This window comes from Ptychodera flava, unplaced genomic scaffold (genome assembly GCF_041260155.1).
Source record: "Ptychodera flava strain L36383 unplaced genomic scaffold, AS_Pfla_20210202 Scaffold_33__1_contigs__length_2856901_pilon, whole genome shotgun sequence".
In the NCBI taxonomy this organism is placed as follows: domain Eukaryota; kingdom Metazoa; phylum Hemichordata; class Enteropneusta; family Ptychoderidae; genus Ptychodera; species Ptychodera flava.
In genome coordinates this window covers 1,010,751-1,263,209 of record NW_027248355.1, presented here as the reverse complement: position 1 = coordinate 1,263,209, position 252,459 = coordinate 1,010,751, and the positions used below count along the sequence as shown (strand labels likewise).

The 252,459-nt window shown below is 37.6% G+C and overlaps 7 protein-coding genes across 15 annotated transcripts; 4 read left to right on the top strand and 3 right to left on the bottom strand.

Moving 5' to 3' along the window:
- Positions 1 to 8,445: 8,445 nt before the first annotated feature.
- On the top strand, positions 8,446 to 9,102 carry LOC139127535 (uncharacterized). Its single transcript, XM_070693442.1, has one exon. The coding sequence runs from the start codon at positions 8,446 to 8,448 to the stop codon at positions 9,100 to 9,102; it is 657 nt and encodes a 218-aa protein (XP_070549543.1).
- Positions 9,103 to 26,719: 17,617 nt separating this feature from the next.
- LOC139127605 (guanine deaminase-like) lies at positions 26,720 to 156,969 on the top strand. 2 transcript variants are annotated; one of them, XM_070693518.1, is made up of 13 exons: positions 26,720 to 26,846; positions 32,419 to 32,498; positions 55,249 to 55,423; positions 148,601 to 148,688; positions 149,246 to 149,357; positions 150,205 to 150,343; positions 150,717 to 150,827; positions 151,678 to 151,775; positions 152,864 to 152,931; positions 153,450 to 153,599; positions 154,113 to 154,231; positions 154,413 to 154,440; positions 154,867 to 156,969. In XM_070693518.1, the coding sequence occupies exons 3-13, from the start codon at positions 55,259 to 55,261 to the stop codon at positions 154,926 to 154,928; spliced, it is 1,140 nt and encodes a 379-aa protein (XP_070549619.1). In that variant the 5' UTR covers positions 26,720 to 26,846; positions 32,419 to 32,498; positions 55,249 to 55,258; the 3' UTR covers positions 154,929 to 156,969. The 2 variants fall into 2 exon arrangements, with proteins under 2 accessions (XP_070549619.1, XP_070549618.1); XM_070693517.1 differs by lacking the exons at positions 26,720 to 26,846; positions 32,419 to 32,498 and adding exons at positions 46,615 to 46,749; positions 52,847 to 52,926.
- On the bottom strand, positions 100,702 to 105,880 carry LOC139127578 (uncharacterized). The gene is made up of 2 exons (XM_070693480.1): positions 105,718 to 105,880; positions 100,702 to 102,117 (listed from the first exon to the last, which is right to left on the bottom strand). The coding sequence occupies exons 1-2, from the start codon at positions 105,864 to 105,866 to the stop codon at positions 101,433 to 101,435; spliced, it is 834 nt and encodes a 277-aa protein (XP_070549581.1). The 5' UTR covers positions 105,867 to 105,880; the 3' UTR covers positions 100,702 to 101,432.
- A 1,877-nt stretch (positions 156,970 to 158,846) lies between the features above and the next one.
- LOC139127620 (coatomer subunit zeta-1-like) lies at positions 158,847 to 172,843 on the bottom strand. 6 transcript variants are annotated; one of them, XM_070693534.1, is made up of 8 exons: positions 172,698 to 172,843; positions 170,355 to 170,423; positions 169,220 to 169,301; positions 168,479 to 168,626; positions 167,932 to 168,009; positions 167,385 to 167,475; positions 164,133 to 164,165; positions 158,847 to 159,891 (listed from the first exon to the last, which is right to left on the bottom strand). In XM_070693534.1, exons 1-8 carry the CDS (start codon positions 172,713 to 172,715, stop codon positions 159,844 to 159,846), a joined length of 567 nt encoding a protein of 188 aa, XP_070549635.1. In that variant the 5' UTR covers positions 172,716 to 172,843; the 3' UTR covers positions 158,847 to 159,843. The 6 variants fall into 6 exon arrangements, with proteins under 6 accessions (XP_070549635.1, XP_070549639.1, XP_070549634.1 ...); XM_070693536.1 differs by lacking the exon at positions 158,847 to 159,891 and adding an exon at positions 163,178 to 163,238; XM_070693538.1 differs by lacking the exon at positions 164,133 to 164,165 and having other exon boundaries at positions 172,698 to 172,842.
- Positions 172,844 to 172,849: 6 nt separating this feature from the next.
- LOC139127619 (separin-like) lies at positions 172,850 to 204,397 on the top strand. Of its 2 annotated transcripts, none has more exons than XM_070693532.1 (22): positions 172,850 to 172,999; positions 175,206 to 176,499; positions 178,737 to 178,882; positions 179,614 to 179,807; positions 180,484 to 180,576; positions 181,873 to 182,016; positions 182,853 to 182,979; positions 184,104 to 184,304; positions 184,748 to 185,002; positions 186,250 to 186,493; positions 187,034 to 187,190; positions 187,870 to 190,034; positions 190,897 to 191,110; positions 192,520 to 192,638; positions 193,709 to 193,821; positions 194,689 to 194,820; positions 195,516 to 195,683; positions 196,808 to 197,002; positions 197,678 to 197,895; positions 198,699 to 198,782; positions 199,432 to 199,596; positions 200,284 to 204,397. In XM_070693532.1, the coding sequence occupies exons 1-22, from the start codon at positions 172,928 to 172,930 to the stop codon at positions 200,501 to 200,503; spliced, it is 6,720 nt and encodes a 2,239-aa protein (XP_070549633.1). In that variant the 5' UTR covers positions 172,850 to 172,927; the 3' UTR covers positions 200,504 to 204,397. The 2 variants fall into 2 exon arrangements, with proteins under 2 accessions (XP_070549633.1, XP_070549632.1); XM_070693531.1 differs by having other exon boundaries at positions 190,894 to 191,110.
- Positions 204,398 to 209,094: 4,697 nt separating this feature from the next.
- Positions 209,095 to 220,505, bottom strand: LOC139127614 (endoplasmic reticulum membrane sensor NFE2L1-like). 2 transcript variants are annotated; one of them, XM_070693529.1, is made up of 4 exons: positions 220,082 to 220,505; positions 213,628 to 214,600; positions 212,307 to 212,456; positions 209,095 to 210,990 (listed from the first exon to the last, which is right to left on the bottom strand). In XM_070693529.1, exons 1-4 carry the CDS (start codon positions 220,115 to 220,117, stop codon positions 210,272 to 210,274), a joined length of 1,878 nt encoding a protein of 625 aa, XP_070549630.1. In that variant the 5' UTR covers positions 220,118 to 220,505; the 3' UTR covers positions 209,095 to 210,271. The 2 variants fall into 2 exon arrangements, with proteins under 2 accessions (XP_070549630.1, XP_070549629.1); XM_070693528.1 differs by lacking the exon at positions 220,082 to 220,505 and adding an exon at positions 218,671 to 219,691.
- Positions 220,506 to 226,371: 5,866 nt separating this feature from the next.
- On the top strand, positions 226,372 to 247,100 carry LOC139127596 (CDK5 regulatory subunit-associated protein 3-like). The gene is made up of 13 exons (XM_070693508.1): positions 226,372 to 226,467; positions 226,581 to 226,647; positions 227,433 to 227,564; positions 228,179 to 228,279; positions 229,816 to 229,953; positions 230,379 to 230,468; positions 230,879 to 231,015; positions 231,775 to 231,919; positions 232,362 to 232,436; positions 238,851 to 239,024; positions 239,828 to 240,033; positions 241,179 to 241,350; positions 246,592 to 247,100. The coding sequence occupies exons 1-13, from the start codon at positions 226,462 to 226,464 to the stop codon at positions 246,661 to 246,663; spliced, it is 1,515 nt and encodes a 504-aa protein (XP_070549609.1). The 5' UTR covers positions 226,372 to 226,461; the 3' UTR covers positions 246,664 to 247,100.
- Positions 247,101 to 252,459: the final 5,359 nt, after the last annotated feature.

The window sequence follows — 252,459 nt, the reverse complement described above, 5'->3', positions numbered from 1 at the left end:
TCAACAATTGCCTTCTCCTCTGAAACCGCAAGTCCAATTGCTTTGAAATTTTATATGCAATTCACTTAAGGTAACCTCACTTCAGTTTGTTCAAATCTTGGTGAAATTTGCATATTTGTATTTTTGGGGCATTTTTTGGTGTTTTTGGTAAAAAAATCTTCTTCTCTGAAACCGCTTGTCCGATTGCTTTGAAATTTGATATGCAGTTTGCTTAGGGTGACTTCAGTCAGATTTGTTCAAATTGTGGCGAAATTTGCATATTTGTATTTTTAAGGCAATTTTTGTCATTTCTGGTAAAAAAATCTTTAAAAATCTTCTTCTTCAAAACTGCCAATCAGATAGCTTTGATATTTGGTACATAGGTCCCTAGGGACGATCTATTTCAGATTTGTTCAAATTGTGCAGAAATATGCAAATTTGCATTTTTAAGGCAATTTTTGCTATTTTTGGTCAAAAAATTTATTTCTCAATAAGTACTGGTCTGATAGTTTTGAAATTTGGTATACAGGTTTCTATCGATGAACTAAGTAATATATATTGAATTTCTGATGAAATCTATAATTTTGTATTTTTGGGCAATTTTTGCCATTTTTGGTCAAAAAATGTGTATTTCCAAAACTACTCATCCGAAAGCTTTGAAATTTGGTATAAAGGTTCCTACAGATTAACTAAATGATAGTAATTGAAATTATGATGAAATTTACAATTTTGTAATTTTGGGGCAATTTTTACCAGTTTTGGTCAAAAAATGTGTATTTCCAAAACTACTCATCCGATAGCTTTGAAATTTGGTGTACAGGTTCCTACAGATGAACTAAATGATAATTATTGAAATTATGATGAAATCTGCAATTTTGTAATTTTGGGGCAATTTTTGCCATTTTTGGTCAAAACATGTATTTCTCAAAAAGTACTGGTCTGATAGCTTTGAAATTTGGTATACAGGTTTCTACAGATGAGCTAAGTAATATATAATGAATTTCTGATGAAATCTGTAATTTTGTATTTTTTGAGCGATTTTTGCCATTTTTAGTCAAAAAATGTGTATATTCAAAATTACTCATCTGATAGCTTTGAAATTTGGTACACAGGTTTCCATAGATGAACTAAATGATATTTATTGAAATAATGATGAAATCTGCAATTTTGAATTTTTGGGGCAATTTTTCCTATTTTTGGTCAAAAAATGCGTTTCTCAAAAAGTACTTGTCTAACAGCTTTGAAATTTGGTATACAGGTTTCTATAGATGAACTAAATTTGATCTTTTGAAATTATGATGAAATCTGCAATTTTTACTTTTGGGGGCAATTGTTGCCATATTTGGTCAAAAAATTTATTCTCAAAAACTACTCATCAGATAGCTTTGGTTGACATGTTCTTAGGGATGATCCTATGTGATACATTCAAAGTATAATGAAATCTTCAATTGCGTATTTTTGCAGCTTATTTTAGCCACTTTTTTCTGGCCACTGCATCGAGCTATCAAAGATTTCCACCCTTTTCATCAACATGTGTCAAAAATAGTTATTCTCTACATAAACACAGCGGAGCTATATCGGCCGCTAGGTCGCTTGTGTTTTTATTGTTGTTGTTGCTGTTGGTTTTTGTTGACGTACCAAGATCTGTGGTCCTCCCTGCATAAAGCCAATGGCGTTGTTGTTTAAATACTTGCCACTCTGACTTGATGTCGATGGTGTTTGTTTTATAAACTGACAAAGAACTAATATAAAGAATGGGAAATATGTACTTGAAACATTTTCATAAGCCTTCATCCAGCACAGTTCTGTGCTAGTACATACTGGTAAACAAGAGAAAATATGCATGGCTTGGGTACAATGGTGTACTATTAGGGACTGGTCAGTTTCTTCGGCGGGGGGGGGGGGGCGGTGGATTATTTTTTGCCGACGTCAAAAAGTGGCTGACCCCCCTATTCCAAATTTTGAAAACAGGGTGACCCCCTCCCCCATCCCAAATTTTGAAAACAGGGTGACCCCCCTCGCACACGACAACTGTAAAACAAAAGGTGGACATATATATATATATATATATATATATATATATATATATATATATATATATATATATATATATATATATATATATATATATATTTTATATTTTACATACATTTATATTTTAACAGTCATTCTGTGTTTTAATGAAATTGTTGACATGTCAGTTGTAACAGAGAAATTTCAAAGTGTGAATCTTATTGTTTGAATACAGTACATTTTGAATGAGCTGTGAATGTATTTCACACATTCTATGCTTAACCAGATGTCCTGAACAGAAATTGATGTCAATCATTAATATCAAAGAGGAAAGAGCAGTAAATCAAAAATTTTGATGGGTGTTAAGACTTTCCAGCCATCCAATTAAATTACCTGAGGAGCCATAGAGAGGCATTTTAGCCAAATCTGATGTGTGCAGTGTCTGAGATGACCTTTTCTTGTAACATTGAAACCATAAAAGCACAGCTAATAATGACAAAAACTGCCTTTTTTAACTGTCATTTTGGTCATAAAAAAGCATCATTCTACAGAAAACCTGAGACACAAAGGAAAACAGTTGCATCAATGAGAACGGAAGATATCTTGTCATTTTTCTATCTCTAAAATAAGTCACTGTATCAAATATACATTGTGAAATATTAGTGCATTGTTGCTTTCTCATACTGAATTCTCATAGAGAGAACAGAAAAGTATCAGGAATTTGTCATGCTTTTCATATGAAATGCAGATTTCATAATGGTACACTTTCACTTAGCAAACATCAAGATATCTCTGGCATATATCTCTGATTTATTAAAGTATGGCGCCCGAAGGCGCGGAGAAAAATATGAAACATCCTGATATCTCTGATATATATGTCTTGTATATTAAAGTCATGCACAGGAAGGGCGTGCTGAAAAATGTCTGATATATTAAAGTAATGCGCTCAAAGAGCACGCTGAAAAATATTGAACATACAGATATCTCTGATGTATGTATGCTTGATATGTTAAAGTTGGGCGTGCTGAAAAATATGTCTGATTATTAAAGTTATGCGCCCAAAGGGCGCGCCGAAAAACGCAACTAAATGATGAAATTTGTGGCTGACACGATGCATTTTAGGTAATGATGAGCCTGTGTCGAAATTCAAAAACACACTGACCCCCCCTATTGGGTATTTCAAAAAAATGGTGAACCCCATCACCAAAGTCAAAAACAGAGTGACCCCCATGAATCCACCGCCCCCCAGGCTGAAGAAACTGACCAGTCCCTTATTAAACAGAGGTATCCCAGACAGAGTCAGTCTAGTGTTGAATCGAGCATCATGGATAATCGTATGGAAGTGTTCCAGGGAACAATTGAACATTTCACGGATGACAGTCATATGGAAATCCTGCAAGATCACCTTCTTGGTGTCCAGCATGGAAAAGTGCGATACAATTACATTAGCAAAGCCATAATTGATGTTGCGTTAGACGTGTACTGTTATGCATTAGTGAAATCACGTAATGCTTTGCCCTCAACACTGATAAGCAGAGAAACTAGATGTTTGTGTGTGTGTGTGTGTGTTCTGTTGTGATGACAATATCGATATAACATCAGAGTGACGGAGTGTGCATGCATGCATGTATGTGAATGTGTGTTAGTGCTGAAATGTAATGAAAGCATATACAACACAGGTGTGAAATGTACTTTATTCATATGGATTTTCGTCAGCAGAACATTTATCAATACTCTGTCCAATTTGTTATGATGTGTATTGAAATTTCTATCATAGTTCCTCTGCTTAAGTCATATTAATTTAGTCATTGTTTACATCTCTGTTGCGTACGCAGTATCTGTTAAATCTTATTCTTATATATTTAAAGGGGAAATCTGCATTATAATAGCGTCATTAAATCACACCTTCCTTCCTCGAAGCACAGGATGAATTGACAAAATATTTTATATTTTCACCTTAACAATATTGTGTAATTGCTGCCAGCACCTTGTGAAAGTGCAACTTTCAACAATCGATTTTAAATATTTTACAATGCAGAATAACCTGGGTAGAGAGTTGAGTGAACGCCTGTTATTTTTGCCAATGTGTGCGAACGTGATTTAAGATTAAAATTGATCTGTCTCTCTTCATTGCACAGCAGCTGTTACATTTTAAACAATAGATATGTAATATCGTATATAATTGTTTATAATAGTTAATCCATTTTTGTAAATATTACAATAGTATTTCGATTCAAAATATCTTACTTGAAATATTTTTGAAATGTGGTTGTTCCAGACAGGCTTCTACAGATTGAATAATGATGGAAATTGAAGATGTTGTGGTTTGAAACGAGTCATCTAGTACCTGGCTCGGTTGTGGACGAGAACTGGACCGGCGAAAAGCATTTAAACGAAATTCATATGCTGTTTTCACGTAATTCAAGTATAAAAGGAGTTTACCATTACTTTAGACGGAGCATTGTTGTTCATAATGACAAATTTTGTGTTTTCAGAGTGAACAAAATACGACTTGTTATTGTGCATATTTTTGATCCTGTATGCAATGATAATATGATGAATTCAGACACATGATGGTTGTCACAACTTAAGGTGAAGTACTACGAATTACGTCAAAATTAGGTTGTGGTGTCATTTTCTTGAAACTTTGCACAAATATTCTTGGAAGTTGTGCAAGTGCAAAAATGAAATAAAAAATGGGGGTCACAACGCTCGTTTCCATGGAAACGGACGTTAAAATGGCGTCGTTAGAAATAAATAAAAATGATATAATTCACTTAAACTAAAGAAAGCAATTATAAAACGCTTAGCAAATGAGTTAATTTTAATAAATACCAAGACTTAAGATCCATATCTATCGAATGTATAATTTTCATGATGTTTGTAAAGATATTTTAACATAAGTATCGATTACAAAATGACGATATCGAAATTATATCACTATATAATTTTCGAACTTTCTTCCTGTCGCTTTGAATGGTGTCATTTTGACCAAACTTGGCGAATAAAATCCTGACATAATCAAATAGGGTTGGTAGGGTTAGGGAAACGCACTGTTTTAATTTAGTCAAGTAAGCGTGTAAGCTTCTAACTGATATAACCCTTCTTTCAAAACTTCATATTGATGGGCAGTACTCATACGTCTAAGTAAATGCGCATGCTCAGTGTGCTTAATGAACTTTAACCAGGACAGGTGCCAAAGTAGTGTAGCTCTCTGAATTTAGGACGATTGACCATTCGCCACCGATAATACCCGAAGTAGACCAGGTAAGCCTCTTTGTTAATTTGAAATTCTTCCCACTCCCTGTCTGGTGTTATTTTTCAGATAAGCATATTCGTGAAATTTCTAGGTTTTAAGAGACAACCATAGGCCGCGATAGGCCACGTATGCATCAAGGCTGAACATGCATGTGAACGTATTGAAGAATATGGAATACTTAAAAAAGGGGGAAAATCATAAATTAGAATAATAAATCATATTTATTAACAGAATACTCAAGTTTGAAAATAAATAACAATATATTTATCTCATGTTTGAAAATAAATAATATGAATTAATATAAATACATTAAATGCAATACAAGTACAATATGATAACAATGAATGTGATATAAAACATTGACTAGGTCAGACCAAATATTACCGGTGTTTTTGATCCAATTTTAGTTAAGTAGTAAACTGACTATTTTCACTTTGGAAGTAGACCATGTACCAAGCTACTGTCACACCACCCAAAATTACTGAATAAATATGAAATAACATCCGTTATGGGCCCTCCAACAGAATAGTTCAATGGATGCAAAAAACTGTAAATGCTAGGTATAATAAATAACAGAACCATAAGACCATAAGAATAAAATATTATCTAATAGGGACACTATTTGTATCTATATTTGGTTACTTTTTAAAAGGAATTCTTGTCGGAAATTATATGCAACTTTTAAAAATATCAATGCTGACTGTGACACATATATTAAGGCCATGTATATGCTTTTATATCATCATGTTTCAGGGATGCAAACAAGAAATTTCATTTGGTACACAGAATAAAAATAACAATCAAAGACCAAATCTCCAGGCTAATGAAGACGAAGTGGCCATTGTTGTTGCACCATATCACATGTCCTTTTACTAAATGCTTTGTGTAATAGGGAAGGGTTACTTGTTTTAATGCAGGGATAAGGGGGAGGGTCACTAATTTTAGTGCAAGAACTTATGAAGGGTCACCTTTTTATGCAGGGGTGTTTCGAAAAACACAGTCCTACCCCCTCGAAATTTCTGTCCAGTCCCTAACAGTCGTAAAAACAATTACTCATATTCAATGTAGGAAGAGCAGATCTTAGACGGAAATAGGTCACTCTTGTCACTTTACCCATGTAGTCAAGGTCACGCTGCAGGTCTCTCGGGCGGAAGGCGCCTGTTAGTACCGATAACGTAGTATTAAACTAACCGAACATGTCAAACCGATAACGTAGTAAAAATTTACCGACAACATATTAATCAACAGGAACTAACTGAATATAAATGAGTGCTGTATCTTTCACTTTTTCATAATCAATCAGTTACACCTTCAGAGCTACGTGTATTTGGAGTACACCGTTTTCGTAATATTACCCAGACATCATGAATCGAATTTCGTCATTTTGGGAAATGCACCAATTAATAAGTATTCCTGAAGGATAAATTCAAGGTACAACACATATATGTGAGTATCTTTATCGACACACTATCTAAGTTTGGAGGACTTGGAAAAAGATTTCAACATGACTGATTACAAAAATTTTGTTACTCACAACGTCAGTATATCTGAACTGAATTACAGGTAAATCTGGACTCACTGTTCAATTGAATTCCTTATAATCAAAATTCATTAATTTTGCAAGTTACTCCTATAGGCAAGCAAAGTGAACAAATTTTGTAAACAACATATTGCTTTTTCTTTCCTTTTTATCTTTTCTTTCGAACCTGAGAACACGCTTTAGTCGAACGTTTTTTCACCTTACAGACACGTCATACAAAAAGGCACATAATTTAAGAAGAAAACATGCCATACATTTCAGCGTCCTATTTCTAATTCTGCCTACAAATCTAATCTGAGCAAATGTCTGCAATCGTTCACAGTATGAAGACTTGTCGTAGTCTGGAAATTCAATTTCAATTGAGTTGTAAATTGGCCGTAAAACTGCTCAAAACTGGCCAAAATTGGTCAAAACTTTGCATTCTCCCCAACGCTTCAATGACTGACTCCTCGCCATCAGGTAAAGCGAAAATCGCCGTTTTTTATTTAAGAATTTTGAACCGTCAGTATGTAAACGTATGGATATTAGCTGAGGTACTAAAAGGCCTTTCGAATATTATGCTTATCCAAAAGTGAAAGTTTCTCCGGTAGGTGTCGTACTTTTTTCAGGGAGCCAGATTTGAGGGACACATCATCCAAACGATCACACTGTGTTGCGTACTGCTTGAGACAACATCATTCAATCGGTCGATTCAAGTATAATACAGCTTTTGGCGACTGTCAGCGTTGCCATACCCTTAACAACAAGTTGTAAATTGTGACAGTATAACTCCTCTTTCAGGTCAGTCCGCAACCATTTTCTGAGAAATGTTTTATTATGTCAAAAACTGAAGTTATTCTGGTTTCAACAGTTTACAAGGTTAAACCATCTGAAAGCTTTTCTCAAAATCACTGTAACAGGATTTTCAAAGTTTTGAAAAAAACGGAACAGTAATATACCTACTTAAACAACGATTGGATGATCTTTGATAAAGTACAGAATGTCGTCACGGCAATTTTTAGGAAGGCATATTTTGCCCTTTTATCCAACAGGTAACTTATAATCCCAGGCAACGAGTGTTAACATACGAAGAACGGGGTCAATGGAACTGAGTCTTCCGTACTGGCTTGAGGGCATTAGATAGTCAATTTAAGGTAAGTCAGGCCTCGGCGACAGATACTATAGGTTTTGAGCCAATCAAAACGTTTAGAATATTTTTTGTTATCTGTTACTTGCATAGACTCACTTAATTTTAAAACCGAAGGTCTGGCGGTCAAATTTTACTGTGAAATCGGAAATTTAATTTCCTTCATACATTTTTCGAATAGACACCATTTCTAATTTCCCAAATCTATGAATTGTCTGGTAATTTGTTTCTCGAAATTTGTATACCCTAGTAATGTATATTGAATTTGGAAGACAAAGTTTTCTCTAGGTATAAAATTTGAACAAACGTTGCTTCTCATTGTACACTGTCAACGAGGTTGTTATTGTTTATGTTGTTTAAAAACATTTTCAAATGTTAGACACATTGACTCAACCTTGTAACATTAATACTTTTGACTTGACAACGTTTGCCCAATCTAGGCTTTCACTAGTAAATAAAACAGTGACTTCTTTCATAACAGGGTAAACAAGTCTTCTGTTCCCAGGCTCTGACCAAAACACTGAAGAAATGGAGTTAGTAAAATTAGATGAATCCCATGGTACTGATGCCATCGCCTTGATGACGCAAATACTCATGAATAAGGAACCAGTATTCAGTTGCCGTAAGGTGCCTTTCGACATTGCAAGAGAATTCAATGAGGCCATTGTCAACCGTGCCATACGCGATGAAGTGTCGGTTGTTGCCATAGATACTGCAACTAACAAAGTTGTTGGTGTCATGGCCAACCTTCTCGTCTCCGGTGCCAGTGAAGTGGACGAAGTGTATGCCAAATGTGAACCTAGTGAATGGCTGAGCCCAGTTTTTGTTCTTTTGGAGAAACTAAAAGAAAGATTTTACCAACTTGAAGAAGTCCGGAAAATTATGTCAAGAGAGCGCCAGTTCATGAATGTGAGTATAGTTGTCGTGTCCGATGGTTACCATGGTCGGGGAATTACCAGGCAACTACTGGAAAAGAGTACAGAAATGGGAAAGTCAAAAGGTGCAAGGATGGTCTACTCAGAGCTCACCAGTCCTATCAGCCAGCATATCTTCAAAACTACACCAGGCTTTGTCCAGGTGGGAGAGCTGATCGAATACAGGGAATTCCAAAGTGACGGTGTCAAACCGTTTGCCGGTATGTCTTCTGACTTCAAAGGGGCAATTCTGTGCATGAAGAGATTGTAATCCCTTGACAGGGCATAAATGACTTGCTTGTCGTAACATCGTATTTTACACAATTTTCTTTAGTTTTATAGGCCCTTAAGAGGCACTAATACTTAACCGACATACATTGCAATATTCCAAAGAATATGATCGATAAGAGTAACATTGATTCAATAAATAAAGCACGTCTGTTTAGTATGCATGTATTCCTCATGTTAAACATTCTTGATACCTGGTGCTGAATTTCAGTTCGACGATGATCATTCAATTCCAATCTCGAGCTCTGTTTTCTCTTTTTTTGGATTTCAAAAATGGGACAAGCCCTCTTTCGCATATGTAGAATTGCGGCCACGGATTGGGTATGGACGCTCCGAAAGATTACATTTGCAGGAAAATGAGAGCAAGCATTTTATCATTTATTGACTTTATTTGATATTTGGAGAAAAACAGCTGTATAAATTAACTTGAATCAATACTTTGTCAAGTACGGAATTGAATGGTTGAAAGATTCCTTAAGGAAAGTTTGAACCAAAGTTTAAGGCTTTCACTACCTTAAAGAGAAAATCAGCATTATTATCATTATAGCGTAATTAAATCTCACCTTCTTCCTCGAAGTACAGGATGATTTGACAAAACATTTTACGGTAAAATTATCAGCTAAACAAAAAGGTATAATTGCTGCTCGCATTTCTGTGAAAGTGCAATTTTCAACAATGGATTTACATATTTTACAATGCAGAACTACCTTGCTAGACAGTTGAGTGAACGCGTGTAATTTTTGCCTTTCGTGAGATAATGGTTTAAGATTAAAATTGATCTGTCTCCACGTTACCCCATTGTACAGCAGCTGTTACATTTTAAACAATAGATATGTAATATGGTCTATAATTACAGTTTATCCATTTTTGTAAATATTACAATATTATTTCGATTCAAAATATCTTACTTGAAATATTTTTGAAATGTGGTTGTTCTAGACAGGTTTCTAGATTGAATAATGAATAATATTGAAAATGCTTTTTGAAACGCGTTTTCTAGTACCTGACGCAGTTATGGATGAGAACTGGACCGGCAAAAAGCATTCAAACGATATTCATATGTTATTTTCTCGCGATGCAATTGTTAAAGGAGTTTATTATTACTTTAGAGGGGTCATTTTTGTTCATTGTGGAAAATTGTGTGTTTTCAGGTGAATGACTTGTTATTGTGCATATTTATGACCCTGTATGCAATGATAATATGAAAAAGTCTGACACATGATTGGTTGTCATTACTTATATTTCATTCTTGAAGCGTATGGGAAGCGCATTGAGTAAATAAACTTCTCACTGGCTTAGTTTTGTGAAAATCGGGAATTTTACTTTTCCCCTGCCCTGAGGCAAAAATAAAATAGAATAAAATAAAATAAAAAAACTTGCCGATTTCCCCTGCCCATGAAAAAATTCCCCTCAAAATTTTGTCATTCCCTTTCCTCTGCAGACATGGGAAGTTATAAGTACTTGCCCTGTGTCTCAATCCCCGTAAACACCATGGCTCAACTTCCCCTGTCCCCGTTTTAAAAGCAGCTTTCCCTCTCCTTGTATTTTGCCGAGCCCTGTCCCCAGGACAATCAACCGATATCTGCCCTGCGCTACAAAAAACCTAAAATTTGCTCCCCTGCCACTTAGAAACATGTCCCCTGCCCTAGCAAAATTAAAATTTCCCCTGCCCTCAAAAATTGCTCCTGGAACAGCTTTTTCGATGAATAGCTCCATTGGCTGCACCTGTTCAGTTACTGAAAGCATTACGATCCAGACTTGTACTTCAACTCGTAATTCCCCTTAACTACGAGCGTGACACATTGGTGTGAGAATCCGGAGTATACTGAAGCAGGACGAATATATGATTCTGAGATCTGGTAAAATCAATGGGCAAGAAGAAAAAGGCATAGCAGAACCAGCAGAAATACCAATAGGCGTACCACTGAACCAGCAGCACTAGCGACTGTATGGCGATATGACGCGGCGCATCGAAGATGCACTTCAGCGGATGGAGGTCAACGATGAGCTGAGAGACGAGGGCGGCTTGCAGACATGGACGTCCGAGGTAGGCAATGTGACATTATTAATGTTGGTGCTAATGTCATGCCTCGAAGATACACCGGACGAGAGAGTTGTTGTCTACAGAAAGGGCTGAAGACGTTTGAAAGAAGTTTTGAAAGGTGTGGGAGTCTAGGACATGTGCGACCAGCCAAAGTCAGCAATGGTTGTGGTTCACCTTCCAGTCTGCTCTGTAATTCACGGACTGATTACGTGACAAATTGACTGACAATGATAAGAAGCAGAAGTCCGTAAAGTCCATAAAGTGCGACAACAACGTAAAAGATGCATGAATTTTCAGTTTTGTTGACTGTATTTTCTGATACTTTGGAAATCACCCCTATTCATACGTAAATACTTTGGACTTGTACGCAAACGAGGCGTCCGTCTCTCTTTGAAGTGTTGTTTTGTTTTGTTGATGAAGTATTGAAGTTTTATTTAGTTGTTGATGAGATACGCGTATGAGGTACCCGTTCAGGAGTGTGGTTGTTTTGTTGTTTATCTCCGCATTTGGCTAGAAATGTCAGTGCTGGTGATCCGTAAGTGATGATAGTCCTTAGATTTGACCGAACGGCGTGAGGAATTTTTGGAGATGAAGCGATATTGAGATTTATTGCTTTTATTTTTGGAGATTTTGAAGTTGTTTGATGATGTTTTGTGTTGATGTTTTGATTTTGTTTTATGAAGATTTTTGGAGATAGCCCGGATTTTGGCACATAAGTTGCTATATGCTACTGTCTAGTGATGCCTATCGGTCGTTACTATGGTTACCATGGTTACCCTAAACCCCCTTGACCAGAATACACCAAGCAAAATTACGTCATCCTTCTCAATTTCCATCACCTTCCAGTTCACTCCCCTTTCAAACAAATTAAAGAAAATTATCATTTATACTTGGCACAATTTACGAATGATTTTGTCGGTTTTCCTGTATTTTATGTAGAGTAGTTGAACTTTGAGTTTGTATTGGGATGTGTATTTGGTGATTGTATTAGTATTCTGTAAGTACTTTAGATGCATCAATGTTAGACTGTAATTTTCTAGGTGTACAAATGATGACACTTCATGCTAACTTGGAAAATATGTGATTTATGCGTATTTTAACCACACTGCCTTACAATCAATGTGCTTTTTTTATTAACGTGAACGTGAACGCGTAGAATTCACGTTGAAGTTGGCGTACACTTTCGCGTGCAAAGATCCGTTTGGCTACGCGTTCCGCAACCCGTTCCTGTGGCACGCGAAGAAATGATTCGGCTCGGCTTGGGTCGGTCCGCATCACAGGGATGGCTCGATGGTTAACCAGTATGCCGCGAATCGACGAAGAAATTACACATAAAAATAACGAAAATACATGAATATCTTTGAGGATGTCACTTTCATATATCCAACTAACAATTTGCATGAATGATTCACAGTTTATATCATGTTTTGTTACCTAAAGATGAGAATAAATTTACACGTTTAGAAATTACGTGAAAAAAGCTGTCTCGCCGTAAATACGCGACGCCGGCTCCGTGTACATGGAGAACGTTCGCACAAATCGATGACATCATCGCAGAAATTCGTGACGTTACGCGTTCACGTCCACGTAAAACGTGTAGCCAAACCTGTCTATTGACTCAGATCGTAACAGAACCAGATAAGAGATAGTGTGATAGTTTAATTAATTATTGGTTAAGATTTCAATGAGAACAATCAAGAACGGGATATTCCATGGTGTGATCTGATTTAATCATAAGAAACTATCAAAGACTGGCGGCAAATTACCATGTGATAACCACTGTAATTATGTAAGTCTAGAGATGTATTAAAATTTGTAGAGAACTTAGACTAGATGATTAGAGATCAGACCTTTGACAGTGAACGATACGGTCGCCATCTTGTAATAAAATACACAATGTATAATGTCGTGTTACAATCTACATATTGGTGTGTCAGCTTCAGTTACTGAAGATCCAGACTGGTACCTCAACTCGTAATTCCCCTAAATACGAGCGTGACGTAATTAAGTACATAAATAGGAATATAAGAAGTACATAATTCTTGTCCTGTAACCGCGATATTGAGATTTATCGCATTTATTTTTGGTGTTTCTTTTGAAGTTGTTTGTTTGATAACTCACTTACTGGTGTTTCTCTTTATATGGAACTTTTTGACATACATGACTGCAACAAAAACACAATCGTGCGCCGTGGCCGCCAAGCCGCTTGATATCTGAGCATGTGTTATTCCCACGTGATCAGTAAAACTCGCCTTAGTAAAGGAGCTCTTTGAGAAATAAATGTAATTCTCGTGTTGCTATATGGTATAACACAATGCTGTCAGATAGAGCGTGGGGGATTATAATGACGGGGTTTTTTTAAGCAATACTTCAAAGGCGTAGTGTCACAGGTGATTTTAAGCAACATTTTAATTGCGTAGAGCAAACTACAGACATAGGATTAATCAAAATAATACCATATCTTCATGTGAACACACCCTCATAATAATATTATTAATATCCAAGGAAAACATGGCCGTTAACAAGTAACAGTAGTGAAACAAATAACATTTAAAGTGCCTCGAGTTGAGTTGTGACCTGTCACAGAGAAATTAGAACATTAATTTAGAAAATGAAATCAACTAAAACGTCATCATAGCTGTCACTTATTTAAGCGTGGCCGTCAGGTTTTATAATCGGATGTTTTCTTTACTCTAGTCATTTCAAGTTGTCACGCACGGGCTACTCTGTGCATGAACAGACTCTAAACCCTTTAGGTGGGACATAATTTGTCTTAGAGTTGAAATAGCTAGCAGGTAATTTATGCCAAGCTCTGATAACTTGTGTGAGTTATGAGAAGATATGAATACATACTCAATCAATCATTGTGACATTCCATGGACAACATTGACGATGCAACAAATAACATTGGAAGCACCTCGAGAGAAAATCGCTTGAGTCGTGACCTGTCACAACTGGTATAGTTTTTCTAGTTCTACTAGTCGGGTTTTTGGATAGGTCGATTTTCGTCATTGCTTTAAGAGCAGAAAAATCGAAATTTCTAAATCCAAATTGATGTCTATGTACATTTACCTAGAAGTAGTGCGTTTTTTACATTTAAAGATATTGCAAGCATTGAATAAAACTTATGAAGGTAAAGGAAAAACGTTGTACTTCTAGTAAATGGCTATATTTATGAATACAATGGCTTCGTGGAGGACCGTCACCTTTAAACACGGGTATATTGACTTGATGTACCACCAAGTGATTGAAAAATGTGTGTTACGCAAAGACGACAAGAAACAACGTGAATGCCGATGAGAAAGTGAATCACTGATCTTGTTCATGTTACTCGTCAACAAGATCAACAATACTGCGCATAAAATATTGAAGTCACAGATATTAATTATGTGGCCGGCTGCTTTACACTTTTTTGTCATTCTTTTGTGTTTTCTGTTTCTGTGTTTCTGTCGTATTAAGACGATATCGAAGGATTCAAAGCGCGTGTTGGTTGCTATCGCCGGCAGCGTTCCAAACGCGCACTTTTGCACGTGCAAAATCTTACCGTTCCGTTGTTTTCTATGGATTTTCAACTCCTGGTATTTTGAAAATGCTTAAAATCTTTCAACTCTGTAAATTGTCAACCAATGTAGCTGACTTTTGGTAGGATTATTGAAGTCATATATGAGAATATAGATAAGCATGCGTTTCCAAAAATGCCAGACCGTCTATGAGATATCGCCTTAAAACCCTTCAAAACAAAATGCACTGTAGATATTTTCCTGTTCAAAAATCGTTTGTACTTAAACAGATAACCTAATCCATGCTAGGGGCTCTTAACAAATATCTCATGTATTACATTCTGAAATTTTGGAAAATTTGGTGCAAATTTGTAGGAACTGAAACGTTTTAAAGTAGAACTGTGAAAATTAGTATATGTGTGTCGTCACTGACCAATCGCGCGAAAAAACCTGCGTCTTTTGTAATCGCATGGTTCTGTAAATCTTTATTATGCAAAGAAATCCATGAAAACTTTGCATTTTGATTGATTTTGGAAATTTCCCTTAGCAACAGTTGCTTAGAAATTTGAATCCGTCTGTATCGCCTTAATACATAGTTGTTATGTAATACACATAAGGAGGACACATGTTTCTCCTCATCTTGGGATATAGCGAGTTACTGACAGATCCAATTAGTAATGCATAACAAACATATAACAAAATGTCATGTTTGCTCTTTATCTTGTATATCAATAAACCCACGTAATTTACTTTTGAACGTACTTCTAAAACGCATAAACAAACTAAAAGATACAATCAAATACCCTCAATGTCTTCAAAGAGATCAATCTTGTCTTCGTCAATATTCTTTGTCAACTTCAATAGCTGTTGTCTATCAGAGTAATGTTAAAAATAAACCCTGATTTATGACTGGTGTCATGATTACCGACGCATTGTGTAAGAGATAAGAATGGAGAGAAATCGTAACGAATTGGAATCAAATGAACACATCATACAGCACCTTTGTGAAGAAGTTTTTAAATTTATTTCGTATCACTCTGAGACTACAAAGCACGTGAAAATCACCAGATCAACTAGGTTTTGAAGAAAAACTTTTACATTGCTGTGTAACTATGATAATAAGATGCTCATTCAATAACTCCGAAGTGGTCATTGCCATGGTGATTTACATTGGATGTTGGTTGGTATTACTTGCTTTGTCTCCACCTCCTCTTAAATTTGTTAGCTTGTTTCCAAAGCTATTGTTATTTAAAATACGATTCATAACTTCTAAGCAATATACGTTTAATTTGTTGTCTTCGAGACTTCGGGAACCATTACATCAGCGGAAAAGTGATCACATCGGTTGGAACAGCGTCCACGATGTTTAGAATTGACCTGTAGTCAGTTTCTTCATAAATAACATGGTGCCTCTGAATTTGGCAGGCATGTTGGAAAACGGACGTTTGCCATCATATTCGAACGTAGAATATTCAATCATCTCGCCAACTTGAACAAATCCCGGTGTTGTCTGGAACACGTGCTGAGAAATGGGGCCCGTCGCGTCAGCGAACGCTATTTTTGCGCCTTTCGCCATTCCCATCATCAGGCTTTCTTCGAGTAATCGCCTGCCAATATTTCTTCCCTGGTAACTTTCTTTCACGACACCAAGGTATAATTCCATGATCACATCACCATTTTCTCGTAGTTTTTTCACGTCTTTGAGTCCATAAAGTCTTTCTTTGACCTGACTGTCAAGGCTAGCGATTGGTGCTAGTGGCTGCATTAACGCATGTTCGGCATAATAGCTACTCGGTTCACCATGCGTACCGCCCGCAAGCAAATTGATTACGACGCCGGCAACCTCATTTCCTTTCATGTCTACGGCAACCACTGAGACGTCAAAATTTAACGCCCGATCAAAAACATCGCTACAGTAGTAGACCATCGTATCTAGAGGTACTTTCAGGCAAATAGTTTGTGGTTCCTGTTTAATGAACATTTCTGCTATTAGTGCAACCACTTCATCACGATGCTTTGGTTGTAACTTGACAAACTCCATGTTGTTACTCTCTGTTAGCTTTGAAGAAATAAAGGAACAAACTTTAGATAAAATACACATTCTGACATATATCATTCTGACTATGATTTGTGTTGCACAATGTCGCACAAACGATCGCTCATCTGAAAACAACTGCCGAGGGGCATGCTTCTATCAGTTCTATTTGTAGACGGACGTGTTTCTTTGTAGACCGTACAAACTTCAGTGATAAAGCCTGCTGAAATTTATATATGTTAAAGGTCACAGCCTGGTTACAAAATCTTTTTTCTGCTAGTGCGCTTTATATTTTCATTATTTAGTATCAGCCAATGGAGCTTTCCCAATGAGAAACAATTAATGTAGATGGAACGCTTGTCAATTGAATACACTCGTTCTACAATCGTATGTGGCAAGGTACATGCCCGACATTCCCTGTGACCCAGCAAAAATGCATATTGTAAAACAAAATAGCTGCAGGGATCACGTATTGCCGAGTTCAAAGCTGTCTCTGATAACGAAAGGGCGCAAATTATTCACTATCAGTCAGCCTCTCTGAATTCGGCGTTTACATGAATATCACGCCCGGTATCGCGGCGAGTTTGTTTCATGAAGCTAATTTTCATTGTTCACAGCGCCTGTCAATTAATTGCCTTATCACAGGTAACTAAATCCTGAGCTACATATCAGAAGATCGTCCAGTTATGAACACCTACTTCCAAACATCCAGTCATAGGGTCAGATCAATGTGACAGTTCATTCTCTATAAACCCAATGTAGAAAGTGTACCGTCCCCGATTAATGCATGCCCTCAAAAACCTATGTTAAACGCTCTGTCAAAAATAACATTTTGAAGAACCTACCTGCGCAATATATTGCCCAAAAGGAAAGACTTTTCTACTGCTGACCGTACCTGTGACTGACCCACGAATGCGTGGTCATTCTTTGACCACACACACTGTGCTGTTCTGATAAACAGCTACACAAGGTCAAAGGCAGTGTTTGGTCGCGTGAGCGTAGTAAAAAGATAACAGAAAAGTAGACAAAAATTGAAGATTAATTTAGGACATAAAAACCATTAAACCTTTTGACCTACATGACTGCAAAAAATCAAATTGTGTGCCATGTCCGCCAAACCACTTGGTATCTGTTATTCCCACGTGATCATTTAAATTCTCCTGCAGTAAAGAGGTCTTGAGAAATAAATATAATTCTCGTGTTGCTATGTGGAATAACACAATGCTGTCAGATAGAGCCTGGGGCTGACGGGTTTTGTAAGCAATACTGTAAAGGCGTAGTGTCACAGGTGATTTGAAGTAATACTTTAATGGCGTAGCGTCAACTACAGACATAGGATTAATCCAAACCATATTTACGTGTGAACAAAGCCTTATAACTTGTAATTAATTGCCAAAAAAATATCAAATAAATACACACTTACTACTCTAATTGGCCTTACATTGGCAAATGAATGTTAAGTGTGTATAGTTGCGGTTATCCAGAGTACTCTTGGGTTCTCTTCCGGCCAGCCCTAAATAGTCTGGGATATGCAGTTCAAAACCCTAGAGCAAGATGGGGCGAAAAGGACAGGTGCGATGCATCCTGGGAGCAACTAATCTATGATGTACTAGTAGTTATATTTTTAGACAAAGTCACGGAAAATATACTTTCAAGGTTATATAGAAGTGGCTTCCGAAGTCTTTCTTTAGTAATGAGTATAAACTATGACTTCTATAACCTGAACCAGTTTACGGACACAATTCACACACATTACTACCCTTGGACTTATGAATGCCACTTCTACGTCATGACCTTGAGTATGTTCAAACAATATTTTCTGTGACTTTGTCTCAAAACATAACATTCACATAGTAGATCAGTAGCTCCCTGTATGAATCGCTTTTGATGGTGTCACGCCATCTTGAACTTAGTTTCTCTTTGGGGGGATTTCCCCCAAACTGTGGAGGGGCGGCCGAGGCAGAGAGCCCGCAGGGGAGTCTAAGTAACCTAGACTAAAGTTGGTGATGCAGTTGCAGCGTAATAGGCATGCGTGCAAATACGGGACCCACGTTCCGAGCATCATGCAAAGCCTGCTTTTATGTAAATTCGAGCAAGAATGCTTTGCTATAGTTGATCACAGTATGCTGGGATGCAAGGATGGTCTACTCAGAGCTTTATATTCGTATTTTAAGGCAGTTTTTTCCTATCATTGGCCAAAAAATATCTCTGAGAGCACGTGTCCGATTGCTTTGAAACTTGGTCTGCATGGTTTTAGGCTTTTTCTTGGTTGAGTATGTTAAATTGTGACTATACATGCAATATCGTATTTTTTGTGACCATTTTTGCTGTTCTTGGTCCGAAAAAAGCCAAATATCTCATTCTTTAAGTCTCTGGTCGAATTGCAATAAGGAAACTGTTTGCATGAAGTTGTCATTGGCAAAAAGTATGCTTAATAAAAAATAATGAGCAACAAAAGTAGGAACTTTGTGAAAATGTCAGTAACTGTGAGTCAGAATGTTACATGTTGGTGAAATTTTTATGACCTGCGAGCCAATAACCTGTAATGACCTGCAAGCCAATAACAAGTTGTGTTCTCAACTATTACTGCTTGCTAGATTACCAAATATTGTCAAATTGCAAGTCTGTGCATGAGGATTCTAAGCCCTTGAGTGTGCATATAATGTGTTGTTAGTCTAAGACTTGAAATAGATACCACGTAGTTTATGCAAAGCTCTGATAACTTCCGTGGGCCGTTAATAGATATAAATAATTATTACATATGTACCACAGTTTACTTGCATTGAAGCGCGCGCGTACTACCGCTATCTGCACTGCAGTGCAATACCAAAAACATTATGCCATTCCTTTATAAATGTTAATGAGTATTTACCAATTTTGACTCGGAACTATTTTTGTTTGTAAACACAAAAAATGTCGTCTACAAGAATTCATTTCACTTTGGTTCGATGCCCGTTAAAATAAAATGCATGACATTACCGATTAAAAACTACGACAAAGAAAATTGCATGTACTTATTATAGTGTGAGGATGATTTTTTATTATCCGGAAGAGCAATTTGTTCGTTAGCGAAGCAAAAACATTGACAACGGGTGCTGTCAGTTTCTAGCTCCATAAATGCATGGTGGCCGCCGTACAACGGCGGCCATTATACATCGAAACACTCGTAACTGCGGACGCAGCGGAGCCAATTAAACAGTTAACATTTTCAGAGACATTTTTGCCAGTAGTTTTCTCACCGGACATTCCCTGTTTACAATAGAATGTCACTCTCTTCGGTCGTGAAAGGACTGCCGCCGAATACACCGCAGCACTGGTGCAAATACCCCTAGTACGGCGCGCTTGCATTCACCGGCCATGGGGTTCTGTCATAATACTTAATAAATAATAGTAATATTCCAAGGACATTATGGCCGATAACAGTGGTGCAACTCGAGAGAAAATAGCTTGAGGTGTGACCTTATGTCATAACTGGCATCATTCTTCTAGTTCTGCTAATTCGGTTCTCTGTCAAGAACGAAATGTTATCAATTTTTGTTTACTTTGCCTACGATTTATCATATTTGCGGTACTAGATCGAGTGTTTATGAATTCAAAATTTCATCTACATCTCCTTCAACATTTTACTAAACTAAATTAGTCAATTTTCATAATCGCTTGAAAAGCAGAAAATCGGAATTTCTAGTTCCCAAATTATGTTTAGGTATATATACCTAGAAGTAGTGTCTTTTTTGATTTACTCCGATAGCTGCAGGGATCACGTACTGGCGAATTCAAGAATGTCTCCGATAACGAAGGGGCGCAAATTCTTCAATATCAGTCAGCAGTCTTTAAATTCGGAATTTACATGTATGTCGCGGCTGGAATCGCTGCGAGTTTGTTTCATAAAGCCGATTTTCCTTGTTCACAGCGCCTCTCCATTAATTGCCTAATCACAGGTAACCATGGCCTCAGCTACATATGAGGAGATCGTCCAGTTATTACACCTACTTCAACAAACATCTAGTTATAGAGTCTATATAATAGCAAATTGACAGTTCGTCCCCTTTAAGCCCTATGTAGAAAGTGTACCGTTCCCGATTAATGCGTGCTCTCAAAAATCATTTTGAACGCTCTATCAAAATAAAACATTTTGAAGAACCTACCTGCGCAATATATTGTCAAAAGGAAAGATTTTTCTACTGCTTGCCGTACCTCTGACTGACCCATGAATGATTGGTTACTCTTTGACCTCACACTGCTGTTTTGGTAAACAGCAACACAAGGTCAGCTGGTCTTGACATAAAGACAATGCTGGGTCGCGACTGATAATCGCGTCATCGCGATGCAAAGACAACGGGAAAGTAGAAAAATTAGAAGTTTAATTTAAAAAATGAAATCAATTAAAACGTCATCATAGCTGTCACCTATTTAAGCGTAACCGTCATGTTTACGTAAAATAGGGGGTTTTCCATACTATAGTCTTTTCAACAAGTTGCAACGCACTTATTAGTGTTTCTCTTTATTTGAAATTTTTTCACTGCAATATTGCAATAGTGCGCCGTGCCCGCCAAGCTGCTTGATATCTGAGCATGTGTTGGTCCCATGTGATCATTAAAACTCGTCTCAGTTAAGGAGCTCTTTGAGAAATAAATATCATTCTCGTGTTGCTATGTGGTATATCACGATGCTGTCACACACAGAGAGTTGGGGAGGAAGATTATAAAGGCAGGGGTTTTAAAGCAATACTTTAAAGGCATAGTGTCACAGGTTTTTAAAGTAATATTTTAATTGCGTAGCGTCAACTACAGGCAAAGGATTAATCTAAATATTATCATATCTACATGTGAACATCGCCTCATAACTTGTAATTATTGTCAAAAACATTGAATCAAATAAATTCACAGTTAACTACTCTTATTGGCCTTATTTTGGCAAATTAATGTTAGGTTTCAGTAGTCGTTGTAACACACTTCATCCGCAGTCTGTATTCTAATTCGCCAGTTGACAGTCACGTGGGATGCATTCTTTTTGTGCTGATCCACGTAAACGACGTCATCAGGCATCATTTGTTGGAACTGCTGCCTGCCAGGCATCAGTTCCGAAAAATGATGCCCGCTGACGTAAAAAACGACATTGACGCGTGCGCGGACCGGAATGTAAACAAAGATGTCGTCTGCGGCCAATCGAAACGATAGTCGAGAATTTTTTTGGTTTATCGTACTTTCTGAAGAAAAATTGAATGCTTTGGTTTCCAACAAGGACTCGAAACGGACGAAAACTATAATCAAAGGTGCATTGAACGTTTTGCAGAAGTATTGCGATCCTGTTAGGAAAAACGTTTTCTTACTGAACCACTCCAACATATTACATCATAGGCCTACATGAGACAAGTTTTGTGTATAGTACGTTCTTATGCATGGCTACGGATGAGATGTATACTGTTATACAGAGTGGTCTGGGGCTCTTCTGGCCGGCTCTAAATTGTCTGGGAATATGCCTTTCAAAAACCCCAGAGCAAGATGGGGTGACACGGACAAGTGCGGTGCATCCTGGGTGCAACTACTTTACGATGTAGTTATTATATTTTGAGACAAAGTCACGGAAAATATACTATCAAGGTTATGTAGAAGTGGCTTCCGAAGTCTTTCTTTAGTAATGAGTGTAAACTATGACTTTTATGACGTGGATCAGTTTACGGACACAGTTTATTACTAATGTGGGACTTATGAGGGCCAGTTCTACATAACCTTGGACATGTTGAAACTATCCTTTCTCTAACTTTGTCTCAAACCATAATAATTACATCATGGATCAGTTGCTCCCAGTATGCATCGCTCTTGTCGGTGTCACGCCGTCTCGCACTTAGATGTTTGAGTAGGGTTTCTCCTGACTGTGCAGAGCGGCCGGCAGAGAACCCCGCAGAGCAGTCTGAGTAATCTAGACTAACGTCCGTGATGCAGTTACAGCAAAATAGGCATGCATGGGTAAAAACACGGGACTCACTTTCAAAGCATCATGCAAAGGTTGCTTTATGTGCTAGCTAGCAAGATCGCGTTGCTGTAGTTGATCACAGTTAGCTGAGATGCAAGGATGGTCTACCCAGAGCTCACCATTTGGATTTTTAGCAGTTTTTCCAATATTTGGTCCAAAAATCATTTCTATGAAATCACGCGTCCGATTGCTTTGAAACTTGGTATGCATGTTCTTAGGCGTTTTACTTGGTTCAGTATGTTCGAATTATGACTCAACATCCAATACCCTAAATTTGTGACAATTTCTGTGATTTTTTGGTCAAAAAAAGCCAACAATCTCATTCTTGTAGTCTCTGGTCGAATTGCAATAAGGGAATTTTTTGAATGAAGTAGTCGTTGGCAAAAAAGTGTGCTAAATAACAAATATTATGCAACAAAAGTGGAAACTTTGTGAAAATGTCTTTTCTCATTTAATATTCATGATGTACTGGGACAACAAAACCACGCCTCGAAACACACTATTTGAATTTTCACATGTTGGTGATATTTAACAGAAACACAACCAAAGATCCCAGAGCCAACAATATGTTGTTTTCTTGAATATTCCTGCTTGCTAGATTACAAAAATATTGCAAAAGGGCTAGTCTGTGGATGAAGATACTCTAAACCCTAGAGTTGGGATATAATGTGTTGTTAGTCGTAGAGCTGAAATAGCTATCAGGTAGTTTATGCAAAGCTCTGATAACTTCCATAAGTAGTGAGAAGGCATAAATACATACCTAATCAATCATTGTAATATTCCAAGGACAACATTGACGATAGCAAGTAACAGTAATGCAACAAATAAGCTTAACATTTAAAGCGCCTCGAGAGAAAATAGCTTGAGTTGTGACCTGTCACAACTAGCATAGTTTTTCTCGTTCTACTGGTCGGTCTTTTTGAATAGGTCAATTTTCGTCATTGCTTTAAGAGTAGAAAAATCGGAATTTCTAATTCCAAATTGACGTCTAGGTATATTTACCTAGAAGTAGTGTGGTTTTTTATTTAAAGATATTGCAGGCATCGAATAAAACTTATGAAGATAAAGGCAAAAACTTGTAGTTTTAGTAAATGGCTATATTTATGAATACAATGACTTCATGGAGGACCGTCACCTTTAAAGACGGGTATATTGACTTGATGTACCACCAAGTGATTGAAAATGTGTGTTACGCAAAGACGACAAGAAACAACGTGAATGCCGATGAGAAAGTGAATCACTGATCTTGTTCATGTTACTCGTCAACAAGATCAACAATACTGCACATAAAATATTGAAGTCAGTGATATTAATTATCTTGCCGGCTGCTTTACACGTTTTTGTCATTCTGTTTTGTTGGCTGTTTCTGTGTTTATGTCGTATTAATACATAGTTGTTATGTAATACACATAAGGAGGAGACTCTTGTATTCTCCTCATCTTGGAATATACTCTTCTTGATACGTTGAGTTTCCGGGATATCCGACCTAATGTTGGCTTAACATAAACTTGAGTACATTACAAATGTACAATACTTCATTTCTAAGGGGCGACCGCCAGACGACATGCCTATAACCGGAAGTGTACCCTACTTTCATGGGCGCCGCCATGTTTTTTTGAGTACTCGTAAATAACCAAATACAAAACGTGCAAATTATTATTTTATAGCATGCCATTTATAAAATATATCTTTTGTTAGCCAGTTAGTGTTATTATCCATCCACCTTATCGCTGATACAAAATATCGTTAATATCACGCATAAAGAGTAGAAAATGGGAGAAAACTGTCGTGCATATGAACGGCGGCATACGCAAAGAATGCTGAGATTGAATTTTAGACAATCGCCCCCTTTGTCAATAACTAGGTTCAAAAATTGCCAGTTTTTAGACGGAACGCTCTAGTTTTCAGCTTGCAAGTGGAAGATGGGCAGTGCGGTTACCATTGCAAGGGTAACGATGGCATAATACGTCCCTTCTTTAACACAGTAGGCTATTATCATGGTAAAAATTGCCAATATTTGTCCAACATTTTTACACATTACAGAAAATCTATACCTGCACTGCTGCAGGATTTGACGTTGTGTACGTACGTGAACTGCTTTCATCAGAGGGAAACTGGGCATAGTTGTGATACAAACGTATATGAAGTAACAATTAATTCTATTTTATCATGAATCAATACAAATAACATTGCCCATCTTAACCCCTAGCGCGACACTAAAGGCTGAGCCCATTATTATTTTAGTCACGCTAGCGGCTTACTGACTGGGCATGCACACAGATTCATAATATACTATGCGAGTAACCGGAAGTGTACCCGACTTCTGTTGTATTGGTATTTTATATGCTATATTGTACTATACTATATTTTAGTCCCTTGGAATCGACAAACAGCCATACGGATGCTAAACCAAATTTGAATGAAACAAGTCCCGCTAGTATATCATAAATCCACACAGAAACTGAGTATTCCGTTGTTTTTGTTGTTGTTGTTGTTGTTGTTTGTGCAAAGATTGACTTTGTACAAACACTTACCACTCTCGCTTAGGGAGCCGTCATTATTTATGGCCTGGGGGGTCGGAGGAATCTGAGGGGGGGGTCACTCAAAAAATCGAAAGCTACAAGGGGGGTTGCTCAAAAGTGGAGAACAAGAAAGGGGGGCTACTCAATTTTGTTGACATGTATTGAAGCATTTAGTGGAGTTACGAATTAATGCAACAATAATAGTAAAGATATGTATATTCATACCCGGTATTTGTGTACACACACACACACACACACACACACACACACACACACACACATAATATATATATATATATATATATATATATATATATATATATATATATATATATATATATATATATATATATAATATATATATATATATATATATATATATAAATCATAATACAGGTGGTTTCAAGTAGAAACTAAAATCTCATTACACTATGTGTTTCACGTTATTGTGATCTTCAGACGAGAATGATCAGCTATTCGACGTGGCAAGCCTTATGTTAGAGGCTAGTACTGAGTTTCAGTATTTCCAGATTAAAGATTGATATACTTGCCTGATCATTAATGAGAAACGTCTGCTTTCTATATTCTACATTGTATAGGTTACCGATAGGGGAAAATGTGTAAAGCAAGCTTATTCTGATGCTATAAAGTTTAAAACCAGTTGAATGCCTTGACAACAAACCCACCTTTTATTGCAGGAAAATAATAATAAATAATAAATGTGAATAAATGTATGTCTGTCGCTATTTTTTGTTTTCAAAAAATATAGTTGAAATCAGTGAACTGAAATATAAGTTTTGGAATACTGTCTCAGATTTATTTTCCTTTGAGTTTTTTATACGAAAAAAATACTCCCCAAGTGCCACCAAATAACACCATTTTAACCTCTATTTTTCAAAAGCTCCAATGGCAGGAGGGGGGACACCCCCCTCCTGACCTCCCCCCGCGACCGCTTATGCGGTCTCTTGTGGTGCTTTCGCACCACATCTTCCCCTCTTGAAAAAAAATCCTACAGAATAACTGCATGTCACCAGAGCACTGGATACAGACCTGTACATCAGCCCCTGCCACAGCAATTGGAACCTCCTTCCAACAAAGCCTTATACCACAGGGTTTAATCAGGGTCTGTACAGGGCCGGTCGCAGCAGCAATCCATTTTACTGTATAGATATTTAACTTTCCCAATTTTTTTGGGGGGGAGGGGGGTCACTCAAATTTTCTGTAGCAGAGAGGGGGGGGGGTTACTCAAACACGTCATGGTTGGCAGGGGGGTTACTCGAAATTTTGGAGTTTCGAAAGCAATTCCTCCGACCCCCCCAGGCCGTAAATAATGACGGCTCCCTTAGTGCCGATGGTATTTGTTTCTGAAAATAGACTACCACCAGCTAATGTAAAGAATGGCAAATGTGTAAGTCTTCACCCAGCAGATTTCTGTGATACGACAGACTGGTAAACAAGAAAGAAATATGAATGGCCTGTGTACAATTGTGTACCATTAAATAATAGAGGTATCCCAGACAGAGTCTGTCTGGTGTTGAATCGAGCAATATGGGTGATCGTATGGAAGTGTTCCGGGGCACAATTGTACATTCCACGGATGACATTCATATGGAAATCCTGCAAGATCATCTTCTCGGTGTCCAGCATTGAAAGGTGAGATAAAATTACAATACGGAAAACCACAATGGATGTTGCCTCAGATTCGCTGAAATACAGTACAATCTAAATGAATTAATTAAAAACATTTTCGTGTGCTGTATTTAGGTCGGCATTGCCAAACATCTGATAAAAGCGTGCACAAATATGTTTTTGAATGTGTTAGTAGAGCAATCAAATTAAAATCACTAACAATTGCTGGTTATCATATCAAAACTAAACATTGACGCATCAAGTATTAATTGCAATAGAAATTAAACATTAATATTGATATTTTCCTCACAAAAGGTGCAAAAGTGTGCCATTTTTTTATGTTTCATGGTGATCTATCAACGTATTATTCTGCATGATGTATAAGATATCTTGGACCATCAAACCTTGTTTATCAAGAGAAAATGGCATAAGGAAAAATGTGAATCAAATGGAATTTTCTCGGCGTAAATTTTGGAGGAATTTACTAAACACTTTGAAAGAGTCACAAAACATCACTGTGATTAAAAAGTGTCAAAACGTGGCTTATTGAGGGGAAGGTCAGAGACACAATTAGATAATTGACAACATTTTGTTCCCCCAATCAACTTGAAAATATATCGTTGTTATACACTTAATCTACCTTCGCAGTTTACAATCACTCAGTATGGAATTTGATTGTTCACTAGGGCAAATTAGATGGTGTGTCATATGGCGTTTCCTCTCATCTTTGTGACCATGCCTACAAATAAATTTGAGGAATCTGACGTCCAGCACATGGCGTTCGGATTTTGACTTTGCCAATCAAATGCATTAAAATATAAAACGTACTGTAGTAGCCATTGTATTCATTATGCAAAGTCATTGATAGAGCTCAGTAACGAAATGAACGCAATAAATGCCCAGCGGAGAATTGATATACTTACAAGCAGAGACACTGGCATCAAAACCGCACAATCTTCGAATTCACACATTTAAAAATATTTTACTGTATCCAATATTAAATTTCCCATTTATTTCCGACGTGCTGTTGACTACTTGGAGAAAAAGCGCTCAAGCCGAGACTAAAATAATCTCCGTATCAACACAGAAAAACATTTTGACAACAATATTGATAACATTAGAAATTGTACACTCAAAATTGTGTGTTCATTGTTGCTTTTAAGTTTATGGACTAAACAAGCATGACGATATAATGCCATTAATAAGGTACTAGCTTGATAGAATGTTATACACATGTGACTCTGTAAATTCAAGATGACAATGTACTTCGCTGTATGTGTATTAACGTTTCAAAATAGCTCGGTGAAATGCCACAACCCGTGAAAATATCATACCCAGGGTTCTGACGCGATAAGGGACTGGACATAAATTACAGGGGGGGTGGGGGTGGGCCGGTGTTTTTCGAAAAACCGCTGCGTAAAAAATAGTGACCCTTCAAAAGTTCATGCACAAAACTTAGTGACCCTCCCCCTTACCCGTGCATGAAAATAAGTGACCCTCCCCTGTTACTCAATACCCCCAAAAAAAACCCGCAATGTGTTAAAGACCCCCTTCTGACTTGCTATACTTTTTAAGTCGCCCTCCCGAAAGCAAGGCAAAATGTGGCCGATATAAAGCGTTGTCCAAGAAATATCAAATCATATGTGTGATAATTCATGTAAATGTACTTTGCTTGAAGTGGCAGGTAAAAAGTGCATGCCTGTACAAAAAATGTAATTTTTAGATTTTATCGATAATGTTGATTCACTATACATGTAGTCGACTATAAGAAAACTACGAACGTGTATTTTCCAGTATAAAACTAGCTATATCTGTTCATATACAGATGTTTAATAACTGATATAGATATACTTGATTAGCATGGGTTGTTTACAAGTGCACATGTGAACAAGATATTTGATTTTGGAATTTCTGTCAAAATGTTGATCCACTATACATGGGAGTCTATGACAAAACTATACATGGGAGTCTATGACAACACTGTCAAAAAATTTTCAGAATTAAAATTTGCACTATTTGTGCATATATGGACCCTCAATAATTGACATAATTGTGCTTGATTAGAAGAGGGTGGTAAAATGTGCATCTGTGTACAATAACTTTGTTTTGGAATTTCGCATAAAATGTTGATCCACTATACATGGGAGTCTATGACGAAACTGTAAAAAAAAATTTTCAGAATTAAAAATATGCACTATTTGTGTATATATGACCCTGAATAATTGACATAATTGTGCTTGATTAGAAGAGGGTGGTAACACGTGCATCTGTGTACAATAACTTTGTTTTTGGAATTTCGCATGAAATGTGGATCCATTATACATTGTAGTCTATGAAGAAACTATGAATAATTTTTTTTAAATACAAAACTTGGCAAATCTGTGTATTTATGTATGCTTGATTATTGATATTTATGTTCTTGATTAGACTAGAGTGGTTACAAGTCCATGTGTGTGTAAGAAATTTGATTTTGGAATTTCACCGAAATGTTGATTCACTATACATGGCAGTCTATGGTGAAACCCTATGAATAATTTTTTTCCAATACAAAAATAGGTAAATCTGTGCATTTATGTACACTGAATTATTGGTACTAATGTTCATGATAGACTAGAGTGGTTTCAAGTCAATGGTTGTGCAAGAAATTTGATTTTGGCATATCACTTAAATGTCGATTCACTATACATGGCAGTCTATGATGAAACTATGAATAATTTTTTCCAATAAAAAAATAGGAAAATCTGTGCATTTATGTACACTTGATTATTGGTATTAATGTTCATGATTAGACTAGAGTAGTTTCAAGTCAATGGGTGTGCAAGAAATTTGATTTTGGAATTTCACTGAAATGTCCATTTACTATACATGGCAGTCTATGATGAAACTATGAATAATTTTTTTCCAATACAAAACTTGGTAAACCTGTGCATTTATGTACACCTAATTATTAGTATTAATATTCATGATTAGACTAGAGTGGTTTCAAGTCAATGGTTGTGCAAGAAATTTGATTTTGGAATTTCACCAAAATGTTGATTCACTATACATTGTAGGCTATGAGGAAACTACAAATAACTCATAGGTTATCTGATCCTAAATTGTTATTCAAAAGTTGTTCGACCTGAAGCTTCCAGTTGTTATTGATGACACTATGCACTATTCTGAACAGTTTGTATTCTGTCAATGTCCTCAAAAAATTAAAAAATGTACATACAGCGACATGAACGTTTGACACCGACCTATACCCAATTATTGTCAATGGAGAATGATGTCAAATAAGTAATCTCCCAAATTGTTATTGAAAGAGTTATTATAGGGGACAGTTATGCACAGTAGTGTTGAATAAGTAAATCATGACAACTTAAATCAATGTGACTGCTTGGATCATCAATACATTGTTTATTATACCTGAAATTTGCGCCCGAAGGGCGCGCCGAAAATGGTAATGGCAGAAAATGAAAGTGCCAGGAGGTATTTTTTCTTTTTCAGTATTCCATAACGTGCACATGCAATTTCAGCTTTGATGCATGAAAAAGGTGACCCTCCCCCATAGGCTTGCACAAAATTTTATGACCCTTCAAAATGCTTGCGCGAAAAATGGCGACCCACCCCCAAAAAACATAGGCCCACCCCCCCCTGTAATTTGTGTCCAGTCCCTAATTCTGTCTAATGCTCTAATGCTAAAAACAGAACAGGACAGAGCATCCATTGTACTGTGTAAATACATCACTAAAATAGCGCACTCTCCGCACTAGCAGGTATCCCGTCAACAAAATAAATATTCATGGTTGCCTTGTGACTGATTTTAACATCATTTGTATTCTCAATGCAATGCATACATTTCAGAATAGCACTCTCACGATCCTATTTTAAATAGTTCGCAGCATAATCCCTACACGTTCAAGTAGTATTATCCACAAGCAGTTCTGATTCCACCAAAGATCACGACTCAGAGTTCATTTTTCACATATAATTTTTCCTTTTTGCAATATGTGAGATAGGCTGCACATTGTCAAACTCTATTCAGTTGTGAACCATGCAGGCAGGCATCCTCTCTCTGTAAATATACGGAAATAAATATTGCAATATTTACTAGTAGAATAACAACCAATTCAAAAGACGGAAATGTAGTCATCATACCCTTTAATTGGTTTAAATTGTTAAAATATTACCAGTTATGCTGGCAATGGGAATAATTATCGTATCTCACCACCCTGTACTCGCTCCATAAAACAACAGTGCCATTTCGAATACTTACGATGCTCGTTGCGTTTCCAATCTGTAAGATATTAAAGCTAATCAGGTTTAAAAGTTTGGCATGTTGTCCGGCATTTTCGTTCTGGTCTTAAAAATGCAGTATCGTGGCCTATTCTTAAGGTAATATCGGAATGTTTACAATTCATATGATCACAGCCTGTGTTTTGGTCGGTGCCACACTTGAAGAGTAAATTTCAGTCCTGTCAAGAAATCGATCAAATTTGCACAATAACATTGCATTTGTACATGATGCATTGTATTGGCTAAGCAGACGTTTTGGGAAATCAGTAGGAAAATCTGGACTAATGTGCAGCATCTCGGAAGCTATTATCTAATCGGTTGGCTGAATCTTACCATTACAGTGAATTGTATAGAATATACTCCTGAAGTTGCTGTAAACAGTGACAATCACCCAATCAGATTTAACCTTCTGAGGAAGCTGCACATCAGCAGGAAAATCTACCTATTTTCTAGAACGAAAATGAAACTTTTATCAAAGGTCTATCGAAAGTAGATTTTCTTGCCTCCAGGTTGTGTTTTTTCTTATTGAAGGTTCAGCAGGAAGTCACACTAGAGGGATTTAGATATGTATTGACCAGAATGATACATTTACGTTCACCTCCATATAAGGGTATATTAGACCACGTGACTCTTTGCAAGAGCGAGGCAAAGCTATCATTCCAAATATGGTAATACGACGTGTCATCACGTTTATATATCACTTGTATGAAGTATTACAATCACGTTAAAGCTTCGTGACAAAAACTTCTAATGAAATATCGGAAACTTCTTGCGTGATTTGTACAGGACACTTCGTTTTAAAAATTGCAGAGTTTCTGAGAAAGAAAAGGTATAGAATAAACGTGAACACCAAACTCTTGAAATATGTGTCATTAAAAAGAATAATTTTTGTGTACATATCAACGTCTGGCTATGTTTAGAGATTCTAAATTTTTAATTTCTGTTTCTGGTGAATATTGTTGATACCTCATTCTACAAAAATGTACCAGTTTATTTTTTTTAACGATATTGTTGATGGCGATATATAAGACAGTTTTAAGAAATTTAGCCATACTCTCCTCATTGTTTAATTTCCACGATCATTATAAATTATGTCCTCGAGTTTTCATTGATTTTTAATTTAAATACACAGCTATCATAAGCTTATGGCTGTAATCTACTGGTAAGTTAACAGTTATCTTCGCTGAGAAAAAAAAAGACTTTGTTTTTTTCAATGTGAATTGTATACATCCGCATTCGGGCGTTATAACTGAGTGAGATGTTGCTTAGTTTAAATCCATTTGTGTTTTTTTTTCATATCATTTTATTTCATATGCAGATGATATTTCTGGAACCTCGAAGTAACTAGGAGAAACTGTCCAAGAAGCATCGATTTACTGTACGAACACTGACAGACAGGTACGTCACATTGGGTAATATATCCAATGATAAATTTACAAAATGAGATAGGCAAGTACCAGAGACTGCAGAAAAAGGAGTATTTACAGAGAAATTTTTCTGGTTTCGTGAAAAAGACAAGTATACTCAGGCTGATTTGATGATAATATCTAATCCATCCATTAGTATAGATATATCCATACGTATGTATGTACTTCTGTTTCTACCTTCCTCCCTACCTACCTAGTTACCGACCTGCCTACCTGCCTGCTTGCCTGCTTCCCTCCCTCCCTCCTCCCCCTCCCTCCCTCCCTCCCTACTTATCTACCTACCTACCTACAGTTTATTAAAGCGAAAACGTTAGGTTTTGGTGAAAGCGTGAGAAAACCTTTCAAAGTATGGGCAAAGTGTTCAATTTATTTTGCCCCATATTGCAAAATTATTGAATATGTACATCATTGTTCTCTTTCCTACGCCGATCGGTGCAATTAGTGTAGAGGATATAACATCACAATCATTCCATAATACGACAGATATGATGGACGATATGCATTCAAGTAAATCCTTCAACGACAATAAAAGTGAAGTTGCGTATAAACTTCCAGACATGTGACGGAATGTAAAGGCAGATTGACTGTACATGCAGCTTATCCTCGAGGCACGAAAGGTTAATAGTCATTTATGTAATAAAATATAATATCATGGATTTTTTCTCTGTTTGATTTCATCGCACATGAGTGTTTTTCGCGGAGCCGCACAACGTCGAGCCGAAAGGGAGAAGTTTTGCGGCTCAGTGCAAAACACTCGCATACGATGACGTCAAACAGAGAAAATTTTCATGAGATTTCATATTTATCACATAAACAGTCATCTTACTCTTCGTTAGATGTGGCTGGATCAAAATTATAGTCGAAGATTTCAAAAATATTGTCGCGATCTTGGTTTTATTTCTCGGCACTGCTTTCATTTAATGAGTTAAACGGCCAATCACTCTGGAGATATGCAAATGATACTGGGTACTTTCATTCATAAATCCGATCAAGCAGAAACTGTGATACACCAATTGCCATATTTACCAATCAGACAAAGGAATTCGGTCACATGAACTTATCAATCATTGTCTCTTGCTGTCCCGACCCCAAAGTCAGCCATCTGCCCGGCAGTAAGGAGGATTCACGCGCTACCGCCAGACGGCCTTAGTTGCATGTACTTTTGAATATTTTCGTGGAGGGAAGGCAACAACAATATTGAAACAGTAGTTGAAATTCTAAGAGGTGTCGTTCCTTTTAAAAGATCACAAGCTTATGATCTTGATGAGCCTGAAAAAACCTGTGCGATGGCATCCACTGTGACCAGACTACCTGGCATCCGGCTACCAAACAGAATAACGTCACGTTTATGAAATCCATGGTTTAATGAAACGAATATCAACAACTGACAACATCTTTATACGAAAGGTGCATGATACTATGTTCTTCACATCTGGTTCGAGAAAACGGTGATTAAAGACAGTTTGTCAAAGAGCAAATCTAGTTCTTCTCCACGTTATCAGTACATAGTTTTTCGTATTATGTAATGTATATGAACATGTATGAATTGCGGAAAAAAGAAAAAATGATGATAATAATATTCAGTTCTATGGTGACAAGCTCGATATTAGATTAGATTATTATTGATAAGATTAGATTAGATTAGATTAGATTAGTAAGATTAGATTAGATTAGAATAGAATAGATTAGATTAGATTACAGTTCTGCCTCCTAAGTTAAAGATCACGATGGCGTGGGCATTTGATATTTTGCTGGAGGTATCGAGGTCCTGCATCCCTGGCAGCTACCAAAGAATGCAATATTTGCCTAGTCTTTGCAAAATTCCTGAGCGTAATCCATTATATGCCGTCCACGTTACATTCTAATGTTCTATTCGTGTTTGCTGAAGTTTGTTCCAATATACTGAGAAACATGCATCTCCGTTAATGACATAAATAGCAGCGTTGTGTGAATTTTCATGGAGTCCAACATTTTCACGTTTTCATAAACAAATTGCTGCAAAAGAATGCTCAAGCACTATCTTACGCTTCTTCTGAAAACTGCATTTTACATATCCAAGTTCATCTACACAAGGCCCACACTAGTTAATCAGTGCGGCAGCGTGTAGTTCGATCACGTCACAGGGTAGGGGATTCTGGTATGGTAGTCAGCTTATTCCATTCACAAATGTGCAGAAATAGATATTGCGATGTTGCTATTTCCTTTAAGACTTTAAGAAAAGGCTTAATACCAGAAGCCACTTTAAAAAGCATTTTTACCATGACAGTTATATGAGACCTTACTGACATCAATAATTCGTTCACTTGACCATTTTTGTCCCCAACACTTATTTTTTACATTGAAACAGGTTTTTCTAAAAAAATTACAATAGTGTTCAAATATTTTCCCAGGTTCTGGTTCAAAGACTCAAGATATGGAGTTTGTAAGATTAGATGAATCGCGTGGTACTGGTGCCATCGCCGTCTTTGCGCAAATGTTAACGAATAAGGAGCCAACATTCAGTTGTCGTAAGGTGCCTTTCGACATCACGCGAGACTTCAGTAAAATAGTTGTCAACCGTGCCATACGAGACGAAGTGTCGGCTGTTGCCATAGATACTACAACTAACGAGGTTGTTGGTGTTATGGCCAACCTTCTCGTTTGCAGTGCCAGTGAAGTGAACGAAGTGTATGCCAAATGTGAACCAAATGAGAGGCTCGACCCTATTATTGTTCTTTTGGGGAAACTAAAGGATAGATTTTACCAGCTTGAAGAAGTCCAAAAAATAATGTCAAGAGAGCGCCAGTTCATGAACGTGAATATTGTTGCTGTGTCCGATGGTTACCATGGTCGAGGAATTACCAGGCAACTACTTGAAAAGAGTATAGAAATGGGAAAGTCAAAAGGTGCAAGGATGATCTACTCAGAACTCACCAGTCCTATCAGCCAGCATATCTTCAAAACTACACCAGGCTTTGTCCAAGTGGGAGAGTTGATCGAATACAGGGAATATCAAAGTGGCGGTGTCAAACCGTTTGCCGACATGTCTTCTGAATTCAAAGGGGCATGTCTGTGCATGAAGAGACTCTAAGCCCTGGGTTAACATGTGTTGTTAGTCTTATAGACTGTTAAAAGATAAGAATGAATAAGTAGTCAATCATTGCAACATTTCATGGAACAATACGACCGATAAAAAGTGACATTGATGTATTCAATAACTTTTAAAGTGGCTCTAGAGAAAATAGCTTGATGTGTGACCTAATGTCACAGCTTGCATTGTTCTACGAGTTCTGCAAATTCAGTTCTTTGTCAAGAACGAAATTATATCAATCTTTGTCACAACTGACATAGTTTTTCTAATTTATGCACATGCGGTTGTTTGTCAAGAACGCGATGATATCAATCTTTGTTTACTCTGCCTACGAGTTATCATATTTAAGAGTACTAGATCAAGTGTTTATGGATTCAAAATACATCTACATCTTCTTGAACATTTCACTAAAGTAAAAAACTCAATTTCCATTTTTAATTGATTGAAGAGCTGAAAAATCGGAAGTTCTAGTTCCCAAATGAAGTTAAGTTAATCTACGAAGAAGTAGCGCGTTTTTTGTTGTTGTTGTTGGGTTTTTATTTAGTTGAAGATATTGCAGGTATCGACTAAAACTTATGAAGTTAGAAGAAAGAATACTTCTCCTAGTAAATGGCTATATTTATGAATGTAATGACTTCGTGGACGACCGTCACCTTTAAAGACGGTTGTATTGACTTGATGTACCACCAAATGTTTGAAAATGTATGTTACGCAAAGACAAAAAGAAACAGCATGAATGGTGATGGTACAGTGAATCATTAGTTCCAGAGACCAGCTCTGAAACTGTTAGTTTTTGTTCACTTTCCTTCTTTCTTTCTTTCTTTCTTTCTTTCTTTCTTTCTTCCTTTTTCTCGTATTACTACCATAGAACATGTTACATACAAATTTTACCTGCATTACCCAATATGCATTGCGACACGCTTATGACGTCATCGCTCAGCTCGGACGCGTTTCACGGGGCATTTCTTGTTGGTTTATTTATTTATTTTGTATTTTGCGTTGGGTTCAGCTATTAATAATTCTAACTTTCTTTCGCTATGTTTTTTGTTGCTTTTTCATTTTTATTTTTCTCTAAATACTCGCCGAACGTGGTACTATACTGTTACGTCATACCCCTTCCATATGGTTTAGACTCACGCTGGTTTTCGCCCGAGTGCTCATGGGTTGAATGAGATTAACAATGGCGGCGGATACGAACGTTTCCCTCGCATAGAGAGAGAAAAGTAGGCTTTGCGTAAGTTTACGAGCACGGCTGGGCACATCGTGTACCTAGGCGAGGTGGGTTTGCTCGAGAACGAAGATCAATGCAAAATTTGGATTCAAAATCGGCTGTTTTCGGCAGAGAAACTGCCCGCCTTATTTCTGAGGAGCCCCAGCAGTTTTTTCTATATCAGTCTGCAGGGCTGTGGTGGGAGGCCGTTTAACGCCGGTAACATTACAGTTAAATTATAAAGCCAATTACAGTTCTTGTAATTATAGAATGAATGAACGAATCAATGAATCATTGAAGGAATTGATTGATGAATGAAGGAATGAATGAATTAATTAATTAATTAATTAATTAATTAATTAATTAATTAATTAATTAATGGATAGCACTAAACATTGAAGTGGACCAGCGAGTTACTGACAAATCACAATTAGTAATTCATAACAAACATACAACAAAATGTCATGTTTGCTCTTTATCGTGTATATCAATAAACCAAGTGACGTAATTTACTTTGTAACTTATTTCTGAAACACAGAAACAAACTATAGATACAATCGAATACCCTTAACGATTTCAAAAGGGATCAATCTTGTGTTCGTCAATTTTTTTTGTCTACTTCAATAACTGTTGTCTGTCAGTGTAATTTTCAAAATTGAACACATGATTTACTGCCAGGTGTCATGATTATCGATGCAACATGTAAGAAATAAGAATGGACAGAAATGGTAACCAAGTAATCGGAAATCAAATTAACACATCATACAGCACCTTTGTGAAGACGTTTTTCAATTCATTTCGTATCACTCTGAGACTACGACGCACGTGAAAATCATCAGATCTATTAGATTTTGTAACCCACTTTTACGTTTCTGTCTAACTATGATAATATGATGCTCATCCAAATAACGCCGAATTCGTTATTCTTTTGTCTGCACATCCTCTTAAATTTGTTGGCTTGTTTCCAAAGCTATTGTCATTTATTAAAATATTGGGCACAACTTCAAAACAATATACGTTTAGTTTGTCGTCTTCGAGAGTTCGGGAACTATCACATTAACGGAAAAGAGATCATACCGGTTGACACAGCGTCAACAACGTTTACAATAGACTTTGAGTCAGTCTCTTCATAAGTAACATTGTTACGAAGGAAATTTGCTTCTCAGAAAACTTTCAGTGTGGTAAGAAGTTCAAACTTTCAGTATGGGACAAAGTTCAGTACGTAACAGTGAATTTTACGTAACCTGACTTCATGAAATCTAACAGTTATGTGTTAATTGGGCACTGTGACAAACAACACAAAGTTGATGGTAATTTAGCATATAAGTGTCATCTAATTCACGCATACTCTTAATCGTTGGAACTATCACAAAGTAGTTGAGCAGATGTTTGCTCAGGATGATGTCAGCATAAACGGATGTTTGTATGAACAAGTTGAAAGTTTAAGGGTAGACGTTTCTAATAATATATGTTGTTTTCGCCAGTGTCTAATTAATTTACGAGAGTTCTCCGGAAGAGTAACATATGAAACTGTTTTACTGATTAAGACTTGTAAATTCATTACCCGCTGATTGTTTTTAGAGTTGTTTGTTCAATTAAGTTTTACCTTGAAATATTGTAATAAGTTGAATCACATTTCCATGTATAATTAAGTTAAGGAATTATATAGTTGGTCGTATTTCTCATTGTAAAACTCGATCGAATTCAGATATTTTAGCAGCTCGAGGGTTGACATATTCTGATAAAAACAGAATTCCTATTAGAATTTTCAATGCATCCGATATTACAGTTAAGATAAGAAAGAACATAATCGTCGGCAAATTCTATCCATTACAAAAATAGTTTAATAATTAATTTGATTGAACCTACTGTAAACGACATTTCTACTGATAGCAACAAGGCTGTGAATGGCCGTGATTATTTATTTAGTCAGTTAAAACTTGACGAATTAGACTTAACTAAGGGTCAGCGGGAACAACTTGAAAGTGTGTTATTACGTAATTCTCAAGCTTTTGTTGACTCCAATGGCAGACTTGGGCATTGTGATGTAATCAAGCATAAAATTCAGTTACAAGAGGGCGCGGTTCCATTTCGTCGCCCCCCGTATAGAGTGGCTTCCGAAAAAAGACAAGAATTAGAAAGACAGGTTGAAACATTGTTACAGCAAGGTATCATCGAGCCATCTACTTCCCCTTTTTCTAGTCCGGTCGTTCTGACGACGCTCTCTATATTGAAGTCCCTATAGCCTCTCCTGATCAGGCGCCAACTAAGCTCGATAAAATTCATTCTGAGTTGTTAAATGTACAGGAAGTAATCATGCAACTTAAATTATTTTTTGTGCACCCTCTGCTTATAATGCTCCTCCTCGTAAGTAAGATAGCGATACAACCCTTTATCATAACGAAATCGAAAGTGGTCAACAGGTCGTCAAATGGAAACTCCATAAGGCAAAACGACAACAGTTAGCGGATTAAGAAAAGGAAAGCAAAAGAATTGAAGAGGAACACGAATATCGTAATATCCCAACACAGTAGCAAAAGATTCAGTTGCAATTTGGCAAAGGTTCTCTAAGTCCCAATATTAAGGAAGCCTCAGAATCGAAAGAATTGATCTGTTTTGGTACACGAAATTATGCCCCCCGATAATGTACCTTTATCGCAAGATATGCATGCTCAGGCGACTAAAAGGAAACATGTTCTGCACTGTTCACTTTGTCGATGAAGAGATTCCACTCACTGAAATTAAGGAGTCGAAAGAATCTCCAAATCAAGAATTTGTAGAGGAGGCCGTCGATCAATTTGGTACCCCTCCTTAAAATTCAAGTTTTCCCGGGAAAGTTTGGAGTCAATAAAAAGTGTTAGAAGAATTGCGAAGTAACATTAATAAGTATTAGTTTATTTAGGCGCCTTATAAGTAATTTGATTGTTTTAATTAGTATAAAGATTTTTCTTTTGTGTTATTATTGACAAAATTGCCGGTGATGGAATAAATGTAAGTGCAATTATTTTTAGTTATACGTAAGTAAGTTTTGTAGAGTTTAAAAAGAATTACTGTTATTATTGATATGTAAGTTTATTGTGATGGGATAGAAGAAGATATTGAAATATTATTATTATTATTATTATATTATAGTTGTTGTTACTGTTAAAGCTTGATAGAATAATTAGGTTTTAGTGGGTAATTATTTTTGCAATACGAGGACGAATTGCCTTAGAGGAAGGGAGTGTTACGAAGGAAATTTGCTTCTCAGAAAACTTTCAGTGTGGTACGAAGTACAAACTTTCAGTATGGTACAAAGGTCAGTACGTAACAGTTTACGTGATCCTACTCTGTGAATTTTACGTAACCTGACTTCATGAAATCTAACAGTTAATTGGGCACTGTGACAAACAACACAAAGTTGATGGTAATTTAGCATATAAGTGTCATCTAATTCACGCATACTCTTAATCGTTGGAACTATCACAAAGTAGTTGAGCAGATGTTTGCTCAGGATGATGTCAGCATAAACGGATGTTTGTATGAACAAGTTGAAAGTTTAAGGGTAGACGTTTCTAATAATATATGTTGTTTTCGCCAGTGTCTAATTAATTTACGAGAGTTCTCCGGAAGAGTAACTTATGAAACTGTTTTACTGATTAAGATTTGTAATTCATTACCCGCTGATTGTTTTTAGAGTTGTTTGTTCAATTAAGTTTTACCTTGAAATATTGTAATAAGTTGAATCACATTTCCATGTATGATTAAGTTAAGGAATTATATAGTTGGGTGTTAAGTTTATGAAGTCAGCCTTTTATCATCAGCGGCTCTTCTGTAAGCATCTTTATCAAAGAAATAAAGATTGTCATTTGTCATCCACAAGCCACTACTCTGGTCGATATCGGGTATCCTGCTCGTAAGACGATCGAAGTTAGCGCTATAACAACATGGTACCTAATTTTGGCAGGCATGTTGGAAAACGGATGTTTACAATCATATTCAAACGTAGTATATTCAATCATCTTGCCAGCTTGAACAAATTCCGGTGTTGTCCGGAACACGTGCTGAGAAACGGGGCTCGTCGCCTCAGCGTACGCTATTTTGCGCCTCTCGCCATTTCCACCATCAAGCCTTCTTGAACTAATCGCCTGCAAACACTTCTTCCCTGGTAACTTTCTTTCACAGTAACCATGTATAATTCCATTATCACATCCCCATTTTCTCGTAGTTTTTTCACGTCTATCAGTCCATTAAGGCTTTCTTCGATCTGACTTCCAATGCTAGCGAATGGTGCGAGTGGCTGCATTAAATCATGATCGGAAATATTGCTTTTCCGTTCACCATGCGTACTGCCCTCAAGAAAACTGATTATGACGCCGACAACCTCGTTTCCTTTCATGTCTACCGCAACAACTGACACGTCAAAATTTAACGCCCGATCAAAAACATCGCTACAGTAGTAGACCATCGCATCTAGAGGTACTTTCAGGCAATTCATTTGTGGTTCCTGTTTAATGAACATTTCTGCCATCAGTGCAACCACTTCATCACGATGCTTCGGTTGTAACTTGACAAATTCCATGCTTCAACACTCTACTAGCTATGAGGAAATTGAGGAACAAAGATAAAATACACATTTTGACACATATCACTGTTATGAAAGTAAATGGTGTTATAAAATATTACTAACACTGTCAATACATTGTCTTAAATTGAGTGTCCAGATGTCTTTCGCAATTCATTTAATTTCTTGAGTATTTATTCATTGCGTAACTCAATAGCTGAAGAGGTTTATAGCTAAGGGGGTGTAATCTACATATGCAAGAAGGAAAATACCCAAGGGTTGCATTTATGTTATTTTCCTTACTTCGTGAGAATTGTACGCGCCATTCACTTCTTTTTGTGAACTGCGGCTACAAACAGTGTCATAATCGACGACTTCAGTTCGTGTCCATTGTTTGGCCAAGAGTCAAACAAATTGTGATGGTGTGTAATATACGATTATTTATGACATTTCAAAATGGCGCACTTACAGGAATTTAAAAGGGATTTCAATGGCATATTTGCATAGATTGGCCTAGCTGTGGTAGCTAATTCAGTGTCTGCATGTAGTCGGCGGGGACAAAAGTACACAGGCTTGTCTAATGGGCACAAATTCTGTTCTCATTAAATGTTCATGACGTATGGGGACAACACAACCACGCCTCGAAAGACAATGTCACCATGACGTTTAATCTAAACCAGGAATTTTTGCTTATGCTTGCCCTTGTGCACGGCAAATAGCAGTCGGATAAACACTTACTCGTGTTCAAAGAAGAAAAGCAGACCTTAGGGACTGAACATAAATTACAGGGGGGGGGGTGGGCCGGTGTTTTTCGGGATGGGTCGTCATTTTTAGCGTAAGCATTTTTGAAGGGTCATAAAATTTTGTGCAAGCCTATTGGGGTCATCTTTTTTCGTGCATCAAAGCTGAACTTGCATGTGCACGTATTGAAGAATATGAAATACAGAAAAAAAAGAAAAAATACCATCTGGCACTTTCATTTTCTGCCATTTCCATTTTTGGCGCGCCTTTCGGGCGCATGTTTTCGGGTATATTAACCAATTTATTGATGATCCAAGCAGCCACTTTGAGGCAAAGTTTAGGTTGTCATGATTTCTACTTACCCAAATCGTCTGTTGTGCATAACTGTCTCCTATAATGACCAAAAGTTTCAACTTAGCCTTTCAATAACAATTTGGGAGACCACTTATTTGATATCATTCTCCCATTGACAATACATTGGGTAAAGGTCGCTGTCAAACGTTCATGTTGTTGTATGTACACTTTTATTTTTTGAGGACTTTGACAGTATAAAAACTATTTATAATAGTACAACTGGAAGCTTCAGGTCAAATAACCTTTGAATAACACTTTGGGAGAAGATAACCTATGTGTTATTTGTAGTTTCCTCATAGCCTACAATGTATAGGGAATCAACATTTCGGTGAAATTCCAAAATCATATTTCTTGCATACCCATGGAATTGAAACCACCCTAGTCTAACCAAGTACATTAATATCAATAATCAAGCATACATAATTGCACAGATTTACCGAGTTTTGTATTTTAAAAAAAAATATTCGTATTTTCCATATAGACTACAATGTATAGTGGATCAACATTTTAGGCGAAATTTCAAAATCAAATTTCTTATATACAAATGCACATTTAACCAACCTCTTCTAATCAAGTACATTAACAGTCACGCCAGCGGCTTACTGACTACGCATGCAGATTCATAATATACAATGCGAGTAACCGGAAGTGTACCCGACTTTCATGGGCGCCGCCATGTTTTTTGAGTTCTCGTGAGTAAATTCGAAACGTGCAAAGTGTTATTTTATAACACGTCATTAATAAAATATATCTCTTTTATATAGCCAGTAAGTATTATTATCCACCATGTCACTGGTACAAAATATGGTTACTATCACGCCTAAAAAAAACAGAAAAAGAGAGAAAACTGTCGTGCATATAAACGAGGGCATACGCAAAGAATGCTGAGATTGAATTTTGGAAAGCGCCGTCTATGTCAACTAGATGCAAAAATTGCCAGTTTTCAGCTTGCATGTAGAAGGTGGGCAGTGCAGTTTCTCTTGCAACAATAATGATTGCACAATACGTCCCTTGCTAAACACAAAAGGGAGTTATCATCATAAATATTGCCAATTATTATGTCCAACATTTTCAAACATTAAATTGAAGATCCTGAAGAGTATCGTGTACATGAACTGTTTTCATCACAGGGTAAACTAGGGTAAACTGGGCATAGTTGTCGTACAAACGTATATAGCAAGTAACAATTACATCTATTTTATCCTTTAGTATTACTAATTATGAATCAATACAAATAACATTTCTAATCTAATAACCCCTGGCGCAACACCATACTTAACCTAAACCCTGCGCCAAATCGGGTCAAAATACTCACGCCACGCCAGTGTTCGATTTCAAACTCGATCGAGTATGAACAGCTGAGAGCACAGAGCAAGCAGCTCTGCGACATCTATGAATGCGCAATGGATCTAATACCCGTACCAGTCAGTTTATCTGGAAGAATTATAGATGTCCCCAGACGTCAAATATGCCGAATTTACCATCTTAGAAAGGAAAACTGTGAGCGGATTAGGGAAAACATGAAGTGAGTACACTGTAAGTTGTAGTGTCGTTACTCGTTCGTGGTTTAGTTGCTATACGAATAAAACATTTCAAAGGTATTTCCGTCGTATATTTTCGTTCCTGGCTTGCCTAAATAGAAATAAACTTCCTTTAACAACCTAAACGAAAGTTTGACTTTCCATAGATCTTACATTGCATCTGAAACCTGCACCGGTGCCACTGGACACAATATTGACCTGCCAATCTCACTTATACTGTGACAGGTACAAGTCGGAAATATAACGTGTGCACATTGTCTGTCGCGAGTATTTTCAGTGCGGTTGGATTTTGTGGCTGTAAACGATGTAGTTGACCACCTAGATACTTAAGGTCATCAACAGGAAACTTGTCGTAAAGCGGTTCTATCATGATGCACTGTCAACTGGCATCTTAATGCAACAAGTGACAGTCGAATTCAGCATATGAAGAACAGGGTCAGAGGAAGTGACTCCTCATGTTTGTCTTGATGGCATTGGATGGTCAATTTAAGGTAAGACAGGCCTCGGCGACAAGTTTTCGGCCAATCAAAGGTTTAGAGTATTTTTTGTTATCTGTTGCTTGCATAGACTCACTTAATTTTAGAACCGAAGGTCTGGCGGCCTTATTTTCCTGTAAAATCAGAAATTTATCGAATAAACACCATTTCTAATTTCCCAAATCTATGAATTGTCTGGTGATTTGTTTTTCGAAATTTGCATGCAATCAATAATTTATGATTAAATTTAAAAGAGAATGGCGTAAAGATTTCTCTAGATATAAAATTTGAACAAACGTTGTTTCTCGTGAAAAAACTGTCAAGCACGCTGTTTGTTTATGTTCAAATATTAGACACATTGACTCAAACTTATAACATTGATACTTTTGAATTGACAACATTTGTCCAATCTAGACTTTCATTTGTAAATAAAAGAATGACTTCTTTCATAACAAGGCAAACAAGTCTTCAACTCCCTGGCTCTGACCAAAACACCGAAGAAATGGAGTTAGTAAAATTAGATGAATCGCATGGTACTGCTGCCATCGCCTTAATGACGCAAATACTCATGAATAAGGAACCAGTATTCAGTTGCCGTAAGGTGCCTTTCGACATTGCAAGAAAATTCAATGAGGCCATTGTCAACTGTGCCATACGCGATGAAGTGTCGGTTGTTGCCATAGATACTGCAACTAACACAGTTGTTGGTGTTATGGCTAACCTTCTCGTCTCCGGTGTCAGTGAAGTAGACGAGGTGTATGCCAAATGTGAACCTAGTGAATGGCTGAGCCCAGTTTTTGTTCTTTTGGAGAAACTAAAAGAAAGATCTTACCAACTTGAAGAAGTCCGACAAATAATGTCAAGAGAGCGCCACTTCATGAATGTGAGTATCGTTGTCGTGTCCGATGGTTACCATTCCATGGTCGGGGAATTACCAGGCAACTACTGGAAAAGAGTACACAAATGGGGAAGTCAAAAGGTGCAAGGATGGTCTACTCAGAGCTCACCAGTCCTATCAACCAGCATGTCTTCAAAACTACACCAGGCTTTGTCCAGGTGGGAGAGCTGATCGAATACAGGGAATTCCAAAGTGACGGTGTCAAACCGTTTGCCGACATGTCTTTTGACTTCAAAGGGGCATGTCTGTGCATGAAGAGATTGTAATCCCTTGACACGAAATAAATGACTTGCTTTACACAATTTTCTTTAGTTTTGTAGGCCCTTAAGAAGCACTTATACTCAACCGACATACATTGCAATATTCCAAAGAATATATGATCGGTAAGAGTAACATTGATTGAATAAACAAAGCACGTCTGTTTAGTTTGGATTCCTCATGTTAAACATTCTTGTTACCTGGTGCTGAATTTCAGTTCGACGATGATCACTCAATTTGAATCTCTGTTTTCCCTTTTCAAAATATGACAAGCCCACTTTCGCATATGTAGAATTACGGCCATGGATTGGGCATGGACGCTTTGAAAGGTTACATTTGCAGGAAAATGAGAGCAAACATGTTATCATTTATTGAATTTATATGATATTTGAATAAACAGCTGTGTATATCAACTTGAATCAATAATTTGTCAGGTACCTGTCATTGACGTTTGTGATGTTGGACGTGAAAAATAATGTGCATTCCTTGCATTCCAAATGGAGTATTCAATTACAACATGCATGTTGCTAATTAAAGTTTTCATGCAAAATTCGCTGCCATTCTGTTGTACTACTATTTTATATGCTTTATTGTACTCTACTATATTATAGTCCCTTGGAATCGACAAACAGCCATACGGATGCTAAACCAAATTTGAATGAAACAAGTCCCGCTAGTACATCATAAATCCTCACTGAAACTGAGTATTCCGTTGTTTTTGTTGTTGTTGTTGTTGTTGTTGTTGTTGTTGTTTGTGCAAAGATTTGTAGCCCTCCCAGAATAAAGTCAATGACTTTGTACAAACACTTACCACTCTCGCTTAGTGCCGATGGTATTTGTTTTTGAAAATAGACTACCAACAGCTAATGTAAAAAATGGCAAATGTGTAAGCCTTCACCGAGCAGATTTCTGTGATACGACAGACTGGTAAACAAGAAAGAAATATGAATGGCCTGCGTACAATTGTGTACCATTAAATAATAGAGGTATCCCAGACAGAGTCAGTCTGGTGTTGAATCGAGCAATATGGGTGATCGTATGGAAGTGTTCCGGGGCACAATCGTACATTCCACGGATGACAGTCATATGGAAATCCTGCAAGATCATCTTCTCGGTGTCCAGCATGGAAAGGTGAGATAAAATTACACTACGAAAAGTCACAATGGATATTGCGTCAGAAGTACTGAAATGCAGTATAATCTAAGAGAATTAATTGAACAACATTTTCGTGTGCTGTATTTAGGACAGCATTTCCGAACATGTGATAAAAGTGTGCTTATATATGTCTTTTGAATGTGTTAGTAGTGCATTTCAATTTAAATCACTGACCATTTCTTGTTATCATATCAACACAGAAAATTGACGTATCAAGTATAAATCGCAATAAATATTTAAATATTAATATGGATATTTTCCTCAGAAAATGTGCAAAAGTGTGTCCATTTTTATGTTTTATGGTGATCTATCAACGTATTATTCTGCATGATGTACAAGATCTCCTGGCCCATCAAACCCTGTTTATCAAGAGAGAAAATAGCATAATGAAAAAATGAGTGAAATGGAACCGTTCTCGCCTGAAATTTGGAAGAATATACAAAGCACTGTGAAAGAGCCAAAAACCATCTTTGTGATTAAACTTTTGTGACAGACATCTTAATATTTCTAAGTGCAACATAACGATAGCCACTGTGAAGCCATTGAAATTACACATCAAAATGAACGTATTTGAAGTGAAATTTGCGATTGTGAAATAATGTGTGCGTAGCTGAGGTGAATTTGCAGACAGCGCCGCAGTAAACATAGGATGTCCAATGATATGCTTTCTATGTCTGGTTTTAACATAATTTACAATGCAGAACGTCCAAGGTACAGACAGTTGAATGAACACATGTTATTGTATGCCTTTGTCTGTGAGATTGGTTTCAGATTAAAACCGATGTGTGTCTGCGTTACCTCATTGTACAACAGCTGTTGCATTTCTAACAAAAGCTGTGCAATGCGTTGTTTAATTATTAATCATTGTTGATTCATGTTTTGTAAATATTAGAACGGTAAGGCTTTAAATTTTTCGGCGACGTACAAAAAGATTCAAAACGTGACTTTTTGAAGGGAAGGTTAGATTGAGAGAATTGTTCCCCCGATCTACTTGAAAATATATCTTTTTCATACACTTAATGTGCCTTCGCAGTTTACAATCACTAATATCGTATTGTTCACTGGTGCACATTATATTGTCTGTCATGTAGCATTACCTTCCATCAGAGTGACCATGCATACCATAGAATTAGCAAGGAATTAGACGTCCAGCAAATGGCGTTCGGATTTTGACTTTGCCAATTAAATGCATTATAATATAAAACGTATTGTAGTAGCAATTGTATTCATTGTGCAAAGTCAGTGACAGAGCTCAGTGACGAAATGAACGTAATCAATGCTCAGCGGAGAATTGATATACTAGCAATCACAGGCATTGGCATAGAAACCGCACAAACTTCAAGTTCATACATTTATAAACATTTTCATGTATATTTAATTCCCTTTTTTATTCCCAACGTGCTGTTATCTACTTGGAGAAACATCACTCAAGCGAAAGCTAGAATAATCTTCATATAAAAAAACACTTTGATAACTATACAGCCCTTTTTTATTGACACTGAAGATGACATCACAACTACATAACATGGCCGAGTACAAGCCACCGAGTAATACACAAAATATATTTCCATGAAATATACAGCTTACATAAAATATGATATTACCAAGCTCCAGGCAACACATTCATTTCACAACTAGGTTTTAGTGAAATCAGAATGATAACATGTGCAAACTCCACTTTAAAAACTGTGTATTAATTGTTGTTTTCAGTTTATAAACTTAACAAACATGGTGACGAAATAATGACATTAATAAGGTACTAGCTTGATCGAAAGTTATGGAATGCTTTGTATTTTCAATCTTTTCGCGTTTTTCGTGGTATGTGTATGCTACACGCATACAGTGTATCCGCTGAGGGTGATGCACTGCATTACGACCAACTTCAAACATGCATATAATCTACATTGACCTAATCAAGTACCCTTATTCACTTTGCCGTAAACTAATATGTATTTTTATTGTCGCGTACCAACAAATATTGTGACAAAATAATGATCCTAATAAAGTACTACCTTGATAGAATGTTATGCAAATGAAACTTAGTAAATGTGTTTCGCAGTATGTGTGTGCTACCAACTTCAGGATATCTCGTTGAAATGCCACAACCCGTGAAAATATCATACCCAGGGTTCTGACGCTACGATTCAGTCTAATTCTCAAATGCTCAAAAAAGACCAGAACAGAGCACCCATTGTACTGTGTAAATACGTCACTAAAATAGCGCACTTTCCGCACCAGCAGGTATCCCGTCAACAAAATAAATATTCAGAGTTGCCTTGTGACTGATTTTAACATCATTTTGTATTCTCAATGCAATGCATACATTTCAGCATAGCACTCTCGCTCAAATAGTTCGCAGCATAATCCCTACACGTTTTAGTAGTATTGTCAAGCAGTTCTGATTTCACCAAAGATGACTGCTCAGAGTTCATTTTTCACATATAATTTTTCCTTTTGCAATATGCGTGAGAAGCCTGCACATTTTCAAACTCTATTCAGTTGTGAACCATGCAGGCAAGCATCCTCTCTTTGTAAATATACGGAAACAAATACTGTTATATTTACTATTAGTGTAACAAACAATTCAAAAGATGGAAATGTAGTCATCATACCCTTTAATTGGTTTAAATTGTTAAAATATCACCAGTTATGCTGGCAATGGGAATAATTATCGTATCTGACCACACTGTACGCGCTCCATAAAACAATAGTGCCCTTTTGAATACTTACGATGCTCGTTGCGTTTCTAATCTGTAAGCTATTAAGGCTAATCAGGTTTAAAGTTTGCCATGTTGTCCGGCATTTTCGTCCTGGTTGTAAAAAATGCAGAAAAGTAGCCTATTCCTAGGGGAGCCTTCAGTAATTACAAGGGGTGGGGGAATTCCGTGCGCACCTGTACTGTAAAATATGTGTCTTTGTGTCTACAATGTGACCCTCCCCCTTGTCCGGCATTCTAAAACCTGACTCTCCCCATCACTGCAGTATTCTCCCCAGGCATAACAAAAACCAGTATTAGCTAATTTACATAACAGTTTAATTGTTATGGAAGTTACAGAAAAAATTGCAGGGGGAAGGGGTAGCGTTTATGGAAGGAGGGTTGCAATTTATCACTTAAGCATTTTGAAGGCTCATGCATATGCGAGAGGGTCACCATATTTTGTGCAAATATAAGAAGGCAAGATGTGGTTGATAAAGAGCTTCACCCAAAAATATCAAATCATAATATATGGGAGACTATCAGGCAAACTATTGACAATTATCCCCCTGCACAACAAGTTGTAGCTGTACATTTATATATGTTTGATCACATATATGTTAATATACTTTGCTTGAAGTGGGAAGTAAAACGTGCATATGTGTACAAGAAATCGGATTTTTGAACTTCATTAAAATGTTAATTTACTATAGATTATACTCTATGACAAAACTATGAATAATTTTTTTTCCAATACAAAAATAGGTAAACCTGTGTATTTATGTACGCTTGATTATTCATATCAATGTATTTGGTTAGACTAGGGAGATTGCAAACGGATGTTTGTACAAGTAATTGGATTTTGGAATTTCAAAGAAATGTTGATTCACTATACATGGTAGTCTATGATGAAACTACGAATATTTTTTATTCAATACGAAAATAGGTAAACTTGTGTATTTATGTACTCTTGATTATTCATATTAATGTACTTGATTATATTCGGGTGGTTACAAATGGATGTGTGTGCAAGAAATTGGATTTTGGAATTTCAAAGAAATGTTGATTCACTATACATGTTAGTCTATGAGAGAACTGTGATCAATTTTTTTTGTCAATATAAAACATAAAACTAACAACATATGTGCATTTATAGACATATGATAATTGATAAACACTTTTCCATCTGTCCCATATATTATTGTCTCTTGTCTTTCATCAGTTTTAACTATTAAAGGTGTTTAATGTAGGATACCACTGCATCATCTTTGCTTGAGAAACTTGTCCATAATGTGTATGCATTTCAACGAATCGATGTATTTTGTCGGGAATTTCCTAATCAGGATTTATCAAAATGGACATTCAAAGTTTTGGCCGTAAAATCATCTACTGTCAAAAGTGCCCTCCCCTAAGAAAGGTTTATAATAAGTGACCCTCCCCTTGGACAGTTTTCTAAAAAGTGACCCTCGCCCAATACCCCCGGCCCACCCCATGTAATTACTGAAGGCTCCCTAAGGTTATGTCGAAATGTCTAATATTCATATGATCACAGCCTGTTTTGTTCGGTGCCATACTTGAAGAGTAAATTTCAGTCCTGACAAGAAATCGATCAAATTTGCACAATAACATTGCATTTATACACGATGCATTGTGTTGGCTAAGCAGACGTTTTGTGCAGCATCTCGGAAGCTGTTATCTAATCGGTTGGCTGAATCTTACCATTACAGTGAATTGTATAGAATATACTCCTGAAGTTGCTGTAAACAGTGACAATCACCCAATCAGATATAACCTTCTGAGGAAGCTGCACATCAGCAGGAAAATCTACCTATTTTCTAGAAGAACGAAAATGAAACTTTTATCAAAGGTCTATCAAAAGTAGATTTTCTTGCCTCCAGGTTGTATTTTTCTTGTCGAAGGTTCAGCAGGAAGTCACACTAGAATGATTGTTAGATATTTATTGACCAGAATGATACATTTACGTTCACCTCCATATAAGGGTATATTAGACCACGTGACTATTTACAAGAGCAAGGCCAATGCTATCATTCCAAATATGGCATTACGACGTGTCATCACGTTTATATATCACCTGTACCACAGAGTAACATAGACAGAGTGGCAACACCTATTGTTTAAGGCGTGAAGCGGTTACGTAAGCAATCCATGTTTGCCTCGCCTCACGAAGCTCTTGGCTCTCTTTTCCGAAGAGTGCCGATCATGCACCCTTCGGTAATTTTCGGATTTTCACCAATTGTTAAGCGAAAGTATGTTCGACAAAGTTTGTGTTGTTGTTGTCGTGTGGTGCTGATCGGAATTGATGTGCTGGCAAAAACGGGAGTGTTTTGAGCTTCAGGAAAGTGGGTTTTACCGTTTTAAAAATTCCTCTCATATTTTTATGAATATATAATGAGTGTGTTTGAACCAAATTTGAAAGTCTTTTATCGATACTGTCTGGTTTTACTCAATGGTTTACGGTCAGTCATACCGTCTTTTACACGTTCGTCAAGAAAGAACATGTTTATGAAACTGCTGGCGTGTTATGTTTTGATTGGCGTGAAGCAGTGTTTCTGGCCCGAGAGCTCACAAAGTAACTTTGGTTGCTACGCGACTGGCAGTACGATGCCATCTCGTCTTATGTTTCGCATAATCTCGTGTAATCATCAACCACAAACAAAGCCTCAAAAAAAGTTTAACACCTATGAAGCTCATTTTAATATGAAAAGCCAATAGTCTACCGAGACGACCATGGAACAAAAGGCATGCAAGTGTTGCCACTCTGTCTATGTTACTCTATGACCTGTACGAAGTATTACAATCACGTTAAAGCTTCGTGACAAAAATGTATAATGAAATATCGGAAACTTCTTGTGTGATTTGTACACGATACTTCGTTTGAAAAATCGCAGTTTCAGAATAAGAAAAGGTATAGAATAAACGTTGACAATGGGCCATTTAAAAGAATATTTTTATTTACGCATCAACGCTTAGCTGCGTGTAGATATTCAAAATTTGGGATTTTTGTTTCTGGTGAAGATTGTTGATACCTTGACCTACAAAAATGTACCAGTTTACTTGTTTCAATGCTATTGTTGATGGCGATATATTGCATAATTTTAAGAAGTTCAGCCATACTATCTCGTTGCTTAATTTCACGATCATTGTGAATTATGTTAGAGTTTTCAATGCTTTTTAATTGTTTTTTGGCTGTAATCTACTGATAAGTTTGTTAACAGTTATCTTCGCGGAGAAGAAATAAAACTTTATATTTTTTTTTCAATACGAAATGTAAACATCCGCATTCGCACATATAACTGAGTGAGATGTTGCATCATTTAAATCTATTTGTGTTATTTTTTCATTTCATTTCATATGCAGATAATATTTCTGGAACCTCGAAGTAACTTGGAGAAACTGTCCAAGAAGCATCGATTTTCTGTACGAACACTGACAGACAGGTACGTCACATTGGGTAATATATCCAATGATAAATTTACAAAATGAGATAGGCAAGTACCTGAGACTGCAGAAAAAAGGACTATTTACAGAGAAACTTTGTCCGGTTTTGTGAAAAAGACAAGCATACTCAGGCTGATTTGATGATAAATACCCAATTCATCAATTAGTATGGATATATCCATATGTACTTCCGTTTCTACCTACCTCCCTCCCTCCCTCCCTCCCTACCTCCCTCCATACCTACCTACCTACCTACCAACCGACCTACCTACCTACCTACCTACCTACCTACCTACCTACCTACCTACCTACCTACCTACCTACCTACCTACCTACCTACCTACCTACCTACCTACCTACCTACCTACCTACCTACCTACCTACCTACCTACCTACCTACCTGCTTGCCTGCCTGCCTCCCTGCCTGCCTCCCTTCCTACCTACCTACCCACCTTCCTCTCTTCCTCCTTCCCTACTTCCCTGTCTATCTACCTACCGACCTAGAGTCCATTAAAGTGAAAACATTATGTTTTGGTGAAAGCGTGAGAAATCCTTTCAATGTATGGGCAAATTTTTTCTATTTATTTTGCCCAATATTGCAAAATTATCACATTGGATGTGTACATCATTGTCCTCTTTCCTACGCCGATCGGTGCAATTAGTGTAGAGGATATCGATCGACATCACAATCATTCCATAACACGACAGATATGATGGACGATATGCATTCAAGTAAATCCTTCAGTAGCGTATAAAAGTCCAGACATCCGATGGAATGTAAAGGCAGATTGACTGTGCATACATCTTATCCTCGAGGCACGAAAGGTTAATATTCAAATATATAATTATATATGATCCCATGGATTTTTTTCTCTGTTTGTTGTCATCGTACATGAGTGTTTTTCGCGGTGCCGTACAACTTCGAGCCGAAAGAAATAAGTTGTGTGGCTCCGTGCAAAACACTCATATACGATGATGTCAAATAAAAAAAAAATTAATGACATTATATATTTATCACATGAGAAGTCTTTTTTACTCTTCGTTTGATGTGGATGGATTAAAATTATTGTGGAAGATTGCAAAAATATTGTCGCGATCTTGGTTTTATTTCTCGGCATTGCTTTCATTTAATGAGTTAAATGGCCCATCACACTGGAGATATGCAAATGATACTTGGTACTTTCATTCATAAATCCGATCAAGCAGAAACTGTGATACACCGGTTGCCATATTTACCAATCAGACATACGGATTCGGTCACGTGAACTTGTCAATCATTGTCAAGCGCTATCCCGACCCCAAAGTTAGCCATCTGCCCGGCAGTATGGAGGATTCACGCGCTAGCGCCTGACGGCCTTAGTTACATGTATTTTTGAAAATTTTCATGGAGGGAAGGCAACAACAATATCTAAACAGTAGTTCTCATTCTAGGAGGTGTCGTTTCTTTCAAAATATCACAAGCTTATGATCTTGATAAGCCTGAAAAACCCGCGCGATGGGACACACTGTGACCAGACTACCCGGCTACAACGCTGCCGTCACCGATCTCCATCGGTGTCAATTTGTTAATCCCGACCGTTATAGTAAATTTTTACTTTTCCCGCTGAGTTCAGGCTGCAGCTGGCAGCCGATAACGATCGAGAATCTACGGAATTTTTAATGTCATGAAGGAAATTTATCGTTGTTCGTCGAATCGTTTCATGTTAAGAACCTTCTATTTCGTTTTCCAGAAGATCATACAGTACTTATTTATTCAGTTGAACTTACGTTGGGGTGTACGTAGCTTTTGGGTTTATCGCCATCCGGGATCGACTGGTACTACGTCCACATTGAGCCGTACGACTGGAGCCTCTACGTCACAGAGCTAATTTAAATCGATCGACGGCAGCCCATATGTATATTTGGAAAGAGCTAAAGATTTAGCGACTCGAAATTTTCATTGGACATGCCTTTTGTTTTTCCATGTCTGAATTTATCGCATCTGCTTTTCGTAAAAATGTCATGAGAGCATAGCATCGATCGCGACAGATCGGTCTGTGCACGTGAAACGTCGCGGCGTACATGTGTGAGCTGTTATACTAGGAAAAAAGTTCCGGTTGATGACGTATAGCAGTGGTAATATGGATCTTTTATCTGCCCTGGTCTAGGTCACACAGGTTGCGATCCGGACCAGTTTATGCGACAAAGTACATTAATGAGTATCTGTTAGTATGCATATCCGGAGATACATGAAGCATCATAAACTGAAAATATTCATGTAACTCAGATTATGCACTATGTACTCGAAACGTACCAAATCGAATAAAATGTTTCATTTTCAGGCAGTTTTTGATGCCGGGGTTGATAGATGTACACTTGAATGCTGCTCATTACCCAATGGCTGGTATCAGCTCAACTCTGCCCCTATGGGATTGGTTGAAATCTCACGCCTGGCCAACCGAGAAGCTCTACGAAGATGACATCAGCTTTGCCGACCAGGTGTTCCAAAAAGTAGTGGTAGGAAACAAAAATGCAGTTTTATATTATAAATTTGTATGGTGTGTTCTTGTATGGAGTATGTTTTTGTTTTTGTGTTCAAGTAACTTGCTGTCTTTAACAAGTTACATTCATGAGATACAAAACATTTAGACTGTCCAACGGTACAGAATTTACAAAACATCCACAAAGTCGTCTGACAGTGACAAATAGAGAAATTGACCAATCAAACACGAATTGCAGCGAGAAAACTGAGGACTGCCATAGGGGACGCTACGTGAGGTGACGACATTCAAGGAGTGGTATGACCACAAACTGATGACGTCAAATTTGTGTGAGTGCTTATAGAAACAATAAGTGACGTCATTACTGTCCCCGTGTGTGTTGTACCTACAATTAGGCCCGGGCTTCGACCTTGTCAACCCCCTGCCTCCACCTTAACTCCCGAGACTTTCTTCCGACAATGCCACTAGCACCGGTGATTTTTAACAGGGAACAGTTCAATGATGAGATGCATTTCTATCTGTTTTGACACATCTCCTTGTATACAATTGATACAATTGTCCTGTGACAGAATGGCCTGATGAATTGACTCAGATTTATAGACGTGTAGTGATGATAATGAGGTATAGTCTACTTGGGGAACTCGTGCGATGAGACACTTGGAGATCAACAATGCATATACTCACAAAGAGTTAGACTGGTGTGAGGAGGGTTTATTGGCTTGGTTTCACCTTACAACAACGATCCCATTCAGGATCGTGTTCTTTTCTTTCTCATAAAGTTCTCCCTTTGAAGAGGGAAATTACAACTAATCGTACTGATTCAGTAAAATGGTCGTCCATTGGGCACACATTGAAATATATTTCCATACAATGTTGAGGTCTCAAAATCCACATCGAATGATTGGTTCGTATTTAATTAAAGCTGGGTTTGTAACTGTCCTCGGTTCTTCCTTAAGATATACTTTATATTTAAAACAAGATATCTCTTGTAAGATTAAAGTTGCTGAATAACGTGGTTGCATAGCGTGATCGGTAGCTACTATCACTGATACACCTTGAATTTGGCTCATACTGGAGTCCGTTAAGGTCCAAGGTGATTGACCTATAACTATAGATAATAAGAGTCCGTAATCATTCGATACATATGTAACGCCCTTCCCTGTAGAGTTTATCTCGAAGCGTCCCTCACGTGGCCAAGGCGTGTGAAGGTCATTGACTAAGATCGTACGAGAACCAGATAAGAGATAGAGTGATTGGTTAAGATTTCAATGAGAACAATCGAGAACGGGTCATTCCATAGTGTGACCTTATTTAATCTTAAGAAACAACCAAAACTGGCGGGAAAATTACCACGTGATAACCACTGTAATTATGTAAGTCTAGAGACGTATTAACCTTTATAGAGAACTTAGACTAAGAAGATTAGAGATCAGACCGTAGACGGTCAACGATACGGTCGCCATCTTGTAATAAAATATAATGTTGTGTTACAATCTACATATTGGTGTGTCAGCTTCAGTTACTGAAAGCATTACGATCCAGACTGGTACCTCGACTCGTAATTCCCCTAACTACGAGCGTGACAAATTGGTGGAGACTCCGGGTAAACTGAAGCAGCACGAATATATGATTCTGAGATCTGGTATGGTGATATGTAGCGGTTGATTGAAGATGCACTTCAGCGGATGGAGGTCAACTATGACCGAAGAGACGAGGGTGGCTTGCAGACATGGACGTCCGAGGTAGGCAATGTGACATTATTAATGTTGGTGCTAATGTCATGCCTCGAAGATACACCAGACGAGAGAGTTGTTGTCTACAAAAATGGCTGAAGACGTTTGAAAGAAGTTTGAAAGGTGTGGGTAGTCTAGGACAAGTACGACCAGCCAACATCAGCAATGGTTGTGGTTCACCTTCCAGTCTGCTCTGTAATTCACGGACTGATTACGTGACAAATTGACTGACAATGATAAAAATGCAAAAGTCCGTAAAGTCCAAAAAGTGCGACAACAACGTAAAAGATGCATGACTTTTCAGTTTTGTTGACTGTATTTTCTGATACTTTGGAAATCACCCCTATTCATAGGTAAATATTTTGGACTTGTATGCAATCGAGGCGTCTTTCTTTCTTTGAAGTGTTGTTTTGTTATTGAAGTTGTATTTTGTTGTGGATGAGATACGCGTATGTGGTACGCGTTCAGGAGTTTGGTTGTTTTGTTGTTTATCTCCTCATTTGGCTAGAAATGCTGGTGATCCGTAAGTGATACAATGGTCCTTAGATTTGACCGAATGGCCTGAGGAATTGGGTTTTCGAGATGAAGCGATATTGAGGTTTTTCGCGTTTATTTTTGGATTTTTTGAAGTGGTTTAATGATGTTTTTGTGTTTATGATTTGATTTTATATTTTATGAAGATTTTTGGAAGATTTTCTGTGCCCGCATTTTGGCACAGAAGTTGTTATTTGCTGCAGTCATGTGATGTCTATCGGTCGTTACTATGATTACTCTAAACCTTTGACCGTGATATCAGAATATCGAAGCGTCTCTCATGTGGCCAAGGCGTGTGAAGGTCATTGACTCAGATCGTAGGAGAAGCAGATAAGAGATATTGTGATAGTTTAATTATTTGCACGGTAGAGTAACGGAACTTTATTTATTTATTTATTTATTTATTTGTTTATTTATTTATTTATTTATTTATTTACTTATTTATTTATTCAATGAATAATAGTTTTATTTTGTCTTTATATTTCTCTCTCTGTGTGGCATTGTTCTGTTGATTTATTTTATCTTATGCAAAATGTCCTGTTTTTCTTTTTTTTGTTAGTTGTGTTATACTTTGTATTACATTTTATTTCAAACGAACATGTTAATGGGGCAACCTATATTGGCTCGTGAGTAAATAAATAAAGAAATTAAATAAATAAATTTTAACCACAGAGCCTTGTTTTCACCGTGTAACATTTTATTTCATTTGAATTGTAATTGTCAGCTATCGGCACTCTCTGTCACCCGCTTTAACCGGCGAGGACGCTGGGTGTTTTGCTGTTTGAGGAAAATGCGGGGAGAGTTTAACGCTCGTCCTTGTTCTTGAAGGTAAAGGCATGGGAAGGCTGATAAAATATCGTACGAGAAGGAGATAGCAGATTGCTTGATACGTTTAGTTAACTATTGGTGAACTTGAATAAGAACACTCGAGAATGGAATTTTCCACGGTGTGATCTTGTTTATTCTAAAAAAAAAATCAAAGACTGACGGAAACATGAGATATACTGACCGAAAATCCGTGACCTGGTACGTCACGTTTGGCATTTCGCAATAAAGATATAGAGTGGTGCTTACAACCAATATCTTGGTGTGTCAGCTGCAGTTACTGATAGCATACGATCTAGACTGGTACCTCAACGCGTATTCCTCCAGCTTCGAGCGCGCCAAGAGTAAAGGTTTTGGAACAGGATAAAAAGATTGTAGACTGACATTTTGGTCAAATGTTTTTATAAAGAATAGACGGTAAGTACTGTTTTTGACACTGATCTGATATTTTGATACGCTCATGAAGTTCTAATAAATATTGAATGTGTTATCCTGTTTTCACCAGTTTCACCTGTTTTCATCATGTTGGTCTTGTTACGATATCAATCCAAAGAGTAAACTCTAGTTTAGAGACTGGCGCCATAAGCATGAGTTACATGTCTTTGAACACGTTTTGGTCAAATAAGTGCACTCCTTTGAAATTGAAACGCTGTATATAGTCAGAGAGAGAGAGAGAGAGAGAGAGAGAGAGAGAGAGAGAGAGAGAGAGAGAGAGAGAGAGAGAGACTCCCCGTTGAACTACCGTAATGAAACCAGAAATCAGAAAGACCTAAGAAAGCCTTAAGTAATTACAAGGGGTGGGCTGGGGGAATTCTGTGCGCACCGGTACTGTAAAATGTGACCCTCCGCCTATCCTTGTGTCTAAAATAAGACCCTCCCCGAATCACTGCAGTATTCTCCCCAGGAATAACTGAAACGTTATCAGCAAATTTACATGACAGTTAGTTTAATTGTTATGTAAGTTACAGATACAAATTACAGGGGGGAGGGGCTGGCGTGTTAAGACAGAGGGTTGAAGTTTATCACGCAAGCATTTTTGAAGGGCCATGAATGTGTTGGACGATTACCATATTTGATCGCAACTATAAGGCGGCAATTTGCAAGATGTTGCTGATATAGTGCTTCACCCAAAACCAAAAATATCAAATAATAATACATGGGAATCTATCAGACAAACTATTAACAATTTTCCCTCGCTCGACAAGCTATATCTGCATATTTATATATATATTTCATAATAAATGTAAATGTCCTTTGCTTGAAATGGGAGTAAAACATGCATGTTTGTACAAGAAATTCGATTTTTTGACTCCATTGAAAATGTTGAATCGCTATACAAGGTATTCTATGAGGAAACTATGAGTTATTATTTCCAATACGGAAATAGGTAAAACTGTGTATTTATGTTTACTTGATTATTGATATTAATGTATTTGATAGGACTAGGGTGGTAACAAGTGGATATGTGTGCAAAAAATCGGGTTTGGGAATTTCACAGAAATGTTGATTCACTATATATGGTAGTCTATGAGAAAACTATAAATATTTTTTTCAATACACAAATAGGTAAATCTGTGTATTTATATACGCTTGATTATTTATATTAATGTACTTGATTAGACTAAAGTGGTTACAAATGGATGTATGAGCAAAAAATTTGATTTTTGAATTTCACCGAAATGTCGATTCACTACACATGGTGGTCTATGAAGAAACTATGAATGATTTTCTTCAATAGAAAAATAGGTAAATCTGTGTCGTGTCTTTTATTAGTTTTAACTGTTCAAGATGTTGAATGTAGGATACCACTGCATCTTCTTGGTTTGTGAAGCTTGTCGATAATGTGTATATAATTAAAAGAATCAATTTACTTCATCGGCAATTTCCTATAGAGGAAATATCAAATGGACATTCAAAGGTCTGACCGTGAAATCATCTTCTGTTAAAAGTGACCCTCCCGCCAAGATACTATCAGATACTATTAGGTTTATAAAAATTGAACCTCCTCCTTGGACAGTTTTCTAAAAAGTGACCCCCCCTCCCTCCCCCCCCCCCCCCCCTTCGCCCGGCCCTACCCCCTTGTAATTACTTAAGGCTCCCTAAACAAACAAACTAATCTAATGATTTCAAAAAGTTGTGAGATGGACCGCATTCCTTCAGTTTATCTCAATGGAGTCCAAATTGAGTTTGTCGAGAAGATAACACTATGGGTTCGCAACGACTAATATATTCAGTGAGAAAGCTGATATTGAACACCAAAAGGGATCTTTTTCTGTCTCTGCTAACATGCTTTTAAGACGATTTTACTTGTGCTCAATGAATGTCAAGTGCAAGGCTATTAATCTCTGTATCAGCTACAATAGCAGTACCCTGAAAAACCTACATGTTGGGTACAACAATGCAGCCCGTATACTGTTGGGTTATGACAGGCGTAGTAGCGCCAGCTCAATGTTTGTCAATAATAGGATTGATGCTCTGCTAGAAATCAAATCCATGGTTTAATGAAATGAATATCAACAACTGACACTATCTTTATACGAAAGGTGCATAATACTATGTTCTTCACATCTGGTTCGAGAAAACGGTGAATAAAGACAGTTTTCTCATCCTGAGTCAATATGTTAAAGAGCAAATCTAGTTCTTCTCCATGTGACCAGTACATATATGTAGTTTTTCGTATTATGTAATCAATGTGAACATGTATGAATTGCAGAAAAAAGAAAAAATGATGATAATAATAATCAGTTCAATGGTGGCAAACTTGATATTAGATTAAATTAGACTCGATTAGATTATAATAGATTAGATTAGATTAGATTAGATTAGATTAGATTAGATTAGATTATAATAGATTAGATTAGATTAGGTTAAGGTTGTGTCTCCTTAGTTAAAGGTCACGATGGCGTGGGTATTTGATATTTTGCTGGAGGGATCGAGGTCCTGCATCCCTCGCAGCTGACAAAGAATGCAACATTTGCCTAGTCTTTGCAAAATTTCTGAGCGTAATCCATTATATGCCGTCCATACTACATGCAAATGTTCCATTCGTGTTTGCTGAAGTTTGTTCCAATATACTGAGAAACATGCATCTCCGTTTATGACATAAATAGCAGCGTTTTCCGTCCAACATTTCACGTTTTCATAAACAATTGCCGCAAAAGAATGATCAAGCACTATTACTCTTCTTCTGAAAAACGCGTTTTACATCTCCAAGTTCATCCACACAAGGCCTAAAATTGTTGATCAGCGCGGCAGTGTGTAGTCATTGGGTAGGGGATTCTGGTATGGTAGTCAGCTTATTCCATTCACAAACGTGCAGAAATAGATATTGCCATGTCGCTATTTCCTTTGAGACGTTCAGAAAAGGCTAAATACCAGAAGCCACTTTAAAAAGCATTTTTACCATGACCGTAATATAAATCTCTACTGACATGAATAATTCGTTCACTTGACCATTTTGTCCCCAACACTAATTTTTTACATTGAAACATGATTTTCTAAAATAATTACAATAGTGTTCAATATATATTCCCAGGTTTCGGTTCAAAGACTCAAGTTATGGAGTTTGTAAGATTGGATGAATCGCATGGTACTGGTGCAATCGCCGTGTGTGCGCAAATGTTCACGACTAAGGAGCCAACATACAGTTGTCGTAAGGTGCCTTTCGACATCACGCGAGATTTCAGTGAAATAGTTGTCAACCGTGCCATACGCGATGAAGTGTCGACTGTTGCCATAGATACTACAACTAACAAGGTTGTTGGTGTCATGGCCAACCTTCTCGTTTCCAGTGCCAGTGAAGTGAACGAAGTGTATTCCAAATGTGAACCAAATGAGAGGCTCGACCCAGCTATTGTTCTTGTGGGGAAACTAAAGGATATGTTTTACCAGCTTCAAGAAGTCCAAAAAATAATGTCAACAGAGCGTCAGTTCATGAACGTGGCTCTTGTTGCTGTGTCCGATGGTTACCATGGTCGGGGAATTACCAGGCAACTACTGGAAAAGAGTATAGAAATGGGAAAGTCAAAAGGTGCAAGGATGATCTACTCAGAACTTACCAGTCCTATCAGCCAGCATATCTTCAAAACTACACCAGGCTTTGTCCAAGTGGGAGAGTTGATCGAATACAGGGATTATCAAAGTGACGGTGTCAAACCGTTTGCCGACATGTCTTCAGAATCCAAAGGGGCATGTCTGTGCATGAAGAGACTCTAAGCACCGGGTTAACGTATGTTGTTAGTCTTATAGTGGACTTGGCTTCGCCAAGCTCTGATAACGTCTGTGAACTATTAAAAGATAAGAATGAATAGGTAGTCAATCACTGCAATATTTCAAGGACAATATGACCGATAGAAAGTGAAAGTGATGCAATCGATAAAGTGGCTCGAGAGAAAATAGTTTGAGGTGTGACATAATGTCACAGCTTGCATTGTTCTTTTAGTTCTGCTAATTCAGTTCTTTGTCAAGAACGAAAGGATATCAATCTTTGTTTACTCCGCCTCCGATTTATCATATTGTAGGGTACTAGATCAAATGTTTATGTATTCAAAACTTTACCTACATCTTCTTGAACATTAATTGCTCGAAGAGCAGAAAAATAGGAATTTCTAGCTCCAGATTTACGTTTAGGTAATATACGAAGAAGAAGTGCGTTTTTTATTTTTTTTTTATTTTTTATTTTTTTGAGTTTAAGGTATTGCAGGTATCGATTAAAACTATGAGGTTTAAAGAAAGAATATTTCTTCTAGTAACTTGCTATATTTATGAATACAAAGACTTCATGGAGTAAAGACGGGAATATCGACTTGATGTACCACGAAGCCATTGAAAAATGTGTGTTACGTAAAAACGACAAAAGACAACATAAATGCCGATGATAAAGTGAATCATTGATCTTGCTCCTCTTACTTATCAACAAGATGTTCCCACTACTCCTTTCTATAAATCAGTCCACTAAAGAATATGTGGCAATTTAAAGATTCTTGGCATTTTGCCAACTCTTCTAGGTCTATAGCCACTTGACAATAACATTCCTCGTTTTGTAGTGGCAAACATATTAAGATAAGCAATACAGCGCATACAATATTGAAGCGGTGATATTAATTAGCTGACCTGATACTTTTTATACATTGTCATATACCTCAAGCCATGTTCCTGTGTAACGCTATGGGAAAGTCGCCCTAACATTTGTGTAATAATTTGCCGTATCACGCCACGGCACACTTTGCCAAAATGTCGGCAAGCGCGCCCATATCATGACTGGCCTCATTCTTGTTACTACGCGCGTTGCTATCATCAAACGTTCCATTCATAAACAAAGCCAGCGTGAATTTCGAATGCCTCTTCCGTTCTGATCGTACTGGCGACAGTGAAGTTAGCGAAATCGGGTGATATTTCATAGGGTTTCATATTAAAATCCAGTGTTGACTGAGAACATTATGACTGCGCTTTTGAAAGATTTGAAAGTGAACTGAATATACATTAGATCGAGTGCGATCATGCGACAGATAAGTTTAAGCTTAGCCTAGCCGTCATCCATCGCCCAGCTTCAAGTATATGGCCATTTCATCGCGAAATCCTCATAAAATTAAAGGCACAATATTTCTTTCCATCGAGCTTTTTACTGATGAGCGCATCTCGCTGCCGATGCTATGAAATTTACGATAAGTTACAACGCGCCGTTCTTCTTACATCTCGATTTATGCCTTTTTGTTGGTACACGTACATTGCTCTACAAGTTCAACAGGTAAACAAATGACGTCATTGTGTATATCAATACGCGACGGGATACGGCCATCGCATTTCCGAAAAATTAACAAAAATGGCGATAAATGTTTCATATTGCATTGTATTTCTATCTCCAAATCTTTGCACAATATTGTTATCTACAAATTTATCATTCTTTTATGTTTATGACAAAACCTTTACGGCCCTGATACGATTTTTGGGAATCTCGATCGTATGGCGTACGGGCTTTCGCACGCTCGGGCACTCCAGCCGTACAACCTCGGTCCGCAAAGACTGTAAGAATATCAGGGTCGTAAAGGTTATTGTTGTCATTCTGTTTTGTTTGCTGTTTCTGTGTTTATGTCGCATTAATACAGAGTTGTTATGTAATACGAAAAATGATGAGAATTATGTATACTCGTCATCTAGAGATATACTCTTCTTGACACGATTAGTTCGTAGGATATCCGACTTAATGTTGACTTAACATAAACTTGAGTCCATTACAAATGTATAAGACTTAATTTCTGAGGGGCTACCTCCAGACGCCATTTCTATGACCAAAATTATGGGCATAGATCTTTAAAAACCACCTTTCACTCTTGGCCTAAATCTAACAAAAGATATGAAGCACGATGAAGACTTCATCCGATTGTTATCAAAACCGCTCTTGTACAACTCATTCATTCTCCCATATATTTTAATATTCTCGAGGTCTAGGTAGTACCTACACTTGCACATTACAGAAACAATTACAGTTCTCTTAACTATAGAATGAATGAATCAATCAATCAATCAATCAATCAATGAAGGAAAGGATGGATGAATGAATGAATGAATGAATGAATGAATGAATGAATAAATGAATGAATGAATGAATGAATGAATGAATGTGTGAATTGAACTAAACGTTGAAGTGGTCCAGCGAGTTACTGACAGAACACAATTTGTAATGCATAGCAAACATACAACCAAATGTCATGTTTGCTCTTATATCTTTTTTATATCAATAAACCCATGTAATTTACTTTGTAACTTATTTCTAAAAACACATAAACAAACTATAGATACAATCGAATACCCTTAATGTCTTCAAGGGATCAATGTTGTGTTCGTCAATATTCTTTGTCAACTTCGATAACTGTTGTCTGTCAGTGTAACGTTAAAACATAAAACTTGATTAACTGCCTGGTGTCATGACTATCGATGCATTATGTGAGCAATAAGCATGGAAAGAAACTGTAACGAAGTAATCTGAAGTCAAATTGACATATATACAGCACATTTGTGAATAAAATTTTAAATTCATTGCATATCGCTCTAAGACTACGACGCACGTGAAAATCATCAGATCAACTAGATTTTGAAGAAAAATTTTTACATTTCTGTGTAACTATGACAATAAGATGCTCATCCAAATAACTCCGAATTGGTCATTGCCATGGTGATTTATATTCGATGTTCATCTGTATTATTTGCTTTGTCTGCACCTCTTCTTAAATTTTTTGGGTTGTTTCCAAAGCTATTGTCATTTAAGATTTGAGGCATAACTTCTAAACAATATAAGTTTAGTTTGTTGTCTTCGAGACTTCGAGAACTATAACATCAGCGGAAAAGTGATCACATCGGTTTGAACAGCGTCCACGATGTTAGAATTGACCTGTAGTCAGTTTCTTCATAAATAACATGGTGCCTCTGAATTTGGCAGGCATGTTGGAAAACGGACGTTTACCATCATATTCGAACGTAGTATATTCAGTCATCCCGCCAACTTGAACAAATCCCGCTGTTGTCCGGAAAACGTGCTGAGAAACGGGACCCGTCGCCTCAGCGTACGCTATTTTTGCGCCTCTCGCCATTCCCATCATCAAGCCTTCTTGAACTAATCGCCTGCAAACACTTCTTCCCTGATAACTTTCTTTCACAGCAACCATGTATAATTCCATGATCACATCCCTATTTTCTCGCAGTTTTTTCACGTCTTTGAGTCCATTAAGACTTTCTTAGATCTGACTCCCAATGCTAGCGATTGGTGCGAGTGCCTGCATTAATGCATGGTCGGCAATATTGCTTTTCCGTTCACCATGCGTACCGCCCTGAAGAAAACTGATTATGACGCCGACAACCTCGTTTCCTTTCATGTCTACCGCAACCGCTGACACGTCAAAAGTTAACGCCCAATCAAAAACGTCGTTACAGTAGTACACCATCGTATCTAGAGGTACTTTCAGGCAATTGGTTTGTGGTTCCTGTTTAATGAACATTTCTGCTATCAGTGCAACCACTTCATCACGATGCTTGGGTTGTAACTTGACAAACTCCATGCTTTAACACTCTTCTAGCTTTGAGGAAATTGAGAAACAAAGATAAAATACACATCCTGACACATATCACTCTTATGAATGTAAATGGTGTTATAAAATATTACTAACACTTTCAATACATTGTCTTAAATTGAGTGTTCAGATGTATTTCGCTATTCATTTAATTTCCTAAGAATTTATTCATTGCGTAACTCAATAGCTGAAGAGGTTTATAGCTAAGGGGGTGTAATCTACATATCAAAGTAGGGTAATACCCACGGGTTGCATTAATGTTATTTTCCTTATTTCATGAAAATTGTACGCGTACGCGTCATTCACTTCTTTTTGTGAACCGCTGCTACAAACAGTGTTATAGCCGACCACTTCAGTTCGTGTCGATTGTTTGGCCGAGAGTCAAACAAATTGTGATGGTGTCTAAAATACGATTGTTTATGACATTTCAAAGAGGCGCATTTACAAGAATTTAAATGGATTTCAATGGCATATTTATGTAGCTTTGCTTTGCTGTGGTAGCTAATTCAGTGTCTGCATGTAGTCGGCTGTGACCAAAGTACACAGGCTTGTCTAATAGGCACAAATTCTGTTCTCAATAAATGTTCATGACGTATGGGGACAACACAACCACGCCTCAAAACACAATGTCACCATGACGTTTAATCTAAAACTGGAATTTTTCACCTTTGGTCTGGTCTTTCACATATTGACTCCTTGCAAAATGAGTCAAGGAGTCAACAGCAGTTAACGCGTGACCTCTGTCATGCCATGACTGCCACTGGCACTTGGAGTATTCCGTGAACAGAAATGTAAACAGGCGGACAATATGTTACTGTGTCGCTCTCGTATGTTATACTTATTTGCATGAATTGCAGCACACAAATTGGGGATATTAGTGCAGATAAACTAGATTATAGAAGTGTTGTACACAGTACAAACTTCAGAGATAACGTGTTCTGAAATGTACATATGTGAAAGATCACAATCGGGTTACGACTTCTGTTTTCTGGTCCTGCGTTTTATATTTTCAACGTTTTATATCATATAATGGCGCTTTTCCAATTTAAAACAATATAGATTGAACACTTGTCAATACTCCCTGTCTGTAACCATGTGTGGTAAAGTACATGGTCGACATTTTCTGTGACCCGGCCAAAATGCATGCTGTGAAAGAAAATCGCCGCAGTGATCACGTACCAACGAATTCAAGACTGTCTCCGATAACGAAGGGACGCAAATTATACAATATTAGTCAGCAATCTTTGAATTGGGAATTTACATTTATATCACGCCCGGAATCGCGGCGAATTTGATTCATGAAACCGATTTTCCTTGTTCATTGCGCCTATCCATTAATTGCCTAATCACAGGTGACTAAATCCTGAGCTACATATCAGAAGATCGTCCAGTTATGAACACGTGCTTCCAAACATCTAGTCGTAGGGTCAGATCAAATTGACAGTTCATCCCCTATAAGCCAAATGTAGAAAGTGTACCGACTCAAAAATCTCTGTTAAACGCTCTATCAAAAAAATAACATTTTGAAGAACCTACCTGCGCAATATATTACCTAAAGGAAAGACATTTCTACTGCTGTCCGTACCTGTGACTGACCCACGAATGTTTGGTTACTGTTTGACCTCACACTGCTGTTCTGATAAACAACTTCACAAGGTCAGCTGGTCGTGACATAAAGACAGTGCTGGGTCACACTGCTGTTCTGATAAACAACTTCACAAGGTCAGCTGGTCGTGACATAAAGACAGTGCTGGGTCACGACCGATAATTGCGTCATCATTGTGCAAAGACAACAGAGAAGGAGAGAAATTATAAGATTAATCTAGAAAATGAAAATAATTAAAACGGTCACCTATTTAAGCGTGACCGTCAGATTTAGCTAAAATCGGGGATTTTCTGTAATTTAGTCTTTTCAACAAGTTGGAACGCACTTATTTATGTTTCTATTTATTTGAAACGTTTTGCCCTATATTACTGTAATATATGCAATTAAGGGCCGTGCCCGCCAAGCTGCTTGATATCTGAGCATGTGTTGGTCCCATGTGATCATTAAAACTCGCCTCAGTTAAGGAGCTTGTTGAGAAATAAATAAAATTGTCGTGTTGCTATGTGGTATATCACGATGCTATCAGATAGAGAGAGTTGGGAGGGGAAGATTATAAAGGCAGGGATTTTTAAGGGACAAAGTCGACCCTTTTTCATGACTTTTGTTTGACACGAGATACTAATTATATTCTTTGACATGTTGAAAGATGCTGAATGAACGGGTGACCATGCATATATTGGACCCAATTTTTTAGACCAGATAAATATATAAATTGTCATGACCATTAATTCATTTCCGGGAGAGTTTCATTTACCGTAATCATGTTCTTAGGCGTTTTATGTGGTTGAGTATGTTCGAATTGTGACTCAACATGCAATGCTGAATTTTTGTGGCAAGTTTTGCGATTCTTGTGTCCTAAAAAGCCGAATATCTCATTCTTAAAGGCTTGAAGTCGAATTGCAATAAGGGAATTTTTGAATGAAGTTATCATTGGCAAAAAAGTGTGCTAAATAATCTGACACGTCAAAATTTAACGCCCGATCAAAAACATCGCTACAGCAGTTCACCATCGTATCTACAGGTACTTTCAGGTAATTAGTTTGTGGTTCCTGTTTAATGAGCACTTTTGTTAGCAGTGCAACCACTTCATCACAATGCTTGGGTTGTAACTTGACAAATTCCATGCTTCAACACTCCACTAGCTTTGAGGAAATTGAGGAAGAAAGATAAAATACACACTCTGACACATACCACTCTATTGAAAATAAATGCTGCATTATTATTTTATAAACTATTAGTACATGGTCTTAACTTGAATGTTCAGATGTGTTACGTCATCCATTTAAGGTAGCTACATACCTTTTAGACACTTTCAGATTTTTATTTTTTTCTCAATTGAACACGTCCCAAACCCAATAAAGTATACATTTTCTGAAAGCCTTGATATAGAGCTATCCGACCAAGTACAATACACGGTCATTATTTGCATAAGAGTCACGTGACAAGCGTTTTGCTGAACCTTCCAAAAACCGGTTTTTCCCGCCTTATGCAAACACGCTGCAAGATTTCCGGTTAGACTTTCTTCATTGACAAGCCTTGACAATATCCTTCATAACCGTGTCTGCGATTTTTTCTCAGAGGCTCCATTCAAATTATATGGCATGATAATTAAAATTCCTTGAAAAGCACCTTCATCTAACACCTTTAAGAGCGCATTAAAAAAAAACAAAGGCATACAAAGAAAATCCCAGACACGGTTTTGAAGGATATTGTCAAGGCTTGTCAATGAAGAAATTCCAACCGGAAATCTTGCAGCGTGTTCGCATAAGGCGGGAAACCCCGGTTTTTGGAAGGTTCAGCAAAACGCTTGTCACGTGACTCTTATGCAAATAATGACCGTGTACTGTGCTTGGTCGGATAGCTCTATATCAGGGCTTTCAGAAAATGTATACTTTATTTGGGTTTGGGACGTGTTCAATTGAGAAAAAAATAAAATCTGAAAGTGTCTCAAAGGTATGTAGCTACCTTAATGTTCTAAGTATCCATTTATTGCGTAACTCAATAGCTGAAGATTTTTCCCCTAAGGGTGCAAGCTACATATGCAATAAAGGTAAGACCTGCCTTCGTTCATGTTATTTCCCTTATTTGATGTGGAATTACTTGTCATTCGCTTCGCTTTGTGAATTCCTACAGACTATGTCATGGCCGACGACTTCAATCAGTGAAGACTGTATGACCAATAGTCAAGCAAAATGCGATCTTGTCTAACATGTGAACATTTATAGTATTTGAGTAAAGCACAAATACAGGTACTTCATGAAGATTTCCATTATCCGTGGCTTTATATTTTCAAAATATGCCGTTACATAAAGGCGCTTTTCCCATGTAAAACACTGTATATTGAATGCTTGCCAATACTCCTTATCTTCTACTATCAATGATTGGGCGGGGGGAGTCAAATTTTACGAAGGTTTGCAGGGAGTTATAGCAGAAAACTATAGAATTGACCAAAAGTATATAAAACGGAATACGAACATGGCTTTATTCTGTCTGAAAAGGTAATAACAAGCAGAAAAGCATTTTTGTTCACAAAAATAAAATTTACTAGTTCTACGAGAAATGTCTCATTACATGTTCACCATATAATTTTTATATCACTTTGAATATTGGGAAAATAGCTCAGATTTTAGAAAATGTAGTGTTATGTTGAGTGTTTGCAAAGATTTTTGGACTTTGTAATTACATACATATAAACAATAAATTGATTTTTGGAATGTCACGGAGAAGTTTATTTACTATAGATTCTAGTCTACGAGGATAAATATGAACAATATTCCTCCAATATAAAAGTAGTTAAATCAGTGTATTTATAGAGACTTGATAATTGATATTAATGCACTTGATTATACAAGTGCACGTGTGTGCAAGAAATATATGATTTTTGAATTTCACCAAAATGTCGATTCACTATATATTGTAGCCTAAGAGGAAATGATGAATAATCATTCTTCATATACAAAATTAGCTAAATCTGTGTATTTATAGACGCTTGATTATTGATATTAAAGTAGTTATTAGACTAGGCTGGTTACAAGTGCATGTGCAAGAAATTAGATTTTGGCATTTCACCTAAATATTGATTCGCTATACATTGTAGTCTATGAGGAAACCGTGAATATTTTTTTACAATACAACGCTAGCTACACCTGTGTTTTTATAAATGTTTGGCAATTGAAATAAATGTACGTCATGAGAATAAGGTGTTTAAATGAGCAAATGTGAACAACAAATATGGTATTGGAATTTCACCAAAGTGATTATCAAAGTTCAAAAAGGATTCTTTGACAGTTCAAAGGTCAAATGAGGAATTATATGTCAAATAAAATATCATTCATACGGACTGTGAAATCTTGGGAGTTTAAATGTTTTTGTGCATGAAAATTGGGGAGGGTCACTCTTTTTCTTGCAAACTCTTTCAATGGTCACTATTTTTCACCCCAGGGCCTTGGGTGCATAGGGTTAATGAATCAAATCAGATGAAATATTTTGGGGTCACATTTTACAATTGCTGAATTTGGGGGCGTATTTTAGAAATTTAATTCGGAAGGGGTCGCTTTTTTGCATTTAATTTGTAGCTTAAGTCCCCCGACCCCTTCCCCTCCCCGGAAAAAAACTAATGCTCCCTGAAGTTAATTCCCTGTGACTGGCAGCATTTGCATGCTGTGAAACAATTCGCCGCAATGAACCCTTTTTTGTCTAGTTCAAAAACTACCTGCCATAACGGGGGGAGGCACAAATCATTCGATATCAGTCAGCACTTTATGAATTCGGCATCACGGTGACTTTGTTTCATGAAGCTGATTTTCCTTATTCACTGCGGGTGTTCGCCGTTTGTCTGATCACATGTGACAGTGTCCTGATCCACGTGTCCGAAGATGGTCCGGCCATGAACACCCAGTTCAAAAAATCTAGTCATGGAATAAATATACATTTGAAAATCGACATTTCATCCCCAATCAACCTTATTAAGACAATGTATTTCGCCAGATTAATGCGTACACTCATAAATCTGTATAAATCGCTTTAACAAAAATAATATTTTGAGGAACATACCTGCACAATATATGACGTTAAAGATTGACTTTTCTACAGCTTGCCGTATACCTGTGACTGACCCACAGGAGATTGGTTACACTTTGACCTCATAGTGTGCTGTTCCAACGGACAGTTACATAGGGTCCGGTGGTTTTGAACAAAGAAAATCTGAAGCGTGACCGGAAATTGCGTCAACGTGATGTAAAGGCAACACAATAGTGAAGAACAGTGAAAATTTCATTCTCCAATGTACAGAGGTCATTAACTTCGGTAAGCACACATATGTATTGGCACATCTTTATCATTTTTATGAACACGCGTCTGTTCAATTTTCAGAATGCATTCATTTGCCCTGTCTGTTTTCTTCCAATGCTATTGTAAATCCGGCAAAGCCGGTATGCGGTCTCAAGTATTTGATCCATTTTGATGTACAATGTCTTATTTTTCAATGTTATGCACTTGCTCCTGTTTAACATCGTACCAACGATGGCAGTATAGATCAGTGGAGTGCTTCCTTCCCTGTGTGACAAACACACATACACTTCGGAAATTGTTGAGTTCACTTATTGATCAAAGACTCAGACATTGCCGCGATTTCCCATCATATTTTTGTTTCCTGGGATGCCATTATAATTAATATATCTTTTTACGCATGTCAGCAACCATTCAGATTATTATTACTCTCTTTTTCTATCGTCACCTCACGCTGCCCCGTCTCGGTTCGAGAAGGATTCGAGACTTCTAACTGCATCATATAATAATCTTCATTTGTGCTGTTGCATTTTTAATGTCGAAACTATTAAGAATGATATTTTTAGGGGCAACATCAAAAGTTCAATATAATAAATCTAACTTAATTGCTTAAGTTTGGCCTCAGACCCCCCCCCACCCCACCCCCTTCTAACTTAACTGACCTAAAATTGAAAAACATTGCGGACTCATACCCTGTACTTATTCTTTCAAACGACGTACCAATGTACCATTGAATTAAATAAAAATTGAAAACCTTTATAAAGTAACAAAATACGGGTAAAATTTGCCAAAAAGACGTTAAATTGTTTTTGACCGCGCACAGAAATTAATTTGGCCAAAAATCCCCACCCCCAAACTTAAGCAATTAAGTTTTTTTCAAACATCGATCTTTTGACGTCGCCCCTTATGATGGCAAAATTATTACTTCTATTATTAGCTCAATAATAATCATAACAATAAATGCAAATTGTCAGACAAGATGATTCGATTTTTGAGCGTGGCCTACAAATACGAGTGCATGCCGGGATTGCCATAGTAAATAATATAAGCAAACACAGTCTTTCCATCATTGCAAACAATTTAACAAATCTGTGAGTTCCGTTTCGAACATAAAAAATTCGCTGTAGGTCAGAGTTCACAACCTCTTCTTAACTAAAATGGCTCCTCTGTATGCAGCTGGCATATTGGAAAACGGACGTTTACCATTGTAGTCAAACGTTGTATATTCAATAATTTCGCCGACTTGAACAAACCCCGGTGTTGTCAGAATGATGTGTTGAGAAACTGGGCCCGTTGCCTCACCGTAAGCCATTTTGGCTCCTTTAGCCATTCCAATCAGTAAGCTTTCTTCTAATAATCGTCTGGCAATACCTTGTCCCTGATAGCCATCTCTTACAGCGATCATATATAGTTCCATGAACACATTTTCACTTTGTTGAAGCCTTTTCACTTCTTCGAGATCGTAGAATCTCGCCTTTAGTTGATCAAGGATGCTGCCAATCGGTGCCCTTGGCTGCATTATTACCGCGTCATTAATATCGCCACCATCTTGTACACTGTTGTCAAGAAAATTCACAATGGCGCCGATAACCTTGTTTTCGTTTGTAGTTTTCGCAACTAATGAGACATTGTCATTTATTGCCCGATTCACAGCTGTTTTACAGTTGTGTGTGACTGTGTCGATCGGTACCTTCAGACATCTGACCGTTGGTTCGTGTGTTGTGAACATATTTACCAGGAGGGGCACTACCTGATCGAGATGGATCCTTTGTAACTTGATAAACTCCATACTCCAATCTTGAACTTCAAATCTGCAAAAGTATAGGAAAATTAATACGATTTCGGACATGTAACTGGATTGACTTGTTTAAGTTTTGCCAACAATAACGTTAAAGGATCCTGTTATAAGTTGTTCGTTACTCCGATGCGATTTGCTTGGTTTCAGTATTTTCCGAAGTCTGAGTAATCTACGCGATTATATATATTGGCCCCCCTTATGTTTATTCAGAATAAAAATCGACCCTCCCATACGATGTAATTTTGGGCTTATGTTGGTTTGTTAGCGTTTCGCATGAAATGGTTCTGCTGCAGCTGATTCATGTCATGTCGGATGGAGCGCAGATACCAAGTTTCCTAAGACTGACGAAGGGTGCTTCGAAACTTGTCCATGCCATGCTGTACTTGGTTGCGCTCTCAAGAATTTGCGCAGCTGTGGGTCCATAGCTGTACTGGTGGTTTCCTCTTTTTTGCATGTTTATTTTGACTCGAACGACCCTTTGCTCTGCCAACAGACGTCGTCAAAGTCAAAACCACAAGAATAGCCACGCTTTGCTCTCATATATGTAGTAACAATAGGACACACTGTGCAACGAAGTCAACTGTTTGCCTGCTCTGTTCGAAAATTAGTCAAGTCTTGACTTCCGTTGCAATATCTGTGAAAAAGTCAAAATAAACTATACGTGACGTAGGTCTTGTCGATTATTAAGCAGCCTATGTGCACCCAACAAACATGACAAAAGAACTAGCATAAAAATGGCGATGAGTACGGTGAAGTATGCAGATCACTTATTGCCATATTCTCATCACCTAAATGCTGCTTGAAATTGAGAGCAATTCAATGTGCCTACGTTGTATTTATATCTGGAACAAAACCAATATACAATTCCTGTAAAAAAAAGGCTGTTAATACTTACTATTCACAGTCTCAGATACATGCTAAACATTTCCCGTGACTTGCAAAAAATGCAAGCTTGAAACAAAATCGCAACAATGAACCCGTATCGCCGAGTTCAAAGACAGTCTTCCATAACGAAGGGACACAAAAATATTCAATATCAGTCAGCACTCTTGAATTCAGCGTTAACATGTGCATCGTGGTGAGTTTGTTTCATGAAATCAATTTTCCGTCTTCACAGCGGCGGTTCGCCGCGTGCCCCATCACAAGTGACTACGTCCTATCGGAAGATCGTCCGGTTATGAACACCACTTGCAAACGTCTAATTATGGGTCTACATACAGGTGCCGCCGACTAGGAAATTTTTTATCAGTTTTACAAAATCATCACAAAACATGTTTCGAGGGCTGATATACGGATTTTACATATTTTTGACCTAGACTAAAATTTTCGAGAGGAAAGTAGAGCTGTTCGTTACTGCCCTCCCGCCGGTATATACGGAAAATATGCCGTCCCTCTGAATAATAATGCCCACTTCCCTCCAGGATCTATGGTCTGCCCCCTCAATACAACGGCTGAACTGCCCTTTCCCAAATACTGGAATTCCCCATTGCCACTAGATATACATATTTCAACATACAAATTTCGTTTTACGTAACTATGAACGCAGCACTATCTTTTGATCACGCGTACGTGTGGCAATAAGTGACAACGATCAACGCAAAACTGTGCAAACAGCATTTCAACCGTTGGACATTGCTCCCCTCTATGTCAGACGCTCAGTCTTCCCAGAAGTTATATTAACCACGGTTTCCCCCTCTCTGTACCTATTTTCCGGTACCCATGCTAGAAATTTTCTTCCTGCCCATCGTAAAAACTGAAATTTCTTACCCGCAAACAGTAAATGTTGACTTTTCCTCCCCGCTCGCTGATCAGTTTTTTTTTAATTTGCTCGCCCACAGAAAAACTGCACACGAACACCGTTTTGCACGTACAGCTTCGTCGACGGCACCGGTGCATAACAGTAAATTGACAGTTCATTCCCTATCAGGCCTGTTTAGAAAGTGTACGTTCCCCTATTAATTAATCGCTCTGCCCCAAAAAATTGAAGAACATACCCAGTTAAGGATAGACTTTTCTGCAGCTGACGGTACATGCGACTGACCAACAAAAGGTTGGTCAACCTTTGGCCTCACACTGTATAGGTCAGCTGGTTTTGACAAAACAAATTCTAGAGCGTGACTCGATATCGCGTCATGGCGATGCCAAGACAACAGAATGGTAGAGAAATTGGAAATTTCAATTTTATTTATAAAATAAAGACTGTTACAACGGAATTATCATCACAAGTGTTACTTATTTTGAGTGAGCCTCAAATTATGCCAATGTTAGCGATTTTCTATGACCCTCAACAAATAACCTGTTCAACAAGCTGTTGGGCATTTATATGGTGTTTCTTTCGATATGAAATGATTTGTCCTTATACTCACAAATTAATATCTAGTTCGTGATGCAATTTCAGCAGAACGGGCATGCGTACAAACACGAGGCGCACGTTCTTAACGTCACGCTAAGCCTATTTTTAATGTTGTAGCTACCAAGACTGCATTGCTACTGTTGATCTAAGTGTGTTGGTCGTCATCCAAAAAAATAAAATCCTTATTAAGGACTACTCATTCAAAAATTCCTGTCGTGCAAACTTAAAAGTTGGCAAACACTTTCAGACACGTGTAAAATTTCAATAAATTTTCATTTTTTCATTTTTGATGTAAGGGAGCGTTCCATTATAAAGGGGGGTGGGCCGGCAAAAGCCAGGGGCCACCTTAAATTTTAAAAATGCAAAGAGGGTCATTTATTGTTTAAAAAGCACAGCTGAGGGGAAGCACATGATTTTCAAAAGTATCCATTCGGTCAAAAAGCACTTTCGATGTACATAAGTGTATTCTTGAAATAACAATTCTCAGTATGATTTATCATCTCAAGTCATTTAACTGTAATCTGAATATAACTATGTATTATCTACCACATGAACATTTTGCTTCGGCAACTCTTTACAGGTTTGTCTTCTTGTAAATTGAGCTCGCTGGCGGCAAATGAACAGTTTGCAAAATTAAATGTTTCAATTACTTTGTTTTTTCATGCTCATTAATAGTAAGGAAGAAATGCATAAAAGATGTGTATGTACGATGAAATAAAGTATCCTTCAGGTGGCATTATGGTCTTGTGGCAAGAGTATTTCATTGGGGAGCATGTCCTTATACAAGCACCTTTAGCTCACTTTGCTTCTCACCCTCCCCCCCCCCCCGGAGCGGTAGGTACCTAAGCCTATAACTTGGCTATTTGACCCATTCATGACCTTATATTCTTGCATTTTTTGGTATACGAGGGACTTCGAAATACAACATTTATGTTATCCCCCGAAAAATGCATCTATGTGAAAATGCGCAATTTCCTTTGACAGTGAGGCTTGGTGAAAATGTAGTTAAATGATACAGGGTTTTGAATCAACCTAGTAGACGAATATCAACAGTAATACTAGGATTTGTTGTCCAAGAAGGGGTCACGGAAATGGCCATAAATAAATGACATTTAGATGGAAAGACTATTTTAACTGCATACAACATTTTGAACTTTCCGAGACACAGTATATAGTGTTTGCGAGATCTGGAAGACGAGCATGGTCTTGGAAAATATTTCTTTTCCACTGATATATTGATACATCTTTATCACACCAATGGAAATGTGTTTGTTCAATATTTCGAATGCATTCCTTTTGTCTTGTCTGTTGTAGACGTCCACGGCGTGGAAAGGTGGTAGGCAGTCTCAGTATTTTTTTGACATGTTAATTTGTAATATATTTTTTCTTTTGGTTACTGCATCGTGGTCAGCTGTCTGTAACATCATATCAACGAAAACATTAATAGGTGCATTGAGGGATCTGTGAGTTCCATGTACAACATCTCAAATCATTTACTGTAAACAAGGGTTAAGGTAAAGGGCGACGAATTCGGACGCGCACACGCTTAGAACGTTTCTGCGCAGATTTAACTCCAGCTGCCGCAAATGGGTTATTTGTAGCGCATGTATTTAACATCACCTGTCATTGTTGAAATTGCGCTTTCACCTAATTTTTTGACCCAGTGTCTTAGAAATACATGTGACCTATAACCTTGTCATATTTTGACCCCCTAGGAAGCTGGTATTTATTCAATATGAGCGAAAAATTAACATTTCTCTCCCATTTATATGGCGCAAATTACCCATTCACCTGGAGATATTGTAAAAAGTAGCGTGGTGACACCCTTTTATTAAAAGTGTAAACTAAATGGTATTATGTCAGGAGTTTATTCGCCAAGTTTGGTCAAAATGACACCATTCAAAGCGACAGGAAGAAAGTTAGAAAATTATGTAGTGATATAATTTCGATATCGTCATTTTGTAATCGATACTTATGTTAAAATTTCTTCACAAACATCATGAAAACTATACATTCGATAGATATGGATCTTAAGTCTTGGTATTTATTAAAATTAACTCATTTCCTAAGCGTTTTATAATTGCTTTCTTTAGTTTAAGTGAATTATATCATTTTTATTTATTTCTAACGACGCCATTTTAACGTCCGTTTCCATGGAAACAAGCATGGTGACCCTCATTTTTTATTTCATTTTTGCACTTGCACAACTTCCAAGAATATTTGTGCCAAGTTCAAGAAAATGACACCACAACTTAATTTGACGTAATTCGTAGTACTTCACCTTAAGCCTCTTCATAGCGATGATGGCGCCCTTGTATGCAGCAGGCATTTCGTAAAACGGACATTTACCATCATATTCAAATGAAGTGTATTCCATCATCTCGCCATCTTGAACAAATCCTGGCGTTGTAAGCATGATGTGCTGAGAGACGGGGCCCGTCAACTAAGAATAAGCAATTTTGGCACCTTTCGCCATTCCCATCGCCAAGCCTTCACGCAGTAATCGTCTGGCAATGCCACGTCTCTGGCAACTGTCTTTCACAGCGACCATGTGTACCTCCAGTAACATATTCCCATTTTGCAAAACCGATTTGACTTCTTCGAGTCCGTAGAATCTTGCCGTCAGCGAATCCATCATACTACCGACTGATGCCATTGGCTGCATCATAGCTGTGTCAACAATATCGCCTCCATTCTCATTTGCACTGTGAACAAGAAAATTGGCAATCGCGCCAACAACTCTGCTTTGTTTTGTGTCTATGGCAACCACTGAGATGTCATCATTTAGGGCCCGGTCAAAAACGTATCTACAGTAGTACGTCATGGTAGCTGGAGGCACTTTCAGGTAAATGGTTTTTGGTTCCTCTTTCATGAATATTTCCGCAAACAGTTCAACCACTTCATCACGATGATGTCTTTGAAACTTGATATACTCCATTGTCCAATATTCTCCTACTTCAAGGAAATTAAGTAACATTTTGTTTGGCTAAGTACACATTTTGTCACCGAACACTCTATAAAAGTGGATAAGGTTATAAAGTTTTAGCCACTTGAAATGAGTGTTTTAATTGAGTAATCTCAATACTTTTGTCATTTGTTTGATTCTTTCTATGTTTATTCATCATTATATAACTCAATAGTGGAAGAAGTTTATAAAAAGTGTAAGCTACATATGCTAGAGCATTAGAACCTAAGGCAACTGTGAACATTAACGTTATTTTTTCACGTTTGATGTGCATTATATCGTCTCATTTCCTCTAGTGAACCACGACGTTAGTAGTTACGTCTAAGTCAATGACTTCCATCGATCATTTTAATCACACCATGTCAAGCAAATTTTGAAGAAAAAAATTATACTGCTATATTCCAGTCCATCGAAACTTAACGTATCCCATAGAGACTTGCTTGACCTATTTGTAGACTTATTTGTTTGCAGACAATGTAAAGTTCAGTGACTTACGCACACTGAGATTTGCATGTTTCAAAGGTCACAACAAGGTTACAACTTCTGCCTGATGTTCGTGCACGAAGTTTCTATACCAACGATTACGATTTTCCAACAATCGCCTGTCCGAATAAAAAAGTTTAAATGCCCGCCAATATTTCCAAGCTGCATTTCGGAAGATGATTCAACTATGAATAATGGGTTTGATCAAGCCTTGGAAGTATGTTGTCTTACGATATCGATAGTTCAGCCCTGTGCTAAATTGTAATTAGGCCTGTCGAAATGGTGCTGTTATTCAGCAATCTAATGGACACTGTGCCAAGATACCTGTTCAACCAGTAATAAATCAGCGATTAAAACCGTTCGGCTAAATCTTCACGTCTAAATAATGCGATTCAACAATGCAGCTAGGTTGTTGCAACTTGAGCATCGACCCATCCACAATCTGTTAATTTCACATTAAACGGGTAACATTTTGGAAGACTAACCTGCGCAGTTTTTTCTCGAAAGAGCTTGATCGACTTTGAATACAGGTGACTGTGCCACTCTAGGAAGCCACTCAACAGTTTGGTGAACCTACAGTTACACTCTCAAGGACGCATGTTGCCATTAACAGTGGTGTTCCAACAAACTGGTTCATGGACTCAGGTCCATGCAAAAAAGTGTCACATGACTGGCAATTGCCTAGGGAGCCTTCAGTAATTACAGGGTGGGGTGGGCCGGGGGAATTGGGGGGAGGGTCACTTTTTAGAAAACAGTTCAAGGGGGAGGGTTACTTTTTATAAACCTAGCTTGGGGGGAGGGTCACTTTTGACAGAAGTTGATATTATGGCCAAAACTTTGATTGTCCGTGTGATATTTCCTGAATAGAAAATCACCGACACACTTATAGACCGCCATGCATAGTGAATTGACATTTTGGTGAGATTCCAAAATCAAATTTCTTACACAACCATAGACTTGTAACCACTCTAGTCTAATCAAGAACAATAATCCTAATAATCAAGCATACATAAATGCACAGATTTATCTAATTTTGTACTGAAAAAAAATTATTCATAGTTTCATCATAGACCCAAATGCATAGTGAATCGACATTTTGGTGAAATTCCAAAATCAAATTTCTTGCACAACCATGGACTTGTTACCACTCTAGTCTTATCAAGAACAATAATGTGAATAATCAGGCATACATAAATGCACAGATTTATCTAATTTTGTACCGAAAAAAATTATTCATAGTTTCATCATAGACCCAAAGGCATAGTGAATCGACATTTTGGTGAAATTCCAAAATCAAATTTCTTGCACACACAAGGACTTGTAACCACTCTAGTCTTATCAAGATTAATAATGTGAATAATCAAGCATACATAAATGCACAGATTTATCTAATTTTGTACTGAAAAAAAATTATTCATAGTTTCATCATAGACCCAAATGCATAGTGAATCGACATTTTGGTGAAATTCCAAAATCAAATTTCTTGCACAACCATGGACTTGTTTCCACTCTAGTCTTATCAAAATAATAATGTGAATAATCAAGCATACATAAATGCACAGATTTATCTAATTTTGTACTGAAAAAAAATTATTCATAGTTTCATCATAGACCCCAATGCATAGTGTATGGACATTTTGGTGAAATTCCAAAATCATATTTCTTGCACAACCATAGACTTGTAACCACTGTAGTCTAATCAAGAACAATAATCTAAATAATCAAGCATGCATAAATGCACAGATTTATCTAATTTTGTACTGAAAAAAAATTATTCATAGTTTCATCATAGACCCCAATGCATAGTGTATTGAATGACATTTTGGTGAAATTCCAAAATCAAATTTCTTACACAACCATAGACTTGTAACCACTCTGTCTAATCAAGAAAATTAATATCAATAATCAAGAGTAAACAAATGCAAAGATTTACCTATTTTTGTATTGGAAAAACTATTCATAATTTCATCATAAACACCATGGATATTGAACCAACTTTTTAGTTGAAATTCAGAAATCAATTTCTTGTACACAAATGTTCATTTTACTTCCCTATTCAAGCAAAGTACATTTAAATACATTATCAAACATATATAAAATACAGATATAGCATGTTTTGTGGGGGTAAATTGTCAATAATTTGCCTGATAGACTCCATGTATGATTTGATATTTTTGGATGAAGCACTAAATCAGCTACATCTTGCCTTCTTATAGTTGCACAAAATATGGTGACCCTCCCTAAACTGTATGAAATACCATATCTCTTCAACAATTCTTGCCTGATAAATTGCGACTGTCCCTCCAAAAACACCAGCCCTCCCCTCTGTAATTTGTCCCTAACATACCATTGAACCAATTGTTATGTAAATTAGCTGATACTGTTTTAGTTATTCCCGGGGAGAATACCGCAGCGGTTGGGGGTGGTCAAGTTTTAGAATGTCGGATAAGGGGGAGGGTCACATTTTAGACAGGAGGATAGGGGGGAGGGTCACAATTTACGGTACAGGTGTTCGCGAAATTCCCCCGGCCCACCCCCCCCCCCCCTGTAATTACTGAAGGCTCCCCTAGTAGTGATGTTAAGACTTCAGGAAAATAAGGAGACAACTCGAGGAAGGAAAAGTTCACGAAATATAAGCATCGTTGGCCCTATAAGACGTACGTTTGCTCGGTTAATAATTCACTAACTGGCTTTCCTTCTCTCAACTACAGAGTACTAGTGCTCAGGTACTGGGCTATCATGGCCATAGATTAATAACTCATACCAAAGTCTTGACCAATTACAGCGCCGCCGGCGGAACCCGCCTGACTGATAGTGAGGTGAATGAATTTGGGCATTCCCATCAGACTCTCATGGACAATTTCGATCAGAATTGTGTAGTCAGTAAGCTAATGAATTGAAGATTATCAAAATAGATAAAAGATACAGAATGTATCTATATATTGCAGCATCAATATATAGATCTAATTAAGCAATGAAGCACACCCAGCGATGGTATACCACGAGATTTTGACCAGTTCACGACATATATGCACTCGCTATCGCTCGTGCATATATGTCGTGAACTGGTCAAATCTCGTGGTATACCATCGCTAGGGGTGCTTTAATGCTTAGATAATCGATTTAAGCTTATCATATGCGTTTCCCGTGCCCGATCTGTTACAATGGCAGGAAAAACCCTAAATTCTGAGGTTTTACTTTATTTCCGTCTTACGCATAAATATGGAAATATTTGTGGAAGCAGGCCTCATACATAACTATACTAAGAGGTCACCATCAGTAGCGATAAGTTCTCCATATCTCAATGAACACAAGAGAAAAGATAACGGCATTCAAAACTTGCCGTACGGGCAGAACTTTTTAAGGCACAATATGTCAATATAATCGTTTCCGATCAAAAAGTTTTAACTGCTTTCAATATCTCCTGATTTATCGTGTTCCATCGTCGCACGGAGTAGAGAGAGGCGGCCATTTTGTTTATTTACTTTGAGAGTTGCCATTTCAACAGATGTCGCACGCGTCACACCACACGTTGTCTACATGTTTGGAGGTTGACTGTACCGCTTGAAAGTTAAATCTTTGCCTGAGTTTGTCTAAAATTTAAAAAAACTATAATGAAGTAACCACAGGACAAGAAAACAAAATTAAACTTACCATTCATGTATCTACCTAAAATATCCTTGCCCTCAAAGACGTTCGAAATTTTATGGGAGCAGCAGTCATTTTGTTTCTTCACTATAAAAATGTAGTTCGGGAATATTCAAAAACTGATGACGTTTATCGAGTATATTTTTATGTTTACCACATGACGACCAATAGAATTGACAGATCAACCTGTAGTGTATTTTGACCTTGAGACTACTGGATTAGGTAGGTGTTGTTGTTATCAATGTGATAATATGTGGTGTTTAAACTAATCTGATATTACAATCATTTCACTACTTCATCTTAATACCTTTAGATGATACAAATGGCTATTGGACTGTACACACACAGATCAATCATTAAACTGAAGCAAATTTTTACTGGAAACAGAACAAGTTCATCCATGATTCAAATTTCTGACAGCATTATTTTAATGATCATGACTTGCTTATCAACATCAGCAATGGTTTACAGACAATAGGCAGATGACATTATTTTCAAACCAACAAGTCAATCGTTGCCCCAAGTGTCAGTTTCAGTTTATTACTCATCTCCCAGGGCAAAGTCTGACTCAGCAAATGAATTTTTCATTGAAATTTACTGTAATCCAAAATAACATAAACAAATTATCTTGCCATTTGTCATGAGTTTTTTTTCTATTTCAGCAAGAACATCACACATAACACAGCTTGCAGCTGTTGGACCAAAAGGGGGTCTGAATGTGTATGTGATACCTAGGATTCAAATAAGTGAACCAGCATCAAGAGTGACCGGTCTGGCAATGGAAAATGGAATCCTAACACAGAATGGAAAACCTGTCAGTGCAGTACCTGTAAAAACAAGCATTGTTAAAATTGTGTGACTTTCTGGACCAAAACCTTGTATTCTGGTTGGACATAACATCAAGTCATTTGATTGTAGAATTTTATATAATGCTGCTGTTGCAACAGATATGGTGGATCAATTGTCTTCACACATTGCTGGCTTTGTTGATTCGTATAAAGTCTTTAAGACCTCATATCCTGATTGTGAAAAGTGCTCACAAGTTGCGCTCGTTTCAAAATTTGTAGGAGAAAGTTACAGTGCACATGATGCTTTAGCAGATGTGAAAGCTTTAAAAAACTTCTTGAAAAGGTGCAGCCATCTTTTGATGAGTTTACATTTACATGGGAGTTTGTCAGGGAGTCTGTAGAGCATCAAAGGTAACAAGCCTAAACATGCAAACCTTGCATCCGCTTGTACTCAAAGGATGTATAAGTAAATGTAGGAGCAAGAAAATTGCAAGCAGTGGCCTTGTTATGGGCCATTTAGAGCTTGCATTCCACAAGAAAGGTGAAGAAGGCATTGAATCATTGTTGAAAGAGAAAAATCAAAACAGAAAAGAAAGGGTGACAAAATCCAAAAACGTTATCAATGATATTTGTAATTTTTTTCTCACAGAATCAATACTGTATATCTAGCATCATAACTTTGAAATTTATGGAAAACTCCATGCTGACTTGTTGTGTTAGGCATTTGATAACTTTAACTGTTAAAGTTCTCCTGACATGACAAACCCATCTCAATTGCATTAGCAAACTTAAGTGTAAATATAGCTGAAATAAATTCATTACTGTTGAAAACTGTATTGTTGACCCTAGAATAAAAACTTTTTCACCCAATCACAGCGATTTGAAAGAACCCACCAAAAGACCTGAAGTGCTCTTTTGGTGATCTTACAAATACGGAGGTGACGCAAATACAAACACAGTACCGCTGAGCCTAGCCAAGACTGTCGACGTCCCTAGAATTTCGAAGATTATCTTGTACAAAAAGTTCTGACATGCCAAATTGCTGTATGTGTATCGCAGTAGAGTGCTCAATGTTTCCAAGTGATTGTATTTCATTACTTGAGTTTTTAAAGACCCAGGATTATTTGAAATCTGGCTTACAAGTGCAGTGCCTGAAGCTGAACTGGACACCTATCCAGTACCCGCAACTTGTGTTGTTCATGCAGTGATCATGCATATGAGGCTACTGCTTCCAAATCTGCACCCGATCTGAACTAGTGAAGGCTATAGTACTAGGATTCAAAAACTTTCTGCCAGTCTCATGGTCAGGAATTTGCCTTGCGAGGCAAAAATACCAAACAGGTTGAATATTTTTGCAAAACTTCGCAAAATGAAAACACGAAAAATCACCCATACACGAGAATGGCACAGCAAGCAGCCTCAAATGATGTTTTGCTCGTCTACTGAGCTACTTTCTCTTGCAGGCGTATAGGGTGTCATTTGCTGTCAATCTGTGATATTTACTTAGAAGTTATTACTGTCCCATTTTAACTACTGTAGATTATAGTCTATAGAAGCTATGGGATGGGTATCCGTCCGGCGCGTCCAGTCTGTATGTATGTATGTATGTATGTTTATGTCCGTCTGTGAGGCGTCCGTCCACTCAAATATCTTGAGAACCACAGTACTTACTGATTTGATATTTATCTTAATGTAATATATTGAAATTATGATGAAATCTTCAATTTTGTATTTTTGCAGCTAATTTTGCAATTTTTGGTCAGGCCATCCTGAAATGAGCTATCAAAGATATCCACCTTCTTTATCATACATGTGTCACAAAAAGTTATTCTCTACAGAACACAGCAGAGCTGTGTCGACTGTTGGGTCGCTTGTTTTTTCAAAACCGCTGGTATAAATTTCCGGTTTACAGGTACCTAGGATGACCTTAGTGAGATAATTTCATACAGTCAGGAAATACTTAATTTTGTATCCATGTCTATAGTAGCTTCAGGGACTTTGGCCCTATGTTTTCCTCAGCTGGTTTGGAAATGTCACTCATGTCAACACTCTGTTCACTAACGTAGTCATACCGGTATTCCAATTACAAATTTTTCTTATAACTTCAAATCATTTTACACACATTGGAATATCTATTTGCATATAAACCAGTCATTCAGAGGTCATTTACAGGTCATGCAGAGCTGTTGAGACAATACTGAAAGATTTGTAGAATATTTATTGTACATACTACGCTTGCCTTTCTAAACAATCTATTGTACCTTGAAATAATTTTAGTGTGTATGTACAGCTATTTGGGTGTGGGTGATTCATTCTTCATCTTTTAATCACTCCGGAGCAAATAAATCAATACAGCATAAATATAGATATAAATATTTATTATATAATATTGATTATATAAGAAGATATCATACTATGATGTAAGTATATATGAAGTAAGCAATAAAGCAAGATTATCATCAGTCAAACCCTGCTTATGCTCTTTTTTCTACACTTGTGTAAAGGACACCCTGTAACTCAAAAAATAACACTTGAAACTACCTCAATATTGTTGACATATAACCAATGCAACAACATAAGGAAAATCAGAAAAATGACAATATTCTGTGATAATTTTTGAGCATGCACTTTGCCAAATCCACTTTTCCCTCTTGTTTTTGTTGACATAATTGATCAAAGGAACAATACATTCAAAAATCAGAAAAATGACAATATTTCTTGACAGGTTTTGAGCGTGTTCCTTAGCTGAAAGTGTCAAAATGTGAGAAAAAGGCCCTATTTAGCTGTGGGAAAAAACATGAGGTAGGAGTATTTTAGGGACCCTCAAACTCAAAAGTAGCACTGGAACCCCCCCCCCTTTTTCTGTTTATTTTTGTTGACATAACTGTTCAGAGCACAATGTATACAAAAAATCAGAAAAATGACAATATTCCCTGACAGGTTTTGAGCATGATCCTTGCTGAAATTATCAAAATGGGAGAAAAAGGCCCCTTTGTAGTTGAAAAAGCATGGGTTACGGGTAATATAGAACCCCCTTACTCAAAAAGTAGCAGGGGGACCCCCTTTTTCTGTTTTTTGTTGTTGACAGAATTGTTCACAGCACAATATATTTAAAAATTAGAAAAATGACAATATTCGCTGACAGGTTTTCAGCATGTTCCTTGCTGAAATTATCAAAATGTGAGAAAAAGGCCCCTTTGTGGTCGAAAAAGCATGGCGTAGGGGTACTTTAGGACTCCCTAACTCAAAAAGTAGCATGGGAATCCCCATTTTTCCGTTGATATTTGTTGACATAATTGTTCAGAGAACAATATATTCAAAAATCAGAAAAATGACAATATTCCCTGATAGGTTTTGAGCCAGATCTTTACTGAAACCATAAAACATACGAACAACCAGATATGAACTGAATGGCCTCGCGTGCACATTTTGTAAAGTACTTCTTGGGGTATTGGCTTTTATGAAGAAGGAAAATGTGTCAATAGATGACAAAATTTGTTCCCGAATTTCTCAAAATTAGAATAGTTGGACGATAAAATGTTTCAAAGTTATAATATGAATATAGAATGTAAAGTACAGCCGTGTGAGGGCGCTCCATATGCCCGGCTTAAAAAATGAGTTCGTGACCTTTGAAGTACGCGTTTCAAAAAATAAATACCCATGGGAACCTGCTCACCACGCCACGCAACTCATGTACAGCTGACTATGGTGCACTTGTCAGGCGATGGTCGATGATTCTGGTTATTGCCTATATTGTCAAGTTCAATGCCTAATTTACGGAAACACGAACTCTGTCTAGTGTATTCGAAGCTCTGCGTACAGGTTGTGCACACGGCCTCTACCACGTGGTGTCCTGTGGACAGTGTGGTACAAGCCGTCGGCCTACCACCGTACCGCCGGGAAACGCAGACCTATTGTACGCAGGAGCTAGCCTACTGCTGCTGATTTAACATCAATGCCAACATGGAAATCTCATGAAAAATTTGTCATTGTTGGTTCTGTAGCTAATACAATCTTGAAAAGCAACTTAAAAGACACAGACTGTCAATACGTCGCCATAATATTATGCTGATCTCAGCGGAACCATGCCGGAATATAAATTCGCTGACACACACACAAGATTGAAAAGTGTCACTCTACATCTCATTCTCAGAGAAAAATGCATTGATCAAATATTATGACGCTTACCTTCGATAATCTAGCTTTTGGTTCGCTATGTCCAGAGTAACCCACACGATTCTTAAAGTCAAACGTCGACACGACGACATCAACAGTCAAAACTCAAGATTAGCGATCAGCGCGGCCGAGTGACTGAATTCAGAAATCACTTTGTGTAAAATGTTTTAGTATAGCGCCCTCAAACATACTTATTTAGCCTCCCATAGACTTATACAGGCCACAAATTTTCTTTTACTCATAACTTGATAAATTCGCAAAGCACAACCACCAAAAACTAATCAGTTCTTGCAAATTTGAAGAACAAATTGTGTGCGAAATGTGATCGGAATCTGCCAAGCCGTTTTTGAGATATCGTGCTAACAGACACACACACACACACACACACACACACACACAGAAACGCCTAAACCATAACCTCGCTGCGCGCATGCGCACGCGAGGTAAAAAGCCTCTCAGTAGTTGAAAAAGCATGGGGTTAGGGTGCTTTAGGAACCCCTTACTCTAAAAGTAGCACAAGGCCCCCCTTTTTCTGTTGACTTCTGTTTATATAATTGATCGGAGCACAACATATGAAAAAATAAAAAAATGACAATATTCTCTGACAAAATTTGTGCATGTTCTTTGCTGAAATTATCACAATGTGAGAAAAGGCCCCTTAACACTTGAAATAGAACGGGTTAGGGGTACTTTAGGACCCCCTAACTCAAAAAGTAGCACGGGGACCCCCCTTTTTTCTGTTTTTATTTTTGATGATATAATTGATCAGGCCACAACATGTGCAAAAATCAGGAAATTCACAATACTTTTAATTTTGAGTAGACCCTCCACCTTAATTATAATAATAATGGGTCCTTATATAACCCATATCCACAAGTACATGTGCTCAAGGCGCTTTACAATTATTATTACCAATGGTAACTGGACCTAATGTGATATCATGTGTAAAGCGCATTGAGATATTTAAATATGTAATGCGCTATATAAGCAATAAAGATTATGATTATAATTATCACTCAACTCCCTGAGGAGCAAACAACAGCTCACATGTGCAGCAAATAAGCGCAGCAGAGCTAAACGCACACATTACAACCACTGTCCTACCAGGTACCCATCACTCATAGGTGGAGAGAAGCAATGAGCAATAAGGTGCCTTGCTCAAGGACACAACACCATGAAAGCTTTTTTCTGCACTGTAACAGCAAAATCACGAATGTTGCTGAAACGCAATTATTTGACTCAAGTACCCTCAGTAGTTTATTAGATCGCGAAATAATAGGTTTTACCCTAAACTTATAATAATAATAATAATAATAATAATAATAATAATAATAATATCATTGGCATATGAAACAATCGATCTTTAAATAGCGATTTTTAATCACTTTTACACTTTTGTTCTCATGTCAAATGGATACTATTTTCTGTATACCCCTTTGTACTTTGGCTAGAGGCCTGAATACAATAAATTGTGCACGACCTGTTTAGGATTATTATAACAGTAATGATAACAATAAAGCTTCATTGTCGAACAAGAGTGGTTCGATTATTGAGATCGACCGACAAATGCGACTGCATAACGTCGACAGGCTTCTTGTTGCATACATCTTTATATAACAAATGAATGTAGTCCCATCGCCATCGCCCATCGCCAGTTTGAACATTTACTGTAAGTGAGAGTTAAGGCTCTTCACAACAAAGATGGCGCCTCTGTTTGCAGCTGGCATGTTGGAAAACGGACGTTTACCATCATATTCAAACGTAGTATATTCAATCATTTCGCCGACTTGAACAAAGCCCGGTGTTGTCAGCAAAATATGCTGAGAAACAGGGTCCGTTGCCTCGGCGTAAGCCATTTTGGCGCCTTTTGCCATTCCCATCACCAAGCTTTCTTGTACTAATCGTCTTGCAATACCTTGTCCCTGGTAGTCATCTCTCACAACGAGCATGCGTATTTCCATGAACACATTGCCGCTTTGCTGAAGCATTTTGACTTCTTCGAGCTGCTGGAATCTCGCCTTTAGTAGATCACGGATGCTTCTAATTGTTGCAATTTGTTGCATTAACGCCATGTCACCAGCATCACCATTGTTTTCGTGGACACCATCGTCAAGAAAATTGGCAATCACGCCGACAATCTTATTTTCTTTTGTGGTGTTGGCAACCACCGAGATGTTGTCATTTATCGCCTGATTCACAACTGTTTTAGTGACGTGTGTAATTGTGCCGACAGGTACGTTCAGACAACTGGCTATTGGTTCTTGCTTCATGAACATGTCTGCCAACAGAGCCACTGCCTCGTCAGCGTGGTGCCTTTGTAACTCGACAAACTCCATACTCCAATCTTGAACTTCAAATCTGCAAGGTGTAAGAAAATCAATATGGGTAGAGTAGACTTTTTGACATGTAATCTAATCGGCCTACTCATCGCATGTGTCGATTAAAAGTGAAAAAAGACAGAAAGACCATGGAAATTTCTTTGCTTTAGTCAAACAATTACGTAAGAGGCATCTAATCTGTGAGAAAACCCATATAAATACATTGTACGTCTCTAGCCACCAAAAATGAGCTATTTATACCAAATGAAATACTTTGTTTGCAGATCTACGGACTATGATTACATACATATTCAGCAAACACGTATGGACATTCCATGTCAAATTGACAGAAAAAATACCTTTTAACGCTGATAACATTCTTACACTCTTCTATACTTTTATGTTGATTTATAATTTAGTTTGCCAAAATTTCGGGTCTATGCAATGAGACTATAGGTAGTTTCCAGGTGCGCTGCAGTACGGTATTTTTAGCTCACGTGTTCACACATGGGCTAAAGTCATAGCGATATCTGTCTGTCTGTCCGTGTGTGTGTGATGGGTATGTCTGTCTGTCTGTCTCTCTGTTTACAAGATAACTCAAAAACGCCTGAGCAAATTCAAGTCAGATTTGGTACACAGGTACAAAACTACTTGCAAGTACTGATTAGATTTGGTTAGTGTGGCTTACACATTAATGAAGTTATGCAATATCATTTTTTCCGTACAATGGTTTCCCTATGAGACGGTAATGACAGTGTAGACATATATCAAGAAATACTGCACAAAATTTCATGAATCTTTTCACAGATGACAGTCTCAGAACATTATGATGATACTATAAGTGCCATGTAAGTTGCCTGCTCATTTGCATGTTTAACGAACTTTTGTTATTAGTGACATAGCTCTGAAATTCCTGCACCAAACTTGATGATACGTGCAACAAATATTGATCTGATATATATCTAATTATACTTAGAAGCATTTGGCAGTGTCAAGTTAATAAATAGCTCATTTGCATATTTTATGAAGTTTTATGATTAGTCATATAACTCCGATATAATTGCACCAAATTTGATGAATTCTGCTGCAGATACTGATCTGACTGATATCTAACTGTGGTGTAAAGCACTTAGTAGTGTCAAGTTAATTAAGGGTTCATTTGCATATTTAATGAACTTTGTAATTAGGTATATAACTCTGAAATTACGGCACCCAAGTCAGTGAAATCTGGTACAGATATTGATCTGATAAATATCTAATTGTACTGACAAGCATTTGGCAGTGTCAAGTTAACAAATAGCTCATTTACGTATTTTATGAAGTTTTGTAATTAGTTATATAACTCTAAATTAAGTACACCAAATGTGATGAAATCTACTGCAGATACTGATCTGACAGATAGCTAATTGTGATGTAAAGCATTTAGTTGTGTGGAATTAAGTAAGGGTTCATTTGCATATTTAATGAACTTTGTAATTAGTGATATTACTCCAAAATTACAGCATTACATTGATGAAACTTGCTACAGATATTGATCTGATAAATATTTAATTGTACTGAGAAGCATTGGGCGTGTCAAGTTAATAATTAGCTCATTTACATATTAAATAAAGTTTTGTAATTAGTGATTTAACTCTGAGAGTACTGTGCGAAAGTTGATGAAACCTGCTACATATAATGATATAACAGATATCTGATTGTTCTTATTACACGCCTCACACGGGTGTCGATTATATTGGTATGAATTTGGTTTATTGACAGGAATATTGAAAAACATAATACAATAAATCCTTGTCAGAGATAGTTACTCTGGCAGTAGACCGTATACACGTCTAGTCTTATCAGAAGTCTGTCTTCCACTCTGCGTCGTGTGCTCAATTGAACTGCTGTCAGAGTATACAATGTCTGTCTTTGTTCTTGTGTTTTGGTTAGTGATTATCCTGAGGTCTGCAAATGTTGCGTAACATCTCCTTGCTCGTTGTTTTGTCACTTAAATGAGACAGGTCAAAGGTACATATTGTTTTACACAACTTCATAACAGTCAAAAGTATGCAGTAATTCATGTCATACTGTATTATTTCATGCGTCCAGTAGTGTCTGATAAATGTCAATACATGTCGAGTCATTAGCAGTCAATTTCAATGCTTGATAACTAAGTTTGTAATTTTGTCAAACTCAAAGTCGTTCTTTCCATTCAGGGGGTCACATTAGTAGGTCAAGTTGTTCTGTAGAGTACAAATGCTAAAATTTTCTAGTCTGTTAACTGACTATTAATGAACCTGTTGTAAAACACGTGAACATATTCAGTTTATATCTGGTATAATATTATGTTTATGGCATGCTCTGGCATATTTCTAACATCAAATTGCCTTTTTGTCAGACCAGTTGATCATTTGTCTTTTCAAGTGTTAGTAAGCACTTGTATATCATCATGTACGCAACATATTTTTAGTGAACACATCTTTAATAAATTCCTTTTTAATCAACCAGAACAACAAATGGCAGCATATTAAATGACATAACACACTAGACTGTTTTGATAATTCATTACCTATATCTCAAATTACAATGCAATGTTTATACTTTCTTTTTCTGTAGTACAGGTACAGAATTACTTGTCATTTGATCAATATTGGCAAATGTTGTCAGCATGTCTGATGTTCACTGAAATCACTAAATTTTCCTGAGAATAAGATTTTCTCAGTCTGTATTTTCCTCTCTCAAAATTAAGATGGGGCATTTCTGTAGGACTGTTTTGGGCACATTTAATTTCTAGGGTTCCATAAAATAGGATTTCAATGGGGTTGTATAAAAGTTACAACTCTATCTGGTAAGGAAAAGGAAAGGTACATCTTGGTTTACTATAAATTCACATAAACATTAACATTTCTCAAATTGGCATAATGTAACATCACAAACGACCTCAATGATGTTGATCACCATTGAGAACAACGTTATATCGACATTGAGTTGAATAATTGTCAATAGGTAGCGAGGGAAATGATTGTGTTACTGGAAGGTAAAAAAAGGACCCATCAGTCTCAAGTCTTGGAAACTGGTAAAGGGGACAACTACCAACTACAGAATTACCCAGAGGTGTTTAAATGAGAGGCACCTAGGTTGTCGAGGTTGTCTGGAAGCACTGGGAGTAATTGTACAAACTTGTGATGTTGCAATAAACTGTCCTGAGTCATAAAGTGAAAATCAGGAAATTCAGTGTTCATGGGATTGTTAAAAGAGTAGTTTTCACGCATGCCTCACGGCAGCTAGACTCTGGTTTCACAAACTTTACAAAGGAGACATGTCAGGCTTTGAAGCTGTGGATCTGGGATGGTATATGCCATCACTGTGGTACAGATGTGTTGCTCTAAATCTCTGAAACAGTTCTGATCCCCATGGTTTTGTAGTGTGTAATTTGATACAGCATGGCAGACGTGGTTGCAAAACCCTTTCCAGGCTGTACATGGCAGTGATTTTCCTTCACTGGCTTGTTATTCAGATCAGTGATCTACATAAGACAGGCTAAGTAATTCTATCAAAGACAATTTGCCAGTATTTTTACATCGATGAACCCACAAATGCAGAGTTTGTATGAGCAGTGACGGCGATGTAACAACAACATAATTTTTTAAAGTTTTTTTAGCGTTTTTTTCAAGTAAATTCTTCAAGTTTGATGTGTAATCGCGATATCGATGCGTTGCGTTACCGTATTGTATGGAATCAACTGTGCACGCGCGCGCGTTCTGAAACGTTCTTTTTTCAGTTTGAGTTCAGGCTGGGCGCCTGAACCCTCGTTCCAACTTCGGTCCTAAATAACGACATTGTCCACTTTTATTTAACTTTAGCATATTATAATGAGGTTATAAATGGTGCGCTCGGGTATTTGGTCGCGGATGAGCTCTTGGGTAAAAATTAGCATATTTGGGCGAAATAGTCACGTCGCTTCGCTCGGTGATTCTTTCCCGCCAAATATGCTATTTTCACGCCAGAGGTCTTCGCTCTGTGATTATTTCACCCAAATATAATAATTTTCACTCCAGGGGTCTTTTATCCGCAACCAAATACCCCAGCTTGCCGTTTATACCATCTAAATAATAGCAAAGTTTACGTCAAAGTGAATGATTTATCTACTCTGTCTCTAGCAGCGCTCACTTGGTTGGGGTTCACCTTGGGCTACATTGTAATTAATCCTGTCGAAATAGGGCTGATATACGATAAATACAGTAATCCCACTTAAACACTGTTGTTAATTAAGTTATCATATTGACGTAACGCCGTTCGTTCAGCAATTCCTCGTTCGGATTCGAGCTCACCAGCTAGAATACCGACATGTATCCACCCAGTGAAGAAGTCAACGATTAACCTCTGAAAAGGCGATTCAATAACACAGCTATCATATTATTCAAGTTGTTGGCATCGACCCGTCCACAATCTATTTGCTCTGTATAGGCCTAAAGGTAATATTTTGGAAACTAACCTGTGCAATTTTTCTCAACAAAAGGTGGTCGACTTTGAGTAGAGCTGACAGTACCTTTGACGGTCTGTCAAGAGTTATGTGAGTTAATAACTTGTCAAGGACGAACTATGCTAATGTATGGAATTCCGGTCACGACATGCGACATGCAACCCTGACTTCAAACTGCGACCTGCGTCCTGCGTGTTTGTCAAACTGCAACCTGCGACTTACGGGTGCTCTGGCCTAGCTGCCACCTGCGAGTTTGAAACTGCGACCTGCGAGATCACGACCTGATCCATGATTTTAGGTATTTGGTGTTTATTGAGAGTATGAAAAGCAGTCACTAGTAATATCAGTGATAGGTTGTGTCATTTAGGAAAGAGATGAGCTTCGATGACACAGCAGCTGTGTTGGCCTACGTGTTGTTCGGTTGCTTTCAAAGTCCGGTTTCAAAGGGACAATGCTCAACTGATCACCGATTTCCATGAATAAAATTTGTTTCGATAGGCCTACTTCAACAAGTATGTTAGTTTATCATACATGCTATGCCTGTATTGCCATTCTTCTATTGTTCAGACGGTACTGATATGAGCCCATATTTTAACTAGTGAAAATACGAATTATATTTTCACTGTAACCGAACTACTTACAGCGACGCGGACGCGTGACCTTCGCTGTATGCATGACCTTCGTTGGTATATACATATAAAACAGCTGAGCGAAGACAAATGACGATCCGAACGTCATTATGATTATATGGTCAAAATTTTGTTGTTTGCAGTCACTTCATGGGCATTGCTCTTAGGCACAAGTACAGTTGTACCAAAACGTACAAACAAACGTATTGAAAATTTGTTAAATTTGCCGACACCTGTCATTCACGGCCGGTCCTGTGGCGGTGCACGGTGCAGTGTTTTCGTGTCATCTACGCTGCTGAAGATTACACCATGGAAGTATCATTACACGTCACGGTTGACAGAGCATCATGATAGAATCGGTTTACGACAAGTTTCCTGTTGATGAGCTTAAAGTATCTGGGCGGTGAATTACATCGTTTACAGTCGTAAATGAGCCACGAAAATCCAACCGCACTGAAAATACTCGCGACAGACAAGGTTGTTGAAGGTGCACATGATATTTCCGATTTGTACTTGTCAGTTCACAGGTCATGATCGTGTTGGTGGCACCGATGCGGTGCGGGTTTCAGATGCAATGTGCCATCTAGGAAAGTCAAACTTTCGCTTCGGTTGTTAAAGGAAGTTTAGTTCTATTTACTTTAGGCAAGCCAGGAAGGAAAATATACGAGCAGACGACGGAAATACCTTTGAAATGTTTTATTCGTACAGCAACAAAATCACGAACGAGTTACGACACTACAGCTTATACAGTGTACTCACTTCATGTTTTCACTAATCCGCTTACTGAGATGGTAAATTCGGCATATTTGACGTCTGGGAACATGTATAATTCTTCGAGATAAACTGACTGGTAGTGGTACGGGTATTATATCCACTGTATGTGCATTCATAGATGTCGTAGAGCTGCTTGCTCTGTGCTAGTCTAAGCTGTTCATACTCGATAAGAGTTTGAGCGTGGCGCGAGTATTTTGACCCGATTTTGGCGGCCTCATAACTTTCACGCAGGGATGAGGTTATGTATTAAAACACGAAAACACACCCATTTTGTGAACTTCCGCCTATGTTTTACATCCACCGTCATTTTAAACTAAAAATAAATCTTCTTCAAATTGTGAAAACCTGTGTCGACATCGTAATATTTAAATTGTTTGCTGTAAAAGTGCTCGATAAACCCTCCTTTGCAGTGGAATGGCCCAATAGCGGAATAATATCAAGAAGTGATACGGTTGTCATCACTCCTTAGCAACAAACTTTTTATAAGTACAGCCTGGAGGAAGCAAGGTCGATTTCAAGTTGATTTCGTTGCTAATTTCGGAGCGTCTGTAGGAAAAACAGTCATAACCAAAGCAAGCATGTATGATAAAGGGTTATTACACGAAGTTTGGGCGATACCGTGTCGTATTCGAGTGATGTGTCCGTATTTTGACGAGTTGCGCAGCAACGAGTCAAAATACGGACACATCACTCGAATACGACACGGTATCGCCCAAACTTCGTGTAATAACCCCTAAATATATGTTGTTTCCTAAAGTGGTGGCTATTTCTCAGATCGAAATGACCTACTTTAGGCCTAAAGAAGTATTCTGTGGTTGTTGTACATCGATTCCGTGACCATGCACCCCACCTAGCCCTAGACATTATTTATCTCGCACTTTGTAAGTCGCAGATCGACTGTGGGTTAGTCTCTTGGTTTCAATCGAATGTTTTTACTCTGACGGGCCACTGTACGGCACCACTTTCATATCCCGGCATCGAACCGCGCAGTAGCGAAAGAAATTATATTCTGAATGTACGGCCAATGCACACACATCTCTGAGGAAGATTCCACTTCTTATGCTCAATCGAATAACTTGTCAAATCGATGTAAAACTCTTGAGTTCCGCGTCGCTGGCAACGGCGAAGAACGGCGAAGCTGAGTCCCGATACTGATGAATGCGTACTTCATTTACATGTAGGGAAACTGTAGAACACAGTCTGTAAAAGGAAGGACTGTGTTCAGATAGAGTTCAAAGTAATTACAGTCATTCGGTGCCCCCCCACCCCCCCACCCCCCACGTGATGAAGAGACTGCTTTCCCTTGCCATTAATGTAAACTTGGCTCAGAACAACCATTATTTATTCAAATTCCCTAAATAATGCTCTCTGGTTTAGGTATTTTAATTGTTGCTTCTTGAACATGCAACGAACAAGAAAAACTGTACAGATAAACGACCCACGCTGGGCTGCATTAGCCTACTTCTACGTTATGGTTATGGGAGTTCGCTTCTCAGGTGCGAAATTCCCGCGCACGACTAATTTCAATATAAGCTATCTGCTGTATTGGGCATAATGAATATTTACGAGGTTACTTTTACGGCATTTGAAGCCAAATGATAAGCGCCAGTCAATGATCAACGGCAGCCAATAACCCAGCTGCCGAGAAAAGCAGTCAGTCTACTCTGGGCCATGCATTGTGACTTTTGTATCTATCTTGTATCATAATACTTGCAAAGCGGACAGATTTTCTATTTGCATATTTGTGAAAGAAAAATGACGTCATTGACGCTCATCGTCGAGTCAGGCGTATAGTAGCTGTATTTACAGTGTTACTATAGCTATTGTTGCGCACACTATGACTTTGAACGACGTGATCAGTCGTGTGTCGCTGTCATGGCATTAATTTCGATAATGCCCTTAATGGAACGATAATCGCCCGGAGGGCTTGTCTCAAGTTTATAAGGTTTACATGAAAGTGTTTTTCATTCCGTTTGTAGGTCAATTGACAGTGAATAACCTAATCATGGCGATGACTGCTGTTTTAATATTTCTGCCTCTCGCAAATATAGCGTTCGATTTCACTTTGACAAGTTGCATGTGCGATCCCAGCCCGATCAGTCCGTCGCCGATTTTTAAAATCAGCCAGACATTAATTTCTTAAAGAAACTCAAGGATGTAAATAAAGATTGCAAAATGCCTCATTCATATTTTTACTGTGTTTGACGATTTTTCTCCGTCAGGGACGTCATGTACTTTAATAGCCATTTCCAAGAAAAAAGTCGCTATCAGAGTTGTTTACAGAAAAACCAACACTTCTATCACTGATTTTCTAGACTGTCCGTAGTGGTATTTCACTCAAGAGTAGAAACTGCATAATTACTGTAGATTTCCACATTGATTTCAGTTCCAATTCACCTAAGTGGCTTTGTACTCTTCATTTTGCATTTCAGCTTTGAGCAAACCATTAATATTCCAACATGGGTCACTGAGCATAGCAGCACAACAATAGACCATGTGATCGCCAATATCACAGATCATTACCTGGAATGTGGCTGTATTGAAAGAGATAGTACCGACCATTTAGCAAATTTTGTACTTGTCAAAACTAGAAGCACGTTGCCAAACCAGCTGACAAATATGCTAGGTTCAACTTCTCCAGTTTCGACCGAGATTCATTTGTCTCTGAGTTAGCAGATGTTTCGAGGCAACCGGTTTTAGATTGCACAAACCCGAACACAGCCTATGATATTTTTATGAACTTTTTATAGAGTAAACGTTTATTAAAGCTTCAAATTCTTCTCCTATACGCCAGTGCAAAAGTACACTTTCCACCAATTAATCACTGGCAAAACCTAAACGGCAGGTCGTTTATTTCTTCTTTGTTGTGCTCTGAAATATTTGAAGGAGCAAATCGTATCGTAAGTATCCTATTTTAAACGGTTTAAATGCATTTTACATGTTGTTAAATATTTACGTATATTATTACTTCAGAATCCAAATTTTTCCCATGGTGGTGTTACTTCTAAATTTTGCCCACGGTACCGGTTTTCGCGTTACCCATGGTTAAAGACTTTGAGTCCCTCTTCCAGTTCTTATTTTGTGGAGGGACCGTGGTAAAACTTCATTTCGTTCAGGAGCCAGCAATATTGCTTCACTTAGTTGAATAACAGTATAGTAGTCGACATGCCAGCAACTGCAATCCTAGGGTAATTATTCATGCCAAAATTCACTAAATGACTTTGTGGTGTCATGTTGACGAAATCAAAGTCTTCAGATGAAAGGTGTCAAAAATGTCAAAGAAGCCAGTTTTTCAATCGCACTTGGCTCATTTGGTCGTAGGAATCGTTGCCTCGTTATAGACATAAAAACATGGTCGGAATTGACGTCGGCTGGTTTTTTTAGTGACTTTGAACGTAATGAAATTATTAGGGTCAACACCGTTTCCTTTTTATTATTGATATATCCCACAGACCCAAGTTACTGACATGCCTGATGATACAGCCACAGGTGTTTTAAGAATTCTTGATACGAAACTCTATAAAAGCCGAATCGTTTTGTTGTTCTCAGGATGGTAAATGTTGGAAATTCTCGTTAGAATTCGAAAATACAATGTACGATAATTATTGGTTTGGCGTAAACGTCAGAAATAAAAACAGCTCGACCAAATATCTTGCATCAAATATAGTTCTTTCTGTTAATTGGTACATTTAGTAGTATATGCTTACACAAGTATTAGCGCCAAACATACAGCCGTCGTATCCTCCCATGTTCTTCTTGGTGGAACTTTTTGACGATATCATTCATCTTTGTAAAGACACCTTTATATAGTTAGTACACATACATGTATATATATTGGAATAGCTTTAATAATCTCATAAAAATGTGTACATTCAATATTAAACTGTGTATTACATTTGCTTTCCCAACTTTCTTCCAATGAAATTCAGCATTCATACCGTGAAAAGCTAGCAGATCTTCCCAAGTATTTTAGGTGAAATATAATATATAATACCTTTTTTTCGTGTGCTGTCTCATGGTCAGCTGATATTGAAATTTCTATCAGCGATGACAGTCACGTCATTTGTGTGTGACACTTATACTTTGAAAAATGTCATACAGTGACTGAATAGTTGACATCAATTGTCCATTTAATTAGAGAACTACAACCACATAAGTACATGTTTACACAAATTTTCCTTTCGTTTTCATTTTTTTCATATGATGACAAGATAAGCTGATATTGAACTTGGGTCAAATATCTGTTCTGAGTTTCGTTACAATTGTGTCATATCGTCAGTACACTCTGTCGCTTTGTTTAAGACACCTGTCAAAAAATATTTAAAAACTACATCATACAACGTTCGCTTTTCCTTTCTAATATCCAACTTTAAAATGTTTACAAGGAACTTGCCATTATTACTGTTTGTCATTGGTAACAAAAGTACTGAATAATAACCTAAAGCTCACGTTGTCAGGCAAGCGTAATTCAAATGTTGAGTGTTCTAATCAAAGGTAACACATGACAGAAATTTCGTGGCAAACACCTTTATTATACTCGTAACGGAACTTTAAGGTCCGTGTAGAGCATCACAAAACATTTATAGTCGACTATAGTTGAGACTCTTCACAACTAAGATGGCGCCCATATATGCAGCAGGCATATCGGAAAACGGACGTTTATCATCATATTCAAACGTTGTATATTCAATCATCTCGCCAACTTGAACAAATCCCAGTGTTCCCTGCGTGATGTGCTGAGTAATGGGGTTTGTCGCCTCACCGTAAGCCATTTTGGCGCCTTTCGCCATTCCCATCAGCAAGCTTTCTTGTATTAATCGTCTGGCAATACCTTGTCCATGGTAGCCGTCTCTTACAGCGACCATGTGTAATTCCATGAACACATTCCCGCTTTGTTGAAGCTCTTTCACTTCTTCGAGATCGTAGAATCGTGCCTTTAGTAGATCAACTATGCTGCTAATTGGTGTCATAGGTCGTAGTAGTGCCGTGTCATTAATATCGCCCTCTATCGGCTCACCATCGTCAAGAAAATTGGCAATCGCGCCGACAATTTTGTTTTCTTTTGTAGTTATGGCAACCAATGAGACGTTATCATTTATCGCCCGATTCACAACCAATTTACAGTAGTGTGTAGCTGTGCCGACCGGTACTTTCAGACAACTAAATGTAGGTTCATGCTTCATGAACATGTCTGCCATCAGAGACACTACTTCATCAGCGTGCTGCCTTTCTAACTTGACAAACTCCATATCTTGAACTTTAAATCTGCAAAATGTAAGAAAACCAACATTGATAGAGTACACTTCTACCCTGTAACCTACTCGACGTGTTTATTTGTAGTTAGGCTGCGTTCAAAAAAGTGGTGGGGGGCTGGAGAAATTCAGGGGGGGTTTCGAAAATTTTTGGGGTAGTCGAGGGGGGACCTGAAAATATTTTGACTCCCAACATTTTGATGTCGTCCAATGGTTCTACTGTTAGTAATAATTAAACAAAATCTAGAACCGTTTTGACATATTTTATGTCTTTAATCTCGAAAAAGTCTAAAAATGTATGAATGCCATTAAATTTTCGTAGAACAAGTTGGCCTTGTAATGGGGCAGGAGCTACAACTGTTGATAATTTTTCTATATTTCTATGCAATGTATCAAACACAGTTTCTTAGTGTCTCTCTACAGCATGCTGCTGAAAAACACAATATTCAGTTTCTCAACAAAGCCCGTTTGTCTAAATATCGGTGATAATTGAATGATGCAAATGCACGGTACACATAGGCTGTGTTGACAAGCTGAATACTGGATAGCTCAACATTCTGTAGGGAGTAGAACAAGAATGCAATTGTATAAACTGAACAAAAAGATTGTTAAAATAAAAAGTTAACACAACTACTGCCCTGCTACTACATACTGGCAGTGACAGTGATACATGTAGCTCTGACTCTGATGTAGTTTAAGAAGAGTTTCGGTCGGACACTCAATTGACAGTGAAACATACATCTACTTGTACACAAGATCCAGCCAGAGAGCAACACATAGAAGACTAGGGGACTAACAGTTACCTTGGATTTTTGAATTCTGGCATATGAGAACAATCAAATATTAAGAGAAAAAAGATGGGGTCACCATACTTGATCTTTTACAAATGTACGATGAAAAGTCAGTTTTTCTAAAATCACTTAAAATCAATATATAAAACCATTAATTTCAAGTTCATGCAGTGAATGAAATTTTCACATCTCATTGTACCAATAACACAAAAGTAAAATTTTGAACAGTAAAGACTCTAATTTAAATGGAAAAATGAGTGACTAAATGGAATCTTTTATTTTTTAACAAATTTGCCATTATTTCATCCCAAATTTCTGAGATTAAAACATTAATTTCATGGAATATTTTAACCTTCCAGTATTGTCAATTTTGTAAAACATTTTATAAGTGGCATTTTATAAGTTGTATATGTCTTGTACTTTTGAAAAAAAAATTTCGGTAGGTCACTGTGCTCATTTTTTCACAACTTGGTTAAAATGTAGCTAGGAATACACAATTTTCATACTCTCTCATGACTGTCATTTTGTGTGCTCTTCAGCTGGTGCCATTGAACTGGCCAGAGTTGGATAAATTCAAGTCAGCTTTGACTGAAAAATCCAAAAAGTTCACTGATGCATTTAAAAATGCATCAATTTAAGAACTTGCCCTAGGTATATGGCTATACAACCTGCTGATAAGAGGTAGTGTTGAACATCTGCGTGCAGAACGACACATTACATGTTTTTTACTCTGCGTGCATTCCTAATAAATATGCGGCTATATGGTAATTTGGGGGGGACTTGAAAATTTTTGAGATTATTGAGGGGGGACTTGAAAATTTTTGAGGGTATTGAGGGGGGACTTGAAAACTTTTGAGGGTATTGAGGGGGATCTGAAAAAAATAAGATTTCAATCGCGATTCCTCCAGTCCCCCCCTAACCTTTTTTTTGAACGCGGCCTTAAAGACAACGGAAGGGTCTTGTAAAAGACAGGTTACCCTGCTGTCTTTTTTGGTGGTGGGGGTCACCAGATTTTAGATATGATCAATGGCGGGAGGGGAGGGTTTGAGTGTTTTTCATTATAAGATGACGACTCATGGTGCATAGCATGCATCATACCAGCCACAATTTTCTTCATTCAGTAAAAGTCCTCTAGGTTCCCTACCTTTCACATACCTGCAATATCTGATATAGCTATATATCTATAAATTGTAAGCCATTTGATTTTCTCCATGAGAAAACTTAATGAAAAAGAAACCCCTAATAATTATTTAAAAGATACATAGTAAAATGTTGCGGTAAAGTGTGTAAAATCATAGCTTAGTCGAAGACAGTTTTGTAGCTGCTGTGTTTATGGTCTTAACAATTAAGAAAAAGTACTTTCGGAGACTGTTTATCTGATTTTCGTAAAAAGTATAAAGCTAGCTAGCTCTCCATGTTTTTTCAAGAGATGTTACTGGAATCAAGCAAAATATTCCCCTTTTCTCCGCTCTGAGACCATTTTTTTAAAGGGCGTAATTACTGTTTGACAGTGAAAGTAGAAAGAGTTTCTTTTTATAACGTTTTTGAGCTTGTCGTTGTAAAGGTAAGAGAAAAAATCAAAATGCTAAATTCATATTCAATACCTTGGAACCAAGTACAAGGGCAACTTTTAATGTACTGTTGAGATCGTGCATCGTCACTGAAAAATAATATTTAATTATTAATCAAACTGGTCTTACAGCTCCTTTAAAGGGAAAGAAGCTGTCATTTATAACAATACAAGTTATTTATGTGATGTATTATCGACTACAGTTTCTTGTACTCTCCTGACCCGTTCATCCAAAGTTATCCCCCACAGAGGCACCATAATGGTCACAAGCTTTAAGTTTCGTGTAATAACCCCTAATGACTACTTTATTACTGATCTAATAATACGGGTTAAAACATTATAGCAAGAGTAAGCCTAATTGAAGATTCACTATTCACGTTCTGCAGTCCCTCCCTCCCTCCCTGTAATTTCTATCCAGTCCCTTTCTGTAATGACCTCGGTCCCTTAAGTGTACAATTCGTAAACTCACGTATCCGCAGGCCACCACTTCCTGCATATAGAAGGCGCTAGTGAAGTCCTAATGGTGATTTATTAGTGTGCATAAGCGATAAAGGAAATTTGAGTGAAAATGCATCTGTTTCCTGCTTAAACTGCAGAACGAGAATCGTGAATCGTAAATCTTGATTTGTAAATCGTGATTCTGCAATTAGGCTTACCCTTATAGCAATAGCGGTTTGTTGACGATGGTGTGAACTTCAAAATGTTTGCACACTTCAGCAAATTATCAAAATTGTCAAGAAGATCGATTTTTGGAAGGAACAAATATTAATATGTCGCCTGTAGAGCTCCATGTTCATTATCCGGCTCACATGGAAAAGTCGTTACGGTCGAAGGACTTTACTTCAGGCATACGGCACTGTGGATCGTCAACCTTGTCCTCTCCACAATTGGCAAACCGACAGTTTTAAAACGCACAGACTTATGCAAATGTATTTTTATCTTTAACGTCTCTCTTTGGTTGCTTGTTGATAGGTAAACCCTATTTATAAATACAGTGAAGACGACGTCGCACACAAAATCCTCGTATATTTTTATATTTATAAGAAAGAGAAAGGCAAGTGAAAGTTATTTTGAAAGGTACTATATTATGTGTGCGTTCATTTTGAAAAAAAAACGACAGGAAGATCACGGGAGCCTCTCGTTTCTTTCTTCAAACAACAATGTCTTAGACGCTAGACTTCTAACCTGTGGATATCGACTTGTCCATAATACATTAATAGCTCAATAAAAGGGTAATATTTTGGAGGCTTACCTGCACAATTTTTCTCTACAAAGCGTGACAAGCTTTAGATAAAGCTGACTGTACCATTTGCAGCTCACCAACAGTTTAATGAATCTAGAAATAAAGTTGTCAAGGACGCATATTGCCATTGACGGCGGTGTTCCAACAATCAGGTTCATGGACTCAGGTCAATACAAATAGTTGTCACGTGACCGACTACAGGATCATAGTCGGCAGGAAAATAAGCAGATATACAAGGAAAGAAAAGTTTACATAATATTAATATCGTGAGTTTTAAGTTTTCTCTTTTATCCGATAAAAGTTTGTCTCACAATGCTCTGACTGGCTTTCTTTTTATCGACTATAGAGTGTTGAGGTACTGTGCTATCATAGCTTCAGATTAATCTTGAGCCATTACAGTGCCGCAAACGTAATCTGTCTCACCGACATTGAGGTAGTATTAGCATATCGGCCTCGTTTCGGGCCGCGGACAATTACAGTATGCGCTCGGTAAACGCAACTAATTGTGTTTGGCCTCAACTCCCTCCCCCTGCCCCTCCCCTAAACGAAAGTTTGGAAGTGCGAAAATCCGACCAAGCCTCATTCTGTATCAGCATACCTACAATCGGTAATATTATGTCGCTATGAAATCACGTATACGCTCGCACCATTCCCGGCATACCCCCTCGAAAATCAATTTTGCTCTGCGGCAACTTGATAATGACAGAAGCAATGGAATGAAATGAAACAAAGTATCCAAAATGATTATTACGTGCACTGAACAACATGATCAACAGTTTGGTGAGAGTATAAATAAGATGTCAAAACAAACTTTGCCACTGACAGTATTGTTCCAGCAAACACGTTTCCTTTTTAGCATTAATACATCCAACAGACCCAAGATACTGACATACCCGATTATACAGCCACCGTTGTATTGAGAGTGCATGAAGCGACATCAATATCTATAGAAGTCGAATCTTTTTCGTTAGGGCTGTAAATGCAGTATGCCCTCATTGGAATTCGAGCACAATGTACGATCCCTCCTAAAATACAGTTCTTTCTGTAAATTTGTACATTTAGCAGTTTGATATATTATAGCCTGAATACATGGGTTTATGTGCCCGAGAGCAGGTGAGAATTTGTCCAAAGCCAAGAGGACAAATTGTCTCCTGCTGCGAGGGCACATAAACCCATGTCTTCAGGCAATATTATTTTATTACATGCCTCTTTACAGTAAAAGCTATACGACACTTAGTTACTTGAAGAGCAATCTCAAACAATTTTACCATATCGACTAGCATCAAACAGATTTTGACGAAAATCAATCATGGATATTTTACATCGAGGGTTAAGTGTCTACTTTGACGTCGAAAACATCGAAGGGCTTCACCGGACCGGGTAACTATGGAAACCGGTCAGTTCATCGTTCACAAGGCCCGCTAACTCCCCGGATGTTCCTATTCAAATCAATGCACTGACTTGCACTGCCATCGAGGCATGTAATACATTCTTTTATATCCCTGCATTTAAACTAAACCATTTCTGGTCATTTTGCTCTGTTTGTGGGAGATAAATAATCACAATGATGAGATGGAGCGAAAGGCCAAGTATCCTTGACGTTTTAATGAAATATGAAAAATGGCTAAGCATGAAATATTCCTCGCCAGTTTCCTGGATTTGAGAGAAAACTACAGAACAACCCCAAACAAAGGAGGTCACAGGCCAAAGGTCAACTGGCGAGGAAAAACAAACAAACTGCCAGCTGCTTGTTTGCCGGTGTGATCCAAAAGAGGCAAGGCAATGCTGTGACCCCCCTCTAAGGCACTAATGAATGGAACACTATTTGCCGTAAAGGGCGGTCTACCCTTGTAAATATGAAAACTACAACTGCATGTATATAAATCCGATTATCTTTCTATAATCGTGGTTATATATGTCATTTGACGTTAGGCTTAAGTTACAGCCGTCATCTTCTTTTTGTTGCAACATTTGGACATCTTTTATCCTTGTTTAAATAGATGTCACTAAAATGGGTATGATAGCATACATATATGTTGGAATACCTTTAATACTCTCATTAAAATGTGTTGAATTCAAGTTGTATTTTATTATCTTTGCCAATTTTCTTTCAATGCAATTCAGCATTTACACCATAAAAATTTGGAGGATCTTCCAGAGTATTTGGGATCGATCTAATGACAATGTTTTATTTTTTCGTCTTCATTCTGCATCGTGGTCAGCTGATATTTCATATCATATCAATGATGGCAGTGCACGTATAAGTGTATGTACTTGTTTACTTGTACTTTAACAAAACTTCTACTGATTAATTAACATCAATTATCCATTTAATTAAAGAACTACAACCACAGACGAAATGTTTACACAAGTTTTCTTTTCGTTTTCATTTCTTCGTATGATGACAAGATATGCTGATATTGAACTTTGGTCAAATATCAATTCTGAGTTTCGTTAAAATTGTGACCTATCGCAAGTGCAATCTGTCGGTGTGTTGACGATACCTGTGAAAAAACATCGAAAACTGCATCGTATAACCTTCGCTTTGTCTTTCTAATATATAAGCTTTAAATGTTTACAACGAAGTTGCCATGACATGGTAAAGCTGTTTATCATTGGTTACATAAGCACTGAATATTAACCTATAAAGATAGCATTGTTCCAATCAAAGGTAAGGTACGAAAGATATTTCGTTGAAAACTTCTTTATTATACTCGTGTAAAGCATCACAAAACATTTATTGTCGACTAGAGATGAGACTCTTCACAAGTAAGATGGCGCCTCTGTTTGCAGCTGGCATGTTGGAAAACGGACGTTTGCCATCATATTCAAACGTAGTATATTCAATCATTTCGCCAACTTGAACAAAACCCAGTGCTGTCGTAAAGAGGTGCTGAATAATGGGGTTTGTCGCCTCACTGTAAGCCATTTTGGCGCCTTTGGTCATTCCCATCACCAGGCTTTCTTGAGCTAATCGTCTGGCAATACCCTGTCCATGGTAGCCATCTCTTACAGCGACCATGTGTATTTCCATGAACATATTCCCGCTTTGTTGAAGCCTTTTCACTTCTTCCAGCTCGTAGAATCTCCCCTTTAGTAGATCAAGGATGCTGCTTATTGGTGCTATTGGTTGCATTAACGCCGTGTTACAAACATCAACACTTGCTTTGTGGACACCATCGTCAAGAAAATTGGCAATCGCGCCGACAATCTTGTTTTCTTTTGTGGTTTTGGCAACTACTGAGACGTTGTCATTTATCGCCCGATTCACAACCGTTTTACTAATGTGTGTAATTGTGCCGACAGGTACTTTCAGAAAACTGACTGTTGGTTCTTGCTTCATAAACATGTTTGCCAACAGAGCCTCTACCTCAGTAGCGTGGTGTCTTTGTAACTTGACGAACTCCATACTCCAATCTTGAACTTCAAATCTGCAAGGTGTAAAAAATCAACATGGGTTGACACTTTTTCGAAATGCAACCTACTCGACATGTTTATTTGTAATTAAAGGGAAACAGTGGTAGGCGCCTGTGAAAGTTCCTTGTTTACAAACAATGTATTTCGTGCACGATATCTGCACCTCACATCATAGCTGCAACATTTAAATCATACGATGTAGATTATGACAGACACGTTTTAACTTTCATCAATTACAATCATACCTTGGATACAGTGTTTACACTGGTTGTATGGATCCCATACGACATTTTAGTGCAGTTGCGACTACTTAACTGTATCACTTAAAAATCACGATGATCTGACTATGCATGCATGATCTGAGTATGGCAAACTTAAAGTTATCTCCAATCATGGTGTACTAAAGGTCAAAGGTAAAATTATAAAGCAGGCGGAAAATGCCTCCTATGTTGGTGTGATTTACGACGATTACTTGTCATGGAAAGATCATATTGATTATGTAACACTTTGTATTCGAAAAAAGTCAGGAATGTTATTTAAGTTGAGAAACATTGTACCAAAACATATTTTACTTTTACTTTATAAAGCTTTTCTTCAACCAAACATAATGTATAGATTAGAAGTGTGGGGGAGTACATACTCGACGTACATATTTGCAATCTAGTTTTAAATTCAGAAAATGTGTTTACGGTGTATAACCTACTCTGGATTCAGAGATCCGTCTGCACCACTATTCAAAGAACTAGGTCACCTTGATATATTTCAACTTTATAAACTTGGTATAGGAAATTTCATATTTAATCTGTACAAGAATAATCTTCCCCATCATATTACTGACTATTTCAATATGGTCGACCATCGCCGACATTTAAGGTTTAAACTCCAGCAAAACTTAGCTATTCCGAAGATATACACAGATTCCGGTAAATTTGCAGTTAAATATTCAGGCGCTAAACTGTGGAATAGTTTACCCATTCACATGAAATCACTCACATCACAACATCTGTTTAGAAAAGCGTTAAAACAACACCTCATCGATGAATCGTAATGTAGTCACTGTTATGTAAATTCCTACATTTTAAGCTCGTTGTATGTACAGGATTTTCTTTTCTTTCTAGCCCTTGTAACAGTGATGCACATGTAGTTTGAGGTGGGGCCAAACCAGATTTGCAAAAAGCTATTTTTGGCTCCAAAATTGCCATTTCTTTCCCTTTTTTAGTAATATGTAAAATATTTTAAGTTGTTGTTATTATTTCTTTATGGCGATAAATGAAATGAAATGAAATCTGTGAAGATTTGTGAACACACATATCAACATATACAAAATTCAATAAAGTACTCAATACTTTGAAAAATAGTGAAATAACTTTAATGTGGTCAGAGTTACGAGTAATATCATTATTGTAAAGAAGCTAAAGTGATTTCATAATTTTTCAAAGTACTTCGTATTGTATTGAAATGTCTCACTGTAGATAAACTGCGAGGTATACATTTCATTTTTAGAAAGTGAGCTCATCACGGTGAATTTTTTATTTATTTATTTATTTATTTACTTTTGAGTTTCCTCAGCAAACATGGATGTTTCAGGAGGGGGTCACTCTGCTTTTTTATTATAGGTGGTGGGGGTCATCACGTTTTGGATCTGCTCAATGTCGGTAAAGGGAGGATTTGTATGTTTTTGATTGTGATATGCCCACTCATTAATATTTGTCATACCAGCCACATATTGCATCATTCAGTAGAAGTCTTCTGCGCATCCTCTCGTTTACCTACCTTTAACATATAAAAGATATACAGCAGGGATATCTGGATGTTTGAAAATTGTAAGTCATTTTTGCAACATGTGCGTTGCAGTGAAATATGCAGTTTATATGCCAAGCATGACAGAAACCTGATCCTTGACTGATTCTTTATGAGATCTCTTTATGTAAAAGCAACATTAAATAATGATTCATAACAGATACAGTCAAAATATGACATTAGTAAAAATGTATAACTTAGCCGAATGTAGTTTTTGTTACAGGTCTCAAAGATCTAGAAAATACTCCTTTCACACACTATCTATCGGGTTTTGGTAAATGGTATTTAACTAGCTCCCAAGGTCTTCTCAAGGGATATGATTGGAACAGTTTCTTTTACATCCTTTTCGAGCCTTTCGTTGAATAGGTATGAGAGAAAATCAAGACGCAAAAATATATTGTCAAAACCTCTGAAGCAAGTACAATGGCAACTTTTATTGTACTGTTGAAATAGTGCATAGTCACTGAGGGAAAATGGCATTGAATTGCTAATCAAACTGGTCTTCGATCTCATTTAGAGGGACAGAAACTTTAATTTATGACACTACAAGTTATTTTGTTCTTTATTATCGACTACAGGTTTTTCTACTCTCCTTACCTTTTTATCCCAATATATCCTTTGTAGAAACCCACTTTAACGGTGACAGGTTTCAAGGCATGTTGCAATGCACAGTAAGTGAGGCTACCCACAATTCTCCATGATCTGTACACACGGAGATCACTCATAGTCCGTGGGCTGGAGGGGCCCACCGTGCACCCCCCCCCCCATAAACCTACTACATGGGTATTTTTTTGTTCTTTGGGATCTGCTGAACTAGAAAAAAGATGTTAACATTGGATATTTTGGGATGCACTACCTGTCTGCACTGGTTTTTGATTTGTACGTACCGCAAAAAATGGCGAAAATGGGTAGGGGTAGGGGGTACTATATCCTCCCCTAAATTAAGTAAACTAGCATGAAATAGCACAAACCTTACATTTTTGGAAAGCTCAGATAATGCTCTTTCTGATGAATACCAACTTTAGCAAAATTAATTTGTGTACATAGAATAGGACGACTTTAAAATGAATTTTTTTGACAATTTTGAAATTTTTTACCCAAAATACCATGTAACAATTGTGATTTACTTTTTATTAAGCAAAATTTTCACAACTTTTTGTGTTTAAATTATTCATTCCGACATATTAAACAAGAAAAAAAGTGTTAACATCAGATATTTAACTATACACTACTTCTCTGGCGTCAATTTTGAATTGCGTGTATCTGTATGGGGTGTGCAAAAGCTAGGGGTAGGGGTACAACATTCTTGCCCTGATGAAGTAAACTGACTGGAAATGCCATATACCTTATAGTTTTAGAAAGCTTAGATACTGGTCTTTCTAAAATGCATAAGATTTTAGTAAAAAAATATGACGTCATAGAATTGGATTACTTTAAATCGTTTTTTTCTGGTAATTCAGCAATTTTAACCGGAAGAAAATACGATAACTATTGTTTCCTCCCAATGAAGCAAATCAAACAGATTTATGGATGTTATTTACTAATTGCAATGTGCTGAAGAAGAAAATAAATGTCAAAATTGCATATTTACAATGCATTATTGTCTCTACTCACTAAAATGGCAAGTTTTGCTACATTGGTATATCGTGAATGGGCATTTTATTGTTATGCAATGAAATAATGCACAGCCTTAAAAAGAAGACTTGAAAACGCACACACATAGTCATATTGCCATTTTCTCCTTAAAGTAAATAGATTGTTGATGACTGTCTATTTTTATAATTTACTTTTTAAATATTTTTTTATAAAATAATTTTGATAAGACGTATTTGGAAAATTATCTATGCCTCCTTGTCTTACTTATACAGCAAGCATTACTAACAATCTATTAGGCCGTGGGCTAGAGGGGGGGCTACGTGCACTTCCCCCCCCCCCCCCCCCGCACAGGATAACAAACCTGTATTTTTCAGAAGCCTTGGGATCCCTAGAATAAGAAATAGGATTTTAACAGACAAAATATAGGGACTCAATAGCTGTTACGGTCATGTTTTGAAGGGTACCGCAAAATCACGATTTTGTGACCCACATAGATTTTTGTCAAACCTGTCTTCATGTACGCCATCTGCTGAGCTTACTGTTTAACATGATCTGACTAATGGGGTATCATTAGAAAGGTGATTTATTCTTCTTGAAAATGAAGATATTGCATATTGCAGTATATCATTTTAAAGAAAAGTAAATTATCTTTCAAATGATACCGCATATGCTTCTTTATGTTCAAAATAAGCTCAGCAGAAGACTTACAAGAAGACAGGTTTAACAAAAACGAATGTGATTCAGTAATACTGTGATTTTGCGGAATCCTTCAAAATATGGCTGTTACAGCTACAGGATCCCAATATTTTTTCTGTCAAAAGTTTATTTCAGGTTTCTAACATGTACTTGTAGCAAATAACACAAAGTTAATACACAGCATTGCCCTTTGTATTATGTCTAGGTAAATAATTGGTAGAATTTAGATTAGTTTTGACAGTAATTTGCGACATAAACTTTGGGGTATGGGGTAAATTATGGCCCTATTTCATAAAAACTATAGAAGATATTGCATATTGCTATATACCATTTTCAAGAAGAATAAATCACCTTTCTAATGATACCCCATTAGTCAGATCATGTTAAACAGTAAGCTCAGCAGATGACGTACATGAAGACAGGTTTGACAAAAATCTATGTGGGTCACAAAATCGTGATTTTGCGGTACCCTTCAAAACATGACCGTAACAGCTATTTAGTCCCTATATTTTGTCTGTTAAAATCCTATTTCTTATTCTAGGGATCCCAAGGCTTCTGAAAAATACAGGTTTGTTATCCTGTGCGGGGGGGGAGGGGGGGAGTGCACGTAGACGCCCCCTCTAGCCCACGGCCTAATAGATTGTTAGTAATGCTTGCTGTATAAGTAAGACAAGGAGGCATAGATAATTTTCCAAATACGTCTTAACAAAATTATTTTATAAAAAAATATTTAAAAAGTAAATTATAAAAATAGACAGTCATCAACAATCTATTTACTTTAAGGAGAAAATGGCAATATGACTATGTGTGTGCGTTTTCAAGTCTTCTTTTTAAGGCTGTGCATTATTTCATTGCATAACAATAAAATGCCCATTCACGATATACCAATGTAGCAAAACTTGCCATTTTAGTGAGTAGAGACAACAATGCATTGTAAATATGCAATTTTGACATTTATTTTCTTCTTCAGCACATTGCAATTAGTAAATAACATCCATAAATCTGTTTGATTTGCTTCATTGGGAGGAAACAATAGTTATCGTATTTTCTTCCGGTTAAAATTGCTGAATTACCAGAAAAAAACGATTTAAAGTAATCCAATTCTATGACGTCATATTTTTTTACTAAAATCTTATGCATTTTAGAAAGACCAGTATCTAAGCTTTCTAAAACTATAAGGTATATGGCATTTCCAGTCAGTTTACTTCATCAGGGCAAGAATGTTGTACCCCTACCCCTAGCTTTTGCACACCCCATACAGATACACGCAATTCAAAATTGACGCCAGAGAAGTAGTGTATAGTTAAATATCTGATGTTAACACTTTTTTTCTTGTTTAATATGTCGGAATGAATAATTTAAACACAAAAAGTTGTGAAAATTTTGCTTAATAAAAAGTAAATCACAATTGTTACATGGTATTTTGGGTAAAAAATTTCAAAATTGTCAAAAAAATTCATTTTAAAGTCGTCCTATTCTATGTACACAAATTAATTTTGCTAAAGTTGGTATTCCTCTGAGCTTTCCAAAAATGTAAGGTTTGTGCTATTTCATGCTAGTTTACTTAATTTAGGGGAGGATATAGTACCCCTTACCCCTACCCATTTTTCGCCATTTTTTGCGGTACATACAAATCAAAAACCAGTGCAGACAGGTAGTGCATCCCAAAATATCCAATGTTAACATCTTTTTTCTAGTTCAGCAGATCCCAAAGAACAAAAAAATACCCATGTAGTAGGTTTATGGGGGGTGCACGGTGGGCCCCTCCAGCCCACGGACTATCACTGAACTGCAGCAAATTTCTTCTGTACACAGAACAACTTGCGGTAATTAACTAGACCCCTACGTGTAGAATTCGTAAACACACGTAGCGCAGGTCACCACTTCCTGCATATAGAAGGCGCCATTGAAGTCCTAATGTTGATTTATCAGTGTAAAATGATCGATCATAAAGTAAATTTGAGTGAAAATGCATCTGAGTCCTGCTTAAACTGCAGAACGAGATTCGTGAATCGTAAATCTGAAATTTGGTTTATTCTTATAGTAACAGCGGTTTGCAAGCAAGCAAGGCAAGTTGGGGCCATTTTGAAATGTACTATCTCATGTGTGATGCCATTTTGAAAAAATAAACGACGGCAAGATCACGGGAGCCTCTCGTTTCTTTCTTCAAACAACAACGTCAGAGGCGCTAGACATCTAACCTAAAAAGGTAACATTTTGGAAGACTTACCTACGCAATTTTTATCTACAAAGCGTGCCAAGCTCTAGATAAAGCTGACTGTACCACTGGCAGCCCGACAACAGTTTAATGAATCTCATTGACGTAATGTTACAACAATCAGTTCATTGACTCGTAAAATGTAATTAGCTGTCACATGACCGACTACAGGATCATAAGCTGTAGGACAATAAGGAGATACACAATAAAAGAAAATTTTACATAATATTAATATCGTGAGTTTTAAATTTTTTCTTTTATCCGATAAGTTTGTTCGTCTCACAACACACTGATTGGCGTTTTTTTTTCTGTAGACTATAGAGTGCCGAGGTACTGTACTATTATAGCAACAGAATGACCTTGACCCATTACAGTGCTGCAAGCGACATTGAGGTAGTACAGCATCTCGGCCTTTTCTCTGATGGAGCCTATTCATATTTAAATGACCAGTTTTACAGTTTATTGCGTAAAACGTGAAATCCATGACTAGACTAAGGAGCCTTGAACAATTAAGGGAGCGTTCAGTTATTACGGCCGGGGGATGAGCCGGCAAAATCCAAGGGGGGGTTCACCTTAAATTTGAAAACTGGAAAGGGGTCATGTATTTTTCAGAAGTATCCGGCCAATCAAAAAGTAGTTTCAGTGTTCAGAAATATTCTTAGAGAAAAAAATGATTCGCTGCATGATATCATTCTCTGAAGTCTTTAACTGTAAATCTGAACAAAAGTATAATTATCTGTCACATGAACATCTGAGGCTTGTCTTATTGTAAATCGAGCTCACTGAGGGCAATGAACAATTCCTATTACTTACATATTAGAGATAAAGCAAGTTTTGTCAGGGAAATTATTTAACAGTTACCTGTAGACTACTAGTACCACGAAAAGTGAAATTATACTTTTAGGTGAAATTCCAATATCATAATTGTTGTCAACATCTGAAATTTCAAATACCCTTTTGAATCAAGTACATTTGTATAATTTGCCAAACACCTATAAAAGCACAAATCAATTAAGTCTAGCATTGTAAAAAATTATTCATCGTTTTCTAATTGACTCCAATGTATAATGAATCAACATTTTGGTGAAATTCCAAAATCCAATTTCTTGCACACATGTCAACCTTCAACCATCCTAGTCTAACTAAGTACTTTAAAAAAAGAAATATCAAACGTCCATAAATACACAGATCTAGATAGTTTTGAATTAGAAAAAAATTATTCATGGTTTTCTAATTGACTCCAATGTATAGTGAATCAACATTTGGGTGAAATTCCAAAATCCAATTTCTTGCACACATATCAACCTTCAACCATCCTAGTCTAATTAAGTGCTTTAAAAAATGAATTATCAAATGTCCATGAATACACATTTAGATAGTTTTGAATTGAAAAAAATTATTTATAGTTTCCTCATAGACTACCATGAATGGTAAATCAACATTTCGGTGAAATTCTAACATCCAATTTCTTGCACACATATCCTATTGTAACCACCCTAGTCTAATCAAGGACAATTAATATGAATAATAGGGAGTACATAAATAACAGATTTACCTATTTTTGTTATTGAAAAAAATCATTCATAGTTTCCTCATAGACTCCCATGTATATTGGAGAGACATTTTCAGTGAAATTCCAAAATCAGATTTCTTGTACACATAACATGCACCTTTAACCATCATTTCTAATCAAGTACAATTATGTTAATCATTCAACGTCTGTATATGCACAAGTATAGCAAGTTTCATTGGAAAAAAATTATTCACAATTTTATCATAGACTCCAATGTATAGTGGATGAACATTTTGGTGAAATTTTAAAGCCAAATTTTTTGTCCACATACCAGTTGTAATGTCAACCCTATTCCAATTAATTACTTTTATATAAATTATCAGATATATATAAATGCATAGATATAGTTTTGTATTGACAAAGTATTACTACATAGTTTCCTCATAGACTGCCATGTATAATGAATCATTATCAACAGCTGATTATCAATGACATCCAAATATCAAAATTTTGTACACAAACACTTGCGCAAAAATATTGCGATCCACCTGTAATTTCTGTCTAATCCCTTTGAGGTGTAATTTCAAAATTATGCCAAGTCTACCAAGTCAGAAGGGGACGTTGGAACATTAAATCTTGTGAGATTGTAAGGAGGGTCATTTTAAAAAATCTGAGAATCTTTTTTGGGGATTCTATATCCCCCTCCAGAAGTGTATGTATGTGCAGCTTTACCAAAGCAATGTGGGGGAGGGTCATGAAATTTTTGTCATCTTAAAATGGGAGGGTCATCAATTTTTTGGAGCAATAGGTAGGGGGTTTCACTTATTTTGACTGATGCACAGGAAGAATTTGCCGGCCTACCCAGGCCATAATAACTGAACGTTCCCTAAAACATGCGCACGGTAAACGCAGCTACCTTTGTTAAGCCTCAACTCCCCCCCCCCCCAACCTAAACGAACGTTTGGAAGTGCGAAAATCCAACCAAGCCTCATTCTGTATCAGCATACCTACAATCGGTAAATACGTCGCCATGAAATCACGCATGCGCCCCAACCACATACCCCCTCTAAAATCAATCTTTTTTCAGCGCCAAACTGACAATGACACAAGCATTGAAATGAAGCGAAACAGTGTTATCCAAAATGATTGTTACGTGCACTGAATCACATTATCAACAGTTTGATGAAAGTATGAATAAGGTGTCAAGGACAAACTTTGCCACTGAAAGTATTGTTACAGCAAACAGTTCATGAACTCAGGTCTGTACAAGTAAAAACGTGCAACACGACAGACAATCAATTAATAATGACAACAAAGTCATAGAGTGTGCGAAAGTTAAGAGGTTCATAATATTAATTTCGAGGATTTTAGGTATTCAGGTGGACCCTAGATGTCATGCGTTTCTTCGCTGAATGATGCACTCAGTCACTTTCTTTTTATCGACTATAGAGTATTTGGTACCGTGCTGTCATAATCAATTATCAATTAACTCATTCAGAAACATTGACCCATTACAGCGCCATCAGCGGTAACAACATGACTGATAGTGAGATTAATGAACTACAACAAACTGTTTGTGGTACAAGACAACCTATATCATGTTGCTTCTTTCTAGAAACAAATTGCCGTTTTTGCCAAAATGTGGGTATAGTCCTACCTAGAAAGTCAAAGGTTATCCTAGGTCACAACAATGCTTGGCAAAGAAGCATTGGTGCAATAATTGTACCTGTCCGAAAATCGCAGACTTCTAGCCCTTGCTATTACTACAAGTCTTCTCTATACTCTCAATCTAGCAAATGAAGTACGTTCCACTTCATTCATTAATAATGGATCGGCCTGAGGTGACACCTGTTGTATTAATGTTCTGGGTAATGCGAGTTACCATTACTGGGGATAGTTCTGAGCGCGAACAATGATTCCGAATTTTAGTGATAACTTGGACCAAGCCGTCTGTAGGCTGCTGAAGTGTCTGACTAGACTGAATATCCAATTTCTAACTTTCCACTGATAGCTCCGTAGTCCCGCCTACACACCATTTATCAATGCAACATGTCATATTCACGTAACGCGAAGACATCAATTTCTCTCTATACTATCGAACCACGAGAAATTGAATTGCATGGGAGTAAGATAAAGGTCAACCGAGGTCATCTGCAATTCTCGAAAGAAAACTCGCTGCCATACTTGTCTGTATCAACAATTATTAAACATGAATTCCATGTTGATGCTGAGATTGGCGAAAGAAGGTTTAACGTCATCCTGACACCCTTGAAAAAAATTCTGTCGCATATCGGTCATTATATATTAAAAAAGACACCAAAACTCCCAGCCCTTGTAGTTGCTGAGATACAGGTCATTAAAGATCATCATAAGTTCTTCAGAAAAGAATTTATGCCCTACTGGTCAATATCCGGGAAAACCCAAACGTCTAGCTCCCGTCGTCTTTCAAGTATGTGAAGGTCATCTAAAAAGTTGTTCAAAAACGTTTGATACTTGATTATACTTCTTCATTTGAGCTGAAATGGTAGGTTGATCCTCAAAAATTTCATTTTTTGATATATTTCATGTTTATCATAGGTTTTCCGCAAATCGACCTATGCTTCTAACTCACGTGATCTATATTTCACAAACTTGAAAGTACTTGCGCTTATGATGATATGAGCACAATTTCAACTCAAATTATTTGAAGAAAGGAGGTTTTCGCAACATGCCAATATGTAAAAACACGCGACTGATCCACGCATGTCGCAAGGTAGACAGCACACATGCTAACGATGAGTAAAATTTAAGTTCAATAAGGGCGGTTTCTGAATTATAGGTGCGGGGGCACATAAACCCGTGTTTTCAGGCAATAATATTTTATTACATGTCTCTTCACAGTAAACGATAGACAACATTTAGTTACTTGCAGAGCATTCTCAAGCATTATCGTACCGCCGTACAACCTAGGGCCGCAAAGCCGTATTAGTCCAGTCATTTTATGCCAAAAAAGGGGGTAACCCACCACAAATTGCAACAGAATTTATTTTTTCACCATTCATCTCAGAAAAACCCATATAAAAACATATCAAAAGTCTTCCAAAATCCAAGGAGTGGAAAACCGCCTAATTTGCATAAATCCAAAATGGCCGCCCCGGTATTATAGGTTCAACGCTTTTGGCCACTTACTACCCAATATTGGTCCGATTTTGATAATTTTTTTTATTTCCATATACCTTGTACATTCCCTTCATATTTTAGACATGTTGACGATAATTCCATCGTTATTATTTACAAAACAGGAACATAAGTCTGAATTTTACGGTAAAACAATGGTATTCTCACACACTATGTCTTGTAATCAATACTTGTTTCATTTTATACGATACAAATGTCTGTAATGTTGAAATAAATAAATAAATAAATAAATAAGAAAGAAAGACAAAGAAAAAATTATTCATCAGTTGTTGCTTCGTCTTGGTAGTAAAGGGAAAGCGACTCCACATATCGTTCTTATTTGGGTTGTTTGCGTTTCGTGTATTACGATATTGAGTGTAATATAAGTGTATATCATGTTTGGCTGTTTTTTGTAAAATGTTGCTTAGTCATGGCGGAGACGTACCCGTAATCTACGTGTCTTGTGTTAATCCGCACTGGAGCGGAGAGATTGCTGTGACACTACGATACTTTGGCGCTACGTTTCGAAAACAGAGTTTTCGGGGTACACGGGTTACAGAATGGCCGGAGACAGCTTTGTATTGTGTCTTAGTATGACCAAGTTCAAAGCTAAAAAAATGAAACACAGAAACAAGAATCATAGTATGACAAAAATAACGAAACGTCGCAATAGAACAAAATTGAGCACTGTATCAAACAACAATCTCAGATTCATTAAGAACCTATCGACACACAAACTCATCAACATTGAAATCAACGTACTTAGCAAAGGCTTAAAATTCATTCCCACACCAAATCGTCCTAACAGAATCCACCTGTTAGGGGACATACAAATACATTCGTAAAATGAGACTCCGATATATCATGAGACACAAACAGACCGTACAACACCCATTCAAAATGAACTCTAAATGGATCCCACATACAACCGAGAACACAAAACTAGAAAATTTGGAAGCGACAAAATTGGCTATTGTTAACACACCAATTCGAAACATAAAAAACAACATGACACATGCAGAACAAATAGCGTTGAAAACGCTATCAAAAAACAAGAACATAACCATCGAACTCTTTGATAAAGGACGGGGGACACCAATTTTAAACACTGATGATTACATAAGACAATGCCAACGTCAACTTAACGATCAACAATACTACACAAAATTGGCAATAGATGACACAAAAAATACAATAGAAGACATATACAATCTCACAACAGAAATGTACAATGAAAAACATATTGACCATCACACATATGAATATTTGAATCCAGTCAATAGAAAAATAAGAACACCACTTTGGTACCTTCTACCGAAAATACACAAAATGCGCCACCAGGAGCTATGTTCGTAGGACGGCCAATCATAAGTGGATCCTCCAGTCCAACATTTCACATATCAGTATTCATTGACCATTTTCTCAAACAAATCGTCAAGAAACAACCAACATACATCAAAGACAACAGACTTTATACGGAAAATTGAGACAATCAAAGTTCCGTTCAAAGCGACATGTACACGAATACACCACATGGTGAGGCAAATGAATCAGTTGGCAGAGGAAAGACCATCAAACAATTACATGATCAAGCAACCACCAACGAAACACATGATAGCTCTGCTAGAAATAATCTTAAAAACAACACATTTGAATTCAACGATGAATTCTACCGGTAAATATGGGGATGCTCGATGGGGTCCCCGCCTTCTCCAGAAATAGCAGATATTACATTTCACGAGACAGAAACGAGAATAATACAGAAACACAAACAACAAATATCGACCTGGCTGAGGTTCAGGGACGATGTTTTTTGATTTTCATCAGAACACAACACGAACTCAATGAATTCATATCAAACATCGACAAAATGCATCCTACTTTCAAATTTTCATTTGAAAGCTCCTCTCAAGAAATCACATATTTAGACCTGACTATCTACAAAGGTCGTCGATACAACAAAGAGAATATTCTCGACATCAAGACACACACAAAGCCAACAGATACATTCCAATTCTTACAAAGAAACTCATGCCATCCGGCAGCAACATTCAAAGGTCTGATCAAAGGTGAAACATTACGATACATCAGGACATGTAACAACGAAACCGATTTACACATAAAGTCACACAATTTAGTGAAAAATACAAGACCGACAATACAAAAAAATGAAATAGAATGCATTATCAGAGAGACGTCATAAAAGCAGAAAAAGACTGCTTGAACAACAAAAAGAAAGAAATAACGCCACCAACAATACAATAGTCTTCATAACAACATATAGCCCGTACATAGAAACGATAAAAATCAAGCAAGCCCTGACAGAAAACTGGAGTGAACTTGAAAAAGACGAAACACTAGAAAAAAACTGTTCCAAAACCAACCAATAATCGCATAGAGAAGGAACAGAAATATAGGCAACACACTTATAAGCGCCAGACTTCACAAAAACTACAATAGCTCAAACTCAGGTTCACACGAACCTACACAAACACAACGAGATCGAACAGTAGACATTCTAGCTTCCCTACTTGAACAACAAACGTAAGTGGAACAACATATTACCAAATAAAAACAATCAACCATTCAACACGTCTCACCAATCAAAAATGAATTTTAAGCGACTGATGAAGAAAACTCTGTTTTCAAAACGTAGCGCCAAAGGATCGTAGTGTCACAGCAATCTCTCCGCTCCAGTGCGGATTAACACAAGACACGTAGATTACGGTATGTCTCGCCATGGTTAAGCAACATTTTACATAAAACAGCCAAACATGATATACACTTATATTATACACAATATCATACACAAAACGCAAACAACCCAAATATGAACGATGTGTGGAGTTGCTTTCCCTTTACTACCAATACTATTTAATTCCCGTGTGATCTGTACACCTTCAAGGAGACTTTAAACCCCATCTCCCTTGGCTCGGCTCTCCCGCGCTGGCACACCCTGTCAATTCAGGCATGGCTGTTTATCTACAATTTGGGGTAAAATAAACAGCATTTGGGAAACTGGTAATTTTACAATTACCAGCTAGTATTGAATCCCATGTTGAGTTTCACAACTGTGGTGACAACCAGTGTACCCTGGTAACACAATATCACCACACTAGATATAACTAGACTTCAAACCATGTTAACTGTGTTTGATATGAATAAACCGCCCACTTTTTATAGAACGAATGTTCTAAACAATGCGTAAGTTCAGCCGGTGGCTTTTAATGTGAAATAGGGAATAGGTTATTGGCAATTTAACAACCAAAAACAAAATGGATATATATTCTGTATTAGTTATGCTGAGATTGCTTTCAAGTTATATATATATTTCACGCCATATACATTAGCATCTTGCAAAATCAGACAAGTATTGATTGGAAGGTGAAGTGTGTGTGTGTACCATTGGTTTACCTGAAAGTCAGATTGTGAGCCGTTTTATTAATAAATACAATTGGAAATGCCCTTAAATTGTTGGAAATTAGAAGAGAATGTACGATTTATTAGAAAATAAAAAAATGTCCAAATTGGACTGATATCGCGCAATATGTGGTCATAAGTGTTGATTCCATAATACCGGGGCGGCCATTTTGGATTTATGCAAATTAGGCATTGTTCCACTCCTTGTGTATTTATTTATTTATTTATTTATTTATTTATTTATTTATTTATTTATTTATTTAACATTACAGACATTTGCACCTTATAAAATCATGAAACAAGTATTGATTAGAAGACAGTGTGTGTGAGAATACCATTGTTTTACCGTAAAATTCAGACTTATGTTCCTGTTTTGTAAATAAAAACAAAAGAATTATCGTAAACATGTCTAAAATATCATGAAAATGTACAAGGTACATGGAAATAAAAAACAAATTCTCAAAATCGGACCAATATTGGGAAGTAAGTGGCCAAAAGCATTGAACCTATAATACCGGGGCGGCCATTTTGGATTTATGCAAATTAGGCGGTTTTCCACTCCTTGGATTTTGGAAGACTTTTGATATGTTTTTCTGTGGGTTTTTCTGAGATGAATGGTGAAAAAATAAATTCTGTTGCAATTTGTGGTGGGTCATTTCGTATTTTGACTGGACTATATCTGGGCCGTTAAGATTCACGTGCCTGTGTAATGCTATGGCAGAAAGCGCCCTCGGATCTGTGCATTTTTTTGCGTATCATGCCCCGGCCCGCAATCTCCATGGCAGAGTTCTTATCGCGCATTACCCACAATTCCTAGTGTGTTCGATTCGGCGATAAGTGACTCTGCCGCAGGTGACCTGTTTACGTGGTAAATCACCACATACCGATCCGCAAACCGGAAGTCAGCTCGAAAACCGACACTGTGATGAACTCACTGAAAATAAAAAGTCCATCCTCCATAAAAAATGTCCATCGATTTGAAAACTAATTACTAAGTTTATAGCAAAACACGAACGGGAAAAATAAATTAGCATTGGAACTACTTTTATATAGTGTAATTATTCGGGAAGAAACAAGGCTTTGACCTGTTTGGCCTTTTGGCAAATCCCTCTGAAATCGTCTGCTGATGATGTATTTTCTTGAATTGTTACCCTTCCTGCACTGTAGGCCTACTCGAAGTTATTTACCAAGGCCGTATATATGAATACCGTTTACAAAAGCTGAATTTAGGTGGGCCACCGGAATTCAAACTTTTACTTTTTTGAAGACATGTTTTTATCGATATCTCGCGATCCGCGCGCAGTCGTTACGTCAAATATCGACCGTTGGCATTAAAAAAATGTGTTTTAAAAATGTTACTAAATGGGAGTGCCTCTTTAACGAAAGTCAAAATAGCAGTGCGCGCATGGATATTTCACATCTAGCGTTAATTTTAAATCTTATATATGACATTTGATGTTAGGTTTAAAATACAGCCGTCATGTTCTTTTTATTGCAACATTTTTACATCTTTTATCATTGTAAAGATGTTACTTAAATAGGTATGATAGAATATATATATATATATATATATATATATATGTTGGAATACCTTTAACACTCTCATTAAAATATATTCGTTCACTATTCAAGTTGTATTTTATTTGCTTTGCTAATTTTCTTTCAATGCAATTCATCATTCACACCATAAAAAAATTAGCGGATCTTCCAGAGTAATTGGGAATCAATTTTAATGTCTCAATTTTTCGTCTTCTGCATTGTGGTCAGCTGATATTTCACATCGTATCAATGATGGCAGTACACGTCATTTGAGTGTGATACTTGTACTTTGACAAAACTCATACTGAATAGTTGACATCAATTATCCATATAATTAGAGAACTACAACCACATAAGTACATGTTTACACAAATTTTCCTTTCGTGTTCATTTCTTCATAGGGTGACAAGATATCCTGATATTGAACCAAGGTCAAATGTCTATTCTGAGTTTCGTTACCATTGTGTCATATCGTCAGTACATTCCGTCAGTTTATTTAAGATACCCGTGAAAAAAATATTTAAAAACTACATCATACAACGTTCGCTTTGTCTTTCTAATATCTAACTTTAAAATGTTTACAATGAAGTTGCCATAATTACTATTTGTCATTGGTAACATAAGTTCTGAATAATAACCTACACATCACGTTGTCAGGCAAGTGTAATGTTAATATTGAACGTTCCAATCAAAGGCGACGGATGAAAGGAATTTCATGGCACACATCTTTATTATACCATATGCGGAACTTTGAGGTCCTTGTAGAGCATCACAAAACATTTATAATCGACTAGACTTGAGACTCTTCACTAGTAAGATGGCGCCTCTGTTTGCAGCTGGCATGTTTGAAAACGGACGTTTACCATCATATTCAAACGTAGTGTATTCGATCATCTCGCCGACTTGAACAAATCCCAGTGTTGTCAGCGTGACGTGTTGAGAAATGGGGCTCGTTGCCTCACCGAAAGCCATTTTGGCGCCTTTAGCCATTCCCATCACTAAGCTTTCTTGTATTAATCGTCTGCCGATACCTTGTCCCTGGTAACCATCTCTTACAGCGCCCATGTGTAATTCCATAAAAATGTTTCCGCTTTGCTGAAGCCTTTTGACTTCTTCGAGCTCGTAGAATCGTGCCTTTAGTAGATCAAGGATGCTGCCAATTGGCGCCATTGGTTGCATTATCGCTGTGTCACCAGCATCACCACTTGCTTCGTGGACACCATCGTCAAGAAAATTGGCAATCGCGCCGACAATTTTGTTGTCTTTTGTGGTTTTGGCAACCAATGAGACGTTGTCATTTATCGCCCGATTCACAACCAATTTACAGTAGTGCGTAATTGTGTCGTCCGGTACTTTCAGAAAACTGACTGTTGGTTCTTGCTTCATAAACATGTTTGCCAACAGAGCCACTACCTCAGCAGCGTGGTGCCTTTGTAACTTGACAAACTCCATACTCCAATCTTGAACTTCAAATCTGCAAGGTGTAAGAAAATCAACATAGGTAGAGTAAACTTTTGATATGTAGCCTACTCGGCGTGTTTGTTTGTAGTTAAATACAATGGAAGGATCTTTTAAAAGACTGAGAGTGCAACGCACTTACCAACATATAGAAACTTTAATAAATATTCAATACTTCGGAAAAAAGTGAAATCATTTGAAAGTTACGAGTACTCGTTACACTAAAGACATGAAAGTGATTTCAGAAATTGCTGAAAAATTAAGTGTTTTATTGAATTGTCTAAATGTTGATAATTGTTTAGCACTCTCTGTTGTTTTTATTACATCATGAGGTATATGTGCACGGGACAATTGATAAATCTGGCGGGAGTTGGGAATTTGTAATCATCACGGGAAAATCCGCAATTTATTTAATTATTCGTTTGTCAGTTTCTTCGGCCATTGGGGTGTTTCAGGCGGGGACCCTGCTTTTTATTTTGGTGGTGGGTGTCACCACGTTTTGGATATGATCAATGGCAGAAGGGAGTGTGTTTTTCACTATAAGATGCCGACCCATGATGTATAACATTTATCATACCAGCAACGAATTGCATCATTTAGTAGCACTCTTCTGCGCGTCCTCTCAGTTGCCTACCTTTAACATGTGAGAGATATACAGAGATAAGTCATTTTTGCAACATGTGCGGTGCAGTGAAATCTGCAGTTTATATGCCAAATATAGAAACCGGATCCTTGACTTTTCTTTGTATGTATCGGGTCTTGGTAAATGGTATATAACTAGCTTCACAGGTCTTCTCGATAGATATGATTGGAACAGTTTCTCTTACCTCCGTTCTGAGCCTTTCGTTGAAAATTTATGAAAGAAAATCAAGACGCAAAATCCAATACCAAACCTTCGGAAGCAAGTACTATGGCAACTTTCATTGTACTGTTGAAATAGTGCTTAGTCACCGAAAGAAAATCAAACTGGTTTTAGATCATATTTAGAGGGAGTGAAACTTTAATTTATGACACTATAAGTTATTTTTGTTCTTCATTATCGACTATAGTTTCTTGTACTCTCCTAACCTTTACATACAAATATATTCTTTGTAGAGACCCACCTTAATGGTGACAGGCATCAAGGTATGTCGCAATGCCCAGTGTTAAGCTTATTAAAAATAGCCCGCAAATGTCCAGGCAGCAAGTAAAGTTTAAATCGGATTCAAGAAATTTTGCGAAAAGGAAATACTCTGTGCATATTTATGATATCTTGACAAACTGAACTGGCATTTCTATCGTTGAGATACAGACTGATAATCATGAAAAAAACGTCAAAAGATATTGCGCTCAAAGGGGAAGATCATCAAGACTGATTTTCACATGTGTGTTAGCTTTAGGGTCGCTTATTCCAGAAAAGCCATTTTCGCCATTCTTGCTCGCGCGATTTTTCACAAAAACTGATAAAATGGGCAGAAGTTGCAGTTTAGGGCTTTACCAAGCTCGCCGCTTTCATCACCTGATATGGTGATGGGTACAGCATTGTCATTCACGTTCACAACACGCGTTCGTTTAGATTATGCAAATACAGACAGCCTGGCGTTAATGTGAGTGAACATTGCCGTCATTCTTTGACTGAGCATTTTTTCTTTATGTCTTTACATTTACACTCTGTAAAGTTTAGTTGCGCATAGCTGTGGAAACGCAGCTATCTGTTTGCGGGGTAGCGGGCATCGCTATGCGGTCAACCATGGCGGGGTTGATCCCCACTACCCCGCCAACAGATAGCTGCGTTTCCACAGCTAAGTTGCGCTCAACTAGCGAAAAAGAAAGACAACATAAAGTGAATGTGCGCACACAAGTTAGACATTCTTCTTTACATTTTAGTGATGAATATACCATGTATATGTCAGCCAATTTCTAACAATGAATAAGAATGCATTTTTACAAAATGTAAAATTACAATGAAGAGACTTCTTCTTCGTGTGAGGCCGTTATTTGATATTCGGCATTACATACTTCACGCTAAAGTAATGACTTCCACACCTGTCGAATTACAACATTTTCTGATACAGCGTTATTGCACTTCCACGACACTTTGTTGGCAGACGGTGCGAAGTCTAAAAAATTGGCGCTATCCCATAAATCATGACATTGTCCATTTTCTCGGAGATTGATTTCTTCAGGGTACCAATTTTTGGTTTGTCACTCATAGACCTCGAGTTTCAACATCTGGGTCAAGTGAGAAGAGACGTTGCAGTGGTAGAACTTTACCGAAAGCTTACCGTATTTTGGATCGTCATTCATATTTGAACGTCGCAAATGTGAACTTCTTATCGTGACCTCTCAGCTTTGGTGGCTTGTTAATAGGTCAGCCCCTATGCACTGAACTTACTTAGGGGAGAACCATTTGATTTCTGGGGGGGTATGGAGGATTTTGAGAAAAAAAAATTGTCGCCAGGTGAGATAGAAGGAAAAAAAATTGATCCTGCCATGGCCTGAGAAAAAAAAATTGTCATAACAGACAGAAGTGAAAAAAAATTGTCACAATGCACCAGAAATTAGCAAAATTTGGAAACCCTATTCTCATGTATTCTTTGCCGGCGCGCCGCCATAGGCGGCGCAAATGTTTTTACTACAAGCACTTATGATATAAGCATGCACTACATAGGTCTACTTACACCTCAGTGCACTCAATGTTTTCCTTCCCTTTCCTGACCCAAGAAATCATATTTCAGGATTTCTGTTGCAATATCTCAATGGCATAGGCACTATCTAAAGGGACTTTTTGACTTCTGTAAATTGTGAAAATTTTAAAACACAAGACAGGAGTCAATAAACTAGTGTTAAAATCAATTAGTATTCTCTCAATATAAATATATTAGGAAGATGTACAAGTTGACAATGAAAAATTGAGGAACAACAAATGTAATGAAATACAAGGGAGAGGGTCACTAAAAAATTGAAAACTTCAGGGGGCGTTACTCAAAATGTGGAGAGGAAGAAGGGGGACGGGTTACTCAATTTATTTTGGCGAAATAAATTGAAACACATCTCAGATTGCACCATTGCACACATCCATTTCTCAAAATTTCAATGCGAGAGGGGGGCACCCCCTCTCGTGCTCTCCCCCCTTGGCTTTCTGAACAGTGTTACTGGTAAAAGACAAATTTAAAATACCTATCGGACTGCACTAAACTGCACCGTGGCGCACATCAATTTCTCAAAATTTTCCCAGGATCTAGGACAAAACTGAACTGTTGTGAATTCATCCTTTATTATCACAGACATGTTTCCATTTACCTCACTTCAATGACCATTTTGACAGTTAAACATACCATATTCAAGCTTTTCATTAGAAGCTGGCAGCTGGAGAAATGACACAAGAAGGTCACAAATTTTCCGTTCCTGTATATTTATTTATCTTCAGTCTCTGGCAAACAGAACTGTTTTTCACAAATTGTATTGTCATCGTTTGGTTGTTGAATATTGTGACACAAACACTGATCATGCATAAAATGTAAAAATATTGCAGTGTTCAATGTCATTTTCAAACAGTTTTACCAAATGCAAAATAACCTGAAACTCCTCTCAGATTGCACCATTAAACACATCAATTTCCCAAAATTTCAATACGAGAGGGGAAACCCCCCCCTCTCGTGCTCTCCCCCTTGAGGTGTTCTAACAGTTTCACTTAGTAAAAAAAAAATAAAAAACACCTCTCAGATAGCACCAGACTGCACCATTGCACACATCAATATCTTAAACTTTCCATGCAAGATACGGGAAAGCCCCTGTGACACTTTCCCCCTAAGCCTCTCGCGTGTTCTCCCCCTTTTATATCTTTATTTTATTGTGACTTGCAATTTCATTTTGATGGGTTCACCTTTTTTGAACCATCATGAGATAACTGATGATAGTCTAGCAGAGTACATCAGGATTTCAAAGGTCTTTACTGTTAAATTGCTGTATTTTGTAAATTTTACAAATACATGTATTTGTATTTAACTTTTCTAAGTGGGGGGGATCAGTCAAAATTTCAGAGTTAGAGAGGGGAGTTACTCAAATTCATCATGGTTGACGGGGGGGCGGGGTGTCACTTGAATTTCTGAGTTTCAGGCCGTAAATAATTACAGCTCCCTTATATACAACGCATCACAAACTTGATGACAAAGAAAAAAAAATTTGCATTGCTACTCCATTTGAAAAAAAAAATTGATGCAGCTCTGACAGTAGAAAAAAAAAATTGCTGTCACTGTGACAGGAAAAAAAAATTGCTCCCATACCCATTTCCTCCATACCCCCCCCCCAAAAAAATCAAATGGTTCTCCCCTATTGCAATCGTGACAAAACGTTCAAATCCACACAGTTCACCGATTTACGAAAAGAGGGATGGCAAACTAACCTCAGAAATCTATCGTCAAATGCGGTTAACAGTATCACAAATTGAACGACGTCGACAAGTGTAGTTGTGCCTTGCGAGGAACTCCGAGCGTTATGAATGTTAGAAGATAAGCTTACTGACCTCAGATCGTGTAACTGACCCTGAGTGAACATGGCGGCGGCAAAGTAATATAATGCATTTGCATTTCAGTAAATTTCTTGTTTGCAGTATGAAGTACATAGATGTATATATGACTTTTTAAGAAAATAATGCCCACCAACTACAAAGCATAGTGTATCGTGTTCTGTCTCACCGACAGACGCCTTTACAATTGCTGCGATAAGTATGTCAAGGACGGGGGAGCGAAGGCTGTTAGGAGTTTCAAAGGCCGGACCTTTGACCTTTGTGATGCTACCTTTGTTCACTCTGCAGGTATTCCATTCCGTCATGTAACGTGATTCAGTGGCCTTCTGACTGGGTGCAAATACAAGAGGGTCAATGAATATGCATTGATTTGTAATTTCTGATACGCAAATGCTGAATTGGTAATTTTGAATATTAATTATGGTATCCCTAACTAGCTATGTAATCAATTTTAAAGGCGCAACACAAATCGTATCAGGTGAAACAATGTGTTCAAACACTGAGAATTATATACATATATATATATATATATATATATATATATATATATATATATATATATATATATATATATATAATATATATATATGTATATGCAAATTTAACCATCATTTGAATCAAACTGAATGAGGCCGTCGCTTGAAATTTACAAATCAAATTTGATTGCTCTGTGACGCACTGTTTTTGGGAAAAACTGTTGAAAAACTTTGAGCAAAACAGAGAAAAAATGTGAAAAATCGTAATATAGTCTCCCTCTTTCTATCGGAAGTGACGTCTCATTTTCTCAGTGTACTTAGAGATCAAATATCCTGCAAATAACACGATGCCCTTCATGTCTATCGCCACAGATTGCCTGTAAATAGACCGGGTTCACTTCGAAAGGAAAGATATACACATGATGTTGGGCAGTTTTGAAACAAACCCCTACCACCGCCCATCTCCATTTTGCTACGTTCCGACGTTCTGATACGTAGACTATCGTTGAGGAACGTCGGAACGTGGCATAAACTCTATTCATGCTATTACAGCGAAAATGAAGTCAGCGTGGGCTCTCGGTTGTGCCGCGCAAACAAACAAATGCAGCCACTGACGCTTTTACAACCAAAACACACAAACCATAAGCAAATGTGATGAATTTTTTTCTATTGAAAAGGCGCTGGCGTTACTAGGAGATATAACTTTTTTATGAACACTGCGTTGATTTCATCATGGATGTGTAAGTCAAATATATCCATGTCTTCAACAAAGAAAAACAGTAGATACTGTTCAATTTCAATGTCATCAATAGTTTTATCCAACTCAGAAACTGAAGCGATGTTTTTCCGTCTTGGGAGAAACACCTGACGCAAAACATGGATAGGGTCTATGAGAAAACACACTAAAATTTAAAACGAGAACAGGCAAGTAAATTTGAGTATGTTCGTAAGCCTGCAGGAAGTGTTGAGTCGTTGTGCTCCCTGCCGGTCACAATGTTTGTGGATACGATGGTGGAGGTTCTTTGGGAATACATGTAGGTGGGAACCGTTCATTGGTAAGGATAGTCGCTGATTGGGGGGTTGGGTGGTGGCAGAGGAGTCGGTCACATTCGATGACGACAGTGTGCTCGCTGTCGTCTAAATTTCTTCTGGACGTTGATAATAGACGTACGATGATGAAGGTGGCATCAAATAATATTGATAAGTTGTATGATACCGGCAAAACGATGGCAGCATTCTGTGTTGAGCTGCCTGCTGCTGTGTTTGTTCAGTTGCTGTCCAAGTTTCTCTGAAGCTACCACCTCGATTGAGCAAGGAAGTTTGTGTGGATATGCAGACACCTTCGCGCCGTCCAAGCTCTTTCTGTGCAGGATTTTCTTCTCGAACTCATCGTTGGTATAATTTTAATATTTAACAGTTTATGCTCATACTAGTATTCGGATCAAAATACGGCCATCGTATCCTCCCATTTTCTTTTTGTTGAAACTTTTTACAATATCATTCACCTTTGTAAAGATGTCCTTAAAATAAACATATTACTTAGTACAAAAATATATATCGGAATAGCTTTAATCATATCATAAAAATGTGTTCTTTCACTCTTAAAGTGTGTGTGTTTCATTTCGTTTCCCAACGTGTGACTTTATTCCATTGCATTCAGCATTCACATCGTGAAAAGCTGGCAAATCTTCCAAAGTGTTTTAGGCGAAATGTCAAATATAATGCCTTATTTATTCGTAGGTTACATCGTGGTCAGCTGATATTTAATATCATATCAGCGACGGCAGTCCAAATAATTTGTCTGTGACACTTATACTCTGAAAAATGCCGTACTTGAATAATTGACATCAGTTTATTATTTAATTAGAGAACTACTACCACAGACGACATGTTTACACAAATTTTCCTTTTGTTTGCATTTCTTCGTATGGTGACAAGATATGCTGATATTGAATTTAGTTCAAATATCTGTTCTGAGTTTCGTTACAATTGTGCCCTATCGTCAGTACACTCTATCGGTTTGTTTAAGATACCTGTGAAAATATTTGAAACTACATCAAATAACGTTCGCTTTGTCTTTCTAATATCTAACTTTACAATGTTTACAATGAAGTTGCCATGACTTGGTAATTACTGTTTGTCATTGTTACATAATTACTGAATATTTACCTAAAGATAACGTTTTCTGGCAAGCGTAATTCAAATATTCAGCGTTCACAACAACGGTAATGGATGACAGGAATTTCGTGAGAACACCTTTATTATACCACAAACCACGGTTACTCTACTGTTGGTAGAGAAACCTCCACAAAACTTTAAGCTCGGTGTAGAGCATCACAAAATACTTATTGCCGACTATAGTCAAGACTCTTCACAAGTAAGATGGCCCCTCTGTTTGCAGCAGGCATGTTTGAAAACGGACGTTTACCATCATATTCAAATGCAGTATATTCAATCATTTCGCCAACTTGAACAACTCCCGGTGTTGTCAGTGAGATGTGTTGAGTAACGGGATTTGTCACCCCACCGAAAGCCATTTTGGCGCCTTTAGCCATTCCCATTACAAAGCTTTCTTGTAACAATCGTCTGGTAATACCTTGTCCCTGGTAACCATCTCTTACTGCCGCCATGTGCAGTTCCATGAACACGTTCCCGTTTTGCTGAAGCCTTTTCACTTCTTCGAGCTCATAGAATCTCGCCTTTAGTAGATCAAGGATGCTGCCAATTGGTGCCATTGGTTGCATTATCGCCATGTCACCAGCATCACCACTTACTTCGTGGACACCATCGTCAAGAAAATTGGCAATCGCGCCGACAATCTTATTTTCTTTTCTGGTTTTGGCAACCACCGAGATGTTGTCATTGATCGCCCTATTCACAACTGTTTTACTGTAATGTGTAATTGTGTTGACAGGTACTTTCAAAAAGCTGACTGTTGGTTCTTGCTTCATAAACATATTTGCCATCAGAGCCACTACCTCAGCAGCGTGGTGCCTTTGTAACTTGACAAACTCCATACTTCAATCTTGAACTTCAAATCTGCAAGGTGTAAGAAAATCAACATGGGTGGAGTAAACTTTTGATATGTAGCCTACTCGACGTGTTTGTTTGTAGTTAAATACAATGGAAGGATCTTTTAAAAGACTGGGAGTGCAACACACTTACCAACATATAGAAAATTCAATAAAAAATATTCAATACTCCGGAAAATAGTGAAATTTCTGAAGAATAAGTATTTTATTGAAATTTCTGAATGTTGATAATTGTTTAGCACTCTCTGCTGTGCTTTTCTTACATTGTTAGGTATACGTGCCCGGGACAATGAATAAGTCACTTTTGGAAATTATAGTCATCACGGTGAAATCCGCAATTTATTAAGTTATTTATTGGTCAGTGTCTTCGGCCATTGAGGTCTTTCAGTAGGGGGTCACCCTGATTTTATTTTGGTGGTGGGGGTCACCATGTTTTGGATATGATCAATGGCGGAAGGGGAGAGGGTTTGTGTGTTTTTCATTAGAAGATGCCGACCCATGATGCGTAACATTTATCATACCAGCCACGAATTGCATCATTTAGTAGCAGTCTTCTGTGCGTCCTCTCAGTTGCCTACCTTTAACATGTGAGAGATATACAGAGATAAGTCATTTTTGCAACATGTGCGGTGCAGTGAAATCTGCAGTTTATATGCCAAATATGACAGAAACCGGATCCTTGACTTTTCTTTATGAGACCTCTGTATGAAAAAGCAGCATAAAATCATAATTCATAACAGATACAGTCAAAATATTACAAAAGTAAAAATGTGTAAAATCATAATTTAGCCGAATGCAGGTTTTTGTTACTGGTCTCAAAGATACAGGAAATACTCCTTTCACACATTATGTATCGGGTTTGGTAAATGGTATATAACTAGCTTCACAGGACTTCTTAATAGATATGATTGGAACAGTTTCTCTTACCTCCTTCCCGAGCCTTTCGTTGAAAATATATGAGAGAAAATCAAGACTCAAAAATCTATTTTCAAAACCTCGGAAGCAAGTACAATGGCAACTTTTCTTGTACTGTTGAAATAGTGCATAGTCACTGAAAGAAAATCAAATTGGTCTTAGATCTCATTTAGAGGGAGAGAAGCTTTAATTTATGACAATACAGGTTATTTTTGTTCTTTATTATCGACTACAGTTTGTTGCACTCTCCTTACCTGTTCATTTTCAATATATCCTTTGTAGAGACCTACCTTAACGGTGACAGGTTTTAAGGTATGTTGCAATGCTGATGTTAAGCTCATTAAAATAGCCCGCAAATGTCTAGGCAGCAGGTAAAGTTCAAATCGGATTCAAGAAATTATGCAAAAAGGAAATACTCTGTATATATGTATGTATGATATCTTGACACACTGAACTGGCATTTATGTCGTTAAGATACAGACGGAAAATCATGGGAAAAAAAACCGTCAACAGATATTGCGCTCAAAGGGGAAGTTCATCAAGACTGGTTTTCACATACGTGCTAGCTTTTGGGTCGCTTATTGCAGAAAAGTCATTTTCGCCATTCTTGCTCTCGTGATCTTTTTACAAAAACTGATAAAATGGGTAGAAGTTGCAGTTTAGGGCTTTACCAAGCGCGGCACTTTCATCACCTGATATGGTGATGGGTATGGCATTTTCATTCACGTTCACAACACACGGTGGTTTAGGTTATGCAAATGCATACAGCCTGGCGTGAATGTGAGTGAGTGGAAAATGCCGCCATTCTTTGACAGAACCGTTTTTCTTTACATTTTTACATTAATACTCTGTAAAGTTTAGTTGCGCACAACCAGCAAGAAAGAAAGACAGATAAAGTGAATGTGCGCACACCAGTAAGACGTGTCCTTTACATTTTAGTGATGATTATATCATGTATATGTCAGCCGTTTTCTGACAATGAATAAGAATGCATTTTTTACAAAAGGTGAAATTAGAACGAAGTGCCCTCTTCTTTGTGTGAGGCCGTTATTTGATATTCGGCAGTATACATTTCAGGTTCATATAAGACTGCCACACCAGTCGAATTACAACATTTTCTGATACAGCGTTATGCCAATTACACGACGCTTTGTTGACAGACGTTGCGAAGTCTAAAACGTTGGCGCGATTCAATAAATCATGACATTGTCCACTATCTCGGAGACTGATTTCTTCAGGGTACCCATTTTTGGTTTGCCACTCGTAGATCTCGAGTTTCAACATCTGGGTCAAATAAAAAGAAACATTGCAGGGGTAGAACTTTACCGAAAGCTTACCGTATTTTGGATGGTCAACCGAATAATATTTCAGTTACAAACTTGCACAACGACTGGTCACAAATGGGAACTTCTTCATATCGTGAACCTCGCAGTATTGTGGCTCGTTAATAGGTCAGCCCCTACACATCGAACTTACTCAAAACAATTGTGACAAAACCGTTCAAATCCACACAGTTTAACTATTTATGAAAAGATGGATGGCAAACTAACCTTCACACTTTTACTACTGAAATTTATCGTCATATGCGGCTAACAGTATCACAAATTGAACGACGTCGACAAGTGTAGTTGTGCCGTGTGAGGTACTCAGAGCGTTATGAATGTTAGAAGATAAGCTTACTGACCTAAGATCGTGTAATTGTCTCGTTTACCCAGACTGCAGTGGGGCTCTCCTTCCGGCCGCCCGAAGAAGAGCCCCACTGCAGTCTGGGTAAACCGAGACTAATCGTGTAACTGACCCTGAGTGAGCATGGCGGCGGCAAAGTAATATAATGCATTTGCATTTCATTGAATTTCTTGTTTCCAGTAAGAAGTAATGCGTTCGTTTTCTTGTGATTGATATATATATATATATATATATATATATATATATATATATATATATATATATATATATATATATATATATATATATATATATATATATATATATATATATATATATATATATACACACACACAAAATGTATACAATGTGCCCTCCCTGTTATCACCATAATGGCTTTATGGCAATCTCTGAACTTGGGCACAGAGAGTACGGTTATATATATATATATATATATATATATATATATATATATATATATATATATATATATATATATATATATATATATATTATATATATATATATATAACTTTTAAGAAAATAATGCCCATCAACAACAATGCATAGTGTATCGTGTTCTGTCGCACCGACAGACGCCTTTACAATTGCTGCGATAAGTATGTCAAGGACGGGGGAGCGAAGGCTGTTAGGCCTTTCAAAGGCCGCACCTTTGACCTTTTATTTGTGATGCTACCTTTGTTCACGCTGCAGGTATTCCATTCCGTCATGTAACGTGATTCAACGGCCTTCTGACTGGGTGTAAATACAAGAGGGTCAATGAAAATGCACAGATTGTGTAATGTCCGATCCGCAAATGCTGAATTGTGAATATTAATTATGGTATCCCTAACTAGCTATGTAGTCAATTTTAAAGGCGCAACACAAATTGTATCAGGGAAAACAATGTGTTCAAACACTGAGAATTAGGCTGCAATATATATATATAATTGTAATATATATATATATATATATATATATATATATATATATATATATATATATATATATATATATATATATATATATATATATATATATATGCAAATTTAACCATCATTTGAATCAAACTGAATGAGGCCGTCGCTTGAAACTTACCAATCGAATTTGATTGCTCTGTGACCCACTTTTTAAGGGAAAAACTGTTGAAAAATTTTGAGCAAACTATGGAAGACCGGTCACGACATGCGACATGCAATTTTTTTTAAACTGAGGGTTAGCGTTAGGGTTAGGGGTTAGGATTAGGGTTAGGGTTAGAGTTAGGGTTAGGTTTAGGGTTAGGAGTTAGGGTTAGGCTTAGGGTTAGGGGTTAGGGTTAGGGTTAGTTAGGGTTAGGGGTTAGGGTTAGGGTTAGGGTAGGGCTAGGGTAGGGTTAGGGTTAGGGTTAGGTCGCAGATCACAGTTTAAAGACGCAGGTCGCATGTCGCAGGTTGTGACCGGTCTTCCATACAAAACAGAGAAAAAATGTGAAAAATCGTAATACAGTCTCCCTCTTTTTATCCGAAGTGACGTCTCATTTTCTCAGTGTACTTAGAGATCAAATATGAGCACTTTTGCTAAAATGTAGGTTCTTGAAATCAGTACAGTTTGCCAAAAGTATTGACTTTTGACACCCCTAACCAATGTAATGGAAAACTGTATCCCCGCTGTGTTTTCATAGTTATCCGTTCCGGTGAAACCCTTCGACGTTTTCGACGTCAGGGTAGACGCTTAACGTTGGAATCTGATGTAAAATATCCATGCGCGCACTGCTACTTTGACTTTCGATAAAGTCTGTTTGATGCTGGTCGATAATTGTAAAAGTATTTGAGAATGCCCTGCGTGTAACTCAATGTCATATAGCGTTATCTGTGAAGAGGCATGTAAAAAACAAAATATTGCCTGAATGCATAGGTTTATGTGCCCTCGCAGCAGGAGACAATTTGTCGCCTGCTCTCTGGGACATCGTGAAGGGACCGTGATTCAGGCGCGCAACATGTAATTACTTGAGAAGTCACTCTTGACAGGTATGTCAAATTGAACTTTTCTGATGAAAACTTGTAGTCTGCTTACTTTATAGTACTGTAAGGTTCTATCTCTGTGTGTGAAAACCAATGTGAGGGAGCAAAATAGTTCTCCATAATATGACTATAGCGTTACTGTCTCTGTGTGTGAGAAACAATGTTAGGGAGCGACAGAGTCGCTTGTTGTTTATAGGTAAACGGCGGATAGTGCCTGGTATACATTAACTCTTCGGGGTCTATACTGTACACTAGGGAAAATTGTGTCACAACGCGGTACGGCTGCCTCCTTCCCGTCAGCAGCGTACCTGACTACAAGCGACAATGGCAGTGACGTCATCAAGGGTGGCTTTGGTGGACTGAATGGGCACAATTACAGTTAGTCTAAAATTCAGACAACGTCTTTAGCCTTCGTCCTGTAAGAAGGCCGAAGCTGAACTCGATAGAGTTCTAGACTAATTGACGGTTATCTGCTCCTGACAACTCACGAAGTTCAGCGGGAATGCCTTTCGGTCACAGGCGTGACGTGAACTGGGTTGCATGAATAGAGTAGACTTTGTGCTACGTTCCGACGTTCTGATATGTAGACTATCGTTGAGGAATGTCGGAACGTGGCATTAATTCTATCCATGCTATTACAGCGAAAATGAAGTCAGCGTGAACTCTCTGTTGTGCCGCGCAACAAAATGAACTCAGCCACTGACATTTTTTACAGACAAAACACACAGACTATTATTAGCAAATGTGATATAATCATTTTATATTGAAACGGCGCGCTGGTGTTACCAAGACCTATTATTGTTTTCATGAACACGGTGTCGATTTTATCGTCGGTGTTCAAGACAAATATATCCACTTCTTGACCAGAAGAACAGAAAAAGTTCAATTTCAATGTTATCAATAATTTTATCCAACTCAGAAACTGAAGCAAGAGTTTTCTGTCTTTTGGTAAAAATATCTGACGCTGAACACGGATAGGGTCTATGAAAAAACATACTAAACTTTTAAAACGAGAACGGGCAAGAGAATGTCAGCAAAGTCGTAAACCTGTAGGAAGTCTAGAGTCGCTGTGTTCCTTGCCAGTAACGATGTTTGTGGATATGATGGTGGAGGTACATTGGCAATACATGTCGATGGGATCGGTACGGATAGTCGCTGATGGATGGGGAGGGAGCACATTCGATGACAACGGTGTGTTCGCTGTCGTCGAAATTTCTTCTGGACGTTGATAATAGATCTAGACGTACGATGATGAAGGTGGCATCGAATAATATTGATAAGGTGTATACTGGCAATACCATGGTAGCATTCTTCATTGAGCCGCCTGCTGCAGTACTTGCTCGGTTTCTGTCCAAGTTTCACTAAAGCTATCACCTTAATTGGCCAAGGAAGTTTGTGTAGATGCAGACCACACGCTGTACTTACGCCATCTTCTCCTTCTTCTTGCTGATTACACATTTCGTTGAAATGGCTTAATATGACACTAGATATTAATTAATATGCATGGCAACGATGCTATTTCATTTAATCTTCTCTGTTTCAAAATTTATAATCCACCCTTTTTTGTTTACTTTTTTAAATTCTTTTCGTTCAAAAGTTCACGATTAGATCATGGAGTTTGTACAGTTACAACAGATACACCCTAATGAGGTAGTTTCACTATGAATAAAGTTACTTCATTCTGTTTATCTCAACAAAAATCTTATTGAATAGCATGTCCCCCCCCCCCATTCATTGTCAAATTATTCTTACATGTCATATAAATTTTTACGGCGGGCTTTGCTGACATAGGTTGTAAGGTTGAGGGGCTTGAGCGCGCTCGGGACCTTGCGCCATATACATAGATGGCATAACATTGATCAAGATGGCGCGCAATTTATATTACGTAAAAACATAGACTTTTCCTAGACCTAGTAACAGGAAACACTATTCCTTTTACTACAACACCATGGTCGTTTGTAACAATGATGTTGACCGAGATTATTTTCTTTTCAACATGTATGATGAAAGAAGTAGACGTTTGAAACGAACAAAGGTCTACAACAGTGGACAATGATAAAACTGTATGACCATATTTAATATACAACCAATAAAGCACAAACAGCAACCGTGAAAACCTATTGGTATGCTATTATATAATAAGAGTATATTTAATTAAATTCTGGCATGGAACATCAGACAAGGATTTTTTGCTCTTCCGAATTGCTATATCGCGTACATACCACGCTTCTTTCCACGTCTCGACCAATCAGATCGCTTCATTTACGCCATCAATGTACTGGTATGATATAATTAAGCAATAAGCCACACCACTGACTGCATATAATATAATATAAATACTAACAAGTGACTTTCTTTGATTTGCCATGCACCATTGTAAGTCGAAGTACATTAAAGGATAACAGTCGGACACAATAATATAAATATGCATCAATATGAATCTCCGTGACAGATTTCACAAGCGTTTTCTAAGATATTATGAGGTTATCCCTCGATATCACCTCGTGGTGGGGTCGTATTGCTGCGATAATCTGGTTCCCTGACCCATTTCCCCGGTTCCCCACGCCCTCTACCGGGGAAATGGGTCAGGGAACCAGACTAATTGCTGCGAGTGCGGTTGTGGGCCGCATCACACGAGTCGAAGTGTGATGCGACGAGTGTGATGCGGCCCACAACCGCAAGAGCAGCGCTACGACCATACCAAGAGGTGATATCGAGGGATAACCTCTTTATCATGTACCTATGCCCACGTTATTGAATGAATAAATCTCGTATATTAAAATATGATACGTTTCACTGTGGTTTTTCTTGATTGACTACATTTGTTTGTGTCATCTTGCTATGGCGGATTGATATACTAGCGTCTGACGTAATCTATCAGCTGGCTCATTCCCAATTATTTTACGGTTGAGCAGAGAAATGCTTGAACTCTGTCATCAAACATGTAGGATATCTACCGAATCGATTTGGTACATGCAAGTGTTGTGTTGGTATTATTTTTCCAGACCGCATTTACCATGAATACACGATATTTTTGAAAGTTGTGCTTTTGAATTTGCCGGTCCTCCGACATGTCCGAATTGCTTGTCGTCTGCGCGTCTGTGCTTATGCACGGACGGAACAACTGGTCTGTCATCGATCTGTCAGTGCCCATACGGTGATGATGCTCTGCTCTTTAATTTGTTCAAATTGGTAGCACTACTAGCAGGTTAATCCGATATCGACACATGTGTTTTATTTAGTTACCCCGCATTTCCCTATGCTTCAAAACCCTGCTACTTTTGGAGATCGGACATGATATCGTAGTCAAAGTCAAAATCATAGACGAGCACCATAGTTTGTTTGATTAGGGCGCCACCATGTAAGTAGTCCGGTATGCAAATCAACAGGCCGTATCAGGCTTTGTTATGTAAATCAACAGGTCGTATCACTTTTTATATGCAAATATTCAATTGAATGAAAGAAAGACTCGCTGATCATTCCTTTCATATGCAAATCAACTAGGCGTATCACTTTATTGACATGCAAATCAACATGATAAATCATGTCACTGAACTCAGTACAGACACAATACAGGGCACAGGTATATGATAATATACCAGGTCTTATAGTATGCGAATTTCATATCACTCATAAGGCAAGCTACGCCAGCAGTACAACGGTTTAAAAACTATTAATATATACAGCGATTATAACCTAACCCTGGCAATGGCATTCACTTGACACCTTACCGATGAGGGCGCTGCAGGCTCTCCCTTTCTTTCCGTTCATGAGGACCGTGGCATTGCATCCACACACCTAAACATAACACACACCATACTCTACCTTACTATACAGTAGCATACCATACCATGCAACACATAGTCACAGCACACCTCTTAATTCAAAGCACAGACATTATTAAAGAATCAGCGAATCCAAATATTTCGAAAAAGACTCCGAAAACCGCCAAATACGGAAACAATGATTGAAACATGTACTTGCTGGGTTTGAATTGAACACCCTGTGGGTACATCGATGTCGTAAGTAGGTCAGGTCAACCTTGACGGAACCTACTCATAAATTATATGATAAATTGATAACATAATTTATTCAGTGTAAAGAAGAGTTGTGAGATAAAGGAACTCGCTAAACGAGTTTACAGAAGCCTGGTGACGTTTGAAAGAGAGGAAATCGTTTGAACTACACTACGATGAAATCACGCACATCGTGAGTGGTTGTCGGATGGATGTAGTGGGGACCAAGATTTGGTTTACGCAAATATATATAACTTTACATCGGTCATTTAAGTAAAGTCCCGTATGTAAGGTAAGGGCAGTGTCCTTCACTACAAGTTGATTTACGATATTATATTCCATGTGTACATTTCGATTAGATTTATTGCAATTCCTATTCAAGCATGGTGAAATGTCGTTCATATCATTTTTATCTGTAACTTTGGACCCAATGGCACGAGTTGATGTAGATCAAGCAGCGACACAGCAAACAGTCTCGTTTTTTACCTCCATGCTGACGGATTTACAAAAATTGCAAAGGCTATTTTTGGATAGCGTCCCTTTTTTGAAACACAAACTTCATATTGTCATAGATCATATTATAGCGACGTTGACAGTGGTAGTGGATCATATCGTTCGTCTGAAGGCTTTTCAGTGACACTCGAAATACTGTTGTATATGTACACTGCATTGCTGACTAGTCAGGCTGTCCTGCAGTGCAGTGTTGGAGGGCGTAGGCCGTATAGTGCGCGTGTCCATTTTTCTTTTTCACAGATATTTACTTTACCCACATGTGCAAAGGTCTGACGTAACGTGACGGTAAGAATTTGACCTCAGCGAAGCTGAAATTACGCCGCATACTTTTTATGAAACTTTCGGGCAATCTGGTACTTGAACAGTAAGGGATTCGTTTGTCCGTAAACGGAGACAAGATAAATTTGACGATGTTTTGTTTGTTCTCTTCTCTAACTACGACTTGGTATTTTAAAGGGCTTTATCTCCAGGCAAATTGCTTAACAGTACACACATTTCAGAGGAGGACGAAGAATTCATACAAAGTAAATAATCAATGTCATCAGTCACTTATGTGAGCAACTTGAATCGAGGACGACTGTAAAGTACGTGTACTGAGAGTGGCTGTAAATCACACAAAGCACTTACTTTATATCAGTCAACGCAGCATTTTGTAAACGATTATATCGGGTTCACATCTCGCACGTGCTCAAGTTGCGACAAGGTAAGTGGCAGATGTTAAGAAATATGCCAGTCTGACGAAAATCAGTCACAGTGATCGTCTAAATTTGCCAGCTGTGCTGTTTTTGCTTCTTGTGTTTGATGGTTTCGCCTTCACAGAGCAGCAACAGATTGAGAACGTCCCCATCTCTATAGCTGACTAAAGGTAGTATGCGCCTCGAAAGTGAAAGACTTAAACTTTTGAAAAAACTTTCCATAAGGAATGTTCCAACCATTCTCTTTCAAAATCAATGATAAAAATCGGGGGTCACCGTACAAATTTTGGTTCTAAATATTTAAAATTAAAAATGGCTGCCATTCCTTTCTTATCTCTACGGAGAAAAACATTTTTTTTTAATTTCGAAAAACTAAGCCGGTGAAAAGTTTTCCAACACCAAGAGCTTTAAAATGAACCCCACAAGTGGTAAATTAAAAAAAGAATTATAAAAGTTTGAGAGTCCGAATATCTGTCCCCAAGGCGCGATCTACCTTAATCAGATTTGGAAAATACATAACTCTGTTCAGTTAAACACAACCAGTCGGTCTTGAACTGTTTTGTTTCGCTCTCTTTCAGTTCTGAATTGACCATGGACTTTGGCCAATTACAGGAATCGCATCAAGAAGAGGCAATTGCCTTGATGACAGATATTGCCCGTAAACACGGTCCAATATTCACCTGCTTAAAGCCCCCAGTTGACGTCATCAGACTATACTTAGAAGCAGCCGTTCACCGAGGCGTGTGTGATCAAATATCGACCGTTGCCATGGACACCAAAACGAATAAAGTTGCTGGTGTGATGGTCTCGTTTCTTCTCTCCAATGCGAATGAAGTGGTTAATGATGTGTTTTCAGGTGTAGCGTCGCTCACCCCACTGGTGCCACTGTTCGCTCTCCTTGACTCATTGAAGACAAGACTTGGCCTGTCCGAGGAATTCAAGACAGTGCATTCAGGCGACAAAACATTCATGGAGGTGTTTCTTGTCGCTGTCAGTGATGGCTACCATGGACGCGGCATTACCAGACGGTTGCTGCGAGAAAGCTTAGAAACGGGCAAGTCGAAGGGAGCAAAAATCGCCTTTTCCGTTCTGTCAAGTCCAATCTCACAGCACGTCTTTGAAACAACGTCAGGATTTGTCCAGCTGGGCGAGATGATTGAATACAAGAGTTTTGATTTGAACGGCACCAAACCATTCGCTGGGATGACCGATGAGTGCAAAGGAATAACTCTACATATTGCTGAATTGTAAAAGTTTACCATGAGGTTTTTCAGTTACCCTGGATTTAAATGTCCGATTTTAATATGTTTCTTGTGTTTAAAACTAAAGTTATGCCCCATAATCCAGACTTTAGTCTAGACTATTAGTGTGATGTATATGAGGGAATATTTACAATACAGCAGTACTTAATTCAAAGATTCCGACGGTTTATGTTTTTGTCACTTTCACTTACACGCCTTATAACTTGAAAGAATAAATGGATATTCACCGATGTTTACTACAAAGTACTTGACTCCAGAAAGTGTGTCTGATTTCGAAGATAAAGCACCGTTTCGATTACGTCTCAGACCAATAACCTAACCTGTTTTCATGTTATACTATTGGAAGATGAAAACTTCTCTCAGTGAAATCTCTCTACAAACGCATTACTGGAGGTCGGTAGCAAAGTACTCGGCTACTTAGAGTTGTAAATGACCATGTCTTTCTTATAGTTTGTTTTGAGGATTTCGGTAGTACTTGCAAATGATGCATACCGTGGAGTTCGTGATAATTCGCAGATTGACAAATAAAAATATGTGGCGGTATAGAGCCTTTTATATCTACGACAGCAACGACAAACTGACGTTTGATAATGTATGTTGTAAAGAGTACGACGTCCAAAATGGCTTTATGGCAACCTCTGAACTTGGGCACAGAGAGTACGGTTATATATATATATACTTTAATATGAAATAAAGTTGCTTCATTCTGCTTTATCTCAACAAATATCTTATTATATAGTATTATTTCTGTCCTATTTCATAATCAGATTATTCTTATATGTCATATAAATTGTTACGGCCCAAACACGGGTTTTGCTAACATGGGTTGCACGGTGGTGGGGCCTGAACGCGCTCGGGCCCTTGCGCCATATACACATGCAGATGGCATTACATTGATCAAGATGGCGCGCAATTTATAGCACGTAAAAAGAGATTTTTTCTCGGCCTTGTAACAGGAAACACCGATTCGTTTAATTACAACATCATCGTTTTAATATTGCTTGTTTGTCACAATCATGTTGACCAAGATTATTTTCTTTGCAACATGTGTGATGAGATATGTAGACTTTTAAACGAACAAAGGTATGAAACAAAAAACTGTATAACTATATTATTTTAGCAATAAAGCACACCACTGACTACATAATATAATATAAATACTAACAAGTCACTGTCTTTAATTGCCATGCACCATCGTAAGTCGAAGTACGTTGAAGGATAATTTTGGGGCATAATAATGTATTACTAATATGCATCTACCTGACAGCTTTCGCATGCGTTTTCTTGAATGTTATACCAGGTCTTAAGCTACTATGCACCTCGAAGGTGAAAGACTTAAACTTTTGCTTAAACTTTCCTCAAGGAATCTTTCAATCATTCTCTTTCAAAATCAAGAATAAAAATAGGGGGTCACCGTGCAAATTTTTGTGCTAGAGAAACAAATTACCCAAGATTTACCGATATGAGAAATTCAAAATGGCCGCCATCCCTGTGTTAACTCTATGGAGAAAAATAAAAAATTTTGAATTTCGAAAAACTAAGCCGGTAAAAAGTTTTCTTACACCAAGAGCTTTAAAATGAACCCCCACATGTGGTATATCAGAAGAGAATTGCAAAAGTTTGAGAGTCCCAATGTCAGTCCCCGAGGTGCGTTCTACCTTAAAGTAAGCGAAGTTCATGCCATTCATAAAGCAAGCTATGCCATCAGTACAACAGTTTAAAAACCATTAATATATATATACGGCGACTATAACGTAACGATGGCATTTACTTGACAACTTACCGATGAGGACGCTGCAGGCTCTCCGATTCCAATATTATTGCTGTACTGTGACCATGGCATTACCACACCTAAGGCCAAAAAAAAAAAAGAAATGTTTCTGGTCAGCGCGCGCGTCACTTGAACAACAGCGCGTCACCCTTTTTTTTCTGTTTGTGGCCGGCGGCCGTGGCTGACACCAAACCAAAATGGCTGAAGAGAAAGAGAAAATTCCTTGGGGGGCATGATCAGTGACTGCATGAACAGTATATATGTGACTATATTGATAAAACTATAAGAGTGACCCTCCTCCCTCCCTTGAGGCAAAAAAAATAAAAAATAAAAAATAAAATAAAATACGCGTCGCCGCACCATTTTTTAAAGAAAGATCTGACCAGAAACATTTCTTTCTCTTTTTTTTGGGCCTAACCACAACACACACCATTATACTGTACCTTACTATACCGTAGCATACCATACCATGCATTACACCGTCACACCACACCTCTAGAATTCAAAGGACATATATTGAGAAAAAATTCGCTAATCCATAGAAAATAACAATGACATATTTAGAAAAGATCTCCGAGACATGAATGAATGGATGGATGGGTTGGATGGATGGATGGATGGATGGGTGGATGGATGGATGGATGGATGGATGGATGGATGGATAGATGGATGGACGGATGGATGGATTGATGGTTGGATGGATGGATGGATGGATGGGTGGATGGGCATACGGATTTCTTATGCATCTGCATGACTGAGCATTACTTAATGTATGTAGAGATTTAGACACAGATGTAGGCCTGGTCGCTCTGCACGTTATCGATGTTGCTAACGTATTGGTGGATGCGTTTAGTATGCAAACACTACTAGAAAGTACAAAAGGATATTGATGTAACGTGTAATACCTAGATTTGACGTCGGACACGTTGAATAGTGTGCACAGGGCTTGTCACACATATGTCATCACGCGCTACAAAATACGTATTTGCTTTGGGAAAAATAATTACTGTTACTAAAAGTCACAGGTATTGGCCATTGAAGTGAGGTATTATACAATTTAATGGTTCATGATATCTGCTAAAAACATTTGACCATAAACAAAGTTCTGTATAGAGTAACTTTCTATGAGTGTACAGGACACTGAAGCATTAAATGTAATAAATTACTGAAAAGTCATCATTAAATCATCATGACTGTCTCGCCTTGTTGTTTTGATATTTTTTCCAGGAAAGAAGTATCGGGAATGGTACAACCACAGCTTGCTACGATGCGGGAATCAGTTCCAAAGCTACCATTAGATTGGTTCATATTGTTGGTAGGTCTACACTATGCCCTTGTTGGTTACCTTGTCCGTGCGTGAATTTGCTTTGAAAAAAAGCACAAATTCTGCATCGATTCTCTGAAGTATATTAAAATGCCAGTGATGAAGTCATACACAACATAAAGACAGCGACAGCACATTTCACTCTCCTAGAGCTATAGTTTACGACTTTCATAATATCACGTGACAATTTATCAGTTTCCGACGTCATTATTTTGTGTATTTTTTTCAAATTCCTGTCGTTGCAACAATGATTTGTGATTATCCCCGTATCGAAAAAAAACCCTATTGAATTGACCTTTGACCTGATATTGATCATCAGTATTAATACCTGGAAACCATTGTATTATCAAATATCTGTCCTCCAGGCGCATTCTACCTTATTCTGTGTTTTCCGTTTGTGAGAAAAAGTTCCAGGACGTTGTCATGGTTACTAGTAGTTTAACTTTTTCTGACAGACAACTCATTGCATGATTGAAGTCAGGGCAAATAGAAGTTGATATACCTATTACCATATTTCTCTAGCATAACTCATCGCCCTCTGTTGACAGAAAAACACGGCCAGCGTGCTTTCATTGGTAAAAGTAGCCGTGACGTCATCGATGGCGGTGGATATAGACACCTTTTAGAAGACACTGACGAAGCTATCGAATCTACTGAAAGGTATACTGCACCTCGAAGTCGGAGACAGATTTTTGATCTCTCAAAATCATTCAATAGTATGCTGGGCTACAGCTCACATGGCTTCACTTTGAAACGTCTGAAGAAAATTGAATTTTCACACTGCACTGTTTCAGAAACTTGAAAACTTTCTAGCCTGTGAAGAAAATTGAATCTCCACACGGCGCTATTTCGGAATTCGAAAATTTCCTAGCCAGTGATAGATGTAAAGGGGAAAGAGTGAGAGTCACTTTGATTGTCAAATATCGGTAAATGTACATGTAGTTGATTTCCTTCCCCAACTCGATGCTTTGCCAGGTGACCCTTAATTATTATTTTTCCTTTGGAAGAACAGTTCTGAGTTTGTTTTGAATAAGTAGGAGTCTCGAAAGTAAAAGACTTCGCTGAAACTTTCTCAATGAAACTTTCAACCATTCTCTTAGCAAATCAACAATAAAAATAGGGGGTCGCCGTGCAAAGTTTGGAACTAGCGAAACAAATTGCCCAACATTTTGCGATATTTGAAATTCAAAATGGCCACCATCCCTGTGTTAACTCCATTTAGGAAAATTAAATTTTAGATTTTCGAAAAACTAAGAAGGTAAAAGTTTTTCTTTCTCCAAGAGCTTTGCTGAAAATGAGCCCCCACAAGTGGTAGATCAGAAAAGAATTGTAGAAATTTGAGAGTCCAAGTATCTGTTCCCGACGCACGTTGTACCTTACCTTAAATGATGGTATAGTCGACCTTAGCATGTTAATGCATAGATAGTCGAGAACATCTCGACTGTCTATGGTAAATGGCATATGATAATAACCTTATCGATCAACTGTCAATGTATATATCTTTCAGTGTAATAAAAGAGATAAGATCAAAAGACTGCCCTCTAGTCTCTCCGTTGTTGTCACCTTCGTCACTCTCCACAGTTACCATGGAAATGATGTCAGGATTTGCGCGACTCTCCGAAGGAAATACAAGCTTGCGGATGCAGGTCATTAACTTATTTATATATCTATTTAGTAGTTAGTTAGTTAGTTAATTAGTTATTTGTTTGTTGGTTTTTTGTTTGTTTGTTGGTTTATTCTTATGTTTACTATGTTTCTTTTAAACATGTCTGCCTACCTATCCATCACTAACAATTTTCCTTCTTCTTTCTCTAATAATTTATTTTAAAATATTTGAAATCAAGTATACAAATTATCAACTGTGTGAAAATTTACATTTAGGTGAGAGATTGGATGATTTACAAACATTAATTTGCCAAAATATTTGTGTAAAAAATGATCACTGAACAGTTCAGATTATTACCCATATGTATGATCAGTCAGTTTTAAAACGTGATTTTGCCATCGTGTCATTTTCAGATAAGGGTTGCTCAAACTGAAAACGACGAAGAGACGGCTAATGGTATCCATGGAAACAGATCTGAAACAATCACTGGTCTTCTCCGTGGTTACGGATTACTAAGTGACCGGGTAAGTATTATATCACAAGCAAAAGTGATTTATCAGAGCTTTTCCTCAGATAATGAAATATGCACATCTACTACATGTAACAGATACAGTAAGTTGACATCATTGCTTGATGGAGAGGTTTTTCCAGGATTGGGAGCCATGGCCATGCAAATCTACACTTTTCACTGCACTGCGCTGCGCCCGTTTGGATCGCCTCAAACTCAGGCAGACAATGAACCTTGGTAAAACCAAATGTGCAGATCGTGGCCAAGGGTTCAAAGATCATTATCCGCATATAGGCAAGATCTTTCGCCAATGAAATCCTTCGTTTCAAAGCGTTAAAGTTGGGCATAGGAAATTTGTGTAGCTAGAAATCTTTTTGTTTATATAGGACCTAAAAGCTGCTACCTGATTGGCTCGAAGGTTGGTATAATGAGAAGGCGCTGTCCCAATTGAATATGAGCACTTCCATATATAGCGATCGAGGAGAGTGTATACATTTACATTTAATAATTCTCAAGGAAACAGCGAGTGCTTTTTAATGGTGTTGGAAAGATAATGCACCTGCATACATAATACCAACGTGCATATGTGTATACGTACAGACGGATGGATTGATGGATGGACTGATGTACCGATGGACAGATGGATATCTATCTATCTATCTATCTATCTATCTATCTATCTATCTATCTATCTATCTATGTTTTATTTGTGTACCGACTTCGTAATTTTGACAAAGATAAGCCAACTTACCTGTTTTCTTTAGGTCTGAGCAAATGTTTTCCCTTGATGTCTTTCATGGCCGTCAAACACAGTAAGATACCTCAAGGCAAATCACGTCATCCCGTATTGTTTTTGTTTTCCACAGACAATACTGTCACATGGCATCTTCTTGTCTGATGATGACATAAGTTTGATCAAAGAAGAGAGAGCTGGAGTGGTCCACTGCCCAACATCTGATATGTCGTAAGTCCATTACTCGTTTCGAAAGTCGATCTATATTCAGACAGTTTCTCTCCTCACACCACTGGCATTCATCCTTTGGCGTGGTTTCATCACAGAAACGTTCATTTGCGTAGTTTTTATGATTTGTTGACAAAACAAAGTCCTTTCTTCAATCATGATTCTCACTCAGGTTAATAACTGTTCTTGTCGCTCTGTTTTAGTATGACCAAAGTCCCTCTATACTGTGGTATGACTCTGCCCTGCCGATATTTTAACTATTGCCTTCATGGTTGATAACGCTTCTTGGAACACGGTCATTTTGACTCTGCCGGCCGACACTGTTTTAGCTGATGAAAAGTACTTTGAATCCTTTTTTTGTGTCATAAAATACTATCTCTCAAAGAAGAGTGACTGGTGCTGATCAATGTATTTTTGTCGATCTATAAAATTTAGAATTCATATAACCAGTGTTTCACATATGCTACTTGGTCTGTAATACAAAACAATTCAAATCGGAACAATTTATATCTGTGATATGTGACATGGCAATATTCGAGGTCTCATGGTGATTGAGTTTTCTTTTCAGGTGGTAAGCACCTCGAAAGTGACAGACTTAAACATTTGATCAAACTTCCCTGAAGGAATCTTTCAATCATACTCTTTCAAAATCAAGAATAAAAATCGGGGGTCACCACCGGACTTTCGATACTAGATAAACAAATTACCCAAGACTTGCCGATGTTTGAAATTCAAAATGCCCGCCATCCCTATGTTAACTCTATGGAGAAAAATAAAATTTTCCATTTTTGATTTTTTTTCCGACACCAAGAGCTTTAAAATGATCCCCCACAAGTGACAGATCAGAAAAAAATTGTAAGTTAGAGCACAGAGCCTCGAGAAACTCGAGGGTCTATGGTTAGAGGGTCACACTATCTATCCCCGGGGGCATTCTACCTTCTGATGACAGAGAACCCTTGCTCTGTATTTACTATGATGGTGATAATATTTATTCATTACTTGATTTTAATGAGTACCATTTTAAGATGGAAACGAAGGATGTTCTAGGCACAAAATTATAGGGTTTATTGTACAATTATGTGACATTTCAGAACATACAGCGGTGTGTGTGATTTACGCAAATTCCTGGATGCCGGAGTCAAGGTCGGTCTTGGAACAGGTGAGATGTAATTTTCCTGGAAACAGTGATAACAGTGATTGCAATACTACGTAAATGGTCATTACAATATATATATATATATAGAGAGAGAGAGAGAGAGAGAGAGAGAGAGAGAGAGAGAGAGAGAGAGAGAGAGAGAGAGAGAGAGAGAGATAGATAGATAGATAGATATATAAATTTATATATATATATATATATATATATATATATATATATATATATATATATATATATATATATATATATATATAAAATTATATGCGGAAGATTATGTCAATTTCTTACATGAAAAAGAAAAGTTTGATCTCAAGATCTGCCTGAAATGGCAACATTTCATATTTTTGCTTCATGCCTCATCAGGAAACTCGTCGAGATTTTAATTTACGAGTAATTGAGATTGTTTTGCCTTTGATTCAATATATATATATATATATATATATATATATATATATATATATATATATTTCTGTGTAAATTTTAAAACATCTAACCAATTTTGCATGTTTTGCCTTTCTCAGATGTCGGTAGCAGTCACAGTGTGTCATTGTTGGATTCTATTCGTTCAAGCATTCTGGCATCAAAAGCTCTCTCATTTCAAAAAACCCAGGATTATGAAAGCCTAGCCCTGGAAGAAGCTTTCATGTTGGCAACGCTTGGGGGCAGTCAAGGTATATTGGTGGGTGGAGGGACGGTGATCATACTGTTTAGCCCTGCACACTTCCGATATTGACCCGCACTGGCCTGATACACGTTTGTCACTGACGGGCACGGACTTGACAGTGCCGGTCAGTGATGCAAAAGGGATAGGATTGTTATCACCCTTATCTGCAGATAAATTGTTTAACGGGACATAGCTTGAAACGGAGAACAAAAGACTGACATTTTGTAAATCGACAACATCAACAAACAGTAATTCGAGAACCTGGACGGTAGACAGAGAACAGTCATTGTAACGATTCACGTCATGTCCGACTACCTATGCAGTGATGTCATGCAAGTCAACTGATCAGCGGTTTACAAATAACATTAGCATTCTTCTGTTCTTTTAAATGGGCAATAGACGTAATATATTAAAAAGCAATAAAGACGAGTACAGAGAGATGGCATGACCGAATCGGGCATTTGACACGAATGACTTGGCAACGGATACTACCATTGTATAATTTCCTCCATTCTTACAGTTCTTGGAATCGATGATAAAGTTGGCAGTTTTAACCCTGGCAAGGAGTTCGATGCGTTGTTGGTCGATGTTAGCCAGGAGGGTAGCCGTATCGATGTATTTCCTCATCAGACTGCTAAGGTAGGAAAAGCTTTCAAGCCACTACACGATGCAACGATGCAGACATATAGATGCCTCTTCGGTAACTCACGTATGTTCAAAAGATTTATACAGTTTATACTTTCAGTGACAACAAGAACGACCAGCATGATACAAATCAATCATTTTTTCCTCAAACTCTGTGCGATTTTATTCATTTCAGGATGCTATCCACAAATTCTTATTGCTCGGTAAGTAGCAATGTTGTGTTATTGAGTCTATTGTTTCCTTCCTGGGCTCAAGAATATCCGTGTTATTTTGATTCAGAATCCTGATAAAAAGTTTCAGCGACTGCTTTCCGTGACCATGGCTTTAGATTTAGACAAAACATGGGATAATGAAATCAGTCAGCGTATACGCAAATTGCCTTGTGAGTGTGACGCTGCAGTAACAATGATCACCATCTTCATCAAAAACGTTGAAAATCGAACCTTGTTGGAGCATTTCTTGCCATAATCTAATATAAAAGACCGTGGATTTGTTTTGCATGACGCCTATCTTTTAGAGCATGCGTCGTTTATTATAGTCGACAGACGTTGTTATTGTTTTACCATTCCAACCAGAGTGACATGAATATTCAATCATATAATTTTCTAATCTATCTGTTTATTTTGCAGGCGATGACAGAAATATCAAGGAAGTCTACGTGGCTGGCCAACAAATAAAGAAACCTACCTAAATTGCGATTGTTAAGACCTTGGGTCCAAATAAGTAGTTTGCCAGGCATCGACATTGGACAGTGTCTATAGTGCCAGCGACCAATAGAAATAGCGGGATAAGGATAAGAGTATAGACGACTTAGTGTTTTGTGAAAACGTAGTATATATCGGAGTTCAAACCATGACTTTGTGTAGTTTTTAACCTTTCGTGTAAGTTGGGTTCATTTTTGACATGTGCGTTTCATTCACACTTGTGCAGTTTTTCACCTTGTATTCTTAGAGTTGTCTCATTCTAAAGTGCCTTTGTATGTACCGAAATAATTTGCATGTAATAGTCGCGCCAGCGGCTTACTGACTACGCATGCGCTCATTCATAATATACTATGCGAGTAACCGGAAGTGTACCCTTCTTTCATGGGCGCCGCCATGTTTTTTTTTTTGAGTACTCGTAAATAAACAAAAACGAAACAAATTACTATTATATAACATGCCTTTTATAAAATATACCTCTTTTATTAGCAAGTAAATGTTATTATGCACCTTGTCGCTGATACAAAATATCGTTAATATAGATAAAGGGAGAAAACTGTCGTGCATATGAACGGGGGCATACGCAATGAATGCTGGGATTGAATTATAGAAGAGCGCCCCCTGTGTCAATAATTAGATTCAAAAATTGCCAGATTTTAGACGGAACGCTATAGTTTTCAGCTTGCAAGTAGAAGGTGGGCAGTGCGGTTACCATTGCAATGATAATGATTGCATAATACGTCCCTTGTTTATCGCAATAGGCTGTTATCATTGTAAAAATTGCCAATTTTTGTCCAAAATTTTTACACGCTACAGAAAATCTATACCTGCCCTGCTGCAGGGTTTGACGTCGTGTACGTACGTGAACTGCTTTCATCAGAGGGAAACTGGGCATAGTTGTCATATAAACGTTTATGAAGTAACAATTACAGTTTATCATGAATCAATACAAATAACATTGCCAATCTGTAATAACCCCTGGCGCGACACCAAGGGCTGAGCCCTATATAATATTATAGCTACCAAAAAAGTGTTGCTTATTTATTATCGAGATATTTTTGTCTTTTGATTTCTTCGATCACTAATAAATGATGCAAGTTACAAATTTGTTTGCAGTCAAAATGTTCAAAAAATTGCCTGAAACGTCCATCGAGAAGCCATTTGTAATCATAAGATTAATGTTACACATTTATTTTTTTCCGCATTTTTAAATATGCAGTTCTTGTAAATTTTAAAGCTTGATATTGAAATAAGTAGATTTATTACTATGAAGAGATCAGAATTATCCATTGTCCATTGACAACAGTAAGTTATGATACTTTTGAAGTATAAAGTCGTGAGATGTAAATATATTCACTCGTTGAACATTCAAACGAACAACTTCAGAGGAGTTTCAGATTATCTTAATTGTTTATAAGATAGTGGTTATTTCACTCGTCTCAACTTTAATCCAGTACAATTAATATAATATTAATTTGAATAATTTTGTGTAGGGGTAGATTTAACATTTCAGATGGCACATATTATGTTGGTGTTTGGGAGATTATATTCTTAACAACTGACTTTATAAGATTTGCATATTTCTGTGATTTGAATGGTTCCTCTGTGATCCTGCTGTTGACATGAAAAATGGACGACGTCTCTAGGGCTGTTCAAATTATGGGATAGATCTCGGTATATTTCAGTATAATTAACGATTGCCACATGCTCAGTGTGATCAAGTTTTATGGTAATAGCCATGAACAAAATTGCTGTTATGGAGATTTGTAGGATATATGACGATATTGGGCATTCACGTTTAGAGTAATCATGAATCATTGAAAAACGTTGAATTATTTAAGGTCAATTCATAGCCGACTTAGTGTAGTCGATCCATTCATTGGCCACGATTGCAACCATGATTAGTTTAGATAGCACCAGGTGTGGATTTATACTTTTTTACATAATGCTGTTTTCTCCTGCACAGGTGTACTCTGATCTCTTATCTTGCAATCGAAAAAATAAAATTCTGAGAACCCAAGTGCAAACGGATTCAGTTTTCCTGTTACAGATTTCAGAGCATTAGTTATGAAGAAAATGGCAGCAACCGCTGAGAACCGAGTCACGGGTGCTGATTTACTGGCTGGGTGAGTTTGTACCCTGGTTACCGGAACGGGGGGCCATGCCTTAGGAAGGGTATGCACCTATGTACCTCGGTTTTGAAACACCTTCTTCCCCGTTTTATCTAAAATAGACATTTCACCCGTTTTTTACCCGAACATAACGTGTCTTGCTTAAAATAGACACTTGGACGTATCATTTGGTGGGAAATGTACAGTTGTGACTCATAGTCCAGTAAATCTACGAGATTTTGGCACCCAAACCACTAGAAATTGCAACATATCTTTTTTCTTCAGAATGCATTTTGGAGAGGTATCCAGAAAAACATCTCAAAACTTTAAGCTTCCTCGAATCTACAATGGGGAAATATGTTCAATTTGCATAAATCAAATACGGCTGCCAGCTATTCAACGCAATAAAATAATTGGCCATATATCACATAATAAACAAGCTATGTTAGTGAGTTCAAAGTCTGACATTACTTATTTTGTATGGGTAATCAATTTAGAGAGATGTTTGATAAAGCACTTCGCTAATTTGCATAATTCAAATATAGCGGCCAACATTCCTACAAAAGTCATTTTCCGTCAAATTCCAAGTATTAAATAAGTTATTCTAGTGATTTTAAAGTTAAAAGTAAATTTCTTTGGCAAGGACAAACGATTTTGGAGATGCAATGATTGGCTTAGGAACTTTGTTTATTTGCATAAATCCAACATGGCTGCCAACATACCTGCTACAGACATTTTCGGTCATATACCACGTATTAAACAAGGTATTTCAGTAATAATTCATCTGAAGTTTGTGATGTTGTGCTGCCCAATATGATGGCCCTGCCAGGTTTCAAGTCCAGCATGGTAATGTTGACCACAATATTGTACTACTGATTTATAGGAGTTTTCAGGTTCTCAGCGAATACCTCTAGTCTGGTTCCCTGCCCCTTTCTACGAAAAGGGTCAGGTATGCACCATTCTATTCACGGCACTGATTGGACGACACTATGGAACATGTCGATTGGCTAAGGGGGGAAGCACCTAAGTCTGCTGCGTCCGCTGCAGTGTTATATGTTGTTTCAAATTTCAAAAACAAACAAAAAACTAACTCGATTCTGTCGTTCGGATGAAGTACACTCTTTCAAAAATAAATCACCTCCTACGACGTTTTGCATAATGAAACATTGATTTTTGATTTGATTGATTTTTGGATTTGATTTTTGTTGTGGGTTCAAATCCGATTGAAAACTAGCCGTATTTGAAGACTTGTGTAATGTTCATATAACTGCCCCTCCTACTTTGTTGCGGAGTTACTGTCAAGAGCGCAGTCGAACATTCCAGCCTGACATCACCGCCACGCGCATCCGCCATTTTGCCCAAAATCTGGGCAAAATGGCTGCCGCACACCAGACCCTTTTTGTGAGTGTAGCGCAGCCAGCGGTAGAAAGGGGGCAGGGAACCAGACTAAGAATACCACCTCTCAAGCAGGTACTCTACTACAATAGCAAGTTTCTGCTTTTTGTTCTCTGACCCTTGTATTACTTTACACCAGTCAAGCAAGATCTTGCCATGAAGACAAAATATCCTATTTCTTGTAACACTGCTGCTTCTTAGATTAGATGAAAACCATGCCAAACAAAGCACAGACCATCTATGAACAAAGAAAGTATTGCCAAAAAACCCACTTTGCATGTCACGTCATTAGTAGAATTCTGCTGACAATTTACGTCATCATCCACTCTACTGCATTTGAAACTGTCACAACACTCACTATCATTCATCCTAAAGAAGATGAAGTAACCACTGAGGCATTACTAAAATTTACATTATCCTTTATTCTTTTCCATCAAATCAAATATCTTAAAGTACCAATATCCTTTTCAGGCCCTTGAAATTTATTTCTAAAAGTACACATAGTCTGACTGTGATAAATCTATGAGAACTGAGGAAAGTATGATTCCTGGGGAAAGAACAGAATATGATACACAGTTGAGAAAAGTTTTGAAAATGGCTCTGGATGACACATCGACTGGGGAATCTACATTTTCAGTCATGGCTTTACTGTTGCCTGTCGCAAGGGGGCGCTGTTTAAATTTCATGGCGCCAGAAACGGGTGAAAGTACCACATCTTTGAAGGTGCAGGGAGTGAGAAAGAAAAAAAATAAATATAAAACTGTTCCAAAAGTTTCAACGTTTTACACTGTACCCTCTCGATAATATCAGAAATATTGAGATACTATATATTTGGCTCAAGTTATAACATTACGCAATCATGTTGTCACTGGAAATTTGTGGCACTAACACTGGAAAATAATGTGTAACATTACGCATAAATAAAATGTATTCAGATATGCAATGATATTGAACTATCAAGTAGCCCCATCATCAGACACATACACGTGAAACTTGAGAAATAGGTGATGTACATAAGTAAGGTACATTGGTGTAAAGTCTTTCAACGCAGGCAGCCTGATAGAAGTGGACCCCATCAATGACACAGCGAGTGGATGAAGTTGGCTTTGTCAAGAATAGAGAAAAGGTGGAGATATATCTTATATTGGGAAGATTTGAAAATTTTGAAAACGTGATTGAGTGCAGACAACCAACTTGGAGGGATGATGAAGCCACTTTAATACAACTGTAACTTTACAAAAGCTACCCTCAGTATGACCATGGTCACTTTCCAACCCTCCATTTCAGTATGGACCTTTCCATAGCCAAGCCCTGTGACAGAAATTGAAAATGATATCCAAATGAGCCGAAATGCAGACAGCCCCAGCGTTGATAGTTCCAATGTCTTCTGGCAGTTGAATTACTTTAACAAAGACCACTTGATCTGTTCCTTGGCCGACTGGAGAACCTAAAAGATTGAAAAATAACAAAAACATGTTCTTTATTTGTCAGTATTGAAATAATGTGCATGAACAAATCACGAAAAGAAGTAAATTGTGAACAATTGTCAACCATTTTTGCTACATTGTAACCCATTCTACAGTTACATATTAGATACTTTGTTTCTGTACTCTTTTGCTACATTGCTGTTATCAGCAATTGTTACTTGTATCATTTTTCACAAAGGAACAAACTGCATTGAAACAAAGTAGCAGATTAAACAAAGTAACAAATTGGTTAACAAAGTAGCAAATCAGAATCTGAACACAATAGACTTGCTGATCCCTGGAACACCCTTGCACACTGTAACTTGTGTGTAACATGATCTAAGTTGTAACTGTAGCCATCAAAGTATCATGCATTCAACAGACATGCATTCCACCATTAGCCACCATACATTGCGACATTCAATATCAGATGTATATATGCAGAGGTATGAGAATGCTCGACAAAAGGTACATATCTCTCTACTGAAACTCATAAAACACATACGACTGGGGTTATTATCAATATTTAAAAATCCAGAAGTTCTGGCGTGGTTTTATTTTTACATTTCAGAGTTAACCCCTCCACATGTAGCCCATTATTGTCTTCAGTAACCTTGGCTATGTGAATCACACTGATAATCGTGGTTGAATTGCATGGATGGCAGCCAATTGGAAAGTTTATTGCATACTACATCTAATTCAAGAAACATTGAAGAAGGGAATTTTGACATACCATTGGATTTTGGTCAGAATATTTTACAAAACAAACTTGCGTATCCTCGTAATTTCAGTCAAATGGCCAAAAAAAGAAACACACCACTATTTGTTTTCACGACAAGACAAAGTTTCATATTTGAACACTTACAGTTTTGAGACAAATGTCTTTACAAGTTTACTTATCAGAAGAAGCAATGTAACAACAGTAGTAAATTGCAATTATTATGATCATGTCAGTTTTATGGAAAATGTGATGCAAAATTCTTCTGGCATACATGAGGAAGTTTTGATTCTGGCCAGTGTCCTTGCCAAGACAAAAATAATACAGTGTCACATTTGCTTAAACATAAAAATGTAGTTTGAATAACTTTTTATAAATTTTGCAATTAGCTAATGTAACGAAGGCTGTCAGCAGTGACTTGGTAAAAGAAAACTCTATGATATGTTTGTAAAATGAACAAATAGATAAAATGTCATTGACTGTAAGGATGAGTTTCATGCTTTGACACCAGTAAGTACATTCCAATGAAAGAGATAAATGTAAATGCCTGTGATTTTTATGTTCCCAGAAAAGCTAAACACTGAGTTGTGCAAAAGACGAGTGCCACGGAATTTTAACATGCATGCAGTCTGTGAAAACATACAGTGTAACTAAATTTGCAATTTATCAAACGCTGACAGAGTTTTCAACATTATGGGTGCATATTTGCTACTTCTTGATAAAACACTTTGTTGTATTTCCACAGCACAGGTAACAAACAAGGGTTATAGTTGAACCACATTGACATGGTGCACTTTGTGTACTGTTTCAAGCCTTTAATCTTCTTTGGCTGCAAACAGTTTGCAATATGTAGAGTGCAACTTACTTCAGTAACACTGAGTAGTACAGGTGCTTGATAAGTCAAGCACATTAAAATTTTTAAACGAGTTATAGAATCCTCTGCAGGTTTCAAGTTTCATGAGTCAACTAGAGAAACTGTAAAAATTAATGCCATCTCTGAACACAGTCTCTCAAGCAACTGTGCTCTGAAGAAGTCTAGCACCCTCCTGTGAACTTTGCACGTACTTAATGTTCCTCACCAGCTAGCAATTGACCCTTTACATAAGTCTAGCGCCCGCTTTAACTTCAAATTCACAACGGCCACAGGAGGGCGCTAGACTTATGAAAAGGGTCTATACTACTATATCTAACTTGATACAGTAGACCCCTTTCAACTTTTATTCAAATTGGATGAATTCATTCAAACTGGTTTGGAGACCACTAGTTTATTAAATTAATCCTCATCAGTCTTTTAAATGACTTTGACTAACGACGTTTTCAGAACCTGTCATGTACATGTGAGATTATAGACAGGTCTTACAGAGAGAGGTTACTATTCTTGAGTGCAACCTGTTAAGAGGGAAACCTTTTGACGGTAGATAAAATTAGACAAAACTCTTACTGAGCTTGCCTGTTATTGGGTATTCTTGCAAGACATTATAAAAAGATTTCAAAATACACAACGTGTACACAATCTTATCAGCAGATAGTGACATTGCTGTGGATTTCCGGCAGCTGTGTCTCCATGACAGGATACTTATTTAGTTTGTGAAAGATACTGAAACATCAGAAAAAATAACATTGCTGTTGGAAAGATGTGAATGTTTTGAAATATTGCAGCAATCAAATACCATATTGGTATAAAGGTAAAATGAGTGTTCTAAAGAGAGTTGCATTTTACATGCATCTGACAAAAGGTTCCTTTTGGATGAAATAAGAAGTAGAAGATTTTTACCCTGCACATACATCAGCTAAATGGTAACATGTGTAACATAGTTAAGCTGTGGAGTTTTACCAAGTTTAACACTTTTTATTAGAAATACATCAATCTTTCAGATCATTGCCATAACAACAATTATGACATGCATATTCTACTTCCTTCATCTTCACCTGAGACTGGCCACCAAAAAGCTCTAATGTCCCTCGTTCCCAACGGACACAAATTTTCACCGATGACCTCTACCCTTTCCGGCCATCATGCATTACACTAGGGTCTTCATTCCAGTGGTCAAATGACTGATGTCTGGTGCCATGCAATCTTGATCTCTACACGGCTCATTGGTCAGATGTTATTGTGTATATGACCTTGACACAAGGTCAAATAAACTGACATCAAAGCATCATATATTGTGACCTTTGACATCCTGACAAAATTCTCAATTACAGAATAACAAATTAACCCTTTGAGTGCTGTAATTTTTCCCACTGAAATTTTAATGCAACATTTTACCAATTTTTATGATTTTTCTTGTAAGTACTTTTATTATTCTGCATCAAATTGGCATCACTTTTTATTAACTTATTTATCAAAATTTTCAGGAAATCAGAGAAAAAGTTGATGGGGTTGTATCTTATAAAGGCAAAAGAAACGCTGGCACTCAAAGGGTTAAATGACCTTGTGTACTTGAAAATCAATAAAACCTGCCAATGAGATGCAACGATCAAGATGTGACCCAAACTGGCCAAAGACCTTTTTTTTTCATAAATAGACGTAGATATACTAACTTCAGAATGAATAGTAAATGTTTAAAGATGAAGCTAAGAAGATATGCAGCCAAAGTTATCAAAGATCTGAAAGGATGCAAGAAATTCAGAATTAATGTTCAAGTCACTGATAAATATTTCCACTGATGGAAATTAAGTCCATTTTGTTCAAGATGCCTCTTTTAATTTTTACAGGTTGTATGGAGACATACGTTTTAACAGCAAATGTGAAATGATCAATTGAAGAAAGTACACTGATAAAAGATATGGTAGATGACTTTCAAGGCAAATGGAGGACACACAGTGAGAAGTGATAGCAAAGTTTTACAATCTTTGTCCCTAAGGCAATATCCAAGACAGGAATCTATAATATTTGTGTAACAGGTCCAGCATGACTTTGAATTTTTTTTTTTTTCTCTGCATTGAGAATGACAACAAGCATGAACATTGAATATGAGACCAACACAGTGGAACTTAAATTTGACAAACAAGTGGGACTTATGACTTCTCTTTTGAATGGTAGTGTCACCAACATCCTATTCAAAATGGCACAGTGAAACCATTCTCCATGCTAGTGTAAGGGACTCTTGAACCCTGCTTCTGTAAAGGGCCACATGAATGCAAATATCTGTTACATGTAACCTCTACATCTGTTGGTTACATTGTCTGTTCTGATGGTCTTTTGTCTATCACACCGTATGGCTATGGTGAATGCGCATTTTGGCAGGCAGCCCCTTGCATACAATATGGAATAGACCACACATGCATTAACTGAGATATACTGAGTTCCTAGATGTGATACATTGTAGCAATGTGAGCACATGAAGAGTATAACTTGATACTTTGTATCAAGTAAAATGATGATGCAATTTTGCTGTCAGGGGAAGGAGATAAAACAGAACAAAAACCAGAAAGGCAAGATGTTGTCTACGTTGACAAAATGAAAACCAAAGAAAAATGATAAAGTCAATAACGTGATACCTTTGAGCTTCCTTGAATTTTGTTAGTAATATGCTGGTAAATGGGAAAGAAAAATCAATCAATTTCATTGCAAAAACAAAGCTGGCATGCATATCAGATTAGCAAAGTTTGCACTCGATACTGGATACAAGTTATTTCCTTATATGGACAATGAAAGTGTCCTTATATGGACAATGAAAGTGTCCTTGTAAGGTAATAAAAACATCCCTAAATTACCATGAAATCCTTATATGGGCAAAAATGATCTAATTATCCTTTCAACCCCTGTCCCTGCATTTGGTCCAACCTGATCACATTAGCGTTCACATGTATATGCCTATATGTCAATACAATATCTGGGCTTTGGATGATGCCATGAATAACCAGCTCAGCTATAACTGAAGATGATTACAGATGTCAAATTACATTGTATGGTATGATAATGGCTAACGGCAAAGCAAGAAAAAATCAGGGCACAACTGAAGATAACTGGAAGACCCGACGCTCAAGGGCGCTCTCTACGAGAGGAGGAGGAGCGTAGGGAGCTTCCTCGAGTGACGGATCTTTCAGTCTAGACTGAAGAATATTAGGCCTACATTAAGCACCGTCCAAATTTCTCTAATCCTAGAGGGTCTAGTTCCTTCATAATGCTTGAGAGCCCCCAACCCCTACACAATCAAGTAATGGTAAAAAACCTAATCTGAATGAAAAATTATTAACACAAAGAGTCACACTTGATATAAAGACAGTACAACAGGAAAGCTTTCTTTCATGATGTTGATTGGTCCCACTGTTTCGCAAGTTTGTGAGAATCCGAGCTTCAGAAATAGACACGTGTGGTAGGGATTTTACATTGCACATTTTTCTTCTAGTATCTCAACATGTACATGGATAGCTGTGCAAAGTATTGGAATTTGACAGTCCATGTGAGTTATCTACTGACATCCATTGTTGCCAGTCAGTTTCAAATACTGGAAATACTGGACAAAGAAATTATTCAGAAAATGATTCAGAGAAAGAGCTATACACGAAACAAAGCATAGAAGGAAGATTTTGGAGAGATTTAATAATATCAGCAGTTGCAGCCTTTTTTGTTAGTATATGATAGGGTGTACAGTGTTGCAGCCAGGATGCGCCCTTGCGACAATGTCCCCAAAATGGAACCCTTGTCCCACACTCTCGTGCACTGCATGTCACCTCTGGCGCACTCATGAGTCAACTGTATGGGCATAGTGTATAGTGATATCTGTTAATGGTGATGTCCTTTGTTTGGCATGAATATTTTTAGGCTTATAATATATTTACATACTTTTTGAGCTATGATTAAAAGTAATTAGAACGCTGGATTTGATATCATTACATGCTTGTAGTCCGACCGAGACCTGATTTGCGGTAGATATGGTATACTTGCCTGAAATTCAAGCACAGCGATGCGGTCTCGATAACTTTTACTTTTTTGTGTGTGGAATGTATAAAATTGATTGACAACGGCCGCATGTTGTCCCCAAAATGTGCAAAATGTCCCCAACACTAAACGATATTGGAACGCTGTGTCCCCTGATTTAAAATTCCTGGCTGCAACACTGGGTGTAACGTATAGCCATAAACAGATGAACTCTATTATCCAAAATATGAACTTCTACAGTGTACATGTACTGATAGTGTTCATGTGAGTGTAACAGCACAATTGGTACTTATATTGTAACCCTAACCTGCCTATACACACATCCGTACGCACACACACAAACAACAGAATGACCACACTCTACCAACAGACAACAGTGCGATGGCCACTTCTGATACTTCATACACATTACAAGCTCTTCAATAAAACTCTACAATGCCCTAAATGCCCAGGAAAGCTAAGTTTCAACAAAGTAGAGAAAGAAAAAAATCATATTCATGAAAGAAATGTGGCATACCACAGAGAAACTGTGAACAGTTTGGAAACATTAGATACTCTTTGATACTGATAATAGTACTAATAGCACATGCTCCTGACATAAACGCAAGGGTTACATCAAATCAGTCACTACTCTTCTCTTTGAAACTCATTTGCTTGGGCAAATATATACAGCAATAGGCTAAGCAATTTAAGAGGTTAACAACTGAGGGTGGGGGACATCTACATGTAGATGAGGTAAGATCAATACTCTAAAAAGATTCTGTTGATGATTTCTCCACTGACTAAGTTAGCTAGAGTTAACAGAAATCATTACCTTCTTTAAAACACGTACAGCAATATAAATGTTCATAATCTGACACTTACAGTTGATGTAAGTATGCAGGCATACTAATTTTGTACAAGTAATAGTAGTTCAACCCTTTGAGTGCCAAAGTCAATTTTTGTCGCCTTCATAAAATATACCATAGACAATTTTATTTTAGATCCAGATAATTTGTTTTTCAGATTTTCCCCAAAATTTTAATCAAAACCTAAAGCCAATGTCAAGTGATGTCCATTTGGTCCAAAATTATCAAAATACTACAGAAAAATTTCTACAATTGGTAAAATGTACTAAAATTTTGGCGGGAAAAATTACAACACTCAAAGGGTTAAAGTAGTCTTCACATTTCCATGGAAGAGACTGTTTAGAGGAGAGTCTTGGTACAAACCCTGCATTTGACTTTGTGTTTGAGGAACACTGAATGGCCAACACAATCATTGCACTGATGTGTGTGGATGTTTACCTACTGTGCATGAACTTTCTCCCCTAGACTGAACATAGAGCCCTGAGTACTTTCTGTACGTTATCTCAAATTGACTGCAACATATGCACTTTCCAACAACGATGAAACCAAATGTATCACATAACATTTATGATTCAGTCAACAGTTACTGGATTTCATATTGGATTTCAAATATCCTGATATTTTTTTAAAATACACCTGTGCTTGGATCCAAATAAAAATTTGTACATATTGGAAGTCGTGTGTCTCTCTATCTTCTTCAAAGCGTGTTCACCTTTCAATGCGTCATTGAAAACGATTTTATTATGAAGAGAAACAGAAAACAGGATATTGTATCATGAAAAGCAAAGTTAATAGCAAAATAAAATAGAAGCACTGACCAGCTCTGGCCATGTAATCAAGTAATAAAACAGCAGCATTCTTTCATTCTTATGATATTAAAGCATGCCTTTCAGAAATTCTATCAAAAGTATTTCAGCACTAATTATAGATAGTTAACATCACACTATGGGTGCTTTTCTAATTTTCGGGCAGCCATTTGATAAACACTGAAATGTGGAAGATGAATGTCTTGTTACAAACCTGTACAACTGTCTGTTCAGCAAGTGGTATATCATCCATGCGTAACGCTACCCTCTGTGCTACAGCGTGGGGATCAGCTTCAAGGATTATGCTGCACAATACAAACATGACGAAATGAATTCCATTTCAACAATTTTCTAGACATGTGTATAATAAAAGTATTATATAGCAAAGTATTTTTGTCAGGCTAATGCATATTGTTCTTATCAGTTGATTAATAAAATTGTCAAAATGAGTTAAACTCAATACGAAAGAACCACAAAGGCCTGGTTGCAACTTGACTAGCACATATATCCCTCAACCTTTCACATGTTTATTTCTTTTGTTTTTATCCACATTTTCAATGTCACAATGTCATCAATTCACTTTCTTTCTTTGACTGAGACAGAAGCAAATATCAATCTTGCAGATGTTCGTGAACATGAAAAATGAATTCTCATTGGATTTATCAAAAATTTAAAACCTGTCATTTTAGAAAGAAGTTTACAAGAGTCTAGTCAAAAGATTTTGTTGACAAGCCCTGAAACAAAAAACTTGATACACTTACCCGCCATCAATAATCTCGTCTACAGCTAACATAACACCATCTAAATGATCTATGAGAGTGCGCTTTTCTACGTTTTTCCTAAATAGAAGACCAAAAACATTGTTAGACTAAACATTTATGAATAATACAAAACATATATTCCTCCAAACTGTCACGCTTAATCCTCATTTTGAGCATACCCTAAAATTCTTAAAGGTATACTGTCACCTGTTCCAACTTTGCCACAGTTACCATGGAAAGAGAAAATCTAACCAATCACAGATTTTAAGCCGGTGGCCGCTTTTTAAAAACAGAATACCCAATAACAGGCAAGCTCATCATTCTTGTAACCAAAATGTAACCTAAATTTGCAGCCAAATATCTATATTGGCATAGTAATAGGAGAACAATGACATCATCGGCAAACATGCCTGTTGTATTGATTTTAACTGAAAATACCAGGCTGATGACACTGCCTTGATACCCTTGTATTCGAGGACACCGTAATCCTTTGCAATCCAAATAATACCCTTATAATGAAAATTTTTACAGGAAAATGATAGCTTACCTGAGCATGTGGCTGATTGAGTCATAAAGGCAGTTAAGAACGCTGACTAAAATCAACTCGTTTTCATGCGATCCACCCATGACATAGAAAAACAGATCAACGTTACTTCTGTAAACACAGGTCAGTCCATCTAACATGATGATTTCAGCTGTGTAGAGAAAGAATAAGATCGTTTGATTAAATAGTCTTTTGACTTTATGAATACATGCAATAATCGTTGCCTATTATCAGGAAATTTCCCTCCAATTCCTAGCTGTAACCTTCCAATGTCAACCATTTTGTGAAGTCTAATTGTTTGTACTCTAACTTGAACCTCTCCACAGATACTTAGGGTTGTACTGCACGATTTATTTTTCAGGATGTAATATTATCTAATATTATACAGCAAAATCAAAAATTTTACTTTTTAAAAAAATTTTGAAAATAGGTAAAATATCAAATTCAGAAACATTTATAATTATCTTTCAATTTGAATTTTTGTACTTCCATTATTATCATATTCTGCTATCTGTAATAACTGATGCCGGACATGCCATTATTACTAAACCTGACATTTCATTATATTTACTCGATATTTTGCACAAGGTGTATTTTTATAACGAATATCGAAGTGAAAATAGGAAACTCCTATTTAACCCTTTCATCACAAAGATTTGGTGCAAACCCATTGTTATCAATGGTGATTGTGGACCTGTATACAGGGAATCGGGGGTGAACAGGTCAAAAAGTCAATAGACTTACCATTTGCTCTGTGTGTCTTGTTAAATAAATTCTTTTCAAATGCTCTTTGTTCTTTCACTGATGGGAATGTTTCATCATAGTACTGCAACACACAATTGATAAATTTCAGAATTCAGAAGTTGAGAACAAGTACTGGGAAATATTCATAAAGATTATGTCCACTTAAAAAGCACAATGTTTGAATGTACTGCTACTGTGTTGAGAACTCCTCTCCTGCCAAGCTAATGATTATGATCAAGTTAGTTAAAACCAGCAAGGTAATAAGATGTATCCCTTATTTTGGCATTTGAATGAAGACTTGAAATATCAAGGCCCCTTGAAACACAGATACTGTAAACGTGATTTTTTACAGACTAAATCTGCTATTGCAGAAGGGGATATGACACTGCCTGGCATGATATTTTACCCTTTGAGCACCAAAGTCAATTTTTGCCACCTTTATAAAATATTCCAGTCAATTTTTTTTAAATTTTTGGCAAAATTTTGATAAATTTTTGGCAAAATTTTGATAAAAAACTGTAGCCAACAAAACATGATGTCCATTTCCTCCAAAACTATCCAAAAGTTACAGAAAAATTCATAAAAATCGGCAAAATATTGCACAAAAATTTTGCTGGGAAAAAATACAGTATTCAAAGGGTTAAAGCAGTCAGTGTCTGCATTTTAATGTGTTAGGCCGCTTTAGCAATGAAATCCACTCCGTATTGAATCAGAGGGATCTATCAGTCCAAAATATGCTGAAAGTAATCTCAGTACTCCATTGACAAGCAGATGATACCATCTTTGAAAATTTTTATAAACAGTAATTCAATGTCCATCAGCACTCTGAATAAGCTAATATTTTAGTGCATGTGTACGGTTGCTAAACGAAATCAAAATAATGACATGGTGTAGTCATTATGCCCTGCTCTATAATTCCCAGTTGAAGTCAGAGCTTTCAAAGAAGATATGGCTTCTATTAGGCATTTTAGCTTAAGTACAGACTGAGAAAGTGCATCAAATGCAAGGGTCGGGGATCACAAGAACCAAATACACAGGCAAAAGCTTTACAAACAAAAGATTCACACACTAAACAAAATTGAATATAATTTCTCTCTATCCTTCTTTTTCACACAGAAATTAACAAATACTTTACCTTTGCCAAAATCCTTTCACCATCATTATCCAGTATAGCAATGGCTTTCACTGAATACAGAGAGGGTTGCTGAAATACAATCAAAGACATACTTATTGTACTGTATGTGGTTTAACACACTGGTTCTTCATAAAGGCTGGAAGACATAGATACAGGGACTAGAAATCATTTTAATAACATTTTGGATGTTTCAACTGTTGATAATTAGCGAATACATTGTCGTTGTTTTTTCAATTTTACCATGTGACAGTTTCACCTGGCTGACAAGATAATTAAAGGCTATGAGGCTGAAATCAACATTCTTGAATCAAGTCACAAGTTCAAGGTCTTTAAAGAGGTTTGATAGTACATAAGCACAGATCAAGAGGAAAGTGATCAATCTACAGACCGCTGAAAATATTTGTCTATGGTCAATCGTAGGTGTCATTTAAGTCGGAATAATACAAACCATGGAGGTAGTAGAGAAGGAGTCACAACTGAGATAATTACGTTTATTACTATTGTGCACCATTGGTTAAATCCCTTTATGTCCATTGTTTAACACCCCTTTCCCGCCATCTGCGTTGCCGACGGTACCTTCGCAACCATACCGAGTGAAATTAACCTGGGTTTGCCAATGCGACTCAGTTTCTCCACAGTGTCATAACACATGCGCAAAGACTGTATTTGCGTACCTTGGGTCAAGTGCGTCATGATAGTGTAAGAACCGACACGTTCCGTCCACGAAAGTGAAGTTACAAGGAATTTAAGTTTTTCATTCTCAAAATCTTAGTTTTTTAACGTCGTTTTTTATATACTTTACATTCGATCGCAGGAACCTTTCCTTGTTAGAATGAAAGTTCTGATCACGAACTTTTCAATCATGTACTGAGTATGGTGCAGCGGACTGCAGCACTGCCATGAGCGTGGGTAAACTTGTAGCGTTTCCCGGGTGTTTATGACGCGACGCCAGCGACGCCATAGGCGACGCTGCGACGCTTTGTTTCAATGCATCGTACGTGTTGTTTTTATATCGCGACCATTCATTAAAGCATGGAGGTAGTACCTCCATGTTAAAAGCTATGCTTTCTTATTTAACCTTAAATATCATTAATGCCAGTACAACATGATAAAACACGGCAAGAACCAAGAACTGGATTTGGAAAAATGTTGGCGTGTTAACAATGCTGCTCTACGATATATGGCATTTGTTTGTGATCGCAAGCTATCATCAACTCAGTCTCCGCGCCTTTGCAGATACAAAAGCTCCCTTCCTCAATTATCTGTTCCTCGACCTCTTTAACATCGTGTACATCAAAATCAGTGGAACGACTCGAACTTCCCGACGCGACGCTTGGACATGTGACGCCATGTTTGAAGATCTGTCAACTGCCGAGGGACGGCCGAAACACCCGAACGACCCCGAACGAATTTAATCTTGTTTCCTAAATCTGAAAAAACACGTTCGCAAGTCCCGTTGGTGCTAATGGAGTAGTTTGTAAGGCAAACGGCGGCAAAACACATGGTCCCTTTGATCTCCGCCTAGTTGTGACTCCTTCTCTGCTACCTCCATGTACAAACGTATCAACAACTTTGTGTCATACTGCTAGTTGACATGTCCACATTTGTGGTGCAAGTTATGTGCGGTTTCTGTCTCTATGATTGTATCTGTCTATCAATGATATTTATGGTGCTGCTGATAGGTTTGAAATTGCCGTTTGTAAAACCATGGAGGTACTGCTACCTCCATGCCGTTTGTAAAACCATACCATAGCAATACTTTCATTGTACAATTGTACAGTTTTTACGACTTAAATGGAAAGAGATCATGGTTTACCCGTGGCTGCGTGGATGATACAGAAAAATTATCTACCCTTGAAAAATTGCCAGCATTTGTGGCTTGGCTAAAGTGCAGAGCTGTAGTTACATTATAAGCGAGTGTACCTCCATGAACCATAGACAGTATTGAGGGGGAAGACCCCTCTACTAGTGTCTATCCATGAACCGATTGTCTTATGTCACTGTAAGAACATGGCAAATACAAAGCCTTATATTCACATCTTTGATCAATCAGTCTCATTATAATGTGTCTCGATATTATCCTATGTGACACTGAAGTGCAGTTTTACGGCTATCATTAGTCGCCCTCATTTCCTGATTGATCAAGAGAACGAAGTTGAACACAGGACATTTACCAGAAATTGGAAACCGGAAGTACATAATTTCAGTGATCACACGTGAGTCACTGACTGTAAGAAGAGGCATAAAAATATTAGTCAGGCGGGTGTAATCATAGCTTAAACAGATCGGGAGACGGGAAATGCAGAAAAGCGGCGATTTCTGAGTTATTTTGAACGAACTTACGTGTAGCGGAGTGTCCATGTTGTGCTGGCCCAGGTCGACGTGTCAAGTTCTCGCGAAATCACGCAGATCACGGTAGTTTATCTGTAAAACACGGTACATAACAAGGGTATTGATTGGTTCTCGTGTTTCTGCCAACGCCAATCGCTAGCATTTTAACAATAGGTATTTGGCGGCCATTTTAAGTTTGAAAGGCGCATCGGAACGGGAAGACCCGAGGAAACACAATAAAAATGGCTGGATACAGTATCATAAAAGCGTTGAAAGACGGACAATCGCCGGTTCTTGTCTTGAAAGAAACCCAGGTAAATATTTATGTTTCATAAGATCTATGATAAATGCACAGAAAAACGGACGGGCCGTCTCGAAGGACACGCAGTAAAAGTACGGTGCATTCAAAAATCCTAGTATCCTTGTGATATAATGTACCGGGTGCATCGACTCACACGGCCGTTTGTAGTGCTTCAGCGGCTCGGTTTATGTAACTAACTGGTGTCTTCGGGTGCACACGGCTCGTCGAAATACCTGTAACTGACAGGGGCCCGGTCGTTGACTTCCATTCTCAAGTTGGTCTGGTTGCTATCAATGGCTTCCTTTTTGGCTGTCGTTCAAGCATGAAAGTTACATCTTGACCTCCCTTGTTCAAGTATCTTAATGATTGTTCTACAAATATAGATGTTTATGCTCTAGCAAGCGATGTCAAGAATATTTTTCTCTCCTTGATTTCATGTTATATATGCATGGATGTAAAAACTAGATCTTTTAGGTTACATCCATGATATATGGCATATGCGACCTGTGTGATTTGTCGATTCGTCTTTCGGTCATCTCGTCAGTAGTTCTCTAAACTCTACAGCCAAGCGTATCTTTGAAGTGGTCTAAGGTACTCGGTAACTTGCTATTAAAAATGTATCACAGCAGGGCAAAGTGAACCACATTGGAGAAAAACTCCCAAACGGGAAACCACCTAGAGATGTGTTACATGTATTTTGATACAGCTGTCCTGATCACTAGCTCTATTTTATCATTTAGCTAGCAGGGAACTTGAACACTTCTAGAGTTCCAGCACCATTTTATGAATTATTATCCCAACCGGGAGATTTTCTCCTACATCATATGTAATAGTTTGAAAATGTTGGTGTTTCAGTTTACATTATTGAATACATGTAGAAATATGTAAAGAAAGTAATTTTGAACAATGGCAAATCAACTCTAAAAGGCCATGCTGGTACACTTTTCTGAATGCACAGAACCATTCTGTTTAAAAGTACTCTCCATATTGGAAGAAAATCTTCTGATCGTAGGGTCATTTTTTCTCACGATTGGGAGATTTTTTCCTGATTTGATGTAGTGTACCATGCTATACTATATACTATATACATTAGAAACCATACATTTTATTCACATTACTGTTAAGTGTAATGTAATGTACTGCATTACATTTAAAGGGCAAAATTTCCTTTACACCCTGCCGTGCGTCAAATATGTTTCATTATTGGGCGTTCAGTCCTACACAGGAAAAATGTCAAATTCATCTGTTAGAGGGTTCAGAGTTAGAGACGTAATGCAGTATATCAATGCTAAAAGACCACAAGGCAAAGAATGGCCAATTGTGTGCGTACTGATAGGAAGTTTACAATTTATGATGAAAGATGATACATATGTTGTCAATTCCTGTTGCACTGTACTATATTGACATGTTGACTGTTACAACTTAGTAGCAATTAGTCTTGATTTTCTAGTTCGGTTTTTATTGATTGTAAGCTTGTCTGATCTAATCCTTAATTTTTTCTTTGTGTATCATTTGGAGATTCAATCTCTTTTCTGAGATGATTTTTGACCGGCTTATGTGTATACAGTAAGAGTAGATTAAGCCCATTGAACTTCAGACCTGGTAGGATTGGATTTTTGTGATGAGCTGGCCACTCTATTGGTACCACAACTAACCAAGTTGCAAATTTGTCCTATTAAAGGTATACTGTCACCTGTTCCAATTTTACCACAGTTACCATGGAAAGAGAAAATCTAACCAATCACAGAATTTAAGTGGATGGCCACTTTTTAAAAACAGCACCCTCACATGGACATTTTGTATATCAAGGAATGCCCCTTTGACCATATATGGGCATATTCAGATAACAGGTGACAGTATACCTTTAAATGGCTACAATTGAACTCTGAATGATTGCACCTTTAGTTTACCTCACTATGATGACCTGTTCTTCAGACCAAATAACTCTGAAATCAAAGTGAAACATTATACAGCTGGCCCAATTACTGTAGATTTAACCTGTTCACCCCCAATGCCCTGTAAACAGATCCACAATCACCATTGAGAACAGTGGTTTTGGGCCAAACCACTGTGATGAAAGGGTTATTGTGAAAGTGAAATGTTAATACTTGTAATTTTATTTGGTAATAATTAGTCAATAAAATGATCGATATTTAACAAAACTTAGGTTAAGCTAAACTATAACTTGTTTGGTCTGTGATACACATTTTATTTTGCAGAAATTTGTACAACCACTCCTTGTTGGGAAAGTAAGCGAGTCGGAAGTTGAGGAATATGGAGTGTTTGGTTCAAAGATGTTACGGCAGTGTGTTATGAGCCTTGCTGACGGATCAGACAGCAAAGATGAAATCTTTCAAATCTGTGGTTATACGTATCAATGTATTTGTCAATCTCAGACAGCAATGTCATCGTCACCCATGGCGATTGAGAAGTTGCTGTTTCACGTCATGGTGCACGCTGCCAAGTTGTCAAAGCCGAAAGAAGTCGGGAGGTTTGCCGGATTTCTGTACAGACGGTTGAGTGAAAGCTTGAAAGAGTGGGATTCAGTCGACGAGAATTACAGCAAAAGTATCGACAATATTGCAAAACAGTCGTTCAATACTCTGTACAAGGCAAGTCTGGATATCAAGGAGGATGGAAATTGTCACGAAAGGACGTTGGCTTTGAAAACAATGGCTGTCAAGTTTGCGCTGCTCAGCCAATCGGACACGACGTGGGCCCTGGACCATGCATGGAAGGTAGCAGTCCCTGTGATCAGATCGCAGCAGAAGACTGGGTACACTGACAATAGCCTGGAACAGTACTTCGAAACAGTCGACAAAAAAGTGACCGAGCGGATCATGAGGAACAAGGAAAACAATTGCATGCCGACAGTGGAGGATATATCAGCCATACTAAAATGGACAATAAAATATACCAATGCATGCAGCGCTGATAAGGGCCTTGATGTGTTTGATACAAGTGTCAACAACTTGCGGCATATTCTTGATCATGATTCAGACATGAGGAAAAGAGCAAGTGTTTGTCTTAGCATTATTAAGCTAGGACTTCTCCTGGCAAACAATTCGTCTGAAGTGTCGTCAGTGTTGGACAGCGTTCAGAAACACATAAAATGGATACTTGCTAAAGGTCTGGAAGCAGATATACTGCAGTGTGTGATCCTGGCGTGCGAACTTGTCAGGAAAAAACTTGAAAACAACTTCACTTCCGACACAAGGTATAGTGAGTCTGTGTGTGTGCTAGTTTGCAACTTTTTGTCCCTGCAAATTGAGCTGCTGCAGTTTCGAAGTGGAGTTGAAGACAGCACTACAGAACAGAGACAGCAGGACATGGTGGGGCAGTTCAGTGCTTGGAATATCATGTGCAGAGTTCTGATCACAGCGCTATGTAAGGACCCGACAACAAAACTACAGAATCTCTGCAGGTTACTCCGTGAGAAGATTCATAACATCCTAGAGATGGTGTCCAGCGAGGAAAAGTTGCCCATGTTGATGAATGAACACAACATTGTAGGTAAGTCAACTTGATCTATCTTGATAGCAGCTCGGGCAGTACACAAGTAACTGACTGAAAACTACCAATGTGGCTAAATACTAAAGCCCTCAATTACTTCTGAAGAGATTAACTCTTTGAGCGCCAAAGTTAATTTTTTTGGCCTTTATAAAATATACCCCAGTCAATTTTAAATGTTGATGAAAAATTGTAGCCTATGAAATGTGATTTCCATTTGGTCCAAAATTATCAAAAAAAATTACAGGAAGATTCATAAAAATTGGTAAAATGCTGCACCAAAATTTTGCTGGGAAAAATTATAGTGCTCAAAGGGTGAAGAGAATTTCTTTCAAGGTTAGCTTGATCAATGCTTTCTCAGTCAGGTATATTGTTTGATGTCTTGGAAGATGATAAAAGACTTGTTGACCAAATATCGTCATCATAATGTTATGGGCAACATTTTACCAATTTTTATGAATTGTCCTGTATATTTTGTGATAATTTTGGACCAAACGGCCATCACATTTCATTGGCTACAGTTTCTTATCAAAATTTTGGCAAAATCTGAAAAAAATTGACTGGGGTACATTTTATACAGGCGGCAAAAATTGACTTTGGCGCTCAAAGGGTTAAGCTTAAAGTAACATACTACAATTCAAAATCCACAGAATACATAGTATATAACAAGTCATACTTGATGACACAGTCCCCACTTGTTAATGGATATTTTGATTACAGGTCGTCAGTGAAGATAGAGTCCTCTTCATTAGGTCTGTGATAAAAATACTTTTGAATGAATTCGCTTGATACATGTCTGAGTTATGGTTCAGGACATGAAAAAAATTGTAACAAAATGGTCGCACAGTGGCCATATTGGATCGCATCACAAAACAAATTGATGTGCATAGCTATGACATTGGTCGATGTCCTTGTACCAACGTTGAATAAAATTGGTCGAAACATGCGGATATGCCTGAGAAATGGCTCTGTACATGAAAAAATCGTAATAAAATGGCCGCCTGGCGGCCATATTGGATCGTATCACAAAACAGATTGACGTGCATATGTATGACATAGGTCAATGTCCTTGTACCAACTTTGAATAAAATCAGTTGAGATATGCCTGAGTTATGGCTCTGTACATGAAAAAATCGTAATAAAATGGCCGCACAACTGCCATTTGGATCGTATCACAAAACAAATTGCCGTGCACAGCTATGACATTTGTCAATAAGCTTGTACCAACTTTGAATAAAATCGGTTGAAACGTGCCTGAGTAATAGCTCTGTACATGAAAAAATCTTAATAAAATGGCCGCCTGACGGCCATATTGGATCGTATCACAAAACAAATTGACGTGCATATCTATGACATTGGTCAATGTCCTTGTACCAACTTTGAATAAAATCGGTCAAAACATGCCTGAGTAATGGCTCTGTACATGAAAAAATCGTAATAAAATGGCCGCCTGGCGGCCATATTGGATCGTATCACAAAACAAATTGATGTGCATATCTATGACATTGGTCAATGTCCTTGTACCAACTCTGAATAAAATCGGTCGAAACATGCCTGAGTTATGGCTCTGTACATGAAAAAATCAGAATAAAATGGCCGCCTGGCGGCCATATTGGATCGTATCACAAAACAAATTGACGTGCATATCTATGACATTGGTCAATGTCCTTGTACCAACTTTGAATAAAATCGGTTGGAACATGCCTGAGTTATGGCTCTGTACATGAAAAAATCGTAATAAAATGGCCGCCTGGCGGCCATATTGGATCGTATCACAAAACAAATTGACGTGCATCTGTATGACATATGAAGTAATCCTTGTACCAAGTTTGAATGAAATCGCTCCAGGCATCTCAGAGATATCTGCGTGGAACGGACGGACGGACGCACGCACGCACGCACGCACGCACGCACGGACATGACCAAACCTATAAGTCCCCCCGGACGGTGTCCGTGGGGACTAATAAGCAACTAGGAATATACTTTGTGCCTAACAAGACAGGAAAATAAGAAAGATATACCTGTAATTCCATACTTACCTATTGCATATGCTGATTGTATCAATATGCTAAGTTCATGGCTAAGTTACACATTCTTGTAGCACAAAACAACTCTATTATACAGTGAAGTGACTTTGTTCCTGTGTAAACCATCAAATGTGATAAGCTTTCAAACAAAACTGTAACTCAGCGACAGATACTGCAGCACCACTAACCGTTATGTTGTAATAATCTTTACAGGTACCAATTGCTACAACCTAGGCATCACACTGTACAAAGCAGACTTATACAGTGAATGCACTGAACAGCTACAGCTAGCCTGCCAACAGCTGTATCTATGGTGTTGCCATGGTAATGGTGTCCTTGACAATGACAGACAAGAAAAGGTGAGTCTCTTTTCATTGACAATGACCGTAGAAATGAAGTATGTGTATGTTGTAGCTGACTTTAGTCTTTTGTGAACAAAAATGAACATATATGTAAATGTGAAAAAGTCCCTGTTTTTTCATCAATATTTTGATTTTCATTCATGTTGAACATGAAGGGTTCAATATGTGTAACTACTGATAACATGTTTTATGAATTTGATAATATTTTTATGAGTTTTATCTTTGAAACCATTCATTAGAAGTTTGTTTTTACAATGGCTACTGTAGCAAGAAGTTTGTTTTTCAATGGCTAAGGTAGCAAGATGGACCAAATAAAAGTCAATATCAAACTTGTATTTGAGTGCAAAGTTCTAATTCAAGATTTCTGCTGAAATGATCTCTTCTTGGATATGTACAAAAAAATCCCAAATAATGTTTCAGTAACAATGTTAAAAAAGATGAAATAACCACATAAAAGTGAATTATGAATTAAAATATTCACTGTCTTCTGTGTAGAGGTTTGTAGTTTGTAAGACTGTGTTGCACCATCATCTTGTGTTTTTGGCATGATCAGTGATACAGACCGTAGTATCTTGTATGCACTGTCAAACAGACGGCTGTGCTATGTCTGATGCTAAACACTATACCTGACTTTGCACCTGACACAAATTGACCAACATACTAGCTAGGTATAGCGCCGTTGTCATTGTCGAGAAATATTATTACCATTTTCCATCTCTGATTTCTAGGTGCAATTACTGAAGAAATATGAATTGTTGATCAACTGCCAAAGGAAGAATGGTTGTCATAGTGATGCCATGGAAACAGCATCTTCAGCGATCTCCATATTTGGACAGATGCCAGACGCTGTGCAATGCTTAATTACCCTGTGGATCAAAGCAAAGCATGATGGGTGTAAACTAAGCGATGATGTACAACTAAGGTAGATGATTCATAGCTTGATACATGTGAGAAATGGCAATTGGATATCTCTACAATGAATGATCTCCATGGCAATCTCTATGGTGATAATTGCCATGGAAATCTATAATAACAAATCTGTAGGAAAATGTCTTCAGAACATGTATAGATTTTTTTGGAGACATCTCTTTGTCGATCTCTATGGCAACAGACAGTCTTTGAATCTCTGTGGAGACAGAGCTCCATGGCGATCTCTATGGAGGCAGACAGTCATTGAATATTTATGGAGACAGAGCTCCATGGAGATCTCTGTGGTGACAGACAGTCATTGAATCTCCATGGAGACAGACAGTCATCGAATCTCTATGGAGACAGAGTTCCATGGAGATTGCTATGGCTTCAGGCAACCGTTGAATCTCTATGGAGACAGAGCTTTATTGAAAATTTTACTAAGACAGACAACCATTGATATCAGCAGGACCAATAAAACAAGACAGCAGTCAGCAACAAACAATGTTAAATATACCGGTACTTTAAGGGTACTTGTTTTTAAATTCACAAACTTTATTGTATTTTGCTGGTAATAAAATTATATGGCTCCAAATATGTATGGATAAAGTAACACATTCATGAAATTCAGATTTATGAATTTTTTTAGGAACCATTATGTTTGACTGTCTTTTTATGTTTCATTAAAGAACGAAGACTCTGAAAGATTGCATGAAAGATGAAGATCTCGCCACGGTTACCGCGGTGTTGAAGCTGGAATACGATCTGTACAAGAAACAGAGGTACACAAATGCATGTCTTATTTGAACACATCACTCTTCAAGATGTTATTTGTGGTACTAGTGGTTCATCAAAGTGTTTTGGCTTTGTGTGTGTGTGTGTGTGTGTGTGCGCTTGTGTGTGTGTATGTGTGCATGTGCGTGCATCTACAATAGACTAGATGGCCAGTAACCAGCAGCTTGCACGTTCCAGTGAAATTAGATTCATTTTATTAGAAGGCCAGTCTCTAACTTTTGATGATTATTTCTACTATTTTTGTTCAGAATGACGACCATAATTTCTTTTTCTACCCATCGAAGCATGTTGAGGTACATTCATTCATTCATTCATTCTTTCTTGTCAAATCAACACATATATACTGTACACAGAACTGCATTGTTATTGTTGACAAGTGAATTCTGGTCCAAATTAGAATTTGTTTGTCAGACACTTTGTTAACAAGTTGAATTTGTGTTATCATGCTTTTGAGACTAAAAAAAAAGAACTTGGAATTGGCGAACAATATAAAATAATGAAAACTTCATCCAAGGATTGAGTTATTGGCCCTTCCATTACAACATACAATGTTGAGCATCAGTAAGCAAAAGAATTTTTAAAAGGTGTTGATCTTGTTACTTGTGTTTCAGAAGCACATACCGGTAGTCCTGATATGATAGCCTGGTACAGATTGTGAATAATTTTGCAAAATTTGAACTTTTTCTCGTAATTTGGACAAATGACTTTAAAAAAGGGACATGCCCGATGATCGAATTGTAAATAGAGATTGAATGTTGCAAAAATGTGCTGTTTCAGGGGAAAGTTGGGGCATTTTCCACATCAACAGAAACATTGTATGGATACTGTGGAACACATGGTTTGGTCAAAATGACAGAAGAAATTTTAGTTTCTAATACTGAACATACACTGATAACAATAAGATGTGTAGGCTGTCAGATTTTATCAATTCTTTTCTGATCTACAACTTATGGGTATCATTTAAAAGCTCTTGGTATAAGAAAAGTTTTCACCGGCTTAGCGTTTTGAAAATCAAATATTTTTATTTTCCTCATAGAGTTACTAGTAACACAGGGATGGCGGCCATTTTGAATTTTAAATATCAAGAAAATCTTGACAATGAGTAATTTGTTTCACTGGTACCAAAATTTGCACGGTGACCCCTGATTTTTATTTTTGATTTGATAAGAGAATGGTTGAAAGTTTCATTCCGGAAAGTTTGAGCAAAAGTTGAAATCTTTCACTTATACCAGGCGCAATACTACCTTGATAGACTGCATATCCAATTTGTTTCGTTCCTACAGCTTTGAGACCGATTTTGAAGAGTACGGTATACTGTGTGATTTATTAACAATCTATGATGGTGAAAACCAGACAGCAGACATCAGAGCCTATTACCTGATACAACTTGTAAAGTTACTCTACATTACAAACCTGGAATGTGATTGGTAAGTGTAGCTGTATTAATTTCTCTATAAAGTTGAAATTTTTCGGAAGTATGCTTTCCACCCAAACATATCCAACAATAACATAAACAATGTTCAAAACAAATGTGTACAAGTCTAACCTTTCTCTATCAAGTACAATTTTGTCGAAAGTCTCATTCCTGCCCCAACATATCCGACTATAATGTAAATTCAAGAAAAAATCAATAACGGAAAGTATAATTTTGATATTTCAAAAGTAAACATCCATATAGGAGCTATTGATGAACACTGGGAAGATGATATGTCATTAAACCAATTGGAATTTGTTGATCAAATTCAAACGTCAGGAAATGCTGCATACTTTCAACTTAATTCAACCTGGCACATGCACCCTAGGTATAAAGACGTTGATTGGAAATTTGCTCTGCTGTTTCAATATTTTTTCATAAATCTATTCGTATAGCATGTTTGCAACGTCAAAAACCTGCCGTATTTCAACATGAAAAAGCTATTTCCAGGCAAAATGGTTGGGCATGATTTTTTCATATTTGAAATTTTGTTGTTAGGAGAAGATTATAAATTTTCCAGTTCTTTAATGGAATTTGTTCGTAATCGTATCAAAATTAAGTTACTGAACGGTTGTGATAAGCCAAAAACCATAGTTTCACCTACTTGATACCAGTTCTGATAATCTTTACCTGATTGTGACTGCATGTGAACTTGATAGGACAAGGCTTAGACTGAAAGATCGGTCACTCGAGGACGCTCCGTACGCTCCCCTAGAGTAGAGAGCGCCCTCTAGTGACAGATCTTCCAGTCTAGACAGGGCTTATAGGGGTGTTGTATTAATTTTTCAGTAAAATTGAAGACTGTAGCAAGGAAGCAGTAAGTTTACTTGAAGACTGTCTGTCACAGAGAGAGAATGCCGAGTTAGCCGACCTTCTTGCTGTGGCCTATGTATGGCATTACATCTCTCAGTCTACGGTAAGTGATTATCTCATTCTATAATGTTTTATCCCACCCTTTCCACTGCCATGGTTTGACCCAAACCAATTGTTTTCTCTGGCAAAGTTGGACCTCTCCACAAGAAAACAGGGGTGAACTCTAGTATCAGACATAAACACAGGATTCATCACTGAACTGGTTTACTACATTCCTCGATGTGGGTGCCAATCAGTGCATTGATTTGAATAGGAACATCCGGGGAGTTAGGGGGCTGTGTGAACAATGTACTGACCGCTTCCCATAGTTACCCGGTCCGGTGAAGCCCTTCGACGTTTTCAACGTCAAAGTGGACGCTTAATGCCAGATATAAAATGTCCATGCACGCATTGCTATTTTGACTTTCGTTAAAATCTGTTCGATGCTGGTCGATATTGGTAAAATGCCCTGCATGTAACTAAATGTCGTAGAGCATTAACTGTGAAGAGGCATGTAATAAAAATATTATTGCCTGAAGACATGGGTTTATGTGCCCTCGCAGCAGGAGACAATTTGCCCTCCTGGTGTAGGGCAAATTGTCACCTGCTCTCGGGCACATAAACCCATGTATTCAGTCTATAATATATAGTGTTCACTACAGTATCAGTTGTTAGTAGTCAGCAGTGAAATTCTGGTCACCAAACTCAGTAGCAATGATAAACAATATCTTAGTCTGAACTCTGACATGTTCAAAGTTAGTATGTTTCATTTGATGGATGAATTCTGGATGTTTTGAGCCAGTGTGTTTATTTTATCAATGAAAACCACATGATCAAAGTCGGTGTTTTTATGTTATATGGTAAATGAAAACAAACTGTTTAAAATCTGTGTGATAAATTTTATCTATTACAACTGGACGTAAATGCTGTTCAACACTCAACCACAGAAGACATCTTTAACCTGTTCACCCCTGTTTCCCAGTAAACAGGTCCAGATTCACCATTGATAACAATGGGTTTGGGCTAAACCATGGTGGTGAAAGGGTTAAGAATAAAAAAAATCACCAGTTCCAATCCAAATTAACTGATCAATTTCCATCATGAAGGCTTTGGCATAGCACACATGTCGATCAGACAGCAGCCAAATCAACACTTCATCCTTTTGTGATACCCTACATCCGATTTCAGATCAGCAACGTTGAAGACACTGAGACTGACGGTGATGTTGAAAGCGTCAGCATGAGCTATACTCTCAGCCAGGAAAAGGACGCCATGAAACCACTTTACAAAGCCTATGAGTTATGGCAGGGTCTACACACACCATATGACGTCAGTGAGACTTGCCATACTATGGTCTTGATGGGTGCAATCTTTCATCTTCACTGTAAGGTAATGACGTTACTGCTATGCATCGTCTTCTATTTATCAATGTTGTTCTTGAGTGTTGGGTTTCACAATCACTATATTGAAAATCGGATCAATCTCCATTGTGGTATGAACCATTCTCTTGCCAAATCACTGATAAAAATCAGGGGTCACCATTCAACATTTTTAACTAGCGAGGCAAATTACTTAGCATTTTGCAATATTTTGAAATTCAAAATGGCCGCAATCCCTCTTTTAACTCTCAGGGGTAAAATTAAATTTTAGATTTTCAAAAAAATAAGACGGTGAAAGATTTGCTTTTTCCAAGAGCTTTTAAATGAGCCCACACAAGTGGTAGATTAGAAAAGAATTGTAGAAATTTGAGAGTCCAAATATCTGTCCCCGAGGCGCGTTCTACCTTAGTGAAGAGAAAATTAAGCATCTTGTTTGATTTTGACTCATTGCAGGAACTAGAGACAGTTATGACTCTTCAGTTGCTAGGCAACACGGCCAGCCAGGCCAGCTTCCATTCGCAGGCCGCCATGGCCTATGCAGATGCCGCCAAGAGATGCTGCTACCTTGGTAACCAGTCTCATTCTGAGAGCCTGATGGAGAAGAGCAGAAACAGCTTGGCCAAGATCAAGTGGAGTTCTAACAACACAGAGATGGTGTCAGTGACGTGTTCATTGAAACAAGCCTGGTGTCTGGTGTACTGTAAAAAGGTGAGAGGTCATCATAGGCTATAACAGACACGAATGTAATGACAGCCTGGCAGATAAACCACAGCGCCCGCCAGAAATGTATGTATGTACTGTATGAAAGGCCAAGCAGTTTCTAAAATTCTTTGAGCGCTGTAATTTTTCCCAAAAAAAATACCAGGGCAACATATTACCAAATTTTTATGAATGTTTCAGTAATTTTTTCCGTGATTGTGGATTAAACAGACATAGATTTATATGGGCTACACTTTTTGACCTAAATTTTGGGAAAAATCTGAAAAAATTTGTCTACATCGGAAAGAAATTGTTGGCGTTATATTGTACAAAGGCAACAAAAAATTTGGCACTCAAAGGGTTAAACCAGGGCCCTCAAGACGTGCATGTGATGTACTGAAGGCCAAGCAAATGGACCAAGAGATGCATTCACCAGTAATATATGCAAGCCCTAACACATAACAGCACCATCAAAATGTGTACACCCTTTTACAACAAGACAATGAGATGTCTCTGTTGCATTCAGTAGACCGGTTGGACCCTTACACAGTGAAATGGGGGTGAAACCATGAAATTGTCTACAATCGGGAACTGATATATTCTAAGCATATTAACCCTTTAGAGCGCCAAAGTCAATTTGTGTTGCCTCTATAAAATATACCCGATTCAATTTTTTTCAGATTTTTGCTAAAATTTTGATAAAATCTGTTGCCAACGAAATATGATGCCCCTTTGGTCCAAAATTATCAAAGATATTGAAGAACAATTCATAAAAACTAGGAAAGTGTTACACTAAAATTTCGGAGGGAAAAATTACAGCATTTGAAGGGTTAAGACATCACAAGGGAAAGTACGTGTGCAATAACTTTCCACTTGCTATTTTATAATTGCACCTGAAACTTCTTATTGCTTGAATGGAGTACCCTTTGAAAAAATTTAACCTCTTTATCATGGAATTTGGTACAATCATGTTGCTTTTTATGGCAAGTTGGACCTCAACTCATGAATATGGGTGTGAAAGGGTTAGGTGAATAAAGATTGTAATACAAAAAAAAATGTTGTTTTTACCCTACCATAATAGGGTACAAAAATCTCCCACATTAAAAACGAAGGGAATAGAAATTCAAGATTATACCCTTTGAACCGGGCTCAGAAAAAAATGTCCGCATGATGTCATAGGTCACCAGGGGGTCAGGGTTCAAAGGGTTAAAATACACGTGTTATGAGGGATCATATTTCTGTGATATTTTTTGCAGTTTTCTGAAGCTGCGACTCTGCTGAAGGAGATCGGTCAGCAGCCGTGCATTGAACGAAGCAATCGCTGGGCGTATCTGTTGAAAGCTGAGCTGAAAGAACTGCAAGCTAAGTACCTGATGGCCTGTGGTTTTTTGAAATCAGTGGATGACGACACGCCGCAGGAATTGTTGTATGAGGTGTTGAGACTCCGACAGGGCGTTGATAAACTAGCATATACCGGTACCAATGATGGAACTAGCAAAGGTAACCGACTCACAACTTATTCATATCTATAAAAAGTCTACAGGACCATCAGAAAAAATCACATATCCACTTTTGTTGGTCCTGAACCACGAACCACTAAGATTTGTTCAACCATATGTTTATGTGTGGGCAAGTTTCTCACCAGTCTGTCCATAGAACAAAACAGCGTTACCAAATTTCAATGTAAAGCAACAAAGCAGTGAAACATGAAGTAGATTCTCTCAGATACATGAAGAAGAACTTGTGTTAAGAATGCAGTAACCTACAGCAAAGATACAAATGTGCCCAGGTTTGAAGGCAGTTTTCACTCGGTATGCCATGCACGACTTAACTCAAACCCTTTCATCACCCATGGTTTAATCCAAATGCATTGTCATCAATGGTGATTGTGGACCTGTTTACTGGGAATTGGGGTATATGAGTTAAAAAACAAACAAGTTATGATCAACATTAGTGTATTCTTTGTCACCTTCCTTCAAGCATTAAATTCAACCACAGACATTTCTCATTTTGATTCATTCTTTGACTTGTGATTTTCAGCTCCATGGGGTCTGGACAATTGGTCCATCAGAGCTGTATTGATGGAAACTTTCTACCAAGTTGGATGTCTCTATAACAAGCTAGGTTCAGTAAGAGAAGCTCGGTGTTATCTCTCTGAAGGACTGGTCCTTGCTAACAGACTACAACTACCAACCAGGTCAGTGTTTTACGTGGTCATTTCAGATAAAGCTGACCCCTTCACTACAATGGTTTGGCCCAAACTTATCAGTGGAGATGAGTTTTGACTTGTTCATCCTTTGAGCGCCAAAGTAAATTTATCATCTTTGTAGAATATGTTATTGCATTAAAATTTTTTCAGATTTTTGCCAAAATCTTGATAAAACACTGTAGCCAATGAAATGTGATGTCCATTTGGTCCAAAATTATCGAAAAAATCACAGAAACATTCACAAAAATTGGTAAAATGTTAAGGTAGTGCACGCCTCGAAAGTGAAAGACTTAAATTTTTGCTCAAACTTTCCTCAAGAAAACTTTCAACCATTCTCTTGTGATCTACTCATTCAAATGTTATCAGTGGTGATTTTTAACCCTTTGAGTGCCGTAATTTTTCCCTCCAAAATTTTACTGCCACATTTTACAAATTTTTTATGACATTTTTTGATAATTTTAGACCAAATGGGCATCATATTTTATTGGCTACAGTTTTTCATCAAAATTTTGGCAAAAATCTGAGAAAAATTGACTGTGGTATATTTCATAAAGGTGAGAAAAATTGACGTTGGCGCTCAAAGGGTTAATCTGTTTACACAGGGAATAGGGGTTGAACAGGTTGAGAGGTATCCACGTTGATTACTTTTTCTCTTTTTTACATTCAGATGTGCGCAATATCTGGTTGAGCTGTCAGCACTGACAATACAGTGCGGTGTCAAGGTCAAAGCCTGCCAGAATTACCTTCAGAATGTCAAAGACATCATCTTTGGCACAGAGACACACGAGATGAAGAAGGACGTGGTGAAAGACGTGGTGCAGGATGACGGAAGCCAAGAGGAGGATGATTTCATCATTAGTAAACCAATCGACTTCATGGATTACATATCAGATACGGAAGACGATTCAGGTACGAACTCGCCGCCTTCACCATCAAATTTTGAGTGGAGTCCGACAGCAGTGGAAGACATCGTGGTCAATAGAATACAGCTGAGGATGGGAGTGGTTTATTTGGAATACCTGACAACGTACAGCCATGACGCGGGGTCTGCTGTGGCAAAGACGATTGACGCCCTCCATGGCTTCAAAGATGACGCTCACAAAGTGATCGGTGATCAGATGGACGTGTTTTTGGGTGGAGAGAAGAAAGAGCGCAAGAAGGGGAAATTGTGTCAGAACAGTGGAAGGTTTGTTGTCGATGTGGACGCTGAGGTTGATTTCTTGTCCTGGATTGCACGGTACGCAGTGGGTGAACACAGGCTTGACACAGCCAGGAAGTACGTGAGGGATGCAGATGCATTGTGGGATTGTTGTGACGCAGCCAGCCAGGCCAAGATACTATACCACAAGGCACTGCTGCAGCTGGTCATACAGAATGGAGATAGCCAAGCCTGGGGCGATGCACAGTGGTTGAATGAGCCAATGATTGGAGACGCTGACAACGATGTCATCACCGATCTCAGCGTACGGCTAGACCAGTGTCAACTCAGCCCAGTCAGGAATTGCCACAGCGGAATTGATGACGTCTCCGCTATGACTCCGAGGAAGTTAAAGCTAACCGACGGTGAAATTGACAAACTTGAACAAATTGAGAAGTGCTTCAGCGTTAAGAAAGGCAGGAAGCCAAGAAAGACATTAGCCGTGGATGACAGTGCCCATGATGTACCTGGTTTCCTTGGAAACAATGATGATACTGGGAAGACTAGGACAGGCAGAGGAAGGAGTGCCAATAGACGGCACGTTACCTGGAAAGATAGAGACACTAGTGATGAGAATGATGGAAAGACATCATCGGCAGATGTCAGAAAATCACGGAAAAAGAGTGGACTGGCAAAGATGCACGGGAAAACATCCCAACAGAATATTGCTACCACAGATGGCGAAGGATCAGTCCAGCCGGTAAAGTGTTCTGTCATGGCAGTGGATGAAGACTGTGAGGCAGTTCAGCAGATTTATGAATTTGATTCTGAGGAAACGACTGGTGAGAGGAAGAGATCCGGGAAAAGTAACAGCAGGACAAGGAACAAAGGTGTTGTTGGTGTACAGTCACGGCAGAGGAGGCGCAAGAAAGAAGACATGGACGAGGTTTTCTTTGAGGATAGCCAAGAGGAGATTGGAGACATTGCTGATGATCCAAGTGATGATAGGAAAATAAGCAAATCAAAAACGGGGAGTAAAAATATCAGCAGTAGTGTGAAAACAACCAAGGGGAGAAAAGTCCTCGGAGAGGTGACCAGAAACAGCAGATCTTCCGCAAAGGGAACGGTTGTCATGGAAACAACATCTGATGTAGCGAAGGAGGAAGAGGAGCAATGTGAGGAGATAGTGACGAAGCGATCGTCACGGAGCAGAAGGAAACAGACGGAGATTGGAAGTAGGACAGCAGTGAGGTCAGCGAGGACAAGGCAGAGTAGGAAGGTGAAAGAAGACGGAATTGAAACGGAAAAAGTCAGGTTTGTGGATGAAGCGGATGTTTGTGCAGAAATTGGCCAAGACCTTGAGGAACTGTCGATCAGTAGTGAGTCAGACGAAGAGTGTCAAAGTCCGGACATGGAGTACAAATGTCTAGGTCATAGGTCATTGACTCCATTGGCCGCAGATCAGAATTACAGGTCAGTGGTATGGTCCAAGGATGAAGGCTGGTCGCAGAATCATTTGAATAACAGCAGTGTGTGTGGTGAAGGTAGTACATTGGTTCTGAGTGATGATGACCTTTGTGACATTGAGATACCAAGAAGTAAAGATAGCGATTCAGAGGACGAGGGCGCTGTGTTGAAACCCCGACGGAAGATGAAAGGACCTGGTACCAGTAGAAAGCAGACAGGGAAATCAGGTATGGCTTGAAAATCTGCACCAGTCAGTTTTGAAGTCCGGTCAGAAAATCTTGAAATATAGATTTTATACTGTGAGCTAGAAGTAGAAATATGTATCAGGTTATATCTGACAGTGGTGATCGTAATGTCATACATCAATACAATTTCACCCCTTCACCACCATTGGTTTAGCCCAAACCCACTGTTACTTATGGTGATCTGAGATCTTTTTACATGGAAATAGGGGTGAACAGGTTAAGTTACCAGCCATGGTTTAAACTGTTCACCCCCAATTTCATGTAGACAGGTCCACAACCACCATTGATGACAATTGGTTTGGGCCAAACCATTGTGGTGAAAGGGTTAATTTTAAAGGACTAGTGGTGGTAACTGTTGACTACTTTTTTACTGTTCTAATTTTAATTTAAACCACAGTTTCTTGCTCTACTCCCTTTAACCCTTTGAGCGCCAAAGTCAATTTTTGCCGCCTTTATAAAATGTACACTAGTCAATTTTTTAAAGATTTTGGCCAAAATTTTGATAAGAAACTGTAGCTAATGAAATCTGATGTCCACTTGATCCAAAATTATCACAAAAATTACAGAAAAATTCATAAAAATTGGTAAAGTGTTGTACTAAAATTTTGGTAGGAAAAATTACAGCACTCAAAGGGTAAGCATGTTGAAATACCCACTATTAATCAAAATATAGGTACTTGCCTTTTAAGAAGATATTTCTGTTTTTACTTGTTATAAACAAATTACTTTAACACACTGACTTTGTCTCTGTAGCTCATCATAGTCTTCACAGAATGATAGAAATCACTTCCGTATACAAATAAAGATCATAAATTTATTCAATTTCACTTTTTTTCTCCAGCAGGTACAGATTTGAGTAGTGTCATCGAAATGCTACAGAAAGCCTATGACCTGTGTCAGTCATTTGGACCGACCTCTCTCTGCCTCCAAATCTGTCAATTGTTATCTTGGTGTCATGGCAACAGGGATACTCCATGCTCTGCGGCTCGATATCTAAACGAGTCCTTTGCCAATACTCTGCGCCATCAGAAAATCTCTACCATTTACAAAAAATTACGGTAGGTGTCTTGCAAGTTCTCTTGACGAACTTTTATCATAATTTTACTCCTTATTGTCGTGAAATAAGTTTTATTCATGTTGAATGTGCGGAGTAAAACGGTATAATTATTTCTTTTCCTGCCAAGTTCATATTGACCATCGGGTCAAGTTGGTGAAAACTATAGTGAAGCACAAATGGTTCATTTTAACAAAATATTGAAAATTTGAAGGCCCCTATAAACAGAGATACTGTAAACATGATTTTTACAGACTAAAGCTGCTATAACATACCAAGCCAAGTGGGTGAAAATACATATGGTTTTGGCTCAATACCGCTTTTACTGACTTGACAGATGGGGAAGTGATACTGTCTGGCAGGTGAAGGGAAATCACCTGAAGAAGGGGTTGTTATGAGCATACTACCGTACATCAACATACTTTTTTCTTTTGTTTAACCCTTTGAGCTCCAAAGTCTACTTTGTCCCCTTTATATAAAATAAACCTCAGTCAATTTTCTCCAGATTTTTGCCAAAATTTTGAGAAAAAACTAGCCAATGAATAGTAATGTCCATTTGGTCCAAAATTATCAAAAAATTACAAAAAATTCATAAAAATGGTAAAAATTTTGCACTAAAATTTTGGCGGGAGAAAATTACAGCGCTCGAAAGGTTAATACTGGTTTTCACGTTAGTATGATTATCCTTTAAGAAATTAGGCAGATTTAAAATTGAGTGATTGAATCAATTTGAACAGAAATTCAGCGCCCAGGTCCAGTGTGTTGCTATAATATTAAGGTGTGCCACAACACTGGAAGACTTACACTTTTGTTCCAACTTGCATCAAGAAAGTTTTCCTTGGACTCCTTGGACTCCTCGACAAACCAATGTATATACCTTTATTTTCCATTCTGTTCTACACATCACTGGTTTGTTACTGTTAGTAGAAGTGTGTTGACCCGTTTGTAAGGTCTTTGAATGCTGACAAAACAAACTCTCTAACGGGAAACATAGAGCATTTATTCTGTAGAGGTCATATTTAGTACTGATAGATTTGTACAAAGAAGTCTCCTTTAGTGTTTTTACAATCATTAAAATTGATAAAACGGGTTTCATTTATAAAGTTTTGGCATCATTTATTGGAAATATTGTTCTACCGTGATATAGACTCCCACACAGTTCATACACAAAGTGATTTCAATGCTTGTACGACCGTAGATATTTCACAGTAATAATCACACAAGGCCCATATTGGCAATACTCACACACGTTAAACCATAGACCCTAAGGTCAATGATTAAACTCAACCATACTCTGTGAAAGAAGTCTATCAACATCGGTTTGATTTGTTAAAAAAACTTGCAAAGTGATTGTAACAGGCATTGAACTAGAATTATATTTATTGTATATTTCAATTTTTTTTGAAATTTCAGGAAACTTCGGAAAGAAAATAACGTAAAAGAAGTCACAAGACTACAACAGGACAGACAAGTGTTTGTCATCAGTGAAGATGATGATATCATCAAAGACGCCAGACAACAACTACCACAGGGTAGGGATTCTTCAAGCTATAAACCACCCTAAGCTACACATATGTTATATATTTTGACCAGTTCGTAACATACGCACTGGTGATAGCAAGTGTATATGTAGAGTTACAGCTGTTTATCAGCTGCTGGTTTCTAATGAAAACACCATATTAACCCTTTGAGTACCAAAGTCGATTTTTGTTGCCTTTATACAATAAAACGGCAAACAATCTCTTCCAGATCTAGACAATTTTTTCTGATTTTTACCAAAATTTAGGTCAAATAGTGTAGTCCATGAAAATTTATGTCCATTTGGTCCAAAATCTTGGAAAAAATTACAGAAAAATTCATAAAAATTGGTAAAATGTTGCCCTGATATTTGGGGGGAAAAATTACAGTGCTCAAAGGATTAAATGCTTTAGAATTGAACATGACTTCTGCATAAGGAAAGTTACAGGGTATCTCTGCTGCTGGAAAGTCCTTGGGCATCCTGTTGAATTTTAAGCCTCTTGAAATTCCTTGAAAATGAAATTGAGTTCCGGGAAGTCCTAAAAAGTTGCTCATCAACCCACAATTTTCAAAAATGACTAGATGATCAGTCATGATATTGTAAAAATAATGTGTGAAATGGTACACTGATATGATATACAGTAAAACCCGTCTAAACTTAACTGTTCTGGAACTGAGAAAATTGTTTGGTTTAGAGGGTTTTCGGTTTATACAAGTCCTTTTAACATAGAGTTCTATTAGAATGGGATTGGGAAAAGGGTTCAGTTTAGACAGGCTTCCAGTTTAGACAGGGTTCGGGTAAGACAGGTTTCACTGTGTTATTATAATAAAATGACATCTAGAAAATGACATTGTGGACCTCAAAAAGTCCTTAAAAATTCCAGAAAAAGTCCTTGAAAGTCCAGGAATTTTCTGTGACTTATGGTGTAATGTCCCTTGACGGTTGATGTGGACAGCAAAATTATAATGTAACTACAATACAATACTAGTGTTGTTCCCTTGCAAATCTATCAGGACACAACATTAAAAATATACCTGCTTATAGACACACTTCATGTATGAACTATTGTCTTGTCTTTGTTAGGTTGGAGTATCTGTAACATGTCTGTCATCAACATTGGCAACCAACAACACATGGTACTCAGCAGAATACAGCGTGATAACGAACCAATCATCGTGAAGATCCCCATCAAACAGGTAAATACAAACAACAACAATCTAAGAAATAATTGTGACAAATATAAAAACTGTTGCTAGGCCCTTGAATGCCAGAATTTTCCGGTGCCATGTGGAATTAATATATACCTTGATTTCTGGAAAATTCTGGCAATATCCTTTGTGTGTTCATATGTGTGTTGGAATGGTTGTCAGAAAAATGTGCTAAACAAGCTAAAGACTGTCAATACAGCCAATCACAGAGCAGCTACTAGTTGAATACAAAGTCTACATTGGGTAGAGTTTTGTTAAATGGCCATTTATTGGTCAATTTCAATGACATAACACAATGAACAGGAACAAGGAATTGAATTTTATTTGATTGAATTTTATTTTATTTATTTTATTCTTTTCAACACCACCAGTTGGCAGCCGCTTACTAACAAGTTAAAATAAAAATCTAATAAAAGACAAAATTGAAAATGCAAAAACTACATACAACAGACATACAAGAATATATTCGACCCCGATTTTAGACATGATAAACGAAACCATCGCGAAAATGAATTATTGGTCATGACCATTAATTCATTTCCGGGATGGTTTCATTTGTCTAAAATCTGGGTCGAATATATGTATGGTCACCCATTCATTCAGTATCTTTCAACATGTTAAACAATATAAGTAGTATCTCGTATCAAACAAAATTCATGAAAAATGTCAACTTTGTCCCTTTAAATAAGCAGGAAATGCGCCCAATAAACCCTCTCTTCGTAATATTGACTCTATCATGAGGTACAAAAATAAGGTCCCTTCTTTCTGGCACTCAGATGAGAAACCAAATAAAGTAGAGACCCATTTTGTCTCAGTCTTTTTTGCTGACATTTTTGTACATGCTTTCATCCACAGAACCACAGCAAAAACTTGGATCAGATCATGGAAGAATTTGCCAACATTTTAGCTGAGAGTAAACGCAGTGTGAAAGAAATGAATAAACAGACATGGTGGCGGACAAGAAAAGATTTGGACAATCAACTTCAGGTTTGTTACTTGCAGTAGCAGAGATGGAGAACAGTGGACCCTGTGGTTGTATATTTATGGTCAAAAGTCATTGACTTGGGGGTCCGTTTAGCATGTGGCAAGGGTTGCTAGAATGTTCCTGTACTGGACCACCTAAGTTAATGATGTTTGACAATTCCTTTTTGCTTGATGGCAATCAGATGGTTCCTTTGAGGTTTATAATATCACATTCATTGGATGGAAGAGATCAAAAGTTGTTAACCCTTTGAGTGCTGTAATTTTTCCCACCAAAATTTAGTACAACATTTACCAATTTTTATGAATTTTTCTGTATTTGTTTCGATAATTTTGGAGCAAATAGACATCACATTTCAATGGCTACAGTTTTATATCAAAATTTTGGCAAAAATCTGAAAAAATTTTGACTGGGATATATTTTGTAAAGGCGACAAAACTCTACTTTGGCGCTCAAAGAGTTAATCAAACCAGGACTTAAAATACACCAAACTGTTGATTCTCTGTAATACCTGCATGCCTGTGATGCTAATGTGTCAATTGTATCTACCCTGGACTGACTCTGAAATCAACTGATCTAGAGTTGACATGAACTACGGCATATGTTTTTCCAAAGGAAGATTATTTTGGCTGTGACCACTTCCTCTGCAAATCTTGAGTGTATGAGCAAGAATAAAGTGTTCCTTTCTCATTTTTTGAAGGTTTTATTACAAGACCTGGAGAACTCAGTACTGCAGTGTTGGAAAGTTTTGTTGCCAGGCAACATTGTGGATGATCAGACCGACCAAGAAATCAAAAAAAGTACTTGTCAATTGTATCGACTGCTTGCCAAACAGAAACTGTCAACTATGCAAAAACAACTACTCCAGGTAATGTTCAATTTACTTAGCTTTGTCAAAAGGGAGAATGAACGATTGCCCAGTAGGGTAGGGTACTGAATTCACTACCAAAGATTGGTACTGGTAGCGCACTTAGAGGTTGGCAAGTTGGAGACATGACACTTTATCCATCACTGCTCAATAGCATTGATTGCAAATGACGTCAAGTTTTTCTCTCATTAATATGCATAAATAAATATTTGTCTTCATTTTGCGCATACACATAATAATAAAACCAGCTAGCGTTACAATGGTTACTAAAAGTCACACTAGTTTGTGGTATTTCATGGCTCAGACTACAAGCTGCAACAACAGCCACGCATGCAACAACAAAGTTTATCTGAATTTTAGGCAGCGTTGTCCGAAAGTCGCGTGCGTGCAGCTATATTTAGTAACAAACCTGAAGTCACGATCAAAGCTATTGGGAAGTAAGTTGTGGGTACCCGGTTACTTCATCCTGTAAATAGGGTTCTCACCTGTTTGATGATGGAGTAAATAATATTTTTCAGTCAAGGTATTTCTCTATAAATCCCTTTTTCCTTTACTTTTTCAGAAATTATGGAAGTATTATCAGCTATAAAGGAAATGACAAGAAACTTTTAAGTTCTGTTTGATTCCCAAGTGTAAACATAATATACTCTTACCTGCACATATTTACATGTGTAGTTGTTTTAACTCTTTGAGTGCTTCAATTTTTCCAACTAAAATTTCAGTGTAACATTTTACCAAGTGTTATGATTTTTTCTGTAATTTTTTGATAATTTTGGACCCAACGGACATAACCTTGCAATGGCTAAAAATTTTGACCAAAATTTTGGGAAAAAATCAAAAAAATTCTCTGGATCTGAAAAACTGTGACATTTTTATTATTACCCCACACAAGGGTAGTATAACCTTTATATGACTTGCAGAAAGTACCAGATAAGACAGAAGACACAGAGGTGAATCATGCGAGGGCAGCATATGTATCTTCTTTGTGATTCGATGGTCATGAACAAATTCCTTGAAAGTGTCAAATATCTGTCAATATCTAACGTAATGGTCTTTGTCACCAGAATCAGAAGATTTACTGAATTTGCAGAAGATAATATTTTATATATTGACTTGTGTTGCAGTCGTTATTAGAGGGTCATCATTGGTTGTCTGAACGTCAAGTCCAACAAGGAATATCATGGGCGACTGGTATGGAAGTCAAGTCGCCTGAATTTCAAGCATTTTACAAGGAATACGAAAGCCTGGCTAAGAAGTTGGAAGATAAACATGACCTGGAGTCGATACAGAAACATCCAGTGATTCTGATTCTTGACAAGGTTAGGGCAATGTAGAGAAGGATATATCAAAATTATTGACTTGATTGAGAACTACTGGGGGCAGTATACAGAGGGAGATACAGAAATTACTGACCAGCATGGAGAAATAGACATGTGATAATGAATTATGAGAGAGAATGAAAGCAGGTGTATTTTGTATTGTTTTCAGTTTATGTTGCGTGATAAACGGTTTACAGGGAAAAATTTCACAGATCTTCCAAATATTTTTTGAATGTCGATGTACTTCATGTGTTCAAGTTCACAATGTTCAGCAATATACTTGAACTCAAGTCTGGCTGTTAAATTAGTAACACGCCTTGAAAGTGAAAGACTTCAACTTTTGCTCAAACTTTCCTCAATGAAACTTTCAACCATTCTCTCACAAATTGAGAATAAAAATCAGGGGATACCATGCAAAGTTCGGTACTGAAAAAATGAATTACCTTAGGGACCAGTTTATGTTCCCAGTAACGTATTTTAGCAATTTATTACGCCAGGGAAAGTTCAAATTGTTTTTTTTTGTCCAATTTTTGCCTGTTTTAATGCTGTCAACCCTCATTTCCCACTGTAGAAGTCCAACATTGCCATAGAAAACATTTCAATTGGGTTAATCCATTTTATTGAAAGGGTTGATTGTCCATAGTTGCTGAGGGATTAACTCTTTTTGTTTCACAGACCGTGCAGAGGCTACCTTGGGAATGTATTCCAATACTGTATACAGGCAGTGTGTGCAGAATGCCGTCCCTTCGATTTGTTTTATCTCATATACAACAAAGACAGTACTCCGACTCAGTCTTGAGTCGTGGTGTCAATCCCTCCAAGACGTCTTACGTCATCAATCCCAGCAGTGACTTGGTCGCCACACAGACTACATTTCTCAAGTGGTTTAGCAGGCAAGTACAATACACTACATCCATCTGTAAAAGACAAAAATTGTGCTGTTCTTATCACTATCCACCACAGTAACCTTTTGAGCGCTGTAATTTTTCCCGCCAAAATTTTAGTGCAAAATTTTAACAATTTATATGAATTTTTCTGTAATTGTTTTGATAATTTTGGACCGAACAGACATTATGTTTCATTGGCTACAGTTTTTCATCAAAATGTAGACAAAAATCTGAAAAAATTTGACTGAGGTACATTTTTATATAGGCGCAAAACCAACTTTGGCAGTCAAAGAGCTGAAGAGTCAATAGCTGTGATATTTTATTTTATGAACAAATACATGTTTGTAATCTTTTCCATTGAGCATTGTAAAGCACAAATTCAGAAATTCGTCAATGAAATTAAGAATCCCACAGTACGGTACCTACTCACTCATTAAAGAAGTCAGCTATCAAAAGCACCAGGCTACATACACCCCCACCTCAAAGGGCCAGTAGGTGTAACTTTTGATTATTTTTTTCACCATTTTTGTTTTCAATGTGAACTACAATTTCTTGTTCCATTCCCCAAAGTATGTTGAGGTACATAGAGTTGAGCACTCGGCCTGTACATTCGTAGGCCACATTGTCATTGTTAAAAAATTCTGCTCCCATCTTGGCCTCAGATGTACACAACAACAGAATGCAAATGGTTTCATAGGACCCACATCTCTCACATACTCAAGTGATGACCTATGACCTTTGAATTAATTATCTTGAAAAAGACAATGAACAATTAGTAAATGACTAAAGGATGACTTTGTATCAAACAGAGATCTTGGTTGGAGTGGAGTGGCTGGTAGGGCACCCACCACACAGGAATACAAGGCAGCCCTTCTGGATCAAGAATTGTTTATGTAAGTGATATACCAACATACTTAACCCAGTGAGTGCTGTAATTTTTCCCTCTAAAATTTTAGTGCAACATTTTAGCAATTTTTTTTAATTTTTCTGTAATTTGTTTGATTAATAGTGACTAAACAGACATCACATTTCATTTGCTACAGTTTTTCATCAAAATTTTGGCAAAATTCTGAAAAAATTTGACTGGGGTACATTTTATGAAGGTGACAAAAATTGACTTTGGCGCTCTAAGGGTTAAACACCATTATCTATGGAATAGTAACAACAAATCAATGATTTTAAAGCAAATAAGCTAAATCTCATAGGGTAGACTTAGAAAGATAAAAGTCAAATAAATAACAATAGTCAGAAATTTATATATGAATCTGAATGTAGGCGACACTGTAACAATAATAGAATATATTGACCTGCATGTTGGTGGCACACTTTATTAACATTAATAGAAAATATTGACCTATAGGTTGTACACTATTACAATAGTAAAATATATTGACCACATATAAGTGGTGTGCCAACAATAACACTGTATATTGACCTACATGTAGATGGTTTATAATTGTCAACAAAAGTCTCAAAATAGAGTAGTCTTCATCTGCTCTGACAGCTCTGAAATCTTTGATTCCGTCATTTTACGGTTTGTAGTTACTGTGGTCACGGAACAGGCCGTCAGTATCTCCATGGTGACGACATACAACAACTGGAATGCAAGGCTGTGTCACTGTTGATGGGATGTAGCAGCGGCAGATTACAGGCCACCGGGAATCTGGAATGCACTGGAATGGTCCTCTACTATCTCCTGGCCGGATGGTAAGTCAGAAAATTGCCTTTCCTTGGGATCCGATCTCTTTCTCCATTTCATTCACGCAATGACTTCCTGTTTTCTTTTGGAATCAAATCAGAAAAAGTAGGAATCTGATTCAGGGTTTGAACCATCAATTTCTTTTGTGGGACCTGGCACTTTGCCAATTCTACTCATTCCGTTGATCACTGTAAACTAGACCAACAGCATATTGTATACATGAATACAGCACGGCCAGACCTGGTTGCACTACTAATGAACACACACTGCAGCCTACTACTACTGATTGAGATTGAAATATTTACCTGTCCACCCCCAGTTTCTTGTGAACTGGTCCAGAACTACCTTTGATAACAATGGGTTTGGGTCAAACCATTGTGGTGGAAGGGTTTAACTGACATATTACCGTATGCTTAATCCTATTAGACACACCCAGAAAACAATGATTCTACTTTATTAGTTTCAGAAAACATAATTGGATTCTGTTTCTTGATGGCTTCGTTCAAACGTTTAGCCTTTTTTCTTGTTTCTATATCAGTGATATTTGAATCAAAGTAGTCGTGGACCGTTTTGAAATTACTGAAGTAAGCTTTTAATCCAAGTGCAGTTGAAGATAATGTACCAATGTGTACTTGTAATATGTACTGCAAGGAATCCATACATCCAACGATTTTTTTTTGTCTTTTTTCTACAAGTCCATGTGTTGTAGGTGCATTATGGGACATAACCGACAAAGACGCTGATCGCTATTTAGAGGCATTACTGAAATCCTGGTTGCCTAGCAACAGATCATCAGGTGATATACTTCAACACATCAGCAGCAGCAGAGAGGCCTGTAGGTTGGGGTATCTGATTGGGGCAGCACAAGTGGTCTACGGATTGCCTGTCAGTATAACGCCCTCTAGCAGTCAGTGAAACTCAAAGGCCTGTGAGTTGCAGTATCTGATTTGTGCAGAGCCAGTTGTCTATGGAGTGCCTGTCAGTATAGCGCCACCTATCAGTCAGTGAAACCCAGGGACAGTTTCGAAAACTACTGCCAACAAACAGGCTTAGGACATCAGGGATGTGTATATGGACTGTATAAAGACTACCTTCTCTCAGTACTTGGTGTTGCTACGACTGGTGTTTAAAGTGTCATGTTGGATACATCAGTGAATCACACATCAGCCAACCACAACCTGTCCACCCCCATTTCCAGTAAACAGGTCCATAATAATCATTGAAAACAATGGTTTTGGGCTAAACCATGGACACAAAAAGGTTAAACTTGATAAATATGCTGGTATTTGAAGCAGTGAAAATGAGTAATCGTCACCTTGTTATCTGTCATTGTACATTGAATTCACAATTCATGAAAATGATATAGTTAGATTTAAATGTAAAGTGACAATCATCAGTGTCAATCCTTTAACATGGTATGAGCCTGTAAAAATTTTGCACAAACTTTCCATGAGGAAACCTTACACAATCCAATTTCAAAATCAAGAATGAAAATCAATAGTCACTGCAAATTTTGATACCAGAGAAACAATATGCCCAATTTTTTCTGATGCTTGAAACTTAAAATGACCCTTATCCCTGTTAACTCTATTTGGGAAAATTAATAGATCTTCACAAAATTAAGCCAGTGAAAACTTTATTTATATCATGAGCTTCATTATGAGCCCCCCACAAGTGGTAGACCAAAAATGCATGGTAAAAGTTTTAGAGAGTTCAAATATCTGTCCCCAAGGTGCAAAACGCAATCTTAAGGTTTCCTTGCAATTTCAACACTTAACTTTTGTTCATACTTATCATCAGGAAACTTTCAACCATTCCCTTTCGTAATCAAGGATGAAAATCAGGGGTCACTGGGCAAAATTTGGTACCTAGAGAAACAAATTATCTGACGTACACCGATATTTCAAATTCAAAATGGCTGCCATCCCTGTGTTACTCTATGGGCAAAAATGAAATTTTCGATTTCCATAAAAAATAAGCTGGTGAAAACTTGGTTACCTCCACAAGCTCCAACATGAGCCCTCACAATTGGTAGGTCAGAAATATACTGTAAAAACTTTTGAGTCCAAATATCTGTCCCTGATTGCATTCTACCCTAAAACTTAAAAAATTTTAATGTAGGCAACCTCAGTCATACTGCAGTACTGTAAGTCATAACATTTCATCAATGAGTATATTTTACCTTGACAAATTAACATGTTTCTTGTCGCAGATCAGAGCTGCAATTAAAGTACAACACAAACAATTATTTGGCTAATTTCTTACCAGCACAAAAACACCATTATTTATGTGATTCAAGCACGTTTTCTAAACAAGTTCACTGATTGGTCCAAAACACAAAATATAAAGAAATGGACCAATCACTGACAATCTTACATCAAGAACTGATATGAGAGGCTGATACAGGCAAGAAAGGGCCTTGTTTGTCTCAGGTACAGTAGACAGCGGATAAACAATAATATGTCACCCATCATTTATTATAATATTGAAAGATTTGAATCGCCAAGCTGCAGTTACTGGCGGCTAATTGCAATATTTCTGAAACACAAGAGTTTTGTGATTTTTATCAGTGAATACACAATTAATGTAATTTTTGGTGTGATGATAGGCAGTTGCTAGCGATAGAAATGTGACATTACAGAAATGCAACCAATTGTAGCAGGTTATGGAAATGGGTTCGACAATTTCAATTTTCAGTGGTCAAAACGAAATGAAAGTTTATGAGTTTCTGTAATAGGTACCATCAATGTCCCCAGCTGTGAATTTGGACTACTGTCAAAGTAAACAACGTTTTCCTCAACATATGAGTGCACATGAATTTTTAAAGCCTGTCATTTTTTTGGATTTCTGGAAAATCTGATCGAATTTGAACAAATGATAAACTAGATCATTGTTTACAGTTTCATCTTGTCCACAAACTATTACAACATCAGATTTTCTGTGTCCAAATTTTTGAAACAAAAGTACAAAATTGGACAGAATTCTCAAACAGCCGTGCTTAGTTGTAGCGCACCATGGTGAAAAAGTTCAAAGAAATTTTGCAATTGTTCATAGGCAAAGTTTGGCGTGTGAAAGATGAAATCCTTCAGTTAAGTATTGTTCAACATTTTACGTCAACAGTATTATCAACACATTTTACCTCAGTCAATGCTAAGATAAATTGCCAAATCAATTTTATCAAGTCATCAGACAAATCTTTTGATCCAAGGTACAAGAGAACCAATTATTTCTCATCAACGGATAAATTTTGCCATACCTGTAATGAACTATTTAATATTAATGAAATACAATGAAATATAATTTATACAGTACCGTACAACCACACTTTAAAACTTCTGAATGAGTTGGGTACTTGCACCAACACACTATCAAACACAATAAATGTATTTGCTCATCTTAAACACAAATCCATGAATTTTTTGCAGTACTCTACACAATTAACATATTGATTTTATTGTAAATAATGTGGTCTTGTATTTTCAATCAATATTTGTAACACCGATGTATTTGTTGTAAAGACATGTTGATTTACACAAGCTCAGTATTTCATAGATTGTACAATCACTGCCAAATATGTCAGGTATTTCCTTTTACCAGTCGTACAATTTTAACTAGAATATTCACATTTGCTGTCAATTTTCTCTTATCTCAACAAAATACTTGTAGTGTTTCTCTTAGGGACCATCTCAGATTGTCGCATAAGTCCTTTGTTTAGATAAAACCCCCCCATCCCCAAAACAAAAGTACAAAAGTGCGAAATGTTGATGTCTTCCTGATAGAACAATGTACTGAGACTGCGTCCCGTGAAGACTGCAGTATTCAGTGATGTTTAGTCAACACAGCGAGAGTGAAATGACCAGGTGTGGTTAGAGCAGACAGATGCTAATAGTACATTTAAAACAATGATACTTTTTTCTTTATAATTTGATGAATGGAAAGGTTTAGGATACAATGTTACTGTCCGTAAATTGTATTTGGGACATGAACGCGCTAGAAACAGTTCCTGTAAAATTTGTTGGCACGAGTATCCTTTTTCTATTTTTACACACAAAGAACTTGTGATCACAAAATAAAAGTGCGAAATTGAAGTTCACTAATTGAATGGAGGTCAAACCCCCTTCTCGTAAACGAATGAATTTCAATTTTTGAACCTATGAGACAATTTGAGATGGTCCCTCGATGTAACTTCTTTCAGAAAGACAAAAACTGATCAAATGCAAAAGTTCATTAATATAATTGATTGGACACAAACTGTATTTCCGAAGGCCAAATAAAAAAATGTTTCCCGTAACATGTTTCCGAAATTACGGTAGGTAGGTTGGAGGACATTATTTAATTTTTGTTGGCTGAGACCCATAAAATACAGTGAAATCTCTACATTTTACCGTATATTAAGCCAGCCTCCAACAGTATATGAAAATCTGCAACTGTAGCAAATTACCGGTACACCACCAACTGCACCAATTTGAACAGATGGGTTGAACAGTTGTATTAGACAGCCATGGTATTTCTCATAAGCAGAAATTACTCAGCTCCTTAAAATCTGAAATTGTGATATTAGGTTAGAAAATGTCTTTCGCTTTGATGGTTTTTGAACGGAATTAAAAGCTAACAGCAAAAGCGATTTAAGTTGGCTTGGAGAATAAAAAGGAGAAATCTTCCTTGACATTTATGGCCAACAGAAAGCAAAGCTTTTTTTCTACTTTTTGATATTTCCACTGAATAATCTTTCTTGTGCTTTTCCTCTTTGACCACACCAATTTTTCTGTGTTATCATTTTTTACAATGTAAATAAAGTTTCATATGTATAAGAAAAAAAACAAAAGCATCTAGAGGTTTAGTCCAAGAGGGTGCTACAGTCCTTGACTCTCTCTGTTTGGAGGGCACACTACATGTACATGTATGATATATTTTGAATTTGGCCCGAGGCAACTGATCATGAAAAAGGATTGTTGTGTACTGACAGTTAATGTTGTCAATGTTGTATGGAAGTAGCTAATTTAATCCATTAAGGTAGTCGCCTCAAAAGTGAAAGACTCAAAGTTTTGCTAGAACTGTCCTTAACAAATATTTCAACCATTCTCTTTCAAAATTAAGAATAATAGTCAGGGGTCACCGTTCACATTTTGCTTCTAGAGAAACAAATCACTCAAGATTTACCCATGTTTGAAATTCAAAATGGCTGCAATCTCTATGTTACTCATAATGGAGAATAATGAAAATCTGATTTTCAAAAAACTAAGAGGGCGAAAGGTTTTCTTACACCAAGAGCTTTAAAATGAGCCCCCTAAAAGTGGTAGATCAGAAAAGATTTGTAAAAGTTTGAGAGTCAAAATATCTGTCCCCGAGGCGCGTTCTACTTTAAACATTGTTTCCTTTCATGCTCAATTTGCTCATAAGTTATAGATTGCCCTGGGACAATGCGCACAACACTATCAAACTACCACATTTCTACCCTCAATGTTGTTGTTCAACATTCAACATTTCTACCCTCATACCTGGATTGCTTGAAGCCCTTCTTTGTATTGTTTGTGAATGAGACCTTATTGGTAAAAGTTGTGAGGGCAGAGATTTCTTACAGTGATACAAAACGCGTTCTCTTGTGAATGAACGAGAACATGAGTTTGTCAGGCTGAAGATACAATGATTACTAAATTTGGATACCCGCTTCAGAAAATAATTAGGAATCATTTGACAGTGTTGGGCTCTGGACTACCAGTAAAATTCATATAAATTGTTACTATCCAGCCTTATCATCCAAATTCTCTACACTGTCTGCTGTCGCATTCTATCAGTTCTAGTTTAACCACCATCTGTTGGTCTTTTACCATGTGCTTAATGGTTCTACTCCGGAATAAAAAGGACGCGATGCGTTCTACACACTCAGTACGCCCAAATAATCACATGATGCCGGTACAAACAAACCCACATGTGTACTAACGCGTATGAAAATACACGTACGTCTAAGCGCGTTTGCGCACATGGCTTTGTTTGTACCGTGGTCGATTCGAATTCCGGGTATGGCTATTTGACCAACATCTGTTCAAAGGTGAGAGAATCTATATATGAATAAATTCCTTTTCCAAGTGTAATTCTGATGAACAGCAACTTGTCCTGTATGTCTGTCACAGTCATTATTTTGAGATTTCCACCCATCTTTGAATTTAGAATTTGACGCATACCAGTACATTGTCATCCACCGACACATGCCGTGAAAATCAAATGTACTTTCCAAAATAACAACAGCATAAATGAGACTTAAAACTAAGAAGCTTTCTCAGCTGTAACCTTTTGCGTATTTTCCCATATTTTTACTCTTTCTTGTCCTATTTCCAAAGCCATGTCAAAATGCCTGTAATTATCGGAAATTATCTTATTAAAGGTACACTGTCACCTGTTCCAATTTTGCCACTGTTACCATGGAAAGAGAAAATCTAACCAATCACAGATTTGAAGCGGGTGGCCACTTTTTAAAAACAGCGCCCTGATATGGGTCTTTTGAATATCAAGGAACGCCCCTTTGACCATATACGGGCATATTTAGATACAGGTGACTGTATGCAACGTTATCGGTGACAAATTTTAATCCTGACTAGAATTAGTATTTTGTAGACAATGCATTGCGTTTTCAAAACTAATTTACTGTATTCGAACAGACTTCAGATAGCGGGGTAAGAAAATGTATTTGTGTTGAAGAACAAGACAATGAAAATATTAATAAAATTTGAACACCTGTTGTCGTTTTGACCTGTTTACCCCAATGCCCTGTAAATGGGTCCTCAATCACCATTGATCACAATGGATTTAGACCAGACCAATTAAACTCTGGTGGTCAATGACTTAAAGGATACATCATGTATCTCTCTCTCTCTCTCTCTCTCTCTCTCTCTGTATATATATATAAAGTTCATGGCCTCAATCTGAGGAACAAATCCATCTTTGAGAGGACACTGAATGATCCAGTCAATTAATTTCAAATGTATAAACAGATAAAGGTGATTCTCTTAACAACAGGCAAAACAGAGAAAATTGGTAAAATGGTTTATGCCTAACAGAAGCATATTGAACATCATAATTCAAAATTCTAGGAATTCATTTCCAATTATGACTCATTCATACATATAGTGAACTCATCTTTAAAAATTGAAACAGATGTTTTTTATTTTTCCAGAAATATTACTCTGATGTGATTTAGCCAGTCAGATCTCTATTCCATATGGTTTCCCATTTCATCTGTCAGACAAGCTAAATAGTCTGTCGTCTCATTTCCACGGCATGAACCATTTTGGTGTGTTGGAACACACTAAGCCACCTCGATCCTTCAAAAAGTCCCCCATCCACAACCCCATCTAATGCTTGAAGCAATGATATGGTTCATCTGCAATAAGCTTTACGCAACCACCAGTATATTGCAAGATTTTGGACCAGTTCAATATATACTTGCACAAATGATAGCGAGTGCTTTATGGAATGGGCTGGTTGAAATCAAGTGGTATACCAGTTGCTGGGGTACTTTACGGTATTGCTATTATCTTACAACAGCACATTGAAATTCTGGCATAAACGTTAAAAAAAGGATTTTCCTTTGACTGGGAGCGTGCATGTGTTTCAACTTTGCCAAATCATGAATATATCACTTTCATTTTTTACATCCTGACCAATCAGAATGCTGTATAATTTTAACCATCGTCATACCGACACAATATCATTTTATCTATTTTGATGTGAATATTAATAGGTATAGAGCATACATTTGGCATGCAAATGTTCTTCTCATTTTCAGTGATGCATTCATTGACTGTATACTGTACGCACTTAAGTCATCATCTTAAACCACGTGCCCCTTTGCAGCAACAGCTGGGTACTATCAACAAAGACAGCAAAGTGGAAATTATGTTCTGGCCATCTACCAAACCAAGTTTTACGATTGCTATAACCTTCGTAATGATTGATCACTTCTGGAATTGCTTTGTCTCAGACAGTTTCTTTAAAATGCTTCACCACTCTTGAGAAATGAAAATTGATATTAAAACAACTTTCAGCTGAACTGGTATTATATCATCAAATACAGACAAATGCTGTATTTAAGCAAAGCTGACTTCAGTACCTGCAAGCTTTAAGCTTATAAAGACATGAACATAAAAAAATACCATAGATCAACTTTCATAACTCATATTACATGAAAGATATATGACTATTATGTATATCGCGATAAAAGGGATAAGCTTTCAAATAGACGCTAGAGATAACTGTTTGAAAGCTGTTATGGACGGCGCAAGATTAATGTTATCTTTAAGGGGAATGACCAGCCCTGGCTTGAGCAGTTAGCCATCCCGTCCTATTCCTGATCGAATAACTCATATAGCCCAAGTTTGGCAGCTAAATTTCTCTGGAACTAGGGTTACATGTCAATGTTTCCCAATCTCCAATTTTGTTCACATACCAAAGAGATTCCAGTTGAAATGACTGAATGAGCTGTACCATGAACTGAAACACCGCATGCATGTATGACCGAAACGATACAATCTCCTTCTCAATATTAAGTTAAAAGCACCCCAGGAAAAGGTTTCACTCTAAACCGGGTAGCCAAAAATGGTAAGAAATTATTTAAGAGTACAGTAGGTGGTAATGTGTTTATAGTATAGAAAGGTTACTAGTACCCTGGCCTAGTGTTGAGGTCACATGTACTGTATAGAGTTTACAAAACATGTTATAAAAATCTTATCCTGAAAAATAATCAGTATTATTTGTTGTCTATCAGATATGGTTCCATATCTCTGTGGACAGACAAACCACAGGGCAACGTGACCTCCTTGTCTTACACATGCGTTCTGTACAGAGGGGTTAGGATTTACCAAACTGATCAATTTGGGGTCGACCAGCCAACCAGTCATGCAGCATTTGTCTGTTTTGATAACGGTCAGGATCTGAATCGGCCATTAAACATAATCTTTGTATGAACGCTTATTTCTTCCTCATCAATACATCTCTTTTATATTCTGCTCTGCCATATGTGGAATTCGCAATCAATGCTGCCTCTTGCTTTTCCTAATCATACAATTACTAGACAATTTGATCACGAGACTGCAGGTTAAAACCTGGAATTTGAACAGGCCCTGGTGCAAACAAAACCCACGTGCACAAGTGTGAATTGAAATATGTACTGTATTTCCACACACGTTTGTACACGTGGGTTTGTTTGTACCGCCAACATGTGATCTCTTAGGAGTACTGAGTGCGATCCGCGTCCTTTTCACTCTTGAATAGAGCCAATGTGCCAGAAGACACTGAAAAAAGTCAGAACTCTTGGCAAAAATATGTAAATAGAGTAATAAATCATATCTTGTGTAATTTTTGCATATTTTTTACAATGGTAAACTTTTCTGCGAAAGGATATATTCCATGGACTGAGTGAATTTTCCATGTATTTCCTTTTTTACTTTCCATATATGGACATTTCAATCGGAAATGAACTATAATAATAATAATAAAAACAGAATACCAGATTTCTGTTTTTACGTCTTTTTTATTTCTCAAAGAAAAAAAACTAAATACAAACACTGTATATGCTTGTATCAAATGTCAGGATGACAATGGTATTGGATGCACTTTTTAAGGCTTGACGCAATGAATACAGAGACTTCTGATCAACTTTGAACCCTGAACTTTGACCCTTTTCTGAACTTCAATGCTAGTAGTTTACGTCTACCACACACATTTTTTGTGCAGGCTGTCTTAAAACTCTCAAAAATAATGCTCAACTACAAACAATAATAATTTGTAGAATTCTGACGAAAAGTTTTCAAAACACTTGAGGAGTTACAATGCAGGGTTTAATACATGAAGATAAAACCATGCCCATTTCTTCCACCTATCGGTATTTTTGACAAGTTACACATGTAAAATGATGATCTATCGACCTAAGAAATCTTCATACTGACAAAAAAATACTTGCAGACACTTGAAAAAGACAATCTTTTTTTTATGACAATATTATTTCTTTGTACAAAAGTATATACAAGATGGAGTCCTCAATTCTAGTTCTTACCATGAACTTGGCAATCCGGAACAAAAATATTTTTCTCCAGGTATATTTACATAATTCATTCAAATTCCCTTTTGTTCTTATACATTTGCACGGGCCTCACACACAGGAAAAACTTCAATTCACGAGAGGGCACTCCAGAAAGTTTTTTTTTTTGGAATTATTTTTTTGGTCTTGTAAAGGTATCTGTTTAAAACGATTGCATACACTAGGTATGAACTTCAGAACTCTAGGAAAATTGATTCTTCGTTTGCTCCTGTTTAAATACAATGTAAACCATGACACTACCGTTTCACCTCAGACTATCACTGTTAGTTGCAAAACTTTGATGATAAAATCAAAACAGGAAACATTCAAAAAACTTTGTCTTAGTCTACGCACTAGTAACATACCGTGGCTACATTGGTTGAGAGCGACTCAATGTTCTCCTTATCTTTTATAGAGGCTTGACTGAAATGCGTTTTACATGATATCTGAATATTGTCCACTACGTTAAAAAGATAACGCTGTTCATAGTTTCATTAACTCAATTGAACATTATTAGAAAAGACGACTGCAGGCTGATCAACCGAATCATACTCGTGGCTCAGTAACCCTGTGTAACACAGATTTCAACGCTAACACACGCAAAGCTTCGTTCATTTAGAATTTCCCTTTTTTCTGCTGTTTTTACTTTTGTGTTTATGGTCATTACAGTTCTTAGCTGTGGCGGCAGCGATGGCAGTGTTGGGCACCAGAAATACATTCCCGTCAGTCGACTGCTGTAAGGAATATTCCTGAGGATCATACGGCTCGCCGGATTCATCCCGCAAGCTCTCAAAAACCTCTCTGTACAAAATTTGGAATCTGTCCTTCATCTCGGTTGTCTCTTTGTCAATCATTCTCTGCTCGCGGCGCAATCTGTCTTTCTCCGCTCTCATGCTCTCAACCTCGTCTTCAAGGCCCACGATGGCGTCAAGTTTTCTCTTACGGCAGAACTGCGCTGCAATCTTATTTTTCCCCCGCCTCCGGATATCCCGAATCAGCGCCAGCTGAGGTTCGGTCAGCTCGTATTTGGATAACAGTTCATTGAACTCGTCGACTGGGAGGTCGATTATTTTGTCATTGCTGATGGGAATGCCGAGCGACTTGGCTTTCTTCTCGTCCCGGCTGAACTTCTGACCTTTCCTGTCTTTCTTGGAGGATGACGACTCAAGATGCCAGTCTCCGCTGCCATGGCTACTGCCATCCTGTTGTTCGTCTGAATCACTGGGTTGTGGGTAGGTATGGTTGTGTTTGATGTGATCCATAGACGGTGGTTCAGAACTCATCCGTTGGTATTTTTCGTACTGAGTTTCATCCTTCAGAGGTTGTTTTTCTAAAAAACAAGAAAACCAATGTACAATCTTGTTATTATTTTTTCTATAATATACTTTTTTGTAGTTTTATCTATTTTAGAACTTTTGCCCATTATTTACATATGTCACCATTCATTGCCGTGTGTGGGTCCACTCCCAACACTACTGAGACAAATGGAGATTGACAGATGTAGTCTGGAGGCTAGAAGTTACAATCCTGACAGATGTAGTCTGGAGGCTAGAAGTTACAATCCTGACAGATGTAGTCTGGAGGCTAGAAGTTACAATCCTGGCTAAACCCTTCTTTCTCATATCCTTCAAACTGCATGGATGTCAAAACTTGGCCAGAGATGGTACATCATTGAAATCAATTAGTGTGAACCAAATTAGGGTGACAGAAACGGCCAGCTACAAGTGTATGGATACCTCTCTGATCTGGACACCTGTTTATTCTGGACAGATTTATTAAGCCTAAAGGTACATGTTGAATGGCATTTCAACTGTCCATTAAACTTAAAGCTATAATGTCTTCAATATTGACAAACTGGAGTGTAGGAGCTAAAAAACTTCATTCATTGGAAACAATATACACAGTCACTTTTTCAATCAGTTAGGGAGTTATTTTATTCGCACTGGTATGAAACAAAACACACATGTCTGAATAGTCAGTACATACACCCACTAACCTACTGAACAAATATATCCATGTTAACTGTCCCTTGGACATATTATACATGACGTCACTTGTTCAATCTGCTAGAGAGTTAATTTATTCACAGTAGTGTGCAACAGAGCCCAGATGTATGAATAGTCAATACCTTAACCCCCTAACTTACTGAACAAGTGTAAATGTGTTGATTGTCCCTTGGATTCAACATGAAGCTGTTTGTAATACTCTACAGACTTTGAATGCTGTAATGTTTCCCACCAAAATTTTAATGCAACATTTTACCAATTTTTATGAATTTTTTTGTGATATTTTTGATAATTTTGGACCAAACAGACATCACAGTTCATTGGCTACGGGTTTTCATCAAAATTTTGGCAAAAATCTGAAAAAAATTGACTGGGGTAAATTTTACAAGGCGACAGACATTGACGTTGGCACTCAAAGGGTTAATTTCTTGACCAGACACATTATAACTTTTAATGACACATCTCTATTATGGATACTTTTGTAATTCCATAGAATGTGTCTTTCAACTAGTGAAATTCTATAGGTCGGTGGATTTGTCTTGCATTCATACATTCTAAGGTAAATTTGAATTTTGCAATAGACCAACAAAAGATACAGTTAACTGATACAAACAATTTACAAAGAAAAACAGTAACTTACTGTTTGAAAAATACTTGTCAATGTTTATGTCACCAGCAGTGGCGCCCTCTATGTCACCGTACAAACTATCACCGTCAATGCCGTCATCCTCACTGCTGTCACGATGCAAGGACGATAACGACATAGTCTCATTCAAATCACTTATACTCCCTGTAGAAGAAATAAATGAACTGTCAAACACATCAAAGGTTAATAACACAGCCTACATTCTATGGCTTTTCACAGATCTGGAGGAGAGACCAGTTGTAGTACTAGCTATCTCTAGTAGCAATCTATGTGGTCGGCTCTACAGTAGAAATTATGGATTGCACCCTGGATAACAATTCCTGTATCGCTCAATGTAAGGACCAACATGCAAAATCAGCTGCAGTTTTTCTATTCTTATGCACACTTTATTTCAATAAAGACCTTTTTTAACATATCAGAATGATGTCAAATCTAAAACTTTAAGTCTCCCTATTCACTACAAACACCATATTTCTACCCATTGGTGAAATTCTAGCCGGCTAGAATGAATGATGCAAGGGTTAACAACTATTGCTGGTTCTATACATAGCTAACAATTAACAGGCCAAGGACATCCTACCGATTCCTGAAATTCTAAAACTAGTGAATTCAAAAAAAATTTGTGAATCACTTTTTCCAGGAAGTAGAAGTGCCTTGGGTGACATAAGCTCTGCATTCAAAAAAGTTTCCAACAGGGTACCAATAAATGTATGTTATATATATATTTATAGATGATGAATCAATCATGATGGCATAGAAAACTTTTTCTGGGTAGTACATGTCAGGAAACTGAAAAGATTTAAAACTTGCCATTCTCCTTCAAATCAAGAATAAAAATTTGGGGTCACAGAGCAAATGCTGGGTTTTTTTTTACAAACTGCCATCAATTTACTCATATTCAAAATTCATGATGGCCATCACGAAAATAAAAATTTTGATCTTTACAAAAGAAAGACTGTAAAAATCTTAATTATCAAGGGAGATTCTAAGTAAGCACACACAAGTGGTAGACCAAAAAAGTTGTAAAAATTTCAGAGTTCGAATATCTGTCCACAAGTCACATTCTACCTGTAACCCTTTGAGCGCTAAGGTCGATGTTTGTCACCTCTAAATACATTCCCCAATCAATTTTGCAGCCGATGACATGGGATGTCCATTTTGTTCAAAATTACCAAAAAAATTACACAAAAATTCATAAAAATCGGTAAAATATGGAACTCAAATTTTGGCGGGGAAGGTTACAGCACTCAAAGAGTTAAATACATGCAGTGGCTCTTTTACCATCTACAGAGTTTGAGAATAAGACTAGACTTACCGCTGACACTTCCACTGTTAACTGATACCGCTGAGTCTCTGTCTTCAGACGGTGGACTATCACCAGCAGCCTCCGCTACATCAAGGTTTGTTAGTGTGGCCAAGCCCTCATCCATTGATAAACCCATCATACCAATCTCTTCAAGCACCGCATCGCTGACCAACGATGACAGCAACGAGTCTGTCGCGTTGTTGTTGGCGTTGCCACCAAAACTGACATTCATGTTGTTATTGCTCTCGGGGAAATCCATGGAAAAGTTGGCCACGGCGGTGTTGTTCTCCATCCCCGGCGAGCTGATGCGAAGGTTTTCGAATGTTGACGTGGGCGAGAGAATCGAGCTACTCTGCAGTAAATTTGTGATGTTTTCGGAGGGAATGGTGGCGTTCTGCAGGTTGACGTTGCCGTTTGTGGTGGCGTTCACGGCGTACGTGTCATTTGACGGCTGAGTCCCGCCGGCAGCGAAGCTGTTGTTCACCGACTGGCTCATGATTGCCGCCAGATCAAACTGCTGAAGCTCGGGCAAACTCGCCAAATCCTGCCACTGCTGCTCAAAGTCGGGCGAAGGAAGCGACGAGCTGGAACTGTCGCCGTCAACGGACATACCCTCTTCATCCAAAGTGGCCATGTCATTGACGTTGTTCTGCTGACGTGCATGCTCACGTAACATCTGTATGCACTCATCTAAGTTATAGTCTATCATATCAACATCAAGCGCTGTGTTTCTGCCACTCTCAGAAGCAGCACTGGTTAGTGATGCAGGCTGCGGTGTCAACGGAATATACTCTCCAGTCTCACTGTCCACTCTATACTCTATTCCCGCCCATTCATCCACCTTCTCCACTTCCTTCTGTCTTTCCAACTCCAGCTGCTTCTCCTTCTCCAGTTCTTTTTGCCGGTACGATCCGTCATAGATCTCCCGGCAGACACCCATGTCGATGTCCTGTTTCCACAAGACGTCAATCAAATCCATGTCCTGCAAGAGATCAAAGGAGTCAGAAAATGAAGACGCCTCTCAAAAATCAGAAACCACCACACGTTATACACCGGATATCCTTGTTTTACCATTGGTAACATGGTCACACATCAGTGGATGCTATACAATGGTATGCAACTCAACTATACACATTAAGAAATCATTTTGTACATAAAGTCTACATAAAGTATTAACATTTTCACTTCTATTTCATATCAGCTGGTCCATCCAGCAAAGCTATATCACCTGTAGGTAGCATAATCCATATTTGATCGGTCTCGGTCTGTGCATGTACGGAGGTACTGTGTTGGGCTGATGACGATTCATGCATGCTTTCAAAATGAACTTGTTTACCAATGGTAGAGAGTTATATATGCAGCGATGCATACATTAAGACCATATAGGTTGATAATGGCTACTACTTCTGCTGGTAGAGATCTGCATGCAATACCAGCAGCTAGCTGTATACATTTTCTATTCATTCACATGTCCACACATGTGTCCTGCTTGATGTCCAATAATGATGCTGAGCTTTACTTAAAGGTGGAAGTTTCCAGGATCTTGAAACAATGGTAACACTTTCACTGTGGCCAGGCATAACTGCCCTGCAACTAAAAGGTTACCATGGCGGTATTTACTGGTTTACTGCCCTTACCAAACCTGACTTGACTTGCACATGAATCTCTCCTTTCTAATTACAAACACTTTTCATTCACTCGTGTTTCAATGGCAGACAACTTTTGTACGGCTTCCCCCGAGTGTTCCAAGTCTTATGACTTCTTAGCACTTCATATACGGATTTATCACACCTTGGTGGCTTGGAGACACACAGGGCAAGATCTCTTTTCATTGAGAAATAATTTGAATTACTTTTTTTTAAACACTTTCAGAGCCTCTAAGCTGTGATTGAAAAAAAAGTTTCGTCTCGATGCACAAAGATCAAACTTAAACAGCAATACTTGTTTTGTGGGGTTTAACCCTTTCACCCCCAGTTCCCTGTGTACAGGTCCAACTTTACCATAGAAAACAATGGATTTGGGACAAACCATGGTGGTGAAAGGGTTTTACAGCAATACTTGTTTTGTGGGGTTGAAAGCCATGGCTGTGAATGGGACAGCCCTGGGATGTCATCATGACTGAGTTCTGCCTTTGAGTATAAGTGCTGCAGACTATAAGATTATAGGCATTCACAAATCAACTGAGTTTAGGATTTCACATTGCCGCTGCAGTCTAAGAAGTCAGACCCGTTCAACTTGCTCTCACAAAATACTGACCTGACAATTATGATATGCCATGCTCAGACATGTTATGTATACTGTCGATTGTTTTGAACAATGCCAATTCTCATTCACTTCCAGAGCACAATAACAGCTCTATAAATGCACTACTTTCTGAGAAATACCATGGAAGTGGCCTGACTTCCACTACGGCGGTACCAAGTACACCTTATGCAACTGTACACCTTATGCAATTGTTCATTTGCACGTGTAGTTACATCAAAAAAAGCGAGGGTATTGACACAAAGTTGGACAAATAAGGTTGCCTGTACCAGGGAGATGCAAATTGGCGTCTAATTTAGGAGTGTCTGTTATACAAAGCTGCCTGTTGTTCCCATGCGCACACACCCATCGCCATGCACTGTTGTTATGTACTAACAGTTTAATAATTTACATATCTCATTGTGTGGAGTCCATTGTATCATTTCAGTCTCTCACTTGAACTACATCAATGTCTTCACAAATCCGAACTGACACTTGTTGATCATTCAATTATCTACAAGTACTATTTTTATCTGTAGATGGCTAAACATTTTTACATGCCCTGTAAGTGATTCAGATAGCAATACGATTTTTGGCAAAGAGCAGATAGTTTTTTAATTTTACACGACCACAAATCATACTTTAACTCAAGAGCCTAGGGCAGTTTAACACACTTGTGCTGGGTTTCCAAAGACGAATTTCTGAACAATTTTTCATATGCATAGAAACTGAATGTGAAATATTATCCACTAACTTTCACAGCAATTGATATTTATTTTAAAATATAGATGATTAAAAAGTCTAATAGATTTCATTACAATTTTGTATCAGACTCTGGCTGAGCAATACTAAGGACAAACTTGAAGGTGACACAAGCTTTCAATTATCTAATCTATTATGCATGACTAAACAGCTACACAGTGTGCAAAGGTCTGCTGGGTCATGTGATCAACAAACAGACCTTCAGACACGGCACATGTCAGGAACATGTGACTACAAATCCAACTCTGTCAGGTGTCAGTGACCTCTTGACACCACATACCTTCCCAGGAAAATATCCGAAGACTGGATTACTCAAACCATAAACCTCGGAATCACCCTTCCTGCGTATTTCTAATTGCTTTTCCTTCGCCAATAGTCAATTTTCACGTAACAAGTGGCCTTTATGAAAAGCTCAAGATTTTTTTTCATTCACCTGTGCAAACATATTTGCAGAATTCAAACTTATGAACATACTGAGAGCACACTGAATACTTAGCTGCGGAAATTTAGCTGTAATAATGGAAAATGAAAAGGTTAAACTTCAACCATACCATGGGCCACTGTTACAGACAATCGTTTATCACATTAAAAATGCACATCAGACAAAATTTTAATTCATCCAATTTTAGACTATTCTTATAATTTACGTACGCTTGGTTTTGTTGTAAATCAGTCAAAAACTTCTATAAACTCCTTTCATACGACCTCATCCATGTTAAATTATGTTTTTGTTTTCAATTTACTGCAGAGTTCTAAATCATAATTTTCTGTCTAAATATTCTGACACGCACCAACACAATATGAACTTGAATTTGTGATACTTTCAGGGGTCTTGACCTTACACAATTGTTCAACAAGATCCCCTGTCACACAATCCCACAATGCTTTGATAAAAGGAAATGAAAATTTCTTATTGGACAGCAGAAATTGGAGTCTGACAGAGCCTTGAGCAGTGAGAAGTTCTCTGTCTTAGCATGGGCCCAGTAAACTGCAGTCTTGTCCTCCTCTAGTCATGCACTTTTAGGTGAACACTGCTTGCCTTATTTCATATATATTTTCTAAACAAAAAAACATCAAAGTTCTCTGACAATGAAGGTCACTTTTTGACAATCTCTTTATGGCTTCCTTAATCCCTTTCCTGCCAGACAGTATCACTTCCCCATCTGTCAAGTCAGTAAAAAGCAGTATTGAACCAAAACCATACATATTTTCACCCACTTGGCTTAGTCCATCAAAATCAAGTTTACAGTATTTATGTTTTCGACATCATTCAAATGTTCAACATTATATTATAATACACCATGTGGAATATGTGATGCTTCACTAATTTTAGCCTCTTAACTTGATGAAATATGGACTTGGCAGGAAAAAGGTTACTGGCCGACTTCTTGTTCTATGACTGCAGCCCTCCCCTCTGTTTGGGGTGATAATGAGTACAAAGTCAACACCCAGCCAGTACAAAAACTGCCAGTAAGAGAGTCCAACGTCCGTCACTCTTGCAACAATTTAAAACACCTACTTCCTCCCTTGCTAGATTCTCTCATTCATGTCATCAGCTAAAAACAGCTAAATTATCTTCGCTATCACTGGCATATTTTGATGGAATATATATTACATTTCTAACATTACAAGAATGACATCACTGTAGGCTGGCTTTGTCAAAGAAGACAGACGAACAGATAGGAATCAGACACCGAACAGGACACAAAGGAGTTTCAATTCCTTGCTGAATTTCTTTTGTTTGATCATGCAATCATTCTCAAGGGCACTTTTACAATGGCAAACGTGCTTGTCTCTGTAACAAAAAATCTCACCTATGTCTAGTTGGTTGAAACTACCATAAATTTTGCGAAACCATCCACGTTGGTTTAGATGTTTCAAATTATGATATACAATTTCAATTCTGACAGTCTAGGATGAGCTACTAAATGTAATCGATATTAAGCTTCCCATAATTTGACCCAAAGTAGCAAAAATCACGGATTTTCAGTAATTAATTTTAAGAAGTTTCACTTCCCAGCAAGACACAAAATAAAGGCGTGTTGCTACCTCTCTCGTTAGCTCACTCCCAGGCCATGGAATATCCAACTGCGTCAAGGCATCTTCGCCAACATTTTCCGAGTTGGTCTCGACTTCGCTGTTTTCATCTTCATTGTTGTTCTGATCCGCATTCAGATTAAAGTTTCTCACCGGAATAGAATCATGCCTATCCAGCAGTAATGCCGTTATATCCAAATCGGCAGCTCCATAGTTGCCGCGGTAAAGTGTCTGTAGTTCTTGAAAGACCGACTCATGGAAGCGATCTGAGTTTATACTCTTCGGATGAATGCTGAAACCGTCTATTTCGTTGTAAATATTATGGAATTGTGTTTGGGTGTAGGCTAAACTCTGACCTAAAATTAGCTCATTCAGTTCAGGAAAATATCGTAAATTTGTCCTCAAATATGAGTCCCAGTCTATCCTGAAAAGACTCAGTAATATTGTCAGTTGTAGGACACTTTCTGCCCACCGTTTCTTCTGCATGGTGTGTCCTCCGTGGCTTCACAATAGTCCGAACAAAGGGCTCCCACAATTAATCCCGGACAAAAATCGCCTGTTTGTCAACAGTGTCCTCTGGATACGAACATATCGCACCAAATTTCCAACCCTGGCACGAGCAGCCGACCAGAGTCGAAGATCAAAACAGCGAGCACGGTGTCCAGACACGACGAAACCTTCTCGTCTTGGGTTTGGTTGTGTTCTTTCCCGGAGACGACGAAGCAATGTCGCGAGGTATAATTAGTAATTTGGTAATGTTTGGACAGGAAGATTGGGGGCCCGCCACGGGCACGTGAAGGCTACGAAAAACGTGCCGCAAGTTGAAAATCGTCTGGATGTTGCCAAAGGTCTGCGTTTGGCAACTTAAGGGCGGAAATTCACAAAAAAGACTTAACAATCGACAGCTGCTCTGTTATCATCCCCTAACACGAAGTTTTCAACAGTGGAAATGACGATACCGGCGAAAATCTAGAAGCTTCGATGTGAGGACTTTTCTGGTGCAAGAACTATGAGTCAGCAGATAGAGAATGACGTCATACTACAACTGCGCATGCGTACACCACTCAACGTAAGAGGCTCTGATATGGGAAGCAGTCCCACCTAGGGGTCAAATACCAATATTTGGACTTCGGGAACCTTCCCGTATACCGAAAAACAACGTCCAGTTAAAATAAAATATCCATTCTATGTAAGAATAAAGTCCGATAAAAATGCAAGACGAACTTTGGAAGCGAAAAAGACATAATGTATAAATGCACTGGTGTGGTGAAAATACAGCTGTAAAACTACTACAGTACTACCACAGTGCCAGTGAACGGAGACGAATACACGTACACCAGATACAGAATGTTCAGATATCACCGAAATACGTTAACTGTAAACGCTTAACTAAGAATTTTGCGAACAAAATACGCAACCTTACCTCTGATTTAACTCGAATAGGTGCAACGGTCGTCATTATCACTTCTCAAAGATCTCGTACACTCAATCAGAAAACTACGAACCACCGCTGAACTCTGGACTCACTCAGCTCGGCTCTGCTTCGATCGACGAAGTTGTGTAAAGCTCTGGTGTTGACAGGGCCCAAATCGACGTCCGAGCTCCCAGAAACGTTGATCCTTTGAATCTAGAAACCCGTTCCCCACAGGAAGAATACGTTACGTTGCCAAATGAAGTAAAAAGCCGGTCGAATACTCGATATTTTCACCGTTTTTGGCCAAGGAATATGTTACGTCCTGGCTTGGCTCGCTGATACTGTCAATACTATGTTTTCTTATCTCGACCAATCCATGAACGTCAGGCAATTGTACACGTGATCACGTGACCACACACCAATCATGTGAAAGGTCTGTGTGACACTTCACGAATCCTTTTAAGTAAACACATACATGCCATCATCAACGTCCGGTCTTGTCCCGTTTGTTGTAAATTCTTTCCCCTCAAATTTCTGTTGAAATGGTATTTCGTCTTCGTACATTTGACAATTTAATTACCTAGCCTTCAGAGCTATGTCTGATACGAACTACCAGTACGCCATAGTCTAATTTCCAGCCAACTGTAGACGGAGCTCGGATAAAATGGGGGTGGGGTCGTGTTGTTGTGTGTACGCTGAGATTATAATCACAATAACTATAGATATTGTCCGAGACATTGTGAGGTTTCTTCGGGAGGAATTTTCCGTTAATTATAACCTTTCTGATCTTTCTAGGGAAGGTGTTTATATTTTTTTATTTATTTATATATTAATGTATATACACCTTCCTGCAGGATTGCCGGATGCATGAAACTTAAGTAATAGATTTCATTAGGCTTTCTTGAAGTAATTTGTTTATTTAATATATAATGCCATTAATATGTATATATATATATATATATATATATATATATATATATATATATATATATATATGTTTATTTAATATATAATGCCATTAATATATATATATATATATATATATATATATAATATGTTCAATGCTAAAAGCACGTGTAGCGTTATAATAATAAAAAATAATTTAAGTACAAAGTAATTATATCTGTCACTTATATAAATCTGAAGATTACAGCATGCACGAAACTTAAGTAATAAAATATAATATTTTGTATTTGAAGTAATTTGCGTTATTTTCAATAATGTTGTCATTCGATTGTGTGTTTTGAAAACAAATATTGCTCAAAATAAATTTCCTGTATAGAGGCTCGAAAGTGGTATCGAAAGTGGTATAGTTTTGGTTGCATGCAACCATATGGAACATTCTGCCCTGGTCACTTTTTCAATTAGATCAGACAACAGATTTGTTACAACAATTTACTTTGTGGAGAGCTGTTCCAGATCACATCAAGTCACTGCTACCAGAGTTTTATGTTAATGTTATAGATGCATGGTACGAAATTAATTGTAAGAATTGTAAGAATAGGGCAGTTAATTATTTACAGCTTGGGTGGTCAGAGAGATATAGATGCTTTTATGCAATACAGATGATTGAATATGACTATGCTGTAGTCACTTGCAAGTCAAAAATTACTCTTCATAATTTAAAAGGCAAGACACTTTATTTGAATCTTATTCAGCAACACTTATGTAAAACCTCAAGAAGTCTTCAAAAATGGGGTAACAATTTAAATGACACAGACAGAAGCAGTAACAGTCATAGCATCTGGAAACAAGTTTACAGTGCAACCAAGGAGACGAAACTGAGAGAATTTCAATGGAAAATTCTTCTACGTGCCGTGCAATAAATATTATTTTTGGAAAATGAAAGACTCTATGTATTGTCCTCTTTGTCATCAAGTTGCCTCTTTAGAACAGAGATTTTTAAATTGTAACATTGCTGAAAAATGTTGGGAAAAGATTGAAAATGTAATTTGTAGATTTATTGGAGAAAGGGTGAAAATCAATCACACCATCAATGGAAATTTTTGGTGACCCCGTTGAAAACATGGTCGCCCCCAGACATTGTAACACGGTTATGCAACTTCTAATTTTATTAGTAAAATGGTGCATACATAAATACTGGATATCAGAAACAAATATTCCAATTGGAATTTTACTTCAAAAAGAATTTACTATACGTTACAATATAGCAAAGACAATGAGTACTAGACCTGATGTAATGAAAATTTACGAAAGAATTCACAACCTTTTGTAAATTCTTTATGCGACTTTCTACCGTAATACATTAATGTAACTCTGAAATTACTTGATTTTTTATAAAATATAATATTTTGTATCTGAAGTAATTTATGTTATTTTCAATAATGTTGTCATTCGATTGTGTGTTTTGAAAATAAATATTGCATGCTCAAAATAAATTTCCGGCATAGAGGCTCGAAAGTGGTATCGTTTTGGTTGCATGCGCAATTTTCCGCCTAAATTGAATGAAACACATGTACGTCATATCTATTTTGGGACACTTGTAATTGAGCTCTAGCTGCTCCGGAAGACGTACGTGAAGGGAAAAGAGGCACCGTGGGTTATGGTACCGGACTCACTATATCAGACGATGGTGAGTTGGAGACCCGGTATGTCCAGAGTAACAGACTCGCTATCAGAGGATGCCATGGCGCGCGAGTCTGAGACTCTAACACGGTGTTGTGCCTTTGAGCAAGGCAAGTTACTCCTCATTGCATTTGGTAGCGGGTTATGGGTACCTAATGCTGTAATTGGGTTCGCCTGTTGGATGAGAAATAGAAAATAAAATAAGTAAAATAAAGAACTGAAAGAGTGCATGTCCTTCAGTTCAGTGGAAACGAGTATACTAATATAATTCTCCATCCCTTTGGAGAAACTATTGTGCTGTGTTGTTTAACATGTTGTGTTGTGTTGTGTTGCATTGTATTGTGTTGTGTTGTGTTGCAAATATCGCCATCGAGGTTAAAAGATTCTCTCTCTCTCATCAACGAGCAGGTAATATTTCATTACTTGCGATCAGGATTTTTTTTCCCTCGGTGGGCAATTGGTTTGAGAACACCTATCGGAGGTTCTGTTGTCTGTCTGGGAACCAGTGTATGGATTGAGACGGAAGGCAGCTATCGGAATAGGGAGTTCAGCAGGTATATCGCCTGTTCCAAAATGGGAATGGGTCGACAAATGATCGAAAGGAAGAAAATCCTAAACAAAAGATAAAATACTACCGTAACGTTTTAAAATGTTTTTTTGTTCGGATAGAACACATATTTTCCTGTCGCACAGAGTTAGACTCTACCAACACAGATGATGTTATAATATGTCATTCCAAATATTGTAACTTTTCAGTGACTAAATTTACGATGCACATGTAAATTCTAATGGTGACGTCATTATAATATGATAGACTTGAGGGGATACGTGGAGTTTAAGGGAGATCACTCAAAAAAATGATAACAAACAAGGGTTTCAAGAAAATTTCACGTGTAATAAAAGTTGAAAATATCGCTAAATGGTGTGATTTTAAGGTCTAATAAAATTATCCAAAACTTCACACATCAGAAGGAGCCCTCTGATCTCCCCAAGGTATTGACTGCTGCAGCTGCCGGGGCATGTAGTGATCACAGACACAAATTTAAATCTAGCTTCCAACCAATCCTTTACACTGTTGCTATACTATTCTTTTCTTTGCTGCCTCTATCTCACTGCCCAAGGATACTGTACGCTAAAGTTTGAATTGGTTTAAAACTCAACGTTTTAACATATTTTGGGACAATTTCATACATTCTTATAAATTGAAAACTGGGAATAGACGATTTTGCTTGAATGTTACGTTGATCTTATGGCCATAGACATTCCAAACTTTCCAGAATGTCTGAAGGAATATAAAATACGGTAGACTAAAAATGGAAAACACGTGTACATAAAGCTGTAGTGTATGCATAATGGGTCAATTTGAGGAAAGATACATTCTTGGTACTTAGTACCTGAGTACTAGTAGTTTACAGCACTTCAAAATAGCTGGCAAGGTTTAATTAAGGTAGAATACAGGAAGTAACGGACACGTGCCAGCGGACGATGACCCATCACGTAAAATTATCATGTTCCTTCATTAAGTGATGACTACCTTCAATATTCTTAATACAATTCAAATATAATATATCTTGTTTTCGTCAGGACTTCGTAAACATCCTCGTAAATCGTAATTAGCGTCTCTGTGCCTTTGCCGCCAATATTGTATTGCCCGGTTTGTATGCTGATCAACTAGATTACTAGAGTCGAGATCTTGTTATTTTAAGAATTGCACTAGGGGAGGGTATGGTGGGGGTGGCCTGCAAATTCCTCTTGTGAATCAGTCAAAATAAGTGATCCCCCGCGCATTGCCCCCCCCCAAATAAATTGGTGACCCCTTTCAACATGTTCAAGATGATAAAAATTCCATGGAAACCCCCCCCCCCCCCCGATTGTAACAGCACACTGGGAACCTTTCGATGTAAGCCAGGTTTCAGTTTAACATATAGCTTGCACCTAATCATTGTCTTACCTCAGCCAAAGGCTGATAGGAATTGTTTATTGCTCTCAGAGAGATGAATTTACAAGAAGACAAGCCGTATGGAGTTGCCAAGGCAACTTATGTTCTTGTGACAGATAATTATACTTTTATTCAGATTTACAGTGCAATGACTTCAGAGAATGAAATCATGCAGAGAATCATTTTTATTTACAATATCATATTTTTGCACGCTGAAATTACTTTTTGATGGGATGGATACTTATGAAAATCAAGTGACCCCCCTGTGCTGTTTGAAAAATGCATGACCCCTCATTGCAGTTCACCCCCCCCCCTCCAAATTTTGTCGGCCTACACGCTTAATAACTGAACGTCCCCTAATGTCAATGGACGCTAGGAGCATCAACATCTGTGTGAGATGTGACAATTGCTCACCATCCACCCTACCTCTTCATGAAATGTGTATTGTTATTGTTTACCATGTTGACAGTTGAATTCATATCATCAGTATCAATGTAGTAACGTACGGGAAGATTTTTTACACTAGTTGGATGCTGGTCATTTCCCAATGCTCAACCACAGTCACCTGCGGTCTATTCCGCTCTGCGTCTATATATGCGCCCATAGACGTGTGTACATATATACATATATATGTATATGTATACACACGTCTATGGGGCTCATATATAGACGCAGAGCGGAATAGACCACAGGTGACTGTGGCTCAACCTTTGAATGCCTACTAGCTTTACCATTTGAAACGAAAGTGTCGAATTTTATCTAGTAGCGGATGGTGTATGGCATTGATCATGAGCCAGATAGGCCCATATGCCAAGAACAAAAAATGTCGTAAAAATATCAAAAGATGGGTTGTTTATCACTTTGAATCAACATGTCGTCAGCAAATGTGTTTTTATTCAATCAAGAAAAAATAATGTCGACTGGGATATATTTTTGTCTGGTCAGTAGCCGTAATAAATTATTGTTGGACTTTCATTGGTTATATACATCGTCTGTCATCTTGCATTTAGCACTGGTGCGCTGAATGAGGGCGCAACCCACTGAACACAACTGAAGAGGATACAAAAGCATTACCACAATCACAGACCCCTGTGATCTATTCCGTTCTTGGACTATGCGCCCCAGACGTGTGTACATATGCTTGGGGTTTTTCTCAAGCATATGTACACACGTCTATGGGGCGCATAGTCCAAGAGCGGAATAGATCACAGGGGACTGTGCCACAATTGACAACCAGCTGCAATCATTGTCATAAAATTAGTAAGATTAGGTAGTGTTCGCGGAAAATCGCAATCCCCCTACCCGCTTTTGTAGTGTTGACAGAAGATCTTGAGAAACGATCAGTTAAAATTTCGAGTATTTTTAACCTTGTTGCTTATTTTCCAGAAAGTGATCATGTGACGGAAGTACATGATTAATGGGCAATATCTGAATATCGGAAATGTGAATTCTACGAATTTGTACGCTACGTTCTTGTCACGGGCGTTCGCGGACTGGGTTCGTATAGTCTGGTAGAAGATCGATCGATCGACCGTGTACATGTAGCAGACTACCCAGCCCACGGCCCGGGTAGTCTGTGGTTATAGTCACTTGTAAACATTTAAAATATTGAAAGACGGGAAAAAAACACTTTCTTCCATATTCTGATCAGGAAAGATTCAGAAGATTTGATGATAAGTTCGACGGGTTATGTCTCGGGGCGGGTTATGTTCGACAAATCCCGGACCGTGTCTCTTACATGATGTCTTCAGAGACGGAGACAAATGGGGTCAAAGTGCAAACTAACTGATAACAGCTTCTGCGCCTGCGCGAAGACCGCTTCTACACGTTGTGAACAGCTGTTTGTACACAATTATCGACGAAAATGCAGGTTTGATCGGAATTTCTGGGTCGTAATCTCGGTTTTAGTCAATTGTAATCACTAATTTCTGAACACGACTCGTCAAAATCATAACTATCTTTTCCATATTTGTTTACCTTCAGAAGGCGGAATACTCGCAAGACGAAATCGATAACCTACCCATAGACATCACTTCCAATAAACTGCTTGGTGAGTGTTGCACATGAAAGTTGTATTTTACGATTGATCAGGGAGGTGGTTTCAAGTATAATGAATGTCGAAATTTAACGTGGTAATACCATATAACACGGTCCCTCCACTGGAGGGACCGTGCATGGTCTTGCCAGTTGCCTGACGGTCGGTCTGCCTGCGAGTTGCAATACACCACAGATACTGTGTGAAAATAGGCAAATGACTGACTACAGCCCGATACAACACAATCGCACATGGGCAATTATAGGTCAGACGAGTGTCCAACACGGTTACTCTACCCCACACCGTGGATGGACCCATAGAGGTAAAAAAGGTGTACCTGGCTGCAGTACTGTAGCTCGAGGTTTTGCCTGAGTATGTGGGTCGGGCAGCTAAACCAAATACCAAGGCAAAACCTGGAGCTACAGAACTGCAGCTAGGGTGTACCATGACATTCCAGCCATGGCTGTCAGTTCAACAGTTGACACAAATGCAGCACCACTGCTGTCTTGCCATCATCACTCCAAAATATGATATGATTAACCAAGTCGGGCAATCACATCAGAGTATAATGATCAGAGCTAAATATATGGAACATCAGGTGTAAGCTGTACCTCACTGAGCATGAAGCCAGGTAAAATGAAATAATTAATTGGTTGAAAGTTTGGTAGATTCCTCTCCGGGAAAACTAAATCCGGCAAGAGTATCAATGGCACAAGAAAGGGTGAAATCATGGTCATCTTATATTGTGTACAGTGTAGCTTCCTAAATATTGCCAACAGTCTTTCACCTTCTTTCTCCAGAATGGTTGATTGACAGGAGACACGTCGACCTGAAATGGCAGACAGCAGCGTTGGTCGTCAGAGAGAAGATCAACAATGCAATCCAAGACATGCCAGCCGTCGATGAAATAACACAATTACTTTCTGGAACTTGTAAGTCAGAGTGGCTGAACTGAACTTTGAGGAAAAGAACATAGTGCAAAATTTGGGCGTCAGGTATAGACTGCATTAATTGGGAGTGAGACAAGTAATAACTTCATTACAAATCTGTGACTTTGACAGTTAGAAAGTTTTGAGTAAAAAAAACAAAATTAGCAGATCACTGAATCATCAGTTGGTTTGATATTTCACACATATCATACATGTTTTGTGTTGTTGTTGTTGTTGTTGTTGTTGCCAAGCAACACTCATAGTATCCATATCAGTATCATGATAACGTTCCGGTACCCAAGAAATTCACTTGCTGATCGTCTGCTTGGTAGAAATTTCCATTTTCTCTGGTCTTAATTGAAGATCCCTGTTTGAAAAAAGTAATGCCTACATGCTTTATATCATGGCATTTTATTATGAAAACAAAGTCATAATGCAAATTGGGTTTTAACCCTTTGACTACAATGGTTTGGCCCAAACCCATTGTTATCAAATGGTGGTTGTGAACCTGTTCACAAGGAATAGGGGTGAACAGGCAAGTTCAAATCTGAATGCTACCCAAACATTACTGACAAGGAAGCATTTACAACATACTGTGTTTTATTCAATGGCCACAGACATCAACTACTTTCACTGTCGGAGGATTTTAGAACTTCTCAAAGAGACAGAAGCTGGCAGTAAAAACATATTTGGATATTACTCTTCAACAAGAATGAAGGTATGTGTCTGAATCTGAAAACTAAAAAAAAGGACCAATATAAAATCATGAATATGAGAATGTCATGTCATTGATTTTCTTTCATGGACATATTCATTGATTTGATCTGTGGGGGAACAATCAAACCTGCAAGTACAGTCGGCATATTAGGAACCAAGGAAAAGTGACCATTATATAGAGGTGACCATTCTATGAAGTGTTCTAGTGGTATTAATTTTGGGGTAGGCGGTGTGCAGAGTGGTGATTTTAGGAACAGTTAACAGCAACAATAAAATTCACTGTCATAAATCTCATGAGGTTAATGAAATTTGCATTTCGTTTTTGGAAAAAAATTGTAATGCAGATATAAAATCAGTCGGACTCATTTCTTACTTTCAGTCTGAGCATTTTTGACAGGGGTCATTCAGGGTCAGATATGCTGACCACAGTACAGGCTTTTTGAGCCAAATTGGAGCAATTATAAGTGGCCATTGAACACATTATAGAGGGAGCCGTTCTGTAGAGGGCCTTTTACCCTTTGAGCGCCAAAGTAAATTTTTGTCACCTTTATAGAATATACAAGTACTCAAGTCAAATTATTTCACATTTTTGTCAAAATTTTCATCAAAAGAATTACAAAAAATTCCTAAAAAATTACACTAAAATTTTGGTGGGAAAAATTACAGCAGCTCTAAAGTGGTTATATTAATGCTATGGAACTGCATAGAATAACCAATATAAAGAGGTGACCACTCTGTAAAGATGACCCATTGGTACTGAGGCATGTTTGACTGTAGATGGAAATCTCTAGTAGATGTTGCCATAACTTGTGTTCTTTCAGTCTTTTTGATGTGTACACTGCCAGGCTTTCAAATGTGTTCAAGACCTATCAGATGAAAGTGTGCACAAATCTGTGATAATTTATCACCGGGTCCAAGATCAACTAAAACCAATGGTATTGCCAGTGTAATTCAATATTGATTTCCTTCCAACTGTCTTCTCCACACAACATGTTCTTCATTTGATGTAGTATGCCCTTAAAATTGAAAGACTTCAGACTTTTGCTCAAATTTTCCAAAATAAAATTTTAGACACTTTCCTTTCCAAATCAAGAATAAGAATCAAGGATCACTATGCAAAAGGTGGTTGTAAAGAAACAAATGACCCAATATTTCCAGATACTTTGAATTTAAAGTGGCTGCCATCTTTGTGTTTACTCTATGGAGAACAATTAAACATTGGGACTGTCAACTGCCAACAGTAGGGACTGACAAACATTGGGACTGTCAACTGCCAACAGTAGTTGAAATGTGTAGTATAGTAGTTGAATACAGTATTTAGATCAATCATAGGGGTCCTTAGCATTCTTTGAGCGCAGTTCCGAAGACCACCACCCCTTCTAAAATGAGCCCCACAGAAATGAGCCACACAAGTGGTGGACTAAAACAGTACTGTAAGAGTTTGAAAGTCTGCATATCTGTTCTTGAGGCACACTCTAACTGACATCTTGAAGTTACTCTATCATAGAAACCAATGTTACTTTTTCCCATTTCACAGGATTGGCAAGAAATAATCCATTTATACGAGAAAGACAACCTCTACCTGGCAGAAGCTGCAGACATGCTGATTAGAAATGTGAGCTATGAAATACCGGCGCTGAAAAAACAGATATCAAAGTGTAAACAGACACAGACAGTAAGTGAAATCCCGTAGAGAAAATCTTCATTAATTAAGGTTACAGCTTTGAAACAGAAAATTTGAAATTTTTCGTCAGACTTTCCTTCAGAAATCTTTAACACTTATCCTACCAAGTTCATATTTCACCATCAGGTCAAGTTGGTTCATTAAATCTAGTGAAGCACAACATGTCCCATCATCAAAAATTTAGTATAACTGAACCTTTAATTAACACAGAAATCAGCTGTTGCAGTTGGTAAATGAACAGTTTGCTATCGAACCGCTAAAGTGAGCTTTCACACTGCGATTACAGACAACCTGTTCAAGCATTGTTATAGAGTTTGAAATCAAACACTTGAACGTTAAGCTGTTAAAAATGGTTTTCAATTTAAACAAAGATATTTCCCTCTGAGATTTTTGTCAATTGATATTTTCTCACACAGGAATGTGAAAGGAAAGAGAGAGATTATGTGGTGAATGCCGCTGAAATGAAAGAACAGTTTAACACATCGTGTAAGCAGTTTGGTATTAAGGTAATGTTTTCCAATAATAGTGATGGAAAGATATATTATTCTGTCTGCCAGGATTTCAATCATGTGACGTCGTGGTTCCTATCTTCACAGTATCAGCTCACAATGTTATTTTGAAAATTTCAAGTCAATATTTCTAAAAAATGTTCCATTTTTGTTGTGCAGTTCGTGCTTTCTTGTTTGCTTTTGGTTGAATGTTTTGACCGAGGAACCTAGTGTAACTATGCTAAGTAACCTCAATGTAGTTATATAGCTGTCAGTCCATATAATTTGCTTTACAAGTCGACATTGCGGAGTCACGTGCTCAACAATGTGTGGCTTGACCAATTAAATAAATGGTGATACATGTTCACTGACACAGAACACACTTCATTTCTCTGTTCTATATTGTTCCCCGTCAATATTTCCACCAGGGCCAGAAAGTTAGGTCTGAGTTGTTGGGACTTGTCAAGGACCTTTCAACGTTTTACGATGATATCGTGAAGAAAACGCAGAATTTACAGAACACGTTTGATTTCTACGAAGCTTTTGTGCAGTTTTCTTGTGGCGGGTAAGTCACTCTTTTATCTTTACGTTACGTCAACATTGTATACCGTGATAGATATGCACCAGCGAAGTTGAAGGCAATGGAGAATGCGTATTAGAGATACTTAGGCAGACTTAAAGGTATACTGTCACCTGTTCCCATTTTGCCACAGTTACCATGGAAAGAGAAAATCTAACCAATCACGGGTGGCCGCTTTTTAAAAACAGCGCCCTCACATGGGCATTTTGAATACCAAGGAACGCCCCTTTGACCATATATGAAGAGAATTTCATTGATATTATTATCATTTCAAGTGGTCAGAGTGTCTACCGGTATATGCTCTCGGAAAGAGCTGAATTTGAAATTCTCTGGGAAATTTCTGGAAAAGTCCTTGAAAATGGGATTGAGTCCTGGAAAGTCGCGGAAAATTGATAGTCCACCCACAATTTTCAAAGATGACAAGGTGATCACTCATGATATTGTACAAACGATGTAAATACCAGTTACATAGAATTGTTAAAAATGATATCTGGAAAGTGGCATTGTTGAGCTCAAAAGTCCTTGAAAGTCCAGAAATTTTGAGTGCGTAGACCTTGTGGTCGTGTTGAAGGTTGCATTGCAATGCAATTGAGTTACATCAAACCGTTGCGTTATAAGATTATTCATTGTGACATACACAACAAACATTATTAAAATCTTTACCATTAAAATGCTAAAAAAGTTCTTTTTATGCCGCAACCCAAATCCTTTAAATTCTGCTTTCCTTCACAACCAATCTGGCAGTGATGAAGTTGTTCCCATGGTGAGATATGTACAAGACAAAGGAAACACAACAGTGTATCAATGGAAAACTGGCAAAGTGCCAACATCAGTGGAAGAACCCAAACAAGAGACAGGAGATGAAGATGACGAAATCACAGAAGACCAGGTACTCTATGAGCTATCTCAGTTTCTATCTTTACATTTTCTCACTGTATTCCTTGAGGACCGAGTGAATACCAGATATTCAGCTTGTCTGGTATAATGTTGGGCTGATGTGCAGCGTCTTAGAGGCTGTTGTCCAATTGGGTGGCTGAATCTTACTGTTAAAATCGAACAATACAAAAAGACTCCCTAATTTGCTGTGAATAGTGACGATTTCTAATCAGATATAATCGTCTGAGCATGCTGCACATCAGCAGATAGTTTACAAGGGTGTTTAGGTAAGATATTCATGTTACAGGGCCATTACATTATTTTATATTTTAGTGTATAAAAAAAATATATTCACTACAAAAATCTTTTAGTTCTGATGAAAGAATATTTTCTGACCCAAACACCATCAGAGCTAATATCATACAGATGTTTTGCGAATTATTTTCTGTTTTCAGATAGACTTAGGAGGTTTCATAGAGGAAGTTGACTATGGCATTACACTTGAGGACAGTGGCAACAACCCAACAGATGTGAGTGATGAATTTCCAAACAAACATCCTACAACCTATTCACAGATATGACAATCAACAGCTTCACAATATCTGCTGTCAGTCTTCTTAGAAATAACGTTGATCGCAAATGAAGTCGTTTGTTCTTTCATTTATAATAATATGCACAAATAAATATTTGTCCGCATTTTCAGCATAAACAACGAAAATAAAAGCTGCTAGTGTTACAATGGCTACTAAAAGTCACACTTAATCAGATGAATTTATGACTCAGACTACAAGCTGCAACAACAGCCACACATATACAACAACAAAATTTGTCAGAATTTTAGGCAGCGTTGTCCGAATTTGCGCGTATGCAGCTATATATATAGTTACAAACATAAAATCGCGATCAACGCTATTGTTCGCCTTGTCAAAGTTGAGTCGATTTTCTTTTCATTACGGATTTTCTTATGGCATTTGAGGCTGCATCTCTTACATTTGTACCATCCATGGCCAGAAGTCGGGATTTTTTCATTTTAGACATTTTTACATTTTAGTAGTGCATGTTTGACATGTTAGGTCGGAACTAACGTGACCAAAAAAGCCAAACTTGCAAACCTATCGTGTATCGTGCAGACCCAACATATCCGCACCTATCGTTTCTAAAATGTCTAACGTGTATGTCAGGTCGGAACTAACGTGCCTAAAATGCCAAACGTGCAAACCTATCGTGTATCGTGCAGACCTAACGTTAAAGAACCTATGTCTAACATGTATAGCATTTTAGGGCGTACAAATAAGTCCTATTCTATCATGCCAATCGTGCAAACCTATCGTGTATCGTGCACGCCTAACATGTATCCTATCGTGTATCGTGCAGACCTAACCTGTACGGACCTAAAGTGTCTAAAATGTCAAACGTGCATGTCATTTTAGGTTCTCAACATGGGTCAAGTCTATCATGCCAATCGTGCAAACCTATCGTGTAACGTGCCGACCTAACGTGTACGGACCTAACGTGTCTAAAATGTCTAACGTGTATATCGTGACTGTACCATTCAACTTATCTGGAGACCCTAAAATGACATACACGTTAGACATTTTAGACACGTTAGATCCTTACACGTTAGGTATGCACGATACACGATAGGTTTGCATGATTGCCATGATAGCTCTTGACTCAATTAGAGACCCTCATTGACATACACGTTTGACATTTTAGACACGTTAGCTCTGTCAACGTTAGGTCGGCACGTTATACGATATGTCTTATGATTGCCATGATACAATTCTACTTATCTTGAACCCTAAAATGACGTACACTTTTGACGTCTATAGACACAATGTCTAACGTGTATGTCATTTTAGGTTGTCAACATGAGTCAAAATCTAACATGCCAATCGTGCAAACCTATCATGTATCGTGGAAAACTAACGTGTAGGCCTACGGACCTAACGTGTCTAAAATGTCTAACGTGTATGTCATTTTAGCTTCTCCACATGAGTCAAAATCTATTATGCCAATCGTGCAAACCTATCGTGTATCGTGCAAACCTAACGTGGTCAGCACCTTACACGATAAGTTTGCACGATTAGCATGATAGATTTTGTCTCAATTACATCCTAAAATGACATACACGTTAGACATTTTAGACACTTTAGCTCTGTAAATCTTAGGTCAGCACCTTATACGATATGACTCAAGATTCACGTGATGGCCTACAAACACGGTAAGGTCTAACTCTATCATGCCAATCGTGCAAACCTATCTTGTATCGTGCAGACCTAACGTGTACGGACCTAACGTGTCTAAAATGTCTAACGTGTATCCACATGAGTCAAAATCTATTATGCCAATCGTGCAAACCTATCGTGTATCGTGCAAACCTAACGTGGTCAGCACGTTACACGATAAGTTTGCACGATTAGCATGATAGATTTTGTCTCAATTACATCCTAAAATGACATACACGTTAGACATTTTAGACACTTTAGCTCCGTAAATCTTAGGTCAGCACCTTATACGATATGTCTCAAGATTCACGTGATGGCCTACAAACACGGTAAGGTCTAACTCTATCATGCCAATCGTGCAAACCTATCTTGTATCGTGCAAACCTAACGTGTACGGACCTAACGTGTCTAAAATGTCTAACGTGCATGTCATTTTAGGTTCACAACATGAGTCAAAATCTATTATGCCAGTCGTACATGCCAATCGTGCAAACCTATCGTGTAACGTGCCGACCTAACGTGTACGGACCTAACTTGTCTAAAATGTCTAACATGTATGTCATTTTAGCTTCTCCACATGAGTCAAAATCTATCATGCCAATCGTGCAAACCTATCGTGTAACGTGCCGACCTAACGTGTACGGACCTAACGTGTCTAAAATGTCTAACGTGTATGTCATTTTAGCTTCTCCACATGAGTCAAAATCTATTATGCCAATCGTGCAAACCTATCGTGTATCGTGCACACCTAACGTGTACGGACCTAACGTGTCTAAAATGTCTAACGTGTATGTCATTTTAGGTTCTAAACATGAGTCAAAATCTATCATGCCAATCGTGCAAACCTATCGTGTATCGTGCACACCTAACGTGTACGGACCTAACGTGTCTAAAATGTCTAACTGTGTCTAACGTGTATGTCATTTTAGGTTTTCAACATGACTCCAATTTCTATCATGCCAATCATGCAAACCTATCGTGTATCGTGCAAACCTAACGTGTACGGACCTAACGTGTCTAAAATGTCTAACGTGTATGTCATTTTAGGTTCTCCACATGACTCCAATTTCTATCATGCCAATCATGCAAACCTATCGTGTATCGTGCAAACCTAACGTGTACGGACCTAACGTGTCTAAAATGTCTAACGTGTATGTCATTTTAGGTTTTCAACATCGGTCAAAATCTACCATGCCAATCATGCTAACCTATCGTGTATCGTGCAAACCTAACGTGTACGGACCTAACGTGTCTAAAATGTCTAACGTGCAGACTTTTACAGTGTTTAGTCATGCACGTTTGTCCTACACGTTTGGGTTCTATAATGTACAATGGCATACAATTGCCCATAGCACGATAGCTTCAACAATGTGAAACGTGCATTTTTACCAACTACTGGCCATAGCTCATTTGTATTTGCCAAAGACCCAGAATAACTTTAAGGAGACAAAATTTTCATAAACTTTGCACCGTGAGAAGTCATTTATACTAGACAGAATCTGTAATGTCGTATGCGCCTCAAAATTGAAAGTTGTAAACTTTTGCTCAAACTTTCCTCAGGGAACTTTAAACCATTCTCTTTCTTTCTTTCATAGTTGAGAATACCGGTAAACATCACCGGTTAACTCTTTGAGTGCCAAAGTCAACTTTCCCTTATAAAATATAGCATAGCCAGCAACTTTTTTCAGATCTATACAATTTTTTTCAGATTTTTCCCAAAATTCTGGTCAAAAATTTTTGCTTTTGAAAGGTTACATCCATTTGGTTCAAAATTATCAAAAAATTACAGAAAAATTCATAACAGTTGGTAAAATGTTATATTCAAATTTTAGTGGGAAAAATTACAGCACTCAAAGGGTTAAAGCTGGTAAATTTCAGTCCCTAGGAGAAACCCTGGGGACAAATATAATGTCACATTTATAGGGTTGATGCCATAAACTGGCAGAGAGTAAGATTGGAAATGTAATTTCTGTTGAAAGTGACGGTTCACTGTTCATGGTCGTTTTTTTTTTTGATAAAAATATTTTCTGAGATACTTCTTCATCAAAGGTATTGATGGCCTTGCTTGCTAAGCATACGGTAGGGACAGTGTTGTGAAGCCAAGTGGCCCATTGGGGAGGGAACTAGTTCACGCGTTATGGACGTACAAGAGCTCGCTGAGCTGGTTACCCAGTGTACCCCACGCTAGGACCATGGCCCTTGACATTCGTCATGATGGCTGCTCTATATTTCATCCCAAACGAAAATTTTTTGATGTTTTAATCCAGATTCAAATTTTTAAGCTGTCTTGGTAACTTAATAACTTTATTTATTGCAAATCTTGATCAAAGTAAAAAACATTAAAGCGGCACTTTTCAATCCCAGGTTCTCGCATTAGTGGAGTTCTCCTCCCAGTTGAACTCTTGGCCAGTACGATGTTTGATTTCTATAAAATTAATTACGCAAACTGATCTCAACCTTTTGTCACCTTTTGCTAATCCTGCGAACATAGTTTATACAAGCGTTTGATTGATGGTCGGTTAAAATCGCCAACGGTCATTTATTCCCTACCACAAAGGGTCGAATTTCCTAAAAAAATTGTCTTCCAGTCGCGTTAGACTTTGAATATAACCACAGAGTTCGATCAGCAGCAACTTCGCGCTGACCGCTTGCCAGTCTGTCTGCGTTTTTGCTGCCGTGGTAAACTAAAAAGTGGCATTTTCTGGAGCGTGTGCCCGCGTGTTGCCTGTTTGGTGTCCACTCACACAATGAACGCGGCCATACCTTGGCGTCCTTTTATTCAGGGAGGCTCCGCCTTTAAGCTGCAGCGGTGACATACAATGATGCACTCACAAAGCCTGTGCTCTCAATGTTGCCCCTAACGTTCGTAAATTACAAACAAAAATGAAAATTTACGAAAAAATAAATGCCTGATTGGCCATTTACGAATAATTGTGTTATTTTTGAAGCCTGATTTTCGGTTAAGATTATGAATTCCGGGTAAATACTGTCATATATCGTCTTTCAAAAAACTACTCTGCCCCTATCATCGGCGCATCGACACATGGCGATAGCTTTGGACTTTGACCTGTGCTAACATGAGCATGCGCGAAAAGGTTTCAAGATCCCCGGGTCGTGTACTCAGATACTGGTGTGCCATGCATTACGGTAGTTTCGAGACACCCAAACACTCACACGCTGTCAACTTTCCGAATGGACGGTTGAAGCGGATCAAGGGAAGCGGGCAGTTACAAATGCTTTAGATGGATAGTATCCTCAGCTGGGAAAGAAAGTTAGGAAAAAAAATGGCAACTGATAAGGAAAAATTGGAAACCATGAAACCGCCAAGAAGAGATCAAGAACAGTAAGCCTGAAAGACAGTCGAACTGCAGTCCGGACCGCGCATGGTTGAACGACGTACCGCAAAGTGTTTGTCTGTGCATGGAGGCACTAAAGCGAGCCGGAAATCTTAGCCGGAAATCTTAGTTGTCATAGATTTGTCATTTGACGATATGCAGATTGAATTTTTCTGTGAACTTTCCAATTTTAATAGGTTTCCTTCAAAATATTTTACAAGAAACTGTCTCAGCAAATGTTTTGAACACTGATAGTTTTCTCTGATGCTCCAGAGACAATGCTGTGCACAGTCGCACGACGAAAGTTTATCCAGACAAAAAAAAATAATGATCATCTGCAGCATTTTAAAAATGTGACTGTCTCTGTGAAAACATTAGCAGGATCACCAGTTTCAGTTTGCGCACCTAAATTTGCAGTTATAATGAGACAAAGTTTGTGCGAAACCACAGACTGCCAAATGTTCTGATCAGTGGTTGTCTTAAAAAGAATTTTAGAGCTGAACATGGCATAATGACTGCAGCTTATAGAGGCACCACCTAGCACTATGGATGACATGCATACTTTTTAAGTAACAGAGCTTTCCAAATACGAAACAGGGGACAAATTTCCTAGCATCTAAAACTTGTGCAAACACTATTAATATACATAATCATCAACCACTGAGAAATAAATTAATAATAAAGATCGATTAATTGAATAACATTCATGGGCCGGTTGACCAAAATGACACACTTTATTGAGACAAGGAAGAAATTTCAATGTTACAAGCATTTATGACCCACTGTGTACAGTGTTATGCGATGGATCTTTTGAAAATGCGTATCAAAATATGAGTGTTAATGGTTCTACTCCGGAATAAAAAGGACGCGATGCGTACGCCGTTCTACATACTCAGTACGCCCAAATAATCACGTGATGCCGGTACAAACAAACCCACATGTGTACGAACGCGTATGGAAATACACGTACGTCTATGCGCGTTTGCGCACATGGCTTTGTTTGTACCGTGGTCGATTCGAATTCCGGGTTTGGCCTATTGTCATAAAAAGCTAAAAAGGAATTTTTCGTTTGCCTTTGTCTGTCATGAAATCATTCATTATTTCTATGCCCTTAAAATCATTCATTGGGTACCAGAAGTGCTAGTTGAAAATTGGCAGGCTCAGCATTACATAATTTGTGCTGACTAATATTTTTTGAACCCAATTCCTAAATTTGCTAACAATTTTGAAAGGCCAGGGAGAGCACACAAAGCATTATGGGATTGCAATGGCCACAACTATGCAGTCTAAAATGTCATTCTTATCAGACTGCTGTAATGTATGCGCATCAGTAAGCTGCTCAAAAACACATTCTAAAAATGTAATCACTTTGGGCTTACAGGGTGAAAACATTGACTGGGGAGATGTTGGAGATGATATCAACTTTGATATCGATGTTGTAGCTGATGTCACCGTGGAAACTGGGAAAGATGATGGTGTTGCTAGGGGAACAGACACCTTGTCATTGCTAGACCATGCTCTAACAAGAAGCAATTTTATAGACGAACTTCTCGAGGTAATCATATCATTGTATTTGACATCAAAGATTAGAAGTGTGTGAAATGTAATAAAGATAACTCATGCATGAGTCATCTTTATGGACATATACAGCTTGAATGGACTTGGGTCTTACTGCAGATAATTCACGGTACCTCTAGGTAGTATGCATCTCAAATGTGGAAGACTTAAAATGTTGCTCAAACTTTCCTTGAGGAATCTTTCAACCATTCTCTTTCAAAATCAAGAATAACAACCGGGGGTTATTGTGCAAATTTTGGTACTTGAGAAATTTCAAAATGGCCACCAACCCTGTGTAAACTCTATGGAGAAAAATATAATTTTCGTATTTCGAAAAAATAAGCTAGGGAAAAGTTTTCTTACACCAAGAGCTCTAAAATGAGCCCCCACAAATGTTAGATCAGAAAAGAATTGGAAAAGTTATAGAGTCTGATTATCTTAAATACTATTTTAATTGCCACCTCAGTGAGTCATATAAATCTCAGGCAGTCGACTGTATTTTCAATATGACGGATCTCTACAGGTAAAACACATAAGAATACAGAAGCAAAAGTAAAGTTTGAGGTCGAACAGGAATTGAATGCCAGAAATGCCTAAAATGTTGCACTAAAATTTTTGCAGGATCAATGACAGCTTTCAAAGTGCTAATATTAGTAATCGTAGTGTTCTGCAGACTGTCATAATAAAACTGGGACATTTCCTGCATATAAACCCTTTTGTGTGATAGTATATACTGTCATTTTTTGTGGGCAGTCAGATATGTCAAATAATTTATTTTTCTTGTCTTTTCACGAAATGCAGCTGCAAGGTTTCCTGAACCAGAGGTACAATGAAATGAAGGGAGAGGCGGACATTTTGTCGGTCAATCAGTTCCAAACAGCGCCCTCTATCTTACAGCTGCAGAATGTTGACAGTGTGGCATCCATGCTGGCTGAACTCAACGAAATCATCGACTGCCTGACCAGTGTCAAAATGAAGCATTTATTCCTTATCAGAAGCTCACCAAAGTGAGTGTCAAAATTTGCCATCAATATCGTACATTGTTATGCTGCCTTCCAGTAAACAAATATTTCCTGGTCATGAGGGCTATAGCACTCTTTTATCGCCCGAGGGCTTGTGCGTTACCAGAAACACATCACTATTACCCCCAGGCCGTAGGCTGAGGGGTAAAGCGATGTGTTTCTGGTCATGAGGGCTATAGCTCTCTTTTACTACCCTGAGGGGCTGTGCATTAGGCCGAGGGGTATAGCGATGTGTTTCTGGTAATGCAAGGCCACAAGGGGTAATAAAATGGTGCTATAGCCCGAATAAAGACTAGGTTATAGGTGTTTTATAACACACCACATGCTAATGTTGTTTTATGTCATTGTTTTAACTGTGCTGTGATGTGTAGACACTGAAACAATCCATTGTGAGAAATTTACTGGGCGATTCTAAACAGCGGGAAAAATGGTGCCAATTTCTTCACAAATTGAAGCAAAAATGTCCTTAGCATACCATATAACGTCCATGGTTGCACATGAATCTTTGTTGTTAATGAGCTTTTCCAGTACCTCCACTGTTGAAATAGAAAATCTTGCTGTTTTAGTCAGAGACTAACGTCGCTTGTCGCTTTATCCAGTGCTCATAATGCTCTAATCATTTACCATTGTTTCAAAGCTGCAGACGACATTAAACGTATCGTCATGTGACCGGGCACTTTTTTGTAAAATATTTTCCCGAGGGAAATAATAACGGGAAAAATACCCTCTGACATCATGTTTTCCAGAACAAGAAGGGACTAATCGTATCTTTTTTCTCATCACATGACATGTTCTGGTGAATTACAACTTGGAATGAGCATATTGCGTGTTGTAATGTCAATTATCGGAAAATACCTTGTTTAAATTATGACTGATACATTATCACATATATTTCATATCAGTAACTTTTCTTAAAGTCCCACAGGTGACCACCTTCATTACACAGGTCTCACAGTATGTGCATTTATTCTAATCCCAAGAGTCAGATATTTTTGTATGTATCGTCTCATATTACAATCTACTTCTCTTGTTTCCATCTTGTTAAAGATACAAGTTTGTAAGAATCCCATAACCCCTCTGATACTTTCTGTCATCGTACATGTTATTTAGTCATTGTCTTTTTTTGACAGGTATGTGGACAGGTTGACAGAATCTCTCAAAGAGAAACTGGAACAGGCTGAGAAGATGTTGGCATCCCAGAATGCAGTGGCAGAGAAGAGGAAAGCCAGCCTAGCGGAGCAAAAACAAATCGAACCAAAAGTGGGCATTCTAGTGACAAAGACGAAGGAACTACAAAAACAGGTAGGGTGTGCATCGCATTCCACATTTTTCATTTCACTATTATATGAAACATTGGTGTAAGACTTCTATTTTGTCATACTTTCAGCTCAATGCATTTTTGAAGACTCTAACGCTTGTCAGAAAAACTTTGGATATTATGTGCATTTAAGGTACTACGCGCCTCAAAAGTGAAAGACTTCAACTTTTACTCAAACTTTCTTCAAGAAATATTTCAACCATTCTCTTTCAAAATCAAGAATAACAAGGCAGTATTGCTGAAGGCAATGAGTACTTGGGCCGTGATAGAGTAATTTTGAGGACAATATATACTACTATTCAAATATGGTCTTGAATTTCCTCCTGTCAATAAGGCATTTGATTGACTGGTTATTAAACGAAGCAATGGCATGACAACGGCAAAATATGTCTAGCAACTTTTGTGGAGTTTGAGGCAGGGGTTCTTTATTTATAGTGGAAATTGCTTAAACTCCTTAAATATTCAAATTACTGCAAATTTCTTTTGCTCTCGATGGTAGATGTCTAATATTTAGATGGGCATATTTAGATTTCTACCCTATAGTTATCCCTATACACCAAAATCGGACATCCAGCTCTATTGTCTTGCTCAGAATGAGATATGCGCATAATTAATGAGGTACAATATGTGGTGTCATAAGGTGTCCCATCATACCAAATATGAAGGGTGTAGCACTTGTAGTTACTGAGTTGTGGACAAATATATATATTTGAGGTCAAGGTCATTGAGGTCATGTGACATTTTGTCAAATAATTGTATTGCTAAGTTATTCCTGTATATCAAAATCAGACCTCTAGCTCTATTGGCTCGCTCAAAATTAGATATGCGCATAATTAATGAGGTACAATATGTGGTGTCATAAGGTGTCTTATCATACCAAATATGAAGGATGTAGCACTTGTGGTTACTGAGTTGTGGACAAATATATATATTTGAGGTCAAAGGTCATTGAGGTCACGTCACATTTTGTCATAATAATTGTATTGCTAAGTTATTCCTATATACCAAAAATCAGACCTCTAGCTCTATTGGCTCGCTCAAAATAAGATATGCGCATAATTAATGAGGTACAATATGTGGCGTCATAAGGTGTCCCATCATACCAAATATGAAAGGTTTAGCACTTGTGGTTACTGAGTTATGGACAATAATGTATATTTGAGGTCAAAGGTCACCAAGGTCACATGATATTTTGTCAAAATGTCTGAGATATCTGCGTGAACCGATGGACTCACTGATGGACTCACGGACGGATATGACCCAATCTATAAGCCCCCTGGACTTTATCCGTGGGGACAAAAAACTGTGTCAATGCATCCTTTAGGCAATATGAATACGATGAGAAACTAAATTTTTATTTTTCTTGGCCTTATACATGGGAGTCTATGGAGAACTGCCTTATACATGGGAGTCTATGGAGGTGTAAACTAAAAGTCCTCTAACACGGCCAAATTCGATCGCATTGTGAAACAAATCGACGTGCATCTGTATGGGGTTGGGTACTATTCTTGTGCAAAGTTTGAAAGAAATTGACCAGGGCATGTCTGAGATATCTGCGTGAACGGACGGACGGACGGACGGATATGACCAAACCTATAACTCCCCCAGGACTTCGTCCGTGGGCACTAAAAACAACGCAACAGTTATTACAGCTACACCGGCGGTAGGTTCATATCCAGAGCCCCGTACGGTCTGCCGCCGTCGCTTGAAAACCTTACCTAGATGAAATTTTGTCTATAGGCTGAAATTTCGCCGAAGTTTGACAAAATTGCATCGATTTTTCAGGTTCATATCCGACATTTTTGAGTTTTGAGTGCAGACAGAAATAAGTTTTGAGGCAACATGGCTGCGACCCCATGTTGACCCCTAGCCCTGCGTACGATGCTATGTGCTACAGCTAACACACAGCATCGTACGCAGGGCTAAAAGTAGCGAGAGTTGCCGACATCGACGGTTATTTACGAGAAGTGAATAAAAGACTGTCATTTTTGGAAGCGATCGAGTAGCTGAGGTAGGCTGGGATGCACTTGGGCCCAAGAACGCTGAATTTCGGCAGTAATTTGGCTTTTTACGTCAAGTCCCAAAATGGATTTGAAGTCACCGAACCTACGTACGGGTCTTTGCAGGGCTGTGGTGAGCGGGGCGATTAGCTGTAGCGGAACACACAGCATCGTACGCAGGGCTAGTTGACCCCAAGTGAAAATGTGTTCGCGATCAAATCTTCCTATATTTTTTTCAGAATTTTCGACAAAATCATTGCTTCTTAAATCTTTTGTAAAATATAAAATACTAAAATAACAAAGCGATGTGCCATGTCTCCAGATTTCTAAAATATCGTTCGTTGACCGTTCGACGGAATACTCATTTCACAAACTTGTGACGCAGTTGAAATTCAATACTGACCGCCAAATAATCTTAATCGAGACGAGATCATTCTATACATCCTCCAAATTATCCAACCATTCGCGTTAGAGTTCAGCTCGCTTAGAGTATCATAACATTCTTCGGCCTTCGTTTAGATCGACCCTAATCTCTCCCATTCAGGAAATAAATACACAAGCTACCTTGACAAAACTTCGTGCACCATCGAGGACCAAACGCACTACAAATCTGTCTTGACGTCATCATCTCCTTACATGGTAATCGGCATACCGTATTTTTTAGCAAAGGAGACACAGAATACGTCGGAGTATTCAGTTTCAAAACGTATTACATTGTGTGATGTTGTCAAAAAAGGTAATGTTACTGCAGTAGTATAAATTACAAAACACAAAAGTTCAAATCAGTTTATATTGACTGGCTTTACCCAACATTTCATATTGTTTCTTATGCCAGATTTGACCACGTGCTTACTGGCGACCCCTTTACATGCAAATGTTGTGTCAAATGGTGTGTTCTGCTGGAAAAACAAACGTACGATTTCTATATGAAGGAGGCGAAATTTGCCCTCAAAACTCGAAACCACCCCTTTACGGGGTGTACCTAGCTATTTTGAACGAGCTTCTCGAATCTGCAGCTCTATTTCGAAATGATGGTGTGGTTTTCTCAGCTCAAGGATAAGTGTTCTCCATCGCTGTGGGCATTACTATTCTCAACTGGGGTACAGTTTCCAGTCGTAATGTTTTTCATTGTGTCCGGGATATAAAACCTTTCTTTTTCACACTTAATACTTTGATTAACACTAGTCCACATCTTGTCAGCGATTAAACATGTTTCAAGTTTAAATGTTAAATTCTGGTCTCGAGCCCTCTTGTTCGACCAAACTGAAATTACCCCTCCCACTTTGGCTCGTCCAGTGGGTGTAGCAAGGGTCGTGCCATCGCCTAGGAAACGGAGGGTGCATTAATTGTTGCATTTCGATGCACATTTTGATTATATTCAGAAGATTTTGTGGCAAAAACTCAGATAGAGAAGCATTAATATTCACATCTCACTTATTCAAGACTGGCTGAGAGCAGCACTTCCATTCAGTTAACATCATTACGCCATTTATTATGCCAAGAAAGATGAAGCCAAGACATTTTGCCCTCCCTGGTCTCAGCCAGAAATGGTTATACCTTACAGAGTTTTTTCCCACGAAATGAAAACAAATGTACTTGGGCTGAGGCCCAAGAGTAACAATCAGGGGTCACGGTTCAAATTTTGGTACTCGAGAAACAAATTACCCAAGGTTTACCAATATCTCAGTGAAATTCAAAATGGCTGCCAACTTTGTGTTAACTCTATTTAGAAAAATAATTTTTTTTTCAAAAAACTAAAGATGACAAGTTTTCTTACACCAAGAGCTTTAAAATGAACCCCCACAAGTGGTAGATCAGAAAAGGATCAGAAAAATTTGAGAGTCCAAATATCTGTCCCCGAGGCACATTCTACCTTAACAAGGGAGTATTTGAGACAGCAAATACTTGAATTGCACTTGAAGAATACATTGAGATAAACATTTTTGACTTCAGAGATGTGTGTATGTGAATAACACTTGTGAATTGTAAATCCCAGAAATTCAGGGAATGATATCCACGAAAACATTTTCAAATTTATGTGTTTCCCTGATATGGTAGGAATGGCATGTAATTTTTTGTACGTTTACTGGTATTTTCATTCCTGTCCTACTCTAAAAATTCATGTAAAAAATGTGTCATGTTCAACTAGTCATCGCTAACATTTGTGTGTGTAATGCCCAATGTTATTATGGATAATGAAATTCAAATCCGAACAAGAATTTATCTGTCAAAAATACCATTGCATATAATGTACAATGCATTTTGCTTGCTAATACTCAGTATTTTGACATACTTTATGAGAAGAAAACGTATTTGTTTTAGAATCATGAAAATATCATCAAAATTTACGGCTGTTATCCCCTTTAAATAAAGAGTGAACAAAGGTTTAAGACCCGCCTAAATGTTTTGAATGGGTTTCACTTCACATAATATTACAGTCTGAGAGTCAATGTATTCAGAACCGGCAACAACTATGTAGTGAAAATGCAACAGTATTTGAGTCGTAAAGAGTTGGCAAGTTTCAACTATATTCGTAATAATGTTTAGTTTGACTGGAAAAAAATCATACCTCCAGGTAAAGTTTATTACCATTTTGTGATGAAATCGCTATTTACTTGAAGCTGGGTAATGACTGGCAGCTTAGCTCATGTAGTATCACTGGATTGCACTCAGTTTGATTGTATCCTCTAAATTTACTTTCTCGTCTTTCAAACCAAAAGCAGAGATGATCAGTAGCTTGCTTTTACACTGGATTTCTATAGAAGTATCAACTGGTGTTGTAAGCTTAACTGTCAGCACTACAATCAGAACGAGCAGACGTTTTCATAATTTTGCGCTTACTTTGTTTACGAATTGAAAATTTGTAAATAGCAGCGTCTGTAGTAACCAGAATGAAAGTAGTTCAGAGATGCACGTAATTGCCTATATTTGGACAAATTTTCGCCCAAGCGTGATACAGCAAATAATTGCACAAATATGAGGGTGATATTTCCTATGACGTTACACAGGAAGATTGAGGTATATGATAATTACCTCTGTGCCATACATTGGATTTACTTGGTCTTCTGAGTTGTTATATAAATTATGTTTATTGCCCCCGTGAAAAATCTTGGTCAATGAAGAACTCTGTAATTGAATTAAATCTCTGATTAATATTTGTTAAAATGCGTACATTTGCTTCTTGTCCATTAAATTTTTTTGTCTTTGGCATTCTTTTTTCTCCAGATTGAAGATGATATTTCAAAACGATACAAGAACAGACCAGTGAATCTGATGGGAGCCATCAATCTGATTTAGAAGCCAAATGAAACTTGAATTTTTATGCTGCCACCTGGTGTCAATTATGAGAAATTACTTTGTTTAATTTATGACTGATGAATCTTGTATCATATTATGCACCTATCAATGTTTTCTACAGTTTGTTTTTTGGGGGGGGGGGGGGGATGGATATAGCAGGCCCAATGGGGTACATACACCATGTCAACACGGTACACTAGCACGTTAAATATTCAAGGGTTGGAGAAATTAGAGGCTACATGTACTGTAGATGGACTTGATATCACTCAAAACTCTGGACACCGTGCATATCATAGCCATCAAATTCACCTGGCCTGGGATACAATTTTACATCAATTTCGCCGGTTACCCTCCTTCCCCAGTGGAAAACATTGAACATTGATGGGTGCAATAAAACCATAATGTCCATCAATAAAAATGTTTCCTTCATCACTGGTATTTGTTTTTCTGTTGCAGCTTACATTGTAATCGTTCAGTGTTGCATGCATGTGTTATACAATGGATTGATGTGTGTAAGTATGCCTGAAATGTTTGTATACTATGTATGTATGTATGTATGTATGTATGTATCTATGTATGTATGTATGTATGTATGTATGTATGTATGTATGTATGTATGTATGTATGTATGTATGTATGTATGTATGTATGTAAAGACCGAAAATTGTTCTCTTTTTAAATGAATAAAACACAGACAAAGATGTGTTGTAAAATATTTTATAGTTCAAATATCTGTCCCCGGGGCCCATTGTACCATATTAAAATGTCAGGTGTCGCCAACTGAGCTGTTCTTGCAAATTTGTGTTCGTGTGCAGTTTTTCAGCAGGCGGGCAAATTTCTAAACTGATCAGTGGGCGGGGAGGCAAAATGATATTTAGTGTGGGCGGGGAAGAAATTTCATTTTCTGTGGGCGGGGAGAACATTTTTGATAGTGGGTACCGGAAATTACGTGGAGGGAGGGGAAAGCCCTTGTTGATAGAACTTGAGGGGAGATTTAGTAAAACTAACTTAGAGGGGAGCAATGTTCCAAGGTATACTGCTAGCTGCCGGCACGCTTTTGTGTTGATCTGCTTTGCCTAGTGGGCATCTAGTGAGCAATGGGGAATTTCAGTCGTGGGGAGAGGGCAGTGGGGAGCTTGAATTGTTGTGGGGAGAGGGGACGGGCAGACTATAGATACTGAAGGGCAGTCGGCATCAAAATTCAGTTGGAGGGCATATTTTCCATGTGTGCCAGTGGGAGGGCAGTTACGAACAGCTCTACTTTTCCCTCCAAATTTTAGGTCAAGGTCAAAATTAAGAAAAATCGGTATATGAGCCATCAAAACATGCTTTGTGATGATTTGGGAATTTGATGAAATATACCAGCTGGCGGCACCTGAGATGTGAATAATTACAAGGTACCCAATCACACATTATGTAGAACGTCTATAGTCCAATCTGATTTGTTTGTAATTTTATTCTTGAATAAATGAGTCACGTGTGTTCAACTGCACTGGTTTTCGGTTTTTCCTAGTGAATCTGCCTTGGTCGTGTTAAACAGTTATATACCTTCTATAGAGTCGTACAGCACCTAAGCAAAGCCATACCTCAAAGAAATCATCAACCAGACTTGCTGCAATCAAAGAATCTTCAATATATCTTTGTCCATTGCCAACTCAAAATTTGATCAATCCTACTTCTTCATGCATTTAGATTAAATGGCTTGTAGACTGCTGTCTGTCACACTCCCAGACAAAAGAGCTCTCTCTCTCTCTCTCTCTCTCTCTCTCTCTCTCTCTCTCTCTCTCTCTCTCTCTCTCTCTCTCCACATTGGCATGTTCGTATGTCCATATAAACAACAAGAAATCCACAGGTGTCTGTATCTCTGACCTGTCCCTTTAACTCGTACAGTAAAACATGCATACACGATAGACAATTGTCATGTATTGGAAATTTGGTACTTAGTCACGTACCACACGTAATATAAAAACTGTCGAGAGTGGTACCACCCCAGATCTTAGCGACCATGCACACACCTGCGGTACACCAGAAATATCTCAAAGTAATGTGTGCAGGAGTTTTAACTCTGTGCCTTCTTTGTTGACACAGACCTGTATCACAAGGATCTGCCGGAACATTCACAGGGTCTGTGACAGAAATGAATTATTTTCTTGTTTTTCGTATAAGGTTTGCCTTGTGTTGAAACATTGAGTCATGTCTTGTGAAAAAAAATACTGATCTCGAAAGAAGGGGCAGAAGTAAAGCATGGAGCACAACAAAGATGAACAAATCATTAGAACCATTTAAAGCGACAGTAGCTGTATCATTTTTACGTGTTTTTGTTGTGTTTGTACAGTGTCTTGTTACAAATTCCTAAAGCGATATGAAACACTGAATATGCAGTTTGTCAACACAGCCTAATATAAATTGTATACTTGTTGATAATTGTAATTAAAGACATGTCTTCCATACTTTTGTTCTGTGAAGGCTGTAAACCAGAGTTACTCCCTAATATGTCATGAAAACATCAAGTATTCAACGCAAATATCAACACAAGCTGTGCATTTATATCTTTATCGTTACGACTGAATTGAAGTCTTGGCTAGTGCATACTATATGTAATACCAACTGTAGACAAGCTCAATAATTGTCTTTAGGGAGTGCACCAAGCGCTTTCGACACCGAATTTTGCAGCTGCTGCGCCTTCCACTTGTCACCGATCAAAACAAACAAATTGTACAGGCTGTGCCCAAGAAGGTGACGATATCAGCATGTCTTATGAGTTGTGTGAGCAGACTGTTCTTGAGATAGCTCGCGCCTCGAAAAAGAAAGACAAACTTTTGCTCAAACCTTCCTCAAAGAATCTTTCAAGCATTTTTTTCAAAATCAAGAATAAAATTCGGGGGTCACCGTGCAAATTTTCGTACAGGGAATCAAATTACCCGAGATTCATCGATATTTGAAATTCAAAATGGCCGCCATCCCTGCGTTAACTCTACGGAGAAAAATAAAATTTTCGATCAACTAACACTCTAGAATATTTTTTGCAGCAAGAGCTTTAAAATGACATCCAACAAGTGGTAGATAAAAAAAGAATTGGAAAAGTTTGAGGGGCCTAGTATCTGTCCCCGAGGATTGGATACTGATGGCAGATTTTACAACATCAGGAAACTATTTTTTAACCAAATCTGATTTGGAGATTTTTTATGATCTCTGATACATAAAATATAACACTGTTGTGTAATTTTGAAAATTCTCCAATAAATAAATTTGCACACTCCTTGACCCCATGTTTTCATGATATCGGGCAATTGTCAGGAATTGCCCAATGCAAACGTGAAAAGATTGTCGTCAGAAGGAGTTAATATTTTAATCATGCGAAATGGTCAATACAGCCTGGGTATGAATATGTAGCAGTGTTATCGTATTTTGATATTTCAGATTATAGCGGGACTGAAATACAACTGACCGCAATAGAAGTGTACATATATAACACATTATATGGAGGCAGTGTTGATGAGCTGGACACTGAATACTTCAACATGATATGGTGTAAAACAAGAGATTGGAGATTATACAAATAGCGAAAGTACTGAAAAACATATCAAAATTGTAGTTTTAGGCCTATATGTTGGCTTTAATATTTGGCCATATGATAGTGGGTTTTAAAATCTTTAGAATATGCCTAAATGACCGTAAGAGACAGATATTTTGACTCTCAAACATTTTAAAATTCTTTTCTGATCTACCAGTTGTGGGGGTTCATTTTAAAGTTCTTGGTGTAAGAAAACTTTGCATCCTCTTAGTTTTTCGAAAATCGAAAATTTAATTTTTCTTCATAGAGATAGCACAGGGATAGCGGCCATTTTGAATTTCAAAAATCTCTAAATCTTGGACAATTTGTTTCTCTATCACCAAAATTTTCACGGTGACCCCCGATTTTTTATTCTTTATTATGAAAGAGAATGGATGAAATATTCCTTCAGGACAGTTTGAACAAAAGTTTATTTCAATTTTTAGGCGTATACTACCTGAAATATCAAGCGTCATAGCCGGAAGGGCGACGTCAGGCGTGAATCAGGCGTGCTGTGAATCTTTGTAAACGCAGCGTTGATTTGGCGAAGATGTGTTTTATGATCACTTCTATATCCACTTTACCGCCATCAAATATTGTTTGTCAAAGATGGTGTTTATCACCTTCTTTGTCAGTGTTCCTAATTAACGTATAACTGTTTTGATTATGTCGCTCTCGACACGTAACGCTGTTGGTTGTGACAGTTTACGCAAACTTTGGAGTTTTCTCCGTTGCAGAAGGTATATTAAGACAGAATATTAAGACAGAATATTAAGACAGAATGCAGCCGAATTTAATGGTTTGCTTGCAAGCTTCAAACTTATACGGAATGTCTGAGCAAAAGTGTAAGGCTGTCTATTACGAGGGGCTTACTACCTTAAATGTATCTGTGGACAAAATTGATGTCATTGTTCCACTCACCTGATTTATAAATTTCAAACTAATGTAACATAGCAAAGGAATTCACGGAAACGAAATGAAAATCATAGAAAAATAATTTGTTTAAAGGCGCAGGTTTATTATCCGTTACATCCCTAAAGAAATTTGTTAAGTAGACACGACTTTCATAGAAGAACAAAGGATTAACACTAAATAATTAGTCTATGTAAACGAGCACTGATGCAAAAACCAGATATTGAGGAATGTCGTTTCCACAAAGTGAAAAATTTAAGTCGCGCACACTTTAGGTATTACATAATTTTTGACAAGATTTCCTGGTAGGCATCGACAATCTTCAACATGCCGATTTCAACTCAAAATTGAAAGAGTACCTGCCCGATTTTAACCTTAAAGTAGGATTGTTCCCAGTGTTTTCGTTTGACCTGAATTTTGAGAATGCACATTTAGGCCTACACCCAAACTCATCACTTTGCATAGCACCGAGTCTACCGTTGAGGTAGTATTTAACACGCCATTCTATTCGTCAGTTAATATTAAGTGCATGGGGACGCTGGACGACGTTGTCCAATCAGTGTGCTTTACATAAAACAGTTTTTTCCCGGAATACAGAGTGTGAAAAACAACGACCCCACACTGTCGTTCGCACACTCGATCACTGTCAGCGTGCAAGAGGCGTGAGAACCAATCCCTCACATGCAAGCTCCGACTTTTACCTCTATTTGAGTATACAAACTTCATATTGTCAAAATATCGTTAAGCAGGTTATCGCAATATCATTATCTTCATGTGCCGTGACACTATCAAATCTTAGCATCCGCTCGATTCTTTTTATCAATATCTGAACAAATATGTCATTTCAAGTTTCAGAAAAGATGTGTCAAAATCACCTGCTTTGGAAACAGGCTAGTTGGTGACATCACCCCACCGCCTAAACTAAGAACTTGGTTTTAACAGTATGGATGTGTCAACCATATAACGAAGACCAGGCATGAATTGACTATCGCGCTTTAGAAAGAAACTCTGTTTTGGAAATTAATTGACTCTATAGTTCGACCCAAGTTTCCTCTCCAATCAATGTCCTGGAGTTCAAGTTCATGCTCCTGTGTTCAAGTGTTTGACACGATAACTTTTGAGACGCTAATATTTCCTTTCGGCGTCAATCGTTGTGACTTGTCTTGTTCAACTTGGTATTCAGTTCATTGAATGATCGGTGTATTGTTAACTAGACAACTCGTCAATGTTGGTGCAAATGGCTACCGATCGAATGAGTACATGAACGAATCGGAAACTGGAAATGTTACATTCATGAGAGGACTCTGCAAAAATGTCAACTGCAATGGCGC

What these genes read in the sequence shown, in the direction of transcription:
- LOC139127619 (XM_070693531.1), top strand. Translation starts at nt 172,928, where the DNA reads ATGGCTGGATACAGTATCATAAAAGCGTTGAAAGACGGACAATCGCCG. An exon ending in ACCATTTACAAAAAATTACG is followed by an intron (nt 191,111 to 192,519) that starts GTAGGTGTCTTG and finishes TTGAAATTTCAG; the next exon opens with GAAACTTCGGAAAGAAAATA. An exon ending in TGATTCTGATTCTTGACAAG is followed by an intron (nt 197,003 to 197,677) that starts GTTAGGGCAATG and finishes TTTGTTTCACAG; the next exon opens with ACCGTGCAGAGGCTACCTTG.
- LOC139127596 (XM_070693508.1), top strand. An exon ending in AGTGTAAACAGACACAGACA is followed by an intron (nt 229,954 to 230,378) that starts GTAAGTGAAATC and finishes TTTCTCACACAG; the next exon opens with GAATGTGAAAGGAAAGAGAG. An exon ending in GTGCAGTTTTCTTGTGGCGG is followed by an intron (nt 231,016 to 231,774) that starts GTAAGTCACTCT and finishes CCAATCTGGCAG; the next exon opens with TGATGAAGTTGTTCCCATGG.
- LOC139127614 (XM_070693528.1), bottom strand. Translation starts at nt 219,144, where the DNA reads ATGCAGAAGAAACGGTGGGCAGAAAGTGTCCTACAACTGACAATATTA. An exon ending in GGAGTGAGCTAACGAGAGAG is followed by an intron (nt 214,601 to 218,670) that starts GTAGCAACACGC and finishes GATCTCTTGCAG; the next exon opens with GACATGGATTTGATTGACGT. An exon ending in TAACAGTGGAAGTGTCAGCG is followed by an intron (nt 212,457 to 213,627) that starts GTAAGTCTAGTC and finishes TTTCTTCTACAG; the next exon opens with GGAGTATAAGTGATTTGAAT.
- LOC139127620 (XM_070693533.1), bottom strand. Translation starts at nt 170,444, where the DNA reads ATGTCTTTGATTGTATTTCAGCAACCCTCTCTGTATTCAGTGAAAGCC. An exon ending in CTGAACAGACAGTTGTACAG is followed by an intron (nt 164,166 to 167,384) that starts GTTTGTAACAAG and finishes CCCATTTACCAG; the next exon opens with CATATTACTAACAAAATTCA. An exon ending in AAATTCAAGGAAGCTCAAAG is followed by an intron (nt 159,892 to 164,132) that starts GTATCACGTTAT and finishes TCAATCTTTTAG; the next exon opens with GTTCTCCAGTCGGCCAAGGA.
- LOC139127605 (XM_070693517.1), top strand. Translation starts at nt 46,645, where the DNA reads ATGGGTGATCGTATGGAAGTGTTCCGGGGCACAATCGTACATTCCACG. An exon ending in ATACAAGCTTGCGGATGCAG is followed by an intron (nt 150,344 to 150,716) that starts GTCATTAACTTA and finishes TGTCATTTTCAG; the next exon opens with ATAAGGGTTGCTCAAACTGA. An exon ending in AACGCTTGGGGGCAGTCAAG is followed by an intron (nt 153,600 to 154,112) that starts GTATATTGGTGG and finishes CCATTCTTACAG; the next exon opens with TTCTTGGAATCGATGATAAA.
- LOC139127535 (XM_070693442.1), top strand. Translation starts at nt 8,446, where the DNA reads ATGGAGTTAGTAAAATTAGATGAATCCCATGGTACTGATGCCATCGCC.
- LOC139127578 (XM_070693480.1), bottom strand. Translation starts at nt 105,866, where the DNA reads ATGAACCTGATTGTTGGAACACCGCCGTCAATGGCAATATGCGTCCTT. An exon ending in TGTAGAGAAAAATTGTGCAG is followed by an intron (nt 102,118 to 105,717) that starts GTAAGCCTCCAA and finishes TACATTTTGCAG; the next exon opens with ATTTAAAGTTCAAGATATGG.